Source organism: Notolabrus celidotus, chromosome 15 (assembly GCF_009762535.1).
Source record: "Notolabrus celidotus isolate fNotCel1 chromosome 15, fNotCel1.pri, whole genome shotgun sequence".
In the NCBI taxonomy this organism is placed as follows: domain Eukaryota; kingdom Metazoa; phylum Chordata; class Actinopteri; order Labriformes; family Labridae; genus Notolabrus; species Notolabrus celidotus.
In genome coordinates, this window is record NC_048286.1 from 24,535,761 (window position 1) to 24,823,521 (window position 287,761).

At 38.7% G+C, this 287,761-nt stretch overlaps 16 protein-coding genes and 2 long non-coding RNA genes across 37 annotated transcripts in view; 10 read left to right on the forward strand and 8 right to left on the reverse strand.

The window, feature by feature from the left end:
- Window positions 1-345: 345 nt before the first annotated feature.
- On the forward strand, window positions 346-5,915 carry LOC117826851 (UDP-N-acetylglucosamine/UDP-glucose/GDP-mannose transporter-like). Its single transcript, XM_034703231.1, has 13 exons — window positions 346-597; window positions 3,549-3,582; window positions 3,684-3,770; window positions 3,855-3,922; window positions 4,004-4,075; window positions 4,161-4,229; window positions 4,316-4,418; window positions 4,860-4,952; window positions 5,039-5,106; window positions 5,188-5,266; window positions 5,357-5,439; window positions 5,521-5,573; window positions 5,675-5,915. Exons 1-13 carry the CDS (start codon window positions 413-415, stop codon window positions 5,683-5,685), a joined length of 1,005 nt encoding a protein of 334 aa, XP_034559122.1. The 5' UTR covers window positions 346-412; the 3' UTR covers window positions 5,686-5,915.
- A 2,462-nt stretch (window positions 5,916-8,377) lies between these two features.
- On the reverse strand, window positions 8,378-21,016 carry mier1b (mesoderm induction early response 1b, transcriptional regulator). 3 transcript variants are annotated; one of them, XM_034703185.1, is made up of 13 exons: window positions 20,930-21,016; window positions 20,136-20,160; window positions 17,955-18,103; window positions 17,393-17,578; window positions 17,181-17,310; window positions 16,996-17,063; window positions 15,325-15,397; window positions 15,063-15,214; window positions 14,014-14,095; window positions 13,793-13,887; window positions 13,367-13,494; window positions 11,581-11,708; window positions 8,378-10,221 (listed from the first exon to the last, which is right to left on the reverse strand). In XM_034703185.1, the coding sequence occupies exons 1-13, from the start codon at window positions 20,936-20,938 to the stop codon at window positions 9,908-9,910; spliced, it is 1,539 nt and encodes a 512-aa protein (XP_034559076.1). In that variant the 5' UTR covers window positions 20,939-21,016; the 3' UTR covers window positions 8,378-9,907. The 3 variants fall into 3 exon arrangements, with proteins under 3 accessions (XP_034559076.1, XP_034559078.1, XP_034559077.1); XM_034703187.1 differs by having other exon boundaries at window positions 13,367-13,413; window positions 20,930-21,003; XM_034703186.1 differs by lacking the exon at window positions 20,930-21,016 and adding an exon at window positions 20,879-20,907.
- LOC117826834 lies at window positions 20,274-34,385 on the forward strand. The gene is made up of 4 exons (XR_004634099.1): window positions 20,274-20,470; window positions 32,873-33,049; window positions 33,584-34,011; window positions 34,148-34,385. It is a non-coding gene; the product is annotated as an uncharacterized LOC117826834 (long non-coding RNA).
- On the reverse strand, window positions 25,601-27,546 carry tctex1d1 (Tctex1 domain containing 1). Of its 2 annotated transcripts, none has more exons than XM_034703194.1 (5): window positions 27,447-27,546; window positions 27,034-27,182; window positions 26,502-26,593; window positions 26,040-26,164; window positions 25,601-25,945 (listed from the first exon to the last, which is right to left on the reverse strand). In XM_034703194.1, exons 1-5 carry the CDS (start codon window positions 27,519-27,521, stop codon window positions 25,742-25,744), a joined length of 645 nt encoding a protein of 214 aa, XP_034559085.1. In that variant the 5' UTR covers window positions 27,522-27,546; the 3' UTR covers window positions 25,601-25,741. The 2 variants fall into 2 exon arrangements, with proteins under 2 accessions (XP_034559085.1, XP_034559086.1); XM_034703195.1 differs by having other exon boundaries at window positions 27,451-27,542.
- sgip1b (SH3GL interacting endocytic adaptor 1b) lies at window positions 29,115-100,962 on the reverse strand. Its single transcript, XM_034703182.1, has 25 exons — window positions 100,850-100,962; window positions 98,337-98,424; window positions 59,115-59,479; window positions 46,799-46,859; window positions 46,311-46,356; window positions 44,880-44,936; window positions 44,494-44,551; window positions 42,555-42,733; window positions 41,090-41,101; window positions 40,541-40,552; window positions 40,142-40,166; window positions 39,732-39,795; window positions 39,392-39,462; window positions 39,207-39,281; window positions 39,041-39,109; window positions 38,195-38,956; window positions 36,394-36,515; window positions 36,136-36,286; window positions 35,524-35,635; window positions 34,145-34,300; window positions 33,872-34,004; window positions 33,581-33,783; window positions 33,354-33,418; window positions 32,867-33,031; window positions 29,115-32,724 (listed from the first exon to the last, which is right to left on the reverse strand). Exons 3-25 carry the CDS (start codon window positions 59,122-59,124, stop codon window positions 32,702-32,704), a joined length of 2,631 nt encoding a protein of 876 aa, XP_034559073.1. The 5' UTR covers window positions 59,125-59,479; window positions 98,337-98,424; window positions 100,850-100,962; the 3' UTR covers window positions 29,115-32,701.
- LOC117826831 (phosphatidylinositol 3-kinase regulatory subunit gamma-like) lies at window positions 91,527-98,142 on the forward strand. 5 transcript variants are annotated; one of them, XM_034703188.1, is made up of 10 exons: window positions 91,527-91,875; window positions 93,853-93,961; window positions 94,081-94,179; window positions 94,301-94,481; window positions 94,594-94,710; window positions 94,824-94,966; window positions 95,076-95,252; window positions 95,380-95,454; window positions 95,564-95,734; window positions 95,835-98,142. In XM_034703188.1, exons 1-10 carry the CDS (start codon window positions 91,821-91,823, stop codon window positions 96,106-96,108), a joined length of 1,401 nt encoding a protein of 466 aa, XP_034559079.1. In that variant the 5' UTR covers window positions 91,527-91,820; the 3' UTR covers window positions 96,109-98,142. The 5 variants fall into 5 exon arrangements, with proteins under 5 accessions (XP_034559079.1, XP_034559080.1, XP_034559083.1 ...); XM_034703189.1 differs by having other exon boundaries at window positions 91,547-91,875; window positions 94,890-94,966; XM_034703192.1 differs by lacking the exon at window positions 91,527-91,875 and adding an exon at window positions 92,072-92,220.
- A 4,588-nt stretch (window positions 100,963-105,550) lies between the features above and the next one.
- Window positions 105,551-110,983, forward strand: ipp (intracisternal A particle-promoted polypeptide). Of its 2 annotated transcripts, none has more exons than XM_034703183.1 (10): window positions 105,551-105,668; window positions 106,073-106,494; window positions 106,778-106,989; window positions 107,482-107,701; window positions 107,803-107,958; window positions 108,079-108,246; window positions 108,351-108,488; window positions 108,743-108,865; window positions 108,964-109,184; window positions 109,289-110,983. In XM_034703183.1, the coding sequence occupies exons 2-10, from the start codon at window positions 106,155-106,157 to the stop codon at window positions 109,511-109,513; spliced, it is 1,803 nt and encodes a 600-aa protein (XP_034559074.1). In that variant the 5' UTR covers window positions 105,551-105,668; window positions 106,073-106,154; the 3' UTR covers window positions 109,514-110,983. The 2 variants fall into 2 exon arrangements, with proteins under 2 accessions (XP_034559074.1, XP_034559075.1); XM_034703184.1 differs by having other exon boundaries at window positions 105,602-105,718.
- A 1,869-nt stretch (window positions 110,984-112,852) lies between these two features.
- LOC117826428 (transmembrane protein 69-like) lies at window positions 112,853-116,026 on the reverse strand. Of its 4 annotated transcripts, none has more exons than XM_034702469.1 (3): window positions 115,848-116,026; window positions 113,731-113,776; window positions 112,853-113,623 (listed from the first exon to the last, which is right to left on the reverse strand). In XM_034702469.1, exons 2-3 carry the CDS (start codon window positions 113,767-113,769, stop codon window positions 112,916-112,918), a joined length of 747 nt encoding a protein of 248 aa, XP_034558360.1. In that variant the 5' UTR covers window positions 113,770-113,776; window positions 115,848-116,026; the 3' UTR covers window positions 112,853-112,915. The 4 variants fall into 4 exon arrangements, with proteins under 4 accessions (XP_034558360.1, XP_034558361.1, XP_034558359.1 ...); XM_034702470.1 differs by lacking the exon at window positions 115,848-116,026 and adding an exon at window positions 114,109-114,151; XM_034702468.1 differs by lacking the exon at window positions 115,848-116,026 and adding an exon at window positions 113,954-114,102.
- gpbp1l1 (GC-rich promoter binding protein 1-like 1) lies at window positions 115,716-136,961 on the forward strand. 3 transcript variants are annotated; one of them, XM_034702465.1, is made up of 12 exons: window positions 115,716-115,796; window positions 118,841-120,189; window positions 121,014-121,128; window positions 126,415-126,544; window positions 130,917-131,245; window positions 131,629-131,704; window positions 131,815-132,011; window positions 132,149-132,292; window positions 133,629-133,784; window positions 135,624-135,748; window positions 135,841-135,943; window positions 136,271-136,961. In XM_034702465.1, exons 3-12 carry the CDS (start codon window positions 121,069-121,071, stop codon window positions 136,439-136,441), a joined length of 1,491 nt encoding a protein of 496 aa, XP_034558356.1. In that variant the 5' UTR covers window positions 115,716-115,796; window positions 118,841-120,189; window positions 121,014-121,068; the 3' UTR covers window positions 136,442-136,961. The 3 variants fall into 3 exon arrangements, with proteins under 3 accessions (XP_034558356.1, XP_034558355.1, XP_034558357.1); XM_034702464.1 differs by having other exon boundaries at window positions 115,755-115,934; XM_034702466.1 differs by lacking the exon at window positions 115,716-115,796 and adding an exon at window positions 116,009-116,112.
- A 3,016-nt stretch (window positions 136,962-139,977) lies between these two features.
- Window positions 139,978-148,442, reverse strand: LOC117826879 (histone-binding protein N1/N2-like). Of its 2 annotated transcripts, none has more exons than XM_034703288.1 (14): window positions 148,306-148,442; window positions 148,055-148,164; window positions 146,285-146,365; window positions 146,005-146,114; window positions 145,609-145,914; window positions 145,450-145,535; window positions 145,288-145,367; window positions 145,111-145,184; window positions 143,324-143,512; window positions 143,041-143,213; window positions 142,154-142,225; window positions 141,935-142,030; window positions 140,309-140,439; window positions 139,978-140,177 (listed from the first exon to the last, which is right to left on the reverse strand). In XM_034703288.1, exons 2-14 carry the CDS (start codon window positions 148,153-148,155, stop codon window positions 140,171-140,173), a joined length of 1,506 nt encoding a protein of 501 aa, XP_034559179.1. In that variant the 5' UTR covers window positions 148,156-148,164; window positions 148,306-148,442; the 3' UTR covers window positions 139,978-140,170. The 2 variants fall into 2 exon arrangements, with proteins under 2 accessions (XP_034559179.1, XP_034559180.1); XM_034703289.1 differs by having other exon boundaries at window positions 148,302-148,431.
- A 7,838-nt stretch (window positions 148,443-156,280) lies between these two features.
- prdx1 (peroxiredoxin 1) lies at window positions 156,281-165,045 on the forward strand. 2 transcript variants are annotated; one of them, XM_034703974.1, is made up of 6 exons: window positions 156,281-156,410; window positions 159,573-159,685; window positions 159,883-160,036; window positions 160,130-160,252; window positions 163,732-163,862; window positions 164,516-165,045. In XM_034703974.1, the coding sequence occupies exons 1-6, from the start codon at window positions 156,304-156,306 to the stop codon at window positions 164,596-164,598; spliced, it is 711 nt and encodes a 236-aa protein (XP_034559865.1). In that variant the 5' UTR covers window positions 156,281-156,303; the 3' UTR covers window positions 164,599-165,045. The 2 variants fall into 2 exon arrangements, with proteins under 2 accessions (XP_034559865.1, XP_034559866.1); XM_034703975.1 differs by lacking the exon at window positions 156,281-156,410 and adding an exon at window positions 157,466-157,543.
- Window positions 165,046-167,569: 2,524 nt separating this feature from the next.
- Window positions 167,570-172,384, forward strand: zte38 (zebrafish testis-expressed 38). Of its 2 annotated transcripts, none has more exons than XM_034702452.1 (12): window positions 167,570-167,895; window positions 168,059-168,203; window positions 169,509-169,572; window positions 170,432-170,468; window positions 170,569-170,589; window positions 170,687-170,713; window positions 170,832-170,899; window positions 170,984-171,132; window positions 171,214-171,446; window positions 171,530-171,584; window positions 171,660-171,700; window positions 171,821-172,384. In XM_034702452.1, exons 1-12 carry the CDS (start codon window positions 167,851-167,853, stop codon window positions 171,866-171,868), a joined length of 933 nt encoding a protein of 310 aa, XP_034558343.1. In that variant the 5' UTR covers window positions 167,570-167,850; the 3' UTR covers window positions 171,869-172,384. The 2 variants fall into 2 exon arrangements, with proteins under 2 accessions (XP_034558343.1, XP_034558344.1); XM_034702453.1 differs by having other exon boundaries at window positions 167,571-167,895; window positions 171,536-171,584.
- On the reverse strand, window positions 171,912-179,934 carry aldh9a1b (aldehyde dehydrogenase 9 family, member A1b). Of its 4 annotated transcripts, none has more exons than XM_034702449.1 (12): window positions 179,851-179,934; window positions 179,067-179,285; window positions 177,203-177,348; window positions 176,875-177,004; window positions 176,402-176,536; window positions 175,560-175,756; window positions 174,658-174,798; window positions 174,388-174,576; window positions 174,215-174,302; window positions 173,908-174,049; window positions 173,302-173,414; window positions 171,912-172,692 (listed from the first exon to the last, which is right to left on the reverse strand). In XM_034702449.1, exons 2-12 carry the CDS (start codon window positions 179,245-179,247, stop codon window positions 172,598-172,600), a joined length of 1,557 nt encoding a protein of 518 aa, XP_034558340.1. In that variant the 5' UTR covers window positions 179,248-179,285; window positions 179,851-179,934; the 3' UTR covers window positions 171,912-172,597. The 4 variants fall into 4 exon arrangements, with proteins under 4 accessions (XP_034558340.1, XP_034558339.1, XP_034558342.1 ...); XM_034702448.1 differs by lacking the exon at window positions 179,851-179,934 and adding an exon at window positions 179,508-179,627; XM_034702451.1 differs by lacking the exon at window positions 179,851-179,934 and adding an exon at window positions 179,486-179,503.
- A 1,965-nt stretch (window positions 179,935-181,899) lies between these two features.
- uck2b (uridine-cytidine kinase 2b) lies at window positions 181,900-188,795 on the forward strand. Its single transcript, XM_034702454.1, has 7 exons — window positions 181,900-182,072; window positions 185,721-185,880; window positions 186,549-186,645; window positions 186,815-186,957; window positions 187,173-187,270; window positions 187,526-187,574; window positions 187,939-188,795. The coding sequence occupies exons 1-7, from the start codon at window positions 181,968-181,970 to the stop codon at window positions 188,073-188,075; spliced, it is 789 nt and encodes a 262-aa protein (XP_034558345.1). The 5' UTR covers window positions 181,900-181,967; the 3' UTR covers window positions 188,076-188,795.
- Window positions 188,796-189,428: 633 nt separating this feature from the next.
- czib (CXXC motif containing zinc binding protein) lies at window positions 189,429-195,655 on the forward strand. The gene is made up of 9 exons (XM_034702070.1): window positions 189,429-189,442; window positions 190,680-190,749; window positions 190,840-190,923; window positions 192,848-192,904; window positions 193,000-193,081; window positions 193,155-193,186; window positions 194,533-194,610; window positions 195,051-195,116; window positions 195,362-195,655. The coding sequence occupies exons 2-9, from the start codon at window positions 190,744-190,746 to the stop codon at window positions 195,437-195,439; spliced, it is 483 nt and encodes a 160-aa protein (XP_034557961.1). The 5' UTR covers window positions 189,429-189,442; window positions 190,680-190,743; the 3' UTR covers window positions 195,440-195,655.
- A 2,427-nt stretch (window positions 195,656-198,082) lies between these two features.
- Window positions 198,083-233,372, forward strand: scp2a (sterol carrier protein 2a). The gene is made up of 16 exons (XM_034703814.1): window positions 198,083-198,266; window positions 200,870-200,927; window positions 201,052-201,123; window positions 201,422-201,553; window positions 201,723-201,787; window positions 203,355-203,481; window positions 203,586-203,649; window positions 203,747-203,833; window positions 203,972-204,122; window positions 205,550-205,697; window positions 207,173-207,280; window positions 212,820-212,973; window positions 216,188-216,284; window positions 221,124-221,253; window positions 229,574-229,653; window positions 232,823-233,372. The coding sequence occupies exons 1-16, from the start codon at window positions 198,129-198,131 to the stop codon at window positions 232,916-232,918; spliced, it is 1,707 nt and encodes a 568-aa protein (XP_034559705.1). The 5' UTR covers window positions 198,083-198,128; the 3' UTR covers window positions 232,919-233,372.
- On the reverse strand, window positions 219,679-220,146 carry LOC117827281. Its single transcript, XR_004634181.1, has 2 exons — window positions 219,939-220,146; window positions 219,679-219,837 (listed from the first exon to the last, which is right to left on the reverse strand). It is a non-coding gene; the product is annotated as an uncharacterized LOC117827281 (long non-coding RNA).
- A 7,896-nt stretch (window positions 233,373-241,268) lies between the features above and the next one.
- Window positions 241,269-287,761, reverse strand: part of slc1a7a (solute carrier family 1 member 7a) — a gene marked incomplete at its 5' end in the record, with an annotated part of 66,686 nt that continues 20,193 nt past the window's right edge. Inside the window, 9 exons of the mRNA XM_034702191.1 lie at window positions 241,269-242,352; window positions 245,322-245,421; window positions 245,736-245,870; window positions 250,205-250,399; window positions 252,718-252,951; window positions 253,880-253,979; window positions 254,157-254,388; window positions 255,305-255,347; window positions 263,386-263,601. Coding sequence (XP_034558082.1) covers window positions 242,086-242,352; window positions 245,322-245,421; window positions 245,736-245,870; window positions 250,205-250,399; window positions 252,718-252,951; window positions 253,880-253,979; window positions 254,157-254,388; window positions 255,305-255,347; window positions 263,386-263,601 — 1,522 coding nt within the window. The remainder of the gene's footprint in view (window positions 242,353-245,321; window positions 245,422-245,735; window positions 245,871-250,204; window positions 250,400-252,717; window positions 252,952-253,879; window positions 253,980-254,156; window positions 254,389-255,304; window positions 255,348-263,385; window positions 263,602-287,761) is intronic.

Here is a 287,761-nt window from a genome sequence, read left to right on the forward strand (position 1 = left end):
GAGCATCATACATAAGCAATCATTAAGGACACAGAAAAAATACAGCTTGAGTGGTTAATTTAAGGCAAATGATAAAATTATACATACATAGAAAATACATAATAAAATAAGTTGAGTAAGGAGAGGGAATCATTTTACAGTTCAGTGGGGAATTCTTTTAGGGAATCGTATATTTTAAGTGCTTTTGGCCCTTTCATTATTTTCAATGATTTTAGGTGTAATTGGAATTAATTTTGAAAAACAACAAATCTCCCCCCATAAAAACAGAACTCTGAATTAATAGTTTGTTTACCTTTTCTCCACTTCCGCATTCTCTTGTGGGTTGTCTTCCATTGGATGGTTGTACGCCTGCGCATGAGCAGTCCAAGGCTTCCGCTGAAACGTCGCAGGGAAGATACTCATTACGTCAACGATGGCACAGCTTCATAAACGTCCACGCGAGCTCGGTGACAGAGACCTAGCACGTGAGAGAGCATCCTCCCCAACAGAAACAGCTGATGACAACACCGTGTTCGGGAAGCTGCTAGCTGCAGGATTTTACGGAGTCAGTTCGTTTCTCATCGTTGTCGTCAACAAAAGCGTCCTGACCAGCTACAGGTAAAAGTTCAAAGTACAAAGAACGGGTGACCAGCTTTAGGTCTGCAGGGGGAAGAAAGGGCAGCAGTATGAAGGAGACTGTCTGTGAAGTCTTTTAATCTATTTATCCTTCCTGAAATAAAGTTCTCTTTCATCTGAGGCAGAAGTGTGTCTATATATCCTTCTGTTTGTTCATTCTGGGAGCAGAGCCACAGCAAGGATTTACCTTAGTCATTACTGCCTTGCACACCCCTCCCATCTCATGCAGAAGTGATTCCTAACCAAACTATGACATTTTTTTTACTACATAGAGCAGGGGCGTCAAAATAATTTCAGTTCAGGGGCCACATACAACCCAATTTGATCTAAAGTGGGCTGGGCCAGCAAAAGCATAACATAATAACCTATAAATAACGACAACTCTGAATTTTTCCCTTTGTTTTAGTGCAAAAAAAGTACAGTTACATCCTGTAAATGTTCATATTTAATGAACTGTCTTTGAACAAAAACAGCTGTTGTATTTTTTGCCATGATGAGTCTCATAGTGGACCGAATATTTTACTCTTTAAGCCCTGAAACCTGCTGCGAACACACCAAACACACAGGTTTCCCATTCACCTCACACAGAGTGTGATGTTAACAGAAAAAGAACAGATATATTATAATAATGAAGAAGGTAAAGTTGATTTATAGTTATTTTGGACCCCTCAGCTCCAGCATGAACAGTGTGCTTGCTGGACAGTGTTGTATGCAGGGGTGCAGTGCTAGTGTTAGTAGTTAGTGGATCATCTTATAGTGCTCTAAAGTCTTTATGAATCTCAACCGGATTGTGCAAACAGCTAGTCAACTATTTTCTCACTCTGTCAGCACTATGATTGTATGCGACCCCCAGAGGACAAAGCTGAAATAGTAGTTACTTTTATTGAAAAATTGCAGTTAATGGCTTCTCTGTAATATTTTCACTTTGCAAAGTCGTTCCGCGGGCCGGATTGCAACCTCTGGTGGGCCGTTTTTGGCCCGCTGGCCCCATGTGTGACACCCCTGACATAGAGAATTCACATTTTATGAATTCACATTTCTTTAACAAGTGTGGTGGCACAGAATACTTTGCTGGTCTTAATCTATGGTCTTAATATGCACCAAATATGTGAGTTTTGGTCAGAGGGCAATGCCATTTTGATTTCTACATAGTGCTTTCTTTCTTTCTTTCTTTCTTTCTTTCTTTCTTAGGATCCCCATTAGTACAAGCATAAGCTTCGGCTATTCTTCCTGGGGTCCAACACATATACAATCATGCACACTAACACACAGTCAGCAAAACAAGACAAACAACCACAAAACAAAAACAAAAACAGCTCCTCATAATGAATTACAAAATAACATACAAAGAGAAACAAATTGGTCATTCATTTGGCAAATGTCAACACAAAACCATAGTAACAAATAAATTCATGTTTTCACTTTCACTGTGCTCGAGATAATATGATGTACATCCACACATATTTGAATGTACACATTCACATTTCATAAACACTAAACATCATCTGAATGATCCCTTATGTTACTAGGATCACATGTTATGACATATCAAATCAAATACAAGAAAAGGGTAAAAAAGATAATTTGAATTATTTCACTCTTATCAAATAAGCAGTTCTACCTTCATCCAAGTTAACCAATTTTATCAATATCTGTTTGCTTGTTCAATAACTCGGTGCTTCACCATAAAGATTCAAGCTGTTATAACTCAGCTGTACATAGGGTTACAAAATTTTCAAAGTTGAAAACTTTCCATGTGAATAAACGGGAATAAACCAGGAATTTACTAAATTGAAGGATGGCTCTTAAATATAGTTGGGGAAAATATATTTTATCATAATCCTGACTAAAACAACCAGATTTCAAGCAAGTACAGTTGAATATCTAAGCTATTCCTCAATCACATGCACATAGCACACTGCTTACTGCAGGGCTATTGAGACCACGCCCCCTACATGCACTGTGCATTCCTCCATCACATGCACAGATGATAGAATCCTGCAGAGGCTTGTGAAGCTTGAAGGGAGATGCTTTTTTATTTGCATGTTGAATGGGACTTTTTTTGGAAGGAGAGGTGCTCATTTCATTTAACATTTTGAATGGGAATCTGTTGGGATCATAGACTGTAAACAAAAAGGTTGGGATTGCATTTTTGTTCATTTTGGAATGGGTTGAGTCAGAGGGATGAGTAATATTTAACTCAACATTCATGTTTTTGTTCTTTAATGGAAGAATTGATTGTTCAATTAAAATATTTAACACTTGATAAAGTTCTACTTATAAATAAATCTGTTTTAATTGTATTATTTTGGATAGATGTCTGCTTATAACAAAACACATATTTATGCTTGGATATGATACCTTTCCATTAAATTACCCTCAATTCCCAGTTGATTTCCATAATTCCCATGGAAAGTTTCCAATTTGGAATATTTCCAAAATTCCCCAGCTTAACTTCCCATGGAAATTTACATTTTCCACCCCTTTGCAACCCTACCCGTACATTCTTTTATCTGAACTATGAGCTTATTTAGTCTGAACAGTCTCAGTGTGAATTCATCCCATAATCATCATGTGAAAACATCCGACAAAGTTTTATATCTACAGATACATCTGTTATTGGCCCAATTGGCAAACTAAAACATATAAATATGGTAGTGCCAGTAATCTAGAAAACATACATGTCAGTGTCCATCACTATTTCTTCATTGTGACCTGATCTAAAAAAAACACAATCTGAAGGAGAAGGCTTAGTCCTCATTATTTAATTTTGTACTGATCTAGAGATGAATGCCCCATTTTGCAGAAATGTCACAGAAAGCACAAGAGGTGAACCAGAAGTTGACCTACAGCTAAGAACCATTGATGAACAGTTACTGAGTATTTGTATTATCAAACAAGTTATTTTTAACATTGTCTTGATGTTTTTTCAGATTTCCGTCATCAACATGTGTCGGGATCGGCCAAGTAAGTTTGTGTTAATGTGAGTCACAGATAATGTTCAGCTACATATCAACAGATCCTGATCGATCCTGATGTTCTCTGGCTCTCCTCTTTAATGACTTTAGATGCTGGCTACCATCGTAGTTCTGAGGGTCGGGAAGATGTTTGGTGTGATCTCATTTCCAGACTTAGATATGAGCATACCTGGCAAGGTGAAACAAGAAAAAAACTCCATTTAAAATGTAATACATGACGATAGTTAAATCCTTATAACAGAGAAGTTTGTCTGTTTATAGATGTTTCCTCTGCCTCTGCTGTATGTGGGGAATCAAGTATCAGGGCTGTTTGGGACTCAACGACTCAAGTAAGAATTACTGAAATTAAAATGACTTTTAATATCCTTATTATTGAAACACCAAATAAACCATGTTTTCCTTCTTCCTAGCTTACCCATGTTTACAGTTTTGAGGAGGTTCAGTATTTTTCTAACAATGGTGTTTGAAGGATTCTTGCTAAAGTAAGTAGAATTGCCTTAAAACAAGAAAGTTCTTACCTCTGAGAATTATTATTTTTAATAACCCATTGTTCTGATCTTCTGACAGGAAAACCTATTCAACCTCAGTTAAGATGACAGTCTTTACTATGATCTTTGGTGCCATCATCGCTGCCAGGTGAGACTCCACATGCAGTAATTACACCATACACTGACATCAACCAGTTCAAAATGTCTCATCTTATCCCTTGATGTGTTTTGTAGCGATGATTTAGCCTTTGACCTCGTAGGATATGTGTTTATAATGCTCAACAATGTTCTGACGGCAGCCAGCGGGGCATATGTGAAGCAGAAACTTGACTCTAAGGTGAGATGACATGCTGATGTATCATTTCTTACACTTGTATACTTATATACTTTGTAACTATGTTACAAATCCATGTTAAGGGTTGTTCTTTAAGCTCATCAGGAATGGATGAACAGTCATCCAAGTGATTGCACAATTATCTCCCAGTTAGAAATCTGACAGTAATATCAAATCGTCCAAAATTACTTATTACAGGTGTCCCTCAAGGTTCTTTTGTTGGTCCTCTTTTATTTATTCAAATTTAGTAAATTTCTGGTTTATTCCCATGGAAAATTTCCAATTTTGAAAATTCCCAGGAATTTTGCAACCCTATTCCTAACTGTAAGAATGTATCATATGTCTATAAATTTTCTTTGTAACTATGTGTGGAACTGTATGTTTATTTCTTTGTACACTGGCCTCTTTCTGAATTCAAACAAAAGAATGAATTTGTTCTTGCAGGAGTTGGGCAAATACGGCCTTCTCTACTACAATGCACTGATCATGATTTTCCCCACTGTGCTGTACGCTTACTACTCAGGGGACTTGCAAACAGTAAGTGAAGCTTTCTAAACCCCAGTTTATGTGTTGGAGTCTGAAAACACATGCTGATGCTCTTCTCTGTGTGTGTTTGAGTGCAGGCAGCGGAGTACAATGGATGGTCTGATTTAGTGTTTGTTGTGCAGTTTGTCCTTTCATGTGTCATGGGGTAAAATCTACATCCATCATACCATTCATTTTAATATATCATGTTTTTGCTTTTGTCTAATTCTTCTTCTCTGTCATTTAGATTCATCTTAATGTACTCCATCATGCTGTGCACGCAGTACAACTCAGCACTCACCACCTCCATCATCGGCTGTATTAAAGTGAGTAACATCACGCTGGTCCTGCTGTGTGTGTGTGTGTGTGGGGGACATGAAATAGCAGTCGTGACTCTATGTGTGTGATCCCTGCAGAACATCCTGGTGACCTACATCGGCATGGTGTTTGGTGGAGACTACATTTTCACCTGGACTAACTTCGTAGGTCTAAACATCAGGTAAAAAACACACACGGTTCAGATTGTGCTGTTGTGGAGCCGGAGTTCTTCGTATGTAAACGTCGTCTTTGTTTCCCACAGCATTGCTGGTAGTCTGGTGTACTCCTACATGACCTTTACACAGGAGCATAGAAGTAAGAACTATAGACTCTTCCAGATACTGTTATATCAAGTTTCACAATGTTTCAACTGCACAGGCTGCAGGTTTCTTAAATGTTTGCTTCATGTTTTACAGAAAAGGCTTAAACCATGGAGACAGGACTGGACTATGAAGACCGACTCACCAGACTGCTTTTTATGTTCTGTGTGCTTTATGCAGTTGATGATGTATTTTGTCCACACAGACTGTTTGTACAAGTGATTTTATAATAGGCTGTTATTAACTTTTATATTTGATTAAGATAAAGTGCCTTATATTTTTTTAATGACACAAACAGATTTTATACAAATCAATGAATAAAAAGAGTTTCTATGGATTTATTTTTTCACTTCAATAATTCTATGATTTTCCAATACACACCTTAAATGTGATATTGAGTTTTCATCAATTTAATGATTCACTTTTCTCCATACTTTTTATTTAGTTGATCCTTTCCTGTTGTAAGTTAGAAATAGGATATCAAATTCAGACTTCATTCAAAAGCTAATACTTTAGTTCATACTATATGTAATGTGGTTGAAAGAGACTTCCTCAGCTGAGTTTTGAATTGAGTCTATTCTCCATATTCTCCTCTACTTTTCTGCACATCCTACAGATTGTTTGGATGTGGACAGTCTGTCACAAAAGAGGTAACTACAGGCATAACTTATATACATTATATACATTATTTAGGAAAAAAAGCTCTTGTGAATTTGGAACCATGCCCCTCTAAATCCTCTGCACACCCCCTTTACCCCTGAGCACATTCTAGCACAGAATATGAAGTAGCACAGTTTTAAAATGCTACTTACAACATTCATCTCATCCCTGCAATTCAGAATTATGTATCTTGCATTATTTATTCTATCCAGTATATCTGTGCTGAGGCAATTTTGGATTTAATTAAGTGTAAAGCACTGTGGGTCAACTCCTTTTTTCGAATGTACTATACTCATGACTTTTTGATTCTGTGTAAAATATAAAGATTAAAATACTACATCTATGATTGATATTTCAAAGCTAAAAATTATTTAAGCAGATGCTGCGTTGACCTCTGACTTCAAGCTCATTTTTTTATTTGTTTGATTATTGGCCAACAGATACAAGTCTTTACTTTCTGAACACTCCCTTCAGCCAGCTGAGACTTTATTTAGCTTTCTGTAGTGAATAAGGAGGTATCAAAAAGCTTATGTTTCAGCTTATTGAACAAATCTTCAGCCATAAACCAACTTAGTCAGGTATATCCACTGTTTACACAACAGCAACAGCATCCCATCTGATAAGTCTAAATCAGAGTTGTCACGAGCAGAAACATGTAGTTATTTGATAGTCAAAGTGTTTTACTTTTTCAGTAAACGTTTGTGGAGTTATCCTCAGATGAGACTGCGGGGTGCTCTTATTACTTTTTACATGGCATCAGTGGAAGAGGCGTCAGAATGCTGATATGAAGCATTTCAGAGGCTGAAATGAGGGTTTCCAAGACACCAGCCTGAGATAAATTTAAAAAAAGAGCTGTATGTGTACAAAGCTATCAGAGGGACAATATAAAGCTTAAAAAATGAACATAGTACTTCCTCGTTAATAAAGCATGTGATGATTTAATTTGATTACATGCAGAGCTGAGGACTAGCTGAGGACTATTATGCTTAAACAGTATCTAGACATAGGCTTATTTTTTCAAGAGAAATTACAGATATAATTATTCATGTCCTTCATGTGTACCATCATTGCTGTAAATTCAATTTATTGATCTTATCTCCTCTAAAGATCTTCAAGTTTACAATCCTTCTTGTGTCTCATTGAAGACCTTCTGTTGTGTGTTCTCCATAGCTGTTAAATTGAGCCGACAACAGTAAAATGCTGTAGGGATTTTTGGAGGGGCTTTTCCTTAAGATAAATGCATCTCCCTCGTTCATCTCCTGATTCTACAGAACAAATCTGTTGTGAGATTAAATAAGAACTAGTGTTAGCCAAAAGGAGAATTGTGCTTTTTCAGCAGATGAGAAGACAGACTTAAGCTCCAACTGTAGACTGAACAAGCTTTATGTTTTTCTAGACTTTTCTGTGATTTTCTCTGTTATTTTACAGGATAGATCAATAAAGAGTGTGAACAAGTTATTTTCAGTAACTAATAGTAGTACAGTCTGATAGAAGAGCAAATGAAATGCAAACTCTAAATATAAATATTTAGATATAAAATTAGATTTTAATTTTGACGTGAAATGTCATGTACTCAGTTAAAGCTGCTGTTGGTAGGAATGGTGTAAAAAACGTTGCTTTTTTTCTGCTTGGTTTGGATAAAAGGTCATAATACCCATCGGTACTCATCGGTAAGTGAAGTAATTTGAGACTATTGCGAAATCTCTGCGTTTTCCAATGCCTTTGTATCAAGCAATGTTATTATTCCCCTCGTTCCCGTTATGACGGACCAATCATAGCTAATCTGCAAACCTTTGTCCTGATTGGTTAAGGGGCGGCCCCTACTACGTCCTCTAATTGGTAATGAGTCCTGCACTATCATGACTGCACACGCCGATCTGTGTTGGGGGGCTAGGAGGAAATCTGGTTGGGAGGGTTAGTGTTGTCATTCGAAGTCCCTCTCTCTGAACAGATGTTTACTCTGTGACTACCAACAGCAGCTTTAATGTCAGTCTGTTTAGTGTGTATAAAGAGGGAGTTAACACTGACTCAGAACTCCAGACTAGTGGGAATAAATGAGTTAAGTGATCGTACATCTCACAGTACAACTATTTAGACTCGATACATTTATTAAATAGAATCAATGCTATTCCATTCATAACCAGTTTTGGAATACACTTCACTTTTATTCATGTCATCATTTACAAAGAAAAAAATTAACAAGACATCATTGTCAACAAAAGAGAAAGAAAGGACTACATGGATCAACATTATCTGAGACAAACTTATCTTAATGTGTGAATGAAAGTAAAACACAGAAGCGTTAAGCTGAACAGCTACTGTACCAAAAACAACTGAAGGTCTGGCACCCCTCAACCTGGACTGTTTAACTGCTCTGAAGCCACTGACCGCAGGAAGGGACAGTAAATATTGGTGAAAACTAAGCACTTAAAGAGGTTTTTTCACCAAAGGCAAGCTGCACACTCGACTGCAGACAAAAGACGAGGCTATCTGCAACAAACATGTCAGATCGAGCGAGGTCACACAGGAATGGGAAGTGCTGCTGGGCAGAGAGGGAAAGGAGGAATGGCTATTTTTTTATTACATCCATCTCAGAGCAAAAGATTTGTCAACAAAAAAGTGCAGGCTACAAGGAAGACCAGAAAATACAGAGATGAACTGACAGTTAACAGTTATAAAAAATGTACCAACTGCTCAAGGTAAGAAATCTATACAAACTTTACATTAAAAATCACGGACATTCTGTCTAGTAAAAACAAAGCGTCGAGCAAAGCACTGACCATGGAAATCCAAAAATACAGCCATCTTCTAAGATGATGAGTTATAATACAGGACATCACTGATGTCAGCTGCTTTACACAAACAAACCTGCAGGGGGAGCCACCCATGGGTTCATTTATAAGAATCCAACAAACAGCCATGATACACAGATGTCGGAGCAGGTTCAGAAGTGAAGGAGTGAAAATGTATTTCTGCTGGGTTTCCACGCCACTCCTTATTGATAACAAAGAGAAAATACAATCAAAGTGCAACTAAAGATGACCAGCTACACAACAGCCGGACTCGTTTGCCTACTTTGCCTCTTTTTGACAAACTTAAACATATAATCCTTTTCAACGTGTCGCCTGTTTCATCAAATGTTCAAATAGCTTGAACTGCAGCTACCCATCATAGTTTTCTTTTGCTAAAAAATATAAATATCTCTCGTGTAAAAAAATATCATGGGTGATTTCTTTTCTTTGAGTACAAATAGAAAAAAAGGATATTCTTGGCAAAATGTTGTCAGTCAAGTCTCCAGAGAGGGAACAGAGACGATGATGGAGGAGATGTTTTTTTTGTCTTTATGGAGGATGTGATGGTGCTGTGGTGCTTTGGGATGAGCTTAGCAGGCAGTCAGTACATGGATGTGGGTTGGAGAGATGAGGGAGGCTGCTGCACCTCCTGGAGGACCAGCTGCAGTTTGGCTGGCTGTGTTCTTCAAGGTGTGACTCTCAGTGACCTTTGACCTTATGAGGGAGTCTTTTCTATCAGGAGAAAATGTGCTCACGAGCCAACAGGGGGCTCATCTTCATCATCCTCTTATCTCTACTGTGACAAAGTTTGGACGATTCTTTCACCCCAGTTCAGTGTTTTTTAGTATACATCTCGAGCTCTGGACCTCCGGGTCCTTCAATTCTCCTGTGTTCTGGATGGTTCTACGTCACTCTGGCCCAGCTGCTCCGCCTCCGTCCTGCATCTCTTGGCCGGCCTCTCTTGTGTTTCCGTGTCTCTGTGGTCCAGTTCGGGCTCCAGAGATCCGTTTCGGTCGTGATTGGGCGCACTGGGTTGACTGCAACCATTGGAGTTGTTGTCTGAAATGGGAGGCGGAGCTTCAACCGTGAGATGGGAGGGACCGTTGGTCTGAGTGGGCTCAGGTTTGACTGGATTTGCTGGGAGTAACTGAGGATCTTCGATCGGGTGGCTGGAGTTGTGGCTGGCAATACCTATCACAAAACAATTAGATAAGGGTTTTGACAACATTTACCATAAAAAGCAACCAAAACTTGTACTGGTTAAAACAGTAAGGGCCTGTGTCCACTAACAGCATACTTTTGAGAAGGGGCAGAACTTCTGTTATCAACTTTGTCATTAACAATGGTGGAGGTCTGTAGAGAGGAGAAAGTAACCAAACTCATTTCTAAGGAAGGAATTATTTCAAGGTCTACACAGTGTTCCAAATTATCATGAAAGTTGCATTTTTGTGAATATTTTAAAAACTATGTTAACAATTGTTTTCAAATTTGTAAGGAAGTCAGATAGTGAATATATTTCTTCAACTGTGTGGTTAAAATGATGCTTCTCGGCTGTATTTTTAAATAAATGTAGAATCTGCAGAAATTAGTGTGCCAAATTATTATTATGCAAGTTGGTGATAAGAGTAAATATTTACTACAACTGTATTCAAACTTCAACAAAAACAACAGTTTTCTTTAGTCTTTGAAACATTTCAAATCTAAAGTGTTTCTGAAATGTCCAATATATCCTCCTTTTCTTTCAGTGAGGGTCAGAGGTAAACTGATTTAGTTTCTGATGACTTCTCTGCTGACTCTGTGAGCTGCACCTTGTATTGCTTTTTCAAAGATGCTCTTTTGGGCTGTATTTCTTGCCATTACCGTAAATTATCTCCTTTATCATTGACCACAAGTTCTCAGTCGGGTGGAGATCAGGTGAGCAAGCCGGCCAGTTCATGAAGCGATCCACTTTAAAGCCCTGAGATGCCATCCTGTCCTTGGAATAACGTGAGGCATGTGGCGGTGCATTGTGCTCATGCATGAACACTAGCGTCTTTTCCTCCATGGAGGAAAATACAAAAGAGGATCGCCTCATGAATGCAACTTGCATAATTTGGAACATGGTGTAGAGCTGTCACTCGTACCTCGACAGGATTTCTATCAACTGTTTTTACATTTTCTTTGAAAGTTCCATCGAATAAAAGAAACATGAAACATCCAGAGGATTTTAAAGTGGTCTAAACGGTCATCACAAAGGGAAGGGAAGTTCCTCAGGAAAACTTTTGAAACCTAGTAACAGCAAGTAAGTAAAATGAGGAGCAAATGGAAATTAAATTCATGAAAATACTGAAATACTGTTAATGGACACAGGCCCTAGAGCTGTCAAATTCTGCAACTTTTGCCTGCTCTCACTCATGGAGCTAGTACCATAAAAAGAATACTCACCAACTAAAGACAGTTAAAAAAATATTTGCATTTGTTTCCACAGATTTTGCAACTTATGTCTCAGCTGGGTTAATATAAATAATACTATCCTAAAATAATATCTGTGCCCACTCATATTGATCTCACCGTTCTGACTGCTGCTGTCTTCCTTCTCTGAGTGGCTGGTGCTGCTGCTGGAGGTGGTGGGTGGAGGTGAAGCTGCCCTACTGGATGTAGCACTCTCTGTCTCATCTAGTAATCTGTCCATGTAATCCCTGATGACACAACAGCAAACAAGTCATCATACACAACCTTGACTACGGATTCAAACTGTACATTTCAAATTTGATGCCAACAAACAGGTTAGTAACATGACTGGGAGAAGTAATGGTGGGAAGAGGTTCAACACTGTGAGAGACTGCACGAGCTAATAGTTTCAATCATTTTAGAATAAAGTTCCTCAGTGTAACATTGCAAAGAATTTGGAGGTTTCATAATCTGCAGTACATAATATCATTAAAAGATTGAGAACATCTGAAGAAATCTCTGTACAAAAGGGATGGTTGAAAACCAGACAGGCCAGAGTCTATTTAAGAAGGACTGAGGGGAGATGGAAAACTGTCCTGTTGTCTGATGTATCTCAATTTAACATTCTTTTTTGAAATCATGGATGCAGCGTCCTCTGTTCTTTAAAGGAGAGGGACTACCTGACTAGCACACCATTAAGTTTGGGAAGGCGCCATTAATGGTTAACAATAAATAAAGGACGTAGATTATCACTTGCTGCCATTCAGACCAATGCCTTTTTCAGGAAAGACCAGTTTCAACTAGGGATGCACAATATCAGATTTTTTACCTATATGCCACTATTTTAGAACTTATTTAGCAGATTACCGATACCAATATTTTTTCCCGCACACCTAATTGCAGAAATCATCAACTCTCTTCTGTATTAGAATTAGTGTACAGTATTATGGTTATCACATTTGTCATGTAATATTCATTTCTTGTGCAAAATAAGAAAAATACTTAATACTTAAAACTGCATATTTATCTATCACAATTGCTTTCAAACAAAATTCATACAAAAAGATACATCCTACTTAAAACTGTGATGATGCTCTCCCTGAGACAATCATAACAAAACCCACAACCAGGGCAAAATTTGGCTAATTTCACATTTGACAAAGTAAGTAAACCTAACCTCTGTTCACAGGGAACATGTGAAAAGTGCAACTTTACAGCAATTAAACCCAAATTAAATAAAATGGTTTACAGTAAATGGGCCTAAATTATTCAACTACATGTACCTTACAGACTGCTGCTTAAATTAAAACTTGAGCCCGACATGTGTGCAGCAGCCCATTATTTTATTGGTTAATTATATCGGTGGGATATCGGCGTGTTGGCCGATTACCAACAGTTCATTTTAAAGCCAATATCGCCCGGGCCGATACCGATAATATTGTGCGTCCCTAGTTTCAACATCTGATATGTTGTCTTTGCACAACTTTGAATTCAATATGGGGTTCAAAATATTTACAAAGCATCAAATTCTGTTTTCAGTAACATTTTACAAAATGTCTTAACGTATTTGGGATTGTAAATGAACAACCATCTTGAAATCCACTGAAACACTGGGCATCTCTGTCACCTTGTTTCCTTTAAAGGGAAATTAACCCTATTGATCATGAATATAAGGTGCACTTTTTCATGAACTTATTTTGAGATATTATGGACACATCCCTGATTTTCACACATAAACACATAACAAAAGCCCTTTACATAAGTCTCTTTGATGTTTGTGATTTTGAATAATGAAACCTCTGTTGTAAAATTGGGACACAAAAGCATATCCACACACATTAACACGTAAAGGGACCAGTTTGTTTCATTCAAAAATTCACTGATTCTGAATTGAATGAAAACTTACGTGACACCGGGGTGAAGGTTGTATTTCCTTTTCCCAAGTCTGGTTTGCTGTGCAAAGAAATCATAACGCTCAGACTTCTTCCACATGTAATAAAAGGCCACACATTCTCCTACAGACCTAGTTCTCACCTGAAAGATTTAATTCAGCAGACATGAAATAACCATTATTACCATCATCTGAAGAGATAGATTCAGTTCATTTTCAAATCAGAGACAAATCAAATTATCATCTAACAGCTTTTATCATTTTAACATACTTTTAATAGAATAAAAAAAAACATTACATTTGATTTGTCTCAAAATGCGACAAGGTTGAAATGTAGCTGATTACAACCTTGAGCATCCAACAGCCAGAACAGCAGACAAATCAACATGAATGTTCAATTAATGTCATCATTATCAATTCATGAGGATCATGTGGACCTACCTTGTTGGCCTGTATTAAATGAAAGTCTTTCCCATAAGCTTTTAGTCCTTGTTCAAAATTTCTACATTCCTCTTCGGTCCAGACAGAGAGCTCCTCTGTTACAAAGAGAATGAATTGTTATGTTGCGTTTGAAAGATCTTAAAATAAATGTCACATTGTTTTAAAGCACTGAGCAGCATGTTAGCCGTAGCATGCTGCACCAGTGGCTTTGTTGTCCTCACCTCTGGCTGCTTTTACATTAAACCTCAGTCTTCTTAAAGCTTCTTCTGTGTCAAAGTCACATTTCACCAGTTCATACAAAGCCTGCACAGAAACAAATGATAATACAAGTTAACCCATGTGAATAGATATTAACATGTCATACAACATTAGCACATACATTTGGTTCATGGTAGAATGGTGGGCATTTTTCTAAATGTCAACAACCCCATGAAAAGACAAACTACATATCATTAAGCCTCTCAAAACTTCTTGTCCTCCCTTCTCTTTGTGGAAGCTCCCACCATAACACACCCGTGACTTTAAAGGGGAGACTTGAGGGGTGTAAAACTGAACTGACAATTTCAATGGGGCTTAAAATTCTGTCTTTGAGAGAATCAACTTTTATGAATTGATGTTCATACTGCATCATCTCGCAAACATACATATCAACCCTCCTGTTATGTTGTGGGTCAAATTGACCCTTTTTAAAGTCTATTTTAGGCAATATATGCCTTCCAAACCAGCTAAATGCAGCATACAAATCTGGGCAGCATGTGACAGAAGAGGTGTCGTGTTAATAAAAGAGAAAAATTCTAAATGTAAAATAAAAAAAATAAAAAATATATGTCATGTTAAACTATTGTATTTATATTTAGGGCTTTCCAATGTATCTTAAAAAAGTTTTAACATGAATGTTAACGAGTGAGTTATCCTTATTAAACCATGATCTGTGAGAATTAAAAAACACCAATGGACTAAATGTTGATTTAAATGGTTAGTAGTGGGGCTAAAAATTTGATTTAAAAAAAGGCGTATCTGGATTTTTTGGGGTTCGGACACTTTTGGATGATTGAATACACCCCGGGTCAAATTGACCCAGGAACATTATTGCTGTTCCAGAGAAACGAACATAACAGGAGGGTTAAACAACCAATTCTAATCCATCAGGGTGTTGCTGCACAGGCAGCAGAAGAATCAACACTGGTTTAAATATTTTCATGAGTTTGAATGAATGTTGACATTGGGAAGACTTGTCCTCCAATACAAGCGTAATGTCTGCTGCCGTTACCTGTTCATTGTCTTTGATATGGGATCCTTCTGGGATTGCCTCCACTCCCTTCTCCTCTCCTGTCCGCCTCGATGCCTCTGTCAAAAACTCCACCACTTTGTCTTCAGAGAGACACTCAGGGTTCCACAACAGCTGGTCATCGTTTTCATAAACTTCAGGAAACAGACAACGTGAAAGTTAAACTTTTCTGTCTTCTATACAAACTTCACTTCTTGTGGAAGTTTTGAGATAAAAAAAAACAGATGTTGATGGTGAGACTCACCTTTCTCATTGTCTTTGTATTTACACAGGCCAACTGGAGTTTCTGCCTGATACATGGAGCCCACCATGATCTCCTGTTGGTCACAAACACACCATTTAGAGTTTTCTGTCATTTCTGCTCAAATTTTGCAACATTTGCTTTCTTGAACATGTTCTCTATTCTGTAAAGTTCAGTGTAGTATGTCTGCTGTGGGCACACAGCTGCTTGGCCTCAAACATTTAAATCTACCAATAACCACTGGGTTCACTGGACAGTCTGTAAAATGACAGCTAACAATTATTTATTGAGTCAATGAGCAAACAAGAACTTCGCAAGACTTCAATTTGAGTTAACAGGGCAAGACACAGCGTGGTGTTCTCAAACATTTCTGATGGAGAGATAAATTATCAGCAGCTACAATAAAATGCTGTTAGAGACAAATTAGAATGATTTACTGAACATTCTCTTCTTCAGTCACAAAACAGTGAAAAACAACTGAGCTGGAGAATTTGAACGTTTACTTTAAGGTAGCTCTGACATAACAACAACAACAACAACATGAACAAACATGTTTTACCTCCCAAATAAGAGAGCAAATCAGCAAACAAACGAGTATGCAAAGAAAGACAGGGGGGAGAGGAAGAAAGACAGTGAGAGACTGAGAGAAAGAAAGAGGGACAGAGAAAGAACGACAGAAGAGAAAGAGAACGAAATAAATAAAAGAAAGACAGTGAAAGAGGGAGAAAAAGAAGAAATTGAGAGACATAGATGTAAACAAAGAATAAAGAGAAGGAGAAAGAAAGAAAGAAAGAAAGAAACAGGGGAGAAACAGAGAGACAGAGATAAATAAATTAAGAATGATAAAGAGAGACTGAAAGACAGAAAGAAGGTATGAGAGAGAAGGAGAAAGAAAGAAAGAGACAAAAGAAAGAAAGTAAGAGAGAATGAATAAAGGTAAGGAAGAGAGAGAAAGACAAAGTGAAAAAGAGAGACAGAAAGAAAAAACAGAAAGTAAGAGAGAGACAGAAGAAGAAAGTAAGAAAGAGGGAGACAGAGAAGAGAGACAGAGAAAGAAAGTAAGAAAAAGAGACAGAGAAAGAAAGTAAGAAAAAGAGACAGAGAAAGAGTAAGAGAGAGACAGAGAGAAAGAAATTAAAAGAGAGAGAGACAAAAGACAGAAAGTAAGAGAGAGAGAACGAAAAAAAGAAAGAAAGCGAGAGATAGAGAAAAAGAAAGACAGTAAGAAAGAGAGACGGAGAAGATGAAGTAACAGAGAGAGACAAAGAAAAAGAAATTAAGAGAGGCAAAAGAAAGTAAGAGAGAATGAATAAAGAAATTAAGACAGAGAGAGACAGACAGAAAGTAAGAAAGAGAGACAGGGAGAAAGAAAGAAAGAGACAGAGAGAGAAATGTTGACCCCGTATACCTTTTAATTCTTCGTGTCATAAAAACTGAGTCCTGTATTTCTCAGTCTGAATCATGTCCCTGTAATATTCTGACAGCTGCTTCAGATATCATAATCACTGATGTTGGATTGAGCTGACAAGTCTCTCTCCTTTTACAGCATGGGGATTTGTATAGTGATAAATCCATCATAGAGGATCTATTGTTAGTCCTGTATTTGTAAACGTGAAGAGGAACTGACCCTGCACACGCTTCAAATCATCTGAAAAGCACGAAAATATTGCAAACCTTTTTCCAGTCTTCAGATGGAACATAGTCCTCATCTTCATCCGACTCCTCCTCTGCATCATTGTTACCTGAGAAACAGTGTGACACGTCGTTATTCAGACAGATTTAACCTGAAGATCTGCTGCATTATCTAACAGACATCAGCACTCATCATGGAGCTGCAGGATGAAAAAGGGAGTACATACTTTCAAAGTATTTGAGTTTCTGTGGACGAATAAGTTCTGCTGTGCCGAGGGACCTCACTGAGCGTGTGCGGACCTCAGGCGATACCTGGGCCTCATCCCCCTGTCCTGATGAGATCTTTGGACCCTCACCCTGAAAACACATGACAGGTTGTAAGATTCTAAACAATGATGATGACAGATGCGCTTCATGGAAACCATATAAATCAACATACCTCATTTCTTTTTAACTCGCTGGTACTTCTGCTACTTTCATCATTATCCAAGTCCTCCTCATCATCCTCTTCCTCATCGTCCTCTTCTTCCTCTGGTTCTTCATCCTCCTCTTCATCCTCATCTGCTGGTGAACTGCCCCCATAACCGTACAGATTCAGCAGCTCGTGAATGGGCATCTCTCCCTCCTGTTAAAGGAAAGTTGGCATTGTTTCAGAACTTGTGAAAATGTTCATAAACATTCAAACCTTCATCGGGGAGTTAATTTGGTCGAAATATAACATTAAATTCTATCCTTAGGAATGGAACCTGACATTTTTATCATGATAACACTTTTCAAATGCTGAGCCACATACATGTTTTTGTTTAATTGTCTGGCTGTGTGCTTAATGAGGATCTAGTGCTGTGGGAATAGGGAGTAGGATATGTTTGTTTTTGTCTGTGACTGTCCTGTGTTACTGTTGTTGTTGTTGTTGTTGTTCTAAATGTATATCTGAAAAATAAAAAAGACTATGATCAAATGCTGAACCACAAACCAAAAGAACCACAAAGTCTGAAACTCACCCGTGCAAGATCTTCAATCTCATTAGCGTTGGTCTCGTCTGATGCCTCCAACCTTTCCTCTTCCTCCAGGGTGCGTTCATCGTCAAAGTCATGGACAAGCATATCTGCTGATGGGTCGAAATCATGGTCAACGGAACCTGCTGAACCTCCTGGAAAAGTAACCCCAAATCATGTTAACGTTGTAACTAATTTAGACTGAAATTTGACAGGGCAAACTTTTGTTTGAGGATATTATGTATAAAGTAATCAAATTAAGGTCCAGCTTATACTGTTTGTTTGAGTATTCACAAATTAAACAGATGATTTTCAGTATGGGTGATAAAGATCAGATCTGCCTGAAACATGTTTATTCTTTTAAACTCTAAACTAATTAATGCAATATTTGAAGCAAACAAAATTCCTGAATTAACCTACAATTCTACAATTTTACTTAGCAGACGCTTTTGTCCAAAGCGACGTACAACACAAGCAAGAATTCAGACTGGAGGGAAAATCCTTAGTAAGTGCAACAAAGTGCTTCAAGTTGATTGGCCGCAGGTTCTGCCATCTAGTGCCAGAAGAAGTGCCATTTTTTTGTTTTTGTTAAAGATAATGTAGCCACAGCTAATCACAACAAATAAATCAAGTCAACAATATCGCTCAACATCAACAGCATTCAATATTCAGTGCTAAATATTCAATTTGAGCTGGGTTTTAGACCCTCTGATTCATTCTATCCCTGAGGAAAAGAGGAGAAGGGTCAGGTTAAGTGCCTAAGTGTTCCCTGAACAGCTGAGTCTTCAGACACCTAATCAACAATACTTATTTGGCTGTACTGTTCTCCAGAATGATCCAAAACAAGATAAGTTGCATTTCATTCATATTTAAAACTGAGATAATAAAGGGAATGACAGAAGGGTATAAAAAGTTACACAAGTTTTTGTGTATAATACATTTTTTGTGTTTCTATACAACTCTAAAGTATCCAATCAAATCTGATTATAGCTGTACAACTGATCTTTTCATCATTGTTTTAAATCTTACTCCCTCTTATTAATCTGTTTTTGTTTTGTATGTAGATATTCTGTTCTACATTGATACTTTGTCTTTGTGTTGATTGTTTTCTTTGGAGGGCCACTCGACAAGCCTGTTGGTTTTTTTTGGCACCTCCTGCACACAACATGTTAATAGTTAGTTTTATTATTGAATTTACCTGTTATATGTTGGCTCGTGTTATTGAACAGCAATGTTTTGTTTTGTTCTTTCAAATGTGCAATAAATAAATAAAATCAAAGGTTATACCTTTATGTTTAATGATGTTTATTGTGTTACATAGGGACTAATATTTGTCCATAACACCTTAGTAATAAAAGCGTTATTTTCTCTGTATTTTTAACTTTTTAAAAAGTTGATGTTTGTTTGTTTGTTTGTTTCTAAGTGTTTATTTCGAACATGTAAACAAAACAAAAAATACAAATAAACAAAAAGACACCCCCCCCCCTAAAAAAAGTAAACGTTACAAAAAAATGCAAAAATATATATATATATGAATTTTGTAACATGTCCGAAAAGGAGTGGGAAGAAGTATCATAATTAAAACATTAATCACCTATTTTTCACAAACATATCAGTTGTTTATTCACCAGCAGAGAGCATGTATCATAAATAATGTATTATCATTATTAATGGGCATTATAGGATTACAATCTGATAAGTAACATAACTTTTAGTAGAAGTTTATGCTTTAGTTTAGGAATATTTTATTTTTATTTTTTAGTGTTGGACATTAGAGGATGTATTTCCCTTACTTTACTCTTAAAAGTTGAGTAATCTATCTGAATATGTTTCAGTGTGGGTAATAGATTCAACAGAATTATTATTTATATTATTATTTTAATCATTATTATTTTAATCGTTGCTTTTACATATTTATCTTATTTAATTATATATTTATTTATTGTTTTCATCTGATCTTGTTAATGCTACCTTATTTTTAACTTTTCTTATTTTGTCAATTCGACTGTGTTTATTTTATTTTTAAGTATTTTATTTATAAATCATGCCTTTTATAATTTTACCATTGCAGTTGTTTCCTGTCTCTGTTATTCTGTGAAGCACTCTGGGCTACATGTTCTTATGTATTAAAGGTGTTATATAAACAAAGTTGAGTTGAGTAGAAAAGAAAGAGTTATATCTCAGTACCTGGGCTCGAGTTCCCGAGGGAGGGCTACAAACCGAGAGAGAGAGAAACACAGATAAAGTTATACAACAGCTTCAGGAAGACATGTCTTATCACATGAGTAATCATAAAGTGTTCGCAGTGGTAGAAAACATGACACATTAAAGTTACAGTCAGGGGCAAAGGAGCTTAAAGTGTTTCATGTGAGGGGAGAAAAAAAGCGCGGCGGACTCTGACTGCAGATCAGTAAGAAAAGAAACAAAGAAGCCTGTCACCACGTCCTGTAGGAACATGTAGACTGCATTTCAACATGATGAACTCTGTGTTGTGTGCATTCAAACACAGCTGGCTGCGATAGGTGAGTGCTTACTAGGTTGATCTCCTCACCTGGCTAACTTATATTACAAAGTGCGAGCTAATTCTGCTTTTTATATTGAGCTAACGCGTCTAAGTTCAGCTTAGGATCCACAGTCGGGGTATAATGATTAAAAAAACAAAGACAGTCTCCCCTGTGAAGAAAACACTTCCACGAAGAGAAGTGAAAACGTTTCTAAAGAAGTGTTCTTAAAGAAAACCGCGAAGTAACATCGTTAATGCTGCAGCTACCTTCCGTCAGTGCTAACACGGCTAACGTTAGCTAAACCCGAAGTTTACTAAACAACCTCTTTAAAGAAAAGCTTCGAATCAAACTACGTAAACAGCGGGTTACTGTGTCCGTGTTTTAAAGATACAACATTAAAAACATGCTTCATTCGGTAGAAATTACCAGCTCGCAGCACAAATTAATATTTTCCTTATATTTATTTCACTTTCTTACCTCCGCCATGTTTGCAATCCTGCAGGGTCACGTCAAGGGTCAGCGGCAGTACCCGGATGTATAGCCCCGCCCACCTGCAGTATTATTACAGTAAGAACAGAACAGAGGGCTTTACAGCGTGAGGGATGTTACTGTGACATTAAGTTACATGATATAATAAAAAGAGGTCAGTAATCTAGCATTATGTATACATCAATGTTTAAACGCTGACACCATATTTGAAAAAAAAAATTGGATTACCCTGTTTCTAGATGATAGGAAATTAAAGTATTGAGAAGCACTAAATAAACATTTTAAAAAGCAGACTCAAGACCTATCTTTTTAGTCTTGCTTTTAATTGAGTTTTATTCTTAACACTTTTATATATCTATGTATTTATTATCTGGTACAAATTTTAGTCACTTTATTCTACTTTATTAATGTATGCACTTACGTATTTATTTATTTATTTTAAGTATATCAACTCATTTTCGTGGAATGGTGTAATGTTTTAGTGTTTTATTATCTTAGAAATGTATTTTATTTTGGTGATTTTAATTTCCTGTGTTGAGTTTTAACATCTTAATTTACCTCCAGTGTTTCCTCATTAAGATATCATTGTTACATGATGAAAGACATGAAAAAGAGGTCGCTCAGTTACCTAGAATTATGTACACATCAATGTTTAAACACTGACACAGATTAAAATAAATAAATAAAAACATTACCCTGTTTCTAGATTATATCAGAACACTTGAATCTGATAAATTAATAGTAATGAGTAGCACTAAATAAACATTTTAAAAAGCAAACTCAAGACCTATCTTTTTAGTTTTGCTTTTAATTGAGTTTTATTCTTGACACTTTTATATATCTATGTATTTATTATCTGGTACAAATTTTAGTCACTTTATTCTACTTTATTATGCACTTACGTATTTATTTATTTATTTTAAGTATATCAACTCATTTTCGTGGAATGGTGTAATGTTTTAATGTTTTATTATCTTAGAAATGTATTTTATTTTGGTGATTTTAATTTCCTGTGTTGAGTTTTAACATCTTAATTTACCTCCAGTGTTTCCTCATTAAGATATCATTGTTACATGATGAAAGACATGAAAAAGAGGTCGCTCAGTAACCTAGAATTATGTACACATCAATGTTTAAACACTGACACAGATTAAAATAAATAAATAAAAGCATTACCCTGTTTCTAGATTACATCAGAACACTTGAATCTGATAAATTAATAGTAATGAGTAGCACTAAATAAACATTTTAAAAAGCAAACTCAAGACCTATCTTTTTAGTCTTGCTTTTAATTGAGTTTTATTCTTAACACTTTTATTTATCTATTTATTTATTATCTAGTTCAAATGTTAGTCACTTTATTCTACTTTATTAATGTATGTACTTATTTATTTATTTGAAGTATAACATCTTATTTTATTTTAATGGTTTAATATTTAAGTGTTTTATTATCTAAGAAATGTATTTTATTTTAGTGATTTTAATTTCCTGTGTTGACTTTTATCATCTTATTTAACCTCCAGTATTTTTCCTCATTAAGATATCATTGTTTCATGATATAAAAAGAGGTTGCTCAGTAATCTAGCATTACGCATACATCAATGTTTAAACGCTGACACCATATTTAAAAATAAAATCATTACCCTTTTTTCTAGATTATATCAAAACACTAAATCTGAGAAATGAATAGTATTGAGAAGAACTAAATAAGACCACTATTATGATGGTGCTGCATCCAATCGTTGTATTTACTCGGTTTTCCAGTGGGAATTGAATTGCAGATATTTTCTACAAATATCAATCTTTTTCTCTTGTGCAAGAAAAATAAGCTTTGTTAAGAGGTAATGAAATAAATGTATTCGTTATAATGTGAAAAGCAGCAAAGTAAAAAAGTCAGCAGAAACTGCTCCACACTCCCTCCAGCAGGAATATTGTGACCCACTTGATTTGGATTTCTGATGAGGAGTAATTAAAAAACAAATAACATTCTTACAACAGAAATATCTCCAGAAAAAAATATTTGTGGATGAGGATTGATTTTGCCATATTTGAAGCCACATTTCTTCAGATATCACAATGTTAGCCTCTTTTTCCCAGCACTGTCTTATATAAGTTGTAGTATTCTTATTGTGATGAGAATGTTTTATGTTTTTGTTTGTTTGTTTTAAATTTAGTGTAAAGAGAATTAACACGAATGCCAATTACCACCAAGTGGTTCCTGATTTATTTCCCCTATAAAGAAGGAGCAAAGACAAATGCAGTTTCAGGCCTTTATTATTTTTTCCATCTTCAGGATTTTTACCACTCACTGGAAAAAAAACTACCAACTTTATAACAGTACGCAATACCAAGAAAAGTTCATATTCTTTTAAGAGCTTACAACAAAAATACTCTTCATTTTCCCCTGTATAGCTTCACTTGTTCAGGCTGTGATGTTGGCAAAGTTGAATGCTGCTTTGAGTCCACATTTATCCAACATCTGACACATAATCAAGCTTTTCAAGTAGATTTGGCACATTTAACAAAGCCATAAAAAATCCATGAATGTGGATTAAGGATATTTATGAAGTTTACAAGATGTTGAGAAATGTGATATTTTGAAAAGACATAGACGGCCTGTCACATCAAGTTTGGACGAAACCAAAATACTTATATCTGAAGATGGCTTGTGCTTTATTGGAACATGTTGTTGTTGTTGTTTTTATTCAGTGAATACGCCTGTTCAACTCCTGAAATGTTAGATAAAGTTTTCTAAAATTTGCTTAAATGCTCATTTGTTTTGATAAAAGCAGCTGCAGCCAATTTAAAGGTTAGCTACTGCCAAGCAGCCACTGACTATGAACTCCCCAAAAGTGAGATCACTGTAATTCACTGCATTAGTAGATTAGTTAACTGCATGTATTAAAAGAACAGTTCAACTTCATTTGAAGGAGTTTGCTTGTAGTTACATTTAGTTACATACTACATTTATGGTTTCACAGTGATACAAGTAGTTGTTTAACTTTTTTTTGTGTAGTTTACTACTGAAAATGTAAAACCTTTTGTCCCATAAAGGAGACAAAACCCTCCAGAGACTAAAGTTTGTAAAGCAGGGGTATCTGATGTATGAACACTGTATACGTTACCAGAGCTGACATAACTTACACTTTGCGATGAATTACTTGCATTTTAAACAAGCATGGGGATTTTTTGTTATTTTTGACATCAATCTTTATTTAAATAGCACCCAATCATTACATATGATATTTCAAGACGCTTTACAAAAAGAGCACGTCTAGACCGTACCCTTTGTTGGAATTGCATATTTTTTTATAGAAAAGGTACATTCTCAACTTGTTTTTATTTTCTACAAAGAAGTTTGTAGTAAATCTGAGAAATTCTCATCAAGCAAACTATATTTTTCATAGCTTTTTCTGGTTACTAGTATGTTCTTGAGTCTGGAGTCCAGCTTCTTCCACTGTGCTGTACTTGGTGGTGGCAAGTTCAGCTTTTAAAGTAGCTCATCAGTTCTAAAAAGTCAGAGTTTGACTCTGTATATGTAAAATAAGTAAGACATGCTACATCAGCTTGAGTTTTGTTTAACCGTGTATTTTTCTTTTAATATAGTTTTGATTTTGGTTATTCTTAGCCTTTTTCAGATGGTAATGGTTTTTTCAAGCGCACTCTTGACTCTATTTGTCTCAGTCTGAAAACAAGTGTACCGGGTAATGTGACTGTCTCTTCTGGGAATGACTGATTGATGTTCATGATAGCAGGCAGGGAGTCCACACCATGTTGCTATGTAGAGGCCCATCATCTAAGTTTGCTGCACAACAGATATCTCAAGAGATCCATTAAGACACACTTTGCTTAATCCCTGGCAATAAAAAACCTGCAGTTTGGACATTAAAGAGCAATTCTTCCTCTGACATTTACCAAAATGTAGTCAATCAGTGGTCATCACAATGGAGTAGATTCCCACACACATCCCAAATGACCTGATTGGCATCCGCTGTTAAAAGCACATGATGGTTACTAAAGATAATACACACTGTTTAGTGTTTACACACCTGGAGAAGACTTGGAAAAGTTGATGACATCACTGGCGAGTCTACATTAAAAGGAGGCGATCAGGACAGGGGTTACCTGAGAATGAACAACATGAGGACCTTACTTCTGCCTGCCCTGCTGCTGTGCACGTTGTGTGTAGCAAAGGTTCAGACGCAGGATAACACAAACACACTCAAGCTTTGTGGACGTGCGTTCCTCCGGGCAGTGGTGTATACCTGTGGAGGATCCAGGTGGAGAAGACTGATGGGAGATGAGGATGCTTTATACAGCAGTGAGTATACTTCAAATAGTTTTAGTAGCTCTGAAGTTCATTTCTCAAAGTTAAACTCAAAATGAAGACTTGATTTGTGATGAAACAATGGCTGGCATGTCTTGGCAGGTAGCGGAGAGCCAAAACTGAAGACTACGATTGGACCAGTGATGGGCCGTTATCAGCGAGACCAAAACCAGGCATTAATATCAGAGTGCTGTAATTTAGGCTGTCGAAAGAGTGACCTCTCCAAGCTTTGCTAGAGAAAAACACCACTGTCAATTGTTATTAGTTAAAAAGATAACATTGTCATGATCATATAATTCTAATTTCCATGCTATCAAAAATAAAACCCTTGAAACGTTCTTATTGATTCCTGTTTATCACTTTTTTTTACAAGGCAAAATACACAGATGAAAAACAACTCTTGAACAGCAGCTGTTCTTTTGTGACTAAAATGAGTCTTGTGTCCTTTGAGAGTCCGTTCATGGCGCATCGATTCACTCATAGTAAACAGCATACACAGTTGCCACACCAAACAGGGAGCTATTCTTGAAGGAGTAAGAGGCAAATGTGTCATTAGATGCATCCCAGAGACAGCGGCTGCTGATCTGTATACTCTGCCCAGTAAGCTGGCCAATGTGGACCAGGACCACGATCTTGAATCTGGGAATCATCAGGTCCTTGACCCTGGCTTTTATCACCTATAGAAGGCAACCCAGAGAATAAATCAGCAAGATCAAAGAATATATAATTTTCAAAAGTAGTTGCATGACTTTGTTTTTCAGTCTTACTTACCTCGGATATTGTTTTTGTCATTTTTTGAGACCACTCTACTTCATATTTCTCCTCTTGGAGGTAACTGGTGAGGACATCCTTCAGTATGTCTGTGACGGCAGGGACAGGGAAGCGTTTGTAAGGTCCTGTGAGGGAGAACAAATTAAAGAAAATTGAGAAATGGCAGATAAGTTTAACTTCTTATGCTCATGTTAGTAGAAATATTATGATGTAAACTTTTACTCAAAGAAGCACCATTATTGCAATCAGTGCATTTGTGTACTGGAATCATTTGGCTAAATGCATAGATTAAACAAACCAAAAATAGTCAAATTTAATATTTCCAAAACACTTCAAAACATTTTCAAAATACTCTAACCTCATACATCAGACCACTTTAGTATTAAGCTGCTGTAGAGTGTCTGTATATGGCAACTCTGCTGTAGTGCAGCATGTTTGTCAAACAGGTGACTGTTATCTCACCCATCTGGTAGGTGTTTTCCATCGTAACAGTCATCCGAGCGTTGTCATCATGGTGTCCTGCTTCAGTTATGCCTGACACAGTGCTGATAGAGCTGAAAGACATGATCAGGAGAAATGAAGGGTGTATTTACTTCAACATAAGAAATAAGACTTTACACTTATGCGGGCATGTCTGTGCTTATACATGTCCGTGCAGGTAGATCTATGTGAGTATAGATAATGAATGCATGCAATTTTTTATTTTCTCTTCAATGGTTGTGATAGTTTGGTACTGTTGTATTTGATATCGGTGATATATCGTGAACCCTGACTTTACATCCTTAAGGAGGGGGGGTTCAATTATTCCACGACCACTCAATTGAGTATAATAGGTAACTCAGAATGTGAGAAAACACAAATAAAGTCTATACAAGTAGTTAAAAAAAAGGAAATAAGATAAGAGCTGATAAGAAAAGCGGTGTGTTGAATTGATGAGGATGACCTACAGCAATGCATTTAAAGGTTAATATGCACTTATGATGTGTATACTCACTCTTTTGTCCTCGTGTCCTTGCCTCTGACTCCAACACTTCCCTCTGTGGACACCTTTCCTGCCCTCTTCTCTCGTTTTTGGGATTTGTCTTTACCAACATCAGACATGACGCCTTTCCTGCCCGTAGCTCTTCTCCAGAGGATAGATAGCTTCAATATATTGATGACAGCTCAGTTAATATGTTGAGAGATACAGTAAGGAACACAAACGCAGCACCCAATGCTTCACAACAGAGTGTATGTATCAAAAAGCATGAGGCTAATATTTCAACTTTGCTGACAAACGCAAGCTCCTCAATCAAAAACAAGCTAACTGGTTCTAAACATTATTTCTAATATAATGTGGTAAAAAACATATTAATAACTTGTATTTCCTATTGTGGTAATCACTGAGGGAAATGATGAACTTTGTACCGACTTGAGATCCTCTTTAGACGCGCAGAACGAAGCAGCCAGAGCTGTGGAGCTTGGTGTTGTCATGGCAACCATCGATGGCTTCCTGCTCACTTTTTAAAACTTTATTTAAAAATGTGAAACTTTATTTAAAAAGAAAACATATTTGAAAGTCATGAAAGTCAAACAATTTAGGCCTGTAATGTAAAACAGTTCAACACATATGGTACTATTGGATGGATTCAAACCAAAACGAAGCACAATGCAATAATATTAAAAGTAATATTAGATTTAATAACCTGAAATTCCTGGTCTAGTGCATGAACTACACTAACTGTGCTGCCAACATGCTATTTTTTTTTTCCAACAGTTAAAATTGATAATTTAAAATTTAGTGCAAATTTTAACTCAAAATTTACTTGATGAGTGCCCATAGACCAGCCCTATTCAATTAGCCGCCCGTGGGCCACATGCGGCCTGAAAGCAACCCTGACTTGGGCCGGCAAGAAAAATATCTTTTACTAACACTGACAAGTTCTTACAAAAATTCCAACATTATTACAAACATTGAAAGCATCTGTCTCAGATGGGACCAAATATGGACAGGGACAAACTGTGGTTTTTTTTGTTCATATGCACCTTAACGTGCTTGTATTTACCTGTCAGAATGTGCTGAAATTCTGTGTTTGAAATATAAAATTTAAAGAGGCAGTATTTCAGCATACGTTTAGTTTAAGTACTGCTCTTATATTGTGTTTATGCCCTTTTGGATGTGGCAATACGTTAATAAACATCCAGTGTGTTTATCTTATCTATTTGTTTTTCTTTTAAATGGTTAACTTTGCTCACTGTCTGCTAAAAATGTCTGGCCCAGCTCATGTCCTTAGTCTATAAATGCGGCCAGAACAAATATTTAATTGAATAGCCCTGCCATAGACTATAACCGCAATAATATTTAATTTCAGTGTTTATTTGGAAGCCGCTGATGAAAACAATGAGATATGTTTGAAAGCTCATGAAATGCTCATGAGTGGAACCCTTTTCAAGTCACTGACTGCAATTGAGGACTAATCTCACCACCAGAAGATTGATCTCTAAACAATATTTTATCAGTTCTTTAAACAATACAATATCTGCCAATACCATAAAGTCTGTATCAAGATAAAACTGATTCCAATTCAATTCAGAGGTCTATGAATAATATTTGATTTGTAGTACGATGCACTTTTATCAACTCAAAACAAAGCTGTATTTATGTGTTCATTTTATGATTGACTTAAATCAGTAAGGTGAATAAAGAAACTATTGTTTTATTCACATTGTATTAACGATAACCATGACCATACTGAATCACCAGTCTTTGACTGAATTGAACTTTCCATGTTTAAACATTGTTACACCTCTAACCAAGAATTTTACTAATTAGCTGCTCAGTTGCTTAAATCATACTACATTACCTTTATATTATGGATTTTGCTGAGAAGTCTTGGACATATGTGAGATTTCCTGTTTTTCTGAGCCTTTTAAAACTCAGTATCTTATTGGTTATACATTTTCCAAGGTCTGTAATCAACACCTGATCTGAAAACAAACACATTTTAAAACCTGGTGATGAGATTGTTTGCTCAACTTGCCTGATAACAGAGTAAATAACAAGATCACCGAACAAACGAGATGTAAAAAAAAGTCTTATATTTCCTCTTCTTTATTACCAAGTAAAACAGGTATTACATTATATTTACTTTTTTCATATATTCACTTTCAAAATCTTTGGATGGGAAATTTACATGAAATGTTTGCATATTCTGTGTCTAACGCAGTGAAAGGAATACAGCCAAAATGCAGTAGAAAAAATAAACTTACAGAAAAATAAACTTAGAGAAACCCTCCAATATCAGAGGTCTAAGTGTTTGCTCAAAAATAAGGCAAAGAAAAAGATAAGCATTATAAACAGAAACTTTGTTCTTCTTTCTAACAAAAAAAAAATGTTCTCATTTACTTTTCCAAGAACTTAACAAGACGTTACATCTGTGAGTCAACACATTAAAACATTTTATGAAATGTGATGTTCAACATGTGTGCAGCCATGAACTATTTTATTGATAAAAATTTAAGGTGTGTTTTGAGTGCAAGTCAAACACAGGAGAATGTTTAACACCTATATCAGATGCATGGTATGGGAATATCGATGCATACATGCCAAATGTATTGACAATGGGTTTCTGAAGGTGCAACAACAGCAAAAACAGAGAGTGGAGGTTAAAGTGAAGGCAGAAATTCTCCTCTCATAGCACAGTTATACATTAACACACAAATCATGACCGTATTGAAATGGATGAATTGATATTGCATTGATAAGACCTGTGATGGACAAATGCAGATTTCATGCGGCACCGTTTGGAGTTTTTCATCAACAGTAACATTTTTTTTTACAAGAAACCCACATGTTAAAACAAAGATGAAGAGTGGTGATGTTATTACTAATGCATTATGAGTGCTGACATCAATAAACCAAGAGACAACCACAGACACATCCAGATGCCCAGAGAAATATTTGAAACATAGCTTTGTTTATGTACACTTTTTACACTTAAGTTTTTAAATATTGCTATTAGAAAATGATAAAACATTTATTCAACATGGTGGAAAAGGAAGAAAATGAAACAGCGACAGGGATAGTGCTGTTTTTTGATAGACTTTTCTTTTCATAACTCTGTGATGTCCTCTTTAATACTCTACAACACCTCTATTATAGATCATAATCGAAGGAATTAGCCAACTTTCAAGCAGCATCAAAGGCAACTCTGACAATCCTTCAGTCCAGGTCCCGTCTACATCTCTCCCGAAACTTAAAGCTCCTATTCACCACCATATGGCACTCACATCTGGATCTGTATACCTCTCACACCTTAAGGCCCTTAAAACTTCATTTCTGTAAAATTTACAGATTAAATTATTGGTTCCACTGAAGTTAGCAGCTTCTGTTGGTCACATGAGTATCGCAACATTCAAATTTGGACCCTTCACACATCCCCACAAATATCACTGTAAAGCCAGAAAATAGATGTGTCTTAGCATTGCACATGGCCATGGTGATAGTGTTATGATTTTGCTCATTAACAGGTCAAATTCAGTTCCAACTCTCTGTCCACACCACCCGTTAATGACAAAATGTCATTAGATTAGTGGTAAATGCCCGTGAAAAAGTTTGGCATTATATGTGCTTCAATCCTGATTGCATGATGGGAAAAATCTGAGCACCAAAAAAGCACAAAGATTATATTTTGGAGATAAATTCAGTAGAATTGAAGCTCATTGAATTTGAGCAAATTACACAAGTTCACGTGTATTGTCAATGTATTAGCATGTTTGCTGGCACTAACACAATGTAACATAGGCATACAAATCTTTTCTGTGGGTAGTTTTAGAAGCTGAATAATATATAAAAAACAATTACATTTTAGTTGCGTACATGGTTTAGTGGAGGTCCTTTTTTAAGTATGTCTTTACTCAGTTAGCTTGCAGATAAGTTGTCTTGATATAACCCTAGCTAGCTAGTTAGCTAGCTAACACCTGCTGGATAAGCAGCATCTATTCAAGCTATTTGGCTACCTTATTAATGTTAGCTCTCCTAGCACAAAAATATATTACATTATTTTTCAATTTTGCAAGGTATAATTAGCGTTACTTTAGCCACTCCATACAAACAATATGCTACAGCTGTGAATAACCGTATTGTCCAGCCCTAGTAGAAAGAAAGTTATTTGATGACGTCAACACCAAATGGCAGATCTAGCATAAACTCCATAATATTAGCATGTTAAAGCTGCTGTTGGAAAGAATGGTGTAAAAAACGTTGCTTTTTTTCTGCTGGGTTTGGACAAAAGGTCATAATGCCAAACGGTACTCATCGGTAAGTGGAGTAATTTGAGACTATTGCGAAATCTCTGCGTTTTCCAATGCCTTTGTATCAAGCAATGTTATTATTCCCCTCGTTCCCGTTATGACGGACCAATCAGAGCTAATCTCCAATCCTCTGTCCTGATTGGTTAAGGGGCGGCCCCTACTACGTCCTCCGATTGGTCACGAGTCCTGCACTATCATGACTGCACATGCCAATCTGTGTTGGGAGGGATAGTGTTGACATTCGCAGTCCCTCTCTCTGAACAGATGTTTACTCTGCGACTACCAACAGCAGCTTTCACTGTTAGCTTGAATCTTTGTTTGCTGTGGGGCAGGTTTGAGCTCGTCGGTGGATCTATCTTTTAAAGCTTTTTGATTATAAAAGCTGTCTGTTCCCTCTTAGATCAATGCCATTATAACAATTTCAGTGAAAACTATCAATATTAATTTAAAAAATGTGTTCATTTTAAACTTTATTTGAAAATTAAATTTTAGATGTTGCAAACAAAACTTGGCAAAATATCTTATTATGGAAAAAAAAAGTAAAGTATTCTTTGTGGGATCATAATTTATCTACAAAATATAATCATAGTACTTTAAAATGAGTTTGACTGTGCTCCAAATTCAATCAGGGTTGAGGCTAGATTATAATTCCATATAAAAGCACCTTCAGATCAAGAGAGCTGATGTAATTCCAGTGCTGCAGGTCCTTTAGAACAGAGAACATACCAGTCACCTTTAATCAGATGACTAAAAGAATGTGACACTTCAAAGGCTGTCCACACAACAACATAACTTGTATTCAGAAAGTTTTTAAGACTGGTCTCACATGGTGGATGTGGCAGTGTAAATCAGATATGACCATAAAACCTAAACCTATTAGAATAAAGCAGCAAAGTAACCCTATACTATACGTTTTTTTATTTTCCATTCTTTTCCACCTTGTTTGAGATTGTTTTGATTTTATATACTCTATTCACATTTTCTTTTTTACAGTGCATTTGCAATAACAACAGGTAAGACAAAAGAAATTGCAATGAATAAGGCTGGATCACTGAATGAATCCACAAATATGTCAACGAGAACAAATAATCAGAGTTTCCTTATATTTTTACTCCATGTAAAGCCCATTAAGTGTTCCAAGTGCACAAAGTAACGACTTGTATTTACTTGCATAAACTCAGCAGCAACCACTCTACTGAATATGATATTAACTGTGTGTGTGAGTGTTTTCTGTTGATCTGATAAATCTCAATCATCACCTCTAATGGCTGCTAAAGATAAAGTTTCAAATGCACTAAACATGGGATGGATCTGCAGTCTTCACAGTCACGAGCCATTGATTCTTTTGGTTCCATTCACAAACAGGTCCACTAATTATCCGCCAAATATTTCCCTGTGAAGCAAAACACAACATTACAGAAAGGAGAGAGATTTAGAGACGGATGTGCATGCTTGTTTATTTAGAGAACTGACCCAAAGAGGTATTAGTTTTAAAATATAATCAATACCACGTCTTTTCTCTTGCTTAAACTCACCTGCAGCAAACCTCTTTTTGATCAGTGACAGCCGGTAGCCTGTCCCAACCAGCTGGATGTCACACCCTGACAGAGTGCTGCCTTCACTGGTGAACTGGACCGAAAGTTGAGAGGGTTTATAAGAACCATCGGCCATCTGAAACCTGCCAAGAAGAGCCCCAACTCCTAGAGGACACAGATACAGTAAGGACGTTTTCTTCTGTAAGAAGACTGTAGCTTTCCTTAACGCCTTCGCAGAAGAACTCCAAAACTATCAGACAAATTTAAGCTCATAAGTGAGACGTAAGAAAGAAAACAATGACAATTTATATAAAGATGTCATTAGTGTATGTATAAAGTGATGACAGAGAAGGAGGTCTTATCTTATGTCTGAAGAAGAGTGAAGGCTCTGTTCATATGTACGTTTTTATTATTGATTGATTTAATAGAATCATCGAAAGATTTTTTAACAATCAGCTGTAAGAAAATGACAAAAATGAATACTCACCTCCATTATCTGATCTATGAGAGAGACTGGGGATTTTCCACTGTATTGTCTGCTGCTCTGGATTCCTAAGAGAGAAAATAATTTGAACTTCAAAGGAATAGTTGATGTCTGATGGGTAACCAGCTGTAAGCTGTAAATTAGAACATTAGGTCCATGATCAATGTAGAAAAACCTTCGAATGAAACTTCCTACATGAACCTCTAAACATGGTCCTAATGCATCCTTACCAGTTGGCGGGGGGTATCATGGTCTGGACCATGGCCATGCCTCCATCCACGGGAACCAGGAATTGGAGGTCGTGCAGGGGCACGGGGGCGGCCATGGCTTCTGTGTTGTATTTGTAGTCTATTCTAAGGTCTGTGCTGTTGGTATCACCTCGCCAACTCAACGCCAGGTTCAGAGGAGTGGACTGGATCCCCTCCGCTGACACCTGAGACAAAAAGAAACAAAAGATATTGAGATATGCTGATGTTGTAGTGAGGCACTAACAGATTCACAGATTAACAGATGTTAGATACCTGATATTTGATCATGTCCACGTTGTAGTACGTCGCCTGAGGCTTCTGTTCAGCTACTTTTTTCAGATGGCTCATCAGGTTTGGCATATTTACCCAGAACTCCTTTGTCTCTGCACTGTCCACTGTGGAATCACTGAGAGGTGAGAGGATGGATAAATGTAACTCAAGTACTTCTTGTGAATACACCACCAAAACTGAAGACTTGCATCATGTATTCATAATAAAACAAAGAGATACCATTACATGTAAGTCTTTCTGTGGTGTTATTCTTACCAGCACAGTAGCTGTGGGTTTGGGAGGACCTGCTCCAGTCGGTTGTAGTTGCTGATGCAGAAAGTGAGGATGGGTTGAGTCGGGTGGCTGGAAAAATGTCGGGTAATTCCCGCGGGGAAAGACAGCACCATCTCCCCTGTGATCTTCACAACACATCTTGGACGGAAGCAGAGGAGAGACAGTTCTTCATGCAAACATGTTAAACAATTAAGAAACAGAAATCATCTTTTTTCTGCCACTTGTCTACTTCCAGAACTTCCTTTTTCCTCTGAATTACTTGGCATCCCTGCTTCACATCAGTCGGTCCAAAATGCTGCTGCTTGGATTATTACTAGCTCAAGAAAACAAGATAGTATAACTACAACTCTTGAATTCATTGGTTTTTCCTTCACTTACACATTGATTTCAAAACTGAAATGTTTACAATTCAGGTCTTTACACAACAAGGCCCCTGATTATATCTGAGATCTAACCCTCCATAAGCTGTGGCAACCCCTTAAATCAGCTGATACCAGCTTTCTGGTTGTTCACAGTTGAAATCTAATTTCCTCTATATAATAAATGCATATCAATATCTAAACTTGGCAACTTTGTTAAGAAAAAGACAAAATAAATTCCGGCTGTTATTGTTATTTATTTACTGTTATACCTGTGTGTGTTTAATACTTGATTCTGATTGGTCAAACCCCTTAACAATGACGATTCATTCTCTGCTACAGAAGCAACACTAGGGATCTCACACGTCATCTCAATTTGATCTGCAGAAAGGAGTCTGATGCATTTCACCTCTGCCTGTTGACATTGTGGCAAAAATGTTAATTCCCTTAAGCATTATAAATTGGTTAACATTGCGGCAAAATCTTTCGTTTTCTAGTCTTTAGGGTCAGGAAACATCGTCAGGTACTAGGCACAGATGTGAGAGCAGCCTGAGGAGCAACTGGGCCCCAACCATCTCTGATAGGAAAAAGTGGAGCAATGTCCTGTCCTGTAATCCAGGCAGTAGCAGCAGAGCTGGTCATGAAATAAATGTTCATTTTAATGTTAATTCGTCCCATGAAGTTGTGATTATAATCTGCTGGCATGGACGTGTTACCACTTATAGCCAGATAACAAGCAAGGTCATGTATAATTTGCAGGTGGTTATGTGAGTTAGAAACCCTTCTGACAAGGCGCCTCCACTTTGCAGCAGGGTCCTGCTCACTCTGTTGAGATTCTAATTTGCATAACCAACTGTTCATTATACACTGTGCCTTACATATACAGCCCTTTAGAGTCCCTTGAGTAGGAACGCTAAAATAAATACTGCAGCCACCACTGCATTCACTGCATTAGTTTTTCATCAGAGACTCAAAAAGAAACAGAGGGAAATGTGGGCTTACTTGCTGGGGTCTGCGCCTTTGAAGTAGGCGTTGATGGTTTCTGTGAAGGCTGCAGCCACAGGCAGAGTGTCCTGAGGTCCCATGGTGAGTGGACTGGGCCCTCTAGAGCATCCTGTGGGAAACACACAGAAAAGTAAATTATAAACTAATACTAGATCTATTTTATCTGGTCCATTATATGCTTAGATGTTCAGCTATGGGTTTTTGCAGAGGATTGGGTACTGAGAGAACCACAAAAGCAATCACACCAATAAAAAAAAGTGGAGGAACAGGACACAAGATGGGATAGAGATTTTCTTTTGGTTCAGTGAGTGTACAATGAGTGTAAGAGAAGTCATGGCTGCCAGAGAAAGGAGGGTTAGTGCTTTGGGTCCATGCACTAGTGGGTCTACAGGGGCATTGTACTGGCTCTACTCACCTTCAAAAGCTAAATAAAACCTGCCGTGGTCAAACCAAACCAGAGGCAGTGAGGCCTCTGGACAAGCAGAGACATGAGGAGGAGAGAATCATGGAGAGGGACAAAACTGTGAGGCAACGACACGATGAGGAGCGACACACAACATGGACACACACTGACAGAAAGGAAAACAAGGAGGGTAAACGGAGGCATACCTGTGGTGGGCGTGTTCAGCTCCTTCCCTAAGGTTGGAGTGGATGCTGCACTGTGCATGGTGATGGACGAGATGGAGGAGGAGCTCTCCGCACGGGCCAGGGGGGCAAAAGGTGGAGGGCTGCCTGACACCGGTGGACTGAAGGGCCGAGACTAGACACAGAAGATAACCAGTTTAACAAGCTTAATCTTGTCTAATCAATTATAAAGGAATACACAAAGGTAAGGTTTAGAGTTATTGACAGACTCTTCACATGTACCAGGTCTGTGATTGGTTTCCCCGGTGGCAGCTTTGGTCGTGACGACGGTCGTGGAGGAGGAGGTGGTGGGACTGGACTGCCCCGAGACTGAGGAGTGGTGGGACGAGCTGGAGATGAAGGGCCTGCATCATATAATCAGTGTCTGAGGTTAGGAATACATCCTGATTGCAATGAGAGAGATCTACATTTCAACATGTCACCTATGCAGAGTGGGTACTAACATTTGCTGGCCTTCAGTAAAATTTTAAACAAAATTCTTCACTTGTTCCTATAGATAAGTTATGTTAACCTTATTAAAGGAATACAAACAAATATGTAACCTTACAGAATTAAACCAGGGTATGTTAGTGCTGCTAGTTTACAGTCATACCACTAGGTGTCAGTAGAGAACCAGTTAACTCTAAACAAGGTTATGATGCAGACATTTTTTGTATCTAACTGTAGCAAGATTTATCGTAATCCAGAGAAAAACTTGAGTTTATACAGGTTTATATATTTGGCAAGTCATTCATGAAATCCTATTCCTATTAAACATACAGATTTCTTTACATCCTATTCAGTGTTTCCCCGGGCACACATTTTAAATTTGGCATTACATATAAGGCTTTGAATGTGTTTAACAACAGGATACAAACTAGCTGGTAGTAGTCAATCTGCAACCAGGAGATGGTTGAAAATGAAATTCCCAAAAATGACTGTATGGATGGATCAAATTGCTTTACTTTGAGACATGCGACCAAAAACAGCAAAAAATACTCAAATAACTAGAATCCTTGTTGAACTTGCAATATTGTCTATATTTGTCATGTATTTTACTGTGAAAGGCTTTGCTTCTTTCTCCTTTGGATTAATCTTAGACTACTACTATTGGGGTGCTTAAAGATTTGTTCTAAGACTCTAAGAAACGAGAGACTTTTATCCTGCTGAGTAACCCAGCTTCGGTCATTTGTTTCGGGTATAGAAGGCTATGTTCACACTGCAGGCAAAAGTGGCCCAAATCCAATTTTTTGTGGGGTCAAGTGACCAGGTCAGATTTTTTAGAGGCAGTTTGAACACTCACATCTGGCCCAAATCGGATTTTTTCAATTCAGATTGAGACCACTTCCATATGTGGTCCTGAATCAGACACAGATCAGATTTTTTCAATGCAACCTCAGTGTGAACGGCCAAGGCGGATTTGAGGCACATTTGATACTTTCACGTCACTTTATAGCGACACACGTCACAATTCTGCACGTTGGTAGCCTTGCAAAAATGGAGGATAGCAATGATGGAGCAAGTCAATGGAGGGACAGCGAGGTCTTGGATCTTATAAATATATGGGGTGACACTTCCTCCACACCCAGTCATTCATTCTCTGGCTCCCACTGCACAAAAACTTTGTAACAAAGGCGAAAATGCTGACTGTTCTTTTGCAAATGCGTGGCAGTTTAGAGCCGCAAACAGTTCACACTGGAATCGGATATAGGTAACATTATAGATGATAATGTGAACAGGCAAAAAAAAAATCCAAACAAAATTTCACCTCACTCATAATGACCCTGTCTGTCTTATGTTGTCGGGATTGTTTGCTGTGTATTTATTATAAAACCATAAAGAAAATACAATATGTGAATACAAAAAAAACTTGAATTACATGCTAGTTCCTATTTCATGAATTCGTCAACTAAAACAAGTACCATTAGTAATCTACACAACTCTTGTAATAATTCATGAATCACTAAACATATCTCACCTATCAAACTTTGTGCCAAGGAGGAGTGATTTTACACTGTAATAAATAAGCTCTCAGAGTACTCACTGCTGCCAGAGCCGGGCCCGGGGGAAGACATGATGGACCTGTAGGTGGTTGGAGGAAGAGGAGGCGGTGTGCCCCTGAAGCTCGGCGTCAGCTCTCTGGGGGAACCCACAAAGTCCGGGATATCATCCCTCAGGTATGTTCCCTCAGGAGTCCTCTTTCCCCCAACAGCCCCCAAGACCAGAGGAGATGTCACCCCTGCTCGAGGAGACCTCCGCTCTGCTGGCAGAGGGGGCACGGGGCTGATGGGGGCGGGGGATGAGCAATACTCAGCAAACTGCAGCACCTCCTCATCGATGGCGTCCTCGTCCAGGCACATCGGAGGCGAGTGGCAGGGGGAGAAGTTGGGAGGAAGCGGAGGGGCTGGTTCATCTGGAGGAGGGGGTCCGAGCACGATGGAGGGGGGAGAGTCTGGAGGGGAGAAAGGAGGAGGAGACCCAGGGGAAAAGGGTGGAGGCGAAGGCGGGGGTTCATCTGGAGGGGGTCCTGGGGAGTCGCAGGGAGTGGAGGGGGTGGAGGAGGGCGTGTCCGGTGCAGGGGAGTCTGGTGGAGGCGGGGGAGGGAGTTCGTCAGGTGGCGGCGGTCTGTCTTCATTGAAAGTAACCCATCGAGGTGAAACGTATTCCTCGCTGGTGCGAGGGCTGTCCGAGGGGCCGAAAACATCGTCCAGGTCAGGGGCCGGGGAGCCTCTGTAGGAAGCTGGGGACAGGACGTTCAGGTAGATGGGGGCGGAGCTACGAGCTGCTCTTCCATTGGGTAGATCAGCTGAAAAAAATGTAGGTCGAATTTTACCCAAAGCTCTGAGATGTGTTGCTGATACACAAAGGTTGATTTTCAAAGCACACTTACCAACAAAGTCAGAGGGACAGCCGTAATGACTTCTTGATGGAATGTTTTTAGGGGGAAGAGGAGGAGGAGCTGCAACATGGAGGACATCCAAGTCAGATTATTTCAAAGAAAATTCAAAAACACAAACATTTTCCTCTTGAAGCAAAGTTCATTCATGACTTAATACCTCCTGTGGGGAAACTTCTGCTCAGCGGTGATTCTGAATGATGTCTCGAGTCTCCCCAAAGTTCTGTAGGGACCACTGTGATTGGATGATCACAGAGAAAATACATATTACCTCCGTGACAAACAACAGGTTCATGATTTATTTAAGTTGCAGCTCATTAAAGTTACTACTGAAAGAGGACAAACCATCATATCTGGCATATTTGGTCTCTGAAGGCAGCCCGAAAAAGGCAGGAGCATTCTGTGATAGTCTGTCACTGAAAACGGAGAGACAGAACTGCAATCAAGTATGTTTTTATCAGTTGTATTGTACATTCGTTTACATCTTCCTGCCCAGGGACCACAGATGAAAATTAGCTTATAGCTAACTCTGGCTTGAAATTTTTGTTTTGCATGGCCCCTGTCAAATGAACTAATAAATCAAAATTAAAAAATTAAAATAAATTACCGTCGTCAAGGGGTTTTGACAAATCAAAATCAAGTATTTAACACAGCTTGGTAATGAGCATACAGACATCTAACAGACCTCGGCGTGTCAGGTGCAGGACTTGGTGTTGGTGTAGATCGTCTCGGTCTGGCAATCTCTTCACCTGTGAGGAACATTAAAAAATAAAACTCAACTGTTGTTCTGTTGCACTCGTACTGGAACAAATTCCCATCTCAAAATGTTTATTTTTAGTCTCTTTGGCAGTTTTGTTCCATGGATAGCATTGTTGGTGTGTCAGTTGGTCCAGACTGAAATAGCTCAAAAGCTTAGCTTGCCAAAAAATCCAACAAAGACATATCCCCCCAAGCATGAATTGAAATCATAATAAATACCTGTTAACTTTGTATCAAGCCACAATTAGGTCAGTTTTTTTTCCATCATTTTGTTTAATGAAAATAACATTCCCAACAGCCCTAGATTAAAAGCTAATTCAAAGAAGGTTTACTTACAAGACAAGTTTCTTTTTATCAGCCCCTGTTATAGAAAGAATCCAAACAGAACACAAGTTAAGGATACAGACCATAGATATTACCATTTGTGCCCCATGTACAAATGTTCATCCTCCTAAATCATTCACTAGTTCTGCTAAATGTTTCTGACTTCATAACCATCTAAGATAAAGTGAAACATGAGCTAAAATTAAGAATTTCTAACTTTATCATACACAAAATATGTTTTAAATAACTCCAGTTACATCAAGAAATATTTGCTAGTCATTGAATTTGCATTTTTTTAAATTCTTGGTGAATTCCTTTGTCTTTCTGAACAGCACAGCATAATAATGATCTCAAACATGTTTTCCAGGCTGTCCTCTTTCAAACTGCCAGTAGAGGACGCAAGAGACTCACCGGGCTGCGTCTCTGAGACCAGCAAAAAGGAAGAGAGAACAGACCTGGGTCAGAGAGTGAGTGACAAATCAGTCAAATGGACACCAACTAAAAACTGCACACACCGCACTTCTTTACTTGCACCGCAAAGCCGTAATAATGCAACATGAGCCATAACACCCCCAAGATTATGAGGACAAGAGCAGCATCACCTACACCCAACACACACGCAGCAACAGCAGCACATTGAAGGTAGCAGGTCGCACAGCTCCTCAGACCAATTTAACAGATGTAGAGCTTGTGTGTTATGTTGACTATGCATTATTGTTACACAGACACTTTGCCAGACAGGTACAAGTAAAGACAGCAGAACAAAAATCAACAGAGGAAGTGATCTAGAAGGGACACAAACACTGAGGGTGAGACAAAAACTGCTTGCAGGAAATAGGGTGAAGCTATAAAGGCAATGTCACTATAAGGGGATAATTTGTCGAGCATTTCCCAAGAACATTCATGCCATCCAGCCCATGCTTGTGGTGATACAAATGTAAAAACGTGCGACAGACTTACCGGACTTCTCCTCTGCAAGATCGCGGTGAACAAGTGAAAAAGAGAGAGAGACAGAATGTAAGACAGAAAAAGGCAGATGATCACAACACTTTTATGATAGACCTCTGAACCTCATTCTGAAGAAACTTGCTTATGCTACTCTGAAGAAGATGCAGTTCCTGCTTTTTGTTCACATAAGGAGCAGTTATTATAAAACGCTTTCATGTCAGTTTGATTTCTTAAGTGATTGGGATTATTTAAAACATGCTACTAAAGTTGATTGTGTCTATTTCTATTACCTGATAATTACTGTATTTTTTTACAAATTGTTTTGATGTATTAAATTAACTTAATTCATTTATTATTTATGTATTTTTTTATTCATTTAAAATTTTTATTTCAATTTTCTCTTTCAGACTACGAACTTTCTTTTTTTAATGAAATATTTGCGCACGAGATCTGCCTCTGAGTCTAGTGGCTTCATTGTTGTTTTATGTAGTGTTGGATGAGTCTAATAAAAATGTTCAAAATAAATTAATTAATAAAACGTGCAATTCATTTTAAAAATAAATGCATCCCTTATAAAAACAGCACACAACTTTTTAAATTTGTATTAATTTCCCCAAGTGCCTCAGAGACTGTGGCCGGTGTTGAAGCTCTTAGTAAAAGTGTTTTGGATGATTTTTGCATCTTAAAAATTGAACTTAATTTAATATCTATATTAAAAAGACATTTATTTTTTGGAAATGTATAAAAACTGAGTTGTCTGTTTTTGCAAACGAACTCTTCATTTACTGATTTAGCATTGACTTCAGGAGTATCTGACCCATCTCTTTTATGTATTTAGTATTTTATATTCAACTACTGGTGCTTAATATGTCAGCTTATTTGCTGTTCATTATCTGCAGCTGAATGAGTTCTTAGCTGGTTATTATGAAACAGGCTGAAATGAATGCTGACACCTCGATTTGACCTACAGGTCGTAGACTGACTAGTACTGTGAAATATTATTAAAATAATACTATTTGTTTACGTTTTCAACAGCAAAGATTGACTGAATGACATGACGTCACTGACAGTCGAAAGACAGCAGGAGGAGTGTTTTAGTCCAACAGTATTATTTATACACCTACTAAAATATATATATGTGGGTCTATGGTCTTCACTTTTTATTTGTTTCAGCATTCTTGTCGTCTTTTGATTTTTCTCATTGTCCGTGTGATTTCTATATGCACGCGGCCCTGCAGCCAAACAGTTCTGCAGTTTAAGAACAAGTCTAAATCTGACTTAGACGGTTTCCAAAAAAGGTAGTTATTGATGAATGAGCTCTAATGTGTGTGTGTGTGTGTGTGTGTGTGTGTGTGTGTGTGTGTGTGTGTGTGTGTGTGTGTGTGTGTGTGAGACAGTTTGTGTTCGTGTGTGTGTATAATTTGTGCCCTTGAGTCAGGTAAAGAGGAAAGAAAGAGAGCAGATCAGCAGTGCTCACCAGAGACGGAGACAGTGCCAGGCCTCCCACTGAGGCTTTCAGCTCGTCCATAGATGGAGGGACACACTTGGCGCTGTCCGACACCAGCGGTTTGATCTTGATTTTGAACTTTTTCTTGCTCTCGTCCTCGTCGTCCTCTGAGTCACTGGAGGAGAAAAACTGCTTTCCCTTGGAGGCTGGTGAACATGGGTCAAGGACAAAGTGCCTTTTACAGTGTCTAGTGATAACATATCGCAGTGAATATAAACACATTTCATCTCAATTACACACTGAGGAACTCTACAGACAGCGCATCAAAGTACCTACATAGTTTCATCATTTTCAGCTACTCCACTACAGTTCAGAGGCATCTTTATTTTAACTCCACTGAATCTATTTCATAGCCTCAGTTTCTCATCACATTACAGATTTGAATTAATAATACAAAATCCAATCAATAAATGAATAACGGTTTGATATCATAGACTGAGATGAAGCTGTATTGATCCCTGGGGGTAAAATCACAAGCTACCTAACAGATAAATGAGATAAAGCTCAAGCTTTAACTTTCAAGAGATATGTATATCAGTCAAAAACTACAAATCAATGAATGGGATATAGTGTGTGTTGTATGTGAGCTAGACCTGCAACAATTAAAACAGAACTTGAATACATCTGATGGAAAAGATAACACACTCTGTGAGACTGCAGAGGGATGTGTTTGCTGGAAGGTGGAGCCCTGCCTTGATTTTGTTGGTGAAGTAAAGTGCTCTTTTTGTTTCTTTCATTTATTCACTTCTTTTTATTTATATTTTTCTTTTCCTTCCTTTTTCTATTATATCTCTCTCTATTTAAATATGTATGATTTACTCTTCTTTGTTAACTCACTCATTTAAATGTATGTATTTTGTGTTTTGTTTATTGTTATATTATATTCTATGAAACCATATAGCAACAGATACAGTAAAGATGTGTAAATGAATGTTTAAGTTGCCTAAAGCAAAATAAAAACTAAGTTTAAAAAAAAAACAGAACTTGAAAAGTGCTTAAAAAAAGGGTTACAAACTTTTAATATAAATCATTTTAGTATAATTTAAGAAAAATGTTAAAACGTATGTTTGATTATCTGCTTACGTAAGTCATTTATGACAGCAAATAAGGAGTTTGTTTTTTAGGCTGTTAATCTCAATTCTGGGAAATCATGAGGAGCATTTATTTTATAACTTTGTTACATTTCATACTCTGAAAGATTAGACCAAGATTAGTTAACCACGAATTTCAGATCAGTCCATCATGAATCATAGTGAAGTGAGAACTTCACTGCAGTAGGTTTTATTTTTGACAGTTTGTCAACAATGTGATGTTGTTACTTTTACATAAGATCTGAGCACTTCTTCCACTTCCCTGTTTGCTGTGTCCCAGTTAAACCTGCTGTTACTGCAACTCTCTACTCTGTCTCAGTAAATGTATCCTTATCAAACCCACTCTCTATGAATTCATCTCAAACACACAGCTGCTGACAACTCTTAAACCCGACTTCTACAGCTTAAAACATCAGTGACCCAGGGTCAGCTGTTCATGAGAACTGGAAAGCCAGACACAAGTAATGTGTCTCTGTCCACTGGCTTCCTGATCCTCTCGTTCCTTCACCACTACACAGACACACACACACACACACACACACACACACACACACACATACACACACACACACACACACACACACACACACACACACACACACACACACACACACACACACACACACACACACACACACACACACACACACACACATGATGAAGACAGAGAGGGAGGGATTATTGACTTGGCCCATTTAATGCTGAGAAATACTTGTCCAATAAGTCACTCAGCCAAACAGCTCAATAGTTTTCTGTAGAAGAGTCCCGGGACTGATACTTCTACATCCACTGCTTCCTCTACTCAAGTGAAAGGATATAATCTCCCTCATCGCCCGGCCGGAGGCTGAATCCCTCTTCATCCACGTCAGGAGTGGCCTGCAGGAAAGAGGAGGAAGGTGAGAGTCATCTTCAGTCCATCACACACTCCTGTAACATCACTGAATTCTTCCCTCTGAATATAAATGTGGATCAGATTTCACAGATGGCATCGTCTCACGGTCAGTCTCCTGGCTGAAGCTTCCTGCTGACTCACTGAACAAGCAGCCGTCAGTCTTTTTACTGTGTTTACTCAGTTATTCTAAACCTAATGATATATGACACTGGCCATAGTGTCCTGATGGCTATGCTAATAATGAGTCGCTAATTAAAGCATAAAAAATAAAAAGAGTTGAACAAAAACAAAGAGTAGGCAGCGTATACGCACATATCTGTCCCAGTCAATCTCCCCGTAGAACCCGTTCGGTGCTCCATTTGCCTTTTTCTAAAATGGAGATAAGACAGGGAGATGAGGGGAGAACATCATTACGTCGACCACTTGTAGAGTGAATTAGAATTAATTTATATTAATTGATTGATGAACAACTATTAGGTCTGATTTATCATGGTTTGGATTTTTCTCTTTTTTAACTGTAGAAATAAGTCCCCACACGTGAATTGTGGCAAAGTAGCTGCAAAATTAAGCGGTCATACTAGACTACAGTTTTTTTTTTAAAAGCTCTTTTTTTTGTTTTTTACTTCACACAAAAGCAAATGAAATACGTTTTTGGAGAGTATTCATTCTGCAGTTGAAAGCAAACACCCAAGTTTCATTTCAAAAGATTAGAGCATTCACTGTGCTCAGTGTCACGGTCATGATGAGGTACAACATTATGAATACAAATTTCAAGGACCCAATTTGTACTACTAAGGGATCATCCTTATTAAAATTCTGTTACTGGATAAAATAGATATTAAAATCAATGACAGAAGCATGTAATAATGTAAAATATTATATACCACTGAAACAATGTAAAAAAAGAAAAACATAGAAGAAGAAACATTAATAAATGGAGTGTTTGCCACAGAACTTTAGATGTTCATTCACGCCCTTATCTCATCCTGCATGATTTGTTGCGATGGTCTTTTCACCTCACTCAGCCCATCTGTCCTTAACCCCCTACAGTCAATGCAGAGTGCTGCTGCCCGAGTTCTCACCAGGTCAAACAAATGGTCTCACATCACTCCAATACTGATTTCTCTCCACTAACTCCCGGTGGCTTTTAGGATCAAGTTTTACATTCTCACCCTTTTTTTAGAGCTCTTCATGGTCAGTCCCCACAGTATTTGACAGACCTCATTCAGCCATACTCATCAGCTCATTCCCTCAGGTCCAACTTTCTTCACCTACACTCCGTCCCACTAACACTTCTGCCGAAGTATAAACCGGGCTTTAGGTGATTGTGTTTTGGAGGTCATAGCACCAAACCTTTACGGTCTAAGGACTCTAATGAGTCTTTCAAAAACCAGCTACAAACATACCTGTTAAGAAAGGCATATGGGTAACCATACTCTCTCAGTTTACTTCTGCAAATGAGCAACATTTCTTGTACATGGTTCCTGTATTGTTGGTCTCAGGATTTTTATTATGTGGCTCAGTGAGCCTGCCTTTTGTCTTTGCTTTTATTCCTGTATGTTGTATTTTGCTGATGTAAAGCACCCCCGGACTTTTGTCTGTGAAAAGTGCTACATAAATAAAGTTGACTTATATGATAAATCAAGACTATATGGCCTCTGTATTCAATTTTTGTTTTTGTTGATAGAACTAAGAAGGAGAGAGTAACCAGAGTACAAACTTTTTCCCACTTCATGTACATACATTTCCTTTCTTTCCGCTTCCACTTCCTTCTTTGTCGGGTGAACTCCTGTTTGAAGAAACAAGAACAGGAAAAATTATACCATTAGGTGGGATACATCCTTTATCACTTAATGAAGAGACATAATCAAAGTCTTCAATCTCTGGTTATGTCTCGTCTGAAGTTATGCAAAATACCAGTGCCAGTGCAATACCTCCTATATGATCCTTTTTCAAATCTGACTAACACATATGCACAAATGTAGTACGGTAACCTTTTTCTTTCTCTTTTAGCAATGAAATACAAAATAAATCAAGAGTTTGAATGAGAAATATCCAAAACAGATTTAATCCCAACTTTTAGAACTTGACTGTGTTTGATAATCAATGATGATCAAATGAAGGTTTTAATGGGCTGCTCTTTTCATTGACAGTCTTAAACTGATGAAGCTGTCTTAACAGTTGTGAATCTTAGCATGTAAGATTAATTGTTTTACGAGTGTGGCACTTACGTGTCTGTATCCTTTTCTTTCTTTCGTAAGCCCAGGGCTTTCCTTGTTCGATTTTTCAGTCCTGGGGCAGAAAGAAGGGAAGAAAGAGAGAGAGAGAGAGAGAGAGAGAGAGAGAGAGAGAGAGAGAGAGAGAGAGAGAGAGAGAGAGAGAGAGAGAGAGAAAGTGAGAGAGACAGAGAGAGAGACAGAGAGAGAGAGAGAAAACATCATAAAGAATTAATTTCAAGTCTCTGGGCCCAAAGTTAACTGCCTTGTCATTTAGATACACTCAGCAAATAACACAGGATAATAACAGACTAATGCACAACTATAAGAGGATGAAACACAGGAAACACTGTCACCCTAATAAGTTGATATAAATTAATAAATAAATTCAGGACACAAACATCATCATCAGTGCCATCTGGAGAAAACACGAATGTAAGATGAAGCAGCACAGATTCAATCCCCTTAAGTGTCCCCATCCTGATTGTGTCTAAGCTGGAGAGAAAACACAAGCACAGGTTGATCAATGAGTCCACTTCATTAGAGAGATCTGAGGGAGAGAGTGGGGAAAGATCTACTACATCTGACCGACAGCCAAACTGAGAGCCAAGACCCTGCAGCTCTGACGGCTGGCACTGTGACTTATGCCAATCAATCAAAAGATTCAACGTGTGATATGAAGTGTGCTGTGTGGTATAAAGATGTCACTTTGGACTCCTGGGACTTGGATTGGATTGATACTGTACTGTAGTTACTTTAAGCTAAATGGTAAGTTATTAACTTATATTGAAAATGCCTTTGAATGCAACAAGCTTGTACATTTTTATACTAGCTGTAGTTTTTCCTGCTCTTATAAATTAATTGTTTAACATTTTTTCCAAATAACAATGATTTCAATTTCATATAGCTACTGCTGACTATTTACTATGTTCAACAGATTCTTTAGCAGGGTTAGCATGCTATTATACTACCAAGCGGCAACCTCTGGTCTAAAAATATGAGTCCAATGCGGAAGTGCTAAAAACTGCAGTTCTTCGAGGATCTGCTTGAGGCTGGCTCCGGAAGTACCGGGAACCACATACACACCAATTCAAAAAAGACGACCACTACAGCAGAAATAAACATGTTTACAGCCTGGTACAAAAGACGAGTGTAGTCTGGATAGCTCATTTCTCGATCGGCACACACTGTAGGGGGGGGTGAATTTATTTCTAACCCGGCATTTTCAAAGATATTGAGATCACGATTCTTCAAATGGGAGGCACAGCTGACTTGATTGACAGGCGGGAACACTGTAACTGTTGGCTAGGAGGCTTAAAGCCCGCCTCTTTACGTCACAATCGCTCGAAAGCAGCAATATGGCTGCCGCTGCCAACAGGCTACAAAACAGCACTTCAGGAACAGATGGGTGACGTCACGGATACTACGTCCATATTTTATACAGTCTATGTATACTACATATTTACCATGAGCATCAGATTAGCCGAAGTGTTAGCATGCTGATTTACTGAACAATAAGCTAATTAAGCACTGTCACCCTCCCTAGATTTTTATTACTATATGCCTGAAATGCCAGTCATATATTGTAGCTAAGTTGTAGCAATGATACCTTCCACTAAGTGGAGCTGCAGCTCAGCTAATAGCCTCTGCCATTCTGCTAATGCTCTACCACTTGGATGTACCTAGCAACAACCTCTGGTCTTCAGATATGAAGCCAATACAAAGTGCCTAAAACTGCAGTTGCTCAAGTGTCTGCATGAGGCTAGCTTCAGAAGCACCGGAAAACACATCGACACCCTTTCAAAAAAGACGATCTTTACAGCTCAAAGAAACATGTTTACAGCCGGGTTCAAAAAACTATTTTGGTCTGAATAGCTCATTCTCTCTCATCTCACTCGGTACAGAGGATGACTCTCTTTATAACTGATTAGATTTGAGTATATCACACTATCCACTCCGCCTCTTTGCCTCATGTTAAGTCAACTGGGAGTTAGGTTGAGTCAGCATTTTCAATATGGCAACTGCCCACGATAGACTTCCAAACTCTACTTCAAAAACAATGGGTGATGTCATGGAGACTACGTCCATGCACTATGATTACACATGGCTGATGGCATCTCGTAGTGTGACACACTTTGGCAGTGTATTTATCTAGAAAATGAGGATAAAGTCGTACGTAGGCTGTGCCTCGTTAAACTAGCATGTAACCTATTAATGTTCCAATGTGTAGCAGCACAGGCATGTTGATATTATGCCTGCAAGAATGATGAAGGTGCTAACCATGCTAACGTTAGCCAAAGGCAAATCAAGTTGATAATGAATCTGTGACCCTGTATTTAGCAGTGTTCAGAAAACAGTGCTCAATTTTGACTGTTTTCTGAGTGTTTTCTAACCTTCAGAAGTCAGTTTGTTGGAATTTATATTTCTGTTTAAACGTCCAGAAAATTAGTTGCTTCAGAACATCCTTGTTGATTATTTCCTATATTCTACAGATTAGTTGGAGTGCTAACATGCTGAACATTTGAGTGTTCTGAAAAAGTATTAAGAGTTTAGCTAAGCGCTATAATATCGTTTAAGTGAGGAATACTTTAAAGTTAACCGGTGGTTATTATGCCACATAGAATTACGGACATCCAGCAGCTAACTATTGTCCTACTTATTACCCAGCTACCAACTTAACATACAAATAGGTTGACACTGAGTATTGATCGAGGGATGATTTTGTTAATCAGAATACTTTATGCAGCAAAAAAAAAAATAGTGCCTTAGTTTTGGCTCTTGGCAGCGCTTTCATTGCAGCAGAATTCTTATCAGTATTCTTTATAACCAATAACAATAACCTCACCAAAACGAACTCAAGTGCAATATTTCCCCCATATATTTAGTAACGTGCAATGATTACCCATCCCTCTTTTCTTACATGTGCAATACGTTTTATCCGCTCATCTTCTCAGTTCTGTACATTGTTTTATACTATGCTACAAGTGTGTGCACATTTTTCACCGCGTCACTGGTTTTGTAAATATTTGTAAATTTACTTATTTAGTTGTGTCGAAAGAAATGCTTATTTCTATTTCTTTAATTTGAATTGCTAATAACTTTTTTAATAATTGCTATATATGCTCTTGTTTGCTTTATACTGTTTTGCACTGTCTACTTTGCTGCTGTAACACTTAAATTTCCGCCTTTGTGGATCAACCTTTGCACATGTCAAATTAACAAGCTAACATTTTCATTCACGGTTAAGTCAAAACATTATCCTGCTTAATTGTTATTAATTGCATTAAACTTCACATTCTTCATTCATGGTAAAATCTTAACATAAGCTTTTTACCATTGGCATTCTAAACAGATGCAGAAATAAACAGCAGCAGCAGCTGTATAAAATTCTCTTACTCATAACCTTTCTGATGTATTTTAATTTCACTCAACCAGTCCTGTGACTGCCAAAGCCCACACCGTGTTGCGGTTTGTGGTTGCTTTGTGTCTGTTTTCTTCGATTTGGTCAACATCTCTCTGGCAGCCAGTCCTTTCTCCATCTTTTTGACTCAGCTCCTTGTGTGTTGTAACATCCCTATTTAATTTGTGCATGATTAAAAAACCTCTCTCTGCTTGACTAGTAACCAAACAGCAAACTCTCACTCTCAGTGAAATTATAAAACAATTCACTGGAGCAGCATTTATACCCTCCTTTTTTTTTTTTTTTAGAGTTGTCTGTGGTATATAACATGTTTTCCTCCCCAAAATAGACAGCTGACAGGTTTGCATAACTCTGTTTATGAAGACAAGAGAGCACAGTAGATTCTCTCATCCATTCAAAGACACATGTGATGGACAATTTGGTGGATGAACATTTTGTACTATTCAGAGGCAGCATCTCTTATCATACGAAGGCTGTTTTAACAGGCACACACTAATGCTCTGCATTGTTGTTGGCTTATTTGTTACACATGGCTGGATTGTGACGCTTCAAAGTTTGTTAAGAGGACAAGAAAATTCAGTGGGTTTTGAAACACATATAAACACTGAATTACAGTTCCAGTGATCATCAGTCTCACATTGAAATCCTAATAATAAGGCTAATGAACACTAAATGTGAAGCCTCTGCTCTGGCCTGGTGCTCAGTAGACCCACGTGGGAAGGAAGCTCTCAGGGTACTGAAGGACATGTCAGGGCCTGTGATGTATGAGTAGCTAGCTGTGCAGCTCAATAGCACAGATTATGCCTGCATCATGGCCCTCCATCAGTGGAAACAGCCCTGAACACTGAGCGCTCAGACCAGTCCAAACCAGCGTGTGTCTTCAGTGTGATAAATAGTATAAAGAGAGAATCAACCCAGGTGTTTATATGTAACAAACCTGCTGAATAATATGACACACAACAAGGCTGAACACGCTGGAAACATTACGCATCAAAAGGGGGTGTTTGCTTTTTAACCCATTTACAAAGTTTGTCTATGGAGAGCCAAGAAACAGAGGGATCCATTTAATTAATGATATTAGGTGTAATATAATGATCTTTTACCAATTAACTAAACCCTTAGGGCTTATATGCAGTCTTTTCTCCTGGGACCAAACGAAATCTTTCCTGAATCCAGCGTAGTTCAAAGCTTAAAATATCTGCTGTAAATCTGCCGTCCATTTCCTAGTTCAACTTTTGAACTTTATTCTAGTAAAGAAACCTCACATAGCTGGATTGTGTGTCCTTCACCTGCACATGGTGCCACTGAAAGCTACAGAAGAAATCTAAAATCAGATGTTAGACTTCTGGCAGAGCTTTTAGCTGCCTGTTGTGTTTTTAATCAGTGCATGGGGTTTATTACTGGGCAAAGTGTCTGTAGATCAAGAGTACCAGATGTGACTGGGAGCTCCAGAAGATGGACAGCTAACCTTAACTAAATATGCTCTTGTCATACTGTTATTTCTAAGGTCAAAAATGATCATTCAACTCTGACTGTAATTCCTGACTATGGGGATTTTTGTTCAAGCACAGCCTGTTAAAGTCACTCTTATCAGCGACTGACTTTGTTTTTGATTATGGAGTTTCTGAAAAAAACAGGGTGATTATACCTGTGAACTGAGGCTTCTGCCACTGCTTCAAAAAATTTTTTTTTTCTTTTAAATCAAAGATTAAGACTTTATTTGCCACAGCCTTCAAATTTTATCTTATTTTAACTCAATTTAAATGCAAATTTTAAACCTACTTTTAATATATTTCTAATGATCCTTTTCTTTTCTGTGTTTTGTTATATCTGTCATTTTAATTGTGCACTTGTATGCTTGTCTGAATCTTTCCAATGTTTTTAATGTTTTAATGTAAAGCACATTGAGTTGCCCTCGTGTATAAAATGCGCTATACAAATAAAGCTTCCTTGCCTTGCCTTAATCCATTAAACAGACAAACCATCAGTTATCCTTGCTGGTTGTATGTGTTGCATAGGTGCAGAAACCTACTCTAGCTATTTACAGCAGGGTTGCCATTTTAACACCATGTCTCAGTTGCAAAAGATAAAGAAATGGGTTGTAAAAAAAGAGGAAAGGTAAAAGTATTGGGAGTTATGGACCTACTAGTTCTAAAAAAGAACAGAGGAGACCTGCTCAGTGCTGTCACACTTGGCATACACACCAGTACCAATACTTTCACTTTAAAGAACCCAGGAAGATATTGTGGTAGCCAACAATGAGCTAGCTAAACTTCTTTGGTAGGAGGAAGAAGAAACAAACAGCACATTACCACCATGTCCCATCAAGTTTTTGCTTAATATTATATTGTTACACTATATTTTGACATCTAGCTTTTAGGCCTACTTTCTTACAACAACTGTTCAAAATGAATGAACAGCCTCAGGCACTATCAAGTATCAGCAAGTATGCCAGACAATGTATGAATTTAATATCATGATGTATTAGCCTACAAAAAAATCCTTGTTTCTTCTTTTCTGAAAGACTTGCAAACACAGCAATACAATATATTATTGTCAGCCAGCAGTTTTACAGTGAAAAGGGGATTTGATTCACATTATTATGTGAAGAAAACCAAAAAACAGCAGAGTAATGCTAGCAAAGAGCGTAATGTTAAGCTAGCATGACGTCAGCAATCATTGTTTCCGGTGACAGATTTTAAGTCTTTTTTTTAGTTAAAGTAAATCATTAAAAAGAAGATTAAATCACAACAGAAACAGGTTTTGTAATTCCACATAGTCAGAGGAGGCTGCTAGCTAATGTGATGTTAGTATTTGCTTGGCATGTATGTAGGTGCATAGTTTATTTTAAATTTAGGACTCCATGAGTGTGTTGAGCGAGGCAATAAACAAGGATAGAACCATTTTAAAATCCATTCAGGCTTACTAGAATAGTTTTTAACCCTCCTGTTACCCTAACATTTACTAACATCTTTTATCCTTGGGGTCAATTTGACCCCAGCAATGTTAACCTCCAGAAACTGATTATGTTTCTTTTAGGTTATAAAAACATATGTTATAGTGACATCAATATCATCCAAAACGACTAAAACAAATGTGGGTAAAATTTTGAAATGTCTTATGTTTTATAAGGTTAAAACAGCCTAGGGTCAAATTGACCCCAAGGAACACCAATGCGTAATTATTTTTCAATGAAAATTGGACCATATCAACATTTTAATTTTATGTTTTGCAAGTTGTCCCCATTAAATGAGGAAAAGTCATGAAATATGAAGCCAAAAAAATGAAGTCAGTCATTAATTTAGAGACGTTAAACATTGAATGGGGTCCAATTGATCCCAAGGATAATAGGAGGGTTAAAAACTACATAATTCATTTATAATAACACTAAAATGAAAAGATTACCTAGCAGTGGCCACGTTTTAGAATATCAGGAATAAAAAAAATAGTATCTGAATATCTCTACCTCTTACTCTTTCAGTACTCAGTCCGATGATGTATGTACATCTATGTTTTCAAAATATTTCCTATTCATGAATCTATTATCTCCACAATGTTGCAAGTTTTGGCAAGTTGCATTTCACAGCATTCACACACTGCCTGCAAGTAAGGAAATCAATTTGTCACCTTATGCTATACTCTCATAAGCAGACTATGATGCTAATTTTGCACTAAGAGAAACAATCTGAGTACCTAATAATCTATTTCTTACATTTCCGGTGTGTTGTTGCAAAAATATGTGTTTCTATTTACACTGATCAAATATGTGAACACTTGGCCCTTGTATGTGTTGGGATACATTTCATGCTCGCCTATAAATTGAATTTAAAAACTGATTGACAGCCTTACGTTACAACATGTGTTCCTGATTTATTGGGTATTAATGGTTTTGTTAAAGAAGTGATACCCTACATACTATATCAGCAATAAGGTTGTTATTGCAGCCCATGCACTTCAGCCATGTTTGACTCCAAATAACATGTACAGTATGTCACTAACCACACCTGACAGCTTATATAGAGTAATTAGCAACGCACGTGTAGCTAACAAAAGGCGATGATAAGCATGGGACATCTGTGCTGTTGTATAGTGCATAAACTGAGCACAATATCATCACAGGCTGACTGCAGGCCTTTCGCTAATAATAGCCACCTTCCATTAGCATGTCGGCATTAATGGATGGTAAAGGCCCATCATCTGTCGTACAGTGTTAGATGTATAATTCACATCTAACCATTAAAGTTTGTAATGAACTCCCTCAGTCCATCACTCTATCACTCTATGTTTTACTTGAAGCAATACGGACACCAAATCATGTGTGATTTTAGCTAGAGGTCCTTGATTTTATAGTTCATGAAACATATTCCAATACCTAGATTTGAGTATTGGCCTCTACCCCTTGAATACTAGAGTGATATGTGTATAAATGGTTGTTGGAGCTGATTGCTGATATGTTCCTAGCCTTGACTAACATTACACTATCTGCTAACTACACTGTTATAATTGTTAGTCTTCCTTGAGAATTTAACAGCAAAATGAAGGTAACTTGGTTAAATGGTTATGGTATGGTATGACTGTGACGGTTCTCAGTTATCCAGGTCATGGTGATTCAAAACTTGATCCGAAAAGGCAACTGGACTTCAAGAATTCAAGAATTTCAACTTCAAAAATTTCTACCAAGTCCACTGGCCTTCTCTTGTCAAGTTTTGAAGGTTATGGTGAAGTATCAGTGCTTTGATAGGCTTAAGGCTGATTTATACTTCTGATTTGAATTGACGGCGCACCCTACGCCAGAGGTCCGCGTAGCTCCCGTACCTACGCAGAGGCATAGCTGACGTGCACCTCCTCCAAAATGTAACTACGTGTAGAATCAACGCGGACCACAAGCGTTGTGATTGGTCCGCCCTGCAGGATTGTATTTACCGCATTTATAGCAGTTCCACATCGGCCGTGTATTTCATCTCCTCCTCTCCGTTCTTCATGTAATCATGTCTGTATGATAAACAGCAACATGTGACAGCTGTAGATTAACATAACACGCTCTGAATCGCTGTGGAGAAGTAAACAGAGATCGTAGTGGGGCCGGAAACAGGCAAACTTCTATCAGGGAGACCACACTGCCCTCAAGCATTTCGGCGGAGAATTGCTGCGCCACACGGACATATCGAAGCACAATTATGTGGTGCTCATGTCCGCGTCCGCCCCTGCTGCGTAGGGGTGATGCAGAAGTATAAATCAGCCTTTACACAAAACAACGCAATAGCTGGTATCTGTAACAATATTAGTATTGGTATCGGGTATCAGTATGAGGTCCACTCTGCTTTTGGCATCACTTGTCCAAATATTACTCACTGCTAGAAACCCAACACCAACTTTATCAGCCTCTAATACTGATATCTGGTTTTAAATATTGTCACAACTCTGGTTTTAGTATCACTTGACTGATGTTATACACTGCTAGCTACAACACAGAAGTATGAATGAGTGCAGCTTCCTGCTTCAGTCCTCTTTGCCAATACTTTCACATTACAAAGGCTTAGCATAGAAACAAAATACCTGACACCAACATTAGTATTAGTGTCTGATACTGGCAACAGTATTGGTGCAGCTATAGTTAGCTACCTCTAGTTAGCATTACTTATTTTTGTATTATTTACTGCTAGGTGCAGTGGTAGAGGTATTCATCAGTGGCTCAGATCTTTCTTCAGAAAGGCCTGTGTAAAGGCATCGATACCCCATACTTGATACCGATACCAGTATTATCATTGTTTTTGGATACTGGTGTAACAATATTTATAATTTCTAGTTCAGCATTACTTGTCCTACAGTTTAAGGGAACTAGCTAGTTATAATGCTTGTTATAGGTATGAATTAGAGAGGATTCCTGGTTCAGTGTATCTCCTCAATTAGGCCTACACTTCATATTGAGTTTGGCTATACCAATATATAGTGTTGTAGTGCTCGAGACCAGTCTTGGTCTCAAAACGGGTCTTGAGACCAACTATTTAAGGTCTCGGTCTCGTCGCGGAATCAAAAGCATTTTTACTCGGTCTTGTCTCTGTCTCAGACTGGTACTTTATTTCAAGACCGGTTGAGACCACCACTGATGCACTCTGTGTCAACACCATAGACTGTAAAAAATATGGACGTAGTATCCGTGACGTCACCCATCTGTTTCTGAAGAGCTGTTTTGAGACCAATCGGCTGCGGCAGCCATATTGCTTCTGTCGAGCCAGTGTGACGTAAAGAGGCGTGCTTTGAGCCTCCTAGCCAACAGCTGCAGTGTTCCTGCAGGCAGCTGTGCCTCTCATTGGAAGACTGGTAATCTCAATATCTTCGAAATTGCCGAATTAGAAAAAAATTCACCCCCCTCACAGTGAGAGGACATCGAGAAATTAGCTATTCAGACTACCCTCATCTTTTGTACCAGGCTGTAAACATGTTTATTAATGCTGCAAAGATCGTCTTTTCCCCATTCATGTGTATGTGACTTCCGGTACTTCCGGAGCCAGCCTCAAGCGGATCCTCGATGAACTGCAGCTTTTAACACTTCCGCATTGACTCATATTTTTAGACTGGAGGTTGCCGCTTGGTCAACACCTATAACCAGACAGATAAAAACACTGCAAATATTATCTAAAGGAAATAAAAAATGCACACAACTAATTAGAAAAGAAAGGCTCAACAAAACAATCCTGCGCATTTACCTCTACTACCTCCTACTGAGATCACAGGAGAAGAACGAAGAACAAAACGAAACTTAAGGAGTCAAAAGGCTCTCAGCTTGTCAAAAGAAAGGCAACAAAGGCAAAACCAAATCTTGCATGTTGCTGTCAATTCTATTTTAAAGCAAACTTAAATAAAATAAACAGAAGTATTTTATTTTGTTAACTCTCATAAGGATTTTTTTAATTGATATATATGGTCTTGGTCTTGTCTCGGTCTTGCCCTGCCTTGGTCTTGGTCTTGACTCGGTCTCGATCCCTAAATGCCTTGGTCTTGTCTTGATCTCGGTGTACTCTGGTCTCGGACATGTCTCGGTCTCGGTTGATGTGGTCTTGACTACAACACTACAAATACACCATTATTTAAACAGTGTTGTTACTGCCCTCCAAAATTGGTATTGGACAGACAGCTCTTGTTTTAGCATTACTCAACCTTTACTTTTCAGTGTTAGCAAAGCAACAGAGATGAATACATGCAGCTTCCTGATTAAGAGCTCAAAGCCTTCAGATGACATTAACTCAGTGTAGCAACATGATACTGAAACCATTATTGTTATTGGCATTTCAATACTGATATCAGCATCAGGGACAAATGTAGTTTTAGAATACTGGCACTAATATCATGCAGTGCTAACTTACAGCAGAAAAGATATGAGTGACAGCAAATTCCTCATTCAGATCTCGTTAAAATGTGCCTGTACAACTCCTCCCTCTGATGACTGAACTATATTCTGTACTCAATAACGTGCAATACACTATACCATATCCCTGCCACTTTAACATCCTGTATACAATACCTTCATTCCCAGTGCTTTTGTACATAGCGAACTGTAACTATTCTGCGTTTCTGTATATACTTATTATTAATCCAATTTATATTATTTCATTCGTATTTATATCTATTTTATTCCTTCTTTCTATTAATATTTTGACTTTTTCATACTGTATATAAGAGCATTCTGTAGCAACTGAATTTCCCCCCGGGATAAATAAAGTATTTCTGATTCTGATTTCTGATACTGAGTGTAGCCTAACCTAAAAATTGATACCAGCAATGATATCAGCCTTTCAAACTGATATTGGCACCCGGATAACTCTAGTTAATGTAATCTTGACCTTATATTAATGGCTGCCAACTAACAGCAATAGATATATGAATGAGTGCAGCTTCATAGTTCAGATATCTCAAACAGGGCATCACTTTGCATTTTCTGGGCAGAGCTATACTAATTACTTACCCTGACACTACTGTAGTTATTTATCTCTGATATTGGTATCAATGAAAGGTATTGGTAATGGTAAAACTTTAGCTGTAGTATTATTTATCTGAACATTATGCACCAGTAGCTACACCAACAGAGGTTTGGATGGGTGCAGCTTCTTGGTACATGGACACCAATACCTGATACAGATACCAGTTTCAATACTGGCTTTATACTGGTTCAAATCGAGCTTTAGCATTATTTTTACTATGAGTATGCCCTAGAAGCTACAGCAGCAAAAGCATCAATGAGTACATACTTCCTGGCTCAGATCTGTAGTAAAATATACCTGCCACATGAAACAGACTGATTGAGGAGCAATCAATACTTGATACAACCACCAGTGTCAATATCAGCTTTCCAAAACTGGTATCATTGTAAGGGCAACTCAAGTTTTGACATACTCCTCCTTATATGCATTGACAGCTAAACAGCAGAGCTATGAATGAATGAGTGCAGCTTCCTAGTTCAGATGAGTCCTCAAATAGACCTTCACAAAGACTGCTATATACTGATGGAAGAGGAAGACCTGCACACACACACACACGCACGCACACACACACACACACACGCACACATACGCACGCACACACACACGCACGCACGTGTAAGTCTTTGGTAGGCACACAGAGAACAGGATATCAGCTGATCTGTAAAGATTTGCAGATCAGATCCTCCTCTTCAAATCCACATATTTACTCACTGTCATTTATGTCAAACACCGTCACACACACGCACGCACGCAAATTAATACACACAGGCCACATCGCCACACTGGTCATGCATATAGCTGCTCAGTGCAGCTCAAAGGTCCTCACTGCACGACACATCACATTAGCTAGGACACAAGAGAGGAAGATGAGGACACAGGATGAGAAAAGCGTGGGGAATAAAGGAAGAGAAGGAGAGCAACGAGTAATTACCTTGCATCATGATTGCAGATTTTCATCCTACGTTGTCCTTTCGGTACGCAGGCGGACAGAAAAAGAGAAATCCAGCCGGTCAAAGGATGCCTGGGCAAGGCATAGCTAATTCCGCACAGCTCCCTCAGCGACGCACGATCCCTCCGACCCCCCCAAGGGCCCGACTCCCAGACACCCGCACAGGCAGGGAGGTGGGGTAAGGTAGGGGCAGAGCAGAGGCAATAAGGGCAACAAGGGTGGAGGACACGGTGAGGGGAGACACCCGAGGAATATGCAGCAAATCCGGGTATAGCAAGGGGGGGGGGTCTGTTAGGCCCCGGACGCACGAGCAGCACCGACGCACGCCATCTCTGAGAGGGGGGATGCTGGGGAAAGGCGAAGGAGAGGAAGAAAGCAGTGAGAGAGAAAATGTGAGAGAGAGAGAGGTAGAGGAAGACTAGGAGAGGGAAGAGGAGGAGGGGAGGGGAGGAGGGAGGGAAGGAGTGGGAGGCTCGCTGATGTCACATCTGCACTAAACCAATCCCTGCAAGCACGGTCACATGGCTGCTGTCCCCTGATGCCTTAGTACCTCTCGGCTTGCCTTGAGCACACACTCTACAGCCAAGTGCATGCATATTATACAAGGTGTCACATTATGTAGACCACAATTCTGCAAAATATTATTTAAAATTAGCAAAAAATATGTACAAATGTTGTCAATGTGGGAAAAATCAGGGCAGATTGCTGTATTTTTTGTGATTTTAGAGGTGATTTTTGCAGGGTTGAATTTCTTTTTTTACTTTTAGAATACAGATGAAAAGTTTTGTTTTTTTTAAAAAAAAAGAGGGACAAATACAGCCATACAGATACATCCAGGATAAAAATAAAGAGGTCGGACTCAGCTAAAAAGCCAATATGGAAAGAGTCTCTTGAAGACTTTCTTTGAAATCCTGAATAGACTGAAGAAAAAAAATCAAACGGAAGGAAGGAGGAAAGAGGATTCTGTCTTTGAGTGAGTGACAGATAAAAGCTCAGATAAAAGGGCCTCCAGTTTCTTGGGGAAAAGAGTTCACAACAAAATGTAGTGAATACTGGTATGAGAACATGTTGTGCTTTTTATACAAATATTCAAGTCTAAAGGGGAGCCACTGAAGGGAGGAAAATTAAGATAAGTAGTAGTTTCTTCTTGTCAGATTTTGTTAGATTTCCTGCTGTAATCTGGAGGCAGAACAGAGAAGAATAGTGGTCGTGTCTTATATTTAACAAATTGCAATGCTTAAATAATTATTGCGTGTTTGCTTGGATGACAGAGGACCAGGTTTCAATTTTTTATAACCCTTGTGGATCATTGTTACTGAACAGGGTTTTTTTGTATGACTGAGCCCTTATTATGCAGACATGCAATGCTTTCCAGATTCCTGCAAATGGTTTCACACTTCCCTCTGATCAACAGGTGGTTGTAACAGACCAAGAATAGCAGCAATGTGCCAACGAAGACAGGAAAGAAGAAGACTGACAGTTTTTAGTCCTATATAATTTCTGAATTTAAATTGATAAGGTTAGTATCCCCTACTGTTGAGCTTGCTGTAAGAATTAAGGTGGAAACTACAAAAATTTGATCATGTGTCTTAAACAGCTTCTCACTGATGGTTTTTGACATCGACAGGCTATTTTCTACAGAAGTTGCAACAGCTTTTTCTATCTCATAACGGGTTTCTGTCTCAGTTTTGAGATTGGAGGGCATTAACTGGAAAAATCTGACGTTACATGCTTTCATTGGCCAATCATGATTTAAGACCCTTAGTGGAACTTTCAGTTTGTGTTGATTTTGGCGCCCCCTGTGGACAGAGTGGTACATGTTATTTATTTGCTGATATTGTCCTTTAGGAGTCTAGGTGGTGTTAACTTACATTATATCCAACCTTTCTGGGCTCTAACCATCATATGTATCAATAGCATGCTTGAAAATGAAAAAAGGCACCTCATACAGCATGATATGAATTGTTGCGTCTGACAACCACCTCAGACATACAGTCGATGTATATTACAGATAGAATGGTTTGCTTTTGTAGCTCTTATAAAGGCGTCAATATGAATTTCAGACTGTTTCTTTAAGAGGTAAAAACTCCTCACTGGGGCTTTAAGCAACAAATAAAATTGGGTGATAGGTGTGGAGTTGTTGGTTAAGTTGCCAGGCCAACAAGAACCAAAATTAATCAATCTGCATCTGTATTGTCCTGAAATGAGTGGCTACAAAAAAAAACAGTGTGGGGTTTTGCAGGATGTTGCATTGCAGTTCCTCAGCAAGCTCCATGACTGTATCCGAGAAGCGTTTAATCTTTCACCCACAGACTGCTTTGAAGCTTAAATTTAATACTGACTTTTGATTCTAAGAACTTCATAACTTACTTTTTACTTAACAAATAAACCCATTAACTGTATATTCATATAAAGGACAGGGTGCATCCATCTCCTCCCATTGTGAGGAGTAAAGCCAAAATACCACCTCAAGGGGCACTGACCTTTTGCTTTGGTGGAGCGAGGCATGTGCAGAAGAAACGATCTGGCTGATGGAGCCACGGGATTGACATCACATCCCTTCCTCTAATCAAAACACACTTTTAACCAACCAAAAAACTGTCACAGATTCCTCAGGATGGTACAGTCTACAGCAGGACAGATCCTTGTGTCAATGGGAAACAAACACTCATGCCCATGAGAAGTTCAAAGACTCATGTGTTTGTGTTTGTTACGATTTGTCTCTCTGTTATTCTACTCTACGCTAATCTGATGGCTGCATTTGTCAACAGAGCTGTCAATCATGGTGCGACACACCTGCTTTTTAACATAAAATTACTACTTAAAAATAACCATGTCTTAAAAAGTAAGAAAGTAAGTAAGTACATTTTATTTAGTATAGCACCTTTCATAGAATAAAATCACACAGTGCTTCACAGAAAAAATATTCAATTTAAAATGAAATCATAAAAAAAAATGAAATCATAAAGCATTAAAAGAAACAGACAATAGCATACTTAAAACGTTAGTCTGAACAAGGTGAGTCGAAGGCCTTTTTAAATAAATGTGTCTTTAAGAGGTTTTTAAAGGCGACAACAGAGACAGCTGAACGAATATTTACAGGAAGAGCGTTCCACAATGTTGTTGCCACCACTTCAAAAGCACGTGCACCTTTTGTCTTTAGACGAGCTCGAGGGACAACCAGCAAGCCCTGGTCAGAAAACCTGAGTGACCTACTGATGAGGTAGGGGTGGAGCAGGTCAGCGATATATTCAGAAGCCTGACCTTGCAGAGCTCTATACACAAAAACAAGAACCTTAAAATGAATCCTAAATTTAACTGGAAGCCAATGTAGGAAAGATAGTATCAGAGTGATGTGGGTTGTCCGGCTGGACTTGGTCAACAGCCTTGCAGCAGCGTTCTGGACTAATTGAAGACGATGGAGGGACGATTTACTGAGGCAGGTGAAAAGTGGCTTGCAATAGTCCAGTCGGTATGAAACAAAAGCATGAATGATCATTTCCAGTTCAGGATGAGACACAACAGAAAAAATGAACACTTGCGCATAAATCAGCACGTTGACATTTGGCTGTCAAAACAGAAAGTATGTATTTGGAATATTTACTTGACGCTTATTTTTAACCTCATAGTTTGACCCATGTTCCATCTGTTATAATAGAAGAGGCAGGCTTTGAGACCTATACTGCAGCCAACCACCAGGAGGTCCTCTAAATGTTTTGCCTTCACTCAGGGTTGCTGTTGTGTTGCCTACTACTATGAATAAACCAAGAAGTTTGATCAGTGTTTAGGCTCCACAGCACCTCTATTAATATAGGATTCTTAATAGATAATTGGTGAGGATGAATTAATGATTTATAGGTATATTATATTAGAATACAGGGCCATTATAAAGAGTGATTAAATTACATTAATTGTCAACATTATAACATAAAAAGATGTCTTCTTTATCATACGAAATAGGCCAAATAAATTGAGAAGAAGATTTGGACAGACAGTCAAGCCTTAGGGCAGCCTGCAGGATATGGAAGATGGGGAAGAGGAAGAATTCTCAGTGGAGCTATGGGGTTTTGGATGAATGTGAAGAAAAACAAGTCCAAAACAGACCAAGAGAGACAATTTGTGCTTTGGACATTTGGATTATAAAAACGTGACGTGTACTGTCTAAGGGAACAGATAGTCACAAGAACAAGAGGCAGCCAAAAGGAGATATTTTCCATGTCTTAGGAAGATGGATTTCATTTCATGCTTACACAAAAGACAGAGAGGACTGTAGAATACAATGAGGAATATATGCAAAAAGCCGTGAGTTGCTGGATTGTTTCTATTGTAAGAAAATGTGTCACACTGGAGGACAACAGTGTGTCACTGCAGAGTACACACTGTCAGCTGTAATCATGGCAGACGCTTAGTGAGAGGAAGGGGCTTCACTTTTCCTGGAGCCTGGAGGACAGAGTCACTGTGAAAGGACAAATAACTCCTCATATTGTTATGGGAGTGGGACAGTTCGTTTAAACAGGGAGATGCTTAAATAAAAACAGTATGAGAATGATTATTCAGCTGTTTTTAATGGAGCACTGGATCACAGTGACTCAGCCTCAGTGATAGGCAAGGACAGATGGATGACAACTGTATTATTTGTGCCTGTGTGTGTATGTCATATCATGCTGAAAAGATACATGTGAAAAAATACTTACACAATATTGTAAGTTAAATTTTCTTCACTTACAAACTCATACAAGTACTTACAGTTAATAACAAGTATCATAGGTATAGCTGAATCAATTCGTTTTCTCTGGGTCTCTAAAGTAATGCCTACTTACATCCAAAGCCTGCTTAAAAACTGTTATTACCTGGCTTTCACACTTATCACCTAGCTGTGTTAAATACTTGATTCTGATTGGTTGAAACTCCATAGCAATGGTTATTAATTCTAAATAGCAAGTGCTACACCAGGGGCAACCTGATTACACGTCATATCAAATCAATCTGCAGAAAGGGGTCTGACACATTTAGAAAGTCTACGATTTCACCTCTCCTTGACAGTGTGGCAAAAACTGTAGTTCATGATAGCATAATAACAATACAAAACAAAACCTGGAAGATATTTTTAATACCACTCTCTGCTTGTTTTGAGCACAAAATGTTAGATTTGTGGTTAAACAGCAGAGAGAAGAAGATTAGAGGAGTGAAAGCTGTGCTGATACTAGTGAGGGACAAGGAGCTGAGTGAAAGAGACATCAATCAAATTGAAGAAAACAGACACAAAGCGACCACAAACAGTTACAAGATATAGGCTTTGGCAGTGCTACAGGACTGGTTGAGTGCCAAAAGAATAATTAGGAGAAGAGGAACTTTCACAGGTGCTGCTGTTGTTTTCTGCATGTGTTATTTTTCTGATGCCAACCAAAAAATGCTTAAGTTAAGAGTTTAATGTGAATAAAAAAGTTCAGTTTTTTGGGGGCTTTTTCGCTTTTATCGACAGGACAGCTGAAGAGATGCAGGAAACGTGGGGAGTAGAGAGTGGAGGAAGATATGCAGCAAATGGTCGACCGGCCGGGAGTCAAACCAGTGACCTCTGTGACGAGGACTAAAGCCTTGATACATGGGGTGCTTAGACTGCTATAGGCAGCGCTCCAGTTCAGTTTAATATTAATTAAATCAAAGTAGCCTGGTAAGAATACTGGTGCTATGGTAGGACTACCAACCATCCAATCTGATGGATATTTCACATTTTTGCTGCATAAATAAATAATTTAAAAATCAATCAAATCATCTTTAAATCAAGACTTAGTGTAAACTTATTTGCATATTTTGTAGGTAGCTGGGTAAAAAGTGCCTCAAGGTCTAGTCTCACCTTGTCGGGTTTCTATTTCACAACACAACCTTCTAATTTCATGTTATTCATTACGTAACTGATACTGATTGAAGTTATCCTTCTTTTAAAATATTATCATATTTAATTGATGATTTTGGTCTGCTATTTCATTGATATCAACACATAGGCTGTTGAAGGATATTAAACATCAGTGTGTGATTCAGTCAAATGCACCACACAGCTGGCCAGGTCATTGCATGCTGGTATTCAGCATAACAGCATGGCCTCCAGCATCATATTGTCTCTGTATTTAACTGTTCTACAATCATTTATTGTTGTATAAACAAATAGCATTCATAATAATCATTTGGTTCGGCCAAGCAACACAAACATTCTCCTGCACTACTCTGTGTGTCCCTACATGTTTCACCAGACCAGCTTCTCTACATCATTCACATTTACAGGTATGTTTCCATTTATCATGCAACCAGTGCAATACGACTATACTGGACAGGTGATGTAAGTCTGATCAGTATAGAGAGACACCAACTATAGTTATTTTAATTACTGTAACTAGAAACACCCGGTGGAGGTAAAGTGAAGTATCATCATCAAGTATAGTTTATAGAGTTTGACAGTGATGTCAAACTCTATAAACTCTACCAGCTCAAACTGAATGTCTCTAGCTGAATCACATAGGTTGGAGATAATTTTTCATTTATTTACTATCAAAATTAATATTTAAACAATATGATTTTTGAACTCTTTATGTAATGTTAGCATGTCTGAACCTCAGGAGGAGGTGTCTTGGTTGTGGGGGTCCATATATGTAATTGAATAAATATATATTGAAAAAGCCGATAACTACAGGACAAATCCTTGACGTGTTCTGCAAACACCTTGGTCCAGTGTTATAACCTCCTTGGTTTACTACTCTCATACTGCTCAAGTTTATTTGTGGCTGTTGTTTGCTTGTGAATCCTGGAGTAACTGTTAATGAGCTTACCTTACCTGAAGCATCAACAAGAGCACGAGCTGCTCCCGTGTGCTTTCCTTAACCAGCGCCTTACGTAAGATAACATCCAGGGGTCAGAGGTCACGGTAACTGGGATTAGCAGAGGAGAGTTGTGCAGAAGAAAACACATCGACAGCGAGAAGTGACCTGAGGGATACTGAGGAATTACTGTCAGTGCTTAATACTGCACGTCAGACACACAAGGATGAACTAAGACAAATATTACTGAGAGAACAGCACTTTAAATTATGAAACAAAAGACAGACTAAACACAGCACTGTGATTAAATACTATTTGGTGCTTTTCATGATCTGGCCTTATTTTTCTGACTCTTCCAGTACAAACAAAGCTCTGTTATACTTAACCTGATTATTAACATAAAGTGGGCATGATACTATATGAAGGTCTTCACTCAAAGGACACCAGAGGCAGGACAGAATGCGTACCTTCTCTCTGTGTGGCTCAACATCGCCACCTGCTGGGAGAAGTTACTAAAAGTGTACATGACCTGAACAGCGTTTTTCTTTCAGCTACTGCAAAATGATAAGCTGTTATCATCATGATCAACAGGATATTTGGCAGAAACTAAAGGACCAGGCTGTTTGTAACTTTTTTAACAAGTAACTAGTAACTTTTCTGTTTTATATGTTTCTTTCCCATCACTGTTGTTTTTGCTTTCACTTAATTTGAAATAGTTCAGAATTATTTTCTTGTTCTGGTTTTTGGCTGTTGCGTTGACACCTATGGTTGACACTCTTGATACGTATACAGGAGGAATTTGCAACACAACTCTGTGGCCTCGTGCATTCATGGTGGACAAAAAATGATAACTTTGTCTCACTGGTTTTAGCACTGAATACTTTTCTCAAGCAGATTTGCAGGTTAGTGTTTTGGATGCTTTGTCTGATTTCGGAAGTGACAGTTGAAGTCTGTTTTATTTCACTTTGCCTTTGTTTAACCAGTCTTTCCCCGATGAAATGAAGGACCTTTTTTTAAAACATAGAATTTTAAAAATTAGGGATGCACGATATTATCAGCACGTTATCGGTATCGGCCGATATTGGCTTATAAATGACATCGGACATCGGCCAACACGCCGATATCAGCCGATATAATTAACCAATAAAATAATGGGCTGCTGCACACATGTTTGGGCTCATGTTTTAAGTTAAGTTTAAATTTAAGCAGCAGTCTGTAAGGTACATGTAGCTGACTAATTTAGGCACATTTACTGTCAAAGAGTAAACCATTTTATTTAATTTGGGTTTAATTAATGTACAGTTGAACTTTTCACATGTTCCCTGTGAACAGAGGTTAGGTTTACTTATGTGTCAAATGTGAAATTGGCCAAATTTGCCCTGGTTGTGGGTTTTGTTATGACTGTCTCAGGGAGAGCATCATCTAAGTTTGAAGTAGGATGTATCTGTTTGTGTGAATTTGGTTTGAAAGCAATTGTCATAAATAAATATGCAGTTTTAAGTATTAAGTATTTTTTTTATTTTGCACAAGAAGTGAATATTACATAAAAAATGTGATAAGAGTATCACCATAAAACTGTACGCTAATTCCAATACAGAAGATAATTGACTAAATGAGTTTTACAATATCGGCATATCGGATATCAGCAAAAAATCCAATATCGTGCATCCCTATTAAAAATACATAATCAAACTTAGACAGTAGATAAAACAAGCAAACACATACACATCAGCTCCAATATCTACACAAAGAATTTGGACACAAAAGATTTCACTGACAGTTTAAGTATTCAGGATAAATAAATATCTGTCGTCTGTTCAACGTCTCGTTTCTTCTGCACAGAAGATTGAGTGTTTCTCATCCCTCCATCCCTTTTTTAAAAAATAAAAACTAAGTTGTGTTTTTAGGGGCATTTTGGGATAAGAAAGCTGGAGAGAGACAGGAAACACTGAGAGTAAAGAGTGGGGGAAGACATGCAGCAAATGGTCGACCAACCAGGAGTCGAACCTGCGACCACTCCGATGAGGGCTTTAGCCTCTGTGTATGGGGTGCATGCTTAGACAGCTAGGCCAACTGCACACCCTCCTTACCTTTCTTTTTGGTGTTTTTTAGACATTTATGAAAATGACAAACTGTCAACACTTTTCAGCTGTTCAAATATATGTTTATGATAACAGGTTATGTATCTTTTCTGCTGCAGGGTCTCCAAAATATGGTGCAAAATGAGCAGAATAATTCAGCTGAATTTGAAAATACATTTGTTGTCATTGGACAGAGTGGCAGAATGTCCAGTGATGTCCAACAGTGTAACTTTTTTTATTCAGTGTACAGTACATACTTCATTGTGACCTCTGTAAGAAAAAAACAGTGTTGCTTTGTATTTCGTATAAATAAATGGTTTTTGCTTTACAAAGCAAACTATGTAACCTTGGACTCCTGAAATTAGCATCTAGAGTTCTCTCTTTGACACAGAACAGAAACCAGTAAGCTTTAGAAAAAGAGTCAGGTACAGAAATCTAGTGTCAACATTCAGAACAAAGATGAAGAGTCTAGATTCTGCTTTGGTTTTTAATAATACCAAAGAAATATTTTATTTGTGGCAATTTTGTTGCCATAAAAACCAAATTTTGTCACATGGGGTTAAAGGACCTCAACTCTCTGTCTCTAAGCCTACTCTGGTTCAATCCGCAGAATAATTAATGTGCTCCATTAAAGCTGCTGTGAGGAACTTTTGATTTATATCAATTTTGGCGCCCCATTATGGACAAAGTAATACCTCTTATCTCTTGTTCTACACATGCAAAAGTAGTGTTTTCAACAAAGACCTCACCCTGCTGTCTTTTAACAGTCAGATTTATCACTCAATGTGATTATTTGCCATGAAAACAGCCAAAAAAGGGTGTTTCTAAAGCCAAATGTCAATCATGTGGTCTGACACCTACCCCCTATGAGTGGTTTAAGGCATTAAAAAACAGAGAAGGTATCACTGTTGTTGTTTATGGTTTTGGTTTGCTTTTGAAGTTCATAAAGAGGCCTCAGTGTTGGTTTCAGTCTGTTTCTCAGCTGGTGAAAAACTCCTCATAGTGCCTTTAACAAAGAGTTAATTTACTGCACAAGTTGGCTCTCCTCAAATGCATCAAGTCTACCTCAATAAAATGTATAGATTAAAAAACACCCCTTTATTATTATCTGTTCTTTATTATTATGTGTGGTAAGTTACAATAAATTGGTTGGTTCATATTTGGGCCAAAAAGGCATCAAGTGTGTTTAAAAGATGCAATTTCTCAGAAGATAAAGTTTTAGCTGTGCTGGGTTTTAATTTGAAATATAATGTCAATAAAATGTAGAATTTAAAAAATATATGTGAGTGAAATATATTGGAAGCATTAAAGGAAGAAAAAGACATGGAGATTCAAAATGAACAAAATCTTCAGCACAGGTACAGAATCAGTTCAGGAATATTCCTCTGGGGCTTTTAACGCAGCACATTAATCATAATATAAATCAATACAGAATCGCTGCTTTCAACTTTTAAACTTTTACATCGTTTCACGTAGCTTTTGGGAATAACTTGACAGTTTTGGGACTCAAAAAAAAGAGATGTTTGCACTGTTGGAGCTGAGAGCCTGATATGAAACCACAGAATTGTCAGCAAAAAATTTTCTGCGGCTGCAACGACCACCAGAGCCGTCCTGAACTCTGCGTGCAGCTCCCAGCAGGAGGATCAGCTGAAGGAAGAATAATATGTGATGGTGTGCTAAAATCTCTTTAAAACAGAGAGGGATTAATGATTTCAGCAGCCACCTTTTGAAAACATTGTGAGGCAACAAGGCCCAGTTTAGAAGACAAATGTGAGAAAATCAGTTCCACAGAGAAATCCTGTCAGCGGAGAAGTGAGGGCTCTGTTTCATGTTAATCACTCAGAGTGGGATTTAAAGTGACAGAGCATTTCAGCCAGGCTTTGGATTTTTTAAAGCTCCCTCTTTAAACATACCTTTATCTGGAGGCCTTTCCTCAGAGCTAGAATTAATTTAAAATATAAATACTTTATTACAATGTATTACAATGACACAAAGTGCTGAAACATAAAATAAATAATAATCTTTATCTCTATTTTCACATTTAAAATACATTGTGCAAGGTACATCTTTTTGTACAACACTGTTCTTTTGTATTTCTTCTCTTAAGTTTGATGTATATATCTTATTACTATTAATCCTATGGATAATGTTGAAAGATCTGAGTATTGAACGTAAATGTTAGCCCTCAGAAAATTTAATATTGAGAAGAAATGATTTGTGATTTTATTTTATTTATTTCTACTGTTTTTTAACCTTTCCTATCTTCATATCTACATTTCATTTCTAGAAATTATTTTTGAGTATTACTTAAAGGCCCTGTGAGGAGTTTTGAACTGGCTGAGAAACAGACTGAAAATGATACTGATGCCTCTTTATGACCTTCAATAGCAAACAAGACCATCAGCAGCAACACTGACACCTTCTCTGTTGTAATTTTTAATGCCTGAAACTGCCCTGGGAGGGTAGGTTTCAGACCAGATGACGGACATCTTGCTTCAGAAACAGACTTTATTTGACTGTTTTCATGGAAAATAATCACATTGCCTGATAAAGTTGACTGTTGAACACAACAGGATGAGGCTTTTGTTGAAAACACTACTTTTGCATGTATAGGACAAGAGATAAGAGGTATCACTTTGTCCACAAGGGGGGCGCCAGAATCGATACAAAACAAAAGTTCCTCACAGCAGCTTTAAGTTGAAGATTTGTATATATATTATTTCTATTGGGTTTTAGCCTTTTTCAATTTTTCTTATCTTCATTTAATCCTGACAGAACTGTATAGATATTTGTTCTAGGTTAAACCTGATGATTTTATGACCTATCCTTTTTATTTATGTAACTGTTTAATAATCTCTTTTTTTTTTTTTTACCTTTGTTAAGCTAGTTATAAGTTGGAGGTGTCCTTTCAATGAAAGTTATTACTGTTGTTATTTTTTTATCTGAAATGATAACATTCAACATCAAGTGTCATTAAAGCTCCTGCAAAAAACTTTCATTTTTGTTTGATTTTGGCGCTCCCCTGTGGACAAAAATGTGACTCTAATGTCTTTATTGACTCTTGTCGGTGTGTAAGCATTTTTTTCATACAGCAAATCTCAATCAGCTCTATTTTAACTGTCCTTAGTATGACTTATTGAGAACACCGACCCTTTGGTCGCAGTTTCAGGCATTATAAATAACTATACAGAAATATAGAAATAAGCAGTAGATTGAAGTGTGAGAGACAAATTAAATATAACGAATCACAGCATGCCTTTTAAAACATGACAAAAGCTCTGGTTACAGATCAGCCTTAATAACCACTCTGATGTTTTATTACTCGTGAACAAACTTTGAGACTGGAAAAAGAAAATCACACATCTCACTGTTCCCTCTGAAGAAATGAATCAGCATCAGTAACACATTGATCTGATCCTTCACTGCTCTGTGTATTTCCTTGAAGTGCACAAGGAAAATGTCCTCAGTTTCAGGACACGTGCTGATAAGCCAAGAACGGGTCAACAGAGGTCCACACTCAAATGGAATACAGAAACTCAGGCCAATAAGGCTCTTGTAAAAGCAGAACCAATATTGATCAAGTGTGAAAAAAAGATCTCATGTGAGTCAGTCATTCCTGGTACACTGAAGGATATGCGAAGGAATCACCGTCTCTTTCTATAACTGTCTCCTCGATTTAGACTGAAACTCATCTCAATGGTGGAAAAGCGTTTCTTTGCACACTATGCAAAGACACACTGTGTCTTTGAGTGTTTAGAAAAGCACCATATAAGTCCTATTCATTATTGTTATTATCAAAAGCCAAATATATAGTGATCAAAATGTTATAATCAATATGCATCCACCATTTACTACACTGCTTATTCTATAAGGGGTTGCGTTGAGCTGGAGCCTAACCATCCGTCACTCGGCAAGAATTGGGGTACACCCTGAACAGGTCACCTGTCAATCACATATATGGACAAACAATTTTTTTTAATGCATTAGAGCTAAACTTGTTATGAAAATGTAATCAGTAGAAAGTGCATGTGTTTTCAACCGTGTGCAGGGATCAAAAGTAAACTAGTCAAACTTGCATTTTGTTTCCTCCCCACTTTGTGAGTCAGATTCTGTCATAACATAAAAATACATGAAAGTTAGGATTCCATGTTGAGACAGATGTCATCAAGTTGAAGCTTTAGGAGAATACAAAAATTTTACTCAGGATCATTAATGCAGAAGATTAACATCTACTTCCCTTCATGTATCTCTTGCTCATTCATTCTCATATATCTACACAAAGTAAATAAATACAGTGCATTTCTTCATAGTGCTTTACACTCACTTAAACTTTGCAAACAGAAATCAAATTTATGAGAAACAAACTCTCTCTGTTTTGAAAATTTCACCCTCTGCCTCAGGTTTTTATGGAGCTGATAACAAAGAGACATTTACTGTGGATGGAGGCTGTGCAGTGATGTTATGAGGGCCGTCTCTTAAAGTCACAGACTCGTGGATGTCAGCTGAGCTGGCCTGCAACACAAAGAACCACTGAAACATCAACAAAATGTCCCTGTGGGTCTTCTAGAAAGAATCAGACACACACCTGTGGAATTATAAGGCAAAAAGTGCAAAGATTTTTGCCTTATTTGAGCGAAGATTTGAACATTTTGTCTAAAAATCTCAGTAATGATGTCAACAATCTGTCAAAAGTAACAGTAAGGTGTTTTTGCCACTAGATGGCACAACAACCCAGAGTACACAGAAATACAGAGTCAGCTCACAGTGGATTAATGATGGAAGCCAGGCACCTTCATCTCTGCTACATTTTCTCACCACCGATGAAAATTTGGCTGAACATCATGAAATCATTAAACCAAAGTCAGAGCAGTGATACATTTTGTCTGTGCACTGTGAGTCATACAGGTGTGAAGTATGATGCTAAATGTGGTGACAAACTGAACCTACAATTCACTGGAAGGTGTGTGTCTGTGTTTCTGTTTTGGAGTGAGACGATGTTGTGGATCAGGAGGTGGCGGTGTTATACACCCGAGAATTAACCAATTGTCTCTGGGCAGAAAAGGCTGAACACTGAAAAATGTGGTGGAGGAAAAAAAGGAGCAAAGAGGATGATGTAATCCTTTAAAGGGACATTTACAAAAAAAATGAAATACGGTAACAATAGATACAAGGCTGGTTAGATCTGAAATGAACACGGCTTACATAAATGTTTGAAAGAAGGAATATTTCTTGGAAAGGTCTTCTTTTTTTTTTTTTAAATGTCCATCACAAATCTCCAAAGCCCAAAGTGATGTCTTCATATTGTTTGATTCATCTGACCTGCTGTTTAAAACACAAAGACATTCAACTGAGGCGTTACAAAACACATAAAATAGAGTATCCCAGACACTTTAAACAATATCATTGATACACATGCATTTACTTTACAATGATGATACCATCTTGTTGAGCTCTGTTGTAATGTGTGTTTAAAGGATGAAGCTTCAGGCAGGAATTGTATTGGGATTAACATAAATTTAGGACATCAGACGCATTATTAATAAAAAATAAATCTTGATATTTAGAAAACAGACAGATGGTGATGAAGAAGTGTGGCATCGTTCTTGACTGAGTGACTCACGACCTGTATAGCTGTTGCTTGATAAAGATAGATATACACGACATGGACAGATATATGTGCTGGTGTGTAAAGCTTAGCAGTCAACAAATGATACATTAAGGTAACCACTAAAAAATTTGACTTTCTCATTGCATACAGGTCTCTTTTGTCATTTAAGTTATGGCTGTACAGAAACCTCGTCAGCCACCTTTGTTAAATCACTTTTGGAGTTAGTTGAAGTTAACTTGATGGCACAGTTTTTGATTCGTGATATTTTTAGTTGTGGCCTTTGTTATAAAACTCATGAGTCAGACTGTGATTGTGCAATATAAGAATGGTCAGATGTGACAGATTCAAACTGGGTTGTGTGATAATTGTTGGAATTACTTCAGGTTCTATTGTAATAAGAATTTAGTTAAGAAGTTAAGAAGCTAAATACGATCTATTATTGTAATAGAATCTATGAAAACAAACTGTTATGTAATATTCCAACACTCCTCTACCCATTTTGGATAAAAGTCTAATTATTACATTTTCTTAGTTTACTGAGTAGTTACTAAGACAGTACTGAGTTTCAATGCACCCCTGATAAGCATGTTCTGGACATGGTCACACTGAAGACATTTCTCATAAAACATCTTGGTTAAGCTCAAACTGGCTAACAAAAACTTGAGCCTTAGGCAAAGACTGTTGGCATTTATTTCTACATAAACCAGTTCAACATTCAGTAAAAGAAGAGCGTTGAACAGGTTGACTTCAAGAAGGTAAATATGTATATTTCTTAATAGACTTAAATTATACAGGCATTGTGTATCCAGTCTCGAACATAATTTATGAGGTGCTTATTTAATTTGTGAGTAAAATTTGCTAATGTCAAGTCTTGACGATTTTATGAACCTAATCAAATACACAGAGAAAAACATTTTGCACGGTGTAAAAGCGGAGGCAGTGGATCTGCCTTGTTTGCATATGACCTCAGCTCCAACGCCTTAGGCTAAACAGAAACACCATCCATTATGAGGAGCGGTTAACCAGCTCTCTCCCAAATTACAGTGACTCTGGGCTCCCATTTTACTGATTTAGCGGTTGTGTGGTTCCCCATCTCATGTTACTGACTGTTATAGTGAGATGTACTCACGCAGGCTATACTCCCTTTAAAAAAAGTCAGCCAGGCATTTGTTGAACAGTTAATAAGGACTGAAACTAAACATAATCAAAGATGCATGACAAGATATTATTTGCTTATTTAACAGGGGCACATTTACCTTTTTGAAAATCATACTTGGGCTTAATTATACAGATTTAAAATGACCGATGTAGCACTGTTGTTTTAAAAGTAGCCTCAGGCTTCTCGGCTGAGATTTAACCACATCCTCGGATGAACGCTGGAGGAACATTTTACCACCCTGACCAAGAGGCCGTCGCTCAAGGTTTCAAGAGTGCTGGAACATTTCCTGAGCATGTATGACTGCAGGGACTGAATCACCAGCATCATCAAATCCCTGTTTAAAACTTCTGTGTAGGGCAATACACCATATTCAAAGCCATTTACCTCTGTCAGCACATTTAGGGTTGGAAGCTACAACGCTTATATTGTGGGACCACTAGATTCCATGTTTGTCACACAATTTATTGACTGTGGGCATCATTATCATCTCAGTACTCATTATTTAATCAGCAGTTAAATAAAAGAAGGATGGTTGAAACCCAGGGGGCCTTGGGGAATATGTCAGTGTAAAAGTATTCAACACCCTCAAGCTATCATCAGACGACAGCTAATGTTTGCATTCAGCCACTATGTAGCAAATATTTGTGCAGTGTGGATATCACTATGTGGCTGAAAGCTTATGTTCCCTTTTCATTTTTTATATAATACAAAAGTAAAAGGCAGGCATCAACAAACTTCAATTTATACAACACAACATATCAGATAACCTGTAAGCTGCCATCAAACAACAGCTAATGTTAGCATTCAGTGACTGCCTAGCTCACATATTTTCACATAGACTGTAAAGGCAATTTCAAGCTAGACAGTAGCTGTATGTAAACATTACATTATTATTGGTCATGTGACACAATACTGCAAGACATAACTAGACAATTCTGTAAAAACAACATGTTTGAGCCACACAGTTAGTGTAAGCATTTAAATACCTAGCTAACAAAAACCCTTTATTTTGATATGAGGTATTTCTATCATGCTGTAAATGTAATGGGTTGCTTTTGTGTTGTGTTTCTTTTGTGGTTTTCTGGTTTTACTTTGTGTTTCATCGCCCCGTGTCCTGTGTTTTATCTGTTGCCGTTCTTGTGTGTTTAGTGTCTTTTCTTGTTGCTACCTGTGTTTTCCTGTGGTCTTGAGTTTGTTTTCAGTGTTTTATTCTGTAAATTATTCTTGTGTTAAGTTTAGTGTTACTGCCTGTGTTTTCCTGTCTTAGTAATTGTCTTCACCTGTGACTTCTTGTCCTCACCTGTGTGTCCTCACTCGTTACCCAGTGTGTCTATGTAGTCTCCGTGTTTCCTCCCTTCTGTGCCTGTTCGTTGTACTTCTGTGCTTGTGATGTGTGTTTGTCTGTGGTCTTCAGTGTGTTTTCTCGCATTCTAGTGTTCCCTGTGTTTCTTGAGTTTCTGTTGTTTGAAGAAGTTTTTGTTTTACCTCCATTTAAGTTTATTAAATCCTTTTTTTATTTGAATCTGCACCTGGGTCCTCTTCGCATGTGACAGTAAAACTATGTAAGTTATGTTATCTTTCAGAACATCCTGGATTAAATGTGGCTGAATGTAAATGAATGTACCCTACGAATTATGTAAGCACTCAACAGCTTTCTAGCTAATATAATTGCCAGCTTGTGAGTGGTGAGTGGTTGCATGCCTACAAGTCTGAATGCAAATGAATCACATTAGATACGTCAGTGGGAAATGTCAACATTTTGCCATTGTTGCTCAAATTATTTCAAGCTTGATAGTGGCAAACTGCTACCATTAGTTATTTTTAGCAAAATGTTATTCATGACTGTTCAGAATCAGAATCAGAATCAGAATCCGCTTTATTGGCCAGGTATGCTTGAACACACAAGGAATTTGACTTAGGTAAACTGTGCTCTCTTTGTACAAGGTATAAGAATAAGGCATACAAATAAAAATAAAATAAAAATAATAACAATAACATCAGCTATAAATACAAAGAAAAACAAATAGGCATGACTAATATGTACAGACTAAAATAATATGATAAAAAGTGCAGTGGTGAGTTGCAGAGGTAGTTTTTACATTAAAAAAAATAGTAGTTAAAAAGAAACAAAACTGAAAGCCCATTAGCTACTTTTACAACACAGTTGATGTAGCATGCAACAGCTAACTAACATTACCATAAGTTTGGAATTCATTCCTTTTTTATTTCATATTTGTTTTAAAGTTATATTTTTGGGGCTTTTAGCCTTTATTCCATAGGATAGCTGAAGAGAGACAGGAAACGTGGGGAGCAGAGAGTGGGGGAAGACATGCAGGAAATGGTTGGGAATCGAACTGACGACCACTGCAATGAGGACTGTAGCCTCTGTATATGGTGCGCTTAGACTGCTAGGCCGCCAGCGCCCCTATTTCATATTTTTTTAAACCATTAAAACAATGTTGGCAAGCTGCATCAGTATCTTCTTTTAAATCACAGCTGAAAACACATTTTTATCGAAAGGCCTTCCTGTAATATTGTTTTATCCAAGATGCTACATTTATTTTTAATCTATTTTTATTCACTCATCGTTTTATTGTTTTACTGATTTTATTTGTTTTACTGATTTTATTTGTTTTACTGATTTTAATTGTTTTATTGTTTTAATTGCTTTTAGTAGTTTCTCTTTTAGTTTTTCTTCTTAAATTGTCTTGCCAGCCCATATACCACCCCCCCCCCCCCCCCCACCCCCTTTGCTTTGTTCTCTTTATTGTGGCTTTTTATGATGTTAAGCACTTTGTAACGTCTGTTTTGATAGGTGCTTTATAAATAAACTTTATTATTATTATTATTATTATTATTATTATTATGAATGTGTCTGAATGTAAATTATTTCTTTCTTTTTTTTTTTCTTTCTTAACTTGCTGTCTCTTACTTGTTTTGTCTATTCGTTGTGTGCATCAGTTGCTCAGTCTATACGTTGCTTCATTTGAATTGTATGCAGCTGGTTTAACGATTGACAGTCACTGTTTGATGCAAATGTGTACAGCACTGTTACATGTTGTCCTGTTTCGTCTGCTTGTGTCTTCCATAACATTTCCTTATTGCTGCTTCCTGATTGTCTTGCTCCGTGTTTTTAATGTCCATGGACACTTTCTCAAAGACGGTCACATCATGTCCTTATGTAGCTTTTAGTCATTTTAATCGTATGGTGCTATTTGTACTTTTCTTTTCCTTTTCTTTTTTTTTTGTTTGTGTTTTGGTTTCTTCTCTCCCTTTATTCTAATTTTTTGTTTTTGCTTAATCTTGATCTTTTTAGGGAGCCTTTTTAGCATCTGGCAAGGGACTATGAATGTAAACTTGCCTTTTGGCTAATTCTGGCATATTTACAGAAGTGTTAATTATCAATATGCATTGTCTTTTTGAAGTGAAAAAAAAGAAATTGTATTGGCTAACCCACAAGCAAATGTTAGCCTGTCAACTATTTACCAAAAGACCAAAAAAGCTAGCTAAGATATTGTAAAATGCTAACATTACCTTTTCAAAGTGCGGTACAACGCCACACTAAGAGACATAGAGGGAGCTAATCTTGTTTACGAAACACATTTGAGGACCTATCAGCTTCCATTACAAGAAATTTCATAAAACATTCAATATTTAACATGACCATGAGTCAGGAGTAAACATCTTTCGTTTTGTATGTCAGTGTAACAGTGATTTTAGTTAATGGTGATATTAGCTGGGAAGTGGCTGAATGGTCATTTATTCCAAATCTATAATTGTTTTTAACTATTTCAATCAGGTTATCTATTAATCACATCATAAACTTGTTTGTGGAATACACTGCAGGCAACAATATACCCATGCACAGAACAGTTGCTGCATTATAGCCGTCTAAATACATTATTTTAACTGGACATTCGACCTGATGTCCCTCTACACATAGTTTCTGATAATTAAATAAATAAATTTGACCCCATTCAATGTTTAACGTCTCTAAAAATATGGTTAACATATTTTTTTTGCTTCATATTTCCTGACTTTTCCTAATTCAAAGGGAACAACTGGGTAAACAGAAAAATTAATATATGTTCCAATTTCCTCTACACATTTTATACGCATCCGTGTTCCTTGGGGTCAATTTGACCCCTGGCTGTTTTAACTGTTAAAAACATAAGAAATATCAACATTTTATACACATTTGTTTTGGTTGTTTTTGGATGACACTGAGGTCCCTTTAACATACAATTTTTTATCTAGAAAAACTTCCCTCTGCTTTAGGGCCCTTACCTGACATCACCATACCTGTCGTACTGTGAGAACTTCTGATAGGTCAAATAACATGGGACAAGGGGGAATTTCTTTCCCATGAGAACATTGATATTTGCTGTACTGTAGGGTGGGAAATATTGTCCTGTGAAGACATTGATGATTCACACAACATAGGGATGGAGCTGACATATAGAAGAATGCACAGCTCAGTACAATTTGAGGATAACAGGAGGGTTAAGGTAACAGGATTTGTCATATTCTCTCTGTTTGTACGACATACAACCTTTAACACAGCAGTATGACATTTCAACAACATTGATGGTTTCCACCCTGAGCATGACGTCAGAGGAAAATTGCTGCGGTGTGAGTATGATTGTGATTGGCAGCTGTGAAGAGGCATCCAGATAACACCATGGTTATAGAGTTGACCCTGCTTTTAACCTACTGGCACACACCCCCTGTCTTCACTCTGCTCCCTCCCCCCTCCCCCCTCTGCCAAACTCCAGGCCAATCCTGACAACATTTACCCAGCGCCTTGTGCTGCACTCCTCCACTCTAGCCTCCTCACAGACATCTGCCCTTTTTTAATACTGACCTTTGACCTCTGGGGCTAAAGATAAGTTAACCTCTCCTGCCACACCATGAAGCTAGCGACATGGTCTCCCATAATACATAAGTTAGCACACATGTGCACCATTTGCCTAAGGAAAACCAAGAAGAAATGTGTTATTTTTCCTGCTTTAAACTTTTAACAGTAAGATTTTGAGTTTCAGAGAGAGTGTGAATGGCTGAAATGCTGTTTCCTTTCCCTCTCACCCTCCTTACAGCACCAGTCAAGGGATTTTCCTTCCCATCATCTCTGGCTGGAACACTATTTCCGGATTGTGTCGTTCATTTACTGAGTTCGCAGAGCACTCAGGAATGAGAGGCCATGGAAAACTGAGGGTGGCAGTGTGGTCAGAGTGGTGGGGAGGGAAAGACAGAGAAAGGGGAAGAGGTATATGTGTGTGTTTTAAGTGTGTAAGCTAGAGAGAGCTGCATTCGTTAGAGACAAGCCCAAGCAATGGCTTCTACCGAAATAGCACAAGCAAGAATCTCTGTGGGTAACATAAATTTGAGCACAATGAGTGTAATCAAACTGAGACATGCAGCATAAACTATCTGCCATGTGATGTTGAGGATTCCTCCTTTGTCACAACTTTGTGTGTTTGCTTGCCTGCCAGTCTGTTTGTTTTTCTGTCTGTCTCTGTGAGCCCTTAAACATCGTCTTACACTACTACATCTCTGCAGTTAAGCCTGAGTGCAGGCGGTTGTGACCTGTTTACCTTTTGACATTTCCATCGCTGATAAAAGTAAACCCTCCGTGACAGGCGTCACTGTCAAAGAAAGGTGGTCATACAAGCTGGAGTAGCCTTCAACCTTCAGTTGGGGCTCTATCCTTTTGTAGATGACCAAACAGGATTGAATTCATTCTCTAAGCTCATTTCAGGCCTGACTCCTGGGGGGGCTTTACAGCTAGAGAGGGCACCAAGAACAATGTGCTCTGGAGCTATCCCATTACATTTCATTACTATACCTTAACCTCAATCAGTCATGTAAACAACTAGTTTAATTAAGCCAATAAAGGAAGATGTTTTTACGTCATCATGTTTGACACTGCACATAAAAACACAGTTGTAAATGTAGCATTGTGAAATCTGCCCTGTCTTCAAGGACAGAGACGCAGAAACCCTGTCATCCATGTTTACTTCTGTCTCCTAAAATAAGATGACGATGGTCAAAATGCCAAACTCGAGGCTCAACAAACCAAAAGAAAGGCACCCAGAGGCTACTTCCTGTTTGGTTTCTACAATCTTTGGTCTGGGGCTTTAGGCACACCAGTGCTTTGAGCTAAATGCTAAAGTCAGTATAGTAACATATCTTTACTAATAAAGACGACACACTAACGCTCAGCAGTTACAGTGCTGGGTTCATTATCTTAATTGTAGGATAATTTGATCCTAAGCTCTTTCACAATAGAGCTGAAATTGATGGAGCTCTTTTGACAACTTTAATTCATCATGGAGGAGAAGAAAAACAAACATCTTTTTCAAAACATCTAATATTTTCTGAGTTATTTAAAAAAGGATTGTGCAAACAGTAAAAGCATGCTGACGTTTGTGATCCTCTGACTTTTCCTTCAGTGTCACTATTAAATTCATCACTTTAGCTGCCAATCATATGTCAGGTTAAACTAGAATATAAGCACACTGCTAAAATTAGCCACATTCAACACACTAATTTCACATTGTCTACCTGCAGACTCTGTAATCGCATGTGAACCTGTGTTCAATAAATTTAGTTCAAACTGCTTTCTGTGTTTTCTCCAAGCAGCAACCTCCGGTCTCAAAATATGAAGCTCATGTGGAAGTGTTATAAATTGCAAAATATCGAGAATCTGCTTGAGGCTGGCTTCAGAAACACCGGAAACCACATAGACATCAATTAAAAAAAGACGGTCTTTGCAGCATTAATAAACATGTTTACAGCCTGGTCCAAAAACGACTTGGCTCTACATCGCGAATTTCTCTATCGGCACACACTGTACGGGGGGGTGAATTTTTTTGTAACGCAACAGTTCAGAAGATATTAAGATTAGGAGGTTTTGCCCAAATAAGGACATGACTGACTTGACTCCCGGACGGGAACACATAGCTGTTGGCTAGGAGGCTCAAACCCCGCCTCTTTATATCACACTATGCCTGGTTGAGTTCAACATTTCCAATATAGCTGCCACCGACGATTGGCTTGAAAACAGCGCTTCAGGAACAGATGGGTGACGTCACGGATACTACGTCCATTATTTATAGTCTATGGTTTTCTCACACGAAGAGAAGTCGGTTGGTCAGAAAGTACATTTCCATTTCAACGACTCAGAGATAAGTCGCTTTCAAACATCCTTACTATACCAACCATCAAATCTGAAGGACTATTTTTTTAGCTGTTTAGATAAATTAAATAAATTAAATCATCTTTAAATCAATACTTAATGCCAACTTTTTTGTAATTTGAATTAGATGGGTAATAAGCGAGATAATGTATAATGAGCAGGTAGTTATGCAAAATAGACCAAGAGACAAGACCCTGACCTGAAGCACAGGGGACTCGTCACAACCATCCATTACTTTACATTAACTTTCTAACATCTGAATGTTAGCATCTAGCTAGAACAATGCTGCTGTGCCTCAGTCTTACTGTTATTTAACCAGATCCTGTGATCCACAATAAGTCCACATAATGTATACAGCTCATACAGATTTTACCACAGTATTCTGGTGTCCCACATATGTCGCACAGACCATTGTGGTGGGACACAGAAACACAAAGCAGATTGAAAGAAAGGGTGAGAAAATCCTACCTTCTCATCTGACTTCCTTTAATTACTTTCCTCGTGAAATTTTACTAGACTCCTAAAACAAAGACATACGTCTCTTTGGATTTTCTTCTATTGTTCCCCACATAACAATTACACCAAACTCTTAACTATATCTTGTCTTTTGATGTTTACTTATATTTGTCTTAAATGGTTGGTTGTTCTTTCATTATACTATTGTTTGTTGTTTAATGATGTGGTTACATTTGGCATTTTTTTACAGTCAGTATACAGTATATTGGGCGCTTGTGCAGGAATCCTTTACTCTTAAGTACAGACTGATCTAATTGACTCCGTAGAACTAATTTGACCTACTTTAGTAAAATATTATTTAACTGTGGTCATGCTAATAAAACTAATTCCAATTTGACATTTGGAGAAAAAGACAGAGCAGCCTGTGACACAATTTCAAACGGGTCACCATGAAAAATTTGAGCCTGTGCAGTCAGCAGTTTAACATTACAGTCATGTCTCGCGCTGACTCTCTTGGAGTGGGATGGACTAGGTGTGAATTGAAAAGATTACCGTAATTTGCGGTGGATGTTATGACAACAAATGTAATCAGTATTTTGGAACACAGAGCATTGGTACAAGCTGTATTAATAATGTAAATTGATGGTCTCTGTGTTCGTGGGAGGGAGATAGGTTATGTTCCATAAATCATGCAGAGTTTATTAAAATTGTTGCAGAGAGGATTTGAAAGCAGAGTGACTTTTGATCATTTTAATATTTTATGACAGAGGACGTTTTGTTCCAACACTCTCCAAAACTGAGAGGACTGTTTTGACTGGTTGAAGCAGAAAAAACGGGTCAAGCACTGGAATCTGATAAGAGCTGACTCTAAAACTTCCTAGTCAATTCAACATAATAGACTTATTGAGGGGAAAGCGTTTTAAAGCTCCTAGTTTCCTGACATATAACTCTTGACCTTTTCAGAAGTAGTCTAATACTATTAGACAAGAAAAACAGAATACAAAGTAAAGAAAAACACATGATGATGTTCTTAACGTCCTGAGACATACATCCCAACATAAGACCCTAAAGCATCAAGGTAAATCCCAATGCATGACGCAGAAAATGGGTTTACTCGCTTCCCCTTGTGGCTCAAGGTTGTGTCACTTAACGCAGGTCACTGATGCTGCCATTGTTTATGCAGCAGTTGTGTAATTCTACATTCTTTTGTCCTATCCTCTTATTGTTATGGCTCCTTGCAGAGTGCTTAACACATGCTGAAATAACTTCCTTAAGACCTATGTAAGCAAATACCACTTAAGGTATTTGTATGGCCATACATGAGAGTGCACACGAGAAGGGGGGAAAAGAGGCAGGGGGCTACTTGCGTGCAGGACAGGGGTGGTTTGTTTTGTCAGCAAAATGTCAATCTGTCTTTGCAAGGTTATCCCATATGATCTCCCTAAATACACAAGGCTTGGTTGTCCATCTGGTTGGCAGTTGAGCTAACCCCCCCACCCCCCTCCCATTAACACCCACCACTGCAAGCCCAGGTCTGGAGGTCTTGCCTTTCTACCTCCCACTGAGAGGATATGAAAAGGCCGACAAAGCTTTCCATTCTCTTCTTTTACTGTCAGATTTTTGGATCAGTGTAATCCTCAAATGGCTGCAACACGTGTACAGCGGTTCGGTTGCTCCCTAACAACTAACTTGACGACTAAACAATGCAATGGGACACTCGGAAGAGTTTTTTCTTTTCTTTGCACGTCCAGAAAAGATCCGGACTCTCCTGTGTTGGCACACATTCATACAGCCAGGCAATCACCCAAAAAGTCCAAAAAGACAGATCCAAACTGCCTCAGGCTCCCTTAAGCTATTCAATGTGTGCAAATGAAAGATGTGTCTTGGAACAGTGTGAGCTGAAACTAGCATCGTGCGCAGATACACACAGCAGCAGCAGCCCTCTGGACAAGTTTGGCACCCACACCAGCGACTGTGGGCCAAAACTCATGTTGCGTGCTAACTCTCTCCCTCCCCCATCCCCTCATGCTATCCCGCTCTGCAATTATATGCTCTGCTCCCACCCAAACATGCAAGAATAGGCCTCCTCAGTCAACAGACAAACCGAGTCATTCTGTCCTCAAACCATGACATCATGACCATTTGACTTCAGCGTGAAATTCAAGCTTAATTTAACTTTGTCAGGGGAAAAGAAAAAAAGTGGTGTGTGTTACACAGGCAGAGAACTGCGCTGGTGTCAACAGTAACTTTTCACAATTCTGGGAAGGCATGGCTCATTGTATTTTACAGGATATCAAAACCATGAAGAATATGGGACGATTTTTTACTGGAATAAGTGGACAAGACCATACCAATAAAAACTGAGGAGCTGTCATGCTTCCACACATCTGTGGTTATAGACATTGATGAGATGACAGTGGTTTGAGTGTGTTTCATCAAAGTTTTATAATATTAAATACACACTTAGTGTAAAGGGTTAAATCCGAGGTCATAATTAGAGCAAAAATAAGAGGACCCTGATTATAAGACAACTGCAACCTCCCCAATGTTTTAAAATGTGCAGAAGGAGCAGGGTACCAGTATTTACGCACAATACCATAAAAATTAAAATAACTTGCAGTGTATTTTTTGTCATTGGGCCATCTGCCTTCATGTTGATATCTACTTAAACACTCTCTTGTCCGTCTCTTTAAAGTGGCCTTCATGAGAACCACAGAAAGATTTTCTTTGACTGTCTTTTCAGGCTCATCACCTTCGGACCTCACTCTCTGTGGCATCATATTACTTGGCTGAATGTCTCTGTTATTTTGGCAATCATTATCTTAGAACCGGCACCATATACCTGTCTCAGTTGTTCAATAACATTCCCTATTTTAAGTTAAATTGTTCCGGATGGTCACCATGTCTCTCCATCTTTCATCCCCCCTGGTGCTGTAGTTGTGAGTGACATCTGCCCTTATGAGCCTCATTCTCGCTTTGTGGTGACATCCACTGCTGTCGACCTGGAATGGAAGAATATGAACTTCAAGGGAAAAAAAAAACATCAGACTTTCAGGTCACTACGGTATTCAACATCTCTTTTAACTGATACTCACTCACACTTATTTTCTTATTTGTTACACATTGTATTGTTTGAATGCAGCCTTGGCCTCAGTATCTTCTACATATCTTAATGTTCTAGCCTTTGGGTGCCTTGTATTTGTTTCTCTTTTGATTGCTTTGTTTTATTATTCCGTATTTGCACTTGTTGTACTTGTAACTTTACTGTTTTGTTTTACTCTTTTATTGTTTACTTTATTTTAAAGCACTAATCTTCTTACAGAGTTTACACTATAAATAAAGTATGTTATTATTATTGGTATGATAAAATCTCTATGTTGTGTTTTTTTTTTTACAAAAGCATTATGCACTTTTTAACATGTGAAGGTTTTCGTTAAATGCTGATATTTAGGTTGTTTTGGGGATATTTTTTTTATGGTTGTATTTCCCTTTAAATGTCTGTTAGGTGTAATTTCACATGAGCAATTTAAAGGTTTCTACCACACTAACATATGTGCTTTTCTGTTTTATTTACTTTGTTTATATATATGTATTTATATCTGTATGTAAAAACTGAACTGAACTCAACAAAACTATCTGCCTGCTTTACTTTAGAATAATGTCAATGGTCCCCACTTTCTGGAAGTTTCCTGTGGTTTGGATGCCTGAGAGGCATCTATCAAACTGCTGACAGCTATTGTGTGAAGCACACCTCATTTTCCAAATCTGCCTCGCAACAGAGTCCTCTCCTCTGTCCTTGCAGCTCCGGGAGGGGATCTTAATAGTGTGAGTGAGGGCGCGTGCATGTGCATGTATATATGACAGAACCGAACCAATGACAGGCACCTCAGCCCAGCCCAGCCCTCGCAACAAAGAGTGCTGGTGGGTTTCTCTGCAGCCCCTCTCACTCTCCCACACGCTCATAAATAACCATACAGAGCCTCTGCCCTGGCCAGGGGGAGAAAAAGGAGAGAAAAGAGCCATTTAGGCTGCTCCTCTACTCTCATGCCTTCCAACTGACCTTTTCTAAGGGTCAATCAGTCCAACCACAACTCGGCATCCTCCATCCTCCCCTCCTCTTTCCTTACTGACACTAACCTGAATCATCCTAACACTGCTGCTGTGCAGAGAAGCCACTTAGCAGGCTGGGGTCATTGTAAAGCAGCGTCTAAGACGTAGAAGGCATAAAGCCTCACAAGCTCTCAGTCCCTGAGCATGTGAGATGGCAGCCGGGGTCAGAGGTGAAGGTCACAATACGGGAGGAGGGGAATAAATCCTGTAGCATGGACCACAATGGGCTGCAATCCCTGCTGACAATGATGCCATTGTGGGCTATGGGTTGCTTAGTGTGTCCTGGAGCTGTGCCTAATAGAGTTATAGTGCTTATGTGATGGCTGCGTAGCCCAGGAGAGTAGTGTCCTTTTATATAAAGGGGGGCAACTGCCGAGGAGCTTGAAAGAGGTCTCGGGCTTCTCAATTTTGCTTTGCATGAAAGCCGGGGATTGTGTATGCGTGCATGTGTGAGTGTGTATGCGTGAGAGAAAGAGAGAGAGAGAGAGAGAGAGAGAGAGTGAGAGAGAGACTGAGGTTACTAGCTTAGCTTCTCTGGGCTTCCAGCCGTGTATCCTTTGCTCACTGGCACGACTCCTCTCTGTACAGACTCAGAGTTGACTCATAGCTGAGGAGGCATCACAGAAGTTGTGCTGATTTCAAGATGGGTTGTGGGTTGGAGATCTGAAATGAAAGAGTTGTTGTCTTTAAACAAACGGGAATTTCAGCATTATGTAAGACCGACTAAGAAATTATATTTCGAATTTAAATCAGTCTTAGTGTTGATGTCATTTATAGGAGCTGTATGGATACCATCCTGTAATACTCCCCAAAAGCGCTCTTTCAGGGATTGGCAAGTACACCAGTTGATTCAACAATGATACCATGACTACTTATCCTCTGAGAGAAACAACTGGCCTCAGGTAAATTATCATACAATAATAACAAAAACAGACATTTGGAGCCAGTGAGGAGTATAATGTTTCTCAGGACTAACAAAATCAGTGTTTTTCTCATTTCTATTTCTGTGTTATTATTTTGTATTGTTATTGAAGGGGTACTTGGTGTTGGCCAATACCCAAATCTAGGTATCAGAAGCAACATCAGGAAGTGGAAATTATATCAAAACATCTCTTTCATTTATCAAACAAAACCTCAGCTTTTGTGTGTTCTGTATCTACTATGTGAAAAGTATTGTGTTCTGGTCTGTCAATCCAAAAAAAACAAGTGATCTGAGTTTAGATATCTGTTTTAGTGGAGCCTAAAACAAAATGATTATTGTATTAAAAAAGAAGTGACCCTGCAAACCTATTACCAACTCATATGCACAGCTATTGATACAAGTGCTTAAATAGTATCTCATGGATATATTTTCCCTGTACTGCTCATGGCCAGGCTTTTATTTGGGGGCTCTACTTAGGCAGAGAGGTGGGCAAACAGAGGCCGTTGATACCCCAGGATCATCATCCTTGGCATAACTCAAGTACCACGAGTGCCATGAGTACCTCGGTTGTCACCTCTGTTAGTAAGATTAGGCCCCGGCAGGCTGGAGTGACAGCTGATGAGTGGTAGGTATGACCACTGGGTGCTAATGCAGAGAAAGAGAAAGGGGGAGAGAGACTGACTGGAGAGCATTTGGAAAAGCAGTATGTCAGTTTTTGCTGATGTCTATAGTAACAGTAGCCTCCAATTTGACATTCCCTCCACCAAACATCGGCTCTCTGTTTTTTTTCTCTTTCTGGCTTCTCTATGACCTCCTTAAAAGAACAAGCTATGTTTCCCAGGGCCCTGCTATTTGAAGCTCATAGTTTTGGTCATCCAAAGTTTTCTGTTCCAACTCAAGCCGTTCAGACACTGTCCCCACTTACATTTCCACAATGGCCGGGTCCTGGGGGCCAGACCATAGCCGCCCTACACTCTGCCCACAGTTGAGTTGCCTCTGGCAGAGCTACTGCATGCTTTGTGTGCTGGTTCTGGCGGCCGGTCAGGGAAACCCCACAGTTTCTCCATGGTGAATGTCGAACGCCCTGCCAAGGCCATTATGCATCTCTTCAATGGGCGTGAATAGCAGCACACTACAGTACAGAAGATTTGAGTGATGTGCGATTCACCCAGGGTTTACAATGAGAGACCATGACACAGATACACAGTGGTGAACTGAACTAATCCCTGACATGCCTCCACCGTGTTGTGTCTTTGAGCCTTTTTTTGATTGACTACAAACAAAACAAATCCTGATAATATGTGTCCTACATTAAGCAGTTTCAGACTATATGAAAACAGTAAGCAAATGAATAATGTTCCTTGACACAGATAATGAGCTAAACAAACATTATACTCTAAAAAGCCATGGGATTAATCAGATGATTCTACAAATACTGGGTGTTGTGACTTAGTGTGGCTAAGTGAAAGACAGCAGGGAGCCTATCGTGTATACATTTAACACTCTCAAATATGGGGATTAAAGCTATTTCCATAGAGTTCACATTCAACACACTTAACCACTGACCTAATAACCACAAAGGGACAATAAACATCCTGTCTGAGCTCTCATTTGAATTCAAATCAATCAGTGGCTACCTTAGACACTTTACATATAGAGCAGGTGTAATGTACTTTTTGTATTTTTATTAACAGAGACCCAACATTAATCCACCACGAGGAAGCACTTGGCAACACAGGTGAGGAAAACTTCCTTTGAACTGGCAGCACACTCGAGCAGAACCAGACACACTGGTTAGACAGCCATCTGCCTAATAAAGTGTGATAGTGAGAGAGATGATTCAAGTAAGACAGACAAGGGGACTGACAGCAGCAGCACCTTTAATAACAGGTAATACAGTATTTTTCTTCCTTCACCTAATGTTTCTAACACCTACTCCCCTTTAACATTTACAGCATATAATGAGCCTGTTGTGTTCACTTTAGGTTGTTAGTCAGATATCCATCACAAATGATATCTAACACAAGTACAGTTGAATTGTTATCCACATTAAGCACAAAGAAACATCTGTCTATTAATTTAAAACTCCTGCAGTGTTTCACAGCACTCCTGCAGTCCAGTGGCATATTGCGGTATCAAGATGAGTCACATCAGCTAGCAGGCAGCTGGCAGGCCTGCCGTATCAGCCTATCCAGTTAATCTTACGATTAGCCTTCACTGATCCCATCAGGACTGCCTGGATCTGGGGTGTAAAGCCTAAAGGTTTTATCCTGCAAGTCAGCCCGGGGCCACTACACGCACACAACGCAAGTGGGGGACACAGAGAAACACATGGCACAACCAAACATATTTAGGCTTTTTAGAGCACTGGTCATAAAGGCAACACATCCCAAACACAAAGCCAAAAAACAGCAGCTCATAATGCCAATGTATCACTGTTCCCTGCTGACGTATGTGGACCCTAGTAGTGAAATGTGTCAGAGAGGTCAGACCCACAAGTTAAAGGGGCAAATTTTGTGGTCTTCTGACATCAGGGGGAGAGAGGGGAGGGAAGAAGGCAAGAAGGGCAAACTATTGAGGGTGAGGGAGGGGGGGGGGGGTTGGGCTGCAGCCAAGTGACATGTCGTGACAGGCTTCAAGGCTTCTTAGAAAGGGAACTCATGGAAAGCACACCAGCGCTCAAACATTGCAATCGCAAATATACACAGACACACGTGAGCACATTTACCCAAAGTGTGCACACACACACAATTACATACCTGTCAAACAGTGGATGTAACAGAAACATGCCATCCTCCAAAGAATAACATTTGGAAAGTTTCACATTGTTGCAGACTAAACACCAAGAATGTCAACAAATTCTGCATGTGTTTCTGTGCGTTTTTATGTGTCTGTGACTGCAGCATGCTCCATCATGGGAGAAAGCTTGGGTTCGTGGGCACTGTCTGGACACAGGAAAGAAGTGTTGTCTGATGGGAAAAAGAATGCTGCAGGCATTTACCTCCCTTACTCTGTCTTTGGGTCAAAAGGGGACCGGCCATAAACGCCTGGACACCAACAGAGACAGACCTCTGACCATGTAGGCCTTGTTTCACTCTCCTCGCAGCCAGTAACGTCAGCTGGTGGAAGAGGCCCTGGTTGTTTAAATTTATAGCACAATGTCATTCTGTGTCATGAATGGACAACAAAGCATGTATTCATGCCACATGAACACATCAGGAGATAGTAATCTGGATGCTCATACCCATTTTTAGCACAAGAATGAGGACAGAAATGTGTTTCATCATAAAATAATAAATTCTTTGTGTTTAGTTCTGAACACACATGCCATTAGCTATCGTGTCGCCAACAGTATGATCTCAGAGCTGCAATTATTACAAGTACGGCAGTCAAGATGCCATTTTTTTTGCTGCGGAACGTGTTTGACAAGCTCAACAAGAATATAATACACAGTTGCCAACAAGGGAGGCTGCTCTGTCAGACAAAAAGACTGAGTCAGGTGCTCTCTTCATGGTCAGGTGCTTGAGACGGTTTAATTATCACAAAACCTATAGCATGATGTCATTCCTCCAACTCACCATTCAGATACATGGGGCAAAAGCTAAAGCGGTTGAAAATGCCACCAGTTCTGGTTGTTTTTAGTATTATTATTGTCATTATATAAGGTATGTTATAGGTCATGTTCAGATTAGATCATTCAAGCTAGAACACCAGGCTTTTCTTTTCCATTCATGCCCTGAAAGGAATTTTTCAGCTGTTACAGTGCAGCTTGAGGAGAAGTGAATGAAACGGTCTGGGATGCACCATTACAGTGTGGGGGGTCACTGATGTAGAACACTTTTTAAGTTAGCCCCTTAAATAATCACATGTGGTGCAATGTTTCGTTATAACACCCATGTACTCTTATTTCTTCCTGTTATGTGATATTAACTTCACTTTTTGTTTGTTGCGTTTCTTTGGTGCTTGCATTAAAAAGACTTCCCCCCCCTCCAGTACGCTCTGAATAGACTGGTCCAAGATGATGTTACGAACAGCCCTTTAAAGTCGCTCCACTTCCGAGATGAAGTAAAGTAGAGCCCCGCCACACAGCGAGAGAAGCACGAACTGACAATCTCCTAGAAACAAAAAAAGATCTACAGACTATGTTGAGAAAACATATTTGGACTTTGGGACGTTTTTACGGAATGGAAACTGAAGGAGTGTTCTTCTCTTTTTCCACATCCATGAAGGCATTCTGCGTTTGCCTTGCTGCCTGAATTTGCGGCAGAAAGAAGCGTGCATTTTTCTTTTTAACACGCGCATAGACAACAAAGACAGCAACCTGGACTACTCTTTTGAAACAGGAATGGTTTATCCTCCCGAAGGTTTATTCTACATCGAAATGGATCAAGCACCACCAGGTAAGTTTAGGGTTAAAGGCAGCCATTGTCTGATCTGTGGGGGGTAGAGAAGCCTTTTATTCCCTCTCTCTGTACTGTCTTTTTTTTTCCAACTTGCATTGTGTTATGTAATGCCAGTGATAAAGTTGACACCTGACAAGTGCTGTGCAGGTGTCAGTAAAACGTTATAATGGCTGGGTCCTCGCTTGGTGCTGCGCTCCCCCTGTGGCTATGCCCAGGCATGCATAGCGCAATTCACTTGCCAATTACGTAATACCTTTCTGTGGACCAGGCGCAGCAGCAGCTTTGCCTTCTTTTTCTATTGTCCCAGCAAATATGACAAACTTGGACCTAAATTCACAGCAGGTTTTTGCCCATTCTCGTGAGCTAGATGATACAGTTAAAACGTGTGACAGTGTAAAGATTGCATTCTGCAGGAGGAATAGATTTGAGTGTGCGTTAATGAGCGCCGCATGAAACGACCGCTTTGTTCTCCTCTGCAGCCAGCCGTGCTTAATTTGTGTGCTAGCTCTCAAAGTAGGCTAGAGGCAAGCAAACCAGACAGCTCGTCTCATGACTCAACTCCGGCAGCTAATACAACACTTCATTTTTTATTTACATTTGTCATCTGACCTCGGCTAAAACTCTGTCCTAACAACGCCATAACACTGTAGTGTCGTTTTTTTCAGCCTGTTGTCTCAGTCTTAGTAACCACCTAGAGCCAATTCATTTGAGTTTGAAGCTTCCACAAATTGTATTTTGATGTTTTTCCAGATGTTTACATAACACGACAGTTGATAATACTGCGAGATCACAAAAACATGTTACTAAGAACAATACAGATGCTCTTTTCTTGCTGTCATGGGCTGTAGACTTCATCAGAGGAATGTTTTTGTGGTGATGCATGTTCATTGTTTTGTGTGCACTGGATTGAATACAGTGCAAAAGCAGGCTATACCGTGACAGACCTGATATTTTATTATTATTCCACACTTAAATTACGAGGCTCTTGTCTGAACTGGTATGTGGGTTTTGGAAGCCAGTAGAGTTTCTTGGCAGGAGACGGAGAGGAGGAGGGGGTTGGTGGTGGTGCTGGTGGTGGTGGTGCAGATTTAATTTTGCTGAGTTCAGGAGCCGCAGCTTTTCGTTGTGTGCCTGCCACTCTACTGCTGCTGCTGCTGCACCTGCCTTTTGTTTATTTTAAGGTCAGAAAAAAAAGGGAGAGTGGATGGTGGGAGAAACCCACATTTTCTCCTCTCTGAGGGTGCTCTTGTATTCTACCTGACTGCCTCATGAAAGGCACTTTTGTCCTGCAGTGAAATATATTGCCCTTCACCTCCTCTTGATGCGGTTTGCCCTCCTTTTTTCATTTTTAGGAAAATGCTAATCTTCCGGCCAGGCTGGCAGATTATATTTCTTATAGGTTGATGGAAAACTTAAGAGGATCTGTGAGCGTGCAACCGTTCTGAAGTAGTGGGAGGGTTGATCCAAGAGGCTCAAAATACAACATCTGGTTTATGTAATGCCTTACATGCAATTCAGGACAGTGCAAAAAGCTGCTGCTAACTTCAGAAGCTCTACTTTGCAAGAGGTGCAGGCGGAAGAACACCCAATTATAAGATTTTCTGGTTAAACAGTGAGAAAAAAAAACTGCCTCATAGTTGTTGAGTGATGGTGTTCACAAAATGAAGTCCAACTGCCACATTTCCTTATTTAGAGCTAATCACACTTAAGCTCTTGGAAATGATTTGACAGTGATATCTCTTGGAAACATGCCTGGGCATGTCCTCAGATCTTGACAGGCTCCATCAAGCAAGGGTGTGACAGAGTGTGAGTGGTGTTAGGGGAGAACACTAGTTCCTCAACAGACACGAATGGTCACAGTGAAGAAGTGTTTACAGCCCTTAGAAAAAAAATCAATACTTACTTAGATCTCTTTCTAAGAAAAGGTCTTAGTATTTCATTTTCTTATCTCTCTTTTTTCTCGTTTGCCTCCAGCTCTTCCTCCCAGGTCAACAAAGCCAGTGTCCGCCACCATGAACAACTGCCTTTTGCCACCTGTGCACTCGCTTCAGGATTCGGAATGGTATTGGGGAGATATATCAAGGTAAAGATCAAGCACATTAACATCCACAAAACAGCAAATGCCTGCTTAGAATACATTGTTAGAGTGTCTAATGTGATGCCGTGTTAGATCCAATAACAGTTCAACTGATTTGCCCTTAGGGATGAGGTGAACGAGAAGCTCCGGGACACACCTGATGGCTCCTTTATGGTGCGCGATGCATCCACGAAGCTGCAAGGAGACTTTACGCTAACCTTAAGGTATGTGGATGAAAAAATGTAGCAGGAAGAAATAGTTCCTGTGAAACAAGTGCCATACATATCAGAGACATTAAATCATCACATTCGGTATAATAATGTATTTGCTGTTTCACTTCCTTAGGAAAGACGGACACAATAAGCTGATCAAGATTTACCACAGAGACGGGAAGTACGGCTTCTCAGACCCCCTTACGTTCACGTCAGTGGTAGAACTAATATGGTACTATCAGCACCATCCGTTAGTGGAATACAACGCAACCCTGGACCTGATGCTTACCCATCCTATGTCCCGCTTCCAGCAGGTTAGAGAGCACCAGCTGTTTGTTTTCAGAAACAGAAAAGAAGTGTGACATTGGGAAATATCTTACAGGAACTATGAGTGGTACATTTCTAATAGTAATTTTTGTCATCTAGGTGAAAGAGGACAGCGTCGATGTTGCCGGCAGAAAGCTCAAGGAGGTTCACTGTCAGTATCAAGAAAAGACGAAGGAGTTTGATCGCCTTTACGAAGGATTCACAAAGACCTCACAGGTAAAAAAAAACTTCCTGAATGAACTCTGATGGTCTTCACCGTCATTGTTAAGACCACAGTAATTTTCTAAGCAAACATTTCTCACTCTTCTGCCGTACTCTTTGTGGTGCAGGAGATCCAGATGAAGCGGACAGCAATAGAAGCATTTAATGAGACAATGTTGATCTTTGAGGAGCAGTGTCGGGAGCAGGAGCGTTATGGAGAGGAGTTTGAGAGGAACAATCAGACAGATGGAGCTGACAAAGATCTGGAAAGGTACTTTTTTCAATGTTGTCCAGGAAAAAAACAAAACTATTTGGATCCATGTAGCCTAGTTTTTCTTAAACTCTGTTCTGACCTGTGACCTTTTGCTGCTTTTCATTAGCTTTCTGATAAACTACGAGAAGCTGAAGTGTCGTCTTGGAGAGATCTATGACAGCAAAATTCATCTGGAGGAAGACTTGAGAACACAGGTGGAGGACTACAGAGAGACGGACAGGAAGATGAACAGCTTGCGGCCTGACCTCATCCAGCTACGCAACATCAGAGACCAGTACCTCAAGTGAGTGTTGACAGAACATCATTTGTCATAAAGTGCAGCAAACACATGCGGGAAAGTAACATTTCTGTAGCTTCTGTAGGTGTGGTGGAGTTACAATTAAACCTTGTTTTTATATGTGTGCTTGCAGCTGGCTTAATCACAAAGGCGTACGACAGAAACGCATAAATGACTGGCTGGGGACACAAAGCGACAGCCTGGATGAGTAAGTTTGAACAGATTCTTCTATGAAACGACAACAAAGCTTCTGACTGACTAATAGAAAGGAGAATTGTAACAGAGTTTTAACAGCACTGCTCTTGTTTCTCTTGAAGCACATACGTGTTGAAGGGAGACGAGAAGAACTTGCCTCATCAAGAGGAGACAAATTGGTTTGTTGGTGAGCTGAGTCGGACGCAGGCAGAGGAGATGCTGCAAGGAAAAGCTCCAGGAACGTTCCTGATCCGAGAAAGCAGCAAACAGGGATGCTACGCCTGCTCTGTTGTGTGAGTAGAATATCCTGGAAAGCTACATTTGAGGTGAATATTCTGCTTGTCACCATTCTGCGTCACTCACTGACGTTTTTTTCCCTCTCATTTATTTCAGTGTGAATGAAGAAGTGAAGCATTGTATGATCTACAGCACACCGCACGGATACGGCTTCGCTGAGCCCTACGACGTCCACTGCTCACTGAAAGACCTTGTCCTGCACTATCGCCTGCACTCCTTAGCGCAACACAATGACGCCCTGGATGTTCGGCTGTCACATCCAGTACACGCCAAAGCTGCAGCTATGCCTTCGCAACACGCAGAGGAACACAAACTCTTACAGACTCCTAAACACACAGCGGGGCTGCCTCCTGCCGCTCCAGAAATGTAATCCAACGGAAAGAGACACAAAGGACACGTTGTTTACTGTATCCTGCGAGAATGACTGCATCGAGGTGCACCGTGTAAAGTTTTGCACTACAGTGATTCCATTGGTTTTTGTGAATGGGATTTCACAGATTGAAGTGAGACCGGAACTTGAATGTCAGCTTGAGCTTTTTTTTCAAGTTTTGAAAGAAGCTGTTTGAGCTTTTTTTTTTTTTTTTTTTCAAATGGACATCTTTTTAGTAGGGAATCAACAACCAGTTTGTTGCTCTCTGACATCAGGTGCTGCACCTTTATTTGACTTTTACGACCAGAGTTGATGTTGCTAGAGATGTCCATATTCCCCCAGTTAACATTATTTACTTCTGAAAATTTGACCAATAGGTTAGAAATATGTTTGGTAACAATGGAGTTATATTTCTACCTCATTTCCTAACTGCTTGTTTTCATATTTTGAGCACAGACACATTGGTGAATAAAAGTTGTTTTCAGCCGATACATATTGTATCATGTTAGTGAAGTTGAATTTTGAGGGAGAAGATGACAACAAAATACTCTTTATTGCTCGTTTTCATACTGACAATGTATGAATTATAAAATAAATTTAAATTTGACTTAGCTTTGTCAGACGGAGGAGGGTACAGGTCATTTTAAAAGAATGCAATGAGGTAGTTTATAGTTGTCAATGAAGTCAGCTAGCTGTAAGAATACTATTCTGAAATGATTTATTTTACCTCTACTCACTAAAAAAAATCAAAAGGCAACTTTAAAATTGTATTTTTAAAAAACAACCTTAATGATAATGCCTTTCCTGAGTAGCTGGTTAATCATCATGCCTTAATTACTGTGTGTACATTATTCAGCAGCCTATCAAGATAGATAAGTCGCACAACAGTGTTTGTTCACATGACATTTTTGAAAACGTCATATGAACAAGAAGTCAAGCAGTAATATATGTATTCAGTGCAACATAGATTTGAATCCCTGAAACACAGTCATTCTTACTGTGATGAAAAACTTTCCTAAGAAAAGTCCCATTGTGCTCAAAATGTTACCTTGCATGCTAAGGAATAAGGTATGAATATATTTTTTTAGTTTACAATTACTTGGTGCATTAGTGAGGGAAAAATGGTGCTGTAAACAGGCTGTTCCCCTTCATATGGGTTTGGTGGACCAAACCGTTTTTGGGTAAATGCCACGTGTGAATATGTGAAAAAGTCGTGGTGCATCTTGACAATTGGCCCTCCCTCAGCAGACATTCATACGCAGTGGATTATTATGTAGCATTAACATCCTGTAGAATACCATTGTATGAGCATACTCAATGTTAAACCCATTGACCAAAGCACTTAATAGTGAGCTAAAACTACATCCCTGTTGAGTCCGGTTAAAGCATTTGGGCGAGGGGAGGGAAATTTATGTACACCTGCTGATGTGCTGATCGGAACATAATCTGAAGTACTGTATGTTATATTCTGTTACTCAAAGAAGTATAAGCTTTTTGTATTCTATATATATTTTTTCTATAAACATGCCACAAGATGAAAGCTTGAAGAAAGTGCAATCCAACAGTATTTCTATTGTTGCAATGAATGACGACGATGATGGTGGTGACGGTGATGCTGTTATGAGAGGTTGACATTTGCCACAAGAATGCACTCTCTTTGGTGGTGTCGGTATGATGTGGCCTCCAATGTTTGTGTGAACTGCCAGAGGTCCGGAAGTATCCTGCCTCCATTACTTGAACTGTGGCATTGCTTGAGCTATGAATGTTTTTCATGACATGCCGCCTACATAGCTTAAGAGGAAAGGAATCCATGTTGAACTTGGCACATTTTTCAAGTTTGAGGACAATAGATACTCTGTACAGAGAACTGTAAAATGTATTTCTGAGGTTGGTTATGGAAGGGGGACGAAAAAGCCTCCTATAAAACTATAACTCCACCAGGGGATTGAGGAAACTCCTAGGGTGAAGCTAAGCAATGTGAGATCCTGACCTTTTTCTTGCTTAAAGACAATAAACTGATGAGGGTTTTGTCAACTTGCGTAATCTGTTCCTTTTTTTTCCACTGAGAATTGCTGAGACTGTCACTTTTTATCATTTAAAGCAACCCCAAACAAAGACTTGAGGGGCTATTTTTCATTATTGAAGTAATGTTATCACATGGGACTAAAGATGTGCAAATACAAAGCATAGAATGGCTTAAAGGGAGATAACTAGTTATTAAAACATACCATCTGTCTCGAGTGGAGCCATTGTCGTCTGATGAGCTTATCCTTGGGTCAGCAGAGATATGAGGCAGGGAGAGCACTGGAGGACAGGCTGTGGACAGATGGAAGAGAAAGGAAGCGATAAAGACAATAGCAGGATATGTGCAGGCCCTTTCCCTTCTCAGTCTGGCTGGGGTTGAGTCACTCGAAAACTATCCATCAAACCAACTTCACTGGGAACATGGTGTATTTTGAAACCTTTTTTTTCAAAGCTCCTGTGAAAAGAATGCAGCCCAACTGTAAACATTTGGTGTGGGCTAGCTTGAGTTTAGTCTCCAGAAATTGATCCCACAGTGATATATTATCCGAGGTCACACAAGATGTTTTCAGAGTTTCCCAAACTTGAATTCAGCAACATCTACAAAGATGCACTTTTGTAGAGCTTTGGATGCCATGGCTATTGCAGATTAGAATGCTAACCCTGGGTAACAGCATTCTACTTAGGCATCTGGCTCATGATGAAGCTCATGTATTACATTTTTGCTAATATGTCACATTTTTGTAAATAATGTAAATGTAGGGAGTCCTCTCAACCCCTCTTAATCAACTAAGAAAATGTTAACAGGTACAATCCATATGTGAAAATAAGGGCTACTTTATCTGTGTTGACCCACTGCAATCAACCAATTCACTTAAACTTTCTCTTTTGTCGGACCTGCATTGGCGGTCACTTAATGGCATCGACACAGTTGTTTTTCATTTACAGTGTAACACCATACAACTGTTAGAGGTGGCACCACCAGCCTGGCCTATATCACTAGCTATCCCAGCATGCTGAGTTGATGAGCCACTTTCAAAACACAATAAATAGGGGTGACTTCTCTCCAGTACAGCTATCAATAGGGTGACCATATGTCCCGGTTGGATTGAGACTATCTCATTTACAAGCTCCGTGTCCCGAGTCCCATTAATTATCTATAAAACACAAATATGACCTCGTTTTGAACTATTCCTGTCCCGGTTTGAACCAATTGAAATACCAATACAATGCACCATGCTTGCAACACTGATTTCTCTGTATGTTGTAGTCAATGTCACTGCCAAGGCTGTTGCTGTGCTAACTGATAGAAAAACACTCCTAATGTAACGTGACTCAAAGTTCTATATTGATTTGTCTGTATGTCAGTCAATCTTGGTATGTAGCAACTTAGCTAGCCCAACAGGGCTTGCTGCGTAACGTCAAGTATGCTAGCTATCATGCCAAACAGGAAGTTAGCATTTTCCACAGAACTCCAGGAGAGTTAAGGCCTTGAAGTGCAACTATATGCTGTGTTTTGCACACACAAAGTTTATAGCAATTCAGTCCTAGTGTAATGTGTTTACTAGTGTTAAATATTCACATTTTTCCATTTAAGTTTGGGTTGAGCCTGGCAGACTTGATTCTTTATCCGCTGGGGTACTTTCCATGGTGTTGATAGGTGCACTGAGGAAAGATCCAATTGTACCATGAACTCATACATATTGGTTTGCGGTAAATTATAGTGTCCACATTAGGGGGGGGTTGAAAAAATGGTCACCCAGTTATCAAATGTTGTTAGCTAGGTAACCCCTGTTGTTGAAAACTTTAAAATTTGCCAAGCGTCACTTTAAATTTTCACTATCGTCTTTTCAGTTGGTGATTAATCAGAAGTGACAGAAATCATATGCCCTGAACTTTATTTTTATTTTAAAAGTTAATCCTAGCTGCATTTTAGCTCCCTATCCTGAGTGTAACATCAGAGGAAAAATTAAATTGGCCCTCTGTGGCCAGAGCAACAGGTGGCCTCTTTCAACTATCACATAAGGTCTACGTTAGGTAGGGATTAATGAGGTGCACAGGGCAAGGATGTACTGGGGAAGAGCCTCAGTTCCAGGCCACGGATTACTCCCTCTTACCTGTGTCAGCATAGAGAGCCGGTTGGCCGCATGCATGCTCTCGTAGAATGGATCGTATACAGTGGAGAAACAGGGATAATAAATAAGACACACTGTACCAGGAGGACTGAGTCACACTCAGGCTTTGTTGAGTGTCCAAAAGATCATGAGAGAGTGGTTATAGAAAGTGTGTGGACAGACAGGAAAAGAGGAGGGACAGGAAAGGGTACTAAAAAGGTGCATTTTTCAAATCTCCTGTACAGGATGGTGTAAAAAATGAAGGATGTAGAGGTCAAGTTGGGCCTTTGCTTCATTTCCCTCAACCTGAAACACTCCCACCTGGCTTCAGCTCAAAGCTATTTGCTTCGCCAGCAGTTTAGTTTACACTACTCTGAGCTGTTTTCCTTACCTCCCTGGATCTGAGTTTAATCTATGCAACCAAAAAAACAGAGCCCCAGTGCCATTTCATTTCTCATTCATACCCTGTCTGCCTCTACTTTTCCTCTCTTTCTCTTTCTTCTCCTTGTGCTCGTTAAAATTCACAGTCATTTTGCTTTATAGTTCTCAATTTAAATAAGCCCTGGCTGGGGAGTGGGGGGGGTGTAGGCAGCAGGACAAATTACCTTTGGAGTCACGCCTAAAATACACACACACCATCAACTGTCTCGCAGGCTTTCAGAAAAGAGGTTTTCGCTTTCAGTTTAGCCGCAGCCAATCAGGTCTCTCCTCCCCTCTGTCTCCGTCCGATTCCAACGTTTTCACGCTCCTCCGTCAGCCAATGAGAGGCCGGGAACGTGCCGCACGTCAGCCAATCAGCGACCAGTTGCTATGTTGGAGGCAGAATCGATAAGAGAGGGAGTTTTTTTTCCTCTCCTTTTTTACTAGCTCACATTATAGCTGGCTTATAGGCTGAAGGCAAGAGACACTGTTGCCTGCCAAGCAGCATGTAGGGTATGGACTGAACCATTTTACATACCACCTTCACATTTTCTTTGAAACGTCTTATAAAGTATGATAATTAAAGGACAAACAAAGGGTCTGTACTTTGTTTATGTACCCTCATGTAAAAATGTATATACAATACTTGAGATCCACTAGTTGATTACTCACTTTGCAGTTAAGGTCATGGAAAAACTAGAAAACCCATGCATTGAATTATTCCCAAGCATGAAGGAATTGTGACAAATGATGCACATCGAACTAGTTTGGAATGAAAATACTGCTATGAAAGTTTGCTCAAATCTCCCCCTTGTTTAGGAGGGAGGATTTTTTACTCTAATATTTTTAAATATTCTCAAACATGCAAATAATATATAGTTAACTTCGAGGTACAGAGGCTTTCGATTGTTATTATACAAACCTGTCTGTATTATTACTTTACTGATCTTTGATCTCAAGATAACATTCAGTCATAAGTCCTAAATCAAACAGGTTTAGGTGGTTAAAGGTGCTCCTATAAATTTAATCTTATGTTCAAAGTACATTTCATGTCGACTTGATTTTTTTGACAATTAAAGGACAAACAAAAGGTCTGTACTTTGTTTATGTACCCTAATGTAAAAATGTATGTGTATATATATTACTTGAGATCCACAAGTTGATTACTCACTTTGTTGTTAAGGTCATGGAAAAACTAGAAAATCCATGCATTGAATTGTTCTCAAGCATGAAGAAGTTTTTTTTTCAAGAATCAGGAAATCTTTATTGCCAAGTGTGCTTGCACACACAAGGAATTTGACGTGGTAAATGGAACACTGGTACTTAACAAGACAGTAACGACACAACAAGACAGTAAGGACAATAAATATGGAAACCTAAAAACTAACTTTAAAAATTCTAAATAAAAATACTATTTGTACAAAGAAAGTTATAGAAGTAATTTTAAGATATAAATAAATGAATTAGCCTAAGCCAGAGTGCAAATTTTAGTGGATGAATATAATAATAAAATATGTTATAGAATAAATTACAGTATTGCACATGGTTATTGAGATACTGCAATGGAAATCAAGGATTGCACATGTATGTGATGTATCACAGGAGTCTTTAGTGGTTGTGACAAATGATGCACATCTTACTAGTTTGGAATGAAAATACTGCTATGAAAGTTTGCTCAAACCTCCCCCTTGTTTTGGGGGGAGGATTTTTTTCTCTAATATCTTAAAAATAGTCTTAAACATGCAAAATAATATACAGTTAACTTTGAGTTACAGAGGCTTTTGATTGATATTATACAAACCTGTCTGTATTATTACTTTACTGATCTTTGATCTCAAGATAACATTCAGTCATAAGTCCTAAATCAAACAAGTTTAGGTGGTTAAAGGTGCTCCTATAAATTGAATCTCATGTTCAAAGTACATTTCATGTCGACTGAATTTTCTGGTGAAATTAAATATATATATAATCAAGTAGTACACTTCACTCAGTAACTTGAATGTAAGCCTAAAGAGAGCTTTTATTTCCTCTGTGACCTCTGGTAAAAGTGATTGTAGTTTGGGACTCAGATACTAAGATGAGAGGTGACACTGAGCCATCTCTCACAAGGGGATAACACACTACTTACTGACAAACAATTCAGGAGAAATGCCAATCCAGATCCACGACCAAATCAGATTTGCAGAGACTGGCTTAAGCAGTGACAGAAGATCTAATTGCCTTAAACACGTTTTCTAGAGTTGTGATTCACACACAACATTCTACTTTTCTTTCTCATGGAACGAAATCCTATCTAATGATTTCAGCTCTCAGGGCAATCTCATTGTAGGACTTCAGCTCTCAAATAGATTAAAAAAGAGAGCCAGCAGGCACATGGGCAGCAAACCAATGTGGCACAGGACACTGAAAGACGAATACCAGCTCCACTGCAGATGGCAGAGAAGCTTCAGAGTTTAAATCAGAATCCAGCTCAGTCTGAAAGCACAATACTGTCTGTAGGCGGTGACCTCAGTATAGAAAAGAAAGGGTTACGTAGTGCACAAGTCCTGTCAGGTGAGGACAGGCTCCTATTCTGGCGATATCAGAACAATAATGTAGATGAGATAACATTTGCAACAACAGTGAGGAGGAATTTATTATTAACACAGAATAGAATATCCTTACTGCAGAACAGGGATTTTTACAGTATTATGAATTACGGTCATCTTCTGGAAATAATAGATCTGTGACCAGAAAGTGCTGTAATTGCTTTTTTGGCATTATCTGGTTTGATATAAGACTTAACAATCTCTGAACTCTTAATTCTCCCATAGGAACCTTTAAACTGTCAGTATCATCTCTTCGTGTTTTTCTTTCCTGGTGAAAGCGACGTCTTGCCAGAAAACAGAGCCCTGATGAAAAAGTCAGACATACATACCCTGCACTTAAAACAAAATGGCAATTATGGCGATCACTTTCCATAGGATGACCCTCACACTGTTTTCTTTTTCTCCTACTACATGGGAGATTCTGGGAGCAAGGCAAACACCCTGCTGCTTCCCATCACTGCAATGGAGGGACATGATTATCTGTGAAATAATTATAATGATCAGGCCAAGGAAAACCTTGCCCATGGGAGAAAACCTGATAGTTAACAGCCATGCTCTGGCAAAAAAGAAAAATCTCACTGTAACAGTACCTATTTTGCCTGAAGAAGAGTGTGTCACTACATTCAAATTCATTTTTTAGCACCTCACCTAGTTATTAAAACCTGTTTTACAAGAGACACCTGCCCAGGCAGTAGCATACAGAACAAAAGGCAAAAAAAGAAGAAACTCTTTCATATTGCTAATGAAACACATAAAACCTGAATGATAGGGATAATGTATGATCATTCTGTTGCTTAAAGGAATTTTAAGGCTTTAGTATAGGCCTGTGCCTCTAGGAATTAAATCAGCAGATGTGAATGGCCAACTTAGACTTACATAGAAGATGTTTGTAACTACCCAGCATGTATTGACTGAAAAGAGGCTGTTGTCACACCAGTGAGGCTCTAGAAAAAACAAAACAGCTCTGATCACCTGAGGAACACTAAAAATACATAATGTGATTAACATGTAACCAAAGGCAGTGACAACACTGTGACACTGTTAAGAATAATCATATTTCCTCCATGAAGACATTTTTGGGTTGTCTAATAAACTTATACAATAAACAACATTTAAATTTGATGAAACACAAGTTTAAAGGGGGTGATTCAATTTGAAAGAGCTGATTATGGAAGAGCTTTTTTGTACTCCAAAGAAAATATGTCTTTGTTTTTCATTTGTGACTAAAAGCAATTCATTCCCATGCTGAAACTGAGACTGTCATCACTGATTCTTTAGTTAACCAATGATGCTTTCCATGTTCACAAACTCATTGTTTGTCTGTTTTGAGGTGGACAAGTATCAATTTAAATCTATTTTTTCAAATCCCTTGTTTTGTTTGGCTGCATAGAGAAAGAACACTCAGGGGACAGGGATTTTTTTCCTCAAAGCTCTCTTAGTTCAAAAGGTGAGCTTTACCTTATGTTAGCTCACTAAGAGTCCATTTAAGCTGTATCCAATAAGCTCATTGTTAGACTGATACAATGGCCTTGTTAGGTTGCCTTCAGGGAATCCTGATACACTGAAAACTTAATACATGGCAACCAGATTGAAAGTTAACCAATTGAGTGGTGCGAAGGCTGGCCGAGTTGGCACGTATCCACCTTGGAGTTTTAATTGGCCAGCGTCAGTGCCACCACATGTTATCCAGCATACTACTGGTTGTTTCATTTTGGGTGATACATTAAAATAGCAGGAAATTCAAGTCAAGTGACAGTTACAGGACTTTTTTCCTGTAACTGTCACAGGCGTCACCTCATTTGGTCTAATTGGCGAAAGCATTGCTAGAGGTCTGTATGTAATAACAGGTTTCCAACATAATGTTTAAAGTAATTTAATGTCAAGCTGCAGATTAAAACAAACTGGACTCCCCTTTATTGCCACTGCCTAAGATTAGGTAAGATTGTAGGCTTGGTCAAGTCTGCAGTGAAAGAGGTTACAGCCAACACAGTGGAGGATAGCTGTATCTAAAATTACCATTCTACTGGGGGCTGACATGCTAAGAATACTATGATAATTTACATGGTAGGTTTATGTGGCTTGTTGTCAAGGACTTACATTTGTGTGGCTCCTTGTTCAAAGCAACACACTGCCATCTGGTGTTTGATTTTACAGCAGCCTGGTGTGAATTATTTCATCAGCTAAAGAGGACAGATCTTTTAAAGTTTTTCATCATTAAATTAGACTTTTTTTAAAATTGAATTTAAGGTGTTGTTCTCATAGTGAGACATCCTTTGAAAGTCACACTTTGAGAATATGCAGAACTCTCTGTGTTCGACTATTCGGCAGGCAGACCAAAGCAATCGATCTAGAGCTCCGGATTGACAGGCTGCAGGGTGACGGAAGTTAGCCTGCACTTCAATCAGGAAAGTTATGGGTATGTTACGGCTAAAACAAACTGTATTGTGACTCATCTGCTCCATGCAAGTCAGTATTTCTTGAGTTGACTCTTGCACTCTCTAAACAGGGAAGTTGTAAGGTTGAATTTGAGTAATTGTTCACAAATGCGGAGCTGAATTTACCCTTTCTGTTAGCATGCGGGGCTAATAGCGGCTTACTGTGTGTTTGTTTACCTAATGTATCAGCAGGGGGACAGACAAGAGTTTACATTTGACTTCATCACATGTTAGACTCTGACACTGTCGAACAAAGTGTTGTTTTTCTCGTTCATGACCTGTTATATAGTCGACATCTCTATTGTGTTGTGCTGTTACACAACTCTCCTTTGAGTCAGTCTGTGTGTGTTTTTCATTTCATGCAATCAGCTGATTTTTCTTCCAGGCCTGTTTAATGTTCAGAGTCACTCGTGAGAAGGGTTTGGAGACACTGGCATCCATGTTAACACAGACCTGCCCCCGCTGCTATGTCCTCCATCTCTGTGTCAACATCAACTTGTTGTGGCGGTGATGCTGCTGCTGCCATGGCAACCCAGGCTTTGGAGCAGGCTCTGCTGGCCTCAGACCGCTACGCAAGGATCATCCTGGCCCAGATGAACAAGATGCGGCAGCGCACTGACTTCTGTGACGTTGGGCTGAAGGTTGGCAGCCGGGTCTTCAAAGTCCACAGACTGGTGCTGGCTGCCAGCAGCCCTTACTTCTCCGCCCTGTTTTCAGGGGGGATGAGGGAGGCTGATAAAGAGGAAGTGCAGATTCTTGGAGTGGAAACTGAAGTCTTTGAAGTCCTCTTGGACTTCATATACACAGGTCTGCTTTGATTGCAATTTTTCCAACGGTGGCCCTGAAGTGCAAATCACAACGGCAATTCAGAAAACACTACGGAGAATCAGAAAACACTACGGCAATTCAGAAAACACTACGGCACCCGAGGGTACCTACTTCTTCCAGTTTGGTTAATGCTGTAGTGTTTTCTGATTTGCCGTTGTTATTTGCACTTCAGGGCCACCGTAGTTTCCACCGTAATGCCATTAAGAGAATCTCCATTATTAGTATGATCATATGAGTGAAAACTGTGTGCCCTTCCTCTCAGGTGTGATCAGTGTGACAGTGGAGAATGTCCAGGAGTTGATGGTGGCAGCAGACATGCTGCAGCTGAATGAGGTGGTGTCAATCTGTGGAGAGTTTCTGAAGGGACACATGGACCCGTCCAACTGTGTGGGCATCTTTCAGTTCCTGGAGCAGATTGCCTGCATGGAAATGCTGGAGTTTACCGAGAACTACATCCATGTTCACTTTCTGGAGGTATGAAACAAGAAAAGGTGCACCATGTCACATTCTCAGGAGTTTCTGTTAAACTCTATGCTTTTTCTGAGGAAATCAGACTTGCAGAGTCAGTCCCTCATTTTATTTCACAACTCAAGACACACTTTTATTGTAAAGCTTTTATTCTGTGAGTTTATTTTAATCTTTAACGTTTTACCTCTTTGCTTTATTGTCAGTTTGCTTTTATTGCTACTTTGCTTTTATTGTGTTTTTATTGTGAAGCACTTTGTTACTTGTATCGAAAAGTGCTATACAAATAAAGGTATTATTCTTATTATTATTACTCTGTGTTACCTGGTTAATTATTTTTTTCTTGTATTGCTCGTGTAAGATAAGCCCAACCAAACAACATCAATATTTTATAAGATTTTTTGAACCATTTATGTGGCTAAAAGGGTTGCCACTGATATTTTACATTTGAAGACAGATGCTCCAGATGACAGATGATTCTCCGTTGGCTGCTTCCTTTAGGTGTGTGTCACGGATGAGTTCAAGGGCCTGACAAAGGATCAGATGGTGAGGCTGCTGAGGAGTGAAGAGCTGCGGATTGAAGATGAGTACCAGGTTTTTACTGCCGCCATGGACTGGGTTCTCCAAGACGTCGCAAAGAGGAAAAAACATGTAGTGGAAGTGTTGGAGCCAGTCCGATTCCCTCTGCTCTCCCCACAGAGACTCTTCAAGTACATAGAGGGTAAAAGAAGAAGAATTGTTCTCACCTTCTACATTTAAACACACACATTTCACATTGTAAACAGCATCCTGAATTGTTTTTAACATTGTTGTTCAATAAAGGAGTTACAGACTTCAGCCTGCGGGTGGCACTGCAGACTCTCCTGAGAGAATACACTGAAGTTGCAAAGTCTCCCAAAGAAAACAAGATGTACAGTCAGTTACAGCCATCCAAGATGAGACCCAGAAGAAAAGCCAGGAAATACCTCTACGCCATAGGTTCTGTTTCAAATCATTACTAATTGTAGCAGTGAGAATGAAATAAAGACACTATCTGATGTTTTCCAGATAAGAAACGTCAGGGTTTATACTCAATCTGTACTTCTTTCTCTGAGACAGGAGGCTTCACTCGGCTGCAGGGTGGCCGCTGGAGCGACAGCCGGGAGTTGAGCTGCGTTGAGCGCTTCGACACCTTCAACCAGTACTGGACCACAGTGTCGTCCCTGCACCAAGCCCGCAGTGGGCTAGGGGTGGCAGTACTGGAGGGCATGATCTATGTGGTGGGAGGTGAGAGAGACTTATTGTCCCGGGTTTGTGTTCAAGCCCCAAATTCAAACATGCCAATCAATCTGCAGTTTGACAAGAAATTATTTTCTTTATTCCTCCACCAGGGGAGAAAGACTCCATGATCTTTGACTGCACAGAGAGATACGACCCAGTGACCAAGCAGTGGGCTGCTGTGGCGTCTCTGAACTTTCCCCGATGTGGCGTTGGTGTTTGCCCCTGCTATGGAGCTCTGTATGCACTCGGTAAATGAGAAAATAACATTAGCACCATGTTGAGACAAAATACATACAGTAGCTTGTAGTTTACTTAAGAATGAAAAAAAGAGAACACGCAGTGATTCAGCTTGAATAGGTGATAAAATCTTATCACTGTCAGAACAGAAAAATGTATAAAACTGTTATTGATTAAGTCAAAATCAATACTTCAGTACCAGCATCCTGTGAAACAGAAACAGGCTTAAAAAACTCAACCCATTGTTTGCTCTTTGTTGGTTCAGGTGGTTGGATCGGCTCCGAGATTGGGAAGACAATGGAGCGATACGATCCAGAGGAGAACAAGTGGGAGGTGATAGGCAGCATGGCAGTTCCTCGTTACTATTTTGGCTGCTGCGAGCTTCAAGGTTTGTTCACTTTCACCCCAAATCAACAAGTGAGATCCTCTTCAACTTTATGTGAAGTGCTCTAAAGATTGTTCTCAAACACTGATTTGTCCTCCCAGGATTTATCTACGTGATCGGAGGAATCAGTGATGAAGGAATGGAGCTGAGATCAGCCGAGGTTTATGACCCGATCACCCGCAGATGGAGCGCCCTGCCCGTCATGGTCACACGGAGAGCATATGTGGGTGTGGCCTGCCTCAATAACTGCATCTATGCTGTAGGCGGCTGGAATGAAGCACTGGGTGCACTGGAGACGGTGGAGAAATACTGTCCAGAGCAGGTGAAGAGAGAGAAAAGGGGAAATGTTGCTTTTACTAAAGTCACCAAAGAGCCTTCAGTCGGTATTCTGTAACACCCTCCTCCACTCTGTGTTTGTTTTTGCAGGAGAAGTGGGTGGAGGTGGCTTCGATGTCTACAGCTCGTGCAGGCGTGTCGGTGTCAGCAGTTAACGGGCTTCTGTACGCCGTTGGGGGGAGAGCTGCCAGCAGAGACTTCTCCGCCCCCGTGACGGTGGACTCTGTGGAGATCTACGACCCTCACCTGGACACCTGGACTGAAGTTGGCAACATGATCACAAGTCGCTGTGACGGAGGACTGGCTGTGCTCTGAAATATTGACATTTTGAACGTCCATATCGGCACCTGAATCATCCTGAAGCAGCAGAAACAGAAAACTGCACCTTAAGAAACACACATGTGTTTTTGTCTTAAGTTAGCTTTCACATTATCACAACTTTTATTTATACTTGAATAAGATAAGTTTTTCTTTTTGAATGTCTGCAGCATTTATCGTTTATTGAACAGAAGGATTAACTGCACCTCTATTTTGATTCCCACAATATTTCTACATTACTATCAGAGTAATGTCACACATATTTTCCCTTTTTGTGTGTACATGAAAACAAAACAGTCCTTGTGATGAGGATATTTTATCACTGCTGGATGTACCAGAAAGTTTTTCTCTAAAGTCCTGTCGGGATTTGAACTGTGGTTTTGGAAAATATGTGCAAATACTGATTTCTAGTTGTTCTTGTTCCTGTTTCCTCAACAAAATGTTTTAGGCCGGTGTGTTGCTACTCGGAATATTTATCAAACCTGGAGCCTAATCAATAATGGAACAAATGTTCCATGACTTCTGTTAACAATGACGTACTTGAATAGCACAGCACTGTTGTCACATCAGTGCAGTCACAGACACACGTTGAATCTCACTGGATTATTTTTGTAAATATGATTGTGTAAAAGAAATTAGGGCCTCTTAGTCACTCTTTACTTCCAAATCCCTGCAAGTGAAGCCTTTTATTTATCACTTACCAATGGCTTCAGATATTACTACAATTTACATTCCGCATACATTTCAACTATTCTACATTACGCAACAGTGCACATGTTAGGACTTGTTTACCTTATAACGGTACAGAAAATTTCCTCTGGGATCTTAACGACTAGTGGAGCAAACCGTATTTCCTCTCATAAACTGTTACACATTTTCAAAACACATTATTTATGTTACAATAGTGATACTGGCTTTTATTGCTTGCTTTTAGACTTCTTTAGAGCTTTAATCTGCGCATGTAAGGCTCAAATAACTCACACTCCCCCCTTCTTCATTCAAGACACTTCAAATTGATATATTAATTGGAGTTTTGCTGTGAGAACTGCAATAAATAAGATGTGTATGGTCTATTTTGACAGATAAGTCTGGGTTGATTACAGTCCGGTTTGAGTAAGATCTTCACTGTAAACGTCACACTCAATTTGTACTAAATAAACTTGAAACCTTGACTTGGCTTTATCAAGATAGAGAGTTTTAGGTTTCTGCATAAACAAACGAACTCTAGTATTTTCTCCATAAGATTACTTTTGAAATTCTATGGCTGCTTATTAAAGCCTATGTGAGGAGTTTTAGCTGGCTATGAAACAGACTGATATCATCTGTGATGCCTCTTTATGACCTTATAAAGCAAATGAGATTTTATACAATAAGACTGGCAATTCTGTAAAATATGTCTCTTTCTACTGTGCTGGGGTAGATGTCACACCAAACGACTGGCAACACAATAAAGAGCAAGCCAATGTTTTTTCGGTACTTTTTCCAAAGCAGATATTTACAGTGAGTGATGCACTTGAATGTTCAACAGAAGGTAGGAGGGGGCGCCATTGGACTTGCGGTCTAAGCATGTGCCCCATATACAGAGGCTATAGCCCTCGTTGCAGAGATCACAGGTTTGATTCCAGCCTTGACCATCTACTGCATGTCATCCCCCACTCTCCACTCCCCTCGTTTCCTGTCTCTCTTCACCTGTCCTGTCCATTAAAAAGGCGAAAATGCCCCAAAAAAATACAACTTAAAAAAAAAAGAAGGTAGGATGGGGCACGGAGCAGGACAGCTGGTGTCATGTGAGCAAGGTTTTCCCGCATTGGCCTCTGAAAACCTCTGACCTGATGACTCCTGTCCCCGCTTGATCTTCTCTGTTGAGATTTATGCGTCATGCTCTGGCATCTGGTAAATATAGAAGTCTTGCGTATCTGATCTGGAGTACTCCTGCGTGCTGGATCAGAGACGCAGCTGCAACGCAACGAAGCTGATCCAGTTGAAGTTAACACATTGTCTAGAATAGAAGCCTATCAACTCTGGTGCCATGACTGATCAGAGACGCACTGGACAAGGATCCGGTGAAATTTGGCCGTAATCATGTCTGTAAGGAAAACTTTCAGCACAAGTAATGATGTATGATCACTGTACTGTGGGTTCTCATTGTGTTTTTTTTGTAGAGACAGGGAGAGACAACTAGGTTAGTATATTAGGGATTATTTCACAACAAAACTAAATGCAGAAAATAGGACATCTTCAATAAGCCTGGAAAACAGTATTTAAACTTCTAAAAAACACAGTTTGATGCCCGATTACTCACCCACTCCCACTCCAGAGCTCACATCAGCACCCATCCTTCAGCACCTCCACTGGCTCCCCATACAGCACCAAAGACACTTCAAGATCCTGCTCATCACCTACAAATCCCTCAATAACCTTGCGCCCTCATACCTGACCGAGCTCCTCAAACGCCACTTCCCATCTCGCAACCTCAGATCATCAGATGACAATCTCCTGTCTACTATCACAAAGACCAGGCACTCCACCTTGGGGGAGAAAGCCTTTGCCATCATTGCCCCGGCTCTCTGGTTCTCTCCCTCCACACATCCGCAGCTCTGACTATCTTAAAACATTTAAAAACCCCCTCAAGACCTACCTGTTCAAAAAAGCATACAACACATAACCTCTACTCCCACCCCACCTCTGTCTTTGTTCTGTTTTATTTATTTGCTTTATTTTTTCTCTGTAAAGCGACTTTGAGTACCAAGAAAAGTGCTATACAAATCCTATCAATTATTATTATTTATTATCACTATTATTATTCTGTCTTCTGTGGTTTTGACTTGAATCAGTCTGGATTAACACGATCAATCAGGTAAATGTGAAGGGTCCAAATGTTCATCTTTGACTCATATTTGCTTGTGTAAAATCCCCCAGTGATTTCCTTATGGGGAAGGATAAACAAATGAATAAACGCCACTGTCAACAAATGCCACTGACTGCAACTAGAATTAACACGTCCAGTTGTGATTAACTTTAGGTTCATTCGTTTCCAGTCAAAGCAAACAAACATGCTTTCATCCTATATGTCACTGACCTGATCAAAATCCTGTGTCCCCTTCCTTGAGCATCACCTGACGATGCTACACCCGCTACCTTTATGTGAAACCTTCAGGGATAATAATGGGTCAGGGGCTGAGTGCCACCTAGTTTTTATTTCCCTATTATTCTACTTAGTAAATAGCGTATGTACTGTATATACATAACATCTGTCTGAGAACATGTGACAGCTATAAATAGAAAATATCTGTTGTGTGTTGGAGCCTGACATGAAGAAACCAGACTGTCTGCAGATCTGCTTTGAATGTAAAACTTTATTAAGTCCATGTGGCTCAAAGTACTAACTGTCCTCTTGAATTATTTCTGAATGTCTTTGAGCTTCTTTTCCGGGCAGTATTTTTTAATCAACATAGTAGCTACCAATGAAAAGGTGGCCACCAGAGTGAGGACAGTTCTCATAGCTTTGAACCAGGGGGGGTAGCCAGGCAGCAGGGTCAGGTCATAGTGCAGAGAAAGACCCAGGCCCATAATAACTACCAGGGCGCCCTCTGTAATGTTGTCCCTGCAGAGCAGAGCCAGCCAGGCCAGCAGTGAGGGCACCACACTGTTGCCCAAGTTCATCCAATCAGGCTGAGCAGGACTACCAGCTGGTAGTGCAAACCCCCATCGGGCACCTCCAAGGAAAGAGACTATAGTGGCCCCGTACACCACATGAGCAAAAGCAATATCAGGGTAGAAGGACTGCGTGGCTGCCATCAGAATAGGTGCAGACAGGAAAGGGATGAGCCCAGAGAAACCCAGGTACAGAGCAGGTTTAGGAGCCTGAGTGAGGGCCCTTAGACTGAGACCCTCTTTGCTGTGGTCTCTCTCTCCAGTCCCATGTGAGTCACTGTGGCACAGACGTGAGGCATGCCAGCTCACGGGTCTGATGCTTGACAACCTGTTGGTTGAAGAAAGTCTTGATGGCATCAACACTGAGGAGGCTTGAGACTGAAACAGAAGCTGAGTCTTTGTTGTGTAGTTTGGTGCTCTGGTTATCTTCTGAAGGCCTCTCCATACTGGAAACTGAAACAAATAAGTACCAAAATAATGACTTATTTACTCTTGCAACATATAGCATTTTGTTTTTTGAGCAAGCTGCATTGATTACTCAAATTTACACATAACCTTACCCCAGACATGATGCGACTTCCAGATGCAAAACGAATCATTTTCAATCTGTAAAAAAACACACCATTATTAGTGATAATAAGACACTTTCATATGCACTTATAACTATGATACAACCTGCTCACTACAGTTAGCACAACACCACTTGCTCAAACTGACGCAACACAGAGCTATATCACTGTAACATGACGTAAACAATGACATTAGTAGTTACCTAAATGTTACCCTTTAATTGAGTAGTAGTCTCAGGAATGCCAAAACCATAACAGACACGATTACATTGAGTGAGTATTTCAAAGTTAACGTTAAGTTGCTATACTAGAGGTCGTTTGCTACTCATCTTCATCAGTGTTCGATTAAACGCCTTTTCTTCATCTTACCAGGCTGAATGAGAGTAACTCTGAAATCGATTGGTTTGGCTGTCTGTGGCGGGGGAGGTATTAAGTTACATTCAAGAAGCAAAATCACAGTAGATGGATGGATGGATGGATGGATGGATGGATGGATGGATGGATGGATGGATGGATGGATGGATGGATGGATAGATAGATAGATAGATAGATAGATAGATAGATAGATAGATAGATAGATAGATAGATAGATAGATAGATAGATAGAATCATAAAACATGTTTTTGTGAATTATTTTTGCATTCCATGATACATTTTTTACATTTTGTATGAAGTGTAATTTTTTTTGTGTTCATGAAATATCTGTGCAGTTGACTTATAGGGCCACCATAGTCAGGGGTGGACAAATGACACAGCTTCATTACTTAAGTCAAAGTATAGATCCTCCAGGTCAAATATTACTCCAATACAAGTGAAAGTTGCTCTGTAAGATTATTACTTGAGTTAAAGTACTAAAGTACTTGCTTTTGAAAATACTTAAGTATTCAAAGTACTTCTTAAAAAATCTTAAAAAAATTTATTTTCACAATACATAAGTGCAGTCAAGAATACATAGGAGTAAATTATGTTACATCATGTTTATTTAGAAACCATTACTTGAAATCTCTAAAAACTATACCATGGAATAAAAACAGCAACTAAGTTACTCCAAGCACAGACAACTTAGTTTGAAATGTTCATCTGGAATGAAACCAATGTTAAGTAGCTCAACACACTTTCTCAGGTTGGTCAGTGCATTTTTGTATGTTTGGGCAGAGTGGGAAACAGGGAGAACATTTCAAATGATACGCATCATTCTTCAGTTCAAAAACCTCCAACACGGGCTGAAGATATGGCCATGGGTGCTCAGGTGGAGAATTATAGCCATCATTACCCCCTACAAATGAACTGCCTGACCTGAGTGAAATTTGTTCTGTGTTTGCTCCACGTTCAACCGTGGACACGCACGATATACAGGTACGACTAAACCACTGAGTCAAACAGAACTACACAAACAAATTTTACTGTCTTTGGAATCAGATTTCAGAAAAGAGAAGGAAATTCATGAGCTGACTTCAAAGCAAAAGTAGTGAGTAACTAGAGCGTTGATATAAATATAGTGGAGTAAAAAGTACAATAATTGTCTTCGGAATGTAAGGGAGTAAAAGTAATAAGTTAACACTCACGTAAAGTACAGATACTCAAAAAATGCACTAAAGTAAATTTACTGTTACTGTCCACCACTGACTGTAGTTAAGGCATAACAAAAATGAACATTTAAAGAATTGTATTGTTAGTTATGATATAGTAATGTAAGATATGACACAAGCAGATAGGATACATTTTAAGGAAAATAAAAAGTGTGCAAAAAGCCAGATTGGTTAATGCATGTGATCATTAGTCCAGTTCTGTGTTTCAGTTTAACATGTGCCACTTCTTATTGAAATTAACTCTTTGTTCTTCATAATACTCAGAAAAATATTGTTTATTTTTTTATAATGAAGAAACCCCAGGAATAGACGTGTTGTTGTACTCCAAAAGAAAACAATTAACAGAAGCTGAAGCCGATTCAATGTTATCTTTAAACAGTGTTGAACCTCGTTTCGTTGCATAATCAGTGTCGCTCTTGAACGCTCCTCCCTAAAGGCTGTTCGAATCCCTCAGTGCCAGCGCCAGTGGTAAGCGCTACAAACAAACACCAACAGCCGTATTATAAAAGAAGTGCATACTTGCGAAAAAGTGATACATCCTACACGATTGGAGATTGAACAGCCATTTGAGTATTCTCTGTGGAAGTCTATCTTGCTCAGGAGAAGGTAACAGCCACACTGTCTCGTCATGAAACACTGAGAGTTAGCTCGCTAGCAGTTAGCAGGCTGATGAATGTGTGCTGCTAAGGTAGCCATTTTGAAACTGTGTGTTCCAACGAAGCCAGGTCTGTTTACCTCTATTGTATGTCCGTGACAGCTACTTAAATACACACATTCACACACCGTAAGTATATTAGATACGATATTACTTTGCTAAGCCCCTTAATTATAGTAATGCATATAAACTACCTATCCGTGTTCAAGGAGTAGATACGAGGCTGGGGGACGAGAGCTACTAGCTAACACTTGCTACGCTAATGTTAACCTTAGTTAACTCAGCAGAGTTAGCTAGCATTAGATCCGATAACGCTTGTAGTCACTTATTAAGACCCACTAGTGAGCAAACACTAGATCCGCTTTGTGTTTTCAGTGATAATGTTGCACTTAAAGTGAATCCGTAACCTCGCTGGGCTAGTTAGCGTGGTGAAACGTGCATGTCTGGTAGCTGTGTTGTGTTGCTGCAGTGCCTGTGGATTTCTTCCCCACTACACATCAATGTGGAATAATGACTTGTCTTCATTAGAACCACTTGTGTTGTTATTTTCTACATTGCTTCACAGTAACATTAGTAAATGTGTGCACTTTAGATGTGAACTCATTGATGTTGATGTGTTACGTAATAGTTTAGTGGGGGTACGTTAACAGGAGCATGGCAGCCCTGAGTTTGTGCACACACTGTTTAATTTCGCTTAAGTGCCAAAGCAGTGTTGTATTGACCCAAAGAATCCCTTGTGATATATGCATCCAGGATTATCACTCACAGCAGCAGCAGAGCACATCACTCCTGTTCTTAGATCTCGACACTGGCTTCCTGTCTGTCAGAGAATATACTTTAAAATCATGCTGATGGTTTATAAAGCACTGAATGGTTTAGGACATGCTACTTTATGAACCATCTCGACCTCTGAGGTCATCAGGTACTGGTCTGCTTTCAGTCCCGAGAGTCAGAACAAAACATGCACCACATATCTGGAATAAACTCCCTGAAAGCTGCAGGTCCAATCCAACTCTCACCTCCTTTTAAATCAAAGATTAAGACCTTTTAATTTGCCACAGCCTTCCTATCTTAGCTTATTTTCACTCACTTTAAATGCAAATTTTAAACTTAATTTTAATACATTTCAATTTTTCATTTTCTTCTCAATGTTTCATTATATTTGTCATTTTAATTGTGTTCTTTTATGCTTATCTGATTGTTTCCAAAGTTTTAGTGTAAAGCACATTGAGTTGCCCTTGTGTGTGAAATGCAGTATACAAATAAAGCTGCCTTGCCTTGCCTTGTGTAGATGCAGAGTAGACTGGGGTGAAGTACTGGTGAAGTAAAGTGTTCAAGTTATTTTTATACTGTTATAAATATTTCATTTACCAAAGCAGACACAATTTTATCAAGGAGGCAGCTTTCAGCATGAAGTGGCTCCCAGATCACTGAGTCATGGTTATTCTCTGATACCTCTCAAAGTGTATTTGAAGTGTCAAACAGAGACTCTTCTAAGACGTTGGTTGTCTTACTTTAGAAGCTATTTTAAGGCTTTATTAAAAGTGTTGAGTGTAGAAGGAGAGCCTTTAGTAATAACTGACTTGAATATTTCAAGTAGGGGTGTATGATTCGTGGTTGCCGATACAATTAAAGGACGATATTGGTTCATTTAGAACGATCCGATCCGAAACAATTCAGTGACTTGAAATCGATTCAGTAACTTTTAATCCAAAAATTCAACCAGTGTGACTGTGAAATAAACACCTTCATACTGGACAGTCCTAGATTCCTGTTGTTTCTTGTAAGGGAATTTATATATCCAAATTAATTATGGATATAAACGCTGTGTGAAACCCAATGGCGCCTCAGTAGGTGGTTGGATAGATTTGTCGTGTTGCTGTGGTACTTTACTTGACCTTTACATATTCTACAAACAGCAAGCGACTTATTTAGAACATCTAAAGCCAAAGTGTTTCCACACACTGGACCGCAATGGTGGCTTGATAATTTCTCGCTCGCTGGCTTCTCCTCTGCCATCCGCCATGCTATGTTTTGTTGTCTGCTGGCGGGTGGCGATGACGTCACAGACAGGCAGCCTGAATTACGTTTAACGTCTTTATCATTAAAAGTGCTAAAAAAAAATCCATATAAATCCAAAGCTTGATCCGTAAGGCAACTGGACTGGTAGAAATTCTTGAAAGTTGCCTTACGGATCAAGCTTTGGATCGCCATGACCTGGATGACTGAGAACCTTCACAGACACATCCATATTATGTCTGCCGTGCTGAAATCCAATGCTTTATTCCCTAGTATCGATACAATCGATTTATTACCTTTTAAAACGATGTTAGATCGATATATATCGAAGGCCAACCTGCCGAGCACAGATTGATGTAGTGGGATCATAGGAATATGAAGCGATACATCGATGTAGTAGATTAATCGTTACACCCCTAATTTGCAGGTATGATATGTAGGGAAATGTTAGCTTGAACTTGAGTTGTCTGTTTATCTCAGACGACATGTTTCAACTGTGCTAATGGCATCTAATATTAAGCTCCTCCAATAAAGCTTTTAGATAAACAACTCAGCATATTTGCATGTGTTAATCTGAGGTGTGTTTTCATTTCAGCCTGTAACAATAAGGGATGACATCTTGGAAACACACCATAATATTCACCATTCAGTTGTTCTATCCAAATGTTAACACTTTTTGTAAAAGTTGGATTTATTGCAGAAGTGCTGTAATAATGAATCTTAATCAGATCAGGTAATGTTGTAGCTGTAAACTTGCTATAGAGTGTATGTGTGTGTGTGTGTGTGTGTATTTTTGAACTTTGATAAGAAGCACTAATACTGTTTGTGTTTACTGTAGGTCCAGTCTGTTCCTGTGCAGATCCCTGTGCAGATCCCTGTGAACACTCAGCAAGAGAAAGGAACCGAAAATTCTTGTGCAAGGGAGGAAGGACTTGTTCAAGAATTCAAGGAAAGGAGAGATCCATCACAATTTTTTTGGACTCATGATATTTGTCGGCGGGCTTTTTCTACAAGAGAAGATCCTCGGGACGTCGTGAAGATTTCTAATCGGATGAGTTAATTTTTGGCATCAGAAAACACAAAGACCCTTTTTGACATGTGGGAGATTTTTGTTTAGTGTTAGAGCTCGTATATCTATGAAACCAGAGCACTTCACTAAATCTGCTTCCATCCGCAAATTGCAGATAATTAAATGGGCATCTTACAAATGTGATATTAAAACATATAGTGATACAGACGGCTTTATGATGCATCACGTGGCAGCATCCCTGATTCACTAACCGACGCTGAAAATGACGGCGATGTAACATAGGGTTTCACTTTCTTCATTGTCATGTGACTTTGAACCTTTGAGCATTCTTTTTTCCAAACTTTTCCAAACAAGACAGTCTTGTCCGTCAGTTTAATGAGGTGAGCAGTGGCTTTCAGTGACCTCCATCGCCGATAAGAGACTCTCTGTGAACTCTTTTTTTTTTTCTGCATGCGTTTCAGTAGATCTTAAAATGATTCGGTAAAAGGTTTGTCGTAAAAGCAAACTGGCACACTGTGTGGCAGGACGACACCTGTGTCTCTCCCCCTCCATCTGTTGTCAAAGTGGAACTGCTACACAGACTGCAGTTTGATCCCCGGGCACACACACGACTTCTACAGACTGCTTCCTGGCTTAACATAATACCATCCAATCAAACCCGTTCATTTGCCAATCCGCATCAAGTCCGATCAGATTTTTGAGTCTGACAAAAGAGCAAATGGTTCAGATAAACTTGTGAAGGATTTAATCTACCCAGACTGGAAACTGTAGCACCCATAATTCATCCGAGACGAGACCGACACACAAGCTGCTCCTGAATCTGGTTCAAAGAGGGAAATCGTCCCCGCTTCATAGACCTCCTCTACACTTCCGCTTCAAAAGAATCCACTTCCTGCCGGGCCAGTTTTTCTGGATTGCCATTCCAGATCATTCCTGCAACCTTTTGACCCATCTCCCAGTGTTTCACCCTGGACGAAGGGATCTGCCTCTGTGGAAAAGGGCTGTGCTGTCCTGGCGGAGGTGGAGAAGGGGTTGTGGGTGTGCTGCTCCCCGTCTGTCAGTGCACGCTGTCTGTGATCAGTGCCAACAGGCCTGAGGAAGCGAGTCGAGTCGGACTGAGAGAGGGGGCAGAGGACTTCAGAGCCACAGACTCTGGGGTAATGATGAAGTTGCACATAAATCTCAGCACTAAACACGTGTATGCTCTGTGGGGTGGTCTATTAAGCATCTTTTTCCACCATATCTTGCATGGGGAAATTATGGTTATTGGCAGATCCCAACCTTCAGTCTCAAGCATGCAATTACTGTAGGAACATCCAGGTACAAATTAAGCTGTTAAACTACTAGAACAGTCAACATGATAGTTTCTTTGACACCACACCACTCCTTCAGAAGCTCAGAAGTTTGTACTTTATTTGACAAGTGCTGACGAGGCTTCATGACGTTCTTGAACAGTCCAGCAGTCCACACACATTTAGATTCAGCTGAGATGCACTGCATTGACTGTGATACACTTTGTAATTAATAGCCATTAACTTAATTGCTGTTGTCCGGTCCATTACTGTAAGTGAAAGCAACTTGTGTTAATTTACCACTCTGTGCACATAATAGTTCTAAAGACAGAAGTAAAATCAAGCGTGTGGTGAGTTACACACACAAATCAATCACAGTGTTTTCAAAAATAATGCTTCAATATGTGCAAAAGATGCTTTAGATCCAGGCTGTCACCCAGATATCAGCTGCAGTGAGCCAGGCTTTGTTGTGTCCTGCTAAGAATAGGACTCCTTTTTGGCTCGTCTTCAGGGAGCTCTTTACACGGGGAATTTCAAAAAGACTGATTGAAGACAAAACACTCTGCAGAGACTATGGAGTGAAATCTAAATGTTCAAAAATGGATTCATGTCAGAGATGTATGTTAAAAGTTAGAATTTCAGTACCTGAGTTTTAAAAAAAAACTCCCTTGTGTCTCTTTTTTTTTTAGATCCTGGCCATGAGGTTTGATGCCTCGATCCACTGACCGGAAACACTGGACCTAAATGGCGCAGCATGACTTTGTCCCTGCCTGGCTTAACTTCTCCACGCCCCAGCCTGCCAAGGTATGTGCGTGGATGTGTGGGTGTACATAACAACTCTGAGCGTGGTTTGATGATTGCAGGAAAAAATGAGGATTTATAAAGACAGAGCTTGAAATGCTGTCAGTATCAGTACAGTAACACCTTTGACTGTGTGTATGTACACTTAGGATATACATTGTGTGTGTTGACAGTGCAGTCGGCACATGCTTCAGCAGAGACTCGCCGAGTTAATGTGTATCCATTAAAAAGAAAAGCTAATGAAGAAGAAAAGACACCATTTTAAGGATGTTGGAGAAACTTAACACCACGCTGAGGGATCTCTTATTGAGTTTACGTGAATTTTGAATTCCCAAATGACCAAATCCTCATTTATACCTCTGTAAAAGCCAGTGGATGAAATGGTGTGTTCAGGTTCAGATTGGAAAATGTTTGACTTCATGATTGAATGAAGAATCATGAAGGAGGGACTGGTTGTTGGTGTGATTTATATCATTATGATTTTTCAGACACTTATTTTTCTATTGCATTAACTTTAATTATATTCAAAAATGGTAAGTGGGTGGTTTAGGGACGGAGAGGAAAAGAAGAAGAGAGTCACTGGATGTGAGGGAAAAGGAAAAAAATCATCAGACAGTTCAGATGCATTCTGGTCTTTGAGGTTTGAAATACTATGGCTGTTTTCAAAACAGCCTACCATACTAGCAGTATGTACTGATTTGGCCAGAATTCAGTATGTAGTAAGTAGTATGTGAACAAGAGCAAAATCTGCAGTATGCCAAAACTCCCTGGATGTCTACTGATTCGGAAAAATTTCACAGTATGCATCGGACCAATCACCCTCGCGTACTGTTTCCCATAATGCACAGCCCTTGGTCAGTTTTTTCTTTTTTTGACTGGAGGAACTCAGTTTTTATGTGCTGTGAAAATTATTAAATTCCATATCAACCACTTCCTAACTTTTTAAATCAGAAGTGATTCAGTGACGTCTGGCTCAGCGTACTGCAACACAGATCGAACAGAACAGTCATGCTACATACTAAATTCAAACGCAGTATGTAGTAGGCACTGGCAGTACCTACATTAGTAGGTAGTATGTAGCAGGCCGTTTCGAAAACAGCCTAGTTCCTCTGAAAATCAGGAGAAGTCTTTACTTTTGGACTTTGAGGGGAAATGATGACAAACACTTTTCACCATCTTGAGAAAAACTAGGCATAAAGAGCAGCATGTACAATTCTGTCATAATGTCAAAATTGAAGTTCTGAAATCTTATAGACCAGGGATGTTAACAATGGAGTCTTGAGTAATTTCTTGACGTTTTTGATTTTTTTTTTTTGAATTTTGATCAGGTAGCTTTAAACAACGTGTGCCCTTCAGCTAGTAAGCCTTCGAAGCTCTCTTTTTGGTGGTAGCAATACACAAACACCTCCCACTAATGACACGGAGGCTAGGAAATGAATCCAATCTTTGGATACAAAACCAACAGACTGGTGGAAAGTCAATGCAGGGAGATTTCCCAGACTGAAAAAGCTGGAATGCCAGTATCTGTGCTTACTAGGAACACCAGTGTCCTCCGAGCCCTTGTGTTCTGCAGCTGGACTGATTGTGACCCAGTTGCGCTCTCGACTGAGACCCAACCATGTGGACATGCTTTTTTTTTTCAGTGAGAACAAATAGGCAGAAAACTGAACACTGCGTCTGAAATAGTTTCCTGCTAGTTCTCTTGACTGAGAATACATTTTTATGAGCCTGCTCAGCATGTTGCTATTCAGCATGTTAAACAATTGCGACACCTCTAAGTTCTGCAGCTTTACAACACATGCATAATGGAAAATATGTAATTTAGGGTAAAAACAAGTTTTGAATAGTTTTTGTTTTTGAGTAGGGATGCACTGAAAAGTTTCGCCCGAAATACTTTTTATCGCTGAAACAACACGGCCGAAACAGAATGTTGTGACGACACAGGAGAAATGATCCAGGCCTCGATGGATGCAGAGAACTCTTTAGTGACAGAGAAGCGCACATTGAGGAGAAGGAGAACAGAGTGCAGAAAAAAGGAATTGTCTCTCTGAACCAGATGAAGGGCATGCATCCTCGTTTGATATGTTCAATGAGATCCTGGATTTTAGTGAGGTTATTACACAGTCAGAGCCATAAATGCAATGGTATGGGAGACCAGGGACAGTTGTAACATTTTTGACATTTCTGTCTATAACTTTGAGCTCTTTTAACCCAACGTGTTCAAACTGCTATACAAACTAGCTTCAAGTGTCTGCTAATAAATGGCCTAGAAAATGCCTGTGCAACACAAACAGAAAATGCATGGCTTAATCTCAAAATCAAGGAGTGAAATGTTACAACTGTCCCCGGTCTCCCTACTAATAATTGGAATAACAGTTTCTTTGGGTGTTTCGGTTTTTGGCCTTGGTTTCATTTTTGGTTTTCGGTTTCAGCCAAGAATTTTCATTTTGGTGCATCCCTAATACATATATATATTCAGTCTGATCTCACCTTAATCCACCATGAGCAGAGCACTTTGCAGCATTTAGCAAGTTACAGCAGCAAGGACAAACTTCCTTTTAAAAGGCAGAAACCTCAAGCAGAACCAGACTCATGTTAGACAGACATCTGCCTCCTGCTGAGGTTGGAAAGAGGGATAGAGGAGATTAAGAGAGAGCGAGCAAGAGAGAGAGAGAGATGATAGGGATGAGTCAGTGTGTCATGCACAAACGGGGTCCTGTGGTCATGCACTGATGGAGAGATGTCAGAGTGAGGGTGCACACGGAGCAGTTCAGGGTGCAGTGCCCTGCCAAGGAAGTGAACTGAAACCAGTGACTGTAAAAGTGAAGAAACATTAAAAGTTTTCTCCACTGCTTTCATTATTTCATGAATCAAGGAGCATTGTCACGTGAGATTAACCAATGGAACAAAAGTCAGACTAAGTTTAATTACATTTAGAAATTTTAGAGCCAAGTTAGAGGATGTATTAAATGCTGCTCAACTTGTCTGTTGTGTTTAGCAGATGTTGGTTTGGAAAGTGAGGCTGTCTGGGTTTATGTTCTCCCAGAAGGAAATTAACCAAGGATTGGTTGAGATACTACAAGATCCTTTTCTGTGTATGTTGTGTGTCTTCAGCTAGCTGCAGTTTAAATATCATGACCCGCTGACCAGCTTCGAAGTCGTCTCAGACCGACAAACAGCAACTCACAGAAGTAACACCACTTAGAGTTATTTTAATTGCAGGAGATATTTTAGGATGTGGTTGCAATTTAAAGATCTGAAACCTTCCAGATCTGTCACATTAGGTTCAGATGAAATAATCCATGAAAGCATTAGATATAGAGATCCTTCAAACAACGCCTCTTGGAAGAATAAAAGGACAGACGCTGTAAATGGAGAAGTGCAGATGTTAGGTGAGGATCGGATTGATCCTGGTTCTGTCTGACGGACCATGTAAGTCTGTGAACGTGTCCACAGCTCAGTGTAATCTGTGAGTCAGGAAGTGAGCGGCTCCGTCTGTGAAATCGAGTCTCGAGACAGAGAAATACACGCACGCCATCCGTCCATCCTGCTGCTGCTGACACATGACTTCAACTTAATGTCATCTGTCCTCAGAGAACAGTCTGAGCTGTCACAGAGCAATACTTTCCTCCTTATTTCTCCCTGCATTTTGTACCAGAAGTCATAAACATTCCTTTATGATGCTTTCAGAGAACATCGTCTAATCTGATCTTTACATCTCAGCTGATGACAAGGACATGATTCAGATGGATCAACATTTCAGTCAATAGAATTAAATGTACAGATGTGTCTTAAACGCAGTCTTCAGGGTTTACCGCTCTGTGTTTTCTTGTCTTTTTTCTTTATTGGCTTCTGTAGCTGCATATTTCTATCGTACAGTTCTCCATATGTTGTTCATTCATTGTCCTTTTTTGTACTTTTGTTCCCTAAAAATAGGTTGTCTTTATGACAGATTCACTGGGAGTTATTCTTGTTATCTGATGGACCAATAGGATCTCATTTATTAGGGAGAGGACTTATGCTGATAGGGGGAAAACGTCATAAAAGGTCTCGATGTTATGTCATCTGTTTTTTGTAGTTTTCTCATCTTTGGTGTAGTCAGTTCACCATCCTTCATCCACCATCCTAAAGTCACAGTTCCACTTTCAATCAAGCTTTATTTATATAGCACCTTTCATACAAATCAAATGCAACCCAAAGTGCTTTACAGCGATTGAAAAACAAGAAAGAAGCAGAAATTAAATGATGGCAAGAAATATTGAAAAACAAAAATGGATTTTAAAATAGAGACCAATGCTCACCGACAACAATAAAATATCCATCCATCCTTTATCTTGACTGCTTATCCCGTTAGGGGTCACAGGGGGCTGGAGCCTATCCCAGCTGGCTTCGGGCGGAAGACAGGATACACCCTGGATAGGTCGCCAACCAATCACAGGGCTACAATAAAATATATAAAATAAAATAAAATAAAATACAATGTGTGTAATTAAAATAAGTAAAAACGTCAAATTAATATTAAGAATATAAATAGTTAAAATAAATACATTAAAAAGGGGTAAGGATAAGAGTTGAAAATAAAGTTAAGGCTAAAAATATCAATAAAACTGAGAAGATGAAATAAATTATTGAATTAATAAATAATAAAAATGAAATAATTAAAATTAAAAAAGAATAAAATCTTAAATCAACATTTAAATTAATTAAAAAAGAAAAAGAAATAAAATCGTAAAACCCTACATAAGAGCCAGACTGAATAAATAAGTTTTTAGTTTTCGTTTAAAATTCTCAATATCTCCATCAGCTCCTCTCAGATCCTCCAGCAGGCTGTTCCATAGTTCAGGAGCGTCATGGCTGAAAGCAGCGTCACCAAATGTTTTTGTTCTCCTCTGAGGAACAACTAAAAGAGAGGAGCCGGAGGATCTGAGAGGCCTTCCTGGTTCGTACACTAAAAGCATCTCTGAGATGTAGTCTGGTGTGAGGCCATGCAGCGCCTTAAAAACTAGAAAAATAATTTTAAAATCAATACGAAAAGCAACAGGCAGCCAATGTAAGGACTTTAGCATAGGGGTAATGTGTGCTCTCCTTCTGGTCTTCGTTAAAACTCTTGCTGCTGCATTTTGTATTAATTGCAGTTTGTTTATCGTGTTCTTTGGAAGACCAGAAAGGAGAGCATTACTGTAGTCTAGCCTACTGGTAATAAAAGCATGCATTAGTCTCTCTGTGTTGCTCAGAGAGAGAAACTTTGACTAACCATGTCCCCTCTCTCTCCTCCTCCTCCTCTTCCAGTCCCCTGCTGCCAACCTTGAGAAACAAGGTGAGCCCCACCTCCACAGAGACGGCAGAACCGCTGTGAGCCGCCGCCGCCACAACTCCTCCGATGGCTTCTTCAACAACGGTTCCCTGCGTGCTCCAACAGGTAAACCCTTCTCAGCATCTAACATCTCTCTGTTCATTCTGTCACTGTGATCGTTAGCAGGGCAAATGTGAGGGTGAATATGTAGCAGGATGTTCTAAAGTGATGAAATACTCTGTGGAAGAATTTTTGAATGTCACCAAACTTTGCGTGACCAGTTCGAGTTGTCCCCACCTACATGTACAACACAACTAAGAGAACTATGGGGGAGTGATCAATCATATAAACACAATCCTGGGAAGCAGTGTAATCAGGAGAAATCAGTGTGGGTGGGCTGTGGGTGTGCAGAAGCTTTAAATTCATCTTTTTTTAAAAGCCTGTGTCGGTTTATTGAAGCTGTGGTTGGCAACATAGAAGGAACCTGCAGGAGTAAGCCAGATTTTCACTTTCTTTTCAGTTCTTTTGCAACAAGCTTACTATTTTTAGCTTGTTGCCAGTTTTGACTTGTAGCTTAAACTTGCTTACTCATGTGTTGTGAGTGCGTGGGCGGAGTGTGAGCAGGTAAAAGATCAGACATAAAGACAAATCTTACTTTAGTTAATCAATCAATCTTTATTTGTATAGCGCCAAATAGCAACAAACATTATCTCGAGATGCTTTTACAAACATAGGAGGTCTAGACCGTACTCTATGTGAAAATATTAAGAAGACCCAACATCAAGACAGGATAAAGGCCAAATTCCACCAGATCTGTCTCCGGTCTGTCTCCGATCCATCACGGTACGGGGTCTGATAGGTTTCTATTATAGTCAATGTGTTAACCCCCACTGGAGCCGCTCCGTTGCGTTCCTGCTGCGTCTCTGATCCAGCAGGTCGGTACGCAACGGATCAGATACGCAAGACTTCTATTTATGCCGGATGCCAGAGCACGACGCATCATTTCAGCACAGAGCAGATGGAGCGGGACAGGAAGTCAGGCACCAAAACAAAATAAAAACATCCGGTTAACTTTCAGAATAAAACACTCTGTGTTATTGTTAGATCGTTTTTAACTTAACTATGACAAAAAAGTAATTTAGAGCGGAGCCAGGCCTGGAGTCATCAAGTCAAGGGTTTTCAGCTGATAAACACAACATGGATGAGGAGAGGAGGAGGAGAATCCTTGATTCAGTGATTGCCACGGGAACACCTCGGTCACATGACTCCAGATGTCCGGCGGTTTCTTTAACAGGCCGAAACCTCCAGCAGGACCAGACTCATGTTAGACAGACATCTGCCCCGACTGAACCATGATAAACTTAAAGGTGGGATGTTGTCTGACACAAACCCCTTCTCTTTGTGATAAGTCTTAAGGACACTTTCTGTCACAGATTGAACCTCAAGCTAAGAGGTGATTATATAAAGGGAGAACAGGAACACCTGATTGCTCCTTTGAGGTATCTCTGAGTGTAGTTATTAGACTGGGTGAGCTTTTTGCTGGCATGATTTGACTTCACTTGTTCCTTTAAATGAAGATCAAATAAAAGTTGCACTGATCACCTTCATCCTGTGATAAAACACTGCCATCTGGTTAGGACGCTGCAAGAGCGTTCACTGAATGTTTTGGTGAAGTGAATCAGTCAGGATGCTGTGATTCACACAAATGCAACCAGTCGCTGCTCCTCGTTGTAGATCTCTACAGCTTCTCTGCAAATTAGACTATTGTATCATGTATATATTTTCAACACTGGAAGCTGGAGACTTACTTTTTCTGCTGTGAAGCAGAACAGACAACAAATGTGACCATCCTTTTTTTAAAAGCAGTTTACAAAAGTTTTACACAACTTCTGCACATTTTATTTTTTATGTTGACACAGAGACTGACCTGGTATGATGTCAGAGGAGACGGTTTTCTCAGCCCAATAGATAGCTTTCATTGGAGTGTTTGTCAAAGGATCACAAATGTCACAATTTGGTCGGGATCAAGGACAGGGGAACATCGATCGGACGTTTTTGTGGATTAGACCATTTTGTGGATTGGAAGATATTTATAACACAACCTCTGTGCTCCTCACTCAGCCATGACTCTGACTGTGCATTTCAAGGCACAACGAATCTCAGTAACAGAGCTTTCCAATAACATTACTCAACAAAAACCTTAAACAGCCTCATTCGACCAAGATGAAGTTATTTCAACAGGGCTATTTTAATAATGATTTTACATTCAAAAACTTCAATAACTCACCAAACTCAAATCAGTAATCAACTTTTATTCATCCTCTGTCTTTAATTGTATGTTTGACAGTTTTATGATCTACTGTCGTTTCAGCAACATAGACATAGTAGCAAGAGGAGTACAAGAATAATAGAACACAAATAGAGTAAAAATAAGAATACAAATAGATAAATAAAAATAAGAATACAAATTTAAAGGTACAGACAAATGTTACACATGGTGTAAATAGTTGTTATCACAGACAGTAAGTAAATGTTAATCAGTTGTGACAGGTTGACATGGTGTAATTATAGTATGGTTATGACAGATTGTATGCAATACATGAATATACATTGGTATCGTGTATGTCTGTATACAGAGAAAGAGAATAGTAAAAAATACTATAGTAATAGTAACATGATCAGTTGTTATAAATATTAGTAATATACTATAATATAACACAATATAATACAATTTTATGTAATTTAATATAATTTAATTTAATACTATACTAATAAAAGTATGATATAATACAATATAGTAATATGATGTAATATAATATGCATGATAATATATTGTCAGACCATCAGAGAGTCAGTATCTGTTGAACAGTCTGATGGCGGTGCGCACATAGGAGTGTCTGAAGCATTCAGTTTGGCACCTTGGTGGGATGATGCGTTGACTGAATGAGCGTCCCATGACTGTCAGCGCGCTAAATACTTACTGAATTAATAATTAAACGTACTCAGGGGTTGACATTAAGTTTAATGGGCCACTGGCCCTCTGGGCTTTTCAGAGATGGAAGCTTGAAGCACTTTTCGGTATTTAGCAAGTTACAGCGGCGAGGAAAAACTTCCTTTTAGCAGGCAGAAACCTTGAGCAGAACCAGACTCATGTTAGACAGACATCTGCCTCGAGAGAGAGAGAGAGAGAGAGAGAGAGAGAGAGAGAGAGAGAGAGAGAGAGAGAGAGAGAGAGAGAGAGAGAGAGAGAGAGAGAGAGAGAGAGAGAGAGAGAGAGAGAGAGAGAGAGAGAGAGAGAGAGAGAGAGGAGAGAGAGAGAGAGAGAGAGAGAGAGAGAGATTTTTTAAAAGATATTCTTATGTTTTGAGATTCACCTATAAGTGATGAATGCAGGGCATGCTTGGCTTTTGTTGTGTTGAACATGGTGGCAAGCAGAAAAAGAAATCCTGCAGGTCCAGTCAGGTCATTGTAGTGCATGAGGACATTACTGAGGTCACCTTCTCAATGGACAGCAATGAAGCCAGAGATTATGCTGTTTGATGCAGCAGATAGGTGGCGTTGCAGTCCCATCCCCTCTGGAAGGCTCTCTCTTACCTGAAGTATTTGGCCTCACATGTGCATCACTTTGTTTAACAGGTCATTGTCTGCACACTGCATGAGTGTTGCTCTCCTGATGTGTAGTTCCTCATGCAAACAAAGAGTTGTCTTAATTTTGATGAAAGCTGTTGTCATCCCAGCGATCAGCTGGATCACCCAAGTGTATTAACGTGCAGCAGGAGAGATCCAAGAGGGGATCTTCGGTCAGAGCAGTTTGGCAGGTTTCTTTTTTTCCTGCAGTCCTAGAGGTGTCTCAGCTTTGTTCCTCCTTTCACTTTCACTCTAACCTTCAGTTTTAGACAGCAGAGAAGCACATTCAAGTGTCTGCTTGCACTCTGGGTCATGTTGAATAAGCAGAATCAGAAAAGGAACTGTAACTCTGTTTTTAAAGTTGTTTTTTTTTAAATCCAGTCGACACTGGTGTTGTTTCTTTTTAGGAAGTTAATAATAAAGTTTGAGCTGGAAGGCTTGAGTTCCTAACAGATTTTAAAAATCTAAATTTGACTCACTTCACAATGTACAAATGTTTATGTATTTGAGCACAAAGTTGTCTTAAGTTTAAAGAACTGAAAACATTGAATTCAATGTGTGCCTTCAAACCTCACTGTTTACTCTCACACAACACACATTCACTTCCCTGAACAAATTAGGATGGAGCAAGCTTCTTTTTTTAAAGAGGAATGCTCGGCCTATCCCTGATGTCACTGTAGCCGAACAGAAACCCAGAGAACAGTCAGTGAAAGCTTCACATCTTGGTATCTCTTAATTATCAGTTGGGGAAAACATTTAGCAGCGGACCTGAACAGACTGATCTGAGACCTAATGACTTTAGATAAATCTGTCTCTTCTCAATCCTGATGACTTCACTCTGACATAGACTGCACCTTTGTTCCCTCTCCAGGTGACGGCTGGCAGCAGCCCTCTCTGCTTCTGAGGCATGACTCGGTGGACTCTGGGGTGGCCAAAGGAGGACACGGTGGGCTGGCGGGGGGCTCCTGTTGGAAGGAAACACCCAGTTGGCACGGAGCTCCGCGGGGAGCCCCAGACGGCCACCACCACCAGGGACGCCACCCCAAACGGGTAGGAGGCGACAGGGACAGGCAGGTGGGGCACCGGCAGCGCAATGGCAACTTTCATCCCCGCAAGGGCCCCTCGTACCAGGACAAGTTCCCCAACGAGGAACGCAAAGACGGCAAGGACGACAAGCTCAAGTTTGTGGAAGAGGACTTTGTGAGTACACTGCAGTTCTGAAGTTCTTCAGTGATAAAGCTCTGTTGAGATAAAGGAGACTTAGGAAGAGTTTGGTTTCAACAGCCTTTATTATCAAGGCATGGTCATGTAGGCCTTAAAAGTTACAGAGCGTGCCTTTAGAGTTTTCTCATGCATCTATAGAGCACCATAAACTAAATAAAACCCAAATGTAACTCAGTCTGGGTCAGCAGAAAAGCTGTTGAAGTCATTGACTAAGAAGGCTCAAAATGCAACCAGCTGTTGATATAGACTTTATTGCAAGGCAAATCTTGCCAGCAATCAACTCCTCACATTCTTGAAACATAACTTGAAAAAAGAAAATTTCATGGCTACAGATTTTTATTTCATGTTTCTCTTTTAAGCCTTCCCTCAACCCTGAAACAACTGGAAAGCCTGGGACTCAGATGCGAGCAGTGGCTCCACATGCTGGAGTGTGGGGTGAGAGCTTCCCGTCTAGATTCAACTCAAATTCTCCAATAAACACAAGATCAGAGGCAGACATCTGAGCCCCATCGAATGGTTTCTCATCCTCTTGATTCCTCTTGCAGAAAACCCTCCTAGTGGCAAACAGATGGTGTCCAAAATGCTGGTAATCAAGAAGGTTTCCAAGGAGGACCCCAGCACAGCCTTCTCCGCGGGGTTCGCCACTGCTGGCGCCTTGCCCACCAACGGCAGCAAAGCTCCGATCACAGGCTCCAGTGTCTACAAGAACCTGGTCCCAAAGCCTGCTGTGGCCCCCACCAAAGTATGAAATGCTCTGACGTGTCAAATCAGTTTTTACACCCAGTTTTATTTCTTCTCCAGCAGGTCATGAAAGATGAACTGTGAAAACATATTTGATTAGACAGAAACAAGCTTTGACACTCTGATCCTCTCCTGCAGAGCACCCAGTGGAAATCCGGTGGTAGAGAGATCACTAAGCCTGGCCTTCACATGCCGGGCCGAGATTCAGTCTTCACCAGCCCAGTCTCTGCAGCCAAACCCAGCACCCCCACCAGTGCACCACAGCACAACACCCCTAAAGAGGTGAGGAGGAATGACAAATCTCAACTCAACTTTATTTATATAGCTCCTTTAATACATGAAAACAAGCAGCCCAAAGTGCTTCACAGAATAACAGAGTGACAGAAAACAGCAATGGTCAAATTATAAAAGGCATAATTATAAATGAAATACTTAAAAATAAAATAAAATCAACACAGTAAAATTAATAAAATAAGTTATAGTGGAAAGAAAAGTTAAAAATAAGGTAGCGTTAACAAGATCAGATGAATACAAGAAATAAATAGATAAATAACTAATTAAACAAGATAAATAAATGTTAAAGCAATGATTAAAATAATAATAAAAAAAATAAGAATAATAATGCAGTCCAGGGCTAAAATAAATTACCCCACATCAAAAGCTAGATTAAAAAGGTAAGTCTTAAATTTACATTTAAAAACACCCAGAGAGCTTGCCGTGTTAATTTTCCAGAGGCAGAGAGTTCCAAAGCTTAGGGGCATAAAAACAGAAAGCTCTCTCTCTCTGTGTGAGACACACGAGGAACATTTAAAAGGGAAGCATTCAAGGACCTCAGTGATCGGGCTGGAACCTAAAATGACAGGAGATCAGTGATGTATGGAGGAGCAAGGCTGGTAAGAGCTTTAAAAACAAGTAAAAGAACTTAAATTCTAAAAGAAACGGGGAGCCAGTGCAGAGTTTTAAGAAGAGGGGTGATGTGATCAGGTTTCTTTTTTCGTGTTAAAACTCTGGCAGCAGTGTTTTCAACAAGCTGCAGTTTCCTGAGAGACTTTTTGGGCAAACCACTGAAAAGGGAGTTGCAGTGATAAAAGCATGAATTAAAATGCCGGCATCTTTCTGCGATCCATCACTTCATATCCCAACAACCCAACAAGAATATATTTTTTAATCAGGTTTACTCAACGTGGAAAACTGCAGAGCGAGCAAACCATGAAGCAGTCTGAGCTGAACTTTTATTTCTCATAGCCTCTCCCTGTGAAAGTAAATCACAGGTTTTATCTAAACATAGTAATTATGTGTCAGTGTGGTTGGAGAGTGAGAGACTCACTCACATAAGCACATGGAGTTTTCCTTTGCAGCAGTGCACGTACTCTCTCCTCTCTCTGATGTATTAAAATGTTGGAGCCTATGCTGAAAATATTGGTCTCAACAGTTTTATGACACAGAGCTTTAAGCCCCTCTTGTGCCCCTGTGAGCAGACTTTGTTCCCCCACCAAGTCCAAGAAGTAAAGATGGCAGAGCATTGTTCATAGACGTTTCATATCTGACAGATTGGTGTCTCTCTTCTTCTTCTCCTCCTCCTCATGGATTCTCTTGCCTCCTCTTCCTCTGTCTGTAGCACCCTTCCAGCACGACTCCTCCCATAGACATTGCCCCGTCAAGGCTGAAGCTGATGCGCCGCGGTCCAGACCGTAAGAGCGAGTTCCTGAGGGCTCTGAAGGACGAGGGGACCGGAGAGCTGACAACAAGCAGCAGCCCAGGAACATCAGGAGAGGTAGGCAGCAGCATGTGATGATACACCATCTTAAGGGATGGTATTGTAGTCACAGGTAATGACTGTGAATAGAACTACATATTTTAATATTTTGAGACATCATCATCAGAAGAAATAAAGATAAACCCTGAACAAACACAGCTCTGATGATTGGATATAATAATGTAGCTATTTCACCATTGGCTTCTTGAAACAAGCAATTTGAGGGCAGAGTCAGTGACATCTTTAAATCTCTTCATAAAACTCATTTCCACAGAATGGCTTTTTTTGTGATTTCACCTTTTAATTACATTTTTATTTTGATCCAATTTCATTATTTGAGTATTTTATTTTTCATTCTAATGCTCTTAATTTCCTCTGATGTGATTTCTTCTTAAAACCTTCTTAATGTGCTTAAATCCTTTTGATTTATTGATCACTGTTTCATCACTTTATTCTGTTTCATTTGCATTTATGCTTTTTAGCCTTTTGTGTTTTTACACTTCTTTCTGTCTGTCTGTTTATTAAGGTTTATTATTTCATCCTCCTGAATTTCTGCTAGGCATAGTTTGTCAAAGCACTTTGTAAACATTTGTTTTTAAAGATGCTATAAAGACTACATTATAATTATTATTATTATCATTATTATTAACAATGATTTTATTATCATTCTAGTTATTTTTGTTATTATTATTATTATTATTATTATTATTATTATCATCATTTTTACTATTATAATTATTAACAATAATTGTATTATTATTATGCTCATCATTATTATTATTTTTTAATTGTTTTATTTTTTATAATATTATATATTTTTTATTATTATCATCATCATCATTACAATCATTATCATTATTAATTAAAATATTATTATTGTTGTTATAAGTCGGGTTCTCTGCATGAAAGAGTGCTGAGTTCACCAAAGTCAATTTATTTGTTAAAAGAGAAGGGACAATATTAATATTGTGGGGACACATACTAATTTATATTATCAATGATATCAGAAGAATTATCAACAAAGATGTGGCCCTCTCCCTTTCTTTTTTTTTCAATTTTAAAGATGCACCTTTATAGATGAAGGGTAATTGAAATTTCTTCCAAAAGGTTCTCATTCATAAAAAAATATGTATTTGTTTGTTCTACAGTTCATATCAGATGTGTATAGATGTAGAATAATATTATTTGAAGATTTAAGACTTACCTTTTTAATCAAGCTTTTAATTTGGAGTAATTTAGTTTTAACCCTTGACTGCATTATTATTATTTTAATCATCGCTTTAACATTTATTTATCTTATTTAATTATTTATTTCCTGTATTCATCTGATCCTTTCAACGCTACCTTATTTTTAACTTTTATTTCCACTCTTACTTATTTTATTAATTCTACTGTATTGATTTTATTTTATTTTTAAGTATTTTATTTATAATCATGCCTTTTTTAATTTTACCACTGCTGTTGTTTCCTGTCTCTGTTATTCTGTGAAGCACTTTGGGCAGCATGTTTTTATGTATGAAAGGTGCTGTATAAATAAAGTCTCTTAACTTTCCTTAATGTGCAGACAAAAAGTATGTTTCTATTCTTTTTCTTTGACATCATTTAAACTTGAGTTTGTCTTAATCAAATGTGTCAAAAGTAGAGCTCAAATCATCCTAGATGATGACTGGAGCGATACTCAGTGTCTGCACATTAAGGAAAGTTAAGAGACAACACTTAAAGTCCGAAAATCAGCAGAATACATGACAGTTTGACTCATAAATAAACGTTTTCACATCTTTTTGAGTGTCAGACTTTTTAACTTTTAAAGACAAGAGTTATATTTCTCACCCTTCTTCTCTTGCTGTGTCGTCTCAGGGTGAAAGCAGCACCCCAGAGCCCAAAGCCTACAGCGAGGAGGTCTGTCACGAGAACGGTCTGTCCTACTCCCTCAGTGACTCAGATACCGAACACCTGTCCAGCTCCCTGGAAGCAGAGCACCGGTACAACACCACAGCCTTAAACGCACACAGATGTAGTCAAAAACACACACACACACACTGGGAACTAAGCAGATATAATGTTGCTTTTCCAGGTTGCTGAAGGCCATGGGCTGGCAGGAGTACCCAGAAAACGATGACAACTTCCTGCCTCTAACGGAGGATGAACTGAGGGAGTTCCAAACTAAAACTGAACAGGTGAGACACATCTGATATCTGAGCATTAAGCTTTTTATTCATTATTAAATTTTATTAAATTGAAGTCAATGCATGGAGGCTGTTTGCTCATGTGTTACTCTGACTGCATGGCTTCATTCTGTGTTATTAAAAATGTGACATCACAGTCCCAGAAGTTCATGCAGATACAATTAAGGTGTTTGTAAATGAACACTAAATGAAGTGTGGCTGTGCTCCAACCACTGACGCTCTTCATATCTACTGTCTGCCGGTGAAGGTCGTTCATTTCTTCACAGTACTAATTTCTCTATCTCGTTCACATTCTTGTCGTTGGTGTCCTTCGAGCAGCTGAAGAGGAACGGCATGCAGAGGAACGGGGTTCTTCCGAGGGCGCGGGGTGTCACCCTCCACTTCACCCCCTGGAGGAGTGTGGCGGAGGCGAACGTCGAGGAGGGCTCCGAGTCCGAAACCAGTAGCAGCAGCCAGACCTCTGACGACGACGACTGCATCAAATCCTAACGTGGCTTTACGGAACAAAATAAAAAACAAACAAACAAACAAACAAACAAACAAACAAACAAACAAACAACAACAACACAACAGCCAACACAACATCCCAGCAAGCAATCCCCCTCTTCCTCTCTCATCTTTGTTTTTAGAGCACCATTTTGAATTTTCTTTTTGTTTTGATTTTTTTTGTTGTTGTCATTCTTGCACAAGGGAAAAACCAATCATATCCCAGTGAAGGGGGAGATTCCTGCTCCGCCAGACGTCGTTTTCCCTGCGTGTCCTCCTTCACTGCAGTCCCTGCCCTCTTTGACCTCCCTCCCCCCCTCCAACCCCTCACATCCCCCACTCCTCCTTTTTTTTCTTCCTCGCTTTGTGGAACTGAAGTGTTCATCAAGAAAAGAAGGGCAATGAATGCACACTTGATTCTGCTTTAAACAGACTAACTCATTTCATTGATGATGCTGATGACACATTATTAATGATATTAATAAAAATTGGTTCCTGACAAGCTGATATGTTTCAATATGAATCTGCCTACTGTGGTGTTTTATATTTTTTCTAGAAGTTTGATCAGTCGTATACTTTCAGGTGACTTCATTCTTATAATGCATTTTCACTGAAAGGCTGACATTTGTATAGATGAAGCTTTTGTATACTGTTCCTATAACATTAAGAAATGCCTCATGTTTTTAAATGTGTCCACCAGTTCAAGCGCACACGATTAGAGCTTAAGTCCAGGACATTTTTCTTCAAAGTGTGAGATCAAATGAGCAGAGAAAAAAGACCATAAAAGTACTGCAGTTAAGAGCTTTACACCGTTTAGCCGTAACATCATGATTACATGCCTCACACTGTGTAGGTCCCCTTGTCATCACATCAGGACCATTACAGCCCTGATCCTAAGAGACTGGGACTCCCCTGGACATCTGAAGGTGTGCTGTTGTACCTGGCACCAAGGCGTGAGCAGCAGATCCTTTAAGTCCTTTAAGTTGTGAGATTGGGACCTAATGCATCAGACTTTGTTGTCCGGCACGTCCCACAGATACTTGATAGGATGATAGATTGCTCTGTGGTCCAACTTTGTAGATGCTTTCTGTGGTGGACAGGTCAGCATGGGTACCCTAACAGGTCTGCAGCAGCCCCATACACAACTGTGGTGCCCTGTGTGCTCTGGCATCTCTATCTGAAGGAGCATTAACTTTTTTTCAGCAGGTTGAGCTCCAGCAGCTCTTCTGTTGGATGGAACCACAGGTAACCCTCCGCTAGCCAAGCACATCAGTGAACCTCGGACACCCGTCACTTTGGACCGCTTTTGTTGGGTACTGACCACCACTGACTGGGAACACAACACAAGGGCAACAGTTCTGGTTAGTGACCCAGTTGGGTAACCATAACGGTTTGTTCTTGTCAAAGTCGCTTACATCATTACGCTCGTCACTCTTCTGCAAAATACAACATTTCACAAAACAAAATAACTTTTCAGAAAACTGAAAGGGTAAGGACAACACTTGTTTCTGATTGGAATGAACCCGACAGCTCTACGCCATCTCCTGTTTCTATTACTACTAAGCAGATTCCCTGCAAGAAGTTTCAACTGAGTTTAAAGAACCACCTGATACAGAGGGTCCGTTTTTATTTCCATCATTTCCTCATTGCTTTTTTCCCTTGTTAGGGCAATTTTCATTGATTTTGTCTGCCTCATCCTTCTGTCCCTTCCTCATCCGTCCACTCTCTCTGCCTCAGCCTTGTACTGTCCCTGCCTCAACTTCTACTTTCCCTACACTGGACTTGAACCCAGAACCATCAGACTGAAAGGCAGCAGCCCTGTCCACCATGGAGCTGCATGGCAGTGCATGTTTTTTTTGGTCTTTTCATTCCACCATTTTTTTTGTAAAGTTTAAAAGCACAGCTCATGCACATTCTCAGGAAAGTGTTTCCATTGCATCTCACATTAGAAGCCCATAGTGGGATTTGAACTCAGAACCATCACACTGAAAGGTGGATCTGGATATTGTGCTTCAAAAGCACAGTTCAAACTACAGTGAGAGAAAGTGTTTCATTTCCATCTTCCATGAACAGTCCGCCCCAGCAGCCCTGTCCACCACATTACAGAGCTGAGGCATCTGTCCAGGATTAGAACCCTAAACTATATCACTGAAAGCCTGCAGTACCAGCCACCTCCCCACAGGCCTGCCTGGCAGTGTGTATCTAACTGAGATTTAGATGTTTTCATTTAAACATTTTATTGGGATACTTTAAAATCACGTTAGACAGTGTGAAATAATCTTTCCTCACATGAAAAGCCTCAGTCCAGGATGTGAACCAAGAATTATTTCATTGAAGATTGTCCGTTCTAACCACCACACAAAGTTCCTAAAGTCATCTGATTATCAGAGTACTCTCCCAAAAGCATTCATGTGACATGTAATCAGAGCACTGTCCAAAGAGTAATCACATTTTTTTGTATATGCTTTTTGAGCAGTACATGTATGTTGGTAATAGCAAGAAAGGCAGGTATTACCATTTTGTAGCCAACTTTGTGCTACAAACAGCATTCCTCGTGTTTGCCCACAGTAACAAGTCAAAGCTTTCTGCTTCATATAACACAGCCTTTTGACACGAGCAATGTAGAAGTATGTTCAACCATGTGATGGTTATAACTGCAACCAAGCATGAACCTTTGAAAACAGCTTCAGCCAGCCTAGAGTACATACCGAGTAGCTTCCCAAAGTGTGTTGGATCATTACATTGAATTTAGTCTTGGTATTTAAATAGTCGGGGGATGAACAGAGATAAGGAAATGACTGCTTGATAGACAACTGAAATATGTTGCCTCAGCCTCAAAAACAAAACCATTGCACTCGCTTTATGCAGCATTCTGGAATTTGCTTTATCAACTGTGAAAGAAGTGTTATCTTAAGTTATGTTCGTTTCTTAAGGACAGCAATAATGTTCCTGGGTCAACTTGACCCAGGGCATATTTAATGATCCAAAAGTGTCCAAACCCCCAAAAAACACCAATTAAACATTTTTTAAATCTCATTATTAAATCCAGTACTAACCATTTAAATCAATATTTTGTGCAATGATGTTTTTTAATCCTCACAGATCATGGTTCAATGAGGATAATTCACTTTTTTATGAAATTCATGTTAAAACTTTTTTTAATGTACATTGGAAAGCCCTCAATATAAATGCAATAGTTTTACATGACGTAGATTTTTGTTTATTTAACATTTTGAATTTTTATTTTTTCTTATGAAGTGATGTTGATAAATTAACCCGAGACACCTCTGTCACATTCTGCCCAGATTTTTATGCTTGCCTAAGATGGAAGGAACCTCTGAATACCACTAGCCCTTCATCCACTGTGACATTAGAAATGAAAAATACTTCACAATTTTTTTAATATTTTTGAACTTTAAAAATGGGTCAATTTGACCCACAACATAACAGGAGGGTTAAGTACTGTCACTTGTCTGAGCACTTTTCTATGGTGAGTGTTTCAATCCAAAACAACTGATTCAGGATGAACTTCCACTGTGTGACAGTTTTATCAAATAACAATCTTTATTTAACTTCATAGCTTAAACATGTTAACACACAATCAGATCAACAGGTATAGAAAAAGATTTACACATTTACAACAACAAACAGGTGTAGCAACAGTAAGAGCTTCATGATATGGACGGACACCTTTTCTCAGGCGGGGACGAAAAACCTGGATGGAGTCCAGCCTCACTGACTGAAAGAGGAAGAGGAGATTCAGTTTCACTCAAGGGCAGAAAACAATTCATGGAGGGTTTTCTGGTACACTGAAACTAAATCTTTACTAAAAGCTGGATTTATCAGGCCGTGGGGTTCGGCATCTCTCACCTCTTAACCTCTTTGCCGTGTCCGTTGGTGTCTCCGTTGGTTTTGGACTCTTGTTTTCCGTTAGTCTGATCAGCTTCCTGCTTCACCTTCTTCCCCACGCCCTCCTTCACTGGACTCTCCTCTGGTTTCCTCTGAAACACAGCAGTTCACTGAAAATTAGACTAACCTGTAGAAGTCTGTGTGATTAGATTACAAATGAAGAAAGAGTCAACACAGGTATTAAAACAGAACTCAGACCACCTCAAGCTCAGACAGAGGGAGGAGGTATACCTGCAAAAACCTTGTTAGATTTTTAATTATTTAAAAATGTTTGTGTTTACATGTCAGCTGGTAGATTTCCCAGCTTTTGGGATTGCCCTAGTACGTAATTTTAACTTCATATACATATGAGGAATGTGCTGACTGAGCTAAGAAAGCAGGACATGTTTAATTCAAATACTGATAGGTGATAGTAGAGATGCAACAACCAGGAAATGGATGAATGTGGAATCTCTATTTTCTGTAATATTGGCAGTAATACAAACTATATTGTGACCTGAAGAGATGTCTTTATTATTAACTGTGCTTCCTTCGATAAAGGAACATTCTTAGACCACAAATGACTTGTAAGGGATCTCTAGGGCAGGGGTTCTCAAACTTTTTTGGCTTGTGTACCCCCTTTCAAAAACAATTTCAGCCAAGTATCCCCTTGTATGGCTGAGAAAAATGTTCAGGAAATAATGTAGGAAAATCATGAATAAATGTATGCATGTGGTTTTACAGTATCATAACATTGAAATGATGGAGGCCGTCTGGTCCAAGCATTTTTGCAAATAATATATTTTATGAATGAATATGCTCAATTTGGAAATAGTGCCATTTGATGTTGCATTGAAATACAATTTCAAAGCTGTTGAGTTATTTTTAAAATCAGTTTTTTTTTTAAATTTGTTGTGATGCAACTTTCTTTTTTTTTTTTTTACATTTATCTCATACCCCTTGCAGTACTCCCATGTACCCCTAGGGGTACACATACCCCCATTTGAGAATCACTGCTCTAGGGAACCACAGGCTTCCTTAATGCCTTAGGACACAGCTGTGTTCAATAATTAATCCTGATTGGTCCATACCCCATATCAACAGTCTGCTGTTTTCTCAGCAACACACCGCTGCTATAGCTACGACTCTTATCAATAACTCCAGGAGTTAAAAATGTAATATCAATTAATAGAGAGAAGCTTGATTTCTTAGAAGTGGGTTTGTTGAGAGTAGGAAATAAAAAGTAGATGGGAACAGCTGAGAAAAAGCAGGAGAGGTTGAGGACAAAACAAAATGCAGACTACAATCAAAAAAATTGAAAACAAAGAAACATTTAGTAGAAAATGTTCCAGAACAAAAGTGACAAGGTAGAAAAACCCAGTTCAGACTTAACCATCAGTAGACATGTTCAGTTTAGCCTGCATGAATATTTATATATTGAGCCTTATTGAGTATATTACACCTTACATGTAACCCAGCTGCTTTCCTCTAAAAACCATATGTCACTTGACCTCATTGTTTTTCCTTGCTCATGCTGACCCAGTCTGTCTTTAGTTGTCTGGATTGTCTGTTTAATGTGTGTACAGTAAATAAATCCAGCACCCTCACCTTCTTCCTGACCAGGTGGGAGATGTCAGAGACAGCAGCAGTGGAGGAGGCGTGTCCGTTGGTGGAGCTGACTCCATTGGATGGTGTGCCATTAATCTGTGTGAAGAACAAACCACAGAGTTGTTAATGGTGACAGTGCACAGTAAATAATCAGTAACGGTTTCTGCACATACAATATGAAAACATTATATTAGATGACAGAAAGAGGCTGCAGGTTACCTTTGAACTGGTGGAGGAGTCTCCGTTCTTCACGGTGGATCCGGGGAAAGCAGAGGAAGAGGAGCCTCCGTCCTGATGGAAACATGACAGAAAAAAAAAACTGAATGAAGCTTTAATTTAAAAACATGAAGGGAGGTATTCAACATTTAAAAACTGGATTCACAGCAGGAGGGGCACAAAGCTGCTCCAGGCCATTCAGGCAGCAAAAGGACAATCAATCAATCACAACAGAGTGGCTTAATAATAAGAATACATTTATAGACTGATGTGACATCACTTTGGAAATATTAAAAAGGAAAAGTTGATGACAGAAAAATAAATTCTATCAAAACTGGCAGAAATGGTTGAAATACATGACTCCACTTGATGGGAACAAGAAATATAAGAGGATTAACATCTTTAAAGTGACATTTTTATGGAGTGATTGGCATGAGTACACAGATATCAGTAGTTGAGTTTAAGTAAAGGTATGGTAATCAGGCTGTATGCACCTGTATGAAGAACATTGCAAAGACATATTCCCCTCAAAGTGTAAGGACTAACGGCTCTTCTCTGGACTAGGGTTAGTCCTACATTGTCTTTGAGATCAAGTCTTTGCCAAATAAAAAAAGAATCACACTTTTATCCAGTTAAAGCTTATACTGAACTTTGGTGTGTGTCAGCTTTGGTGCCTTCTGTGGACAAAGCAGTGTTTTATCTCTGAGCTGATCTTGTCCTGTGCATGCAAGTAGTTTTTCATCACACAAAATCTACTCCTGCTTTCCTATAGGAGTCCAATTTATCACTCTGTTCATCTTTGGTGCTGAAAATTTAAATGAGAAAACCTGCAGACACAGACAAAGATCTTTAACATCAATCAAGATAACCCCCTGAATCCCAGAACTCACAAGTGCTCCCTTCACAGCCTCAGCAGCTGTACTCGTGGTTTTCCTAGCCTCTGTGGCGTCCTCCACCTTCTCCTGGATCTCTGGCAGCAGAGCCTTCAGCTCCTCCATCTCCTTCCTCTCATCTGGCAGAGCCTCCGGACCCTCCGCCTTACCCAGCAGCTCCTGAAGTTTTTCTGTAACACATTCAAAATGTGAAGGACTGATCTGCTGCTGATGAAACAGAGTGAAACGGGACATTTATCTCCTCATCCTGTGAAAAATTAAGTGTTCAGACTCAGCTCACCCAGTCGGCTCTTTATGACACTGATGGAGCTGTTGAGCGCCTCGATGGCCTGGTCGTACTGCCAGTTCAGGCTGTAGGTCACACCCAACTGGTAGTGAGTCTCAGCCAGGAGGCGGCTGTCAGCATCCAGGTGCTTCACCTGCAGCTTCAGACACGTCTGGAAATCCTCCAACGCCTGTGTGTAGTTTCCTGAAGAGAGACACAAATTAAAAACTCTGCTCCATAACAAGGTCAGCTGAGACACTGCTCTGCTTGGTGGCAAAGTTATTGTTAAGTCTGGAGGGATAAAAGGTTGAATATATATTTTCAGGCTTTATTATTAATATTATTTGTATTGGCTTTCACAGGATTACACAACAATAGTATAAAATAAATATACACAAGCACCTGTTTGTGTCGTTACATTCCTTAAGAATAAGAATAACTAATAATGACAGTGTCCATTAACGGCTTGTTTGTTTTCTATACAACAGTCCTGAAGCACTTTTCCTACTCTTCTGATTGCTCAGTACACTTTTACACCTCATGTCACACCCACACTTTTCACACACTGACAGAGGCTGCTGGGTAACGTGCAAAACGGCCAAAAGCACTTTGGGGGCAACTTTAGGCATTTTTCAACCGCAGGAACTTTACCCCGGAACAAGGGGCTTTACCCCTTACTACGTGCGTTTCGACCGGAGGAACCAGGTCTAAATGTAGTTCAGGGGTAGATAATCTCCCACTGAAAAGCCCCTGCTTTAGGGGTAGTACTTTTCAAAAGGTCCTGGGACTTTCGGCTGAACGTTACAGTGTTTGTGGAGTTGTTGAAACACAGAGGGAGTTCCTGAGAATGCATACTAGTTTAGTTATTTATCAAGATTTCAAAATATTATTTAATATGTATTTTTTTTCTTCATACGTCACTGGCCTGATTTGCACAATCTACCCGGGACTTCAGGCCGCAGTCGAAACGCAGACAACAATGGGGGCACAGGAACCTTTTAGTTCCGGGTAAAGTAGTTCTCGGGGCAAAACAACCCTGGAACCCTTGGTCGAAATGCACCTTTAGGGTTCAGAGTCTTATCCGTGGACTCTTCAACATACAGACAGAGGCTGAGGATAGAACGGACACATTTGGATTGAGAGAAGACCCTCTACTTTACCATAGTAAAAGCAAAGATAAGCTGAAATTCCTCAAATTTAAAAGGCTGTATCGGGTGAATATTTAGTATTTTTGTAGCTGGACATAACCCAGATTATTGTCTTTAAAAACAGAGAATTGGTTAATCAAAACTCATTGAATATTTTTATTTCTAAAGTCGTCTCCAGCCCCACACCAAGCCTCGACATTAGCATACACACGCCTCATGCTTTTCCTGAAACACCCTGTGAGAGTTTGCCATGAACATTAACTACTGATGGGACTTTTTACACATGCACAAAATTCCTAAAAACTATCCAGGTGAGCCACGTGTGTGAATAATATCAGGTATGATTTTAATCTCCGAGTTCAGGGGCAAAGCTTCTGAGATTTTTTTTTGCATGTCTGGAAACATCTGCACACAAACAGTGATTTCTAACATGATCTCAATTATCCAGGCTGATTGTTTTGGAGAGGAGGAGATCACTGGACGATTCAGCTCATTATAAAAAGCTGCCTCAACACTGGAGGGTCATTTTGAGAACTGATTTGTAAAGTCTGTATGTCAAGCCGTTGCTTCTTCACATTGACTCAGCTGATATTGATGGACAATACAAACAAGGAACAAACAGAACTCAAGAGTTGTTCAGTGACTTGTTGATACCTGATTCAGCAGAAACTTCTCCCAGTTTTAAGTGAGTCTGTGCGGCCATGAGCTGGTCCTCTTTGGTCTCCTTCCTTTTAATGAAATAGATTCATGAGTCAGCGTTTAGCGTCGTAGCCGACTGAGAATACAGTCAGATCCTTACAGTCACAGCTCAGGGAGAGGAAATGTTTTTACCTTTTGTAGATGACTTTAGCTACTTCCAGCATCTCCCAGGCGAGCTGCAGGTTCCCCACCTCCTCCTCTTCATCGCTCTCCTGAAAAACCAATACAACCTTACTTAAATCCCATTGTCAGACACATCTGTTAGATTTGCACCAAACACATCTGATGAAGTACCTTCTCAGCAGCACCGTCTCCTTCCTCCTGCTCTTCTGTGTCGCTCTCCATTTCTGCCTCCTCGCCTTCTTCCTCTTCCTCCTCATCTAAAAACATCCACAAGATATTTACAAACAAGCTCTGCATTTAAAAGTTAGACAGAGGAAGAACAAAACTCACCTGCAGCCTCATCTTCTTTATTATCTTCAGATTCTTTCTCTGCCTTCTTGTTTTCTTTCTTTTCTTCACTTTTTGCTGAATCCTTCTTATCAGCCTCGCTCTTCTTTTCCTCCTTTCCCTCTTTCTTTGCTTCCTTCTGTTGTTTATCACCAGCCTCTGCTTTTACGTCACCATTCTCCTCTTTAGCGCCGCTCTGCTTCTCATCCTCTTTCTTAGCATCTCCGTTTTTCTTCTCCTTCTCCTCCTCCTCTTTCTTCTCGGCCATGGCGTCGTAAACCTGCACCCTCAGCTCATCCCGGGTCTTCTCTGTTGGAGTTACAGAGCACAGTTAGGGATGAAAAACGCCCGACTGTACAAACCCTGTCAAGAAAGATGACAATGACTTCATCTCCTCACCATCAACGTTTTCTGTGCCGTCAACATTGGAGTCTTTTGGTTTTTCTTCCTCCTCCTCCTCCCCCTCTGGTACTCCTTCCAGAGCATTACCCAGGACTGAGTTCTCCATCCTGCAACAACAGCGTTTCATTCGTCAGAATTTTCATTAACTTTTGCAAAGGCAACATGATCACTGCAGCCGTGCAAAATCTCAAACTACCCAGGGCTGTAATCAGATCAAGCATTTATCAAAAGATAAGTCCAAAGAGTCCAAACAGAGGTGAGATTAAATGGAGCATACCGTGCCAAATCCAGCAGAGCTTTACCACACCAGTAAAAAGCCTCTCCACACTCGTCCGCTGTGTCGCCATACTTTTTAGCTCTAAAAGAGATTGTTTGAAAATCAGATTAGGATGAAAAGAAATTAATGGAAGTGGCAAACACTCATGTAATTTTCATCAATTACAGAGTGAAATATCAGAATCAAGTAAGTTTTATTGACAAGTGAGCTCGCACACACAAGGAATTTGATGTGGTGATTGGAACTCTGGTACTTAACAAGACAGTAAGGGCAATAAATATAGAAACCTAAAATATAAGTCTAAAAATTCTAAACAAAAATACAAAATGAAATAAATAAAAAAATCTATACAAAGAAAAGTAGAGCAGTACTACTTAAAGATATAAACAAAATAAATTTGCCAATAAATTATGTTATGGATTAAATTATAATATTGCACATGGGTATGAAGTATTGCATGGGAGATATGTCATTTTGGCTAACTGTTTCTAAGTTTACATAATTTTTTTTATTCAAATACAATTAAACAAGTTAGGAAGTTAAATATTGGGGAATTTCAAGACTTATTCCTTAAAATTAGATTGTCTTCTCCATAATTTTTTTACCTCTCGAAAAGGAAAAAACTGTCTTTTATCCTCGTTATTCACTACCAATGTTCTTTTTTAAAATTTGAATCATAAACATGTATTCCTCTAGCAAATCACCACAATACTACAAGTATTACAATTCTAGTCTTTAAGTTAAATGTATTTTTTTTCTGCTTGTAAACTATTAATTAAATCTTACTCTTGACACAGCTTCTTATTTCATTTCTTCATTTGATTGCAGTTGACGCATTCATTAGATAATTCAAACTCAAACTAGATGTGTGTTTTAAGTACATTAATACATATATATATATTTTTTTCTCTTCATGATTCTTTAATCATTACTTTTAATATCCATTTATTTTCTTATTTTTATTACTATTATTACTCTTAATTTAATTATCATTGTTATATTCATTGCTTTATTCAGTTATTTACCTGTTTACTTATTAGAAGTACATCAACAATTATTTCATTTGATATTATCTTCTATATTAATTTTATTTGTATGTGTATGCGTATGTATGTATGTATGTATGTGTGTATGTGTGTATGTGTGTATGTATGTATGTGTGTATGTGTGTATGTATGTATGTATGTATGTATGTGTGTGTATATATATATATATATATATATATATATATATATATATACATATATATATATATTTTTTTTATTTTTATTTTTTTTTTTATTATTATTATTTCAATTATGTATGTATGTATATAATAATAATAATTTTTTTCTTTTTTGTTTGAGTGTATGCATAATTATGACTATGTTTTAAACATGAAAAGATGTTTGAAATAATGGACATGTATTATGAAGTTTGTGTTTTGCCATAAAAAATAAATCTAGACCAAAGAAAAATCTTACTCCTGACAGATCGTCTAACATAAAGACAAAATAGCTATATTAACCCCTTGCAGGGCATTTCATTGTTGAAGCAGCTAAAGACACTACATTAATCACTGAAAATAAAGAAAATGACACAATAAAAACCACCACAAACACTTTCTATATGACTTAAGTAAATAAAAACTCTCAAATGCATTCAAAACTAAATTTAAATGAAAGTGAGCTGCACTACTACATGTTTTCACTGGTTGTCTGTTTAAATCTCTTCACTATACATTTCATAATGTGCTCCAACATTAGATTGATTGTCTGCTGGTTAACTCACAGCATGCCGCAGGCCTCCTGCAGGGAGCTCACCGCCTCCACCACCTTCCCCATTACCAGGTGCTTCTTACCGGATCCAATCAGCTTATTGGCCTCCTCCATGTTAGCAAACTAGCCAGAGAGAAAACCATGAATTAATTCCACTTTAAACCGTGAAAACATACAAAATCCAGAAGAAGCTATGTTTATTTTAACTACCTTGTTTCTATGTGTCCTTTACAAACATGAGGTCAACATGAATGTCTTACCTACCTTGAACTTGAGCGAAAAAGGAAGACTGAAAAGTTAAAAGTGTAGCTTGGTGGTTTGAGTCACAGCACCTCTTCACACCGCTCTCACAGACTGAACTACTCCGTTGTTTCAATTTGGCGCGAAATATTCCTGCCCTTTCCGGTTGATTTCCGGGTTCGTAGACCAGCGCGGGAGAATACTTAAAGGGACAGGACGACAGGTGCTGCTTCCAAAGAAGGTGAAGTATTTGATATTCAACCACATAAGATTAAGTATATGTTGCTAGTCTGTGTTGTTTAAAATAATTTCAGGGGCCCACGAGAATGAGTTATTGCAGAATGGCCCCAGAAGTCTCTAGGGAGGGCCTAAAAAAGATCACCTTTGACCTAGACAAAAAATATGATTGACTGTTGTCATTTTAAGGTCTTCAGAAATGGAGTCCAATAGCAGCTAACGTTAAACTCGTATTGAAGTCCATATATATGCATGTTTTGAGGACACCCTCATTCTAATTTGAGTGCACCTTCATAGTATTTAAGTCAGAATGTGGAGACAGAAGAGAGGCGACTTCATCTGGCTCGGTCGTCCTCCAAGCAGTCCCGAAGCTTGTTACTGATGCTGATGCTGTTTGATTGTAATAAATCAAATTACTATCCAAGCTGGCCAGTGTCACAAGGTTCATTCTACATCTGCACATTACAGGCTGTTAAGACACGACAAAGGCTTCACCACTGGCTTCATGTTGTACATTTTAAGATTTTAACACTCACTTTTAAAGCAATAAATGGGCGGCCCCTGAGTACCTAAGCGAATGCCTTAAAATGTATGTCCCCAACTGCTGCCTAAGATCCTCTGGCAGGTCCCTCTTGGAACTTCCAAGGGCAAAGTTAAAAACCAGAGGCGACCAGGCCTTTGCAGTCAGGCCCCCTTCACTCTGGAATGACCTGCCAGAGGAGATCAGGCAAGCCACATCCGTGTCCTCTTTTAAATCCCTTTGAAAAACACACTTTTTAAAAAATGTGCTTTTACTTATATGTACACACATACTTTTCTTACACCTAACGCACATTGTTTACATTCACTTTTGTTCTATTTCATGTTTATATGATTATTTGTGACTGTAGTTTACCTGTGTATGTGTTCCTGTTGGCGCCGCTTGGCCAGGTCATGTTTGTAAATGAGAACTGGTTCTCAAACATTTTTTATCTGGTAAAATAAAGGTCAAAATAATAAATAAAAGATAATACAATACTTAAACCAAAACTTCTCTGAATTATGAATCCCCCTCCAGTGACATTTGACAAAAATTCAGTCATAATTATAATTTATTTAGAGAAAAATATGCAACAAAAAGTGTAATAATCAGTAATTCTTCAGCCCCCCCCCCCTCATGTAGGATGCATTTTATTTAGAGCTACTTCTTTACATAAACAATGTCACACAACTGTTTTTTGCAATGAAAGTTATCCCTCAGTGGCAATCTCTGAATTTATTTTTCCCCATCTTCTCAGGACAGCATCTCAGGATGTTGTGTTTTTCCCTTCAGGGCCACCCTAGAATGTACTTATTAGTCGTATTCACTTTAGTACAGAGTGAACAAAACGTTGATGCTTGTCCTTTTAGGGCGCCCACATAAATGACTCTTTCAAAATGTATTTTTTTTCTTTTTGTCATCGTAGGCCTATTCATTATTTGTGGTGAAAATGTACACCATGATTACACTACAAATATTTATTATTAATTTAATTTCTCTAATTTCTGTTTATTAAAAACTTTAAATTATGGGATACAAATCATTGCAGCCACTATTTTACACACCATTTTAATCCTAGATGTTCGCTGTAGAGTAATATGACTGATGCTCGTGATGTTTGCTATACTGTGCAGGAATATCTGTGCGTTTCTGTATGTACTCCTCTCAAATGTACACACAAAAAAGCAGCTGCCATGTCCTGCTGTGAGGGACAGGGGGAGCAGGGGTCCCCTCTGAGCCTCTCCTGCTGATTTCTCTCAGTGTCTCAGCCTAGAGACATGTCAGAACCTGTTATCCAATCAGCCTCACACTGAGACAAACCCACTCAACCCCCATCACACCGTCATCATTAAAATCAGAGTTAACAGCTGTAATTTTCAAACAAAACTACCTAAAGAACACACTGCAGGTTGTCCTCTAATCATATATTAATCAACAACAATTGGCTGGAGAGAAGAGCGAGAGCTAATCTCAGGGCGATTTATTTGAGGTAAAAGCCAATTTTCTGAAAGATTGAAGGCTCTAGAAAATACTATATAGTTTGTATCAGCATTCATCAAATGCTGTCATGGTATGTTGTTGTCTTGTTGGTTACATGTAAAGAAGTTTCAGCATTTTGTGTAGTTCACTTATTTGTCCAGTTGGATTACCACATGAAAACATTAATACTGTTTTCCAATTGTTGAATAAAAAAAACCCGGCACTAGCAGTCATACAGTTATTAGCATAGCTAATTGCTTTGCTCAGCACAGCAGTATTTCATAGAACTACAAAAAAAAAAAACAATAATACATTTACGTTCTTAAAGCTATGGTAGGTAACTTTTGGGTTTGTTGATTCTGGCGCCCCTTGTGGACAGAGTGGTATATTGTATTTCTTTGCATATCTTGTTGGGTATAAAGTATGTGTTAGATGTTTTTTTTTTTCAATTGAGCATAGGTTATACAAATGCATTAATATGAATTTAAAGCTGGGGTTGGTAGTCAGATTTAGATACACTTTTGTTATACTGGTTAAAATGATCTTTATGTCCCGATGGCAATCAGTACATAATGTGTTCTTAAAAAAGAACGAAAAAAAAGCTGCTATCTACAGCTGGAGTAAACCTTGGAAAACACCAACCAATCCCTGCCATCAGGAGCCAAAATATGAAACCAATCAAATCCCGTCCTGCCGTTCTGTCCGCCTCCTGTGCGTACATTTCATGTTTGTTTGTGTATTTAACTTTCACTATGATAACGTTTTGGTGTTTTCTTACCACTGAGTGAGACATGATTTGACGTAGTGCAAAACACAAAAGATGTGCTGAGGAATCAGTCACCATCATATGGTCGCGAAGCAGCGGCGCTCGTGCTTGTGAGCAGGGGGCGACGTTTTGAAAGGAGCTCCGAGGGGGGGGGGGGGTTAGACTGAGTCCTGAGGAAATGCTACATTCAAATTCATGCTAGTTTTCCATAACTACCAACCCTTGCTTTAAGGCTGTTTCATGGGAAGCTAATAACTCTTAACATGAGCTTTAATTTAATGGATAAAACCCCCATCCTAAATTATAACGGTAATTTACAGAAAATCAGTTCAGTTATCTTCCCTATTTATTCCAAATGATTTACTTTTTCTGTTGACAAAAAACTAAATATATTAAAATTCTAGATAATCAGAATCCAAAGATTCAATTCTTTAGAGTAGACTGACAAAAGGTGCTATTTTTTCACTCTCAATATGTATGAGCTCTCTTATATATTCAACAACCTGTTGTTTAAATTTGCTCACATTTCTGGCAGTGGCACCATCAATCCAAAATTAAGAGCATTATGTAAACACTGTAATGCATTTTGAGAACTACTTAAGAAGAACACTAACCAGCAGTCATTGTAACTGAAGAGTACCAGTATTTTCAACTATTTGATATTGCATCAATCTAAGAGACAACATTTTTTTTCCACAGCTGAATGAGAGCAGGACGATGGACACGGCACACAAGAGGCCTTCAAACACCCATTTGTTTGGGAATAGGTAGCGGGCAGATGCACTAATTATGTGCATATTGCGAGGCAGGAGATGAACGCGGGGAGACGTTTGATCAGAAACCCACCACGGTGCTTCTAACAAGAGGTTATTGTGTGTCGCCCTCTTATCTGGCCCTTGATGTGGTCTCCATGGCGACGACGATGCAGAGACATCGCTCAGTGACAGCAGAGGATGACGGCAGGGTGGAGGGGCTGTTTGAGCTGATAGCAGGCTCTCTCTGTGGAGGTTACATACACTCAGGGGAAAAATTGGGCTTTTAGGATAATGCAGTTTTGCTTACCTAAAAATAAATTAAATAGAGTTTATTGTCCTCGCTAAAGCTGTCAGAGTTTTCTTTCAGATATTTCCTCTGCCACAGAGTAAAACAATATACCTGAGAACTTAAAACAACTTTGGCAAAGGCTACTGAAGAGAAGATTTTCTATATAAATTCATCTTTGACTCACTAGTTTTACATATAACCACTGTCAGTTGAAAAGTAGGGATGTAGTTAGTTATATGCTGCAGTCTATCTGTGTGCCACTGTATAACCAGTTTTACTCTTCTGAACAAATCTTGCTGTCAAATGTATGGTGCATCAGGCTCTGGTATATTTCAGATGGTTAAACAAAAGTTAGCTTTGTTTGGGAAAAAAAAGCCTGGAAAATGCAGTTAATCTGAAAAACAATAATAATAATAAAGCTTTCACAACGGTATGAATTGTTGCGTTAATTTGGAATATCATATAAACAGGGAAATGAAGAGATATTTTTGGGGAAGAGGCTCCAACATTAAAAAAAGGACACTTTTATGAACCGCAATTGATGTAATAACACTTTGTGTTGCCACACTGCCTCACCAGTCCCTCCTATAGGGGGTATACAAAATGGAGCTTAATTTTTCAGCTTTTTGGTTCAATAAAGTTCAACAATTTAATCAAAAAGGAAAAAAGCAGCGTTAAAATAGGATCCAAACATTTCTAGTCCTCTAAAGGGATTGACTGATTATTCTCCTCGCTTATATTTTTGGTTGTCTGTCGTAAATATGATACAGTTAATTCAACATTTTAAGAAAGATATTGTAAATACCTGGGCTGAACTGAAAAATGTGTTTCTTTATGTGGATCATGCATTTTTTTTGCACCAAAAGGACAACCATGTTTCTCACTTTTGTTTTGATCTCCAGTCTCAACACCAGATCGACGTTAGAGAGAGACACCACCACACTGCTCAGTTTAGGCTTACAATGTCAAACCAGTGGAGGGCTTGTTTGATGTAACATAAAATAAACTTGAGGCGTACCAGACAAGTCTAGTTTTGAAAATGTGCCAATAATGTGTGTAGTCTGGAGTTTATCATATCCATCTTATTGTACTGAAATGAAAAATATGTCAACCCCATCCTTAACTACATAAAAGAGTCTGAGGGTAAAGGATTCTCTCATCTCTTTTAGAACTCGGTTTCTCAAGTTTACCTAATACTCAACAAGGAAACAGGAAATCAACAAATCCCCAATGACTAAAGAGAAGAGGATATTATCTCAACCAATTAAATAAAATACATTACTTAGAAATCATGTGATAGTTGTAAAATGAGAACAAAAGTTCCCTGGAACACAGACAGACTGCAAACAAAGTATGAGAAGGAAAGAAAGTTCTATTCTCCTTAAAAAAATGGATAGACAGAGACTCCATAAACAGAGAGTATAATGTTTAAATTCCTTTCCACACTGCTGCAGTGTGAGAAGGACAAGACAAACATGCGGTTCCTCTGCCAAGTCATTAAGTAAATATAGCAGTGGTGAGGAGGAAACAAGAAAGAAAAATGCCTTCTGCCACTCCCAGAATAAGTACAAGATGTTGCAACAATGCATTCATGGCTCATGCAGTTTATCTCAACATAAATACTTAATAGTTGTAAACCCAAGAGGAAATCCGCTGTGATTTATTTAATCTTGTTCTAATGTATTATACCACAGCCGCGACACATAGAACTATGACAAAATATAGTTTTTTAATGTTTAGGTTCATTTTAATATAATTCTGGGAAGCTGTTTTTATTCTTAGCATGGAGAATGAGTTGCTTCATTTACAATGAACATAACAAAAACCCTAGTATGTGGGTCATGAACTCATTTTGGACAAATTATGAGGTCTTGCTGCTGGTTAGTTAGGTTAATATGTGCTGAAAGTGTTGCAAAATCAGAAGGGCGTGTTGAAAGAATTGTCATTACAATTACTACTAGTGCTGCCATGTGCTTTACTTCCTGGCTGGGAAAGTTAATAAGTAAGCATTGATAAGACTTCATCACAGAGAGGAAGTATTACAATAATGTTGGAGTTTTGTTTTATGTCTATTCATGATGACAATGGATTTGCTCCTCTAAGTCATATGATGAAACCTCATGACTCTCTGACCCCTGCATGCCTGTATGCTCTGACTGGGATCCTCCATCACATCACAAACTCTCATTTTTCTGGTTCAAGTTAAGTCAATTACAGTGATGTATCTTAGTCAGAGGTGTCAAGTAACGAAGGACAAATACTTTGTTACCTTACTTAAGTAGAGATTTTGGGTATCTATACTTTACTGGAGTAATTATTTTTCAGCCTACGTTTTACTTCTACTCCTTACATTTTCCAGCAATTATCTGTACTTTGAACTCCTTACATTTTAAAAATAGCCTCAATAGCCTCGTTACTCCTGTTTCACTTTGGCTTGTTTTCATTCCGGCTTGTCATTGTTAAAAAAAAATACACAAAATATATATATTTTTTTCCAGATACATTGCGCCATCGGGATAGAGGCTCAGTTCCTTACTCGTTACATTTATGCATGTGTTGTGATAGTGTCTAAATAAAGTAATCAAACATTTTGGCTAGTCTAGATTAGTTTGAAGCGATCTAGCCTTCGTGTTGAGCAAGACCCTATTGGTCAACACCATAGACTGTAAATAAAAATGGACAGCATTGCTCCGCCTCTTCCCGTTGTACGGTTCTGAAGCCAAAAAATCCCACTCCTGGGCGCCGCCATTGTGCAGCCAGAGCCTGTGAAGCCACTGTAACGAGCTCCGCCCTACAGCGTAGCGTCACAAGACGCTGTGTGTCCTTTGAAGTTTCTCTCTACGGCGACTGTGAATCAAAGGAAACCCGGAAGTAAAACTCCGTTTTTTAAACTCTAATAACTAACGAAAAAGAAACTTTTCAGAAAAAAGAGGCCTTGAACACAAAACAGTCAAATACTAACTACATATCACCACAGCATACGGATATGAGAAACATTCGTACGACATGTATTTATTTTTTAAAGTTTGACCTTCTCCCCCATTCAAATGAATGGGGGAGAAGGATTTTTTGACCTATGCTGCAGCCAGCCACCAGGGGGCAGACACTCTGCTGAAAGCTTCACCTCCAGCCGAGCGACATGCACCCCTGGTCAACACCAGCAGTTCCAGGGCTTGAATGTGTGTGGGTGCTTGATGCTTCGATTCACATTTACATTCCAATAAAGGCAACAAACCTGTGAAGTTTGACTTCTTTGCACCATTAAAATACTTATAGGCAACTAGTCATCATATCTTCCGCTCCATGAAACACGTTAATGCTCAGTAGTACACATATATGTTTCTTTGATGTATTTGCATTGTACGAAAATAATGCCTTCATTTTCAATGGGCATGAATGCAGCTAAACATTAACATATTAATATAATATTATAGTAATTATGGACTTTAGAAACCTGTTTTTTTGGGAGGTGGGGTAGTGCACTATAGGCCCCTGTGGCACAGCATAAGCTTTTGTCCTTAATGGCATTTTTCCCCCTTACATTACTTTAACTTTTATGCTTTAAGTAGTTTTGAAACCAGTACTTTCACACTTTTAATTGAGTAAAAAGCTTGAGTTGATACTTCAACTTCTACAGAAGTCGTTTTAAACCCTAGTATCTATACTTCCACTTGAGTAATGAATGTGAATACTTTTCACACCTCTTATCTTAGTGGCAGTAAAGTTAGAGAGTGAATGTTGCTCTGTTAATTTACTCAAGATTGAGGAAATATAGAGATTACACATGTCCAACAAGGGTTTTTATCAGAGACTTTTTCCTGGAGGTATCTTCTTTCCCTCCTCACTTTACGTTGTGGTTTTATAAGAGCATAACAATTTCCAGGAAAGTGATGAGAAAAACTGCAAAGTCATGCCGAGTAGTGGGAGGTTGAGATTGGAGGACTGGATAGAAGAGGGCTCCGACCTCGTCGAATCCATGTTATCGCGAGAACTACGCAGCCGTATAAATTCTCTCATCGAGGCTATCAGACTCTGTACTCCTTTTGCTCCTTTGACTGTCGGTGCTGTGGGAACAAAGCTGAGGTATGTGATGAAAAAATGCTTTTATCTTTTGTTTCATCCTTTGATATTCTCTTTTTATGTGTTAAAGTTTTCAGTTGCTCAGTTTTGGTGAGCTTTTGAAGTTTTTAAGCGAAACTGCAGCTGAATTCACGGTTCAACAAGTGATGTTTATATTACTATTTTCTTTTTGAATCCCAGAAGCTGCATTTATAGGTAAAAACTATTTAATAAACTAGTTAAGAAAACTTTTACAAATGTGTCGACTGAAAAGTTAGCTCTAAGTGAACGGTGGTAAAAAACGTGGAAAACTTGCAGGCTGCATAAAGAAAGTTAAAAAATACTGTACAATGTATCCACATGCGGAAACACCGGGGAGTCTAAAAGAGAAGTGGAGCACACTTAGAGTTTCGTTTCTTACCGGTTCGGTTTCCGAGTCAGTGTGAATAAGCTGAATGTTGAGGCACGATGAGCCTAATACAAATATAGCATCAAAAAAAGTGTGGTGTCCAAACTTATGCAATGCAAATGTATTTTTCTGTCTTCCATTTTTGCAGGCTTCATTATAACTATAACCAATTATGGTAACACTTTACAATAATGGAACAGTTTTCTTAGCCAAATAATGCGTAATTCATGTTGAAGTAATGCATGACTCATGATGAATTTCTGTATTAAAATGATTAATTCCTGTTGTTCACCATGAACTAATGATCCTCTCTATCCTATGACTTCATGTAATGACAACGTGTTTAATACATCATTAGTTAAAGGCCCTGTGAGGAGTTTTGAACTGACTTAGAAACAGACTGAAAATAATACCGATGCCTCTTTATAACCTTCAATGGCAAACAAGTCCATCAGCAGCAACACTGACACCTTCTCTGTTGTAATTTTTAATGCCTGAAACCGCCCTCGGGGGGTAAGTGTCAGACCAGATGATGGACATCTTGCTTCAGAAACAGCCTTTATTTCTCAGTTTTCATGGAAAATAATCAAATTGCCTGATAAAGTTGACTGTTGAACACAACAGGATGAGGCTTTTGTTGTAAACACTACTTTTGCATGTTTAGGACAAGAGATAAGAGGTATCACTTTGTCCACAAGGGGGGCGCCAGAAGCGATACGAAACAAAAGTTCCTCACAGCACCTTTAAGGTATGGTAATTAACAGTTAGGCCTACTTCATACATTAGTTCATATTTGACCAGATTTGCTGGACATACAGGGTTTATTGTGTGCTTATATACTGTATATGGGTCATTGACATGACGTGCATATTTTTGTGTTCGAATCAATTATTTTTCTTTTGAAATAATTAGTTATTTTTAAGACATACATCAATTGATTCTATAAAACCTGCTTATTTTTAATACAATTTTACTACATTCAGATATTGAGATTTATTTTATTTTTAAGTATCTCAAACCCTGAAAATGTCAGGTGGCGCAACCGTCCAAGCAAGTGAAATGACTTAAAACACTATAAAAAATATATTCTAATAATAATAAATTCAAATTAAAACACCATGGCATGATTTTACATATACAAGCTTTGAAATAAACATAATTTCATAAATATCAATAGTTTAAAGGCACCTAAGGTTATTTAAAAACTTTTGTCCGGCAAATTGCATGTTCTCAAATGTCAGGGTGGCACCACCGTACTCATGGAGCTTTTATTTTGAAAGTAAGTAGTTATAATGGACTTCAACATATGAAATCATTTAGAGGACCCTGCTAATTGTCATGGCTGAGTTAAAAGGTTTGTAGATGTCTCTTAAACAATAATAGAAAAGCTTTTATCAACCTATAGGTGGACGGTAACACTTTCCATGTCAGGTAGTACAACCAACCTAAAACTGTAAACAATTCTATTTTATACCTGGCCAATAGAATGTAAAAATCCTAATATATTGTAAATAAAAAATATACTCACAAAATACAAATGTGTAAAGCACTGTAACCACTCTAAGGGATACTTAGTTTCAGTTAGAATAAATGATAGGAAAGTACATGTATTTTGACAAATATCTGGTTGCGCCACCTGACATTTTTTGGGTGTTCGAGTTAAGAAAAAGGTAAAAAAAACAATAACTATTTAAACACTTAAAAAAGCCATTTAACGTACAAGCCTTGTTAGAACACATTATTCCAGACACAAAAATATGCATTGCGACCATTCTGGAAATACTTTAAAAAAAAAACTTTTTTTGGGGGGCTTATTTGTCAACGACCCATATATATGTATATATACACACACACCATTCAGTTTGTTCTCAGAAATATGACGTTTTAAAATTCAGCCTGAGAGGCTGTTCATATGCAATCATCCCATGTCCAATGATGAGAAATAAAAGCAGCAGACTCAATTTGAAGACACAAAAACAAGAGGGATGGGTAGTAGTGCTGCTTAAAAATGTTCCTCAAAGCTCAATCAAAATAAAAAAAAGTTGCTGATTACATTTTGTCCTGCAGTAACACATGTTATATACACACTACTGATCATTTGGTAAAAGAAATGAAGACCTGGAAATTATGGAACAAATAAGTTATCTGTTTTTATAATACATTTGTGACTGTTTTCAGACTTTTTTTTTACAGATATTAAGGTTGCTCAATTAAAGCTGCTGTTGGTAGTCACAGAGTAAACATCTGTTCAGAGAGAGGGACTTCGAATGTCAACACTATCCCACCCAACCAGATTTCCTCTTAGCCTCCCACCACAGATCGGCGTATGCAGTCATGATAGTGCTGGACTCATAGGATAGACAGAGGATTGGAGATTAGCTATGATTGGTCCGTCATAACGGGAACGAGGGGAATAATAACATTGCTTGATACAAAGGCATTGGAAAACGCAGAGATTTTGCAATAGTCTCAAATTAGTTCACTTACTGATGAGTAACGATGGGTATTATGACCTTTTCTCCAAACCCAGCAGAAAAAAAAGTAATGTTATTTACAGCATTCCTACCAACAGCATCTCTAACTGATACATCATCAAATGGATGTATAAAAATGTACGTGCCCCAAAACTGAGCCGTTACATAATTGGGTATATAATCTTGATAAGGAAGTATAACCTTCTGACAGTAAGGAGGCCTCTTTGCTCTTTTAGGACTAACTCACAGTTTGAGATGAGGTTTTGCAAACATAAACTGTTTCCTTCTGTGTTATCTCTTCAGACTGAAGATGTCTGCTGGAAATGCTCAGATTGGAAAGCCGGCCCCGGACTTCACAGCCAAAGCGGTGATGCCAGACGGACAGTTCGGTGACGTAAAGCTGTCGGACTACAGAGGTAAACCTCAACCTGTGTCTCATCCTCTGATGAGTGGAGGCTTTGATAACGTTGGACTGTAATTCACTGTTTTGTGATCTGACAAAATACTGAATGGACATTAATTTACACAACTAAAGACTAGAATTAATCAGCCTGTAGTGACAGAGTGTCCATATCACATGACACACTCACTGTTTTGTCTCCCTTTGGTGCAGGGAAATATGTCGTCTTTTTCTTCTATCCGCTGGACTTCACCTTTGTGTGTCCGACTGAGATCATTGCTTACAGCGATGCTGCCGAGGATTTCAGGAAGATCGGCTGTGAGGTCATCGCTGCCTCTGTTGACTCACACTTCTCCCACTTTGCATGGTACTTATGAGGCTTTGTTTAAGCAGCCAGTGATTAAGTGGATTCATTCTTGCAGACTCCTCACTTTCCCTTTTTTGCTCTGCTTTCTCACAGGACCAACACACCACGTAAGCAGGGTGGTCTGGGGGCCATGAAGATTCCCCTGGTGTCTGACACGCGACGCACCATCTCCACGGATTATGGTGTCCTAAAAGAGGATGAGGGCATCGCCTATAGGTGGGTGATCTGATACCATTATTTCCTCCCAATATTGATTTTAATAATATTTCCAGTATAATCTGGCTGTCTTATTTTATACAAGATTGCTCAAAAATGACAGCACAGACCACACAACAATAATAACAACCATCACTACCATACTGGGTTAGTAATGCACAATTCATCACACTTGTATCCAGTGGCGGTTCTGGGGAGGGGCCAACAGGGGCCAGTGCCCCTGTAAAACTGAGCCTGGACCCCCCTGTCGCCCACCCTCCACACCAAACTAATATTATACAATAAAAAGCTTCGGTATCGCGCCAATGTTACAGGCGAAACACATGCGTGTGGCACTTGGTTCCAGTCCCTTAGAGCACTAAGGGACTCATGTTGAGTGTAAACAGCCAAACAGCTGCTGTCAGTCTGCATTTTGATCTAGTACACAGTAGTATATATGTCTAGTATATAGGGATGCACTGATTTTTTGCCTGTTTGTTCTCAGCCGGTTGAATGTGTCCCTCTGACAACACCCTAGGCCCCAGCCTGGCCCCCCCAGTAAAATTGGCCTAGAACCGCCACTGCTTGTATCAGAGGAGAATTCAGTATTACTGAATTCAGATTTAAGAATGAATATTGCTGAATTCCCCTCTGATACACATTTAATAAAAACAAAATCAGCTGTGCATTACTAATCCTGTATGGGTATAGTGTGATTGCTGTCATTGTGTATAAATTAAGACGGCCAGATAACATTCAAAAGTCCTCCAATAAACACCCAAGGCTTGACTGTTCTTTGATTTTACTTACGTTTTAGTTTTGGGTTTTTTCTTTTGATTTTGTTTGCAAAAGTGAGACCATACAGATACATATTGACACAGGCATCAGACAGTTACTGTGAATTTCCTTCACAGTAACTGTCTGGTCATTAAACAAGCTCTGCTCTGTGTGACATGAAAAGCCGGAGAGTTACCACAATAGCTGCTGTGACTTTTAGCTAGCAGAACACAGTTGACCAAAACATCATAATGTTCATTATATGACTGTAGTGGCTATTTGACTTGGTCAACTTACAAAACTTAAATTTGAAATCATAAACCGGCCACGGGGCACTGGGAGAGTGGATCTTACACTGTGCCCAAAAATGGTCAATGTCCAGCCAAGTATGCAGTCTTTTGGTGGTTTATTGTTCAACGAGAAAACTTCTCTCAAACAAAAGGTAGCGTCTTTGATTAAAATCTCCCGGTTAAAAAACATTCACCATCCCTGGTGTCCGCCCCTCATATCTTACCTGCCCATCTATATAGACGTCACCTCGTGCAAAACTATCAACCTATAAAAGTGAGTAACAAAATATACTAATACCCCTATGGCATCAAAGTTAATTACCTTCAATTAAATAACAATAAATAAATCAATTGATTAAATTAAAAATAATGAAATATACGAAAAAATGTAAATAGCTCCAACAATGACATTTCTGTTCAACTTTTTTTTAACTACTAATCAGCGAAAATAATAAATCCTGTAAAGTCTTCTGTCCCTGCTCCACAGCAGAATTGATGATTGAGGAACTGACTAACTGACCAGCAGATGGCAGCAGACAATCTGAAAAAATACAAATAACCAAATGTTTTAATAATTTACCACTGCAGCTTTAACTTATTGAGTTCCCCTTTTAACTTTTTTAACTTGTGACTTTTTTAATCAAGACTTGATATTTAAGTACTTTACACAAGGTTTCCTTTCCAAAAAACAAACTTAGCACTTAAAGACAAGCTAACTTTAGCAGTAGATCAGAGGGGTATACTATGAAGCCGTATTTGCGGTTATCGAGGTAACTTCAGGGTTAACTCTGGATTTTTAGTACTACGAAGGTGGTTCACTCCTTACCAGGGTAGATCACCATGGTTACTCATGCTGAACTCCTAACCTGCTCCGGAGCAGGTTATGCTCAGGATCAGAGATCTGTGAGCTGATTGTTAGGGGAGGGGGTAGAGCTGCGGTCAAGCCCACAGTGGAGAAGAGACAGGCAGGAACTTTGTCTACCTGTATGATTTTATGTATAAAGTGCTGATGACAGTTAGGCTATTGATTATCTTTCCTGACATCATTTATAAACAGAGTCTGAAGTCAGATTATTCAGATGAAATTGTTTTACTGCATTAAATATAAAACTGCACGTGCTTATCACTTTGAATCATGTTCTCATTTGTATCAGTCCTTTAACCACAGTGCTCAGTTTGACACCGTCAGGACTGCAGCTGAAATATTAAGTCTAAAACTGTCACACAAGATTAAATCAGAGAGAGAGAGATCACTGTGAGGGAATAAACAGAGTTATTACAATCAGATATATCTAATGATTAATAAACAGAGTTATTATAGTCAGATCTATCTACACTAATGATGAGAAATAAGACGTCATTTGCGCATTCAAACAGTTTTTGTCTTATCCCTCAGTTCTTCCTTCATGTTTCAAACACAGCTGTGTTGATGTTAATCTGGATTATGTATTAAACTTCTTCATATGTTTCTTATATCAGTGCAGTGTTTGAAATTCATGTTGATGTGCTGACGGCAGACTGTCCGTGTCTGTGATTGGTCACATGTTGCGTTCTCCGTCCCGTTCATGTGAACGTGCTCAGGGTAATTCTGGATTGACTCAACATGATAACCAGTTTAGCACGATCTGCTTTGTCCAGTTCAGTGAAGCTGGATCAAGAGAAGATATCTAGGATATGCTGAACTCGCTTCGTAGTATACCCATCAGCTCTAACCATTAGAGAGAGTTGTTGAGAAGGGCATAATTTTGACATTTTGACACCGCTTTATTTTGTGTTTGATTAATCTAACGTATACAGCTTAAAATTGTGTGATTGAAAAACACTGGTTGCTGACTTTTTGCCAACCCAAACTAGTAAACCACTCTGGTGTCAATTTCAACATTCATGTTGAGATTTACGTGTAAACAGTGTTTTATTTTGTGTTTGGTTTAAAAAAGTTGTTGCATGAGGCAGCAATGATTACTGCTGTGTAGGTCACAAATTGACCTAGAAGAAATAAGTAGAATTTTGGGCTGCATATAAATTGTAGTATTTCTACTATATTGATGTGCATTCTCAACAAAAGCCCATAATACATTTTAGGCAGTATCTGAGGTATTTCTTTTTTTTTAAACACTTTATTTATTTAAAGTTATATTTTTAGCTTTTTCACCTTTATTGGATAGGACAGCTGAAGAGAGACAGGAAATGTGGGGAGTAGAGAGTGGGGGAAGACATGCAGTGACGACCTCTGCGACGAGGTCTGTAGCCTCTATATGTGGGACGCTTAGACCGCTAGGCCAATAAAAAATGTATTCAGTTAATTACTTAAAATATAATTCAATACATCCCTCTGAGATGTTTCTAGCTGCTCTCCTGCCTTTACTTCTCTCCCTCCTTTGTTTGTGTTAAGTCTGGGGAGACTCATGAACTGCTCTTTCTTTCTGTTTCAAGAGGTCTGTTCATCATTGATGACAAGGGCATCCTGAGACAGATCACCATCAATGACCTGCCGGTGGGACGCTCTGTTGAGGAGACAATGCGTTTGGTCCAGGCTTTTCAATTCACAGACAAGCATGGAGAAGGTAATTTAATGTGTACAATTTTTAAATGATTGGTACCCCATTGTATATAATGTATTCACTTTATAATATACAATGGGGCCTTACAATATATCACAATTCAATTTGTATTGCTATACATGAGTTTTTGCAATAAACACACTACAGAAATCTGGATTTTACAATAAGAAAAAATATTTAATGTAAGTTAGCTATGCGTTCTCACTCAGCATGTGTACATTTTAACCACTGAATGGAGGTCTGTGTTCAACTGCCATGTTTTCACCATTTTGATATTGATGGATGAAGCCTAATCTAGAGATCTGCTTCCCGTCAATTAGTGGTAAAAAAAAATGCTTACAGATCTTTTCTGAGGTTATTTTTTAGGGTAGCATTAACTAACTGTTGTACTTCTAAACGCATAAATATAATGAGAATCCAAAGCTGGACAGGGCAGACAGACAGGTTTATTTCAAGTTCCTCTCAGTGCTGAGTTCAACATAATCTCTACATTTATGATTGTAGACATAAGGCACATATACAACCAAACTTCTCGTTTATGCCCCTGCTTTGAGGCAACAAAGATTGTGTAAATGCATGCGTCATACTCCATACTGCCACAAGTCTTCACTGTCTCATCTACTGGGCCAAGACTCATTACAGGCTTATCTTTTCAGTCTGCCCTGCCGGCTGGAAACCAGGAAGTGACACCATCAAGCCCGATGTCCAGAAGAGCAAAGACTTCTTCTCCAAGCAGTAATAAACCCAGAGCCAGAGTCTGCAGCCTGCTGTAGGAGATTTCATTTAGAGATTACATTTCCAGAGAATATTAACGTCGGCTGCTGTGTCTGTGCGGGGAGTGGTTAGGACAGTTGTTGAAGTAAACAGGTTGTGTTTCATGTTGTGTGTTTAGTGTCGCGGTGCACTTATGACCAAAGTACTGTATATGATTGTGTAGTTCTGTTGCGGTGATGTTTGCTAGTTACTCTATAAGACTTTGCTAAATGTCTGTTTTACTCTTTTATGTCATTCCTCACAAGAAAGGTCCACAAATGCTTTTTTTTTTTTAATAAAGCCGCAGCACACAATCTCTATTACGATTTTTTAAATTTTGTCCTTCAGTGGACAAAACCACATTCTTTCATCATATCTTTCTACAGTTTGTAACACTTCTACTGGACATTTATTAAAAAAAACTCACAGCTGACATGTTGAGGTGTTAAAAATTTGTTTTTGGAGTAAGCAGTGGAAAAACTTGGGTACAAGGTTGTTTTTTCTTGGTGTGCTCTTAGGCATGGGGTCCCAAACCTTTCAGAGTACGACTCCCAAAATATAGGTGCCAGAGACTCAAGACCCCCACGGTCCCTGGATGTAATTAAATGTTGCTTCATATTTCATTTAGCTAGTCTGCATAGAATAAGCCAAGCTACAAGCACATGTGGCTGTGTTTCCTGTGCTGTTATGAATTAACCTGCTGCTTCTCATCCTTTGTCGATATATTTACAACAATGTGCAAAATATGCAATTTCAGAATAGTTGAAGATGTATTACAAACTTCAAGAAGACTTCTGTAGTGTTCACTTTAGTATCTCGCAACCCCCCAGGGGGTCCTGACCCCCACTTTGGGAACCCCTGCTTTAAGGTTCAATGCTTTGAATGTTTTCAAAAATGATAACAGAGAGAACAATCCACAATGATTCCTTTATTACTATTTATCACATTAGATCTGTGGATATTTACAGAACTTTCAAGAAATACATTTATAGTGGAAGAAACTATAATATTAAAAATGAATAAGAGCCTTAAACTGAATTTTGTCCATACATAAATCCTGGATTTAAAGCTCATTCCAAATAATGACATTTATTTTTTGCTAAATGCTCCTCCGCACTATTCAACATGTGTTACATATTTGTTTTGGTCAGTAATACTTTCCAAATTATACATCCCTTTCTAATTTAAACACATTTGATATAGAGCTCTCTTGTAACTGGTGAAGTTAAGAAAACAAATTATCTTTGAAGAAATCTTGTTGATACAGTAAATAAAGATCTGAGTTTACAGGGCCCTCATTCTATTAACATGTAACTCAACAAAGCTCTACTGGCCCATTTAAGTAACAACTAGATTCATTTAGTAGCAAAGGGTAAATTGTCTTATCCCTTGGTTATTATCTGGGGATGCCTGCTGTATGTAATTTCAAGATGAACATAATTTTCCTCATAGTGTAGTACAGGGGTTCCCAAACTTTTCAGCTCGAGACCCCCAAATAGGTGCCAAAGACTTGCGACCCCCACTGTCCCTCAAAGTGATTTAATGTGGCTTCATTTAGCTGGTCTGCAGAAAATGAGCCTACAGTCTATTGATCCTACCTATATGAGCATGCGGATGTGTTTCCTGTGCCTTTATGAATTAACCTTCTGCTACTGATGCTTTTGATGATTAACTGTTCACTAACTCTAAACTTAGGAGTCGTCTGGCAAAAAGAAAGGCAGAAAACTCATTACATTTTCTATTTTCAAGGTTTAATTTAAAGTTTAGCTACTATTTTTGTAGATATTTTTTTACTATAAATGGGTAAAATGTACTATTTTAAGATAACTTTAATCATTCAACTATTTTTATTGCATTTTTTTAGTATTTCTTTGTTCACATGTCAAATCTTCATATATTGTCTTCATATTTCCACAGACAAACAAAAGTAAACCCCTCATGATTCTCAACACTAATATTGTTATTATATTATTTAATAATAATAATAATAATAATAATAATAATAATAATAATAATAATAATAATAACAATTAACAGTACAAACAAAAAGGAAGATAAACATAAGGAAACAATGTAAATAAACACAAATAAATAATAATAATAATACATATTTGTAGATAACTTATAAAAGAAAACATTCTGGAAGACATCTCACGACCACTCATTTGTTTCTCGCGACCTCAGGTCCCGATCCTCACATTCAGTCTATGGCAGGGGTCAGCAACCTTTAACACTCAAAGAGCCATTTGGACCCGGTTTCCACAATAAAGAAAACACCGGGAGCCGCAAATCCTTTTTGACATCTACATAGAAGATAACAGTGCATTGTTTTTCTACCTTTATGCTATGTACAAAAAAACGATAGTGTGTTGCTTATGAAATCAATGAAGTGCTACAGGGAAAATGAAATTTTATTTCTGTATGCAAAGAAAACAGTTTGATCATTTTAAACTCTGGGGAAAAAACATGCTGGGAAGGTTTATGTCATAAAAAGCAAAACTTAAATTATCCATATCCAAAACAAAAATCATGTGTGCTGTCATCCTTGGTGTACCAGAGCATTTAGCAGAGTGCTGACCTAAATTGATTTTTTTTATTTTTAAAAGCACACTATTTCCCTGAGCAATATAAAATGCGAAGTATAAGTGCCAATGTGTGAGATCCGCCAGGGGTAATTTCGAACATTGTGATGCATATTTTGAGCGACAAAAAATTTAACAGATAAAGCTGCTTTTTATTTTAATGTTATAAGTTCACAATAAATCTTCAAATTTAGATTTGCAATTAAAAAAAAGAAATTACGAATGAATATAGAATATACTTAAATTCATTACTCATCATTTATTTTCCAAAGCCACAGGGAGCCACAGCATAAGGATGAAAGAGCCGCAGGTTGCTGAACCCTGGTGTAGTCGGTCTCAACTGTGTTTAAGTGTTTGTCCCATTTTAAGAACACCGAGTCACTTCACTGGAGGTCATACTTTAGGCGGGAAAAATAAATGATGAAATAAAGGCTCGAACCTGAGGACGTCTGCTGCTTTAGTATCTTTTAGCTCTCCTGTTTACAATTTGAAATTGGCTTAAAAACATCTTAAGCTTCTAAGAGTGACATAGTCAAAATAATTCAGGGCCTCTTTGGTATCCTTTGGGGCATTGAATGTTTGAATGCTTCAAGTTGGTAAGCTCACTTACTTTAATTCATTGTTAGCTGTACAAATCTTAGCTAACCAGGAGAAACATGGCATTACAGAAGATCAGAAAGAGCAAGGAGGAAACAGCTGAGGTTTGATCACTCTACACACCAACTAACGATCATATAATCATGTTTTTATCTATTATAAGATAAATATAGTGTTTCTATGCGCTCTTACGAACGCGAAGGATACGGCGCCATCATGAGGCCTCAAAGTTATAAGTCATTCTCCTGTTTTTATTCTGTTTCATAGTGGACAGGGTTGTTTCTGAATGATTTGAAAACCAACCAGGAGTCCCTTGTGTTCGTGAAGAGGATGATGGCTGTGGCAGTTTCCACCATCACCTACCTCAGAGGCATTTTTCCAGAGGATGCCTACAGATCCAGATACCTGGAAGGTGAACACAAACACAGCCCTAGACGTTCAGAGAAGTTAAGGAAGTTAATGGGTCGTTGACAAATAAGCCTCAAAAAAGTTAAAAAAAATAAGTATTTCCAGAATGGTTGCAATGCATATTTTTGTGTCTGGAATAATGTGTTTATATATATATATATATATATATATATATATATATATATATATATATATATATATATATATTTTACCCTTTTCTTAACTTGAACACCCAAAAAATGTCAGGTGGCGCAACCAGATATTTGTCAAAATATATGTACTTACCTATCATTTATTCTAACTGAAAGTTTTAGTAAGTATCCCTTAGAGTGGTTACTGTGCTTTACACATTTGTATTTTGTGAGTATATTTTTTATTTACAATATATCAGGATTTTTGCATTCTATTGGCCAGGTATAAAATATAATTTTTACAGTTTTAGGTTGGTTGTACCACCTGACATGGAAAGTGTTACCGTCCACCTATAGGTTGATAAAAGCTTTTCTATTATTATTTATGAGACATCTACAAACCTTTTAACTCAGCCATGACAATTAGCAGGGTCCTCTGAATTATTTAATATCTTGAAGTCCATTATAACTACTTACTTTCAAAATAAAAGGTCCATGAGTACGGTGGTGCCACCCTGACATTTGAGAACATGCAAGTTGCTGGACAAAAGTTTTTTAAATAACCTTAGGTGCCTTTAAACTATTGATATTTATGAAATTATTTCAAAGCTTGTATATGTAAAATCATGCCATGGTGTTTTAATTAGAATTTATTATTATTAAAATACATTTTTTTAATAGTATTTTAAGTCAGTTCACTTGCTTGGACGGTTGCGCCACCCGATATTTTCAGGGTTTGAGATACTTAAAAATAAAATAAATCTCAATATTTGAATGTACTGAAATTGTATTTAAAATAAGCAGGTTTTATAGAATCAATTGATGTTAGTCTTAAAAATAACAAATTATTTCAAAAGAAAATAATGGTTTCGGACACAAAAATATGCACGTCATGTCGATGACCCTAATACATGAAGCACTTATAAGGAATAGACTTTTTTTTTTTGTTTCACACATTCATTACATTTTTAAGAATCTGTCTCACATTATCTTCAGCAAAATCTGATATTAATAAACAGAAGAAGATAACAATACAGGATTTGTAAGCATAATAGTAAGTCCAGAAAAGTTATCTTAAAGGCATATAACATTACAAGAGCATGATGTAACTCGTAGCACTTTATAAAATAATGAGAAATGCTTGTTTTGTGACTTTTTATTTTCCACCATTTCACCAGACTTGTGCATCAAGGTTCTGCATAAAGACCACAACACGCCTAGAGCCAGTGAAGTTGTTAAATGGTAATCACAATATTCCTTTCTTCATGTTTTAAGATACCATACAGCTAGGGTTGCCAACTTTCTCACTACTAAATAAGGGACAGGTGCACAGTGTCATGGTGGTGTGAGCATGATGTGTGAATTTCATATACTGATTCAACTGGAAATGCAGAAAGTGTGTATATTCCCTTTAATCCTTACTGTATCATTATGTAACCTCATGAATAAACCTCAAAGAAACCACAATTTGGCTCTTTACATCAAAAAACAGGCAAAAGAAAAATTTTATGCAAAAGAGGAGTATGACTCACCAAATGTACTTTTTCCATGGATACTTTTTGCTGCTCTTGACTGACTCAAGCAGTCTTTTGTCCTTTTGCACAGCCAAAGAGAAGTCCTTACATGACAAGTCACAGTTTACAGATATTTGTAGTTCATGTTTGATCAGCTCTGTGCTGCATCTGTTTCTTGAGTCTGACCATTTAAAGGCCATCAGAGAGAAAATCCTCTACACACTTTTTTGCAGGACTTGGGGCATTTGTGCTGTATACAAGTGATGCACGTGAGGGGGCCTGTGATTGGATGACAGGCGGTGTGATTGGCATATGATCTGCCACTGTTGTTTCATCTGATCTAGGATCTGTAGAGTACAGTCCGCTGTATTTACAAGATTTAATAGTCAATAAACAGGACAGTTGAGGTTCCATATGAAACAAACCAATTTAGCCCAATATACGGGATGTCCCAGCTAATACAGGACAGTTGGCAATCCTGAATACAGTAGAACTCATGGCTTCACAAAATCATAACCAACTTTACCTGAAGTAATAACCAACAAGGCCTCTTAAGGATGTTTTCACTGTTTTTGCATGCTTTCAAGGATAATGGGCTGCTTCGATGCATTGGAGAAGCAGTATGTAAGTGAATACATTCATGACTTCTTGAAATATGTAATGTTTCACCTGGTCTCCTATTTAGGAATAATTTGTCCCTACTGTTACATTTTCCTCCCAACAGCTCCAGGTTGTGTTCATTGGGGTACGTAAGTTAAATCAGAGGAGCAACTTTTATAATTATGCTTGTTGCATACAGTACAATTAAAAACTAAAACTCTGTACATGTTATTGCAATCTAGGTGTACACCAATCCAGATGAACCTGATGTGAGTTTTTCTCTCAGATTCCAGTGTTAAGAATATGACACAAAAAAAAAGTTGAATTATGACTCGTGTGCAGCCTGATGTACAGTATAAAAGATTTCAATTTGTTTTTATTTTTCAGCGCATCGTTGAGTCCTACCAATTCAAATTCAAATACACCAAAAAGGGTCCAGAGATGAACATCCTCAGGTTTGGTTGTCTGTATTAATAGTGTGGACATTGGGCTTTCCACATGATTTCATTCATAGTTATGTAAACTTCATAAAACTGCAGGAACAGTGATGTGGCGATGCAAGTAACTGTGGAGGACACCAAGAGAGCCTCAGTGCTGCTCATCAGGAAGCTTTTCCTGCTTATGCAGAACCTCGACGCCCTCCCCAACAACGTCTACCTCACCATGAAGCTCTACTACTATGATGACAGTAAGAGAGTGAATCAATCCAGAGTCTAGAGTTTGATTTTGATTGCTAGGTGAAAGCATTATTCCTACTCTCTCTCTTCAGTCACTCCAGCAGACTACCAGCCGCCCGGCTTTAAGGAGGGTGAGTGTGACAGCATCTGGTTCGAAGGGGTGCCTGCGCACTTCAAGGTAGGTGAGGTAAAAACGGCCTACCACACCTTGAAAGTGCAAGTGTCAGCGGAACAAGGTCGAGTAGAGAAGCTTCAAGAGGGGAACCACCTGAGGGAGATCAAGCAGGCTCCTCTGATAAATCCTCTGGAGAAGGAAACCATGAAGGTCTGTGCAGAAATAGGATTGTTCAAGAACAGGTTTTCAGTTTTAAAGCTGCAAGTTAATTCTAATTGTTGGTTAACACCCAGATTCAGGATCCTTGCAAGAAAAAATACCAAGAAGAGGATCTGCCTTCTGAAGATGGTAAGTTTAAGCTGCATCTGATACAAACTGCAACATTAGCCAAAAGGTAAACAATGTTGACTTTCCTTTAAACAGAGTCTGCACAGTTCAAGAAACCTACACGACCTCTGGCAAAGGTACAGTAGTGCTACAAGCAAGATTATTATATATAATAAGTCCTCAGGTTATGGAAAATAACTTTGTGTAATAAATGACGGTAAACTGGATAAGTGTTTTTTCTATTTTGTCCATTTCAGAGAAATAAAGCAGGAAAAAATCTGTCAAGGAGGAAAAGAAGACGTTAGCGGTATGGTTAAAGAAAACAAAGATGCCATCAGCCATGTGATGAACCATTGAACACATGAACCACTAGTTCTTTTTATTATCATTAAACACTGCTCAAGGTTATGTTTGAATTAATTTCACAAGAAAATGTTCCTTGCACAATGATTTCTACCTTCAAGACAGGACATTCCTGTCAAAATTCTTATATAGACAAAAAAGTACATGTAGTGAATAATATGGATATACAGAATAATTTTAATATTCAAAGTGCTTCATTTTTTCATTATTGTGTTTATAAAAATATCCTGATGTTTTTTTCAAGAAATAAAGCTGTATTTGTAAACATTCATTTCTGAAACTATAAAATGTTATTCTGTACATGGATGGCAGTCCAACTTACTGATACCGAACATGCTGCTCATGCCTACACTTGAGTAGCTGAAATGTACCAAGTCTCAGTAAATGCTTATAAAAATCTTAAATGTAATTAAATTGGCTTGATGATAGTGCTAATTAATAAAGATTCAAAAATCTAATTTCTGCTGTCTCATATTTCTTTAGGGATTTCTCCTCAGTTCACATTTATTTCACACTCAGGAAATACTAATACCGCTTCAGCTCCTTCAATCAACGACTTGTCTCTCATCACTTTGAGAATTACTTCTGTCCCTGAGTGATGGACATGTGGTTCAGAACCAGTTCATCCTGTTCCAGTCTCTGAGTCAGGGTGGCAGCCCTCTAAACATGTCTTAAAATAAGCTGTCCACGTCTCCCATCTCCACGAACACAGTTTTCAGCTGGGAGTAGTGCTCGATCGTCACCTGACCGTTCTCTCGTCCTATACCTGGTGAAAGGAAAGATTAGAAGTTAGTTGATCTAATGTGACAGAACTAGACTTTTCATAAGGACATGGAGTTAAACTTCACAAAGAGACAAACTTTCAAAATGTGGTGTTTAGGCATACTGCTACAACACTTAAAATAAAATCCAATCCAATCCACTTTATTTATATAGCACATTGAAAAAGGCAATTAAATTTAGCAAAGTGCTGCACTGTAAGATAAAATAAGTTAAAACACACAGAACATAAAACACACAGAGAATAAAATAGAATAAAGTAAAAGAATCGTGATAAAACAAGTAAAAACTTAAGAAGAATAAAAACACTAAGAGTAAATAAAAATCAAATAGAAGAAGAGACAGAGACCACACAACTCTCACGCTGGGTTAAAAGCCAAGGAGTAAAAATATGTTTTAAGGCGGGATTTAAAAGTCAGTAATGTTGGGGACAATCTAACATGGGGGGGCAGCTCGTTCCACAGTTTGGGGGCCACTGCTGAGAAGGCACGGCCACCCCTGGTTTTTAGCCTGGTCTTAGGGACCACAAGAAGCTGCTGTCCTGTAGACCTGTGATTTTTAACTCCTGGTCTGCAAGCGTATCAAGAGATCATACCTGACATTTTGAAGCCTCCAAAAGGCACCTCCACAGGGGTGATGTTGTAGTTGTTGATGAAACATGAACCAGCTTTGAGGTGTTCAACCACACGATGGGCTCGCCTAACATCCCTGAAAGCACACAAAGATATAAAAATAGATGTGGTTGGTTGTTTGTTTCAGTTTGGGTATTTGGTCCTAAATAAAATAAAAAATCTACTTTAGTCTGTACCCTTCCAAACTGTGGTAATATTGGGTTATTGTACTGCTTTTCATTTAAAGCTCCTATGGGGATTTTTTTTTAATTAGTTCTGAAATGGACTGAAACTAATAGGGATTTGTCTTTATGAGCTACAAAACCAAATAAGACCATTAAAGACATAATTGAAGAACAATTACTTCCATCGAATCATTTTTAATGTCTGAACCTTGCTGGAGGTAGGTACCAGACTAAGTGGTTAACTTTTCATCACCAAATAAATACAGAGAACTACTTTGTTCACAGGGATCCACCAATCAAAAGTTCCTGACGGGAGGTTTAAGTCCAGACTCTTTAGAAAGCTTGAACACAAACAGTTGAAAAAGTCACATCAGTTAGCTGGAGGAGCTTCCCTAAACGACTTACCTGGTGAAAACTCCTGCTGCCAGACCCATAGTGGTGTCATTGGCTCTCTGCAACACCTCCTCTTCTGTTTCAAACGACAACACGGACATGATGGGGCCAAAGATCTCCTCCTTCACACAGGTCATGTCATCTGTACAATCAGCTGTAACAGAGGAGGGGAGGCGCACCTTTAAACTGTATCCATAAACGAGTGAATGTGTGATGATGAAGACAGATTTAGAAGAGGAGGAACATCTAAACTACAGACGCATTGTTTTAATTTCTCTGAAAGTCAAATATTTACGTACAAAAGAAATGTAAGTCTTACCCAACACACATGGTGTCATGTAGTATCCATCTTTGAGTTTGGGATCAGATGGGACAAAAGGTTCACCTCCACACAACACTGTAGCACCCTAAAACAACAGCTCCTCATTTAAACTGCTGCACAAAAACTTTGGATTTAGATAAAGCAAAATAAGTTATTCAAAGTGATCTTACTTCTTTCTTTGCCTGATCCACAAAGGACAGGACTTTCTCCAGGTGAGGCCGATTGACCAGTGCTCCCATTCGGGTGCTCTCCAGTAGCGGGTCACCTATCTCTATGGCCTGGGTCCTCTTCACCACCTCCTCCACAAACTCAGGCAGAATATCCCTCTGTACAAAGACTCTTGTACCGTTGCTACAAACCTGTCAGTTGACATCGTTTTAGCACATGAAGTAGCTCAAATGCATTGAAAAAAAAACCCATAACATATGAAGTCAACAGACCTGGCCTTGAGACAGGAAGTTAGCCATGAGAGCTCCCCTCACAGCATTCTCCAGATCGCTGTCCTCAAAGATGAGCAGAGGAGATTTCCCCCCAAGCTCCAGCGTCACAGGCTTCACCCCTTTTGAAGCCATCTCCATAATCTGAGGGTCAAAATCACACAGGAGGAGAATAACGTATTGATAATATTAGTAATAGTATACATTACATATTAGGACAGAAAAGACAGGAATTTTTAACATCTTACACTCTAACAAGTTACGGTAGTTATAAAGGTATTTTGGATTTAATATTTACTATGTATCATACTTATAAAGCCAAGAAAAATTGACAGCGTGTAAGAATTTTACTCTTATCATTCCTTTTTTTCATACTGGAGATCATTGCAGCTCATTAAAAAAGATATATAGTCCAGACAAGCAGGTAAAACACAAGAGCAGACTGATATAAGAAAGAGAAAAATGAATATACCACATCTAGTTTGATAAAATGTCATTAAAGCTTTTATACGACGGGTAAGATTGCGTCAATAGATTAAGAAAATAAACCGCAAAATAAAATACAGATAAATGAAAAGCATCAAAAGCCCAGCTCCTTGCAACTATGGTAGATTATTTAAAATATTTAATAAGGTAACTAAAAATAATATGGGGCTCCGGTTTGGCTTAGTGCTTGAGTTGAGTGCCCTACGTGTACAAGCTAAAGTCCTTGAGCAAGTGGCCCTGGTTCGATTCCAACTTGTGGCCCTGCGTCTTTCCAAACTCTCTTTCCAAGTTTCCATCTACTCCATTATCCTCTCAAGAAGGCATAAAAGTCCCAAAATAAACAGACAAGAAAAATAAAATAAAATAAAATAAAACACAGGTGTGTAAAACCACATGTAAATAACTTGGCTTTAACTGACCTTCTTTCCTGTTGGCACACTCCCAGTGAATGACACCTTGGCGACATCAGGGTGGTGGCACAGTAAGCTCCCTGTTTCCTGGCCGCCCTGCACCACATTGTACAGCCCCTCTGGAGCTCCAGACGCAGCATAGACCTCTGCCAGCATGACCGCCGTGACAGGAGTCACTGGTGACGGCTTGAACACCATGGAGTTACCTATTTTGGATGACAGATGAGAGAGACAGCTCAAAATGTTTGAGGTTATACGTACGACAGGCAATGCACGAGACTCTGATTCAGAAACTGGCCCTATAAAACACATAAAGTTATACACAAAGAGGAGCGTTTGAAATTGAATGAGTTGTTGTATCAAAACAGTTTGAGGATTTGTGCAAAGAGACAGTGCTAATATTCTATTCTAAAAAGTTGCATTAGTGCCATCTGCTGGTGAAAAGCAAAAACAGTATGCATGGAAGATGCATTCATATTTTCCTGCAATTGAACAGTATGTGTTGAAGTTGTCACAGTTTGTACCAAATCAGACAACAAGAGCCAAGTAGATGAAAACTGTAAAGCAAGACCAAATAAATTGATTGCAGATGAATCCAATATGATGCTTATATATAATGCAAAGAGTAATAATACATGTTTTAAATGTTACAACATAAGGTTTTTCAAATCTCTAACCATTAAGATTTTATCTGGTCAATGGTGAACTTCTTTGCAGCTTTTTTCTGCATGCTCTCATGCAGTTTCCAAGTTATTCTAATACATATTAAATAAACAAACACAGATGAACATATATATGAATATATATCATTATCATTATATATGGAAAACTAATTATAAAGTAATTCATACCACAAGCCAGTGCTGGAGCTGATTTCCAGGCTGCTATCTGAAAAGGATAATTCCAGGCACCAATACCAACGCAGACTCCCAGAGGCTCTCTGCGAGTGTAGGCGAAAGATCCACCTGGCAGTTGGACATGCTGGCCTTGGGGAAACAAAGGCATTGTAAAAAGAAAACAATGTAAAGAAAGGTGACATTTTCGAAACCACGGTCTTAAAACTTCTGCACAGTTTCTGTCATGATGTTGCATAAAGCCTTTTGTAAAAGCCATAATTTGGTTCCTGTTTAACAACTTAATTTTGATTTGAACAATTAAGTTCATCAAGTAAGATTTCTTTATTACAACAACATGGAAAATCTTGGGTCATATTGTTTAGAACATTGAGTGAATCTGCTCACTGTCATGCCAGAATCATGTATGTCATTTGCCTCCAGCCTCCACAAAACATAGAACTAAGGCTTGACTGTTGCACTGTACCAACCTGCCAAAGTGCTGGCCAGCCCTGCATAGTACTCTATACACAGCCTTGCAGAGTCCACATCCAAACGAGCCTCTGTGATGGACTTCCCATTGTTGACAACCTCCATTTCAGCTATCTCCTCTCTCCTGCTCTGTGCACAGAAGGCAGGGTAAGTGCGACACATCTTGTAAGTGGAAATGTTACATCACTGCACGGATCCAGACTTTATGTGGAAATGTGTTGATTGTGTGAAACCAAGTGAGGAACATCAAGTATTTTAGACATAAAACATAACCAGTGCGTTTTGATTACAGCATTAGACATGAAGACACAATCAAAAGAAAATCACCTCAATCTTATGTGCAGCATTTATCATTATCCTCCCTCTTTCCATCCCAGACATTTTACTCCAGATGTCAAAGGCCGACTGTGCAGCCTTCACAGCCAGATCGACCTCCACGGCACCACATGGCTCCAAATGACAGAGGACTCGCCCTGCAGAATTAAGCACATGCTGATGAAAGGTGAAAGTTATCGTACACTTGTGACTCACCTAGAATACCATAGAATAGAATACCAGATTCCATAATAATAGAATTTCACAAATTCTGTCATACTTTCTATTATATAATATACACTGAAAACTATTTTAGACAACAGTTGTCCTTTTCATCAAGATGAGAAATATAGAGTCTTCATTTGAAGGATTAGAGGATGTAAGTAACAAAATATTTACTGGGAATAAGCTCAAGTTTAGAAATACCACACAGAAACCATAGAGTATTTTTTAACATTTCTCTATTCAGCTGTTGTCCTTATTCTTATCAAACAAGGATCCATCTCTTCCTGCTGCTGCTGCTGCTTCCTAAAGGATTTAAAGATAATAATTTGGAGGCACAAGCTAAAGAATGTTGTAAGGCACTACCCAAAATCTGCTGACAATGGAATGGGAAAAAAAAGAAAAATTATGAATAAACACACACACACTCACCATTACTGATTACCTATGGAAGAGTGAAAGCACCTCATAAGTCAAAGCCACCACATCTAAATAGTTTAACATTTCTTGACTTTGGCTACTCCTCTAACTGCGTCAGGGCGAAGCATCTCATTTACATGCTTTTGTAGGTAGTATTAATGTCTCTGCCACATCGTGTGGCTTTTTTGATTTGGCTATGAGTTCAGCTACTAAGTACCTAGCTTTGAGAGCTCTCACAGACACCGTTAAAACGTTTCCTTTTCAACCACCCATATTACGCTCTTCATCCGAGTTAGGAATTTGTCCAGTGCCCAGTTTGGAGTTTTCATTTTTCCTTTTTGAATATTTATCTATCACTGTTGTTCGCCTACGTCTTGTCACATGCACCTCTCACGCACATCATTAATTATATTGCCTTAAATTACCAAGGTCATTAGTGCACTATATTGCCAGACAGTGGGTGGGTAGCCCAGGTCAGTACATGGACGAGTATTGAATTACTCTGCCAGTCACTACACTGCAGGCACAGTTGCACTCCATGGCAAATTATTTGCAGTACATCAATAATATTTTTTTTAATAATATATTTTTTTGACTAATTAAGTGAAATTGGAAAATGTCCCACGGCACACCTGACGATCTGTCCAGGCACACTGGTGTTCTACGGCACAGTGGTTGAAAATCAGTTTTAACTCATCCCAAATTATAGATTTTAACAGAAACCCCACCTCTGACAAGGCAAATACTCAAAGCTTAGGATTTTGGGGTGGCCCTTGGGGTGGCCAACTGGATTTCAAGGGGTGCCAATTCCCACTCTTGGCCACCCCTCTGAACACGCCACTTGGGCCAAGTCATTATTAAAGTCAATAAAAAGTTCACCACCACACAGTGCCAAGTAGATATAAGTTCATGTAATCATATGACTGCTCTAATCCACTGAAGGTGCTCATTAAACTGTGACTACAGAGTGACTAACACATATGGGACAAGCATGTGAGCAGAGTTCACTTCCCTTGGATGTAAGAAAATCAAAAGTGGATGACTTATTGTTACCTTTGAAAAAAAAGACAAATACATCAGAGAATCGAGATGATCATGCAGTAAGGCAGTAACATAATGTTGTTTTCGACAGGCATATATCTTCGCAAAGCAATGACCAAAGTCCAAGAAGTGTCAATAAAGTAAACATTTAGAAAGCAAGGAGCTAGTAATACCAGACTGTTGTGTGTCTCACCTGTAGAAGGTTCATAGACCTTTTCTTTATTGCATTTCTCATGGCTTGTCCTCCTTTCTCCAGCCCAGAAGTTCAGCGGGGCAGTGATGTCTACTGAGCCGGAGGACACGCATCGCACCGCCGCAGAGAGGGGAGCAGCTGTGGGCCTCCGCAGAGACACAGCAGTGAGCCTCTGGAGCATACTATAAGTGGTGGCTTTACTTCAAGTGTGGCTGGGAGCTGAAAAACATACAATGTGTAGGTGAAGAGGTGAACGTCAAGCGAAACAACAACAAACCCGAAATATAAGAAGGTGCAGAAATCAGCACTACACTAGCTACAAGTTGAACCAGCGTACGTTAGCAGCTGGCACAAGCTAGCTGATTTCCCAACACTCAGAGAAATGTTGACTTTGTTTTTAAACCTTTGTAAAAACTTACTCAGAGATTTTTAAAAACTTACTCTAGCTTTAATGTTGTCAATGTTAATGGCTCATACTCTCATACTAGAGAGGGCCGACCACGCAACGTTACATATGCATTCAGGTGCTGTAGAAAGAATCGGACAAATCTGTTTCCAAATGAGAAAGTGAACGTGAGTGGGGATTCAAGCAGGAATATTATCTTTTTAGTCAAATAAATTACTGGTACCCTAGTTTACGTATTTTAAATATATCACACAGGCATATTGTGGACCAAAGTATAGATTGGCGTGGTGGTCAAACAATGTTGTATTGTCAATTTTTGCCTGATTTGTGATTTGCATTAAGTCATTCGGCTTAGAATATAGCAATAAAATACAGTACATTTTACTGGTGTTGTCTCTTGTTTTTCATACAGCGAATTAACATTAATACACCGAAGTACGACTTGCACGACCTTCCAACTTTCGAAGTTGGACCATCCGAGGAGCACCTGAATGCAGCATAAGTAAACGGTAGGGGGCGGGGTTACATCATGTGTCATGTCAATGATCACACTATTTGATGTTTTGACTGTCAATCACAGAAAGTGGCGAAAACAAAATATTAATTGCAAATGAATAATGCTAATAGGTTTGACTAAGGGTAAATATATAAAAATAAATGTTAATGAATAAATGTAGTTTTATTGCATGTGTAGGGAATTAACTGTTGCCTACCTGCAGTACACAACAAAGAACTGCTGGGAATACTCCAGGTTCCAGAGGAGAGGGTTTGGATGGTCTAGATGGATGGTTTGGAATAGATAATGTTGAGTTTGCCCATCCCACTCCTGTCAGTAATATAACCCTGTGGCTTTACCCTGAGGTTAAGTGGACATGAGTGTCCTAGAAATGAAGTGAGAATAGAGAATGAATGAGGTTGGAGTAAAAACAAGTGTGTATCTGAGGGGAAATTATTATAGTAACCTTAAAATATATACAGATGGATCTAAGAGCGCAAGTGGTTGTGTGGGAATTGGTGTATGTATACCAGAATTTGAAATTAATTTGGCTAATCTGTTTATCTATCTATCTATCTATCTATCTTTCTATCTATCTATCTATCTATCTATCTATCTATCTATCTATCTATCTATCTATCTATCTATCTATCTATCTATCTATCAATCTATCTATCTATCTGTCAGATAGAACTGTACATAGTGTGTATACATCTGTAATAGTTGCCATATTTTATTCTATTTTATTCTATTTTACCTTTATTATTGCTATTATTATTGTTATTATATTTTTTAACAATGTTAGTACATTGTTGTATTCCCCTGTTCCGTGTTGTAAGCTGCTGTTACAAAAGAATTTCCCAATAAATTATATCTAATATAATCTAATAAAAGGCTATCTAATCAGTTATCAGTGTATACAGCAGAAATGGTAGAAGTAATCATCAGTCTTCAGTGGGTGGAGGAGGTCAGGCCAGAAAGGGTGGTGGTGTGCACAGATTCAGTAGCAGTTTTGGAAAGCATTCACACATCAAACACTATTCGAGAAGATTTACTCATTGATTTACAACACAGAAACTCAAAAAAATTACCTAAGTACAGTACTCTAGTACATTTACTCTGTTACAGCTAAAGACCCAGCTCTTTGGGAGCCACTATGCACTTAGCTAGACTGTTCTCCACTGTTGTCCCCAGTGACAGATCATGTCTTCCATCTACAGTTGACTCCCACTGTCCTGCTCTACACTGGGAATCTGTGTTCAGCTTTTAAGTGACCCAGCACTTGGTACTTTGGTAATTATTGCGGTGATATTTATTGTTGATGATGATAATGGAAGGTCTTAAATGGTGGTTGCTTAATTTTAGATGATTATTTTATTTTAAAAAAAGAAATTCCTTACTTACTTTTGTGCATTGCCTTTACACTGCTTGCCAGTACCTGCACCCAAATTGACTTGAAGCACTGTGTTACTCTTACTGAGCTTGTTTCCTCTTGTCTAGATCTTTGCTTGTGTTATTCTTTTTCTCATATGTACGTCGCTTTGGATAAAAGCGTCTGCTAAATGACATTGTATTGTAACATTACTGTCCACCACTGGGAACGGGTTTGCATCGTGTGATATGATTAATGTAGTTATTTATTTAATTAATTTAATGTATTTATTTTGATTAGCTATTGATTTCTAAAATTATTATTATTATTATTATTATTATTATTATTATTATTATTATCATTATTTATTTATTTATTTCATAATTACTTAGTCGCTTAGTTTTTGTTTATTGTTTGGTTATTTGTTTTCATGTTTGCATGATGTAGAATGTTACCTGAAGTACAACACCCTGAAGTTACACACTCCGGTGCAGTAGGTGGCGGTATACACCTTTTTAAGTTGGTTGCCATCCGCCATTAAACAAGGGAAGAAGAACTGCTGCCTTGTGGGAGGAGCTTCGCCGCGATGATCTTCCAGCGCAGCAGCTCTGACTGCACACTGCAAGTATGGCCGGGGACAGTGAAACACATCTAAAGGATCGTGGCGAGAACACCACCATTATTCGTCAACCTTTCCTCATCGGTGTCTCCGGGGGGACCGCCAGTGGCAAGGTTGGCATCCTCGCTATCTATTTTAGTGGTTTTCTCGAAATGTCACAGTTAGATTTGAGCTAAATCACGCTAAGTGGGTCAGTCGGTAGCCGGTTGCTAGTTGATGACCGCGTGGCTTCAGCAGCTCAATGCTTGGGGTTTGATTGACAGCTCGATCCATCTGATTAACCATCCAGGTCCTCGCTGTCACCGGTCTACCTCAGCTCACTACCCTCAACTCTCACACTGGATTTTTTTTTGTGTTCGTTCAGTGTTATCGGTTCTCTTTGTACGGCCTTGGCAGTCAAGCAAGACCGAGTAACTTCAGGGTACGTGGAGATCTCACGTAGCCGCCTAGCTGAATTCCATCACATGCTAACAGTGCCGGGTGAACCAGACAATAGCTGTGGATACAAGCCGTTTGTAAACACTGCAAACTACCATCCATATCAGTGTATACTGTCCTAAATGTAACACTGAATATGTGTGTGGAGAAACTCTCGCTCTAGATTGTTTTCCATGAATTGATTTTTCAGTTAAAGTGACCTGAGATGACCGCTATACGTTGAATAACGTTAACCTAGATGTTTGTGTGATGAAGGCATAGACTGGATGATGACTGTATGAGGACTGCTGGATGAAGGCATGGACTGTATGACTTCCAGTACTGAAGATATACTTTATTGGTCCCCCATTGGGGGAAAATTCCTTTGTTACAACAGCTTACAACACGGGACAGGGAAATACAACAATGTACTAACATAGTTAAAAAATATAATAACAGTAATAATAGCAATGATAGAAGTAAAATAAAATAAAGTAAAAATAAAACCGAATAAAATAAAGTAAAAATTGAATAAAATAAAGTAAAAATAAAATAAAATATGGCAACTATTACAGATATATATACACACTATGTACACTTCTATCTGATAAATAGATATGGTAAGTTATTGCACTATAAAAATTGCACCAGGTTATTTAAAAAAAAACATACACAGTATGAAGAACAGTGCGATTCAGATGGATACAGTAGTTATTTGTGAATGTGCCAAGTCACATAACTTCCATGTAGTGGAATGAAAGATGAGAACAGATGATTAACAGGACTCAGCAGTGCTGGTGTTAAACAGTCTGATTGCAGATGGGATGAAGGACCGGCAGTAGCGCTCCGTGTGACCTCGGTAGATTGATCTGTCCCTTATTATAATAATAATAATAATAATAATAATAATAATAATAATAATAATAATAGTACATTTTATCTATAAAGCGCTTTTCAAGAATTCAAAGACACGGTACAATTTTAAAATCAATACAAGCAAGGAGCACAAACGAAACAAAACAACAATAAAATCACAATTTAAAAAGTTTTTTTTTAAATAGAGATTTGAATGTTGAAGGGTCAGAGCAGCTTTGGACACGAGTGGGGAGTGAGTTCCAGAGGGTGGGGGGCAGCTCTATAGCCTTTGTTCTTAATTCATGACATTTGATTTAAACAGTATCTTGTCTTTTTTTTTTTATCCGGTAGGGGACTATAAACCGAGATTTATTCCGACTACATGTAATGAACCCCTACAGTCTGCGTAGGCTGCGCTTTGCGGAGGCACGCTGTAAGAAATGACACACACAGACGTGGATGTTTCCGAATACGTCACCAGGTTGCTTTGTTATGAACAGTGTCTCCTACCCAATTGCGGGTTGCTACTTTTAACAGCCACGCATCATAAAGCCGAGGCACGAGTTAAACTTTTAAGCGGAGCTCAGTCTGGACTGGAGGAACCCGGTAGTGTAGGGGAGCCAGAGGGGTCGAGTCCCGTTATCGACCAAGTCTGGGGATTAGCTGGAGAGGTGCCAGCTCACTGCCGAGGTGCCCTTGAGGGAGGCAGTGAACCCTCAAACCCATCACATTGATATGTCTCCTGTTAATGAATGCCCACAGGGTCCTATTCGTTTTAACAGGGGACAGGGGTTTCTCTGTCTCTGCCCCCCACCCTCTGGAACTCTCTTGCCCAACACCTCAGACTCTCCCCCTCACTCACCAACTTCAAATCTGGACTCAAAACCCACCTATTTAGGAAGACTTTTAACCCATAATTGGTTGATTTTTTGCTTTGCTTTCCTTTGCTTATCTATTGTATAATTTATTTTTTTGTTGATACACTTTTAAAGTGCTTTTTATAAATAAAACGTATTATTCTTATTATTAACAATGCAGAGAGGCTCCTTTCCTTCCAGTGACGGTCCCAGCATACAGCTTGTGTTGTGTTAACTTTTTCATTTCGGAGAAGTGCCAAAGTTTGACAGGAGGAATGTCTTATGTCGTGTTTCCTCCTACTTTGACCCTCCTCCCAACTTTGTCCCAGTTATCAGCACACTGGCACTGAGCCAGAGTTCTGCCTCCTGAAAACCCCTCACATGGGACTGGAAGGAGGGTTGCCTTTTGATTTGAGACCATCAAGCGGCAAACTCCGGTCTCAAACGATGAAGCCAATGCGGAAGTGATATAAACTGCAATACATCGAAAATCCGCTAGAGGCTGGCTGCAGAAACACCGGAAACCACATAGATATGAATGGGAAAAAGACGATCTTTGCAGCATTAATAAACATGTTTACAGCCTGGTTCAAAAAACGGCTTGGCCCTACAAAGCTAATCTCTCTAATGGCATACACTGTACGGGGGGTGAATTTTTTTCTAACGTGACGGTTAAGAAGATATTAAGATTATGAGTTTTGCCCAAATAAGGACATGACTGACGTGACTCCCGGTTGGGAACACACAGCCATTGGCTAAGAGACTCACACTACGTCACACTCTGCCTAGTTGAGTTCCGCATTACCAATATGGCTGCCGCCGTCGATTTGCTTCAAAACAGCTCTCAGGAACAGATGGGTGACGTCACGGATACTACGTCCATATTTTTTACAGTCTATGGAGACCATATGAGTAGTGGGGTGATGCAATCTGATCTGTCTTGTCTGTAAGCAGCCTGTGGCGCAGAATAGCAGCAATGCGGATCTTTTGTATTTTCAGAGGTTGTTTGATTGATGAATAGATAGGTTATCATTTTGTGTCTATTGGCCTATTGATTATTCAGCAATAAAACAAAGCTCCCTGCCTACGTGCACAATGACACATACCTGCCACGTGACAAGAATAAAACAAAGAAATGTGTAACTAGATCATTTGTGGATTATCAGACATGATTCTACATTTTTTGATAATTAAACAAGTCTTTATAGAAGATGCTTTACATTGCTTCATGAAATTTCACAATAAGTTAGATCATGACTTTTCAAAGTCCAGTCCTTTTGTATGAAATTGTTGCATTTTGGTGTGGTGCTACATCATTTTCCTCTATTGAGGGTTTACAAGTTCATTGTGGTTTTAGTTTCATGGACACAAAGGAAACGGGGCCTCGGTCACCTCAGAACGCCCAGTCAGCACTGAGTATGAGGTTCATTCAGTTAGGAGGGTCAGTGCGGACAAATATGGCAGGTTGGTGGGAGTTCGCCTACACTTTTGTTAGCTGACTCATACAGGGTGGGGAATTCCCTTCCCTTTTCTTGGTAGTTATGACCGGGGGCACATCTTGAAACTTTTTCCTCCTTTCTTTGTGGACTGTACTGAAACAATAAGCAGTGATCCATATTTCTGTTTTTGCAGTCGTCAGTATGTGAGAAGATCATGGAGCTGCTGGGCCAGAACAAGATTGACCACCACCAGCGTCAGGTGGCCATCCTCAGCCAGGACAGCTTCTACAAGGTGCTAACTCCAGAGCAGAAGGCCAAGGCCGTTAAGGGCCAGTTCAACTTTGATCATCCAGGTATGTAGACAATAAGTAGTTAGTGTAATGGCACATGTATTCTCTGAAGCAGGAATGTTTGTTACACGTGCCTGGTTTCATTTCCCTCAGGTGAAATAATTTCTAACCAGTTTGAAACCAGGCACTGAATTTGTGAGTGGTACCTTCCTGTGGATGTGAGGCTTTAAAATAAACACACTGACAGGCTTTGCTAACTGAACAACACTTTTTGTAAATATATGTGGGGAAAAAATGGGATGTGGGTAACTTTAGCACTAATCAAATCAAATATTGACACTGAGATGACAATATCTTGCCATGCAAACTGTGAGGTTGAAATGAACCGTATGAACTGGCACATGCTCAGAAGTGTCCACAGTAGCATTCAATGCTAGCACGTCAAATCTTTCCTCAGTGCGTTTCTGGCAGAAGCATAGACTCCATTTTTGGAGTCTGACTTTGCCCCTCTCGCTCCTGCTTCCTTTCTCAGTCGATTTTAAAACGCCTCAGTCAGCAGGCCTTTCCCAGAGGCAGCTGCTGCCAGGCTCAGGCTGAAACCAACACCTGTTACACACTGAAGGGATTCCTGGGTTACCAAACGTGCAATGTGGCTCCCACGTGTAACAGCCATGATTAAAACATGACCTCTCTTAAAGATCATTCCCTAATGTATACCTTCTTATCCTCAGATGCCTTTGACAATGAGCTAGTCATGCAAACACTGCGACAGATCCTGCAGGGGAAGACTGTCCAGATTCCTGTTTATGATTTTGTCACTCATTCCAGGTAAACCAACCACTATAATGACCCGCAGAATATAAATCCTAATCTACATTAATGAGCCATATTTAACAGGCTCCTTGTGTTTTGATTTATAGCTTTATCATGATCAATTTACTTTCATTTACACCATTATTTTATTCTGATGACTGATAACGAGTGTGTTTCATTCCAGGAAGGAGGAGTTCGTTACAGTATATCCAGCCGATGTGGTCCTGTTTGAAGGCATCCTCATGTTCTATTCCCAGGAAATCAGAGACCTGTTTCAAATGAAGCTTTTTGTCGATACAGATCCAGACACACGGCTTTCACGCAGAGGTGTGTAGTGTGTGGGTTGGCAACCACAGAGTGTGCAAAAGTGAAAGAAGTTCTCCACCTTACTTAATTATTGTAATTAAACAATAAACTTGTTTCATAAAACATAGTCACCTCTTCTGATGAATAGCTGTAGATAGCAGTATATCCTGACCTATAATTAGTTTATAAGGTTATGATTTGCATATTTCATTATTTCTTTTGTTTCCTTGTTTCAGTTCTGAGAGACATCAGCGAGCGTGGCAGAGAGCTGGAACAGGTGCTGGCTCAGTACATCACATTTGTGAAACCAGCCTTTGAGGAGTTCTGTCTACCAGTAAGTGATGTTTCTGTAACTCAACAGCTGTAGTTTCACTGAGAGAACTGAGACATTTTAGATTTTTTCAATCTGTGCGGTTCAAAATGAAAGAACACTGCAGTACAGAGATCCTGATGAAGATGTTTATTTAACTTTGGTGTTAATTCATTGTTAAACTACGGGTTGACATGTAATCAGATTTGTACTAAACTGGCCTGATATCGAGAAAAAACTAACTTTTCCTTTAACTCTATTTTTCTACCTTTTTATTAGACAAAGAAGTATGCAGATGTGATTATTCCCCGAGGAGCAGACAACCTTGGTAAGCACAACTAATGTATGGTACATGTTATTATTCATATCTGAATGTGCAGTAGAAACTCAATTAGTGACTGTCAATGAGTTGCCTCAGGTGATGTCTCTTAAATCAGTGTGGGTTGATATTTAAATGAAGTCATATAATATGAGCTGTAAGTTAAAGAGAAGTGGGTTTATCAGACTGTCAAGATGGCAATGACATTCACTCTTAGCACAAAGTCCAAACTGAGTGGGTGAGTTGCATCTTTATGTAATGTCGGGCGTAATGTGTGAGGAATATTAAATGTCTCTCCATCAGCTGTTACACTTTGCCCGTCATGAAATGCAACCAATGCTTAAATGCAAAATCCTTCTCTCTCTTCTTATAGTTGCCATCAACTTGATAGTTCAGCACATTCAAGACATTCTGAACGGCGGACTAAGCAAACGTCACAACGGCTGTATGAATGGCCACAGTACCCCACGCCAGAGGAGGACCTCAGAGTCCAGCAGCCGGCCTCATTGACCCCATCGCACCTCTCTTCTCAGGGCGGAGAGGGGTGTGCGGGTGGCGCTGTAAATAATGCCTGTTGGCATCACTGTATTTAAAAAAGAAAAAAACAGATGCAAGAAGAATTGAAATGCCTTTTATTATAATTACGACTACTCTTGTTATTGGTTACTTTAATTGTAATTGTTAGGATTTAGATTTTGTCCACAGGGTAAGAGATTCTCTTGTTATTCTTGTGATGAGACCATGGGTTAAAACAGTCCCCATGCATTTTCCTCCCAGATTGCATTTTGTTTTTTATGTATCCCCTGCTGCTTCATGGAATAATTCATGCCGCTAATGAATAAAAAAGGGGAATCCTTTTTATTGCTTTTTTGTAATGTCTGAGAAAACTTGAACCCCTAAAGTCTGGGGAGTCTAATAAATGTTATGAAGGTTTCCAAATGAGGATGTGCATAAGAAGAAGAGCCGAAGAAACCAAGATTGCAACCTGTATTTGTACTGACAATCTTGGGGATGTTTTCTACACCTTGTTTTTCAGTGTTTATGCTCCTTCATTGTATTGTGTAGTGTAAAGTGTTACACTAGGTCTGTTTACCACACAAAGTGTCCACTACATTGATTCTGTGTTTGCAGCAGCAGGAAACACTACACAATTTTCCAATACTGATTGTCACATGCAGAATAATGTGACAAGACCAATGAAGCCGAAGGCTGAAAGTTCAAACGACTATTTCTGAACTTAGTGTTGTAAGTGTTATTTTGGCATACATTTTCCCACTAATTAATCGCTTGATCAAAACCTACTCAAATTATTCCTGTTGAATAAAAAATAAAAATATTTTTATGTATATTTCCTTAAATATACCAAATTTGGACAGTTTCATATAAAACCATCCCTGTTTAATATGATCAAGGGTACCGTTTGTTTTGAAATGAAGGGTATTCAATGCCACAGCAATATCGGTTTTCCCACAAAGACCCACCACAATGCCTCTGTGATGTTGCCTCAGGTTATCATGTACAGTAAGTATTCACAGTAGAAGCAGGTTTCCATTTTATCTCCAGGTCCAAATAAAAAGAAAAAAAGCTGTTGAATAAATTTTTGTATTCGATGTGCTGTATTTGTTTTGTATAGAATAACTGAATGATGGATTTGTACTGTATGGCTGTTGAAGTGCATTTGGTTGGATGATTTCTTAATGAATGACGTCATTTACTTACTGGTCAATAAACTGATCCAGTCGAGTCTCGTTGTCTGTCTGTTTGTTTCCATCGCGTCTAAGGAAATGCCATGCTTTGATAATCTATAAATATACCATATACGTCCAGATGCATTGACATATATGTGCAGACGGCCGGCCTGTACCAGTAAATGCTAGGTAGGTCACAATAAGTAGGTCATTCATGTCATATTTCCAGTGTCCACCAGAGGGTGCCGTGGTCATGCTCCCTTCACTTGCTCACGGTTACTTGAGTCTGAACCTGGTCTGAACTATTCGATGCAAGAAATATGAATTATCGACATTACTGGGCAAACAATTGACATACACTTTAGTCTGCTTTAGCAGAAGAGAGACATTTCTTAATTTAAGCACGTAGGTAAACAAAGGCTACACTTATTCCTTTGGTTCTCTGGAGCACAACACACCTGATCTACTAATTGGCTCACTCTCGAGGTTTCCAGAGTTGATTCAGAGCTGGGAAAAGCTGCTTTTGGCCTTTTTTGCATCATCTGCATGCAACTCCCTTCTAAGCACTTTAAAGATGAATGAATTTGTTTCTGTTAGTCATTTTAAATCATTAGTTCAAAACTTTTAAACCTCTGATTGCACCTGTTTTAGCTGACTTTGGGTTAACATTACTTTTCAATGGTTTTTAACATTACTTTTTAATTGTTGTCTGTTTTTAATTGATGACTGACGTCATAGTAAATGAGGGCTTCGCTCTCAATCTCAATGATTTTCGAGTTTAAATAAAGATAATTATAATTATGTGTGTTTTGACCTTGGCATCGCGATAGCTTGGTTTCTTAGTCATGACAGTCGGTATATCGTTATAATTAACATGACTTTATCATTCCTGCAGACCATCTAAATGTAATGAGTGATGGACATTTTGCTTCAGATACAACCTTTATTTGACTGTTTTCATGGAAAATAATCACATTGCCTGATAAAGTTGACTGTCAAAAGACAACAGGATGAGGTTTTTGTTGATAACCCTACTTTTGCATTTTTAGGACAAGAGATAAGAGGCATCACTTTGTCCACCAGGGGGCGCCAGAATCGATACAAAACATAAGTTCCTCACAGCAGCTTTAAGTTATGTATTGTTATCATTTGTTATTCAAATTATTCTATTATTGTTATTACTTTTATTTTTACACAGTCAATTGTCTATTTGTAATTTTATTCCTTTGTTTTTGTCAGATTAATTTCTTTGTCATCATTGTTGAATGTCCTGTGTGGATAATGTGTTCTGTCAGTTATTGTGTTATGATCTTATAAAAATGTGAAAATTAATAAAAAACTTTGAACATAAAAAAAAACCCATGACTTTATCATGTGGTTCAGTGAAAAAATGAAATAAAACAAAAAAAACCCTTTCACGATTTAGAAGCCCAAATGTACGAGGGGTACCTGAAAGCAGCACGAGAGGCTGTCAGCGAGGAAGCGTCAAGATGGTGGTGCGTGTCTCTGCTGCATGTTTCTGATGTCAACAGTGAACTGATTCAGCTGATTCTAGGTTAACTTTCTCCCTATCTTTGTCTTGACAGAAATTTGGGCTCCAGTTCAAGGCCACCCTGGAAAATGTCACCAATGTGAAACCAGTGGGGGACGACTTTCGCTGGTTTCTGAAGGTAGGAGGGCTGTCAAGCTAGCATCTAGCTACCTTCATCATAGTAGTATATGGTGCTATTATACAGTTTTTCTTTGTACATTTCTTTGAATTGAAACGCTCAAAACTACTTGTTCAATCTTCACATCATTGCGTCACCTGTGCACATCAAAAAAGCAGCTTTTCATTTATTTGAACAAGTTGCAAATGCTTTGGTACATCCATGCAAATGATTCTGTACAATTCTCTGCTGTTTCCTACATTATCAAGTGCTTATGTCATGTTGATCAAAATGTATTATAATGGGTCTCTGTTGAATAGTCTCACCCTTCACAACATTTAAGCATTGGCTCATCGCATAAGTCTTCACATGCAAAATGGTTGAACATGTTGTCAGAATATGTCAGTCATATTTCTGTACATTTCCATCAGACTTTTTTTCTAAATCTGTCCTGAGTTGGTTAATTGCTCCCAGGTGAATCTTGACTTTCTCTCACAAAGGGAAATGTGTAAAACATTAGATCAATCAATGATCAACCAGTTTTCTGAAATAGCTCAAAGGTGCATCTCATAATAATAATAATAATACTAATGCATTTTATTTATAGGCGCCTTTCTTGACACTGAAGGTCACCTTACAACATTAAAACAAACAGAGTTTAAATAACAAACAATAAATAAAACACAATTTAAAACGTTTTAAGTGAATGGACAGTGGAGTTGTGGTCAGATGGAGTAAGCCAGTCTGAACAGATGAGTTTTGAGTTTGGATTTAAAATGTGGGAGTGAGCCAGTATTACGGAGGTCAGGTGGGAGAGAGTTCCAGAGCTGGGGAGCAGAGCGGCTGAAGGCTCTGCTCCCCACGGTAACAAGGCGAGCAGGGGGGACAGTGAGGTGGATGGAGGAGAAGGATATGAGGGTGCGAACGGGTGTGGCAGTATGTAGGAGGTCAGAGAGATATGGAGGACCGAGGTTGTGTATGGATTTGAAGGTAGTAGTTTGTCGTGAACCATCAACTAGCCGGAGCACAACACAATGTTACAGTGTCTGACAATGGAAGGACAAGGAATTGGACTGGGTCAACAGCCAGAGAGAAGAAGAAGAAGAGGAAGAGGAGTGAGGCTGCATGGTGGAGGAGATGGGAGGCAAAACAGAGGAAGAGGCAGAGGACATATTTCCTGATGAGATAAGAGCCACAGTACACTAATGTGTAACTGACAATTTACAATAACTGTCATCAAAACTTTAGCCATAGTTTACATCAGAACGTCCCTCCATAGTACACTGTTATATTGACAACATGACTAATCACTGGCCTTATGGAACAAATTATTTAGTCTGTTTGCATCCTCTCCCCTCAGTCTGCTGCCACAGCACACCACAGCAAACAGGATAGCACTGGCTACCACAGATTCATAAAACATCCTCAGCATCGTCATGCAGATGTTGAAGGACCTCAGCCTCCTCAGGAAGTATAGTTGGCTCAGGCCTTTCTGTCCAGTCCAGTTTATTATCCAAGTACACCCCCAGGTATCTGTAGTCCTCCACAATGTCCACACTGGCCCCCTGGATGGAAAGAAGGGTCACTGGTGCCTTGTTCCTCCTTAGATCCCCAATCAGATGCAAACAACATGCATACATGAAAGAGAAGAAAAGATCAATGTATACTGGTCAGTCAAAATGTCTATAGGCATGAAATAAACAGTATAATGCAAAGTAATACAGTAGTAGTAAAGTGGACTTGTGGACTGGACCATGGATATGTGTGTTGGGGTTAGGGTGGGTCCGACCCTGCTTTAGTTAGAGTTACTAGTTATTGATATGGGGGAAGATATATCCATAAATATGTTTGTCTTTGTTTTGATGGAACTGTAGTGACTGCAAATGGGCAACAATTGTGTACTTTTTTATCCTTACTGCATTTGTATCTGTCCCCATTTATTCAGCTGAAGTGTGGAAACTGTGGAGAGGTCCCAGATAAATGGCAGTACATAACTCAAGCGGTAAGGAAACAATGACCTGGTCTCCATACGTTTTTACTACATTTTGCAAACACTGTGACAAACAGTAACTAAAATCTTTTTCCATGATTTCATAGGACAGTGTTCCACTCAAAGGAGGAAGAGGCAGTGCCAGCATGGTACTGAAGTGTAAACTTTGTGCCAGGGAAAATTCAATAGGTATGAGCTGACTGATTTTCAGAGGTTTATAAACTCTGGTGGAATAATGATTTTTTCACCTGTCTTCTCACAGATATCCTGGGAGACACCATTAAACCTTACAATGTAAGCAAACATCTTATATTCCTATTTTAGAACAGACATTACACAAGCCTGACAGTCCACACAGGAGCATCATTAGGGCCCCAGTGTGGACTGAAGTTGCACCATACAGTTTGAGGAGGCATTTCTACATTTCTGTTCTTTTAACTTTCTATTTGTTGAGCCATAATTTAAGGCAAACAGTAATGACAACAAGCTTCAGCTGACAGCAGAACTGTAGTTAAACAATGCTTTTTGTATGTTGTCCTTCATGGAGGTTCTCAAACTGGTCTGAAATTAATGTCGCTTTTTCTTCTTCTGCTTACCTTTGTCTATTAAAGGGATATTTCAGTGTTTTTGAAGTGGGGTTGTATGCATTTGAAATCACTAGTAATTGTTCTAGCAACAACAGATGCTGCTCAGCTCGGCCGCTTTAATGAGAAACAACAGGGAGAAATGGAACGCAAACCACAACACAGACGTGCTCCTCTGCCTGCAGATCACTGATCAGCTAATCCAATCTATAATGTACAGCCCTGACATAGTGTCAATTTTTGATCTTTTTGCATCTCAGTTTTGCAATATATGAAGCAGGAAATGCCTAAGATCACCCGGAGGACACGGTGATGTGTGTAGAGTTTGTTATATCAGCTCAGTCTTCCCCTTCAGCAGCTCACACAGTGTGTTTTGATCATGTAAACATGTAGTGCAGATCATAGGTTGTGTGCAAAAGGTCATTCCAATTCACCTGCAAACAACCTTTATTTCAATGGACCAAAAGCAGGATGCACAGAGCCCCACACGTGCATACCCCTCAGTCAGAGTGATGTAACTAGTCGGAGGAGACGTCTTCTATTCCCTCCCCATCCTTTATTCTATAGTTTTTTGTGCGTCCATTCACATTCACACTTTCAATGTAAAAGAAAATAAAAAGAGTGGAAACCTAAAGAAACTGTGTGTGAACCATCAGTAGCATTCATGTTCTTACCAGACAAGCTGTGAAGATTGCAACCTTTAAGATAAAATCACCAGCAACAGTTCATCACAGAGAGGTCTCAAGCGTGGCGTCCAGTGCACCACTGCCTCTTTTACAGGTTGTGTCACTATGCAGTAAAAAAAAAAACAGTGAGAGCTGAACACTTACTTTGAAGACAAACTTGCATTCGGCTTTTCTGGTTTTCTAACTCCAATAACTAGTGACATAAAACTTTTACAGCCCCACTTCAAAAACACTGAAATATCCCTTTAAATTCTGAACATAAAGCACAGCCTTTTAGACTTCATAAATGTTTGTAATGTATACTGAATATCTTTCACATTAAGCAGCAGTAAAACTGTTTGAGTGCTACTTTGTTTTTGCTGTGTTGAAGGCTGAAGACAGCGAACGCTTCAAGACGATGGTGCAGTTTGAGTGTCGAGGACTGGAGCCCGTAGACTTCCAACCACAAGTGAGGATCTTTCATTAGATGAGAGTTTTACAATGTGTACAGGGAGAGCTTTTTACAGCCGACTTTTAATGTAGCAAGAAAACAAGTTTAATATTTACACAGAGATATTTGAAGTATCAGCCTCCTGTAGTACAGTGCTCACTGAAGAAATGGACCTTTTCATTTGTGTAAGTTTTGGATCAACAACTCTATAATTAAAGTTAAATTGTTATTATAATCACATCATTCCAAGTAGTTGTGCTGTTTCTTGGCCCTGCTATGAATTATTGTTTTTGGCACACTTAAATCGGTTTAAACCAGTAAGCCATTAAGACACACCTGCATCGCTGTCTCTGCTGAATTAAGATGCTTAGTGCGTAAAGAAGTTAATCACGGGAGTTAACTTAAGAAAATAAAAGATTAATTTTACAATAATATAATGCCATAAACCTCGTTTCTAGGCTGGCTTCGCTGCACAGGGAGCAGAGTCGGGAACACAGTTTCCTGAAGTCAACCTACTAGAAAAAGTAAGTGGAGGTGCTTCAGACTTTTCCCTTCTGTTTGAGTATTGTTTGTTGATTCAGTGAAAGATCACTTTGGGTAATGTCAATCTTGTTGTTAAAAAAACCCAACATAAATCTGTGTCTTGCAGATTGTAGATCAGATAATCTTAATCAGAATGACATTCAGTAATCCCAACACTGCAAAGAGTCTGGCAGCCTCTTTTATCTGCTTCACATGCATCACCCTCATCTTTTTCTTAAAACATCAGGATTGGACGGACTACGATGAGAAAGTGAGCGAGTCGGTGGGAATCTACGAGGTCACACACAAGATCATCAAGTGCTGATGGCGTCGTTCAATGAGACTCAGAGCTGTGCGGATGAACACTAAAGCCAAACTCAAGTCTCTCTCTGGGCATCAGGGACATTTCAGAGGCTGTGGCGGAGGGTTTGGTTGATGAACATTTATCAGAGTGGATGAAAACAAACTGCTGTCGAGACACAACTCAACATGCTCATTTTCTTTTCACTGTCTCAATAAAATTGAAAGGTGAATAATTTTAGTTGAGCGTTTTCTTTGTACATCGGAGTGCCACTGTTAATTTAAGTACATGTGAATAGTACAACAACCTATTATAGTTGTATAACAAAGGGAGCTAATGACCCTTCAATGAAGCTGGGCTGAACAAAGATTTAAAACTACAGGAAGAGCTCTCACTCTTCATAATCTATAGTGGTGAGTGTATACTGCAGCTCTTTCTTTCTTTGTTGAAATACATTTACAAAATCACCCAGTAATTCTGAACATAATCGTTCCAGCAGCTGCTATACGGTGACCAAACAATGGATAAAACGTTTGTTGTCCTGAATCTGGTTATATCTAGGAAAAACTAGAAATTTTTGAAATACTGCCTTATTGTTAAGACCTTTGCCAAGCCACATGTTAATACATGACTTTAATACGGTGGCCTTGAAGTGCAAATCACAACGGCAAATCAGAAAACACTATGGCAAATCAGAATGGTTAATAACACCGGACACGAATGCCACATTGGAAGGATTACACCTGCTGTAGGCGGACAGGATACAGGAGAGCAAGACTGAACTAACTGGGGAAGAAGGCAAGCTCAGTCCTGGACCCTGTGGAGGTGGTGGCTGACAGGAGAATTATGGCCAAGCTGTCGTCTTTGATGAACTTTTTTTTTCTATATATATTCTTGTTGAAATTCTTGAACTGTACACCTTTTTGTTTGCTGCTGTAACTCCATGATTTTCCCTGTTGGGGGATGAATAAAGGAGTATTCTTATCTTAATGTCAATTGGTTAATGTAGTGTTTTCTGATTTGTCATAGTGTTTTTTAAATTGTCGCAGTGTTTTTTTATTTACCGTTGTTTTTTCCAATTTGCCGTTGTGATTTGCACTTCAGGGCTACCGTACTTTTAAGTATTGGATATTATTTGAAAACGACTATTAATTTATTTGTGTGTTTTGTTTATTCTTCATTTGGTCAAAATTGGTCATACTTGCACCATAGACTGTAAAAAATGACCTGCCCATCCATCTCCATCCATCTTCTTCCGCTTATCCGGGTCCGGGTCGCGGGGGCAGCAGTCTCAGCAGGGAAGCCCAGACACTCCTCTCCCCGGCCACTTCCACCAGCTCTTCTGGGAGCATACCGAGGCGCTCCCAGGCCAGCTGAGAGACATAGTCTCGCCAGCGTGTCCTGGGCCTTCCCCGTGGCCTCCTCCCAGTCGGACATGCCCGAAACACCTCCCCAGGGAGACGCCCGGGAGGCATCCTAACCAGATGCCCGAACCACCTCATCTGGCTCCTCTCGATCCGGAGGAGCAGCGGCTCTACTTTGAGCCTCTCCCGGATGTCTGAGCTCCTGACCCTATCTCTAAGGCTGAGCCCAGCCACCCTGCGGAGAAAGCCCATTTCGGCCGCTTGTATTCGCAATCTCGTTCTTTCGGTCACTACCCACAGCTCGTGACCATAGGTGAGGGTCGGAACGTAGATTGACCGGTAAATTGAGAGCTTTGCCTTCTGGCTCAGCTCTCTCTTCACCACGACAGACCGGTACAGCGCCCGCATCACTGCAGACGCCGCCCCGATCCGTCTGTCAATCTCCCGCTCCCTTTTCCCCTCACTCGTGAACAAGACCCCGAGATACTTGAACTCCTCCGCCTGGGGCAAAGACTCCCCTCCGACCCGGAGAGGGCAGGCCACCCTTTTCCGACTGAGCACCATGGCCTCGGACTTGGAGGTGCTGATCCCCATCCCTGCTGCTTCACACTCAGCTGCAAACCGTCCCAGCACGAGCTGGAGGTCACCGCTCGATGGAGCCAATAGGACGACATCATCTGCAAAGAGCAGAGACGGAATCCCAAGGCCACCGAACCGGAAACCCTCCGCCACTTGGCTGCGCCTAGAAATTCTGTCCATAAAAGTTATGAACAGAACCGGTGACAAAGGGCAGCCCTGGCGGAGTCCAACCCCCACCGGGAACGAATTCGACTTACTGCCGGCAATGCGAACCAGACTCTGGCTCCGACAATACAGAGACCGAATGGCCCGTAGCAACAAGCCATCCACCCCTTATTCCCGGAGCACCCTCCAAAGGATACCTCGGGGGACACGGTCGTAAGCCTTCTCCAGGTCCACAAAGCACATGTGGACTGGTTGGGCAAACTCCCATGCCCCCTCCAGCACCCTCCCGAGGGTATAGAGCTGGTCCAGTGTTCCACGGCCAGGACGAAAACCGCATTGTTCCTCCTGTATCCGAGGTTCAACCAACAGCCGGACTCTTCTCTCCAGCACCCTAGAGTAGACTTTCCCAGGGAGGCTGAGGAGTGTGATCCCCCTATAGTTGGAACACACCCTCTGATCCCCCTTCTTGAAAAGGGGGACCACCACACCCGTCTGCCACTCCAGAGGCACCGTCCCCGATGTCCATGCCCATCATGGCAAATTTCCCCCGTGTGATCATCCTCTCTTATATAGACGATCTTTGATCTGTAGTTCGTTAGCTGGACATGCCATTGCTGCTGTTAGCTGCCCACAGACCTGCCTTCCTCAGTCTGTCTGTCTGTCTGAACCAGCTGCTGAAGAGATCAATCATGGCACCAGCAAAGAAGAACAAGGTGTTTGTCATAGGTGTGGGCATGACAAAGGTAAAGTTAATTTATGTTTTGTCTTAGAGCGACAGGAACCTCATTATGTAAGACTGGAGGCTAGCATAAGTGGCTAACACCAGTTTGCAATGCATTTACATTTTACTTATAAAACTTCAAACTTAATATTTAAATATGTCATAGTTTCTCAACAGACTGTAGTGTTATGGATTGCTTATTTGGTGTCCACCTCTCTCCAAAATCCTGTAGACACTGTTGTAAACAAGAGCTAGCTAAGTCAGCTCAACTAGGTGACATTATTGGAGTTAGTTAGTTTTTGTAGTCCTACATTTGTTGTTTTCAGGAGTTCTTTTTGGTTTGAATGTTGACTGTTCTTCTGTCTTTATGAGATTTCTCCTATGCGTACTCTCTGAGTCCATAGTTCACGACCAGAGGTATTAACTGTGCTAAGGGTCATCACTCCAGCAGACTGCCAACATTATGAGCAATCACTGCAGAGCTGTCAGACCAAGTGTCAGTCATTAACATGGTGTCAAATGAGACTGTGAAGTGAAAATGTAAAGCTAAACATTTTCACTTAACACCTGTAAGTGTTTTTTTTTTTTATTTTGAACTGAGATCAAATCACTTTGGATCATTTAATGTGCAGTTTGGAGATTGTGTTATCTGCAGTGCTTCAAGTAGTTACATGCTCTTATCAAACTGATCTGTGTTATTGTCTCAGCTTGATACTCTGATTAAGGTGCTTTGACATACAAGCAAAAAGTATACATAAGAACAAAGCAAGAACCCAAAACAGAAAAAATAACTCAGAGAGCAAAATAAGAACATAATATATGACACAATCATCCAACACCAGAAGCCCAACAAAAAAACAACAACTATAATGACAAAATGAGCCGATGGCTGAAGAACCCAAACAAAAAAGAAAAGGCAAGCGACGTATTGACCGAACAACATACGATCATAGAACTGAAGCAACACAAGAACCCAACAACATGAACTGATACCAAGAGGACCAAAGATGTATGATAGTGTAAGAAGATAAGGAGGTTAAAACAGTATGAGATAAAATCAATAAACTGAGAGAAACAACAGAGGCAGATAAAAGTATTATAAAGTGAAGATAGCAGTAAAAGAAGATAACAGCAGTAAATAAGTAAGTTAAAACAATACAATACACTGAGGCCTGAAAGTCAATTAAAAGTAAGTAAAAAGCTATAAATAAGATAAAGCATTGAAAATAAACAACTAGATAAATAAAGAGATAAAAGCAATGCAAGCAGTGTATTCCTTTAGCCCTCAACAGCGATGACTTTATGAGCTTCTTTAATGATAAAATCTTAAAGATTAGAGATTAAATTAGTAACCTCTTACCATTAACTCAGTGTAGGACCCTTTACTAACAGTGAGAGCATGGAAACAGCTTTAAAGCAAGATGTATACCTAAGGTTTTTCACCCATTGACTTTCCTGAACTGGTTTCAATAGTTTCTTCAGCTAAACCATCGAACTGTCTTTTAGACCCTATCCCAACTAAAGCTGTTGAAAGAAGCCCTTTCATTAGTTAGGACCTACTCAGTATAATCAATATGTCTTTACTGACAGGCAATGTGCCTCAATCGTTTAAAGTAGCTGTAATTAAACTTCTCCTTAAAAAGCCTCCTCTTGATTCAGGCACGATATCTAAAGATACGTTTAAGTAAGTAGATTACCTTCTAGACCTGCTATGTTTGTAAAAGCATCTTGAGATGAGGTTTGTTGTGATTTGGCGCTATATAAATAAAGATTGATTGATTGATTAACATAAAATATGCTAAAAAAATGCCAAAGAAGCAGTTAAAGGAGAAAAAAATTGAGAAATAAGCCAATAGAACCATAGTGAGAATAAGATAGATTAAAAAGACAATAAAAATGTTTAAGAGTGGGATGCCAGTGGTCTAAGCGTGTGACCATGTACAGAGGCCATGGTCCTCATCGTAATAGTCCCAGGCTCGGCTCCCTGCCTCCACCATTTGCTTCATGACTTCCCCCCGCTCTCTACTCCCTGCATTTCTTGTATCTCTTCAGCTGTCCTATCCATTAAAGGCAAAATGCCCCAAAATATAACTTAAAAAAAGACAAAAAAAGCTATAAGAGCACAACATCACTTACAGGCAAGTCTCTAGAAGAGGGCTTTAAGAAGTGATTTTAAAGATGCGGCTGATACTGCAAGCATGATCTCTTCAGGAAGGTCGCTCAACAATTGAGGAGCCCTGATGGAAAAAGCATAGTCACCTTTAGTTTGAAGTCCTGACTTTGGAACAACCAGGAGGGCACCACCTGAGAATCTAAGGATGCAGCTGGCTCATAAGGGGGTCAGCATTTCAGATTTGCAGCTTGGAGCCAGACTCATACATGCTTTAAAAGTGATCAGCAAATCTTAAAATCATCTGTTTTTGTCCAAACAATGGCCCATACTCATATATGTATTATAACAGCTAATATGTTTTTCTATTAGGTTTACTGTTTGTTAGCCTAGCCACAGTAAAGTTAAATGTTTTTACTGAGAATACAACATATTCAGGTATGTCTTTCTGTACTGTAAAACATACGTAAACACTGACTCTCTCTCTTCCTGTCAATCTCTGTGTTGTGCTGCAGTTTGACAAGCCTGGAGCCAGAGGAGACTACGATTACCCTGATATGGCAAAGGAAGCAGGTGCTTATCTTAATAGCATATGGACATTGTTCAGTCTCTGTAAAGATGTTATATCCTTACATCTTTGAGATTTGTTCTTGTTGTGTAATGAGTTAGATCTCATTATATTCTCATCCTGTTTCAGGTCAAAAAGCCCTCGGAGATGCAGGAATCCCGTATTCTGCCATTGAACAGGCCTGTGTAGGATATGTGTACGGTAAGACTTTGTCATTAGGCTTGAATAACACATTACATGTCAGCTGGTGTACAGTGCAGTAGCGTAAAGGACACACTTTAATTTTCTTATGTACAACTTAGTACTATCATCAATACTCTGTCCTTAATGAACACACATTTAGGAAGGAAAAAAGCCTTCAGTTGGGAAAAAATGTGCCTTGTGTGGAAAGAAAAACTAGAGAAATTACTTCTTATTTTATGGGAGACATTTTTATTTTACTACAATGTATCACAGTTTGAGTTTAGACCATGTCACGACATCTATCTCCTTCCTTCAGGGGACTCCACATGTGGGCAGAGGGCCATTTACCACGGCCTGGGGCTCACCGGGATTCCCATCATCAACGTCAACAACAACTGCTCCACAGGATCCACCGCTCTGTTCATGGCGCGGCAGCTTGTTCAGGGAGGTGAGTTCATCAGCGGCCTTAAAACAAACCCGTAAACCACCTACAGTCTAAATCTAAGAGAGGCTTCACGACGATGCCAAAAGTTTTTGAAATGACATCTCTAGCCAAATCGTTTTCTTATATGAAACTGTAGAATTGACTTCTGTTCATTTGTCGTCATCCTCTGCAGGACTTGCTGACTGCGTGCTTGCTCTCGGGTTTGAGCGGATGGAGAGGGGCTCTTTATCCTCGAAGGTATAAAACTGCATGTTGTTCTTTGTCATAAATCATAACCTTTATTCACAGAGTGCTCTCGTTATAAAGTGCCTCTCAAAACACAACAAAACAGTTTATGCATAAAATCATAAACTACTTTAACTGGATTCAGAACAGGTTGAACCCACCAAACAGGCTTTATTGATATTTAGTCTACCTCACGTGGTATTGGTTCTTGCTGTTGAGCAAGAACAGCAGCTGTGTCTGCACTGGTCCTCTTCCCCTTTAAGACAAAGACATACACCTTCATTGAGAAACCTTAAAAAGCAGATCAGATAACACACAACAGATAAGTGTGACAGCATCCTAGAAATGAAGACATAATGAACCACTGCTTCCAGTGACACAAAAAAGCTAATGTGGTGTTTTTTTATAAAGCCATATGCAACCAAACTCTTTTTAATGATCTGGTGATTGCTTTCGACCAAAAACGATGAAATACTGAGAAAATAAAAAAACATCTTTTAAAGACAAAACAGGCTTTACTAAATCAAAGCAAGAGGTGACTATTTGACTAGATTAAGATTAAGATTAAGATCTGCTTTGGACGATCAGTATTTTCAGTGATACTACTTGAAAAGTGAAAGTCAGTTTCCACCTATATCAGAGACGGCATTGGGTTCAGTATTTTTAATACAAAAGGAAAAACATGGCTCATGACAAATCAGTCATGTGATCTCTAATTTAAACCTTTACATGGAAATGTATCTCAGACTTCTGTCCATGTTATCCAGCATGGAGGGATAGGAAGGAAACTTTTTTTTCTATGTTTTTTGGGGGAAGTTTTTTGCTTTATTGGATAGGAAAGCTGAAAGGAGATAGGTAATGTTGGGAGCAGAGGAAGACATGCAGCAAATGGTAAAGGCCTGGAGTCGAACCTGCAACCACAGCCTTTCTTTATATGGGGTGCATGCCCAGACTGCTATGTATGTATGTAATTAATGCCATTCTTTAGGATACACTGTATGTGCTCATTTCTCTTGCTTGTGTTGTTCTTTAACTTCTTGTAGATATTCCTGTTCCTGGACCACAGATGTAAATAAGCAGTAGTGTTTTGCATAGCTGTTAACAATTACATTACACTGTAACTCGCCTGGTGTAGGTGGAGAGAGCTAGCGGTCTTAGCAGTTAACAGTCGACTAAAAAAAGAAAGCTAAAAGCTAATGAATAAAAGTGTGTTTTGAGACGACTTTTAAAAGTCTCCACAGGGGGAGAATCAGACGGTGGGGGGAAGAGAATTCCACAGTTTAGGGGCACAGATGGAGAAGGCCCTGTCCCCATATCTCTTTGTCCTTGATGTTCGGACAGACAGGAAGTTTTGGTGTGATGATCTGAGTGCAACAACTAGACTGACTGTAACAACCACAACAGAAACAAACTGAACAACCATCTGTTTGTTATCTGTCAAACTTAAAAATACAGTTTAATTGAGTGTAAAAATATATTCTCCAGACTAAACCATCATTCTTGACTAATGTTGTTGTTTATTTATTTTATTTTTCACATGGTCGAAAACACAGATTAACATTCTTGAAAATGTTTCTAGTACATGGACCGGACCAGTCCAATGGACAAGCACATAGAAGTGATGATCAACCGCTATGGCCTGGCAGCAGCTCCAGCAGCACCACAGATGTTTGGCAATGCCGGCAGGGAGCACATGGAGAAATATGGTACATGCTGCATGTGTTAGGAATACAAGTTCATTGGTTGTAATTTTTTATTAATCCTTCACTTTAAAATTAAACATTTGTGTCAATGTTTGAATCCCCTCCAGGCACAAAACCAGAACACTTTGCCAAGATTGCCTGGAAGAACCACAAGCATTCAACCAACAACCCGTGAGACAACATCAACTCTAAAAATACATTATTGCAAAATATATATGAGAACGATTTTATTCAACTTAACTCGGGGTGTGTGTTTACATGCTTGCAGGTATTCCCAGTTCCAGGATGAGTACAGTTTGGAGCAGGTGATTAACTCCAGGAAGGTGTTTGAATTCCTGACTCTGCTGCAGTGCTGGTGAGAGACTCATTGATTTAAAGAAATGTAGATGTTAGTGACTGTAAGTTCATCTCTCCTCAACTGATGCTGAGATATTGATGATAATTTTCTTGGTTCCTTCCATCTCTGTTTTTCCTTCCCTTCTCCTCTCCTCAGCCCAACATCAGACGGTGCTGGAGCTGCAGTTCTGGCCAGCGAAGACTTTGTCCGGAAACACCACCTAGAGAACCAGGCGGTGGAGATTTTGGCTCAAGAGATGGTGACTGACCTCGCCTCCACATTTGAAGAGAACAGCTGTATTAAGATGGTGAGAAGTTTTAGTAAACTAATTGTGCTGTGAGAGTTCTGCTTCCATTTCTCTCTGACAGGCAAAGATCACTAACAAGGTTTCTTTTCATATATTGGTTGTATATGTTCTACAAATCATATCAGCTGGTTTCCAATCAGAGTGTTTTTGAATATAATGTGTTGCAACCCTAAAGGTGGACTGGGGATGAAGGGGAGTAACAAATAAAGTAAAGCTGGGGAAAAGAGGAGAGGATCCAAGTGTAAGCAAATTTAAAAGGGGTTTAATAACAAAAATAAATTAAATCAAAACTTAAAAGGAAGTTCTTTCTTAAACAACAACAAAATATAAATTAACATTATCAACTCAAATGACATTAACCCCAACAAGGTGTAAACACAAAGTCAGAGTCCTCAAGAAAACACTCCTTCCACTGAAGGAAAGTCTGAAAGACTTCTTAATGTTGCCAAAATATTAGATCATTTTGAAAAGCAGCTGGGACTTTCTCTCATCATACACTATTCATTTGGTGACGCTGCTTTCAGCCACTACGCTCCCAAACTATGGAACAGCCTGCCGGAGGATCTGAGAGGCGCTGATAGAGATATTGAGACTTTTAAACGTAAACTAAAAACGTATTTATTCAGTCTGGCTTTTATGTAGGGTTTAACAATTTTATTACCTACCTTTTAATATAATATTGATTTAAATGTTGCTTTATTATTTTTGTAATTTTAACTGTTATCTTATTCTACTTTTATGTATTTATTCATTCGTTTATTTAATTTTATTTATCTACTCAGTTTTATTGATATTTTCAGCCTTAGTATTATTTTTTTCAACTCTTATCCTTACCTTTTAAATCTATTTATTTTAACTATTTTTATTCTTAATTTTGATGCTTTAACTTATTTTAATTACACATATTTTGTTTTGGTGTGCATTAGTCTCTATTTTATTTTATGTTGTTCTTATTTTTAATTTGTATTCTTATTATTTTTATTATTATCATTATTATTATCTTCCCCTAATATGTCTTGCCATTGTTTCATTTCTGCTTCTTTCTTGTTTTCAATCTCTGTAAAGCACTTTGGGTTGCATTTGATTTGTATGAATGGTGCTATATAAATAAAGCTTGATTGATTGATTGGTTCATACCACAGCTTTGATTCATATATTTACAAAATTATGTCAGATTAAAAGTTGTTCAGTTGAGGATTTTATTCTGGTTCTTTTTAGTGAACCTGCTTGGGAAAACCATCTTAAGGAATCGTAACTTCTATAATTAATGCTCATGTCAATCAGCTTAACATTTCCCCCCTCACAGCCTAATGTAAAATGCTGTGTCAGTATCTGGAAAACAGCCTCATTATAATATATTTATTATTATCATTATTGATTATGACCATTCCTGTACTTTCCTCAACATGCTTCTTTGTTTTGATCAGGTGGGCTATGACATGTCTCGGTTGGCGGCGAAAAAGTGTTTTGAAGCTGCGGGTCTGACGCCCAGTGACGTCAACGTGGTCGAGCTGCACGACTGTTTCTCAGCCAATGAGCTCATCACGTACGAGGCTCTTGGGCTATGTCAAGAGGGTGAGACTGCTGCTCCAATGAGCTTAATTTTTCTTACATCCAGAGCTGCAAGTTTACCACCACCCTAAATGCACATATTGAAATGTCATTGTAAAGATCTGAGTCCCCTTTTGATACTTATAAATACATACATACATTTGCAGTGTTATGCCTTGAAAGGCACTACAATGCTGAGCTGAGAATACGTATGGCTAAGCGGTATGTAGAGCTGACCGTAGTCTGTCTCTCCGCTGAACCAGAAAGCTCTCCCCGAACAACCCAGCATATAAATCCGATTATTTAATTCTCAGAAACATTGCCCGTAGTTATCCGTCTCTTTGTGATGGGTTATGAGGGCATTCAACTGTGAGACTAAATGCATAACATATCTCTTCATGATAATCCATTCTTTTGGGAAATACAGTTAAAAGGGATGAAAAGATCAAACTGAAGTCAACCTTTTGCCTGCCTTGTAAAAGACACGCTTCAGAAAAACCAAAGGTCTCACTGAACGACATCAATACCGCCCAGACAGGAGCTGTGAGTGGAAATAATCTGTTCAAGACCAGAATTCTAAGAAACAGATGGGATAGAAACATATCTTTAATTAAAGAGCAGCTTTTGATGTGCAAATAAGTGAATGCAATAAGAGTTGAAGTCATGCTTTTACACACCCTGGAGGACTGGCCTCCATGTTAGGGTTTCATTTAATTTTTTTTGTATATGGAGTGTTTCTTTTTTTCTTGTAAAGTTGATTTTTAGGTTGCTTGGCTTTTATTTCAAGACAGGACAGTGGAAAGAGTAGGAAACTGGGGAGGAATGACATGCCTTTGGCTGGATTCAAACCCAGGCTGAAGATGTTTATGGGATGCACATAAAACCACTGAACTGCACCAGTGGCTCTAAATATGTTGTAGGAACTCTTTGATTTTATTCATAGGTAAGTTATTATCTAAAAAAATATCACACACATGAAATGTTTTAACTTGACTTACTTTGTCTGTTTTCTCTCTTCTCTTTGATTCTGATGATTACAATGTCTTAAAAGGTTTCACTTAAAGCTCCTGTGAAGATTTTTTTAACTGGTATGAAACTGGCTGAAATCAACACTGATGCCTCTTTGTGACATACAAAAGCAAAAAAAAACATCTGCATAAAGACTGAGTCTGTCTTTGTGGAGGAGATTCACAGCACACTGATAGAGTAGCCTTTTTTTCTTACACTTTTCTTTGCAGAGATTATTTTAAAATGATAGTTAACAATAACCGAAAGCAGGTTGTGATCTTATGTTAAAAAACAAAACAAAACAACACTACAACACGTGTACAGGATTAAAGGAGTAAAGATACAATGGGTGCTACTTTGTCCACAAGGGGGTGCCAAATGACCCATACTGAAATGTCCAAACAGTGCTTTAAAATATTTTCTAGAAACGTTTGTATGTAAAAAGGAATTTCATTAAACTGTAAATTTCCCTCTGTACTTAACCTGTGCAGGAAAAGCAGGAGAGCTGATTGACAGCGGGGACAACACTTACGGAGGGAAGTTCGTGGTCAACCCCAGTGGTGGTCTCATCTCTAAAGGGCATCCTCTGGGAGCAACAGGTACACAAAGCCTCTGACTCTCAACACACACTATTAGTTTTGTACTTAAGAACAAAGTACACTCAACAATGTCTAGTCTGTTGCGTGGGTGGAGAAAATGGCAAGGTCGAAAGCATTAGCAGCTAATGGCTTTTTTTTTTTTTATCAGACAGGGCAGACATACAACAATATTAAAAAAAATCACTAACAACAGAAAATCAAAGACACACAAACAAAACAGTAGTTACAGAAGCAGACATTCCAGACCTCTCTGTATGAAGGGTTACAAACAAACACAACCTGGCTCATCTATTGTGGAGTTACATTCAGTTGGACGGGGGTTAAGCTTTAATTTAACGGGGTCCATAAATGGTTATTATTGTGGTTATATTTATCTGAGGGGTTTTAAAACAGGATTCTATGGCAACAAACAAGAGACAGAAAATCAACACACATTAGTGTTAGGAGCTTGGTTATGTGACTGCAGTAATTAGACAGTATGACAACATTAGTTAGCTATAACTTGTTCTGCACCAGCCACTCAGGTCTTGTTGTGTCCAGGTCATGCCATCTGTCTTTCCTGAGAGTGTTCTCATTGATCGTTGATCGTTGGAAAGCTCTCTCATATTCATTCAATCAATTCAGGTCTTTTTTCCTGTATTATACTGAGGCTTTCAAGTGAATTGTTATTCACCTATATGTTTGACCACTTTAAGAAGTAATGTTTTTATTAGTAGAGTATACTTTTGTATAATGATCTTTTTATTCTGTATTACTTATATAATTTTATTTTAATTACACAGTATTTTTAACTTTCCCTCACAAAGTTTAATCTGTAGGTATTTCCAAAGATGGCCCATTTCCTGTTCAATCAATCAATCAAGCTTTATTTATGTTCATTCAAATCAAATGCAATTCAAAGTGCTTTACAGCGATTGAAATCAAGAAAAAGCAGAAATGAAATAATGGCAAAACAAATAAAAAAACAGATATGGATTTTGAAGTAGAAAAAAAATCGCTCTAACAACAATAATATATATGTAAAAATAAGCTAAAACATCAAAATAACAGTAAGAATATAAAAAGTTAAAATAAATACATAAGAAAAGGGTAAGGACAAATGTTGAAGATAAGATGAATGCACTAAAAATCATTAAAACTCAGTAGATAAATAATGAAAAACAAATAGTGGAAATAAACAGAAAATGATAAAACAACATTAACAACAATATAAAACATTAAAGTACGGGTCCCATGAATGGTACCTCAGCAAACAAAATGAATCCTGCAAAATACAGGTAGAACTCAAGGACATGGAAACACAGGAAAGCTGTTCTAAGTGCAGAATGAGTCTGAGATGTGGACGGAGGTGTTCCCCTCAAATGACCCCCTGCACAACCACTGCGGCGTCAACAGTTCCACAGAAAGTTCTGCTCTATTTTAGAGTCGTTTTTTTAAAAAGTTCAAGTCACAAAATGATATAAAAACACCAAAGTGGTCACACATTCTGGGTGTGCCACACCTACATAAAAGCCAGACTGAATAGATATGTTTTTAATTTATGTATAAAAGTATCAATATCTCCAGCTCCACTCAGATCCTCCTGCAGGTTCTTCAAGTGTCTTGGAGAGTAGTGGTTGAAAAAAGTGTCACCAAATTTTTTGGGGGATTTTTGTCTTGTTGGATTGAGTTCCCCCATCGTTCCGTAATGTTCGTCACAGTACATCATGAAAAAGTCTGAAACCTTGAGTTACAATATACTTTGAACACGCCTCTCCTTAAAATTATCTTGACTTTTTCACACATGGGCCTGCTTCTACGGTGTCATCAAATAATAATAAAAAACATCTAGAAAAACTTGAACACAACTGCCACATTCATAAATTACACATATTAATAATTACACATCAGGCATGTTACAAATGTTTGACATATTATGCTACAAAGAAACTTTAACTACAAAGCACTTGCACAATAATCTCATACCTTGATTTTTTTTAAAAACAGAGTTGTGTTGTTTTTTGTTTTTCCACAAACAGAAGAGAATTAAATAAAATCATACATCTTGCCTTCAAACCACATTACAAATTTAAAATCAAACATTAAGAGTAGATTATGTAAAGACATTTATATTAGAAAGAGAAGAGAAGGAAGGAATAAATAGATAAAATACATAAATAAATAAATAAATAAATAAATAAAACAAAATAACATACTGCCACCATATCATACCGTACATTCCAAACAAGGAAAACCCAGCCGCCAGATCACTCCCCCCACAGGTAGATGTCATGGATATTGCCATTATAATAAGTTTTTACATACCAAACAAGTACAAGCAAATATAATACCTGATAACAAAAGGCAAAGCTATCTAAGCTATACCGACAATAGAGACTCAATAAAAAGACGAAGAAGAAAAAGGAGGATGCTTATTGATTAGCTGTCTGCAGGTTTGGCCATTTTATGTTGTTTTTTCCCCACATCAGAAGTTGAGTCAGTTCTTTGGGTAAATAAATGAGCACAGGAGACCAATTACGCTGACCTTTGATTTTAGCATGTTTGGAGCAGCAGTCGACAGAGACCTGCTACACTGCACTGAATGCACAAACAGCTATTTTTAGTGATACAGATTCAGGTGCAAGTCTTCAATTGTGTCTGTCTATTCCCTCAGTGACCACCTGGTGGTGTGTGCCTCTTAGTAAAGAACTGTTGAGCCCTGCATGTGAGAGAGCAGCTGCCTGTGGCTTTGGCAGCTTCCCCCCTGTAATCTCTGCACATATTAAACTGTTAAGGCGCAACTCTGTGCAAACTGAGCAGCTGACTCACCCAGCTTTCGAAGTCTTCCCTACAGATCTGGTATTTTTCATTCACATACCGTTTCTTCTACTCATTATGGACACTGCCTGTATGTTTGTGTGCTTTGGGTCATGGACAAACACTTGAATTAAGAAGGTGAAAAAGAGCAATATTACTCTTTCCCTTGTTCAGAGTCTGGTTTAATGTTCATGTATTGATCCACTCTCATTCCTTCCTCACAGTCTCAACGATCATGTCCTGTATGTCGTAATTTGCAGACTGGCGTTCCACCTCCATGTCATCAGCCCTGATTCTCATCTCCTGGGTCGCTCTCTCAGTTTGCGAGTGCCCCAGTCAGCTAAGCTCTGTCTGATCCGTGGTGTTGCTCCTAATTCTTGGTCTTAAAGCTCTGACCTCTTCACTCACGAACACAGTGAGCGGGGGGATTGGTGGCTAATTGACCAACCTGTGCACAGACCCTCTCGAATGAAGATGTGTGATTCATCTCAGGAGGGTCTGATTATTTGAGGCTGTCATGACAAACAGAGTACTTGAGACCTTGTGTCATAAAAGGCCGTACATTTAGAAATGAAAAGGCTGTAAGGCCTTTGATCATCATGGGTCATTATTTGAGCTTTTGTGATCTGCTCTGTTTGGAGGAGTCTAACAGAGGACAGTAAATGAAAAGATAGTGTCGTTGAGTGTAAAAGCAGTAGGTGCTTTATTTTGATAAGTAGCCTGATGGTTCAAATATTGAATTTTCAAAATGGCTTTTAGATTAAATTTCCCCTTGTGGAGGCAGACTACTAGAGAGCTGCAGAATATGAAAGATGCTCCATGAAGAGGTCTTAACCAATAAGTCATTTAGCTTATGGGGATAATGGAGAAATGGAAAAGCTCATTAAGCATATAGGATGAAATACTTAGCCATAACATTAGCGCAGGAGGAGGAGCTGTCCGTGTTAGGAATTAGGGAGCGAGTTGTCAGATTAGAGGCTGGCTTGTCAGAGAAGAGATTGTGCTTAACACTTGCAGGATGTTTGAGTGTTTTTGGCTGGGGACCAAAGCGTGGTGGACTAATGAGTTGATGCCTTAACCTTATTTATTCATCTGTTTTTTACAGAGTTTAAGACAGATTTCAAACCAAAGTAACAAATACAAGTCTTCATTCACATTGTTTGTCATACTTTTTAAAAAGTGTAGTGATTGTGACCCACCTCTTATAATGGGGATAACAAAGACTTAGTGCCTGCAGATCCCTGAAGCCGAAAGACACTCAAATGGCCGCAACGCTAATTTTCTTTTGTTCTTCACCAAGCAAAATCCTCCCCCTCAACATCAGGTGTTTCCTTCAAAATGAACACATGTTTTAACAAAGAACTCTCTCAGTTTTGCTAACTTTGCATCACTTCAACAACAGACATGATAATTTAATGAGTAGGTGTCAGTGTTGTGCAGCTGAATCTCAACTCAAGTCATTTTTGTTTATATTGCACCTTTCATACATTCAAGCATTCAGCCCAAAGTGCTTCACAACCCCCCCGAAAAATACAGAGAGGGAGAAAACAACAGCAGTATGTAAAATGATACAAGGCCAAAACACGATAGAGGAAAGTAATATGAAATATTTAGGAACAAAAATAAAATCATTACAATAAAATCAATACACAGAAAATCAGACAAATATAAAAAAAACATAATTAAAATAAAATAAAATAATGATCAGAAAAATAATACACAATATAAATAAAATAACATCAAATAAGATACATTAAAATAAAGAACAAAAATTGTGGTAAAACAATGGCCATAATGGTAATAATGCAGTCCAGGGCTAAAAGAAAATATTATAAATTTAAAGCCAGATTAAAAAGTTAATTATTAAGTTTACTTTTAAAAAATCACACCCAGAGAGCTCGCTGTCTTAATGTCCAGAGGTCCAGAGAGTTCCACAGTTTGGGGGCAAAAAAAAGAAAGCTCTCTGGTTGGCACGTGTGAGGGACACATGAGGAACATTTAATAAACGTAGCACACGTCTTTGTTCAGCATTTAGTGGAAACCATTAACAGTTTTGAGAGTGCATTAATTAGGCAACCAAAGTCGCAGAATTTGTAAGTTTGCTTAATGATCTGCATGCATAAATAAAAAAATGTTTACTAATCTGTTTTTGTCACCAAGTTTACAAAGTGTTGGTGTGCCAGTGTTCTAAAGGTGATTTTTTTTGCTGCTTCCAGTGCCCCCTCCCCCCACAAAAAAAATAGATCACAGATTTCTTATTGTCTTAAGATATCTGTATCTGTTTTGACAGTGGAAAAGTTCGTGCTTTATAAGAAAGTAGGAAGCTAAAAACAATGATTTCAAGTGCAGAGACATTTTTTCAATACTGTTTGGAATATTTTTACTGGCTCTTGATTTCAGAGTGTAATCTCTGCATGCTTAAAAGTTTGATTTAGTTTCTACATTTTGAACTGAATGATTAATATCAAATTCTTTAAACAGTGTTTGCTGAGGTGATACATCAGTTGAGTACTGGGTCATATCTTACCTAGTTTTATTCCAACACACATCTTTGAGTGAAATTTGGGGAGTAAGAGAGAATGTAGGAGAAATGCAGTTCTGCACTGGTTTTACGTTTGAAGACAGAGACTGTGTCTTCCTCTGACATGCAGTCTATAGTGAAGACATTTTTTTTTGTCTTGGATTAATTCATGTCATGTGACCATGAACATTTTCTCCTCTGTCCTCCTTTGTATTGTCTTAGGTCTGGCTCAGTGTGCAGAGCTGTGCTGGCAGCTCCGTGGTCAGGCCGACAGGAGGCAAGTACCCGGGGCTAAAGTGGGCCTGCAACACAACATCGGCTTGGGAGGAGCTGTGGTGGTCACCCTCTACGGGATGGGATTCCCTCAGGAGGCCGGGTGAGACACAAGTCAGGGTTTGCTGTTTTGAAAAATATTACTTAAAAGAACTGTTTTCAAAATGAATGCCATTGAACTCTTATCTTCAAACACACATAAAATACTCAAAAACAACCAAACCAAGGGGAAAAAAAACCAAACAAAATAAAATAAGTGCAGCAAACAATACACAAATACTGTATATTGATCAATAAAATTATTTTTAACTAAATTTGCAAAGCAGAAAAACATGGCAATAAACAAACATGCATCACTCAAAATATTACAAATACTACAAAAGGGTATAAACAAAAGAAAGCAGAAAACAAAACAATTAAGATAACAGAAATATTAAAAGATATTTATAAAAATGTGATTATAAAAATATTGTTGTTAAACTCCATCTTGCATACCAAGAGGAAGATAGGACATCATGTAAACACAGTAAACCTAACAAAATACAACAAAAGTTACAACCAACCAAAAGAGAAGAAACAAACAGACAAAATCAAAATCAAAATAAAACAACCCCCCAAAAAATCTAAATGACTGATGTGAGATTTTCCATTAAGTTAGAAAATGACACTAATACTAAAAAGGACATTCAACCAAACAAAATGAAGGAAACCAACAGAGAAAAGCAAAAATAAAGTGTACATTGCACCACATTTTTATCAGATACAATTTCATGTTTTTTTCCAGCATGTTCTCCAGCAGGACTGACTTTGTCCTCTGAGTCTCAGTTACTCCACCTTTTCAATAAAGGTCCCAGATGAAGTAGAATGAAAAGGGTTCATCCCTCATCCTGTGAAGGAAACTTCAAAAGGGAACATAGCTTGTTGCAGTGTGCAGCTACTGATTAAGAGTCAGAGTTATATCAATGATCCATATGATCTGGAGTCATTTACATCAGAGTGTTACAGCATAGGTAAAAGGTCTCTGTTTCAAAGACCAGCAGGTTACTCATTTTAAGTCCCAAGTATGTCCTTGCAACAAGATTCAGAGAACACCTGAAATAATCTTTTTAGATGTTGAATCGAAAAGATGTTCTGGCAGCAGCAGCTCGACATTTAGAACAAAGATCTTATTGAGCTGGTTTCAGGAGTAATATAAAGCACACGCAGGGACCTCACTGGTTGAATGAAAGACTTTAGTTTAATTAACGAGAGAATACAGATTGTTCACTCTCCTGAGACCTGTCCTCTTCTGACCTTTACCTGCAACTCTGCGTCTATTATTGAACCAGAGGTTAACATTTTTGTCTCAGAGTACTTGTCTTCTCATTTCATGCACCCAGATACCAGAGGGTTGTTATGTGAGGCAAGTTTCACATGACCTTTCTTTCATTATGTGGCTTGACAAAGCTCGAAGCCTCACTTAGGGAAAAGGGGTTTCATGAAGGTGGTTATCTTCTGTCTCTGTTAACCCAGACTTTGTGCTTCAGGCTCTGTGTGTGCTCCCATGAAAGATCACATCATTTGTCTAATAGCAGACTCCCTTCTTCAGTCAGGCCTGTATAAAGAGAAACAATAAGGAATGTCAGAATTCTATTGCTGCAAATGAATGTGGAAAATTATTATGTAACCCATATAACTGATTTTAACACTCCATAATAAAATAATAAAAATAAACCTTGAATTTAAAAACATAATAAACATAAAAAATGTCCATATTTACCAGAAGAAAAACAAAAATAGAGCGAGGTTTACTAGAATCCATTGCCATGGAAGTGCTACAAACCACAGAATCAGAGGAACTTTTATTAGCAGTCATTGTTTTATTAGAAAACAATGACAGTAACATTCAGCACAAATCAGTCGAATAAACATAACATTTAATATTACAGCAGGCAAACAAGCACACAGACAATTAGATTTAAAAAAATCTGTTCCAAACTAATCATACAAGTAGCATACTTGATTTAGACTCATTACAAGGGAGAGTGTCCAGTGCCAGCATTCAGTCCTGAAGGTTTCAAGCTAAAGTAATAATATCCATTTGACAACAAATGAAAATGTAGCTCATTTTAAGTCATTTCTTTCTCTTCTAATCCTCTGTCTTTCACACTCATTTTAAAAATCCTCCTTAGATCATACTTTGTGTCAACTTCCTCACAGTCTGGTGTAGTCAACGGTTCACATCAGGGTCTTGTCTCATCCTGAAGGGATTCTAATTTGCATAACTTCCAGTTTGCTGAACATTATCTGTTACATCTTTATTTTATTTATATAGTGCCAAATAACAATAAACGTTATCTGAAGAGGCTTTTACAAACATAGCAAGTCTAGATCATACTCTATGTTAAATTATTAACAAAGACCCAACATCAAGTCAGGGTAAGACCAAGTGGCAACCTCCGGTTTGAAAACATAATTCCAATGCAGAAGTGCTAAAAACTGCAGTTCATTGAGGATCCGCTTGAGGCCGGCTCTTGAAGTACTGGAAACCACATAAACGCCAATTCAAAAAAGACAATCTTTACAGCAGAAATAAACATGTTTACAGTCTAGTACAAAAGACAAGTGTAGTCTGGATAGCTCATTTCTCAATCAGCACAAACTGTAGGGGGGGTGAATTTATTTCTAACGCAGCAATTTCGAAGATATTGAGATTACGAGTCTTCCAGTGAGAGGCACAGCTGACTTGATTGACAGGCGGGAACACTGCAGCTGTTGGCTGGGAGGCTCAAAGCCCGCCTCTTTACGTCACAATCGCTCGACAGCAGCAATATGGCTGCCGCCGACAATTGGCCTCAAAACAGCGCTTCAGAAACAGATCGTGTCGTTACGGATACTACGTCCATATTTTATACAGTCTATAGGTAAGACTCAGTCTTATCTCATTTTAATCCACCATGAGTAGAGCACTTTGCAGCATTTAGCAAGTAACAGTGGCGAGAAAAAAACATCCTTTTAAAAGGCAGAAACCTCGAGCAGAACCAGACTCACAACCATCTGCCTCCACCGAGTTGAGGTTGGAACGTGGGATAGAGGAGATGAAAAGAGAGAGAGTGATGATAGTGGTGGACCCCAAAGCAAACTGATGAGCTAACGTAGCTGTTATTACTCACATTAAACTGAACATTTGGATTGGTGGTGGAGTCACACAAGTTGATCAGGGCCGCTTGAGTCAGCCACTTTTAGAATCTAGGATGCTGCTGAATTGATGTGAATACTGGTGTAATTAAAGTCATTTTTTTTTTTATTTCTATCTTTTTTTTTTCTGTTTCACACAGATCCCATGTTGCTGCAATGCCCACCAGCTCAGATGGTGGTCTGGAAGGGTTCAAAGCGTATCCTGTATTCAAAGAGATTGAGCAACGTTTGCAGCAGGTATAAAAACACTGCATCCAACGAAAGACCCACACTCACATCTTAATAATCTTATCCTGGGTTTGATAAATCCTTTCAGTCCACTGACCATCTTATGTCACTTAAATGTAATCATGAGCTCCACATACATGTCACAAACAACAGCCTTCGGTTTTCTTTTATGGACCTATTTATGGAATGATTCGGTCTTTGGATTTTTACAGCAGAGGGTGATTTATGGTCTTTAAAATCTTTTTTTCTGAAGCAGCTGCAGTTATTTATAGCTTTAAAGCTGTTATTCAAATGGACCATAAAGCAGATGGCTCCAGCTCTGGACATATAGCCTGCACATCTTTCTTAAAGACAAGATACTGACCTTTATTCCTATAGAGTATTCACTGTAGAGACTGTTTTTATGTTATAAAGGTAGAGTATAAACTACAGAAAGAAAAATGTGAGCTTTGTTTGTAGAGAACAATAAACACAACACATAGGCCTAATCAAATAAAAGCAATGTCAAAAAGTGACTACTAGTTAGATAACCTTTAATGTCTAATGCTAACTAGGCATATTAATCTGTTGTTTTGTTACCAGTGCATGCTATCAGGAGCTGAAGCTTGTGTTCAAGGCCAATAACATTGATTTAATGAAACAGCAAAATTCTTGGAAAACCAGGTAAATCTGGTCAGTGGATGCTTGTCCTGTCTATACCTGGAATTAACTCATCTCAACACTATCATTGAAACAGCACCCTTCCAGTGTTGTGCCTGAATGCACTAAAAGGAGAGGAAAAATGTAGCGTCTGCACTTTCCAAAAGGAATGCCAAATTTGTATTTGCCAGACCACAGGAAAGTTTTCCTCTTCAACTCAGTCCATCTTAAATGGCCTTGGGCTTAGAGAAGTCCTTGGCGCTTCTGGATCATATTTATTTATGATTTCCTCTTTGTTTGGTGCCCTTTTAACCTGCATTTATGGATGACATGATGAACTGTTTAAAGACAACGGTTATGCAGTGACTTCCACTACAGAGTCATGTCAGTTTTTAATACAGTGCCGCCTTAGGACTCAAAGAGCCGGGCCATTCAGTATTGTCTATCAGCCTTTTCTCTTTTGTTCAGAGATTTCTCTAAATCTTTTAATTATATTGTGTACTATAATTGATAAAATCCTCAAACTTTTGCAATTTCACAACTCTTATAGTTCATTTTAATCTCTGTAAACTGAACTACGAGCTTGCTCATTTTAAAGTGAATTTGCACAACATGGAGCCTAATGTGTTAAATAAAATCACAGAATAAAAGGTTTCCTGTAAAATGTGTCTTGAGTAATGAAATAAAAAAGGGACGGACTCTGCAAGTCTGATCTCCTAAAAATAAGAACAGAATTTAACTACAGAAGACATGATTTTAAAACAATACAACATTACAGCTCTCAAAACAATGTCGGACACACAAATAGTCAGTGACCAAAGAACAAATATAAATAGCAGATTTAAGAGATAAATCTATATAGGTAAAGGCTAAATAAATTTCAGTTTAAAAGCCAAATGAAAAAGAGAGGTTTTAATACTCTTTTAAAAAGACAGATGGGGCGCTGGTGGCCTAGCGGTTTAAGCGCCCCACATACAGGGGCTACAGTCCTCGTTGGAGAAGTCGTCGGCTCAACTCCCAGCCGCAACCCTCTCCTGCATGTCTTCCCCCTCTCTCTACTCCCCACATCTTCTGTCTCTCTTCATCTTATCAAATAAAGGCAAAAAGCCCAAAAATTTAACTTTTTAAAAAAGACAAAGATGACCTACCATTCTCCTCTAATGCCACTTCAGGGATGGTAAGCTGAAAATGTTGCTGTATTCCAGGTAATAGATCATGCACATAATGGTTACATGACAGTGGTTATCATTTAACCTCCACTGGATGGAGCAACTAAAAAGATAATAGTGAAAACTAGGAGAAACAAATCTGGCCATATTTCAAATTAAAACATATTTCATTCCCCCAGGCTCCCTTTAGATGACAACTAATACTAACATGACTACCATATAGTATACCTTTTGTTCTCTTCTTAACACATTATTATATTGTCTAGTTAGTAGCTGGTACCTGAAGTCTGACTGAGCTCACTGTTCAATTATTTTCTGTTGCTGAAACAATCTGAAAGTGATGAATTGGTAACAGTTGTCGGAAAACTGCAGGGACATAGTGGTACTCGGTTTAATCAGCCTCCAGACTCACCCTGAATATAATGCCAGATGAAAATGTCCACAGGGTAACAAGCACATTGAGATGGCTATAGTTACCTCAGCATGCAGCCCTGCTTTACATGCTTTCTGACACTCTATTTCTGCTTAAGAGTCATCAACTGTTGGTTTGAAAATTGAAAGCAATCTATGTTGTTGATTTGCATATAGAACAGTCGAGAGAGATTTGATCACAAATGGTCACATGTGGGAAGTAATCCTCACGTCTCATGCAAACTGATGAAGTCATTCTCTTCTGACCATATTACCCAGGAGACTGAATGTGAATACCAGATGCGAACATGGCCTTTGTCATGAAGAACACCCAGTGACCCAAACAGCATTGCAATATGTACATATTTATGTAGTTACATATGTATGTATTCATGTTTAAATGCTTGGAGTATTAATCATTGTTGAATCACACGAAAACCACCTAACAAACATTTGTGCCTGTGATTTCTTCTTGATTGCCACTTCTGACCTGTAGTGGGTGACAATGGTGCAGAGGAAAGTTATTTAGCTTTAATGACGTCTGGGGATGGTCAGCTGTAAACATGCTGTAGGGCTGCTGAAATGTTAGCAGGTCCCAGGTGGCATGTTGTATATAGGAGGTATGTGTTCTTCTATGGTGAGCTCCCACTCTGTACTGAGGGGCATAACATAACACACATGTTCTGCTTATCAGGGTATTATGATTGTTTCTTGCTAAGGAAAACACAGAAAGTATAGGCTTGACTCAGACTTTAGGAAGAGGCTTTTATATTTCTGAAGATCAGACACAGTTGTTATGCGCTTTGTTTGTTTCTCTCAGCATTTTTTATCTTTTTCCATTCAGAGTCTTAGAGCAAACAGGAGCTTAACTTGTCTGTTGCTTCAAGTGGTGTTATTGTGTCCATAGAAGATTGTGGAGTTGTTTTTTTCTTCTTATCCACAATAATACAGCGACATGCAGAGGGATAAAGAGTGGTGCTTGAGTCAATATTGTGAAATCCCAAACATTTAAGAAATAAGGTTTTTGATATTAAGCTGCATCGCTATTATGCCAAAAACTGAAGGCTTAAAGATCACTGTGCAGTTTTTGTGCTTTCTAAACCTGTGCAAATGAGCCAAATATGTGACGGTTAGAAAACCAGATGTAACAGTGTGGACCCAAAAGCACAGCCAGTGGCAGAGGACGCAGTTCAGTGAATTTATTGTATGAAACAAAGGGAGCGGGGAAGGGATCCAGGGTCCAAGGCGTGAGGACTAGAGGTGGAGGCTTGTGAATAAATCCAGGTAGAGAGTGAGGCAGTGTGGCAGCGATAGGGAAAAAGCACTGGGGGCTCGTGGAGGCACTGGAGAAACAGAGACAGCAGGGTTTGTCACAGGTAAAAAGCACAAAGCTGGAACACTCGATAGCAAATTAGCAAATTCAAGAGAGAACAGGCCAAGATACCACTTCAGATGCAGGAATAATCTGGCACTGGAGAAGCCTCCCAGCAGGGCTTAAATGCAGGTGGTGATTGCAGAGATCAGGTGCAGGTGTGAGGGTGTGAAGGTGCAGGTTTGGGAGGAGCCGCCCAATCTCTGAGAGAAGGAGAGAGACTCCACAAAAGAACCCAACTAAAAAGCCACAAACATGTTGCAATCATCATGAAATAATAGACATTATCTAATTCACGAAGCAAATAGTGTCTCTGTCACCAGTGTTATTTGCATACATTTAAATGCGCCATCATGCCTTCATTTGGAGCAAAATATCCCCCCTTTTTATGCAGACGAGCCTCACTGCGACTACTTAGCCCTGCACAGTAAGAGTGAAATTTGTATTTTCAAGGTTGGAAACTTTCCATGGGAATTAACGGGAATTTATGGGAATAAACCAGGAATTTACTAAATTGAAGGTTGGCTCTTAAAAGGGAACTTAAATATAGTTGGGGAAAATATATTTTAGAATAATCCTGACTAAAACAACCAAATTTAATGCAAGTACAGTTGAATATCTATGCTATTCCTCAATCACATGCACATAGCACACTACTTACTGCAGGGCTATTGAGACCACGCCCCCTACATGCACTGTGCATTCCTCCATCACATGCACAGATGTTTTCAATTTTGGATGGATGTCTACTTATAACAAAACAAATATTTATGCTTGGATATGATACCTTTTACCCTCAATTCCCATAAATTCCCATGAAAAGTTTCCAATTTGGGATATTTCCAAAATTCCCCAGCTTAGCTTTCTGGAAATTTACCTGAAACTTTCCACCCCTTTGCAACCCTAGGTAAGAGTAGCTTCAATATTGCAGAGAAGAAATCTGAGTCAATACGAATCATTTTCTGGCTCTTCAGGGAATGCAATCAAATGAATGTATCGATCAATCCGCCATAGTGTGAACGAGCTATTCAAGACATCATTTGAACACAAGTTGACAGTTCTTCTCCTCAATTAAAAAAACACATTACTTTGTTCAAGTCTGCAGCTCGACTGTTCCCTTAACAACAGATTCATTTTGTATTTGATTTGAAATGTTAAGATTTCCACCCACTGGTCCAACACCATTGGACCAGTGGGAGTGAAAATGACAAGGGTTATTATTACATAGCACTTAATGCTCCTCTAAACTCCCTGCAGGAAGGTGAGCAGCTTGTCAAGAAGATTGGTGGAGTGTTTGCTTTTAAAGTGAAGGATGGACCCGATGGAAAAGAGGCCACCTGGATCGTCGATGTGAAAAGTGACAAAGGTTCTGTCTCCAATGACCCAGGTATGTATACAAAACTTGTTCCAGGCCAAATAATATTTAGATTTTTGGAGGAAGCACTGTGGAGCCATTTTATTTTTCTTCTTCTCTTTTCGTTTTATTTTTTACAGTTTCAAGTCTCAGTAGTATGAGAATGCAACAAAACTTGGTATCCATGCAAAAGATGGTCTTATGTTCACACACTTTTGAGACATTTAAAAATTAAATCATGGCTTAGCAATTTTAGTGTGCGCCACATATACTGAGTCAGAGCAGTCGCTGGTTGTTGCATGTCTTCCCCCACTCTCCACTGCCCTCATTTCAAGTCTTCCTTCAGCTGTCCTATCTAATAAAGGCAAAACCCCCCCCCCAAAAAATCCCCTCAATCATTAGTAGAATAGATTTAAGATGATGTTAATACAACCCACAATAAAACACCATGTAAGCTAAGAAAATGTCATGAAAATAGCACAATAAGTTTTTTTTTTTTTTTTTTTTGTCATGGTGTATGTATTTGATTTTCCATACAGACAAGGATCAAATACAACAAAGACAATACAGAAACAATAAAGAGAAAACCAGACAAAATTAAATACAACTGGCTCCTAATCACAAGACAGCCAAGGGAAAAGAATATTGGAAAACAAGGGGAAAATAATGACAATAACAATTAAGAGGAGAAATATATAAATAAATTACATAAAATTAATTAAAGTGTACCAGATCACAGAGTTTGTGTTTTTACAGAGCCATGCCCCTTTTCATCCATCAAGCGGCACAGTCAATTGCTCCATGTAAGAAATAAAAGGTAGCCATACTCTATCAAACTTCTTGGTTGATCCTTGTAGTGGCACACTAATGGTTTTGAACCCTGTTTTCAGTGCTTATATTAAAATACAAATATATAAATATAAAAAATGTTTTTTAGAATAAAAATATATATATTTTAATGAAATACAGGCCTATGTCTTGTGACATTTTTTTAAATGTAAAATTGTGTAAAACATCACTCAGGCATTGGGGATACAATGACAGAGGTGCCAATTAGCTGTTCAACAAGATAAATCAAACAGCTAAAACTGTAGCCAGACTGAGTGCAACTTCTGCTTGAATTAAGTGTAGAGAAATGCTAACTGGAGCTGTAGTGGGTTTAATGTAAAATTCAGATTTCTCCTCCAAAAGGGTCCTTGTGTTCAAGAGTGAAACAGGTTCATTGTACCCCATGATGTCTTGAATTCTAGAGATGGCACCTTTTGTTTGTGAATGTTGGTTTAAGATTCTTTCAGTGAAACGAAGAGAGTTTTTGCATTCACTGCTTTGGATCTACACAACATAAATGAGTGGGAGTTTAGACACGTCAATCTGAAGTGCTTTTTCAAACTTTGACCGACCTTCCTCTTTGGGAAGGTTTTTGTGTCATTGGAACTGTAAAAATTGTACAAACAAGCTGCTTTCTGAGAGACTTCTCTCTTCTCAGCACATTTCTAAACAACATACTTACAGCACTGTAAACACACCAACAACAGTCTGTGTGTCTGAAGAATATAGTCACTGTAGGTATTTCAGATGCTTTTCATTTCTGCACTGTACCAAGATGGAACATATTCTTAACATGCTGTAAGAAACACATGCTGTAAGAATGTTTGCTTTTGTTCGACTCTTTCTCCTTGTTGCTCAGAGAAAAAACATTTTAACCCCTTTAGCTTTGGGTAAGGTCTCTGTTGTGGTTTGTAGTGTTTATTCCCCTTGAAAAGATGAAGTTTAGCTACTATAAAGCAGACAGGAATAAGACCTAGCTGGATACGCTGCCATGGGAACTTCTGCTGCACAGCCAACCGGCAGGTGGTATTCATGACAAAAGATCATCTTGTATAAAAGTACAACCCATCAATTAATTCCTCAGATCCGGGTGTTCATTAGTGAACATGAGTGTTCAGGGATTGATTGCCTTTCATAACAGAGACTCACTGAAGAACAGTTGTGTTGTTCTTACTGAAAGCGAACTGTTCTTACTTTTGAATTGTGTTTCTACATTTATTTTCGCCCCCAGGTCTTTTTAAAACCACTGTGATTAAAACCAAAAGTATAACAAACTCATTAATTTAATTGAATAACCGGGTGTAGCTATTGTCAGATCTACTCATGCGCTAATGATTATTGATATTAGCCTAATAAAAACATTCACACTGTTGGTGATTTTTTTTTTGCCAACGGTTTATGTTTGGGTTGTTGAAATTATTTCTGCAGGCATCAGGCAAAACTGAACAACATAAAAATAAAAGGCTATAAGTGCAAGGAGTTGATGTATTGATTCAATACTGCAAGGATTTTCTTTTTGTCCTCTGCAATGTTTGACTCCCTGCTGTCTCCCTTTGTGCTGTCTGACTGGTGAGAGGCTCAGTAGTTAGAAGCCCAATACAAATCCTCACCAAGCCTAAACACTGAACCCTAACAGACTTAAATGACGTCAGACTTTTAGTGCATTAGTCTGTGGGTCCATGAGGGCTTGAGGGGATATAAAATTGAAGAATGAGACTGTTAGGGACCAAGCAGTAAGGCAAGCAACACAGGAGTACATTCTAAAAAAAGGTTGGTTTTTATTTTACAAAATCAATGAAACCAAATTTACAAACCAAATTATAAGAGCAGGGTCCATAAAAGATGTCAACTTAGCATTGCTGTAATTATTTTTTTTTTACAACTTTTTTTTTTTTTTTTTTTCATTAAACATGGAAAAAAAACACAGAACATTCCTTGACAACATCACAGAAAATGTATGACAGTGTGAGGAAAAAATAAATAAACCAGAGAGAAAGAAAGCACATCGGGGCCTAGAAAGCTGCATGAAACTACTGAGTGAAAAATAGTTAAGTAAGTGGATAGTTAAGACATTATAGCACAATGTACAGTTCCCTTTAGTGGAAGAGATATGTTGCTATAGGTAGCCATCTCTTCACAAAGATATCAGACTGTAATTGTTATTGAGCAGTTAAAGCCTCCATTCCATACACCTCCCTCAGCTTCTGTTTCCACTGTTCCACTGTAGGTGGCTGTGAGTTCATCCATTTTATTGTCACCATTTTCCTAGCAGTCATCAAGAGAATATGTAACCGGTACTCTTGGTCTCTGGTGTACTTGTCTTTAGGGGTTAGATCGAAAAGAAACTGGCTTGGGGTGAATAGTAAATCAATTCCCAGAACTTTATCTATCTCGCTCTTTACCCCTTTCCAGAAAGGAAGTAACCTTGGGCAATCCCAAAATATGTGCGAGTGGTCATCAACCATTCTACATTCTCTCCAGCAGTATATTGTAGCTTGGTTATCTACAAATTTGGAGACCACCGAAGGCGTCCTAAAGAACCTTGTCTTCATCTTCCAATTAAACTCCTTCCACACATTAGCATTACTGTAATTATAAGAGAAATATATGAGGTGTTAACTGAGATAAACACAGTGAGACAAAAGGGAACTTTTATAGTGGTTTGGCCACTACTGTTACTTTTACTGTTGAGAATGAGCCACCACACCAGAATCAGGTATTTAACACAGCTAGATATAAAGTCTGTAGGTCTGTTAGTGTGGAAACTAGGATTAGGCCGGAGTGTGTCTGGCTTGCAAACTGCTAATCTAGATAAACTCATCAGTGGGACATTTAAAGAAGTATGTTAAAAAAATGGAATGTTCTTTCTGCTTTATTAATTTAAAGAAGGACAAAGCTGCTGCAATAGACGTCAAAACATGAAGCCAATTAAAAACACAATTCAGGGAAAAACAGCAATCTCAGTCTGGAGCTGCACAACATGCCTCATCTATATTTGATGCCTGGAACATTTATTAATGACTATGATATGCTAGAGGCAAAGGTCACATTAAATAAGATGTTTTCTGCCTTTGTTAACTGGTTGGGGCTCAATACACACACATGCACTGATACACACAAACATACACTCACCCACTCCGTCATAAATACCTCCCTGACTGTTTCCATTATGCTTGCTCCTCTTGAGATGTTTACTTGAACTAAACCCTTATTTCTGAGGTATAACTATTCATTGCCCCTCCATCCTAATGAATGTTCCATAAATGGAAAGTCTTAGTTATACTACACATTATATTTTGTTGTCCTACCTTTGAAAGAAGAAAAGACACAAAGTGAGCTCCCACGTCTGCTCACCTATGAAGTTGACTGTGAAGCAACTGCCTGCCTTTGAGGACTCTTCAGTGAAATGTGGGATTAGTCTACAGGCTGAAACAGCGATGCTGCTCATCCAAACTTGCATGACATCGCTTCAAAGCTGCCTGTATCAAGCAGCAACCTCCGGTCTCAAAATATGAAGCCCATACGGAAGTGTTATAAACTTGCAATTCATCGAGCATCCGCTTGACGCTGGCTGCAGAAACACCGGAAACCACATACACACCAATTCAAAAAAGACAATCTTTGCAGCATTAATAAACATGTTTACAGCCTGGTTCAAAAAACGGCTTTACATAGCTAATTTCTCTATTGGCACACACTGTACAGGTGTGAATTTTTTCCGAGTGCGTCGATTCAGAAGATATTAAGATTACAATTTTTTTCCCAAACACTGTAGCTGTTGGCTAGGAGGCTTAAAGCCCTCCTCATTACCTCACACTATGTGTGGTTGAGGACAGAATTACCAATATGGCTCCGCCGACAATTGGCTTCAAAACACACAGCAAATGGTCACGGCTGGGAGTTCAACCAGCAACGGCTGCGACGAGGACTATAGCCTCTGTATATGTATTTATTATTTGTTTTTTGTACCGTTATTTGTTATCTTTAGTTTTAATTTGATCATTTTTGTGCCACTTTGTCACCATTTACGAGGCAAATTGAAAGATTTTCTAACAGATTGTCAGTCAAGGAAAATTTAGCCATCTGATTGAATAATGGAACATTTCTCCTCTCTCTCTCTGCTTTGAGTCCGTGCTCTATCTGCTGCATCAAGAAGGGTCTACCGATCATCACACTCGAAAGAAAAACAAAGAAAGAAAGAAATCCAGTGCTATGAATCTGCTGTAAATTATTGTAGTACCTCCTCTGTAGTGCCACTCATGTTGTTTTTTTTGAAGGCTAATGCATTCTTTGAAACACTGTCCTTTTTCAAATATCCACTCAGTCTCTCATATCACTTGAAGTTCCCTTCTAGTCTGTGAAATACACTAATTGATGTAAATTACCATAATAATGCATGATGCAAATATACATTTTACCTACACCAGGAGATCATGATTATTTAAACCACTGTTCAAGTGTGCTGAGTAAATCAGTCGCTTGATGCAGCTACATTTTATCCAACACAACCGATATAAGACCAGCATATTTGTCTCTCTTTTTTTTTTTTTCTTTCTCTTTTCTTACTCTTGTCTGCATATATATTCTGGTTTGTGTCATGTTTGTCACAAACTGTCAAATATTATTGCAATTTATTCTTGCAGCAAAAGAAAAGAAAGAAATCATTTTTCTTCTGTGCTTGTGACTGTGAGCATGCGACCATCGCCATCCCTCTTAGAGCTCTGGCCTATCTTTTATTGGCAGCTAATATCATGTTCTGTAAAAGAGGGCGTGCACACCTAGGTGGACCAAAAAATAAAAAATAAAAGAAAGTAAAAGAAAGATTACATAAGGATATACAAAGGGACAGGAAAAGAGAAGGAGAGAGAGACCTAAGACACTTAGATGGAGAGGGACCATCTCACCATGACGCCAAAAAAATAAACTCTGTGCGGTGATACTAATGATTAAGCAACCCTTAGTGTCCACAATCATTACTGAAGCTTGGGTCGCAGAGGGTTGCCGCCATGCTGTGTTCTATTTGTGTAACAAGACCACCACTGGTGCAGATGAAACCAGCACCCGGGCCGCGAGAGCAGTCAGACCGAAGGACCCAACGCGCCGCGGGAGACCCAGGCCAGGGGACAAGCCAAGGACCCAGACCGGAAGCAAACAGGTACCGCCGGAGCACCCAGGGCGACCCCCAGGTCACCCAGCAGGAGGAAAGGGGGGCGAGGGGGGCGAGTTCCCGCAGCCCCCCCAAGGAACACCTCCACAGCACCGCCCCCCGAGGGGGCCCAGCACCAGGATCAGACAGCCAGGCAGCTGGGCAGGACCAGGACCAGGACCAGTGCCTGCCAACTGGCGCGCCGGAGTAAGGGGAGGGCGGAGGCGGCAGGGCCAATCCCCCCCGCCCCCCCCAGCCGGCCCGACCAGTCCCCCCAGCCACGCCCCCCACCCGCGCCCCGCGACTGATAGACCAGGCCGCAGGGGCATGGAGGGACACCCCAATGGCTGCCGTAGTAACACCCCCCCAGCTGCGCGCCACCCCACCCCCCAAAGAGGACCGCGAGGGGACCCCCGGGAAACCCGGACCCGAGGGCGTCTGCGGACCAGGCTCCCGCAGGGGAGGGGACAGCAGGGGGACGGAGGGTGACAGGGACACATATTTGTCTCTGAGCCACTGAAAAAAAGAAGGTGTCAGCGCTCTCCTGCCCTCTGTAATATCTAAGAGTCAAGCACGAAATCTGTGTTATCCCGGAATCTGATTTAAATTTTTACAACCATGTCTAACCAATAACTTCTTCGTCGTTCTACCATTTGAAAACATCGCTAGAGTCAGAGGAATGATATCCAAGCTAAATCTTGACAGGCTTTTACATGCCTTTGTGCGCAGCAGGTTAGATTAGGGTCTTTTCACAGGTCTTGCAAAACACCCAACTTCTGCAACCTCAGCCTCTTAAAGAGTCCTGTCCAAAAAACTAAGAAATGTGACCACATTACTCCAGTTTTAAAATCCTTACACTATCAATCAATCAGACTTTATTTATAAAGCACTTTTCATACAATGATATTGTAACACAAAGTGCTGTACATAAAAGCAACCTAAAATAGAATAAATTAAGAAAAAGATCCCACCCCCAGCCCCGACCCAAAACCCACCCCGCAATCCTAAAGTTAAGAACACAATATATGCAACAACAGTAATAAAAACAAAAAAAATAAAAATAAGTTGCTGAAGGAACTGAGGAAACACACTCATGATATCTTAATGAGGAAACTCTGGAGGTAAAATAAGATGTTAAAACTCAACCCAGGAAATTAAAATCACCAAAATAAATATATTTCTAAGATAATAAGACACTAAAATATTAAACCATTAAAGGAACATAAGATGCTATATTTAAAATAAATAAATAAATAAGTACATAAATAGATAAAATAGAATAAAAGTGACTAAAATTTGAACTAGATAATAAATAAAAAAATAAAACTGTTAAGAATAAAACTCAGTTAAAAGCGAGACTAAAAAGGTAGGGTGTTCCACAGGTGTGGGCCGTGATAATAAAAAGCTGCCTCACCTTGGGTCTTAGTTCTTTCTTTTGGTACAATTAAAAGTCCACTACCTGAAGACCTGAGGGCTCTCTCTGGCTCATATGATAAAAGCAAATCTGATAAATAAGAAGGACTAAGACTATTAAGAGATTTAAAAACCAATAAAACAATCTTCAAATCTATTCTAAAAGATACTGGAGTCTAGCTTCTTGTCAGTCAGAGGATTGGTTTTAAAACTTCTCTGCTGGTGTTTCCACGTTGCTCAGAGCCCAGTTACATCTCTGACAAGCTTGTAACATATGAATCATCCAAGACCCAGAGGACAAGAGTTAAAACAAAACATGGTGAAGCAGTGTTTTGTTACCATGCAGCATAAAACCTTAAATAATCACCTGTATGATGTTAGACTAACCCAGACTGTGACCACATTCAAGTCTAAGCTTTTCTTTTCCACACTGTGCTCTGCCCTCACATGTCTGCAAATGTATGTTCAAAGACTGTATAAAAACCACATACGAGATACTGCACATGCAGTTTTCATCTGTTGTTATGTAATTGCCCCATTTCATTCAGGCATATCAATTCATCATAATGATGTTTTTGTGCTGAGGGAATGGTTGTGTATAAAGATTTTGTTCTGCTCTAACAGGCTGACAGTTACTTCTATATGTGTGAAAAGCAGCAGCAGAGCCAATTTTAAATCAGGATATAGAAAGGATGAGTCATAAAGCTTGTTGAATTGTTTGAGTGGAAGTGTGACGCATACATGTTTTGACACAAATGGAGAGTTAAACAAAATGCCAAGTGCTTTCTGTTCAGAACATTTTTATAATGGTGACTAATATCCACTCTTTATGTGTAATTTAAAACAGTATTTTACGGTATAGTTGGATGTGTTTTAATCCTTCAGACAGGCAGAACTTTCTTTCACATTTATGCATGAACAAAGAAAAGCAAATTTAATTATGTTTTCCTTTTTTTAATGTCTTAGGTAAAAAGGCAGACTGCACGTTGTCCATGAGTGATGTGGATCTTCTGGATTTGATGACCGGGAAGTTGAACCCTCAAACGGTGCGTGAGGATTTATTTTTCATACATAAAAAAACAAAACATAACATTTAAAATATCAAAGGTTTTCTTTTATGTGCATTAAAGATGATACATTTATGAAAGTCACATAATATAGTACAGTAGTTTTTCCTAATTGCCACAAACTGCTTTCACAGCTGCAGCTCAGGTTATGGTGTGTGTATGGAGGACAAAAAGACACCAAGTAATAATCCACATACATATCATGATTAAAAAAATTGACCAAAACAATACTAAATAGTAACAATGTTAAAGGGCTCAGGTCTCTGCCAATTCCAAGTGCTGCCTGAGGGTCTGGAGTTCACTGCAATTAAGAATCAGTTACGTTACCCTTGTCCTTTATATGTAGAGAATCCTTCAGATTCTCTGAATCTTTTAATGATATGATGTACTATAGTTGATTAAATTTTACACTGAGGGATATTATTTTTGAAATAGTTGAACTACTTGTTTTCGCAGTCTCTCACAGGCTTTACTTCTGAGACACACAGTCTCACTGGAATGCCTTTTTTACTAACCTGTTGCAAATTAACACAATTAATTGGGAGATGTTACTCCAGGTGTTTTAAGTTTTACACAACTTTTTCAGTGTTTTGTTGTCTCTCTCCCAAATTTTTGAAACGTGTTGCTATATTGAGAATATATTTTTCATGAAAAAATTCTCCTTTTTCAGTGTCATCCTTTGATATATTTTCTTTGCACTATTTCCTTTCAAATATAAGGTTTAACTGATTTGAAAACCATCATATTCTGTTTAAATTAACATTTACACATGTTCCAACTTTTTGGGGAAATGTGGTTGTATTTCTAAAAATCAAATAATAATACAAATTTAATTAAGGAGGTGATATAATTTTTTTTTTCATATTATTGAATACTAAATGTGAGCAAAGTTTCAAATAGGGAGGTAAACTTGTGTTGAAGTAAACCCAGGATGAGACTAGAGGCCGCTCTGAACGGCTAGTTCAAAAAGTCAGAGAAGAGTTATGTAAGAGGGACACAAGATTTGCTCAAACTGTGACGTCACCTGGCAAGTCTCCTGAAAAGAGCATGATATATGCAACACTAACCAAACAGCAACAACCGACTGATGTTTGATGCTGGGGATTCTAAACACAGTATTGTCGACACATGGTTGTCAAATTGTCTCTGTTGTGTAGCAGGTTTTCTGAGCAGATAAACCCATCTGTTGTGTGCTCTCATAATGTGTATTTGTTTTCAAAGAGGGCTGATTGCTTCATTTAAAAGCCTGAATACATGCTTTTCTGACAGATTACTGTCTGTGGATACAAGCTTAATCCAACTGACTGTTTCTGAATGAACACACTGCTTTTTACTCTGTCAGTGTTCTCCTTATAGCAACAGGATACACAGAATCATATATATACACTATCTAAGAGGTGCAGGTTTTAATTATGCTGGCATCTATGTAAACTAAAATAAGTAAATCAATCAAAATAAGTCGTGATTTGAAAATGCTGTGGATTTAATAAGACAAGTTTGATGGATGCATATAATCTAGCTGATAGTCAGACATCTTTGTTTTACAGCTTAGCATGAAAATAATGATTTACTTCACTAAAGACTTCCTTCACCAAGATAATACTGACACCAAATGAGTATTTATACCGTGAAAAGAAAAAAGTAGGTATGGAATGGTTAATAAATGAACAACTGATTTAAAAAGAGGAGAAAATGGCCATGGCCTTATCAGTATTCTTCCTCATTAAAATGATGAAGAAACATTTGATACAGAAAAATCCAGCAGGAAGTGATTAGATTGATCAATAAACAAAACAACCCTCAGGGTGAAAAGTGGGGATATTCAGCAGACTGATTATTCTCATGTAGATTTTTTCCAAATTGCTTAGATTCAGTTAATTTCCCCCTGACTGTGCCCTGGTATCTCCTCTGCATCTCAAACTAATGTCAAATGTGGATAGAATATGAAGTTCAATCCTCATATCTTTTCAAGGATTCTGCAGCGGGGGCGCCGTTGACCTTACGGTCTAAGCACGCTCCCCATATACAGAGGCTATAGCCCTTGTCGCAGAGGTCGCAGGTTCGATTCCAGCCTCGACAATTAACTGCATGTCCTCCCCCACTCTCTACTTTGCACATTTCCTGTCTCTATTCAGCTGTCCTGTTCAATAAAGGCGAAAATGCCCAAAAATATAACTTAAAAAAAAAGAGGGAGTTCTGCAGCTGCCTTCCAAACTTTTGTACATCACACGTCATGTCTGTATGTTTTTCATCTGTTGCACTCGGGTATATTTAACAAATAGGCCTTGATCTTCGATCATTTAGAAAGTACATATTGAAAAAAAAAGGTGAGGTTTATTTTTTGGAGGTATGATGCTCATCCCTTCTATAGAGCTCCACAGGCTTGTCACAGAAAACTGGCCTCCTGAACAGACCTTATTTACTACAATGTGTTCTTATAGTACACACAGGAAACCATCCACCTACTTGTATGCGTCTAGATTCCCACGCCTGTGGTCCCTTGATATTAATAGTTTTTGACGGTAAAAAGTGGAGGTGTTCAAAACTCTCTTCACAAAACACCGCAGGCGACATGTCCTTTATTTACCCCCTGTTAAAAAATTTTTCTTCTCCCAGCTTCAAGGACACTAGTAAACAAAGAAATGAAGCTCAGTTTGTGAAAGTTTTGTGCTGACAACCTTTCATCTGAGAAGAAGGAATAAAAGATGGCGGATCAGAGTGACTATTCAAAGATAAGAATGACTCACCTGGATAAAGTTACTTACTGCTAAATGTTACAGAAAGACACCACAGGGAAGAGAGCAGAACAAACTGTTTCAGTGCAGGTGGATGTTACCTTGAAGTACATGTTATTAGCTGGATAAATGTCAGTACAAGGAAATTACCTGTGTTTAGTTTAGTACGTCATGATTTTCTTCTTTTCTTTCCACTGAGAGCACGGACACGAGGCAGAGTGCTGTGAGCTCAGTTAAAAGCTTTCAAATGATTATAGGTCATCTGATGGAGTTCAGCCCATAAAAATGATCTTACTAATAAACATTTTCAGTGTTAAACAGATGAATCTTTGAGTTGCAAACTTATTTTAATACCATTCATGTAGTTATAGACTTCTCTCCTCATTTTTTCCTCCTCACTTCTGTCTCCTCAGGCCTTCTTCAAAGGGAAGCTGAAGATCACAGGAAACATGGGCATGGCCATGAAGCTGCAGAACCTCCAGGTCACACCTGGAAAAGCCAAACTGTGAGAAACAGAGCTAACCTTTTTATCATCTGAGCAACACTTTAGGAAGAATAATATGAAATGTAATCCCTCTTTTGAATTAACTGATGGTCCGAAAAGTGTCAGTTCCAGCTGCTACTTTGAAATCAAATCTCATATTTTAGGCTTTCAGTTAGATCTTGATCTATAACATTTAAATTGTGATACATCCACTGAGTCTTTAGGAGCTGCTTGCTTATTTGCAAAACCAGTAGAAATTACAAAAAAGTGTAACTCCTCCTTTAATCAACTTTACTGTGAAAAAAACCGCACCAGTGCCTCTATTGTCCTGTCTAATGTTTTATTTTCTATAATTAATCTTGTAATGTAAAGCTGTTTGATTGCAACCACTTTGAGGGATGATTTTTGTATAAACATATCTCTGTAAATTAAAGCAATGACTGTATTTTCAAAATAAAAACTTTGATAACACTACAACATTTCAAGAATCTTTGAAATCCTTCACAATCATTCACAATCTCCTCGTTTTAGTATGTTCTGGAACTTTTCTTATCAGCAGAGACCAGTAGTCTGTTGCACCAGCTGTGCGTAAATTCAAACGTAGCTTAGTTTCAATTTAATTTCTCATTTAGGATGGAGTTAACACTCCACTAACGTTTTGGGCGTTGCACCAGCTTAATTCTTACACTTAGCTCCTAGTACTCTGTAGACATGGTGCATTGTTTTGAAAGGTGGGATGAATTGGAGGATGTGGAGAGACAGATGACTCTCCCAGCTATATGACGTTGGCAACGCGTTATCTTTGAGAGATTACATCCTATGGAAAAATATGATGACCAAGATTTGCACTCCTGAGTTTTAACGTATGTTGTAGTTGATAATTTCACCACTCGATGTGACTGTTATTATACACACCATAGATTAAGGATTTAGGTTATGGTTATCACCTTACTATGACACTTTATCAAGACTTACATACCTCTTGTTGTTGTTACGTGACAGTAGCGGCAGTTGGCCGAAGTTTGTTTCAGCTGTCAGTTGTGAGACGATGAGGCACGAAAGATAACAATGTAACAACACCTAAATCAAAATTGGTGCTTTCCTCTGATTGGCTGCTGGAAGTTTAAACGTCATATCTGCGACAATGTTTTGGTTAGTTTGGACGTTACGATCTACTAGTTCAGATGAACCTTACGTCTCCGTGGTAAAACCAAACAATGACACAACTTAAGTTACAAACTAACTAGTTTCAACGTATGGTTTAGTGTGGACTTTACACCCTAACTTAAGGTGCATTTCGACCAAGAGTTCAGGGGTCTTATAGCCCCCAGAACTACTTTCCCCGGAACTAAAAGGTTCCTGTGCCCCCATTGTTGTCTGCGTTTCGACTGCGGGCTGAAGTCCCAGGTAGATTGCGCAAATCATGCCAGTGACGTATGAAGAAAAAAAATTATATTAAATTACATTTTGAAATCTTAAGAAAAAACTAAACTAGTGTGTATTCCCAGGAACTCGCTCTGTGTTTCAACAGCTGTGTTAACTCCACAAACACAGTTACTTTCAACCGCAAGTCCCAGGACCTTTGAAAAATACTATCCCCCAAGCAGGGGCTTTTCAGGCGGGAGATTATCTACCCCTGAGCTAAATTTAGACCCTGGTTCCTCCGGTCGAAACGCACGTAGTTCAGGGGTAAAGTCCTTAGTTCCAGGGTAAAATTCCTGCGGTCGAGAAATGCCTTTAGGACACATCTTATGCTGTCGCAACAGGCTGCCAAGGTCTAATCTCTGGTTGGCTGATGAGCTTAAAGACATTTCTAATAAGTTTCATGTTTGAATAAAATACTTTACCTTATTTGAGTCAGTGATTTGAGGTCTGCATATCATTACATTTTTCAAATATCATAATGAATATTTATGGAGAAAGTATCCTCAAGTTTCCACTAATCGCTGACCCTGGTGTAATAATGGAGAAATGTACCAGCGGTTCAGTCAGTAAACTCCTGTTGGATTGTTTATGTGCATGTAGAATTTCTTCCTGTCTTGCAAGGAAGCTGTCTTTCTGCACAGCACAGGATGGGGTGAGGAGGGCTGGGATGCTGGGATGTCGGGGATGGACAAAGAGCTTTTCGAAAGCTTTCAGTCAACAGCAGAAAATTACAGCACACATGAACTTTCAGGTGGGTGGTGTGTCGGTAAGAGTACAGACTTAGACTGACAGCACTCCCAGAGCTGATGGGGACATCAGATCAATAAAGCATGTTGCACTGAAGAGAGTATGTAATGCAATGTTATTGGCTGCTCTGGCAGACCTCATGAACTCGCTCACAGGCTTCACTTCATTTGTGGTACTCTGCTGCAGAACACTAAAAAGCAAACATTGTCTTTAATTGCACTTCTGAAATATAAACGACTCATAATTGCTGAGTCTCTCGGGAACCACAAAAGGTGATTTAATGTATTTGAGTTCATGTAGATTTCACCTGAGACAAACTGCAAAGACTCTGAAGACACTGGGCAAAGAAAAGACTGTAGACCATTTATCTTGTTCACATATTTGGCCGAACATTCCAGCAACAAATGTATTTCATGACTTTGGTTCTATTATGCAAAGGTTGTGACATTGTGTGCACTCAAAAAAAAATTTCTGCACCATCTAAAATAGGGCTGAAACCATAGACCATATAAAAAATGCACATAGAAATCGTGACTTTACCCATGTGTTTCTGAAGTGCAGTTTTGAAGCCTATCATCAGTGGGGGCCATATTGGAAATTCTGAACTCAACCTAACTTCCTCCGAGCTAAATAAGGACTAGCCAAGTCACGCTACACCATGAAACAGATACCTCACAACGTGGTTGATCTGTGCTTTTAAACCACTACAACAAAGCAGTGGAAACAAAAGACCTAAAAAGGCGATCTCTGCCAGGCAGCTCTGTGGTTTTGTGGATATGACTGCTGCCTTTCCATGCAAGGGTTCCTGGTTCAGATCCCTGACATGAACTGCCCTTGGGAGATGGAATTAAAGCACTTTCCTGCCAATAACAATCTATGTCATTGGCATCCAATTTGGCCATCTATTTTGTACCAATACATCGCATCCCTAACCTCAAATCATGACCAATACATTTATATTGAACTCCTGATAAATACGTTAATTCAATTAAAACCCACAGTAAGGATTTTAAGGTGTTGATTGAACAGATTGAATAAAATATTAATGCCTCTTTAAGCTGCAAACCATGCAATCAGAAAGAAAAATCAATTTGTCTGGGTTCTTATTTTTTACTTCTTGTAGTCACAAGCTCAGTTTTCAATAAAGTTATACATAAATTGCAGACAAAAGTGATTTTGTTCACACTTTCTCAAACAAAGGAAAAGGAGTGCTTCGGAGGGAACCAAACAGTCTTGTACAGGACAGGATCAGTGACGATATAAGACATACACTGCTTTGGCCACAAGGGGCACCAATATCATCACAGAATGAGAGTTTCTCACAGGACAATAACAGAATGAAAAAGCCTTACCTGTGAGTTTCATGAATGTATTGGATTAATATGCTGGGAGTAGATAAAAGTTCAAACAATCAAAAAGAGGAAATTTGTATCGTCACCTCTGAATAAAGTGCTTTTGTGTTACTTAACCAAACTTTATCAGGGCCACTGTTCAATTCTGGACAGTTTCACTGGTTGAAATTAATTTCTGTTGCCCTACTTTCCTCTTTTTATTCCTGAGTTGACCCCTGACTTCTGCCTATTTACACCCCCCACCCACCCCACCCTCCTCTGTGGACCTTCTGCCAGATCCAGCCTGCCTGCGCTCCTCTACACTCATGTCCGGCTAACTCCCTTTCACCCACTCCTCCCCCTCTCTGTCCCTCTGCCAGGTGTCCAGCTGGTCACACGCTTATATTCAGATGCTGCCCAAGCTTCATTGAGCTGACCTGCTTCACTGACCATGAGCAGTGGGCTAATGGGTCTTTAGGATATAAACTGTTACAAACACAGTGTGGAGAGGTTAAATGAGGTAGGTGTTAGCTGAGGACTTCAGGTTTGGTTTGCCTAAAGTCAACTTAGAGAACTTTGTATTCAAAGAGAAGAAAAGTAAAGTGTAAAACTGATATACTTTGTTTGAATGAATGCTATCAAGGTATTAAGGGTAAAAGATAAATCTACTGAAAATCAGCGTAGAAATACCAACAAAGGTTCACAACCTACCCATAATATTTACAAAATACATCTTGAAACTTTCATTATAACAGTAAAAAGTGACCAACACTGTATGGTGAAACTATGAATTACATGGACCGTCTTTCGACCTCTAGGCTGAAATATCTGAGCTATCTAATCTGAAATTATACACAACAATAAAGAGGTTCCTTCCAGAATTTAACTACTATTATGACCTTAGCTAGTTGACCTGGCTGGCTTCAAAAAGGCCTGTGAGAGCCACAGATGCTAATAATGAATATGGTTTGGATGTAATGTTTGCCTGAGCCACTTGTGACAATGAAATGATAACAGGCCAATGAATTTTCCTTAATTTCCCAGGATTCTTTTCTGCCACTTTCTGTTAGGACATCATTATCAGACCTGTCTGAATACAAGTGGAAGGTCAAAATGAAAACATGAGGTTTTGAGTGCTCACCTCATTTAACATTTATTTTTGTGATAGGTCCATTGAAAAAGTTTGATGTTATTAGCTTTGTAAGCTAGTTGTCGTTTCAGATCAGGATAGACTTTGGCAATAGAAAAAAAGCGTGTGACATCAATTTGACTTTGTACATGTTCCAAAGCCAAATACTCTCTCATAAGTTGCTTACTTCCAGGTGCCAGTTTGGCATATACAAAGTTTATAGTCCTTGTATCAGTCCCCCCCTGGCCCTTTGCCACATGTTATTCCCCACACTCTCCTCTCAGTTTCTTACACTATCCTAAAGTTGCATACCTCATTCTTTCACAGGGGCGTGTCCAGAGAAAGGCCCAGGGCTAAATCTGATCAGTCATCCCAGTGGCCACCTCAAATACCTGAACTGCGATTGCCACCTTGAGGCGTAACTTGTGTTAAAATGAAGTACTTTGGCTGTGCTTCAACATTCTGCTTGTAGCTTTCTTTACATTTGAATGTAGCACACTGCTTTTGTTAGATCCACATTTTGACTTAGGAGAAACATCTTCACTTTAAGTCCTTAGAAATTAAGCTAGGAAGAATCAAATGTTTCCACTCATTTGTGTTACTTTTTCAAAATAGGTAATTATTCACAGTGAGATTGCATCCTTTACATACTCTGTAAGTTGTTGAAGTACACATGATTAGTGGAGACATAACAGGTTAAAAATGCATTTCACTCGTGTGTGCAGACATCATGCCATCCCCTGCATAAGTCCAAACCCCAGCTGAGCCACCCCAGAAAAAAAGATCTGGACTCGCCCCTGCTCTTTACACTTTTAAGTGCATGTACTACATTATATTCAAAACATTCCCAGTTTAATTTTGAAATTTGCTGAAGCAATCTAGCTTGAGCCCTACCTGAGTTCTTATTTTGAGTATGACATCAGGTGGAATTACCCTGAATGACGATGGCTCTCCAAACAGCAATTACCTGCCACAATACATGTAGAGCTGTTTTGTACGTACTTTAACATTCGGTCCTTTCGGTCCATCTCTTCTTTTGGTCTTTGGGCTGTGGATTGCACACACTTCTGTTTATTTTCTCCCAAGGTTGCTGTGGAAATTGTGCTTTTTTCTAACATTCATAACCCAGTTTTGCTCCAAGGTTGCACTTTTCACTTTCATTGAAAGCTTTTACTTTGTTCAACAGAGGGGCAGAGGGGCCGGGGAAAAAACTGACAGCAAACCTGTGAGAATGCAGCCTTCATTTTTACTGTACACAACATTCTGCTCTGTAACACTTGTACACTTGAGTTTTCATGTTTACATGTTCTTTTTTCTGAGAGAGTTTTTCTATGTCTGATTTTTATGTAAAGGATTATGTATGATCAGCAGGTTTTACAGTTCAGTAGAATCCTTTGTGAAGGGGTCCTGCTCACCCTGAAGACTCACGATACATTTCCCCCTCACAACACAGCTACTCAATTAAGGAATGGTTTTCTCCATCATCTCCACCAAATTTTGATTTTGCAAGGATTTATTGATTTGTAAATGGTTGTCTTAAGGACTGTTCACTCACATTTGAGTTGTGAAACAATTGATTCTATGGGTTTCTTAAAATGAGCTGTCTTAGCTATTACTCACACCAAATAAATCAGCCTTGCACCTGAATGAGTTTTTCTGACTTATCACGGGCCGTGTCTGTGGCATTTTCTAATCTATTTATGCACATGTAAACAAACCAACGTCAAAGTTACCAGATTTCTCTCTGCACATGGACATGGTCACAGTTAGAGCGCCAGTTTGTGATCAGGGCTTAATCCCTACAGGTGGCCTCGGGTTGTCGTCTATCTCGAGGGTTGGCAGTTCGCTCCCAGCTCCTGCAGTCCTTAGACACTGAACCCAACATTGCTCCCGCTGTTGTTAAGCAGTGTGTGAATGTGTTTGAATGAGATTAGCTAATACTGAAGGTCCCTTAGTATAGCAGCCTCTACCATCAGTGAGTGAATGTGGTGTGAAAAGCACTTTGAGTGGTCAGAAAGACTAGAAAAGCGTTATGTAAGTACAAGTCAAAACACTGTTGCAACTAAGAATTGGCCAATCAGAAGCAAGCACTCACTACTGTAGTATTATGCCGATAAAGGATGCCCTTGTTCAAGCATGTTAAAAGATGTAAACGCATTCAACTTGACTTAATGCAAGATAAAGGATGAAAAAAATACAAATATGTTAAATGCAAAATTTTCAATACTTAAAAAAAACAAAAACCTGTACCAGAAATCTAATTCCATGTGAAGCCACATTAGGACCCCTGCACAGCCATGCATGTATGCATGAGATTTCATGTAAAACACTCACAGATGAGGGAGTAGATGCTATATGAGTAAAAAGTAAAACATAATATAAAATATTACCATATAAATCTATATATGGTGCAATAAATTCTTAGAACTGATTAATTGACAGGGTTGTCTTTGAGTAGACATCTGTGAATGTCAGTCCAGAGATATTACCAAAGACAAATCTGAATAAGCCACCTGTTCTGCTAAGTTCACCCTGCATGGACTCTGGTAACTCTCTTGTCTTTACTCATTTTAAACCTTCATTTTCTGCAGGGAACATTGAGATTCATTCATGTATGCTCATTTATTAAAACATAGCTGCTTACCCTGGATTTCTCCAGAAGTTGGATTTAACCCTCCTGTTATGTTGTGGGTCAAATTGACCCTTTTTAAAGTTCAAGAATAAAAAAAAGAATAATGTTAAAACAATTTTTTCTGGTATGAAACTTCTTTTCTAGGCTTAATAGGTAAAATACACATATACAATCAAATGGTTCATTTCACATTTTAGGCAATACATGCCTTCCAAACCAGCTAAAAACAGCCTAAAAATCTGGGCAGCATGAGACAGAAGAGGTGTCTCGTATTAATTTATCAACGTCACTTCATAAAAAAATAATAATTCAGAATTCCAAATAAAATTTAAAAAAAATCCTGTAAAACTATTGTATTCATATTTAGGTCTTTCAAATGTACATTTAAAAAAGTTTAAAAAAGAATTTTCATAAAAAAATGAGTGAGTTATTCTCATTGAGGCATGATCTGTGAGGATTGAAGAACACTAATGGACTGGTTTAAATGGTTAGTAATGGAGTTCACATTGAGATTTGTTTATTGGGATTTTTTGGGGTTCTGATACTTTTGGATAATTAAATAAGGCCCGGGTCAAATTGACCCTGAACATTATTGCTGTCCCTAAGAAACGAACATAGCAAGAGGGTTAAACATGAAGCCAATTTAATTGCACTAATGCAGTTTTGAGCCCTTTGAAATCTGGAACATTTGTTCAAGTTGATCAAATCTTGTTACTCCAAAAATCCCCAAAAATAACTAGAACAGTGTGCTATTTGTATGTTTTCAATATATATTCTTTACTTCTTGATGAATTCTTTTGTACAGAGTCGGTACATTTGTATCAGTTTTGGACTACAGTGAAATGTTTCTTTTAACAAATACAGAATGGCAGCTCTTGAAAACACACTATTGTGGTATTAATATCTACATTTTTCATAATTTTTTAAAATACATACATGTACAGCATATATCACATACATATGGAGAGAGTTCAGAGTGTGACCTTTGACTGTCGGCTTGTGTTGTTTCTGGTCCCGTATGCTTCTCCTTTGATTGTTTAAGGCAAAGAGGGAATACAATGGGATGCAAAGACAACCTAACACAACCTCGACATAAGGGCCAACACTCGTCTTCCTTTCATCATCACTTTAATTTTTAAACCGTACAGTACTGCAGGTATGTATGAGGCATTGTACCCACTGAGACTCAGGACAACAAGGCAGAGAAGTGCAGGAAAAAAGTGATGCTGAGAGAATTTGGGGAATTAGAGATCATCTCTTTTTGACCCCAAAATCTGATCCTGAATTGGTAAAAACTGTTGCATTTGGGGGGTGAATAAATAGTCTTTAATCTTATCCTAGTGTCTCTGTGTTGTGTTTGTTATCGAGTCAGTGAATCTTTTGAAAAAATGCTCCAAACAGGCAACATTTTTCCTGAGTTTCATCAAAGAGGACAGAATGACAACAACAAAAAAAAAGAAATATACAAAACCCCAACCAATAATATTCTAAAAAGAAAACAGGCCAGATCACAATAAATAAAAAGAGATATGAGTTAATGTGTTTTTCTCTTCCCCAAAGTCCACAAAGGGAGAGGCTCCTTTTATGACATCTGATCATAACTGATGCGTTCTTCTTTTAAAATCCATTAACTTGGGCTGACTCACAGATCTGGCCGAATAAAGGATCAGCTCAGGCATCTACAGCAGCACACACTCACTGCTGGTACCAAATATTACATTTCTGATAAATATGTACACACAGACAAACATACACAATCAAATGTGGGTGGATATGTAGAAAAAATCGTCCTTTTCTTCAGGGTTGTCTGCATTCATACACACTGGACCGCTCTCCTTTTCAGAGAGGAAAAACAGTGTGTGAACTGTGTCACCTCAATCTTTCATTTTTTGATGAGCAGCCAGTCACTGTCAGCAGGGCGGCTGCTTCTATACATTAGTCTCCAGCCCGTTCATATCTACAGCACAGTGGTCCTTGTCCCTGTGCTCTCTCTTGTGGTGGGAGACGTGTGCGTGTTTCTTCTTCTCTATCGGCCTGATCCCCTCCTCCAGCTGGATCAGCCGTGCAACATCCGGGTTGTGGTGGTCCTGCTTGGAGCCTGGCGGGGGCGGCTGGTAGCATCCATTCTTTTGGTTCTGGTAGGTCATCATCTGCTGGATGCTTATCATGGGCTTCGTTTCACAGATCAGAGGCACCTGATGGAATATATGATCATGGGGAGGAAGAAAGAGAGGAGTGATAGAGTGAGAGGACGGTTCTTGTGTCTGTCAGTAAACTAAGAATAACTATGAAGACAGTAGTCTCCTGCTTATATTCATGTATGCTTTTCATGTTCTCTCTCCGTGCTACATTTCTGACCTCTTGGTCACATTTGAGCCAGTACACAGCTTTAAATCCTCAGCTAGAGCTTCTGTATGTGTTCCAGAAGCACAGCTGTAAACTAGGTGAGACAGAGCATTTATAGTCCAAGACAATAAGTCCAATAATTATTTATAGAACTCGTCCTCTCTGCACTGGCGATGCTGCACCAACAGATACCTGAGCCTCCTGTCAGACAGGTTGATGTGCAACAAAGAAACAGCAAACCATTTCCACTTCAGCAAGAGGAAACGTCAATGTTCTGTCTTAACCAATCATCATTCCTCAGGAGTCATGCATCAACCTGACCCCCTAAGCCCAACCTAATCAGAAGCAGTGTCAGGCAGGCCATGACTTTGTATCATTCCTTTATGAGACTTTTCAAAGAAAAAGCCATCTGATGCTTCATACATCGATTTGTACCACTTTTTGCTGTCTTGGTTTGAAAAATCATAGAGGTCCAGACATAGGTGACCTCATAGCAGCTTAAGGCTAAGAGTGGATACAGAGATACAAAACAAAGACGTATCCTGACCAAATACAGGCTGAGTGACAACAAGCTAGCTGTAGAGACAGGGAGACACAGGCAGACATGGCTGCCCAGAGAGGAGCGTCTATGTGCTCATAGAGACAGAGATGCACTTCCTCCTTCATGGTAGCAAGTTCTCTTTACTAAGAGATTCCCACTACAGGGAAATTACTAAAATAGTATCAAACTTCCCAACATTAACCCCAGAAGAGAAACTGTCAGTTCTCCTGGGGGAAGGGTCAGCAGCTCCTCTGGCTGCTAAATATGTGTCTGCCTGTCACAGCCTGAGGGATGCACCATCCCATAATATCTGATTTTAGGTGAAGGTTTTATGAGCATACTGCATCAAGTGAGGACATTGAGATATGCTGTATGGGTAACACCATCGTTCATTAATGCATATAAAATATGTAATATATATATAATATGTAATGAACATATATGTAATGCATATAATATGTAATGAATATATATGTAATGTGTGCGTAACAACTTTAAGTGCTTTGGCAACATGTCTTTGTTCATGCCAATAGAGCAAATTGAATTGAAAAATTGGATTGGATTACTCAATGAGAATCTTTGCTGTTGAAGGTGTTGAAAAAAGGCTGTTTGTGCAGCATGCTGTTCTTTCCATCATCTGACTTTTGGGTGCCGTTTGTAAAGTTGTGCACACTAAAAATAAGAGCAACATTCTCCACATTTAGCTCTTAAATATCTTAAAAATGTAGTGTGAATTTTTTAAAAAGTCACTTTTTAAATCACATTTAGAGCAATAGTTGTGATCATTTTCACATTTAAATTTGTTGCGAAAAATATACACTTCCAGTCACAAGTTTGGACACACCTTCTCATTCAATGTTTTTTATGTATTTTAATTATTTTCAACATTGTAGTTTAATACTGAAGACATCAAAACTATGAAATAATTTGATTGTGCCATAATATGAACTACAACAATAGTCAAATAGGGCTATCCATTGTGTACTCGCCCAAACTCTGAACAACACAACTGATGGTCTCAAAGACATTAAGAAGGCAAGTCATTCTACAAATTAATTCTTGACAAGGCTCATGTTAATTAGAAACCATTCCAGGAGACCACTTCATCAAGCAGACTGAGAGAATACCAAGAGTGTGCAAAGCTGTCATGAAGGAAAAAGGGGGCTACTTTACAGAATCTAAAATATAAAACATATTCTGGTTTGTTTAATACTTTTCTGTTAATTAAATAATTCTATATATGTTATTGCATAGTTTTGATGTCTTCAGTGCTAATCTACAGTGTCTCAAATAATTAAAATAAATAAAAACCCTTGAATGAGAAGGTGTTTCCAAACTTTTGACAGGGAATGTATATAAATTAAAATCATTGCTAAATCCAAATGCTTAGTATAAATCTAAATGTTAAATAAAAATCTAAATGTTAAATCTAAAGAGTCACAGAGTTGTTTCAGCTTTTAAATTGGTTCCTATCTCCTGGGCTTTAAATATGATTAATAAATAAGCAGACTAGAGAACATTCTTTCAGTTCCTTTACCCCTGTGCCTGTTTCCTTGGCTGACTTTTTAAATTGGCAAAATGTTTTTAAGCACTATGAATTTAAAAAAGAAACAAAATTATTATCATATTACAACAAGAAGAAATAACATAAGACATTTAAAAATGAAGCAAATGTATAAACAGTACAGCATTTTGACATACTGGAACAAACTGGTTCCGCCTCCACAATAAATTGAATTAAGTGAATTTACAAGAGGAGCCTTAGTACAAAGGGCCCCACTCTCTCTTTCTCTTTTTTTCTTTCACTCACTCACTCATGCTCACACCCTGTTTTTTGCTTCCAACTCTCTGTTTCTCTTCAGAGCTTCTGTGGTTGTCATTACACCTGCTTCAGGGCAGCAAAACAGTTGCTATGTGAGGGTTAAAATAGAATGTGACTGTCTGCTAATTACTTGTTAGTAAACCTTGGATGGCAACTTCCCCTTAGACACATAACATACTATACAGTCCAAATGAAGAGATTCTCCTGTCCTTTAAGATAGATCCTACAGTAGTGTCCCAAAGAAGCGACGTCATTCCTCTGGGTTTACATTGAAATGCTCGCACTTTGATGTCCGAGCATGTCATTTCAGATAGGATGACGGTGTTACAGGCGCAAAAGAAGCAGGATGTGTGAGCAACATTTTTTGAAGGGGTGACACAGAAAAAAATTGCAGCATTTTCTATCTTTTTCTATCATTTCTCAGGATACATGGATTTATCCTTGCACGTCCTCACCTGCTCTCCTTCTTTGACGAAATCTTTCCTGCATATGTGAGCCATTATGCCTGTGGCGAGAGCGTCACCCATCACATTGACCATGGTCCTGAATCGGTCCCTGTGTGATGATATTAAAAGTCATTCATGGTGATGATGAAATTTAGGGGAAATAAGCTACTTTTTATAATCTGAAACATTATCACAGTGCTTTGAGTTTATTAAATGGAATAATGCAGGTTTGTGCAACATGTTGGCTGATAATACATGGGACTTTGGTACTGTAATGCTTTATTTACTGCATCTATATACTGTATAAACTACATCTAGTGATCTGTACTATATAAAGCATTGTAAAAAACTTCACAGTTATAACCACGCCCTGACTTGGTGACTTAGATTACATTCAAAAACAAAGATTAACCCTTTACTCACAACGCCCAGTCAACAGCAATGATGAGAGTGATGTCATCAGTGGGCAGTCCAACTGAGGTCAGCACGATCACCATGGTTACGAGTCCAGCCTGAGGGATTCCTGCTGCACCTATGCTGGCTGCGGTGGCAGTGATGCTGAGAAAACAAACAGAGGAGCAGAGTGCTTTAATTCTTTATTAAAACCACAGCATAGTTGAGTCCTTATCAAATATCATATTTTGTAAAGTGATGAAATGTTAAGATTGATTTGTGTTTGGTCTCACTGCTAAATCAAAGCACCTGTGAGGAGCTTTTAGCCGGTAATGAAATTCACACTAATCTCTTCCTATGAGCTATAAAAGCAAAGAGCATCTCCAGAGAAGATTGATTATTTCAATGAAGTTATTCTAAATGCCTATAAACGCTGCCGTGGTGTCAGAAGAAAGAGAAAGTTGTGGAAACATCTTCCTGCTTCAGATTCATTTTAAGTTGCAGGTTTGACATTTAGAATACATTACAATGAGATTTCATGTTCTGAAACAATACTGATACCCCTTTGACATATGTACTGCACACCAGAAAATTCCCAGGATGCATCCTGGTTGGCTGTGTATGAATGCAAACACTCAGGGGCGTGTCCAGAACTTTTTGACCGAGGTAGCACAACTGAGGCTCTCACATAGGCAGGGGTGACCAGTGCACTTACAAATAAATAAGATTTACATTTTCTGTCTTCACAACCTATTTTTATAAAAGTATTAAAACAGTTGTTATATTCCCTTTGACTTAAAAAAAAACATGGCAAAGTGGCATAAATCTTCTAAGCTTAATTCTTCAAGGATTTACAAAATATGTTTTTTCATTGTCACATTTGAGGGCACTTCTAAAGAAATCTACAGTCAGCCTTTTAACTCATTCCAAATTATAGATGTAACCAGGAACCCCACCTCTGACAAGGCAAACAGCCAACCATAGTTTAGGATTTTGGGGTGGCCCCTGGGGTGGCCAAGGGTGGCACTGGCACCCCTTGAAATCCAATTGGCCACCCCTCTGGACACACCACTGCAAACACTGGAATTTTTTTTCACCCTCACTTGATCCAGATTTTTCCCTCACTATCCTGTATTAAAAACTCAGCAGAAGTCGCACTCCAGTATTAGAGGGAGCAAAAAACTCAAGTGAGTGAGTTGGGAGAGAACAGTGTTTATGCTGAGTCCCAGCTCATATTTCAGTATTGTATTTTCAATATTTTTTTCAATATTAAGAAAAGTCCCTAACATTTTTGAAGTGAAATAAATAAATCAAAAGTCACGTTAAGGAAGACTTTCGAGGGGCACTCTCTCTGGCTTCTTTTTGAGTTGGGTGGGGGAATCATCCCAGAGCAGAGTCAGATGTGTGTGTGTGTGTGTGACTGATTGGTCCTGATGCCACCAGGAGTGAACAGCTTGTAAGTTTCAGTTTTCTGTACTGACTCCTTGGCTGTTTTCGAAATTGCCTACTATACTAGCAGGACGTACTGATTTTGGCCAAAATTCAGTATGTAGTAAGTGAACAAGAGCAAAATCTGCAGTATGCCAAAACTCCCCAGATGTCGTGCTGATACAGGAAAATTTGTCAGTATGCATCGGAGCACCAGTCTCCCTCACATACTGTTTCCCACAGTGCACATCGCTCTTTCCACTTTTTCTTTTATCTTCTTTTGACGGGGGCCACTCCATTTTTTAGGTACTGTGAAAATTATTGATTTAAGCATAAACCACTTCTTAACTTTTTATATCATAATCTGATGCTAAAGAAGCAGTTTCTCTATCAGCTTGGCTGTTGTTCACTTCTGCTTTCCGAAACTGGCCATCCAGTGACGTCTGGCTCAGCATACTGCATAACAGATCGAACAGAACAGTCATACTACATACTAAATTCAAAAGCTGTATGTAGTAGGCAATACCTACTGCTTACTTTTGTAGGTAGTATGTAGCAGGCCATTTCAAAACTGCCTGCTTCATACTGCCTATGAATAGAATTCAGTACGTACTGCTACTGCAAACTACATAACTCATACTGCATACTGCATACTGCCTAATACATACCCCATTTGAATTTAGTATGTAGTGTGACTGTTCTGTTGGAATTCCTACTTTCTATAAATATTTTGACTTTTTTCATACTGTGTGTTGGAGCTATTTGTTTATTTTTTGTATTTAGTTGTTTATTTAGTTTGGAATTAATAAGTAGTATTAGCTGGTAGATTTATCTAAACTTTTCTTTTTATAACTCATTTAAGTTAGATTTTGGAGTTATATTTTTGCTAGTCATTTGTTTAGTATATTTAGATTTTTTGTATATTTAGAATTTATTTTGTTTGTTTTTGTTTCTTTGGTAATTAGAAACTGTGTGCACCTGAGGGGATTTAGGGAGGTATGTGGCAGAAGACCAGTATGCACCTGGGTGGGCCTATGGTTTTTTACCAGTGCAAGAGAGGCAGCAGGAGCTCAAAATAAACCATTGGAAACTGCTGAACTTTTGCATGGACATTGGACTTCTTTTGCCCACGTACATCACATCCCCACGGTGCATCAATGACCCTTTGATTAAGTTTAGTTAAAGTTTGAGTTTGATACTTTAATTATTCTTTGAGTTTTTATGACAAATGGTCACTACACTGTGTATAAGAGCATTCTGTAACAAATGAAATAAAGTATTTCTGATTTCTGATCTGATCTGCAGTATTTCTGGGCCAGGTGTAGCTGGATTACTGTTTTTTTCTATTATACATTTTCTAGTTTTAGTTTTTATTTCTGCTTCATTGAGTTTTCAAATAAAAAACTGGCCCCCCCTCAAAAATGAATCAGTAAAATGCAGATTTCAAATCTAACACTCTGTAAGGAACTAGTTAATTAAAAAAGTAAGTACAGTAAACTTCACTGTACTTTTACTGAGGTCATATTTTTAGAGTATTATTACATAGCAGAATTGTGATTTTTAATTTGGTTAAGTATTTACATACCTCCTCTGTCATAGTGTAAGAGGTATTAGAGCTACAGAGAGAACGACTGAGCGGATATTCTGTCTGAGACCTTAGACCTTGAGCTGAAGCTGACAAACTGTCCCTCTGCAGGGCCAGCGAGGTTGGGGATGTAGGGTTAGCATGCAGATGGAAAAGCTCCATGGTCTGCAGCCAAACGGCACGGTAACAGGATGCAGCGAGAGGGAAAAATTATTATAATTCTGGCGTGACAAGGGAGATGAGTAATACAGGTCATATGGGTTTTACCGCCAAGGGATTATGTGGGAATAGGCACAGACTGCAGCCATGAGGAGGTCTGCTTAATGATATTACAGCCGGATATGTCATAGAACAAGAGGTTGGACAGGAAATTTTCATAGGCCTGAGAAAGCACAGGTAATGTGGTTGGAAGTTATAAGCTGGAGGTGTTTTGGCAGCCGGACTGTTGGGATTTTTCTGTGTGTGTTCATTTGTGTGTGTGTGTGTGTGTGTGTGTGTGTGTGTGTGTGTCTGGCTGTGTCCCTGGGGCTTCCAGACTGATTTAGCAGAAATCAGATCAGACTAAGAAGCTCATATGAGGCGTAATCTGTGTGACATTTACATATATGTGTATCTAGTAAATCCCATCATATTTTTTATTAAATCAGAATTAAACTAAAATTGTGACGTTAGATTCATTCACATGCTGCACTCAAACATCCACAGTATGCCTAAACCCATATTTTGACCCGGATGAAATGTGTTTCTTTTGTTAGTCTGAGATATTGTAGAATTGCAGATGATAGAAACATCTGTACATGGAGTTGTTGCATTTAATCACTTTGAAGTTAAGTCTGACATAAGCTTGCAGTGAGTCCAAAGAGGAATAGATGGATATTTAATAAAGGAGATGTGCCGTTATCTAACTTTCTTTCTTATTTTGACCTCTCTCATTCATCGCTCATTCATTTCCTTCCTTAACCCTCCTGTTATGTTCGTTTCTCTGGAACATCAATAATGTTCCTGGGTCAATTTGACCCAGGGCATATTCAATTATCCAAAAGTGTCAGAACCTAAAAAAAATCCCAATACACATCTTTTTTAAATCTAATTTTTAACTCCATTACTAACCATTTAAATCAAGATTTAGTCCATTGGTGTTCTTTAATTCTCAGATCAAGGTCAGTGAGGATAACTCACTCGTTTTTTATTTAAATTAATGTTAAACTTTGTTAATGTACATTGGAAAGCCCTGAATATAAATACACTACTTTTATATGACGCTGATTTTTATTTTTTTATTTTTTTTATTTTTATCAAGTATGTTGATAAATAAACACGACACCTCTTCTGTCACATACTGCCCATATTTTTATGTTGCATTTAGCTGGTTTGGAAGGCATACATTGCCTAAAATAGACTTTAAAAAGGGTCAATTTGACCCGCAACATAACAGGAGGGTTAAGGGTCTGTTTGCCTTCTCCAGTCATAACTTGGCCATCCTTACCTGATTGTGATGATCTGTCCAAAGTCGAGCTCATAGTTGTTCACTTGAGCGATGAAGATGGCCGCCACGGCTTCGTAGAGTGCAGTGCCATCCATGTTGATGGTGGCTCCTACAGGCAGCACGAAGCGGATGATTCGTCTGTCGATGTGATTGTTCTCAAGGAGGCACTTAAAGGTGATAGGCAGAGTGGCAGAGCTGCAGCAGAGGGAGATAATTGCTTACAGTTAATGATGCTACTTTGAGACATGCTATGTTACTAATGATACATTATTAAAGACCTCTAACAAACTGATTGATCCTGTGATTACTGTACGAATTGCAAGACAACCATCCTACACAATATTCTAAGCTGCAATTTACTGGAATGATTTTTATAAAGAAAGTTAACAAAAGACTAACAACTAAAAGTACACTATGGGACTTTTAAAACTTTCTATAAATGTTAATGTGTGAAAATACTTATCCTTCTTTTAATTGGAGGGGATTTATGAATGCATAATAATCTATATCTTTTTACCTTTACTTTTAGTGTTACTTTTAAAAACCTAACCCTTTCTGTCTGTATGTCTTTCTTTGAGTCATTTGGTAATATTGTTTTTGTCCAATCAAGGAACCAAGTTTTTTTTTTACCTGTATACTGATTAACACTGACATGTATAGAAAAGCAAATGTAAGGTTTGAATAACTGTATAAACCAGGGAGGCCTCTCTTTTAGTTGTTCCTCAGAGGAGAACAAAAACATTTGGTGACGCTTTCAGTCACTACGCTCCTAAACTATGGAACAGCCTGCCGGAGGATCTGAGAGGAACTAATAGAGATATTGGGACTTTTAAACATAAAGGAAAAACGTATTTATTCAGTCTGGCTTTTATGTAGTTTAACAATTTTATTACTAACCTTTCACTGTAATATTGATTTAAATTTTGCTTTATTATTTTACTAATTTTAACTGTTTATCTTATTTTAATGTATTTATTTATTCATTCATTTGTTTATTTCAATTTGTCTACTCAGTTTTATTGACATTTTTAGCCTTAATTTTATTTTCAACTGTTATCCTTACCCCCTTTTAAATGTATTTATTTTAACTATTTGTATTCTTAATATTAATTTGACTCTTTAACTTATTTTAATTACACATATTTTATTGTTGTTGGTGTGCATTAGTCTCTATTTTAAAATCCATTTTTAGTTTTTTGTTAATATGTCTTGCCATTATTTTATTTCTGCTTCTTTCTTGTTTTTCAATTGCTGTAAAGCACTTTGGGTTGCATTTGACTTGTATAAAAGGTGCTATATAAGTAAAGCTTGATTGTTGATTGATTGATAACTGTGGAGCTGGAGGAGGAGGCTTTAAAGGCGTACTGTGAGACTACATTATATAACACCTAAGCAAATCACAAGGATTTGAAAGAAAAATATTACAACTCAGGTTGATCATATACAAGAGTTTGAACTCAAATATTCAAAAACCTAAAAAAATCCAGTCGTAAAAGAAACACATTTTTGATGTAATAATGATAGATGTAATTTTTTCTGTTCTTCATTGTGTGATAAATGCTGGTTAGATAAGACTTGAATGACACATTTTAGTTTGTTTATTTTTGAACCTTTCAGCATCGTCGGTTGTTGAAATATGAAGCTACTTCAGAAGTGCTATAAAATGCAGTTCCACTTGAGGCTGAGTGTAAAGGTGATAAATTTACACTAACACCCATGAATAAAGGCTCAGTTTAACTGCAGAAATAAACATGTTCACTGCCAGGTAAAAACAATATTAAAGGTACAAGTTTGCACTATTAGGCTTAATTAGGGCGCAGCGGACTTGACTAACAGGCAAACACATTACACCTTTTAGCCAGGAGGCAAAAGGCCCGCCTCAACTCCACCTCTTTCTAAGTTGACTGAAAATGTGTTTGAGTCAGAATCTCCAATATGGCAACCGCCATCAATTGGCTTCAAAACTTCACTTTGGAAACCTATTGGTGACATCACTGATACATCCATGTTTCATAACACACTAAAACAATAATAAAAATAAATTCACTTCCACCTTTCCTGGTTCACTGAGCAAAAACAGTATGAGGAGAATTTACTAAACTGAGTTTTATCTTCCTGATTGCTATCATGGAGTAAACACTCACTAGTCACTGTTTACATCACTAGCAGGCTTGAGCAACCATGTAGCCTTCACCACTTAAAGAGGGGGAGTAAGGTTAGGAGTGTCACAGAGAATGCTGGGTATCATACATTCTATTCAAGGTGAACTCCATTATTATTAGTAAACATCATGACAGACACTACGTTTTCTGAAAAGATTGCACTACTTCGTTCTTTGTGAGAATGAATGGGCATCTTAGATTAACTCAAATAATAATAATTTGTATCCTATACAGGAGAGTTATCGAGGCAAGTTAAAGATGTATAATCTCCAAAACAGATCCACATTTTAAACATAAAATCCTGTTGAGTGTTTTATAGTGCATAGTAAGAACTTGTGTTTTTTTTTTTACCTGGATGAGGTGGCCAAAGAGATGAGCAGAGCCTGTAGGATACCTCTGATGTAAACAATGGGGCTCTTTTTTGTGATGAAGAAGTACATGGCCGGGAGGATGAATAAACCGTGTAGTATCAAACCCATCACTACTGTAATGGCGTAAAAACCAAGCTTCTTCCCCATAGCTGAAGGGTCGTCCATCTCTAGGATCTTTCCAGCAACCAGGAACACGATCCCAAAGGGGAAATACCTGTAATTGAAAGATTAATGGTACTTTACAGCTGCTCTGAAATCAACATCAGTTTCCAAAATACCACTTAAACGGCCCCAGTGATGCGTTAGCGATCGTTAATTCACCAAAATTAATCAAATAGCAATAGTCAGGGTTTTCCATCACAAAGTATGTTTTGTATAGTATTCAAATGGTTGTATTTTATCATATCATTATCATGCTGCAAAGATTTTTCTGTTATAGTGCATTTTCTGCTCAAGAAGACTTGTAAGGAAGGCGATGCTAAGAGTTCCCAAAAGGCTAATATGCTCGTAGTGACAATACAAGCAAGAATCAGGTAATTAGTGGATATAATGTTATCCTTTCTCACCACTTAACCTTAGTGTGCTACATTTGTTTTAATACAGTATGTATCACTTTAACTGTTGAGAATGTCTTTGATACAAGTAATTGGTCAGATTTATGAAATCAAAAGGAACTGATGAAATTATATCTACAGTCAAGGGGTCACAAAAGTGAGTGAAATGATAACCAAAGTCACTCAGGCACAACATCTAAAAACCATGAATACGACAAGAAGTGTGGCCAAACCATCAGAAATATGTGAGGCTATTTTACTGGATTAAATACATTGTTTGACTCAGTGGTGGCACCAAACTGTTATGTATACCATCATGGATCATTCTGGATTATGGATTGCAAAAATTCCAAGGGTTCATCTTCTCTGGACCATGAATTACTGAACAAAAAGAATGGCAATAAAGTCAATGGCTGTGCAGATGTTTCAATAAAAACTTGAAATGTTGGTATCATCGTGCCACCTAGAACAATCAGGGAACCACTCATTACATTTTATACAGTGGAATTATTCCTCTTGGGACCATGAATGTCTTTACTTAACGCCATTACAGTTTTTGAGGCACTTAAGTCAGGATAAAACTCTTACCAGATAACGATGGCGACAATCTTCAGGACTGCCTCATTCACACTTTGGCAGAAGTTGACCAAAGCACTTCCATTGGGACCCATTCTTCCCAACATTATTCCTGGATGTAAGAAAACAACAACATATGTTTTATACACAAATAAATTCATGCTTTAATAATTAAAAATAACTGGTTCGCAGATATGTGAGTTTGCCTTTTAATTGTGCATTTACAGACATTTACAAACAGCAGTATGCTTGTTACACTACAAAGTTGTTCATCATGTCAACCACTCACCCATAGTAGCAGAAAAAATCACAATCCCTAGCACGTTCATGCCCTCGCTGGTACCAGGTGATGTTTTCATGATGACGTCAGGTGGCGGTGTGAGATCCAGGGAGAAGTTCTGGACGTCAGTGCCATTGTCATCCTGGATGCCGTAGATGTAAATCCTCCGCGTGGTGGTCTCATCAAGGAGCTGAGCCACTGTGGGTTTGGGGATGAGCTCGGGGACTCTCTGGGTTCGATACTTGAAAGCAAAACAGATCACAGACCCCACCGTCAGCAGAGTAAACATGGCACAGAAGTAGAAAAGCAGTACAATGACACACACGTGATCACTGATATGACATGAACAGTACAGCTTCCACATTCAGTATCTTACTGCCCAGGGGTGCGACGGATCACAAATCTCAGATCAGATCACAGATTTGTGTCACAGATTGGCCAAAACAAGTAACTTTGATATAACTTTTCTACTCCTAACAGTCATGACTGTAACTGTCCATGCATCCCAATCATGAATAGCATCCAAGCAGTCAAATAAACATGAATCCCTTTTAATTTAGAAAGTCCATAAAAAATCTACAGCAGCTTGTAAGAAGCTGCATCATTTCAATAACAGTATTTGTAACACATCTCCTTCAGCAAATAACAAGTCTCCTGTAATCTAAGCTACTGATGGTTGCCACATGAAACCACCAGCTAATACTCTTAACTATGCACCATGATGATCTGCGAATCAAATTATATCAAAACCATGGAATGTGGTCTATGGGGATCACAGGTCAACGGTGCATGGATCCTTTGCCCCACTTCTGCTAACCAACATATAAGTATAGTAATCATCTAAAAAGGACGTGTACATCCAGAGAAAAAACAAGACATGTCGCTGTCTGAAGAGAGCTTATTAGGAGAATTCTGACAGTTAAACAGAAACACATCATTGTTTCCTCCCTGAGATGAGAGGGTTTCTACCATAAGTCTATAGGAGACAATTAGATGTCAATAAACTTAGCTCAACACAATGACTGGAAACAAAGGGAAATGGCAACTTTGGGCTTGTGTGGATACCAAATATGAACTTGGTGACACTTATGTTGACACTTGTGTTTTGTTATTGGCAGGCTGATGCTGTTTGATTTTGTTGTGAATATTTTCCTTACCTGTTGAAAAGTGGCCTGCACCAGGTTGGCTGGAAACATGTTGCTGGGGAAGATAATACAGAGAAATGTTAGAGTCTGTAACTAGAAAAAGGCTGAAGCAATAAATCAACACATCTTTGGCTCTAACACGGCTCTAGATTCAAGACATTTCTCTACACACCAAAAGTAAAGCTGAAACTCTTGAGATTGGAAGTAAAGAAAGTTTTCTATCATAATGAAACCAAATGACAGAAATGCTCACACAACTCCCTGCAAGACAAATATTACACTTTCAGGATGTGAATCTCTTCTGTTCTTTACAAATCTGTATTCCTCTTTCATCAACTTCACACACCGTCTTTTCACACAGGCATTAAGTCAACATTTTAACCAGAATCAAAAAGCCTGGCCATATTTCTCCTGTTTCCACCTCTTACACTAGGCTCCCTGTATGTTTTAGAATTGATTTCACTGATTACTTTTAAAGCTCTCCATGGATTTTCTCTTTGCTCCATCGCGGACATGTTAATTCAGTACGAGCTGGCGTGTACATTGAGATCCTTGGGCAGAGGTTTACTGAGCATTCAAAATACCAAAATGAAAACAAAAGGGGTAGAGCATATACAGTGAGGGGTCCAAAACTGGAACGATCTGCCTGAGGAGATCAGGTCTGCTGACTCAGTAATCTCTTTTAAATCCCTTCTTAAAACAAACTTCTATCGCAGAGCCTTTCCTGATTTTACCTGAACTTTAGGTTATATTATTAATCTAATTATTTAATATGTTTTTTTTTTTTACAAATATTTTAAAAGAATTGTATTTCTTTAGAGTTATGTTAAAGGAATGTTATGTCTTTTAAAATATGTATCATGTGTGATGTTATGACCTGCTTGCTTTATTGTGCTGCCCATATAAAGCACTTTGTAACCTGTTTTTTGAAAGTGCCCTACAAATAAAAGTCTTCTTCTTCTTCTTCTTCTTCTTCTTCTTCTTCTTCTTCTTCTTCTTCTTCTTCTTCTTCTTCTTCTTCTTCTTCTTCTTCTTCTTATTCTGATGCAGAAATCAATGTCAGCTTGTACCTGTATTTAACACAGGGAGTGAGTGACCCTCACATTTTGAATGTCAATAAACATGTGTTTCTGCATTGATCGTTACTAATGGAGACCTTATAACCCAATTTTTCTTTTCAACATTAAAAGCCGCACAGAAAGCAGGAAGGTGATGCACTTCAATGAGTGCCTTAAAAGCGCACTCTTATCTCAGCAGGGCAAAGGTGTACTCTATCTGCCAAAAATAACACAGAAGAGGAGACACTGTGAGACAGAGAAGGAGCAGGAAGGCGTTGAAACATGAATATAAAAGTGGAGAAGGGTGAGGGGAAAATGAGAGGGACAGGTGAAAATAAACAGACTGTACTGTCAATCACAGAGTGTCAGTATAATTTAGTCAACATCCAAGTCACTCACACTGCCACTGTACCCATATTTTATCACTGATTTCCCTGCTGATATGTTCCCTTTAAATATATGATGTATTTTCACACTTTGTATATAGTACAATACCTATCTGCCACATCTCTGTATAGGTTTGTTGTTTTTCTATTCTGTATATAGTTATATAGCTCAGGAAAGCATTTCCTCCAATTTACCCACTTGCAAGTAAAGAAGAAAGCGTCATCATTTAGGTCTTTGATTTGCAGATAATAAACAGATTTTCTCTGACTTTGAATCATGCAAAGAGAAAAGTTCACGATTGTAAATTTATGTTGAAGCAACACAGTACTGAGTTTTATTCTTATAACAGTTTATTTATTTATATATTTATTTATCATCTAGTTCAAATTTTAGTCTCTTTTTATTCTATTTTCTTTGTTTTTTTAAGTATAGCATCTTATTTTCCTTTTATGGTTTAATATTTTAGTGTTTTATTATCTTAGAAATGTATTTTATTCATTTAGTATTTTTAAGTATAGCATCTTATTTAATTTAATGGTGTAATATTTTAGTGTTGTATTATCTTAGAAATGTATTTTATTTTGGTGATTTTAATTCCCTGTGTTGAGTTTTAACATCTTATTTTACCTCCAGTGTTTCCTCATTAAGATATCATCCTCAGTTCATTCAGCAACTTTTTTCCTATTTGTCTTTATTTATTTTATTTTCATTGTTTTATTATTATTGTTGCATATATTGTGTTCTTAGTCTTAGGATTGTGGGTGGGTTTTTGGGTCGGGCAGGGTTAGGATTAAGAAGGGTGGGGGTGTATTATAATTTTTTTTGTACAGCGCTTTGTGTTACAATATCATTGTATGAAAAGCGCTTTATAATAAAGTCTGATTGATTGATTGATTGATTGATTGATTGATTGATTGATGTTTCAATTTGAGAGAATGAAGAGAATGAGGTATGCCTGTGTGAAAAATGTGGAGAGGTGTCCTCATTTTTTTCTGAAGCTTATTAATACTTTTAACATCTATATTTTTAAATCTGTACATCACAGTAAACAAATGAAAATAACAGTGAAATGTTTTCAGAGATTGTGTTACCTAAAGCCGAATGTGGTCCTGTTTTTTGAATGTGTCAGATACTTCTGTGTGTGCACATACCAGTCATTACTGTCCTTACAGCAATTTAACATTACACACCCAATTAACCATCTTGCCTTGACCGAGACATTGAGGAGGAAGGACAAAAGCACAAATGGATACATTAGAATTGAACTTTTTTTTCTCATACTACCACAACTGCTCATAGGTGTATGTGACTCATGTTGTGTCCTTCATGCTGCATGAAAAAGAAGCACAACTGCCTGAGGAGAGGGTTTTAAAGAGCTTCTACTCTTCAAGAAAAGAATAGGAGTTTCTTGGAAAAGAAGTGCACTTTTTACATGACCTTTACAATTATTTATTGTCTGGGTCCAAGGGTGTTGTCAGAGGGACACATTAAACCTTGACAAAAGAGACTGAGAAGGGCGAGGACCGGCTGAGAACACACTGGCAAAACATCAGTGCATCCCTATATACTAGACATATATACTACTGTGTATTAGATCAAAATGCAGACTGACAGCAGCTGTTTGGCTGTTTACACTCATACACTCAACATGAGTCCCTTAGCGCTCTAAGGGACTGGAGCCAAGTGCCACACGCATGTGTTCCGCCTGTAACATCAGCGCGATAACCGAAGCTTTTTTATTGTATAATATTATTTTGATGGGGGGGGGCCATGGGGGGGGTCCAGGTTTAGTTTTACAGGGGCACTGGCCCCTGTTGGCCCCTCCCCAGAACCGCCACTGATGATAAACAGTAACATGTATCAGCTGTAGACTAACAGAACACGCTCTGAATCGCTGTGGAAAAGTAAACAGAGATAGTAGGGGGGGCCGGAAGCAGGCCACCGGCTGTCAGAGAGACCACACTACCCTTAAGCTTTTGAGAGGAGAATTGCTGCGCGACAAGGACACATTGACGCACAAGTATGTGGTGCTCATGTCTGCGTCCCCACTGCTGCGTAGGGTGATGCAGAAGTATAAATCAGCCTTTACTTCAGTCATTCAAAATTTAAAAAGCCTTTTCTTTTAACCTTACATATGAAAATCTTTGACTGTAGGAAACTGTATTACAGTTTCTATAATGGGATCAAATCCTGGCAACCCATGAACCACCTTTGTTGCAGTTTTAGATTGCGAGGCAATATAGATGCATGATGTAGCGCTCTTCCTACAGAGAGGAGAGTGTCTGTTAATCAGAACTGAATCAGCATTCCATCACAGGCTGTAAATCCCACATCAACACTAAGCTGTAATCACCATCAAAATTCAAACAGCACACTTCTGCTGCAGGGTGATTAAAAAGCATATTGTGTTCGACATAGTCATTTAAATGACATATGGTAAAAACATACATGGACAATATTCTGCACGGATTTGAGCACTCTAGCAGTCAATCGTGTGTCTAAGACTGAGAAAAGCAGGCTAATGAAAACACTCCAACCCCATAAATCCAAGTATGCACATATTCATACATACTGTGCACATTATACACACACATACACATACACAGAAACACAAAGACACAAATGGGGCTGCAGACAGTAGGGCACATTTGTTAGTGTACAGATATAGTATGCCTGCATGATAGATGAAGGCTGTAAAGAAGCTTTGCGAGATAAATCCAAAGCACAGCTGTGCTCTGTGAAACACACTCACACACATTCAAACACACACAAACACACACATGCACACATGCACCGAGATCCTGTGTAGGACAGGGCTTCACCTCGGCCACATGATCATCAGAGCATGGTTGAATATCAGAGGCTAGGACAGTTTGTTCCTTTTTTAACCTTCTGATTGAAAGTGACTCTCTCAAATACAGTTTATCTTTTGTATGATTGGATTTTGTTAACAGAAATTCCAAATATATAAGAAATGATTTGTCTGTCAGCATAGGAATAAATAAAAGGTTTAAATGGCTACGCAATCATTTTTTTTTCACGTGTAAACAAATAAATATGATGTTTTTTTCCCCATATTTAACATAGAGTATCACTATGAACTTAAATATCCTGGCAGTGCAGTTCTTAGCTTAGCCGCTCCCTGTGTCGCAGGACTTTAGCCCACTGACCGACTGTCACACTGACACAGTGGCTCTCAGGCCCCACAGTCATGTCTCACGCTGCAGGGCTGACCCGGGTTCACCTCAAACACTCCATCCTTCAGCAGCGCTAATTAGCTTAGGTCACTAACCCATTGGCACACAAGACTCCAGGCTTTGTGTGTTGACCTCAAGTAGCAATTCTGCCACTTCAGAGCTCATGAAACAGCACGCAGAGAGACAAATGAGCCTATCCCATGTTTTAAAATAGATCCAATCGAAGGTGTTGTGTAGGAAGCTTATGCAACATCCTAATACCAGGTTTACTCCTTCCTCCCTCTCACATATACAGACATAAGTTGTCATTTAAACTCACAGCACCAGCATTTCAGTTCGATATGCTGTGAAATAAGTCCACCATAGTGTTTCTAGGTTTTTTATGTAAAACAGTTTCATGAATTTATTGGAAATGCTAACACGTTGCAGAAATCGTACCAATCTTCCTAATTTATCAGAGGCTCACAGGCCATAAAGAACACTGAGCCCAATTCTTTAAGGTGTGTGATCATTCAGATAAATGCTCAGGTCATTTAAATAATTTTTAGAACCCTGCAAAGAGTAAACTCTCCAAGTTTTCATTAAGAAAGGGTAAAAATATGAGATAAATCTGAAAAGTGACACAGATTATTTGGGAGAGGTTCACATTTTCTTTTTTATTCCATTTTACAGCCCATCTTCCAATCTCTCAGATGCGTGGTCACTCCACAGACACCACAAAATGAATCAATATTCTCACACTGGCCATTTTCCTCTGACACTGATTACATCATGGAAACTCAAATGCCACTATAATATAAAATTAGGGTTGCAAAATTCTGGGAATTTTCAAAGTTGGAAACTTTCCATGGGAATAAACCAGGAATTTACTAAATTGAAGGTTGGCTCTTAATAGGGAACTTAAATACAGTTGGGGAAAATATATTTTAGCATAATCCTGACTAAAACAACCAGATTTCATGCAAGTACAGTTGAATATCTATGCTATTCCTCAATCACATGCACATAGCACACTGCTTACTGAAGGCTATTGAGACCTTGCCCCTACATGCACTTTTTATTTGCATGTTGAATGGGACTTTTTTGGAGGGAGAGGGACTCTTTTCATTTAACATTTTGAATGGGACTTTGTTGGGATTGTATTTTTGTTAATTTTTGAATGGGTTGGGTTGGGGGGATGAGTAATATTTAACTCAACATTTATATTTTGGACTTCAATGAAAAAATTGATTGTTAAATAAGATATTTAACACTTGTTAAACTTCAACTTACAAATAAATCTGTTTTAATTGTATCATTTTGGATGGATTTATGCTTGGAAATTATACCTTTCCATTAAATTACCAGTTAATTCCCATAAATTCCCATAATTTCCAATTTGGAATATTTCCAAAATTCCCCAGCTTAACTTCCCATTGAAATTTACCGGAAACTTTCCGGAAATTTACCGGAGATTTTCCACCCTTTTCAACCCTATATAAAATCAATATGCAAAGAGAGGGTAGTGAAAATCCGGAGGGACTGTGGATTTCATTTAAAGGTAACACAACATATTTGGGAGACATCTTTGTCCCAACATGTAACGTAAATCAACCCAATTTTTAACTCAGTTAGCTAGCCAACATTACTGTCGGCCAGCTAACATATCATTAACTAGCTCCCCATCATATTGTGCAAAATGATGGCGAGCATAAATTAATTATAATTAAAATAACTAATGTAATCCCCTCGTCAGGTCTTGCTTCACTCTGTTGGGATTTTATTTGGCATAACCAACAGCTAACGATACATTAACCTGCTTATTTACTCATATACTAACTAAATATATGAACAAGTTGGCACTAATCATGGATCTAAAGATGATTTTATTGAAAAATGATAAATTACTACAGCTAGAAGCTTGTCTCTTCATTTGAACTGTTGCTGGTGCTTCCATAGAAATGATATTCTTATCAGCCTCCTTAGGGGTCAAATCAACACAAACTTATCTCATGCTACTGGTCCCAGTTAGGCATCTGGGGATGAAGTATGGAAAGTGAGGCGTATGATATAAGGCTTATGGGTTTTGTTGTTTGGGTATAATTGCGTGTATTGTTTGTTTCTTTTGTCTTGTTTCTTTTCTGTTTGTGTAATCTGCTTTGTACTTGTTCTTCCACAAGTGGATTACCTTGCTGTATGTCACATTGGTGTTAAACACTCAAGCAGTCCTGTAACAGTGCCAAAGCCTATACTGTGTTGCAGTTTGTGGTTGCTTTGTGTCTGTTTTCTTCAATTTGGTCTTTTTCTCTCAGCTTCCTGTGTGTTTCAACATCCCTCATTAATTTACGCCTCTCGCTTTCTTTTCATCTCTGTTTATTGGTCATCCAATGAAACCTTTGAAGATCTTCACACATCTTTATAAAGATTTTCTTTTATCACTTCAAAGCTTTAAAAAAAAAAAAAAGAAGATATGTGCTATAGTTTGGCAATTGGACTTCTTCCACTGTTCAGCATTGAGAAACAGTTCCAAATTGAAGTTTATATTTCTGGCCCAGACGCCACCTGTGGCCGAGGTAAAGGGTAGTTCAGTCGACTGCTCAGCCTTGACACTTGGCTCTCCTCTGTCTGTGACTCCTGCAGCGTGGGCTTTAAAGACAACTTTAATGTTTTCTGGAACAGGAGGCATCTGTTCGGGGCAGACGGGCTTCACCTTAATAGATACAGCAGGCGTCTGCTGTCCCTTAATTTGGCACACGATATTGAGCATGTGCTTGTTACATCTAACGCTCACCACTACAAGCCTGCACCTGCTGACCGGCCCGTCACAGATAGATGTCCGCTAGGTCCTGAAGTCACCAACATTTTGGTTACACTTTTAATAGAAGTATAGGACTCAGACCCTAATCTATCCATTGATTCATTCATCCCTATCATTATTACAAACAGATGGCAACACAACACAAAAATATCCACAGGTACAAATTGATGTGATGTCATAACCGTTCCCATACATACAAAGAAAACTTTCCCAAAGAGCTTAAATATTACACTTTAAATGTTATATATCTTTGAAACTACACATTTTTATCAATGAGCAAATTCTAGATAATAATACTGACTTCATGTTTTAACATGACGGACCTGCAGTTCTGCTTGAAGCCTCACCACCAAACTATGAGTCCTCATGTTCTTTAAGACAAAGTAAAAGAGTCAGGGGGTACGGCAGCGTTTCTTTTCCCTAGTACGTTTTTAAAGACATTTTATTTGATTATTACATTTCTTTGATTATTGCTCTTTTATGTTTAGCAGTCCTTCCACACCATCTTAAACTTCTACAGACCCTCCAAATGATACTTGATTTCATGTGCCTCTGATTGATTGATTGATTGGAAGGTGTTTGTCATGCACCTTTCGTCTGAAACAGACATTTTTCCCCCTGCTGGTACAAGAGAGATTCGTGGCAATGTCTTACCGGATAAGATCCAGCAGAGCGTCAGCAGAGCTCGTCATCGGCTTCTTGCTTTCGTCTGAGTCCTCCTTCTGTGCAGCTCCACCTGGGTGGATGATGTAAACCATGACGATGCCCACTACCACCGCAACAAAGGTGGTCCAGAGGTAGTAGGAGATGGTCATGATGCCCAGACGGCTGGAGCACTTGGCATCCAAGGCAGCTAGACCTGACATCAAACTAAAGTACAGAGAGGAAGAGAAGAGAGCAGAGAGAAAAATAAAAAAGAAGATGAGGGTTATTATTAAAAAAATTAGAAAAGGACTAAAGAACTGCCTTTATTCTGCCTCCATTTTCAAAAGTGGACACTTTGAAAAATCTATTTTAATGTTCCGGAAGAGGCAGAGGAACATGTTTTTGTTCATATTTTTTTACAGATGTTCTGACTCACTGGCAGACTTTGAAAGTAATGAAATACAAATACTTTGTTTTCGTACTTAAGGAGAGTTTTTAGGTATCTGTATATTACCGGTGTCAAATTTCTCACCAGTTTCTCTCTTGCATCTTAAAAAAACAATTATTTTCAGTTTTCCTCATAGGTGTTCAAAACAGGCTTATTACTTCATCAAAAACAAAGTTTTTTGGTTGTTTCTGTTAAAGGTACAGTGTGTAGAAATGGTCACATTTGGCAGTGTGGGGCGGTCAGATTCTAAACTGAAACGCTCCCCTGCTTGCCCGTCCTGTTGGAAATGTTCCAGAAGCCACGTGGCCTTTGAGGACAAGAAGCTCCTGCGATGCATGATAAGTACAAGCCTTTAAGGTCTTACCACCAAAGACATCTATCAATACAAATTATTTTTACACAATAACATCCACTTTCTTCTTCTTCTTCCTCTTCTTCTTCAAAGTGGTGCATTTTCTGTAACCACTTATTGAATACAAAATGCTTATCACAGTTGGTAATTTGTCTGCTACTGCAGAGACAAGATGTTGTCCTCTGTAGAAAGGCTCATTCTAAGTTACCAAAAACAAAATGATTTTCATGATCAGGTGACTAGACACTAATTTAAACATTCGTATGAATTATTTATTCAATTTCTACTAAGTCTGGTCTGCTAAACCCAATTCCTCTGTATTCATTATAAGAACAATAAAATCTCACTAAAATCTCACAGTGTGTGTCAGCATGATTCTGCTATAACTGTGAACCATACAGGAGTACACAGTCCAACTTCCATACAACAGTATAAAGGATTTCTTTTTTATTACCTATCTCTTTAACTTATTGAGCTGTGTTTCATACTTAATTTGGATTGGTCAAAACCCTACAATGACGGCAAATCATTTTAGATAGCATATATCATATGCATCATCATACTTAGCTAGACTATTCTCCACTGTTGTCCCCAGTGGCAGATCGTGTCTACCAGCTACAATTGACTTGCACTATCCTGCTCTACTCTGGGAATCTGTGTTCAGCTCTGGAGTGACCCAGCACTTGGTACTTTGGTAATTATTGTGGTGATGACAAGTTAATTCTAACATTGTAACATCATATCAAATAAATTTGCAGAAAAGGGTTCTGGCACATTTCAACTCTGCCTGTTGGCGCTGATGCAAAAATGTGAATTTCCCTTATTGTTCTAAATTGAAAAACATTGTGGGGAAACAACATGGATGATTTTTTTTTAATAAAACCTTTAATTTGTGGAACACAAAACTTTTGATTCATGGCTGACCAGCCAACAGCAGTGGAAAGAAGAATAGAGGAGGGAAGCAGAGCAGAAACAGTCAAGGATGTTAAATCACCACCAGGAGCTGTGTGAATCAAGCTCAAACCACAACATGGCATTGGTTGACTGGATGAGTCGGAAGAATATGCTGACAGAAAAGTTAAGTGGAACAAGAGCTGATACAGGTGCTGCTGTTTTCTATATCCGTTGAGAATGCCAACAGAAAGACACAAATGATTAGACTCTACCTTGGATGAAAATGACAAGTTTAATATGATTTATAACAGTAAAGCAGGTTAATGTAATGACTATAATGAATGAAAATGTTAAATTAAATGTTGACCTGACCTGCAAATAGACTGATAAGAATACTGTTTCCATGGAGGCAGGATTCTAATTTGCATAACCACAGGCTCAATTTACATTATTCTGTAGTTATTACCCGGCTCTCTCACTGATATTCCAGCTGTGTAAAATGCTTGATTTTGTTTTGTCAAAACTTGTTGACAACCCCTTGACGACAGTTATTAACTTCACTCACATGAAGAATGCCAGAGGCAAACTGATCACATGTCATGTCAAATCAAATCCACGGAAAAGAGTTCTTGTTGATACCGTGGACTGTAAGGTGAGTTAAAACCTGTAGAGTCCATTTTTAACAAAACAGGGGTATTGTCTCACCGGGCCGGGGTTCTATTTCCCATACACACCTGCGAACCATACATTATCACTTACTTAGCAATCTTATACTCCACCTTCTAAACATAGATGTTACCATGAAAGATGTTAAATGATGAAAACATGTTAGCAGATGTGTTAATTCACAGACTGTGAAGATGTGTCACCACTCCTCAATTCACTGTAATTAAGCAGCGTTACAAGAGGGAGGCTGCAGCTGCTATGATTATTTTCCCTAGATAAGTACAGTGTGCTATTAATTAGTGTAACAGCTATGCCTCAATTGTGATGTTGGATTTACACAACAGAGCTACAGCAAACATAGCAGTGATAAGTTAATGAGCAACAACAAGACAGTTATCTTTATGAGATTAGTTGTCTTATCTTCTACCCAGAGTGCCTGTGTTTAGGTCTGATTGTTGATGACAAAAGTTTAGAACTCTGTTGGTTTGGCATTGAGAAGTAAGTTAGCAAGCTTTGCTATTAAAAAAGAGCAAAATGGCTGTGAACACGATTTCCTGTTTTTGCCATTGCGTCGCTGCCTAATGAGGACAAAAGAGCTGTAATGAGTGCATGTTTATAAAATCCCAACAATTATTGGGAAACCAGGGCTGTGATGTGATAGATGATTTACAATACTACAGAATCCAAATATGTTTTTTTTGTGTGCCTGGATATTTCAAAGCAGGAGTTATATATGATGAAATCTGTACTGTCTGTTGTCTGACAACAGCACTATAAATTGTCATACCTGGAGCATATCTGATCTTTGAATGAGACCACTTTGACACCATCAGAATGTGGAGTGAAGATATTTTGAATGCCACAAGTTGCATTTCTTAAGTCAGCTCATTGAAGCTCTAGAAAAACTGTCACCCCTTGTCATATCTATCAAATACCACTGCACCACATCCTCATTGTTGACCTATCATTTTGCTGCTGTCTTTTTAAATATAGCTCTCTCTCTTTCATGTAGTCAATTGATGCATTTCTTGTGTGCAACCTTCCGAACCAAAGCAAGGCTGTGAACAGGATTTCCTGCCTAATGAGGACAAAAGAGCTGTAATGACTGCATGTTTATAATATCCCAACAATTATTGGGGAACCAGTGCGGTGATGTGGATCATTGAACCTGGTACATCCGGTCACCCTTTTAAGCCAAGAGTAATATTCAGAGTGAATAAAGTGATGTTTTACATTACAGTCAATCATTTTCTTTAAGTTTTCTTTAACTAAAAACAGTTATGCCTCCACATCAGAAGCACACTTCAGAAAGAGCCACATCTTTAGGATAGTGGGTGATGGTGCTTATGGGAAATGCAGTCTTCAATCCAGAAAAACACAACTGATTTCACTCAAAGGTCATCACAGTGTCTTTAAATGGAGCGCCGCCTGCAAGCTAGTTCAGGCAGACAACTGGAGCTGCGCTCATTCATACTGACACTTCATCATCCTCCCTATCAGCTGATCTCAACATCCTCTCATTTGGCGGTCTATTTAAGCTTCAAGTGTCCCTGTCTCTGCCTCTGCTTTGCAAATGCTCCTGCTGTCCTGCTCAGTGCTGTGTGCAAACTTCGTACCAGCCTCCTCCCTGGCATCTACCTGCGGGCTCCAAGGGGGGGTTAGTCCTATCTCATTACTCCTAAATGTCTGCATTTAAATAATCTACAAGGACTAATAAGGTTCGGAGCCCATACGCCAAACAAAATACTGTATGCTGCAATAAACTTTATCTTAAGTAAATGTGAGTTGTCTGACTGAATTGAAGTAAAACTAGTTGAAGTTTTATACTCTTCCCAATGTTCAATCAGCTTCACATAGAAACATTGGGTAATGTTCGGATGTCCACCACACAGCTGCTTTTACCTTTTATATGGCTACTTTTTAAAGCCTGCAATTTATCACTTTGACTAGACGTTAGATCAGTGCTTTACCGGCCTTTTTATGCATTTCTCTGTACTTACACTTTAGCTAAGAATATAGAATTTTGCCATCTCTGCTCATGAGTATTCATTTGCTCTAAAAGCATTCAACAATCAAAGAAATAAGAGGGTTGTCATTAAAGACGAGGCTACAGGTTAATGACTCAAAAATTACAGATTCTGTGCATCTTTTCAGCTCTCGCTAAAGTAAGTGTTTGAAAAAAATCCCTTAATGGTGTCTCGAAGGTACCATGGGTAAAAAAACACAAAGATTCATGAAGTAAAACAGAATATAATTTAAGTTAGTAAAACTTTACAGTAAATGTTTTGAAAGGCTGCAGCTCACATTCATACTGATTTAACGCTGGATGTTGTGCAAAGCAACCTTTAATCAAGGCTTCAAATGAGAGACAGATCACTCAGGTTTGATATAATAGAACCACTTAGCAAAAGCCGTTTTTCATATAGAGACATCTTTTCTATGCAACATGCGCTCTGCTGTCTTCAATGAGGAATCTGTGGCACCCAGAACAAAGAAAGCGTCATCAAACCCGAAGAAATTATTCCTTAAATTTGATTCTCTTTGTCTCGCTCATTCTTTCTCTCCTTCTTATGAAATGTGAATATCGCCATTCAGAGCTTTGAACTCTTCACTACACATCACATCAAGCCTTGGTTAGTGTGATAAACAACTCTAATCACAAACAATTTGGCAATGAAAAATGTGATTTGCATGTAAATGGGCTGCTTTGAATAATCCTTGTGTTCTGAAATTCATTCCACAGTGCACTGATATGTCAAAGTAAAGATGCATTGATTCAACATGAGGAAAGCAGGCAGATGTCATTTAGGGGAAGGTGTTGAAGTGGAAGCGCAGCCGCAGGATGAGAGGAAGAGAGAAAGAGCGTGAAATGAGGAGATCTTTCCCCGTCTCTTTAGCTGGGGTGATAAGATTTTCTCCCTGTTTGAAGTGTAATCTGGTTCGAGTTGGCAAGCCTTAAGACGGGTCTACTGAGACTCTTTGTGCAGCCTCATGCTGACACACCTCCTGTTATCATTTTTGAAATGTTGCCTTACCCAGAGAGCCAACATCTCTTTCCCCCCACAGTCACATGGGTCGACTCATTGTCCAACGTTAGTAACTGTTGTCTACATGTTAACTAGTCTGGTACAAATAAAATATTCAACAAGATGCAAAAAAAAAAAAAAAAAAAAAGATAACAAAGCCGTTAGAGGTTGACTTGTTAAAAAGAAGTTCAGATTAATCTTTGTTTCTTACTACACTGCAGTCTCACGTGGAACACATTGGTCACATTTAGTTCAGCTCAGTTTAATTGGGAAGTTTCACACAGGGAAACAATGTTCCTTTGCTATATTTGAACAACAGTATTTTAAAGTGCACATTGCTTTTTAATCTTTTGATTTTTGAAAACAATGTCCCAAATATTTGTGCACAGACCACAACACAAAGGATTACTTGAGTGAGCCTTAATGCGCCTCAAAATAACTCCCTGTTGTTTGATAGAAAACTGACACATGTTCTTCAATGGAGGTGGAGATAGATTGTATTAATGAATAAATAAATATATAAATAAATAAATAAATAAATAAATAAAGCAAACAGGTAATTATGCGTCATAATATTGACCTTTTGCATGTGACGTCACAATTTTGTCACGCCCCCATCTGGACAGCAAAAGGGACATGTTAAGGAATGTTACATACTGGATGTTAGCATATGAATAAATCCACTTGTCCACAAACTCCACACTGTAATCGGTAATCTTCATTTTCATCCATGGTTATCTACTCCTGTGCGGTCGGGTGTACTAAAATGTAAGGGAAGGCTAATATAGACTTTTATCGTCTGCCAAAAGAATTGGAAAGGAGGCAAAAGTGGATTACAGCGATACAACGGAAGAATTGGCAGAGTTACTGTTATCAAGTGTAATCACAAAGCCTTAAATCTACCTAATAGATACCTGCAAATCATTTTAAGAAGCATAAAACACACCACATCCAATAGCATCACCTCACAGAAATGCGACTGGCTGATGCTAGTAAACGCCGTCAGGTGTTATAATTTGTAACCAGAGCCTGTTCACTGGTAACTTTGAACCAATGACATGAAGAAAACTGGAAGAGTGCTCGCAACTGGCTCTTTGCGTAGTTTTTCAGTAAATACCAAGCGGCAACCTCCGGTCTCAAACTATGAAACCCATGCAGAAGTGTTATAAACTGCAATACATTGAGAATCCGCTTGAGGCTGGCTGCAGAAACGCTGGAAACCACATAGACACCAATTCAAAAAAGACGATCTTTGCAGCATTAATAAACATGTTTACAGCCTGGTTCAAAAATTGGCTTGGGACTTTAATTTCTCTATCGGCACACACCGTACGGGGGTGAATTTTTTTCTAACGCGACGGTTCAGAAGATATTAAGATTACGAGTTTTTGCCCAAATAAGGACATGACTGACTTGACTCCCGGATGGGAGTACATAGCTGTTGCCTACGAGGCTCGAACTCCGCCTCTTTATGTCACACTATGCCTGGTTGATTTTCGCATTTCCAATATGGCTGCCGCCGTCAATTGGCTTTAAAACAGTGCTCAGGAACAGATGAGTGATGTCCCGGATACTACGTCCATTATTTGTATAGTCTATGGGGAAGATGTGAGCATATTTTGACATTTCAAGTTAAAAACTAAAATAAGTCCACCACAAACAAAACCTAAATAATGGTAGGCATCAAGGCTTAAGTAGGTGAATTATACTGTGTTACTTTCTGTTCCTCAAATGTAATTATTGTGTAAAACGAGTGGTAGCCTATTGTAAACACCGCTACTTCCAAAGTCCACTGTAGCAGGTGACGTCACAGCAACCATGTGGTTGCAAGTAATCAACATAATAAACAAATCTGAACTAGTCAAACATCAAAAATCTGATCTTTGAATGAAACCACTTTGACACCATCAGAATGTGGAGTTAAGATATTTTGAATGCCACATGTTGCATTTCTAAAGTCAGCTCACTGAGCCTCTAGAACAACTGTCATCCCCTTATCATATCTATCCAATACCACTGCACCACATCCTCATTGTTGACCTATTATTTTGCTGCTGTCTTTTTAAATATAGCTCTCTCTCTTTCTTCTATTCATTGACGCACTTCTTGTGTGCAACCTTCCACCTCCCCATCACCAACACATCTCATCTTTAATTCATTAAGTTGCCTGACTGAAATATGTATATGCATAACAAAGAATGATGATATGCCAAAGATTTGGTAATTCTCCAGCCAAATACTGAGTCCATGTATTTCAAGATATGGCATGGGGGCATATTTTGAGTTATTTATTTTAATGAGTATGTAATTTTATATTTCTGGACACACTTTGAAAAATAATCTCTGGATTCTCTGAGCTTTGGTGCAGTGAACTGCAATTTAAGACAGAGAGACATTTAGCAGCTAATCTACTAACTATCTAACTTTTTGCAGCTTTTATATTTAACAGAGGTAGACTGGGGAGGAACTTACCCAAACAATATTACAGTATGAGTAATAGAGACACATTATTGTCTAAAAATGTCAAGGAGCGGGAATTGTATGATGCCTTGGATTTTGGAGAGAAGTAGGTTCACCATTTAGTAGTGTGTCTCATTCTTTCATTAGAGTAATGAGACTCAAATTATCACACAGTTTATTGTAACAGCTAATGTACCACTGGCCAAATACTTTATACCAGCGTGCGTGCTGATGGATAAAACTCTGCAATGATGCTTTCAAGGGCTGCAAAGGAAACGATTTAAGTAGTGTCCCTAATGTTCATGACATTTTTCAGCTTATATACAGTCCTGTACATTGAGCTTCCTGGATAGTAAGCTGCATTGAAAATATGAAGTGATCTGCTGCCACAACAGTAGCTGCCATCAGTCACCATAAAGCTTTGCTTTGTGTTGACAGGATGAGGCTATAACATATAAAATGCACCTCGTCAGGAGCACAGTGTGACTGTTAATTATGAATTTGACATTTAACTAGAAAAATAAATAATTAGATGCATGCAGCATTAAAAAAAAAAATCCCCTGCAAATATTGTCCTCCATGTCAAACGTCATCTGAGAAAATGTGCGATAAGTATGATGCTAGAAGGATACTGCACAAGATCAAGGTCATAGTCTGATCCTTTAAGATCCTATTTCTTGTTTGAGACTTCAGATCTTGCATTTACTCAACAGGTGGAAAAAGATGCTTTTCCCTTCTGCTTTGAGTTTCTCCTCTAAATTATGATTTCATTATATAGACATGGAAGTGGTCTCAACCTTATAAATCTCATTAGCATTTCCACCAAAGTGCTGGCCTATTCCTGGAAATGCATCCATTAGGTGAAGCTGCCCAAATGTTGCTGATATACAGCTAATAGCACTCTGGTTAGTATGTGGCTCTATCCATCTTTTTATGCCAACAAGCTGTTTGTGTACATTTTCTAATTTGGTCATTTCATAATTACAGTAAAATCCAGATTATATGTCACAGTGGTATCTAAAATGCAGTCCAAAGGGATAAAGGCTGAAACGGTGTTCCTGTGTGAAGACTTCCATTGCATTCAACAAATCTGTGGTGTACTAAGAGGGAGGGCAGGGGGAGGATTGCCCCCCTTGGTGCCCTCTTGGATTCCCCTGCGGCAGATAAAAGATTATAAAATGCCTTCGCTGGTGACCTTTCAGTGGAAAACACACAAATGACTCTTGTAGCTGTCCTTCTAGTGGATAAAATGTAAATAGAGTGCCCTGGATGCCCCTTCCTCTCAATAAAATGTTAATAAGTGCCTTCTAGATGTTCTTACTGTGTACTGAATGTAAACAAGTGTTGTCTGGATGCCCTTTTACAGAGTAAAATGTGATAAAGTGCCCTGTTGGTGATTCACCCTTTTTTATGTCTGGTTGCCATGCAAGGTTTTTCAGTAAGATTTAAAAATCAGAAAGTCTTTTTTAATTTAATCAATTAATTCTAAGAAAATGTGGGAATAAAACAGATCAAATTTTACTAGAATTTAAGCTTTATTCAGAGAGTTGAATCATTTTTTGTGATTTTGAGTTTTCCCTTTACATTATTGAATTTCCAGCACACATGTTAACATAAATACCACCTATGCCTCAATATATTTAAATTAACTCTAAACTGTGAGTATCATGGGTTTCAAAAGGAGGTGCCATTTTTCTCGCCCGCTGCCTGAGTATTCCACTGCAGCAACATGTAGTTCCTAATCAGATGTTCGATAAACACACAGCCACACAACACAACATATCCTGGCTTTATGCCTCTGTGTTTCGAGTTAACTAGCTTTCTAGCTTGAAGCCACAGCTTCTTCTTCCTGTCCTCGAAAAAATGAACCCAGACTCATGCTGGCAGCCATATAACTTACCCAGTCTCCTGCAGACGCCACATTTAGCTGGAAGAAATGTAACACCCCCACTGCTATGTGTGATTGTCAGCAGGCTTTTACTTCTCAGCTTGAGCGGAGCTGAAGCCCTCCAGAAAAACCCTCAATTGCTTGTAGTTGAATATTGCTTTGATGCAGCATAATTACCATATAAAAACTCTCAACACGTACATTTTAACCATTTCTTTATATTTCCTCCGGGAAAGCCCAAATGTGATTAGCCTTTGGGAATATATTTCTTATTAGACTTCAGAAAACATTTTAATTATTCCATCCAAACCTCCAGCTTCTTCCTCTGTTTGTTTGTTGCTGGTTGAGATGTGATTGGAATTACGATACCAGAAGACACACAGCTTGTGTGAATAAACCAAACCCCCCCCCCGGTATATCGGACAACAAGTGCAGCCGCAGCAGTGATAACTAAGGGGCTTGCCCTGCAGTGGTCAGGGATTAGCTGACCTCCAGCGGGAAAAATCAGGACATCATAAGTAGAATGTCAAGCTGAGGACGACACAACGAAACATCAATCTTCTTGGAACAGCAGACAAGCTGTTTTAGCTCGATTGTTCTGCACTTTAAGTCCAGATGTTTGGTGCAGTCTGCAGAGTTGACATGGCTGTTTTTTTTTTCTCTGCAGCTCTTTGGAAAACTAGAAACTGCAGCAAGGGGATCAAACAGAGGACAGAATTATATTTTCTATTGAAGGGGATTTACCTCCTCACCTCCTCCTGACTCTGTGCATTTAAATCTGATAATAGTATCTCTGCATCGTGTTGTACTCTTGATGGGATCTGTCCATCTTCCCTTTCTTATCTTAAATTACTGCTGTATATAAATTGACAGGTGGTCGCAGACACAGAACTAAGAAAACATTTGAAATGCAAATTTCAAATACAAAAGGCCTGTCATTTCTGTTTTTTTTTCAGTCTAAGGGAATATTAATAAAATCCTCTGCTGATTAATATCAGCTTATATTAAAGCTTCTGTGCTTAATGGAGTTACCTCTTCTTTTCACACGAGCGCTTCTAACAGTTTTAATGTGGGTTGTATTTTGTACGCCAATGAAGATTGTTTAAGTAATCTTTCAAAATTTTGACAATGTTGATTGGTTTGTGAACAAATAATCCTTAAAATTACAAAAGCTTAACACCATGTTATAGATTTACTTTTTGTTACCTGACCACTTTTGGTTTGACTCCTTGAACCTGCAAGCCGCAGAGACTTGGTTTACATTGATCACTAATAATCAGAATAAAAATGATTCATGTGAATACCTCTATCGGAAGAGACTGGTCTGATTGGGAAGGGGATGATGCGTTTCTGATTTGGTAATTGTCTAAATGGATAAATTGGACACATTGTGGTAGCAAACAAAAGCGTTCAGCACAACTTTTTAGCTGAAGACAAAGAAATTACTCAGTATTGTTTAAAATCTCAATGGTAAAAGTTTCAATGATGATATGAAATTGAGACATCCACAGTTCTAATCAAATTTCTGATGTGAGGGGGAGAGTGGCAGATTTCTTTCTGTACACCACCCACCTCCAATGGTCACTTGTTGTCTTTAGTTTGGGAGTCTCAATCAAGCCAGCATCCACAAGGTCTATATATACTCTAACATATCACCATTTCATTTCTATAGATGACTATTAATCGATGAGGGAATAGAGCTGGTACAATCCAGAGTTGCCTGCTTACTTTTCAGCTCCAGGTGGTCCCACATGCTTTGCTCTGCAGAGCAAAGTGGATGATTGCATTTCACAATGAATAGGGTAACATTTTCAACTGTGCTTGTGCTTGCACCTAATGTTTAGAGTCGTACCGTTTAAAAAAAAAAACGATTACTTTATTTCAAACTAGGGCTGTCAACAATTTGTTTTCTGAATTCAAAGAAGTTGCTGAATTCAGTAATGAATCTCGATTAATCACATTTTAAATCTGTATTTAGAGTTCCATTATGGTCCATTTGAAAACAGCTTTAAAGCCCATATTAACAATGTACAGTGAATCTCACCAGTGTCTTGATTTGAGAATCAAATGAATGCAATACAATTCACTTCAGTATTTAAATAAACCCTTCACTGCTACACAGGTGTGGTGTGACACCGTGGCTTCAATGTAGAACACAACTTTTGTGCATGTACCTAACTTCCAATCAGAGTCAATATGGTGTTCAGTTATTCCACAATCATTTTGATTACTCACTGACGTCCAGTAAGCCCTGGTTAATGTTGCATTTTTTAGGGGTTTCAGTTTTGTTGCTCTCCATTTCACAAAGGTCCTGTGTGCATGAAACTATTGTAACCCATATGATAGGTCATAACATGCCAGCCTGAGGTTTTCTATAGACCTGAGTCTTCCCCTATGTTGAAGTGTGAAATGTTCAAAACATCCTTATATTTATCATTTAACTACAGTGTGCCATAGGGGAAGAGTAGAGAGTAATCTAAAAACATGAATGTATTCATTTTGAACATCACCATGAAGGATGTCAGCCCATTTTGAACACATCATGTGCTATGATGCAGTGACAGTAGTGTTATTTAACAACAGGAGAAAGGCTGAAGGACCTCTGTCCTCTTAGGCAATTTCCTATCAGCGGAACACCGCAATAAATGTGTTTATTATTTCAAAATGCAAAGAGAGGTTGGAATGAAGAAAAATTTCACCAAAGCTCTCAGCTTTGTCCTTCTGCTATCTGGCCCAGACGAGGGAGAGCACATTGGTGCTTTAGAGCGTCTTCCTGTAAAATTACTTCTGTTTGTACCAAAGTTGGAATTGTGGGATTGAATGGATCGCACTAATTAAGCATTCAAACCACTCAGAGTGCCTGAAACCACTCAGTCTAATAAAACATTCAGTATTGATGGCTTCAGGAGCAATTGAGGACTCTGATTCAAATGTCAACTTGCCAATTACAGGACAACCAGCCCGACTCGTGAGCTACAGCCACTCCATCATAAGTGGTGCTCTTCAATGACTGTCGGTTCCTCAATATCAGCCATCTGCCACATGTCACATATACATAGCCATGTAATGCATAACTAAATAACAAAAATTGATTACAGCAAATTTAAAACCAAGCTGTGTGTATCCAAAGCTTGATCCGTAAGGCAACTGGACTGATAGAAATTCTTGAAGACGCTTCACCTCTCCTCTGAAAGGCTTCTTCAGTTCTGACCAGACTAGGGAAGAGCTAGAAAATATAAGCCTCTAACAGTCGTGACTCGTGGGTGTGTCCAGGAGTCACAAAAGGGTCCTAAGTAGGGTTGTTATCCTAGTTCCTGGCAGTTGTTCTCCTATCACCTGACAGTCGTTGTGTGTATTTAGGATACCTGTTAACTTCTGTTATCTGAGTGTGTCAAAACTAAATCTGTCCTGTCCTTTTCATTTTTTGGACAATTTAGACACTTAATCTATTTGTTTTTTTCATTTATCTGATTATTTTCCTTTTTTGTTGGTATTTGCCTTTTTATAACTGGTATCACCTTGTTTCGATGGTTATTGAATTAATTGGCTTATATTTGTTAGGCATTTTCGATCTTGGTTTTAAAGTGCTGTATATGTTATGTTATTTTTCTTATCAAAAAGATAATACATTACAAAATACAACTTCAATTGTTCAGCTGCTTCTCCTTGTCCCTGATAGAAATATGAATTACTGCCCTCTTGATACTCATCCAGTGTCCACTCAGGGATCTCTGTCCTTCTGTGAGTTAACTGAGTCAAGGTGGGATTACAACGCATCCCCTGCCATGTGAAGCAGAGAAGGAAAGGTTTCAAGCACACGTACAGCAGATCTGCTCCAAGATTTTTGGACCATATGGGGCTTACAGTCTTCCCTGCTTCCCCTTCGTTTAGCTAGAGCATTACAGTAATCCTTAGTCTAGATGAAAAAAATAAGGCTGAGGCTCCTTGGAGAGGGGTTATGTATAAGGACCATGTGGTAGTGACACCATGGCCTTTCTTTGTCACTCAGTGGCGCACACCCGTGCTCTACTTCATAGAAACATCACTGATTGGTGTTCCAGTTTATGTAAGGTGTCATAAATTCACACTCTGACAGCTGTATTATTTGACTGGCAGAAGGTGTGAAGTTTTGCACAAGAAGCTCTGCACTTCTTTGACTATTCAATACAACTAGAGTAGATGAAAAATCTAACCAATCAGCAATAGCCCAAATAATCTTGGCTAGGAAAAATGTGCTTCAAATCCAGAAGCAGTGCAAACACTTGCAGAAATCTAAATTAAATTAAACAATTAGAACATGCAAAAGTCAAAGCAACTGCATTGCAACAAATGTGCTACCAATGCCCAAAGACACCAGCAGAAAAGGTTGCTATTAGAAAAGAGAGAGGGAGGAAGACCCGGCAGTGAACCTCTTATCATACTACACAACAACAGACAACGCCGAAGAGGAGAGAGCTGGGCCTCACGGCTACTATGCGAAAACACAACTTTGCAAAAGCCCAAACAACTTTTATTGAGAAAGAGTTTCTGATGGACAACAAGCTGCACTAAAGTTACTGCTTTTTAGTGTAGTTCATGTTCACCATGACTCAGTGAGTGACCCATGCAGCTGGCAGCACTGTTTGCAACTCTGCTGGTAGCAAGGCTCCGAGTACAAAGTGCAGGTTAGCTACAATGCTTAATAAGCCCTGTAGCTAACCTACTGTTACTTTAAAGTACTACTCAACACCCCCTGGAAGCCTGGAGCACTGCCCGTTATAATCTCTGTGCTGCTGTTTTATTAGATTTTCAGTGTTTTTGCTGTTTATGAAGTTATTCTGTTTATTTTAGCACTTTTCTTCATGCACTGTTTTCATTGCTGCATTTGTTTCAGACTTCTGTATTTGTCTATGAAATTGCATCATTTCATAATGAGCAATTGCATTTCTCCAAAGATTAATGACATTGCAGAATGGTCAGCCTTGTTGGCCACCATAGACAACTGCTTCATTACAATATATGCCTACATTGCATTACACATCCATAGACTTGCCACAACACTAAGCAAATGGAGAATGTTGACACCAGCCAAGGCCAAAGGTCTTTTATGATATAATAGTCTGCAGACACAACCATCAACAAGTTTCAATGTCTTTATAAAACTCTGAGAGTTAGATACACAGCTGTACAGAAGTTTTTTTTTAAGGAAAACATGGGTTAGATGAATTACTTTTTATTTGTGATCTTGCATTTTTTTGATCAAACCTGCTTTTGTCAGCTCCTCTTTCATCAGAGAGCTATAGATTGCTTCTTCTTCGGTTGGTTACACCTTTAATTTACCTGTTCATGAGTTGGATTCACTGTTATTTCCTTGTTTTAACTTGGATATGTTGTTAATTGCCTCTTTCATTAGTTAAAAACAGTGCTGATTGCCTGTTCTTGAAACAGATCAGTCATCAACTGCTCATACGTGAGTAGGATGCAGATCAAAGTGCCTGCTCTCGAGTTAAGCCCACTTGTATTTGCTTGTTTGTAGGTCGGGTGCTAAGAGCTTGTTTTGATTCATGACAGTTGTGTGTGCATGTTCATGTGGATGTAATATTTATTGCTTGTTTCTGAGTCAGACATACTATCATTACAGTTCCCAGAGTCAGAGTCAATGCCGTATATGTAATTGAGTTGAAAACACTATTGACAGCTTGTGCTGGAGTAGGATACATTATTAATTTCCTTTTCCTAGGTGTATTGGCTTTAAATTTTAATAGGTATGTTTTTGGCTGTTACTGCATCACTCCACCGTAGAAATCACTTCTTGCAGTCCCACTGACGATCAGCAACGAATACATAATACCTTTTGCGGAGGTGATGACATACACTGCTCTGTAAGAAACATGCCCTCCATTTTTTCTCGGAGGAACTTTGTCTTTCAAATGAATCTTTAGAGGATGTGCTAATAAGGCTGCAACCTTACCAAGCATTAATATAAATGCAGGAAATATTCATGAACATGCCACACGAAGGACTTGGTCAACCAGGAGAGCACATAACTGATCAATTGTTAAAAAATATTCAAGAAAAACTCTGTTAATACAGAAAATGTTCAATTTATTCATGAGTCAGAAGCCCCAATGATTTCCTCTCATGAGTTGAATCCATATAAATTGCTAATTTGAGACTCAGATTTGTGTGGATAGCTTCTTAATACAGCTGATCAAAACTGAATGAGTTCTTCCTCACAAACTGCAACACCTCTCCAACAAGTATAAGAAAATTAATAAAGTTGTTTTCCCATAACCCTACTGAGAACTGCGGCACCGTTTTATTTATGTTATATTACATTATTACCCAGCTGTCTTATTGATCTTCCGGCTGTGTAAGATGTTTGATTCTTCTTGAACTAAACCCCCTGACAGTTATTAACCTTCACTAACATGAGCAACACCAGAGGCAAACTGATCACACATCATGTCAAATCAATCCACAGTTAAGAGCTCTGGCACATTTTACTTCTGCTTGTTGACACCATAGACCGTAAGGTGAGGTAAATCCGTTAGTTTGAGCTCGCATCTTAACAATGTGACTAAAACGTTAGTTTCGGTAAGCATGCTAAATCTGCAGGCTACGGACATTTTTGTATCGGATCCTGTCCAGCAGTATTAGCAACGGCAGCGGAGCAGGCGCTCCCTCTGTCTCTTATTCTCCTCTATCCCTCTTTCCAGACCCAACTCGGTCGAGGCCTGATGGCTGTCTAACATGAGTCTGGTTCTGCCTGAGGTTTCTGCCTGTTAAAAGGAAGTTTTTCCTCGCCACTGTAACTAGCTAAATATTGCGATGTGCAATGCTCATTATGGATTAAAGTGGGGTAAGACTGAATATTACCCTGTCTTGAAGTTGGCATAGAGTGGTCTAGACCTCCTATGTTTGTGAAAGCGTCTTGAGATAACTTCTGTTGTGATTTGGTGCTTTTCAAATAAAGATTGATTGATTGATTGATTGATTTATCGATCATCGATGATTGGTTGATTTATTGATTTATTGATTGATTGATTGATTGATTGATTGATTGAATGAAACTGAAGGTTACCGGTGGCTAAAAAGAAACTTAAAGAATGAGCGGTGGTGGTGATAGCAGCAGTATGAAAAGTTGTGACAGTTGCCTCGTTTATCTTTAAAGGTGTGTTAACCGCAGAGCTCAGGAGAGAGGGAGAGCTGAATGAGGACAGTTTAATATTAAGTTGACCGAAACAGAATGCAGAATCACAGGGACTATTTTTCATAATCTATATATGAATAATTTTAAATCAATAAAGTATTCTTTTGATCAATGTTTTTTTTTTTTGCTAACATTTCTGTATCTCAGGATGATGTATGTTTAGCAGGTAGTTACTGAAAATAGAACTCCTTCAAGGTATGGCTCTTGTCTCACTTACCTGCTAAGCATACATTATCCCTTACTTAGCTAACGAAGTATTAGGGTCAGGTCAAAGTGATACATTTTACATTTTTAAATAAAGTTGTTTTAAAAGTGAAGGTTGTTACATTACAAGAATGACATTTTTAATGATAAATAATAATAAATAAATAAATATCAACAGAGAGGCAGCCTGTTATCTTAAGTATCAGGTCTCTAAAAAGTCTGTGCAAGAAACTTTGTGGGCAGCCTGAACAGGCATCTCATCCACTTTATTACAACTTCTTTTGTCGTGATATCACAACTTTATTCTCACTATATTATGACTTCATTATTGTGAAATTATGACTTTGTATAAAATCATAATCATATTTTTGTGTACGATTTTTAACTTATTCATGAGTCAGATACCTGATTTGTTGTTTGTTCGTGAGTCAGATGTTTTATCCAAATCCAGTGAGCACCAATCAGGATTTCAAGGTTGAGATTTGATCAAAAGCAAAGTGGGATCCAGACCTCATATCAACCATTTTCAACTTGCTAAACTTCAGTTTCTACATCACAGAAACACATTTTTGTTTGGTAATCATAATAGAGTGTTTATTTCATGGGTGAAAGGAGGGTGGAAACTGATCACAAGATAATTTTCATGTTCATGAATTGTTAGTCGTAATGTTAATCGTTACAAAGAATCTTTCCAGTTGAAATTTAAAAAGTTTGTTCTTCATGTGATTCTACTCCTCTCTAGAAAGTTCATGAAAATAAGGCCAGTAGCTTCAAAATGATCCTACTTTGAAACAGCACCGAGATTATACCCACTTTGAAGTACATAATGAAATACAACAACTTCAAAGTATCATGCATTTTTGTCTTCAAAGCTTTTTTTTAAATCCCTTGCTAGTTAGTAAATGTCAAATTTGTGCTCATGATGGAGAAATAAGTTTGAATAATTTGTGTAAAAGGCATTAGTTACTCAGATTTGGGTCAGTGTGTGTTAATAATTAGTGGAGAACACTCAATGGCTCTTATCGTTTACCAGCAGTTCTAAAAGAAAGGACTGTCACCTCACTGACAAGCAAGGAAATCTGACTCACTGCTGTGAAAAAGGTGAATGACGGTGCTATTACATGCGTTATTAGTCATGTATTGATTCAGCATTGTTGGACAGTATAATGTAACAGAACAACCCAAAGTAAAAAAAATACAGAGCACAGAAATATTTACCATGATTTACACAATTAACAAATGACTGATCTAGTGATTTCATGATTTCATGTAGGACTTCAGGCTCTAAGTTTGGGTTACTGTATCCTTTATGTCCATTGGTAGGAAATCCTCTCTGTCCTGCTGTACACTGCTGAGTGTTTATCTGTCTCTCTCTGTATGCTGAGATTAAGAAAACCAATTCACTATAAACCCCTTGTTCATCCAACGCCGCCGCCTGACCTGCTGAGCTGACCAATAACATGCAGCAGATAGGGTTGTGTTGGTTTCCGTGTCCCAGAAAGGGGGATACACAAGAAATCTATTTGTTCATAGGCAAAATCAGCAGGCAGAAAAATAAATGATGAAAATAAGATGTGATACAACACACTGCATGTATGCTCTTTCTGCAACAAGGTGTGCTGTGCTCATGGTTATTTTAAAAGACAAAGGTTGGAAGAAATCTCACTTTGTCTTCCTCCTATTTGCCTTTTCATATCAATTAATTTGAAATCCATTCACAAAAATATACAGTGTTTTCAGTGACCTTCTTTAAAAGTTCCTCTTTATTTCCCTGTTTAGCACTGCTTACTCTCACTGGCAGTTTGTGCACTATTTGGTTCAATAAAAAGTTACTGGAGAAGGAAAGTTAAACCTCCAAACCCTCAAGCTCAATACAAACCATTACTATTTATGTCCCTTTACTGAAGCTGTTTGCAGTCTGGAAGAAGAAAGTTAAATGATGCAACTCTGCAAAAAAATTCTGCAACAGCTACCTCCAATTTGGATATTAGCCTGGAGTGTCCATCTGTCCTGATTTGACTGAAACTATCCAGTTTTTAAACTCCATGTCCCAAGTCCAAACAAATATCAGAAAACATCAACATGTTCTGGTTTTGAACAATCCCTGTCCTGGCCATAACCTAAAAATACCAAAACCATGCTTGTATATTTCAAGTGAGGAAAGTAGCTATTGGCTGTCGTAAAAGTCGCTAGAAGTCGCTAAATGATTTCATCACTTAATTTGCCGTTTAAATCATAATGGACGCTGCAGGAGAGACGTGTAGCGTTGAGGGATAGACAGAAAGAGAGTAAAAAACACCCTAAATATGTTTACAACTACACTTAGGAGCCCACAACAAATGAAAGTAAAACGTGACATTTTTCAACCATAACATTTTCTACAATTTTATTGTATCCTATCTTCATTAACTATCTAAATGGATCAAATAGAGAGAGTAGGAGGGATCAGCCAGCGGTGTCTTTGTACATGTGTGATACATTTGCACTCTGAATGCTGAGGGGTTAACTCTGCCTGCTCTGAATGCAGCTAGGAGGGACTCAAAGCAGCATCCACTGTTCTTTGAGAACGATACATGCTTTCACGTCAGTCTCCAAAAGTCTTCATTTAAAACCAGAAAAAGTCGCCAGATATGTCGCTCGTCACTTTTTTGAAAAAGAGTCGCTAGAGGGGTCTGAAAACTTGCTAAATATAGCGACAAAGTCTATAAGTTGGCAACACTGTTTCTGCCTCATCACAGCTAGACTCTGGGACATCTTTTCTTCCATGTATTAGTTCTAAAAGATCACTGTATCACATCCTGTGTTGTGTAAAGGGCTTACTGCATGCCTCATCTACAGCTTTCAAAGTTTTCTCTGTGGTAGCTTCCAAAATCAGCTGCTGTTTATGTTCCTCTTTTTGGTCTTCCTGCTGAAAACTAGCCAACGTCAAATTCACTGGCCTGCATTGATATGTTAGCAGTTAGTGAGCCAGAATCTGATTGGAGCAGCTTTCCTAGGAATAGTCTAATAATAAGCTGTGATTTGTTGCTATAGCCCTTTAGATATTTCAATCTTACCACTTCACTGTCACACCTCTCTGACAGTTATATAAGGTGAGATATAGTGAGAGGTGTGATGGTGGGGCAAAGCTGTGCACCTTGAAGTTTGAATCACTTTAATTCCCAACAATATGTTGCTGAGGACATCAATTTAATTAAATAAATTTAATTGGCTGCACATTTTTAAATGCTTTTGTGATCAGATGTTCTCTTGAAACTAAAGTGAAAATATGCTTTAGCTACACAGTTTCCAAAATGAACCTAAAGACATGTTTAAAGCTAGGGTTGGTAGTCATGGAAAACTAGCATGAATTTGAATGTAGCATGTCCTCAGGACTCCGTCTACCCACCCTCGGAACTCCTCCAAAACAACACCCACCATCATGATCGTGACTGATTCCAAACCGGTCCTCAGCACATTGTTTGTGTTTTGCACTACGTCAACTCATGTCTCACTCAGTGGTAAGAAAACACCAAAACATTATCATAGTGAAACACAAACAAACATGAAATGTATGTGCAGGAGGCGGGCAGAACGGCAGGACAGGATTTGATTGGTTTCATAAATTGGCTCCACAAGGCAGGGATTGGTTGGTGTTTTCCCAGGTTTACTCCGGCTGTAGATAGCGGCTTTTTTTCACTCTTTATTAAGAACACATTATGTATTGATTGCCATCGAGACATAAATATCATTTTAACCAGTATAACAAAAACTGTATCTAAATCTATACCAACCCCAGCTTTAATCAGAGAACATGAAACACTTGATCTCACTGGTCTGTTTACTGCTAGTGATTAGTTGTATAGATATATATAGATGGAGATCTTGGTGAATACTGTTATTAATCAAGCTCTTTAAAATTAACATCTTGCAGTGCAACCTGCAAAACACATTAGTCTGCATTAAGCTAATTTTACGCTCAAATTGTAAGAGCACTCCTGGTGCAGTCTCACCAAGAACACTCTGACTCAAAGTAAAAAGGCTAGAAGCACTTCAATTTGTGGCAATGCCATTATCAGGCACTTTACGCTCTATTAACTGGTGCTTTCTCAAGAAAATGACACTAGCTCATTTCATCTCCATCCTCTTCTTTTAGTAAAAGCAATCCTCTGAATTATCTGTCTGTGTGGTCTTACTGTCAGACAGACCCCACTGCTCCTTTGGCTGAGCAAAATTTGAAAGCAACGAGACAGAACATTGATCCTCCACATGCATGCTTATCTGCAATCACACATAAGATGAATCAGAGGCAAGGTGCCAAATCTAAACACGCTACATGCTATTCCAAGAAGAGCCACATCGTACATGTGAACATATGTTTGAGATTCACAAATTCTTTATCTTCTTTTCAGATGGGAAAATATATATGTAACATGCAGAAGCCATCTTCCATACCAATTATTCCCTAAACACTGTGAAAGGAGATACCTGTTGTAAAATCAGCAAGTGCAGTCAGTGCAACAGTTCTGGAAATAGACACTCACATCACAGAGTATTGTGAGGCATCGAGAGGGACATGAACCCATTTACACCTAACAGCAAGACTTCACACAAGGGCAGACGCAGTTACAGCACTGGGAAAATAGCGTGGATCAACCATATGTTTGTGTAGATGCTGCATATCATTAAACTGCTCTTCACCTCTGACCTCAAGATCTCAGCCAAAGCATTGATAAACAGGGGCTTCCTTTAAGAAGGCTTTATTACAATGCCAATGCCTTCTTTCTCTAGAAACTACACATGAAAATGTTCTTGCACACACCTTTAAATCTAGTTGTATTTATTGCAGCAATGTAATTAGACACCCAAAAATAAAAGAGACATGGAACATAAGGAGGTGGTAAGTGGAGTGGCAATTGATTCTACATGACGCGTTCATGAGATAATCTGGTTTCCGCTTTGGCTGGTGCACAGATGGCGCTGGGAGGGGAAATAAATGGGGACAGGCAGGCTATAGGACTGCTGCGGATATTCACCCCTAGATAAGCCCTAATGTGGGATGCACCATGTCGACCTGCCGGTTTGTGCATCCCAATCTAGATACACACTGCTGATGCAAGAGGGAAGATAGACAGAACAGAACAGAACAGAACAGAACAGAGGGACGGGTTAAGCATGAAGCAACGAAGAGTGTAATTGTGTCTCTGGCTGGGGTTTAAAGATATGCAGATGCATCGTAAATGAGATTCATCTGAGATTAGTAAGGAGGGCAATTATAAGGAGGAACAGAGCAGCTGCGAAGGTATAAGCAATGCCTTCCACTTTCATTATCCATTATTGCCTCCATCCTGTCATAGGCAGGCACCAGAAGCATTGTCTGTGTTGCACACTCAACAGGAGCTTAAGCAGAATGAGCTCACGCTTAAAGTGTTGAAAGTTTGCCCTGATTGCTCCCACATTCCTGTGTGGCGAGGTTGGTGTGTGTGCTGCTCTGCAGGGTTTGAAGTCCTGCCTGCATGCACTGTCTCAGATTAGTTGTAATTAACGTCTCTTTGCTTCACACGCAACACATTTGGCATGGAAACCTGCTCTGTGATCTCCTGCTCTAAATCTTTGAAAGCAGGGAAATGGATCTGAATATGCATAAAAGAACAGATATGTTCTCTAAATGCCATGTAGTGTGTGAGAGAGCAGAACAAATAAAAACTGTAAAAGAGAAATAAACAAGAGAGACAGACAGGAAGGCAGTGAGAGGTAGAGACAGACAGAGAGACAGAGAGAGACAGGGTGAGGGAGGGAGGATTAACTTCTCATCCAGTCTTTGCTGTTGCATAGATTGTAAGTAGCTTATTGCACAAAGCAGCCTGCATGTAACTGGTGCGTTTGCATGATTTGTTTTGGGACTTTTTTTTCAGTGTGTTGGACATCACTGACCTCAAGCAGGCAACTAGAGCTTTGAGCCTAAAATAGTTGAACTGGACAATCTGGCAGGCTGTGAGCGTCTAAAACGGCATCCAAAGCTATAAAAGGACAACAGCCAGGCTTGCTCTAATATAAATCACTGCTCTTTGATTCTGGATGTTGTAAAGGGTAATCGGAATGCAGTGAAACTCTCATCTAGATTGTGCGTCTCATCTGCATGAATCACCAGTCAACCAAGCACAGCCAAAGGAGCAAACCAGATAAGCTGTGCATATGAAAAGTAATCACACTGTAAATAATTTCAGTTTTAAATTCAAACAGATTTTCTAAAAAGACCGTTTTCACATTCCTCTGATCGTACACTAGAAAAGTATTCTAGATTTTTTGTGTGATTTGTGTCATAATGTTGACCAGGCAGATTTTTTGTATAGGGTATACGTGGAATCAACTCCCAGGAGGACTTAAGCTCTATTGCACTCTTGGCTCTTTTAAACTAAGAAGTTATACTTTTCTGTTTGCCAATGCCTTTGGATAAATTCAATTTGGGAGTGCTCATTTAAATCCTCCTCTGCAGTGCAGTGCTGTGCATTGTTAATCCTATTCTCTTATTTAATCTGTTTTATTCAAGTTTGACTTATTTGTATCTCAGTAATCGTCTTTTTTAATCCTATTGATAACTGTCTTTTTTATATCGTCTCATCATTTTTGTATCTTTCCCAACTGCCATTGTATGAAAAATGTTTTAATTGTCATGTTTGCCATGTCTTTTGGTTTGAAGACACTTCTGTATATTTCCTAGAACTCTAGGAGTAAAGGCTGAACAACATTTAAGTCAGGACCACTGCGTCAAAGATAAGTAATTACTTGCATGAAATAAGTTTATTTGGCAGTACAGCTCTATTTTGGGAGCTCCCTGCCCTTCCACGTGCACAAGTGGAAAGCCCAAGCCCAAGGTGGGGAGAGCACACCTCCCCTTCTCCCTCTTCTTTCACATGCATGCATGAAAAGCAAAGGCAGGGAGAGCAGCAGAAACAACGACCACCAGGAAACAGAACAGAGCAGGCATCATTGACAATACGTATGACACTGATAAAAATCAGATGCAGCATAAAAGGAGGTACAGGTACAGAGTCCTGCTTGGCTTCCAGCCAAAACCATTAGCTACATGCCTTTCCCTACTCTCTACTCTACCCAAAATGTCCTGTCTCTCCTATAATAAAGGCAAAAACTCCAAAAACTGGGTTGGTGGTTAAACATAATGTAAAAAACTTCCTTCAGTGATGAAAGATGCATGATGCAGGTGCATTCACATTTTATAAACAGCATTAAGGTTTCAAGGGAAAACCTTTGTGTG

Coding starts and splice junctions, on each gene's coding strand:
- LOC117826851 (XM_034703231.1), top strand. CDS start 413: ATGGCACAGCTTCATAAACGTCCACGCGAGCTCGGTGACAGAGACCTA. Junction 3,583..3,683: donor CATGTGTCGGGATCGGCCAA/GTAAGTTTGTGT, acceptor TAATGACTTTAG/ATGCTGGCTACCATCGTAGT. Junction 3,923..4,003: donor TTTGGGACTCAACGACTCAA/GTAAGAATTACT, acceptor CCTTCTTCCTAG/CTTACCCATGTTTACAGTTT.
- mier1b (XM_034703185.1), bottom strand. Junction 14,096..15,062: donor ATATCAAAGACAATGAACAG/GTAACGGCAGCA, acceptor GTTTCTGTGCAG/GCTTTGTATGAACTGGTGAA. Junction 11,709..13,366: donor AACCTTCACCCCGGTGTCAC/GTAAGTTTTCAT, acceptor TTGTGTCATCAG/GGATTACATGGACAGATTAC.
- tctex1d1 (XM_034703194.1), bottom strand. CDS start 27,521: ATGGTTGCCATGACAACACCAAGCTCCACAGCTCTGGCTGCTTCGTTC. Junction 27,183..27,446: donor CTAAAGAGGATCTCAAGTCG/GTACAAAGTTCA, acceptor AATATATTGAAG/CTATCTATCCTCTGGAGAAG. Junction 25,946..26,039: donor TGACAAAAACAATATCCGAG/GTAAGTAAGACT, acceptor TGCCTTCTATAG/GTGATAAAAGCCAGGGTCAA.
- sgip1b (XM_034703182.1), bottom strand. Junction 44,937..46,310: donor GAAGCGGAAAGAAAGGAAAT/GTATGTACATGA, acceptor TCTCCATTTTAG/AAAAAGGCAAATGGAGCACC. Junction 33,419..33,580: donor ATGATACCCCCCGCCAACTG/GTAAGGATGCAT, acceptor TTTCTCTCTTAG/GAATCCAGAGCAGCAGACAA.
- LOC117826831 (XM_034703188.1), top strand. CDS start 91,821: ATGGTTTATCCTCCCGAAGGTTTATTCTACATCGAAATGGATCAAGCA. Junction 95,455..95,563: donor CAAAGCGACAGCCTGGATGA/GTAAGTTTGAAC, acceptor TTTCTCTTGAAG/CACATACGTGTTGAAGGGAG. Junction 95,735..95,834: donor TGCTACGCCTGCTCTGTTGT/GTGAGTAGAATA, acceptor CATTTATTTCAG/TGTGAATGAAGAAGTGAAGC.
- ipp (XM_034703183.1), top strand. CDS start 106,155: ATGTCCTCCATCTCTGTGTCAACATCAACTTGTTGTGGCGGTGATGCT. Junction 107,959..108,078: donor GAAATACCTCTACGCCATAG/GTTCTGTTTCAA, acceptor TCTCTGAGACAG/GAGGCTTCACTCGGCTGCAG. Junction 108,866..108,963: donor TGGCTGCTGCGAGCTTCAAG/GTTTGTTCACTT, acceptor TTGTCCTCCCAG/GATTTATCTACGTGATCGGA.
- LOC117826428 (XM_034702469.1), bottom strand. CDS start 113,769: ATGATTCGTTTTGCATCTGGAAGTCGCATCATGTCTGGG. Junction 113,624..113,730: donor GAAGTCGCATCATGTCTGGG/GTAAGGTTATGT, acceptor TATTTGTTTCAG/TTTCCAGTATGGAGAGGCCT.
- gpbp1l1 (XM_034702465.1), top strand. CDS start 121,069: ATGGCGCAGCATGACTTTGTCCCTGCCTGGCTTAACTTCTCCACGCCC. Junction 121,129..126,414: donor CCACGCCCCAGCCTGCCAAG/GTATGTGCGTGG, acceptor CTCCTCTTCCAG/TCCCCTGCTGCCAACCTTGA. Junction 133,785..135,623: donor GCCCAGGAACATCAGGAGAG/GTAGGCAGCAGC, acceptor GTGTCGTCTCAG/GGTGAAAGCAGCACCCCAGA.
- LOC117826879 (XM_034703288.1), bottom strand. CDS start 148,155: ATGGAGGAGGCCAATAAGCTGATTGGATCCGGTAAGAAGCACCTGGTA. Junction 145,536..145,608: donor TAAAGAAGATGAGGCTGCAG/GTGAGTTTTGTT, acceptor GGATGTTTTTAG/ATGAGGAGGAAGAGGAAGAA. Junction 142,226..143,040: donor AGGCTGTGAAGGGAGCACTT/GTGAGTTCTGGG, acceptor TGTTTCCATCAG/GACGGAGGCTCCTCTTCCTC.
- prdx1 (XM_034703974.1), top strand. CDS start 156,304: ATGTTATCGCGAGAACTACGCAGCCGTATAAATTCTCTCATCGAGGCT. Junction 160,253..163,731: donor GATGAGGGCATCGCCTATAG/GTGGGTGATCTG, acceptor TTCTGTTTCAAG/AGGTCTGTTCATCATTGATG. Junction 163,863..164,515: donor CACAGACAAGCATGGAGAAG/GTAATTTAATGT, acceptor TTATCTTTTCAG/TCTGCCCTGCCGGCTGGAAA.
- zte38 (XM_034702452.1), top strand. CDS start 167,851: ATGGCATTACAGAAGATCAGAAAGAGCAAGGAGGAAACAGCTGAG. Junction 168,204..169,508: donor CAGATCCAGATACCTGGAAG/GTGAACACAAAC, acceptor CCATTTCACCAG/ACTTGTGCATCAAGGTTCTG. Junction 170,590..170,686: donor TCCAGGTTGTGTTCATTGGG/GTACGTAAGTTA, acceptor ATTGCAATCTAG/GTGTACACCAATCCAGATGA.
- aldh9a1b (XM_034702449.1), bottom strand. CDS start 179,247: ATGCTCCAGAGGCTCACTGCTGTGTCTCTGCGGAGGCCCACAGCTGCT. Junction 177,005..177,202: donor ATGCTGCACATAAGATTGAG/GTGATTTTCTTT, acceptor TTCTGTGCACAG/AGCAGGAGAGAGGAGATAGC. Junction 176,537..176,874: donor GCTGGCCAGCACTTTGGCAG/GTTGGTACAGTG, acceptor TGTTTCCCCAAG/GCCAGCATGTCCAACTGCCA.
- uck2b (XM_034702454.1), top strand. CDS start 181,968: ATGGCCGGGGACAGTGAAACACATCTAAAGGATCGTGGCGAGAACACC. Junction 185,881..186,548: donor GTTCAACTTTGATCATCCAG/GTATGTAGACAA, acceptor TCTTATCCTCAG/ATGCCTTTGACAATGAGCTA. Junction 187,271..187,525: donor TTGAGGAGTTCTGTCTACCA/GTAAGTGATGTT, acceptor CCTTTTTATTAG/ACAAAGAAGTATGCAGATGT.
- czib (XM_034702070.1), top strand. Junction 192,905..192,999: donor GGCAGTACATAACTCAAGCG/GTAAGGAAACAA, acceptor ATGATTTCATAG/GACAGTGTTCCACTCAAAGG. Junction 193,082..193,154: donor TGCCAGGGAAAATTCAATAG/GTATGAGCTGAC, acceptor GTCTTCTCACAG/ATATCCTGGGAGACACCATT.
- scp2a (XM_034703814.1), top strand. CDS start 198,129: ATGCCATTGCTGCTGTTAGCTGCCCACAGACCTGCCTTCCTCAGTCTG. Junction 212,974..216,187: donor GGATTCCCTCAGGAGGCCGG/GTGAGACACAAG, acceptor TGTTTCACACAG/ATCCCATGTTGCTGCAATGC. Junction 229,654..232,822: donor GGAAGTTGAACCCTCAAACG/GTGCGTGAGGAT, acceptor CTGTCTCCTCAG/GCCTTCTTCAAAGGGAAGCT.